General features: G+C 39.2%; 12 protein-coding genes and 3 long non-coding RNA genes across 24 annotated transcripts; 8 read left to right on the top strand and 7 right to left on the bottom strand.

The window, feature by feature from the left end:
* Nucleotides 1-795: 795 nt before the first annotated feature.
* Nucleotides 796-10,098, bottom strand: LOC131109949 (uncharacterized). The gene is made up of 7 exons (XM_058062530.1): nucleotides 9,265-10,098; nucleotides 5,095-5,239; nucleotides 4,926-5,021; nucleotides 4,442-4,586; nucleotides 3,038-3,183; nucleotides 2,802-2,941; nucleotides 796-2,024 (listed from the first exon to the last, which is right to left on the bottom strand). Exons 1-7 carry the CDS (start codon nucleotides 9,362-9,364, stop codon nucleotides 1,876-1,878), a joined length of 921 nt encoding a protein of 306 aa, XP_057918513.1. The 5' UTR covers nucleotides 9,365-10,098; the 3' UTR covers nucleotides 796-1,875.
* Nucleotides 10,099-10,235: 137 nt separating this feature from the next.
* On the bottom strand, nucleotides 10,236-19,676 carry c22h5orf22 (chromosome 22 C5orf22 homolog). Of its 2 annotated transcripts, XM_058062528.1 has the most exons (10): nucleotides 19,484-19,676; nucleotides 19,030-19,175; nucleotides 16,860-17,009; nucleotides 16,632-16,762; nucleotides 14,974-15,287; nucleotides 14,158-14,220; nucleotides 12,997-13,118; nucleotides 11,189-11,255; nucleotides 10,660-10,799; nucleotides 10,236-10,531 (listed from the first exon to the last, which is right to left on the bottom strand). In XM_058062528.1, exons 1-10 carry the CDS (start codon nucleotides 19,574-19,576, stop codon nucleotides 10,396-10,398), a joined length of 1,362 nt encoding a protein of 453 aa, XP_057918511.1. In that variant the 5' UTR covers nucleotides 19,577-19,676; the 3' UTR covers nucleotides 10,236-10,395. The 2 variants fall into 2 exon arrangements, with proteins under 2 accessions (XP_057918511.1, XP_057918512.1); XM_058062529.1 differs by lacking the exons at nucleotides 10,236-10,531; nucleotides 10,660-10,799 and adding an exon at nucleotides 10,975-11,060.
* A 3,322-nt stretch (nucleotides 19,677-22,998) lies between these two features.
* Nucleotides 22,999-41,615, top strand: LOC131109911 (cadherin-12-like). Of its 2 annotated transcripts, XM_058062429.1 has the most exons (13): nucleotides 22,999-23,139; nucleotides 24,717-25,166; nucleotides 27,288-27,412; nucleotides 29,190-29,359; nucleotides 30,572-30,691; nucleotides 31,267-31,434; nucleotides 31,592-31,779; nucleotides 33,305-33,558; nucleotides 33,650-33,786; nucleotides 35,132-35,253; nucleotides 37,340-37,454; nucleotides 38,704-38,955; nucleotides 40,266-41,615. In XM_058062429.1, the coding sequence occupies exons 2-13, from the start codon at nucleotides 24,921-24,923 to the stop codon at nucleotides 40,865-40,867; spliced, it is 2,499 nt and encodes an 832-aa protein (XP_057918412.1). In that variant the 5' UTR covers nucleotides 22,999-23,139; nucleotides 24,717-24,920; the 3' UTR covers nucleotides 40,868-41,615. The 2 variants fall into 2 exon arrangements, with proteins under 2 accessions (XP_057918412.1, XP_057918413.1); XM_058062430.1 differs by lacking the exons at nucleotides 37,340-37,454; nucleotides 40,266-41,615 and having other exon boundaries at nucleotides 38,704-38,868.
* A 9,145-nt stretch (nucleotides 41,616-50,760) lies between these two features.
* On the top strand, nucleotides 50,761-59,557 carry LOC131109957 (cytochrome P450 7A1). The gene is made up of 8 exons (XM_058062543.1): nucleotides 50,761-50,972; nucleotides 52,776-53,016; nucleotides 53,087-53,296; nucleotides 53,374-53,568; nucleotides 53,647-53,846; nucleotides 58,446-58,561; nucleotides 58,643-58,821; nucleotides 58,891-59,557. The coding sequence occupies exons 1-8, from the start codon at nucleotides 50,890-50,892 to the stop codon at nucleotides 59,203-59,205; spliced, it is 1,539 nt and encodes a 512-aa protein (XP_057918526.1). The 5' UTR covers nucleotides 50,761-50,889; the 3' UTR covers nucleotides 59,206-59,557.
* Nucleotides 59,558-64,198: 4,641 nt separating this feature from the next.
* tmem70 (transmembrane protein 70) lies at nucleotides 64,199-67,295 on the top strand. Its single transcript, XM_058061953.1, has 3 exons — nucleotides 64,199-64,459; nucleotides 64,857-64,953; nucleotides 66,787-67,295. Exons 1-3 carry the CDS (start codon nucleotides 64,301-64,303, stop codon nucleotides 67,221-67,223), a joined length of 693 nt encoding a protein of 230 aa, XP_057917936.1. The 5' UTR covers nucleotides 64,199-64,300; the 3' UTR covers nucleotides 67,224-67,295.
* Nucleotides 67,296-72,409: 5,114 nt separating this feature from the next.
* On the bottom strand, nucleotides 72,410-101,218 carry LOC131109523 (junctophilin-1-like). The gene is made up of 7 exons (XM_058061648.1): nucleotides 100,722-101,218; nucleotides 90,580-91,330; nucleotides 85,457-85,575; nucleotides 79,930-80,190; nucleotides 77,802-78,211; nucleotides 77,456-77,552; nucleotides 72,410-73,639 (listed from the first exon to the last, which is right to left on the bottom strand). Exons 1-6 carry the CDS (start codon nucleotides 101,098-101,100, stop codon nucleotides 77,472-77,474), a joined length of 2,001 nt encoding a protein of 666 aa, XP_057917631.1. The 5' UTR covers nucleotides 101,101-101,218; the 3' UTR covers nucleotides 72,410-73,639; nucleotides 77,456-77,471.
* Nucleotides 101,219-123,880: 22,662 nt separating this feature from the next.
* LOC131109704 (uncharacterized) lies at nucleotides 123,881-133,311 on the bottom strand. Of its 2 annotated transcripts, XR_009120775.1 has the most exons (4): nucleotides 133,182-133,311; nucleotides 127,568-127,851; nucleotides 126,365-126,548; nucleotides 123,881-126,110 (listed from the first exon to the last, which is right to left on the bottom strand). It is a non-coding gene; the product is annotated as an uncharacterized LOC131109704 (long non-coding RNA). The 2 variants fall into 2 exon arrangements; XR_009120774.1 differs by having other exon boundaries at nucleotides 123,881-126,548.
* A 77-nt stretch (nucleotides 133,312-133,388) lies between these two features.
* Nucleotides 133,389-141,760, top strand: penka (proenkephalin a). Its single transcript, XM_058061884.1, has 3 exons — nucleotides 133,389-133,461; nucleotides 133,613-133,756; nucleotides 141,007-141,760. The coding sequence occupies exons 2-3, from the start codon at nucleotides 133,616-133,618 to the stop codon at nucleotides 141,589-141,591; spliced, it is 726 nt and encodes a 241-aa protein (XP_057917867.1). The 5' UTR covers nucleotides 133,389-133,461; nucleotides 133,613-133,615; the 3' UTR covers nucleotides 141,592-141,760.
* A 2,170-nt stretch (nucleotides 141,761-143,930) lies between these two features.
* On the top strand, nucleotides 143,931-146,523 carry LOC131109750 (uncharacterized). The gene is made up of 2 exons (XR_009120783.1): nucleotides 143,931-144,025; nucleotides 146,217-146,523. It is a non-coding gene; the product is annotated as an uncharacterized LOC131109750 (long non-coding RNA).
* A 6,722-nt stretch (nucleotides 146,524-153,245) lies between these two features.
* On the top strand, nucleotides 153,246-172,111 carry sdr16c5a (short chain dehydrogenase/reductase family 16C, member 5a). Of its 2 annotated transcripts, none has more exons than XM_058061483.1 (8): nucleotides 153,246-153,388; nucleotides 155,152-155,492; nucleotides 159,132-159,263; nucleotides 159,367-159,466; nucleotides 160,740-160,884; nucleotides 164,075-164,200; nucleotides 170,469-170,583; nucleotides 170,770-172,111. In XM_058061483.1, the coding sequence occupies exons 2-7, from the start codon at nucleotides 155,172-155,174 to the stop codon at nucleotides 170,563-170,565; spliced, it is 921 nt and encodes a 306-aa protein (XP_057917466.1). In that variant the 5' UTR covers nucleotides 153,246-153,388; nucleotides 155,152-155,171; the 3' UTR covers nucleotides 170,566-170,583; nucleotides 170,770-172,111. The 2 variants fall into 2 exon arrangements, with proteins under 2 accessions (XP_057917466.1, XP_057917465.1); XM_058061482.1 differs by having other exon boundaries at nucleotides 153,261-153,417.
* A 602-nt stretch (nucleotides 172,112-172,713) lies between these two features.
* LOC131109449 (choline transporter-like protein 5-A) lies at nucleotides 172,714-202,268 on the top strand. 2 transcript variants are annotated; one of them, XM_058061481.1, is made up of 23 exons: nucleotides 172,714-172,885; nucleotides 173,202-174,642; nucleotides 178,230-178,278; nucleotides 179,996-180,069; nucleotides 181,531-181,615; nucleotides 183,312-183,396; nucleotides 184,954-185,082; nucleotides 186,861-186,921; nucleotides 187,034-187,157; nucleotides 188,269-188,352; nucleotides 188,507-188,619; nucleotides 188,762-188,893; nucleotides 190,055-190,154; nucleotides 190,928-191,020; nucleotides 191,271-191,358; nucleotides 192,814-193,082; nucleotides 194,347-194,441; nucleotides 194,829-194,932; nucleotides 195,030-195,103; nucleotides 198,486-198,556; nucleotides 198,640-198,728; nucleotides 199,888-199,972; nucleotides 201,286-202,268. In XM_058061481.1, the coding sequence occupies exons 2-23, from the start codon at nucleotides 174,573-174,575 to the stop codon at nucleotides 201,381-201,383; spliced, it is 2,172 nt and encodes a 723-aa protein (XP_057917464.1). In that variant the 5' UTR covers nucleotides 172,714-172,885; nucleotides 173,202-174,572; the 3' UTR covers nucleotides 201,384-202,268. The 2 variants fall into 2 exon arrangements, 1 of the variants encoding a protein (XP_057917464.1); XR_009120748.1 differs by lacking the exon at nucleotides 194,347-194,441 and having other exon boundaries at nucleotides 201,286-201,350.
* LOC131109452 (uncharacterized) lies at nucleotides 197,969-202,600 on the bottom strand. Of its 2 annotated transcripts, none has more exons than XR_009120750.1 (4): nucleotides 202,577-202,600; nucleotides 200,949-201,027; nucleotides 199,909-199,970; nucleotides 197,969-198,680 (listed from the first exon to the last, which is right to left on the bottom strand). It is a non-coding gene; the product is annotated as an uncharacterized LOC131109452 (long non-coding RNA). The 2 variants fall into 2 exon arrangements; XR_009120749.1 differs by lacking the exon at nucleotides 202,577-202,600 and adding an exon at nucleotides 201,112-202,566.
* Nucleotides 202,601-203,180: 580 nt separating this feature from the next.
* LOC131109521 (potassium voltage-gated channel subfamily H member 2-like) lies at nucleotides 203,181-252,486 on the top strand. 4 transcript variants are annotated; one of them, XM_058061646.1, is made up of 23 exons: nucleotides 203,181-203,293; nucleotides 205,294-205,524; nucleotides 212,704-212,868; nucleotides 214,273-214,687; nucleotides 216,149-216,258; nucleotides 217,049-217,125; nucleotides 228,556-228,678; nucleotides 233,358-233,530; nucleotides 234,184-234,322; nucleotides 235,597-235,734; nucleotides 237,025-237,179; nucleotides 237,307-237,548; nucleotides 238,711-238,910; nucleotides 240,056-240,143; nucleotides 240,232-240,396; nucleotides 241,693-241,814; nucleotides 243,326-243,397; nucleotides 243,674-243,773; nucleotides 245,095-245,194; nucleotides 246,289-246,437; nucleotides 246,639-246,900; nucleotides 248,584-249,013; nucleotides 249,642-252,486. In XM_058061646.1, the coding sequence occupies exons 2-23, from the start codon at nucleotides 205,395-205,397 to the stop codon at nucleotides 249,756-249,758; spliced, it is 3,672 nt and encodes a 1,223-aa protein (XP_057917629.1). In that variant the 5' UTR covers nucleotides 203,181-203,293; nucleotides 205,294-205,394; the 3' UTR covers nucleotides 249,759-252,486. The 4 variants fall into 4 exon arrangements, with proteins under 4 accessions (XP_057917629.1, XP_057917627.1, XP_057917628.1 ...); XM_058061644.1 differs by lacking the exon at nucleotides 203,181-203,293 and adding an exon at nucleotides 203,959-204,052 and having other exon boundaries at nucleotides 216,152-216,258; XM_058061645.1 differs by lacking the exon at nucleotides 203,181-203,293 and adding an exon at nucleotides 203,959-204,052 and having other exon boundaries at nucleotides 228,559-228,678.
* Nucleotides 218,054-223,266, bottom strand: LOC131109520 (uncharacterized). The gene is made up of 2 exons (XM_058061641.1): nucleotides 218,738-223,266; nucleotides 218,054-218,134 (listed from the first exon to the last, which is right to left on the bottom strand). Exon 1 carries the CDS (start codon nucleotides 223,191-223,193, stop codon nucleotides 219,135-219,137), a length of 4,059 nt encoding a protein of 1,352 aa, XP_057917624.1. The 5' UTR covers nucleotides 223,194-223,266; the 3' UTR covers nucleotides 218,054-218,134; nucleotides 218,738-219,134.
* trpv6 (transient receptor potential cation channel, subfamily V, member 6) lies at nucleotides 251,737-263,057 on the bottom strand. Its single transcript, XM_058061647.1, has 17 exons — nucleotides 262,860-263,057; nucleotides 262,584-262,725; nucleotides 262,424-262,521; nucleotides 262,235-262,357; nucleotides 260,722-260,862; nucleotides 260,514-260,612; nucleotides 260,251-260,426; nucleotides 260,038-260,184; nucleotides 258,583-258,662; nucleotides 258,357-258,492; nucleotides 257,002-257,088; nucleotides 256,837-256,913; nucleotides 256,605-256,770; nucleotides 254,945-255,011; nucleotides 254,600-254,868; nucleotides 254,408-254,514; nucleotides 251,737-252,335 (listed from the first exon to the last, which is right to left on the bottom strand). Exons 2-17 carry the CDS (start codon nucleotides 262,712-262,714, stop codon nucleotides 252,116-252,118), a joined length of 2,124 nt encoding a protein of 707 aa, XP_057917630.1. The 5' UTR covers nucleotides 262,715-262,725; nucleotides 262,860-263,057; the 3' UTR covers nucleotides 251,737-252,115.
* Nucleotides 263,058-264,287: the final 1,230 nt, after the last annotated feature.

Raw genomic sequence — 264,287 nt, 5'->3', positions numbered from 1 at the left:
CACAATCATCCTGACCCCCCCCCCTTTTACCCAAGAGTAAAGTACTTACTTCCCTGACTGTATACAATAAAACAGGGGTCTCAAACACGCGGCCCGCGGGCCAAATGTGGCCCGCAGGACACTAGTTTGAGGCCCCTACCTTGATATGAAAGTTTAATGTTAGTGCGGCCCGCGCAAGTTTGATATGGATGCTGTATGGTATCATGTACCCAGAAAAAAATATTACGTTTGATTAATGTTCATGTTAAATAAGGTTAAATAACTGTTAATAGTTATCCTCCCTATCCGTGTGGAAGTGGTAAGTTTTTGGCTATTTAAGTTTAAAGGAAACAACTTGAAGGCTACCGTTTAGGTCGCTAGCTCTCTAGTTTGCGTCGCTAACACAGGGGTCTCAAACACACGGCCCGTGGGCCAAATGTGGCCCGCAGGACACTAGTTTGAGGCCCCTGCCTTGATATTAAAAGTTTAATGTTAGTGCGGCCCGCACAAGTTTGATATGGATGCTGTATGGTATCATGTACCCAGAAAACAATATTACGTTTGATTAATGTTCATGTTAAAAGTTAAATAACTGTTAATAGTTATCCTCCCTATCCGTGTGGAAGTGGTAAGTTTTTGGTATTTTATGTTTATTGAACATAATGATACACATAGAGTAGCATTAGCCTGAACACAACATAGAACAAATCATTCTGGATACTGTACCCCCCCGTGTGGCTATCAAGGGTATAACATTGGCTTCAACATATAAATAGTTCTATTCTAGTTCTACTGTTTCTGTACGATGGCAAACAAAGATGTACGCTTGAACTTGGTGGGAACATGGTATTTTATTTTTACATATTGTATTAGTGTCTATTGACATACACAATAAAGTTATTATATGAGTATACTTGAACATAATGATACACGTACAGTAGCATTAGCCTGAACACAACATAGAACAAATCATTCGGTATACTATGCCCCGGGCGGCACGGCGGACTAGTGGTTAGCGCGCAGACCTCACAGCTAGGAGACCAGGGTTCAATTCCACCCTCGGCCATCTCTGTGTGGAGTTTGCATGTTCTCCCTGTACACGTGTGGGTTTTCTCCGGGTACTCCGGTTTCCTCCCACATTCCAAAAACATGCTAGGCTAATTGGTGACTTCAAATTGTCCATAGGTATGAATGTGAGTGTGAATGGTTGTTTGTCTATATGTGCCCTGTGATTGGCTGGCGACCAGTCCGGGGTGTACCCCGCCTCTCGCCCCAAGACAGCTGGGATAGGCTCCAGCCCCCCGCGACCCTCGTGAGGAAAAAGTGGTAGAAAATGAATGAATGAATACTATACCCCCACCCCCCCCCATGTGCTTCAACATATAAACGTTGAGTGAGGAAATGCTGATTTAAAAAAACAACATAAAAGAGAAGTTATTTAAAGGGAAAGAAGTATTTGATTCTTTGGCTGTTCCCACAGACAATGTGGCAGCATTGACAATGAGGCCTTCCATAAAGGTAAAAGTAACCTTAAATGCTCATGTATATGTTTCCCATGAGCTGTTTTCTGCATTTACAATTATAACTGTCCAACTATGTGAACATTTTTGTCTTTCTGGATTGGGTTGACTGGATCGATATTACAGAGGAACCTTGGCTACGTCGTTAATTCATTCCATAAGGTCCGACTCAAACCAAATCAACCATTCCAATAAGAAATAACATGAATGTGATTTGGTTAGAGTATGTTTCCGTTCTAGTGGGACCTTATGGAATGAATTAACAACGCGTACCCAGGTTCCGCAGTATGTACTTGGATAAAGTACTGGAATATATCAAATATGCTTTAAGGCAGGTCTTAAACTGTGTCTGTGATCTGAAGGTGGTGCCAGCTATTTAGGTTAAGATCTTAAACTTGCTTCCATCAAGAGGTGAATTCAGCGAGCGTGTGGAGCCTGGAGAGAAGAGGGGTCTCCGTTTGTTTCTCCAGATGACGTTACACACTCGGAACAGCAGCAGGATACACGCCAACACCAGCAGAGTAACTAATAGGGCAAAAAGTATGCACACAGAATGTTAGCCGACAATCATAGTAGCTATAATAAATAATACAATACTTTAACCTGGATATCAATCAGTAATTTGCAAATGTGTTGCAGAAAGTTTTACCGAAAGGATAAATAGCTTTTTGATACACTTTTTTTTGTTTCTTCCATTCCCTTTCCAGATGTTGCATTGTTGCAAATGAAATAATATGTTTGTATCGTAGAACTATAGTAGACAGGGTTCAATTCCACCCTCGGCCATCTCTGTGTGGAGTTTGCATGTTCTCCCCGTGCATGCGTGGGTTTTCTCCGGGTACTCCGGTTTCCTCCCACATTCCAAAAACATGCTAGGTTAATTGGCCACTCCAAATTGTCCATAGGTATGAATGTGAGTGTGAATGGTTGTTTGTCTATATGTGCCCTGTGATTGGCTGGCCACCAGTCCAGAGTGTACACCGCCTCTTTCCCGAAGACAGTTGGGATAGTCTCCAGCACCCCCGCGACCCTCGTGAGGATAAGCGGTAGAAAATGAATGAATACTGCAGGTGTGTTATTTCACATCTAGAGGGCGCTAATGTTAAAAACCGTACAGAGAAAATCATAATCAGCTTTTTTACGCTCCAACTATGAAAATATTCAATTCATAAATAAGGTATCCTACTTGGAAATTCACATATGGTTGCGTCTGAAACCAATGGACTCGGGATTACTGAATGACTAAGACTAGTTGGTGGCCTTCACACCCCCCCTTTTGCTTCTAGACACCATTCAACTCACCCATAAAGATCGCATTTGGAGTGGGGTCAGCTGGGACAAAATGTTTCCAGACATTTCCAAGCAGCGCCACGATCACGACAGGGTACACCGACAGAATGTTGCGCACCCAGCGATCCAGTATCCAGTTTTCAAGGATGAACCTAGACAACAAAGATGGTGCCCATCACTGCTACTAATACTACATTAACATTCATCAACACACAATTCCGAGTCCTGGATCAGTTCGGTCAGATTACCATGCCACCAGCTCAGCGAAGAGGATGCAAAGACACGCGGTTGCCGCCGTGCTCCTGACCACGCCCCACAGCTGAAGGACCAGAGTGAAGTTGATCAAAGAAGCGATGGCCGTCCATGTGGTGTAGAGAGCCAAACCATTCTGGACCTTTCATGTTTTCCATTCATGGAGACGGAAGACAAAAGAAAACATTCGCCAATTATTGTCAACGGACTACCAGAAAACTGTCTCTCTACCAGGCCCCTCCCCCAGATAGTGATAATGGGAGTTTGCCCAACCGTGACGCCCTTTGAGGGATACGGGATTACGAGATTGGTGGTGCTACCACGTTCTATTTGGTCCTTTGGTCCAAACGGACCAGGACCTTGGTTCGCATTGCCTGCCTCTTTCTGGTCAACGTTGGCCTCCGCCAAGGCTGCCCTTTGACCCCCGGGCTGTACATGGGTCTTCTTCAGCAGGGCGACCTTGGGGGCACTAAGATCTCTGGGCCTACCTCCCTTGACATCATCAACCAGCTCCTCCCTTGTCATTTTCAGGTTGCTCCCTCGCCTTTCTCACAATAGTGAAGTACTTATTTCCCTGACTGTATACAATAAAACAGGGGTCTCAAACATGCGGCCCGCGGGCCACACTAGTTTGAGGCCTCCGCCTTGATATGAAAGTTTAATGTTAGTGCTGCCCGCGCAAGTTTGATATGGATGCTGTATGGTATCATGTACCCAGAAAAAATTATTATGTTTGATTAATGTTCATGTTAAAGGTTAAATAACTGTTAATAGTTATCCTCCCTATCCGTGTGGAAGTGGTAAGTTTTTGGCTATTTAAGTTTAAAGGAAATAACTTGGAGGCTACCGTTTAGGTCGCTAGCTCTCTAGTTTGCGAGTTAGCATGTGTCTCAAGACCGTGCAGTTGCGCAATATGTTGTAAATAAAAAGAGTATAAATGGGACTATAGTCGTGTTTTGTCATGTCTACAGGGCTCTAATAATGCTTTGTTCATTTTAATCAGAAAAAAATAATTTGTCTACCCACCAACTATATGTGGTTTCTTAAGTTTTTATTATTTGCCGTTTTATTATTATTATTATTATATTTATTTATTACTGATTGATTGATTTTCTTTATTCTTGATCTTATTTTGTGTAGAAAAATAGAAAGTGGAATGTTTTATCAGAGCTTTTCAGAACCAAAGCAAAGTTTATTCATTTTTCTGTTTTTAATAAATGCGTTTTTTTGGGTTTTTTTTTGGAAAACCTGATGCGGCCCAGCCTCGCCCAGACCCTAGCTCCAGTGGCCCCCAGGTAAATTGAGTTTGAGACCCCTGCAATAAAAGCTTCAAATATATGATAAAAGACAATAATGCACTCATCACCATGACAACACCTCCACTTGTGTAGTTTACCTACCAAAATCCTGAGACAGCACAGATCTTTCGGGTAATAGGTCTTCAGCCACAGCCCATAATAATCTGTGGCAAAGCAACATATTCCCAAGGCCCCGCAATTGGAAATCACTACCAGGATCAACACAACCAGTGCAGCGAGCATCAACCTGGAACGGGAAAGAAAAGGAGCAGGAAGTTAGTAGCTCACCTTTATGGGAGATCCTAAAATGATCTTGATGGGGGGGTTGATGGACTTTGTGATGAATGCAACTGTGCGCAGATGTTTTGATGCAAGAGTGTTTGGCACCAGAGTCTACTGTTGAGGGATAAATACTTCGGAATCGGGCGTCCGATTAAGAAGCCTGCTAAGATGAGAGGCGGAACCTGAACAGTCCAGTTGTGATCGTTTCAATACGTTTCAATGTGACAGTGTTGGTAATCTGAGAACTGAAGGTCAAGACCTAGCATATATGAAATTGATTTGATAAAAAAAAAAGTAGTCCTACTCTCTGTCCCACAACAGCAGCCATATCATATTCAGCAACATGTTGAAAGCCCAGCAGAAATAGAAGGCGTAAGGCAGCAGGCATTGGGCCCAGGATCTGTTCAAGAGAAATACACGTGTTTCCAAGCATAAATAAGAATAGACTCTGCAGCACATTGATATACACTTACCCTCTGAAAACGTATAGAGTCGTATATATGACCATTAAGGAGAGCCAAGTATATATAACACCCCAAATGGAGAAGGTCCACCCAGCGGGGGTGATGTCCGTCTCATAACGGGCTGAAACATTACCTGTAGAGGAATGGAAGGGACCTGGAAGGGAGAAGGATGTAGCTTTTAGACATAATACTCCAAGTGGTTATATGAAATATAAACACCCAAACAATCAGCAACCTAGCATGGGTCATGTTAGGTATTTATACATAGGGTTGACTGACTAGGACTCCAGTTCAATACCCCGCTGTCTCCAGTGGTGCAACCTTGCTATTTCACTGGCATGTTTCTTTTATTTTGAAGGCCTGGTTTTACCGCCGACAGGATATGCTGATGTTGCGGCACTATTTTTTTTTCTACAGACGAAATCATTAGAAAGGTGAGAGAAGAAATGGTCACACTAAAAAGATGGTTTGATGATAATAGATTGTCCTTGAACCTAAGTAAAACTAAAATCATGCTGTTTGGTAACATCAGAAAGGACACACACAAGCAAATAAAAATGGACGGTGTAGACCAGGGGTCTCAAACACGCGGCCTGCGGGCCGACACCAGTTTGAGGCCCCCGCCTTGATATGAAAGTTTAATGTTAGTGCGGCTTGCGCAAGTTTGATATGGATGCTGTATGGTATCATGTACCCAGAAAAAATTATTACGTTTGATTAATGTTCATGTTAAAGGTTAAATAACTGTTAATAGTTATCCTCCCTATCTGTGTGGAAGTGGTAAGTTTTTGGCTATTTAAGTTTAAAGGAAATAACTTGAAGGCTACCGTTTAGGTCGCTAGCTCTCTAGTTTGCGAGTTAGCATGTGTCTCAAGACCCTGCAGTCGCGCAATATGTTGTAAATAAAAAGAGTATAAATGTGACTATAGTCGTGTTTTGTCATGTCTACAGGGCTCTAATAATGCTTTGTTCATTTTAATCTGAAAAAAATAATTTGTCTACCCACCAACTATACAGTGAAGAAAATAAGTATTTGAACACCCTGCTATTTTGCTATTTCTCCCACTTAGAAATCATGGAGGGGTCTGAAATTTTCATCGTAGGTGCATGTCCACTGTGAGAGAGATAAACTAAAAAGAAAAATCCAGAAATCACAATGCATGATTTTTTAACAATTTATTTGTGTGATACAGCTGCAAATAAGTATTTGAACACCTGTGTATCATCTAGAATTCTGACCCTGAAAGACCTGTTAGTCTGCCCATTAGAAGTCCACCTGCACACATGTATCATCCTGAATCAGATGCACCTGTTTGAGGTCGTTAGCTGCATAAAGACACCTGTCCACCCCATACAATCAGTAAGACTTTAACTTGTAACATGGCGAAGACCAAAGAGCTGTCCAAAGACACCAGAGACAAAATTGTACACCTCCACAAGGCTGGAAAGGGCTACGGAGCAATTACCAAGCAGCTTGGTGAAAAAAGGTCCACTGTTGGAGCTATCATTAGAAAATGGAAGAAGCTAAACATGACGGTCAATCTCAATCGGAGTGGAGCCCCATGCAAGATATCACCTCGTGGGGTCTCAATGATTCTAAGAAAGGTGAGGAATCAGCCCAGAACTACACGACAGGACTTGGTCAATGACCTGAAAAGAGCTGGGACCACCGTTTCCAAGGTTACTGTAGGTAATACACTAAGACGTCATGATGTGAAATCATGCATGGCACGAAAGGTTCCCCTGCTTAAACCAGCACATGTCAAGGCCCGTCTTAAGTTTGCATATGACCATTTGGATGATACAGAGGAGTCATGGGAGAAAGTTTTATGGTCAGATGAGACCAAAATAGAACTTTTTGGTCATAATTCCAATAAGCGTGTTTGGAGGAAGAAGAATGAAGAGTACAATCCGAAGAACACCATCCCTACTGTGAAGCATGGGGGTGGTAGCATCATGCTTTGGGGGTGTTTTTCTGCACATGGGACAGGACGAGTGCACTGCATTAAAGAGAGGATGACTGGGGCCGTGTATTGTGAGATTTTGGGGAACAACCTCCTTCCCTCTGTCAGAGCATTGAAGATGGGTCGTGGCTGGGTCTTCCAACACGACAACGACCCGAAGCACACAGCCAGGAAAACCAAGGAGTGGCTCCGTAAGAAGCATATCAAGGTTCTAGCATGGCCCAGCCAGTCTCCAGACCTGAACCCAATCGAAAATCTTTGGAGGGAGCTCAAACTCCGTGTTTCTCAGCGACAGCCCAGAAACCTGACTGATCTAGAGAAGATCTGTGTGGAGGAGTGGGCCAAGATCCCTCCTGCAGTGTGTGCAAACCTGGTGAAAAACTACAGGAAACGTTTGACCTCTGTAATAGCAAACAAAGGCTACTGTACCAAATATTAACATTCATTTTCTCAGGTGTTCAAATACTTATTTGCAGCTGTATCACACAAATAAATTGTTAAAAAATCATGCATTGTGATTTCTGGATTTTTCTTTTTAGTTTATCTCTCTCACAGTGGACATGCACCTACGATGAAAATTTCAGACCCCTCCATGATTTCTAAGTGGGAGAAATAGCAAAATAGCAGGGTGTTCAAATACTTATTTTCTTCACTGTATGTGGTTTCTTAAGTTTTTATTATTTGCTGTTTTATTATTATTATTATTATTATATTTATTTATTTATTACTGATTGATTGATTTTCTTTACTCTTGATTTGTTTCTTTATTTTTCATCTTATTTTGTGTAGAAAAATAAAAAGTAAGATATTTGAGAACAGTGGAATGTTTAATCAGAGCTTTTCTTGTAGAAAATTGGAACCAAAGCGAAGTTTTTTAAATTTTTTTATTTTTAATAAATGCGTTTTTTTGGGATTTTTGGAAAACCTGATGCGGCCCAGTCTCACCCAGACCCGAGCTCCATTGGCCCCCAGGTAAATTGAGTTTGAGACTCCTGGTGTAGACATTGAAAGGGTGAAGGAAAATACATATCTGGGGATCAAATAGATGAAAATATCAGCTGGAAACCTCATATTACAAATATACAACATAAGGTGGCCAGAAATATTTCAATATTGAACAAAGCAAAATTTGTTCTCAATCAGAAATCACTCTGGTGACTCCAAATTGTCCATAGGTATGAATGTGAGTGTGAATGGTTGTTTGTCTATATGTGCCCTGTGATTGGCTGGCCACCAGTCCAGGGTGTACCCCGCCTTTCATCCGAAGTCAGCTGGGATAGGCTCCAGCATGCCCGTGACCCACGGGAGGATAAGCAGTAGAAAATGAATTAATATTATGGGTTGACCTTGACCTTGAACAGGAAGGGCAGATGTACGAAAGCTGGACGAAGTTGATGGATCTAGGTTTGGCTTTTTGAGGAGTGGTCAAACTCCAGCATGCTTAAGGGCAGTGAGGGACAAGAACAAGAACATGGCTGGGACCGATGGTATCTATATACTCCATCATCCTTGCAGGGATAATAGTGTCTAGAGGACAGTTGGTGGGGTTTAACTGTAGAACTATTTTTTTTAAGAAGAGTGGAAATTGGCTAAAAGGAGCTGACGTCACCCAGCTGAAAAACAATGACGTCACTCAGCGACTCCCTGGACAGCCAATAGTTGTTGGCAACGGTATTCCCCATTACTCAGTCGTCGTCCTTCACTTCATGTTAAAAGCCGTCAAAGCCGTTATCTTTATAAAAAACCCTCGTTCCATTACCGCCGTAAACGACAAATAACACTTAGTCTTTAGAATGTAAGCACTGGTAGTGACATCTGTCTGAGAAAAGTAGCTAACACTCTAAATTCGAACATTAAATACTTTCGGGGCGTGACAGTCTACACGCCTGTAAACAAATGACTGCAAGTTTTGTCATCAAAACCGATAAAACTCTTGTGGGACCTTCTGCCATCAGTGTTGGGGTGACGATTTAACCAAAAAATCAGCGGTTACGTGATCTCAATTCTGAGTGTTTTAACATTAGCATTCCACACATTCCACATTCCGCCCAGAATTAGCATGATCGAAAAAGTAGCATCTACTCAAGTGTAAAACACGGACAAATATAAACATATGTCTTCATTTAACGCTAAAAAACTTGTGGGATTTGAGGTTAGCAAACAACTGCAGACATAACTTCGGAGAAGTGCAATGAATTCGTGTTTTTCTACTCACCTTTACCCGATCCCGCCAAAGCGTTAACCACCAAAACGACCACAAACATCACCGCACACAAGATAATAACAGAGATTCGGCATATCTTAATGTCCCTCATTGTAAATACTTATTTTGGTGTTAACTTTGTGTCAAGAGCTATTCCCAGATGCGAGCTGTTCGAAATGTGACTTTCGTGAACGAGTCGTTTTTTTAAAACTTTGTATCGCAACAACAGATGCGCGAGTCTTAAAAGTTTGAGTCAGTCAAACCTCGTGATTTTTTTTATTTTTTTATTTGATAATGACGGGTACTCGTCTCCGTTAACTCGTTCAATTGACCAGCTAATAAAATATGAACTAGATCAAGCTTAAAAAAACATAACGAGGCAGTCTTTTCAACAGCTGAAAGGAACGAATCCTCGAGGCCATCTATCTCTCCATGCTGTCTCCAGCGAGAACAGATGCACGTTTCCCATCACGTGACCCGCGGAACCGCCCACAATAACAGACTGTCTTGGATTCCATTTATCTTGTCTGTTTATTGTCACAAATAGCCATGTTTTTTTCCCTGTTCATGTTGTTATATTGATGGACACATATTGTTATATTTATTCAATATTTAGTGAAAAACAACTAATAATAAGCTTCTGGACACAGAGCTTTGGGTAAAACTATACAATTAATTATTTTCATATTATATGTAATAAAAGGGAATAATTGTATTCTTTTGTTGCTGTTGTTCCATTGTCTTATTTATATATTGTTAAATTGCTGATGTTTGATAAAATATTTTTTTGATTACCTACATTTTTTATTCTGATTGTAAATTAAAACATTTAGCTGCATACTGTATATATATAAAGTATACATTTTGAGTCTGTAAATGTGGGAAAATAGGAAATAAAATCTAAATTCTTGTTTTTTTGTTGTATAATCAGTTCATCCAGGAAAAAGATTATTTTGAAAAAATGATGAAAGGCTCCCAATGAATGATGTGAACGACGTCTATCTTAATTCATTGTTAAAGCAGCCTTGAATTGACAAATTCACAATCAGGGAAGACTTGAACGGGGCTTTCCACAAGGGAAGGTTTTAAGGTCAAAAGTCCTTGAGGGGGAGGTTCATTGCACCAGACTTGGATTTACACCTTTTAAGCAAGTCCTGTGTCTGTATTATCATAGTCCTTGTGTATATCCAATGATCCATACTGCTTTTCAAGTACAGCGAGTACTCTGCCTTGGACCGCATCCACTTGTTCTGCTGGGCAGTATTCATCCAGACTGGACCTAAAACACACAAATATATTAACATGTGACAACCAATGAAGCCGTACTGTATATGTATTTGTGATGTACTGCTCTCTACTTAAAAATTGACCTGAAACATCACTCTGAAAGCAAGTCTTCTGCTTCACCTGGATATAGTCACCAGAGTAGGTTTGGGGAGGCGCTTCAGAAACAGTTGGACAGCTGACATGAGTCCGTCAATCTCCTCATCCGAGCTGATATGATGAGGCAACTCAAACGTGTCACAGGTTAAACCGGCCTGATGTACCTGAGTATGACAGAAGATACACAGCGGTGGTAGAAATGACAGAAAATGAGGTGTAAAATATCGAGAAGAAGCAGCAGCAGTCAAGTCATCAATAGTGTTCTATTCCACCTTTAATCCAAAATGCTTCTTTTCTTCTTCTATGTCATCGTCAGGCATGCATGCAAGCTTTTGCCAGTTTCTGTGGACGGAGGACTAGGTCCATCCCACCCACCCCTAGGAAAGCGAAGGGCACTGCTGACATTGCTGACCTGCAGCCTGTTTCTATCCAATTAGGATGCACGTGCATGAAAACAATGGCAGACATTCTTGGCCTTGTTGGCACAAAGTTTGAAAGACATGAATTACATCACATGACATGCCTTTAGCAGTACCAATATTTATATTCTTACCATTTCATAATCTGGGTGAGGAATTCTTGACTTCAAACTGGAAACCAGGCGACCGAAAGAAGCCTTTCTGGAGACACACAAAATAGGAAGCTTTTTGTTATATATTCTTATTGCAATTTACACGTCAGGAAAATACATGTACATCAAATGTGACGATCCACTATGTTGGGGGGGGGTGGGAGGGTTTGAATCATACATTAACTGGCCACAACATCACAACAATAATTTGATGCATTCATTTATTAATTCATTAATTTTCTACCACTTTCTACCACTAGACAAACAACCATTCACACTCACATTGTATTCTATGGACAATTTGGAGTGGGTAATTAACCTAGCATGTTTTGGGAATGCGGGAGGAAACCGGAGAAAACCCACGCATGCACGGTGAGAACATGCAAACTCCACACAGAGATGGCCAAGGGTGGAATTGAACCCTGGTCTCCTAGCTATGAGGTCTGCGCGCTAACCACTCAACCGCTGTGCCGCCCTAATCTGATGCAGTGCTTCAGTGGCCCCCCCTGGGAACTGTCATTTCATTTCAATACAGACATGTACATATTTATAGTACTCAACATGTCAACATGCAATTTGACTCTTTAATACGCTTGTATTCTTTTCATTTTGTTGCATTTTCTTGGTTTTTGTTTTTTAGTTCAGTCTGTAGAGTACAAATCAATTATTTATTATTTATTATTATTATCAAATATTAGTTTCTCAAGTATTTCAAATCGGTAGGGCGCAAAAACATTCCCGTCCCTTGGGGGGACCCCTTTACAGAGCGCCTACTTTTTTCAAATAAGTAAAACAATTAACCGTTGAGTTTTTTAAATAATAATAATAATAATGATGATGATATTGGGCTGCACAGTGGTCTAGTGGTTAGAACGCAGACCTCACAGCTAGGAGACCCAAGTTCAATCCCACCATCTCTGTGTGGAGTTTGCATGTTCTCCCCGTGCATGCGTGGTTTTTCTCCGGGTACTCCGGTTTCCTCCCACATTCCAAAAACATGCTAGGTTAATTGGCCACTCCAAATTGTCCATAGGTATGAATGTGAGTGTGAATGGTTGTTTGTCTATATGTGCCCTGTGATTGGCTGGCCACCAGTCCAGGGTGTACTCCGCCTCTCGCCCAGCTGGGATAGGCTCCAGCACCCCCGCGACCCTCGTGAGAATAAGCAGTAGAAAATGAATGAATGAATGAATGATGATATTTTGGGCTATACTGACGGATGATGAATGTCAGCACGTTTTTGGGAACCCCCAAAACCCCGTGTCACATTTTGATGAACCTTTGCTAGAACAATAATAATGAGTGATTCAGGGATTTTTTTTGTGATTTGATTAAAAAAAAAAGTTCACTCACAACTGACTTTGAAAATTTCACACTTTAGATATCTCAAAGTTTAAGAGATAAGTACTGAGTAAATAAAATATTCCAAAAACATACACACATACACAAAGTAATGCTATGTAACACGGATACCGCCTCAGTATGGATTTGGGAGCATGCACACACTATGTATAGGGAATCGGCTGCATTCGCGGTTCAGAAGGCAGCGGATGTGGCTGGAGGGGCCCAGCAGAGGTGGACAACATTCAGGTTTTCAGTGAATAATGTGAGAAGACGATGAATAAATGCATTGTGAAATAGAAACCAAAACAAACATATTGGCTTTGTTTGGCTATAAAAAGAAATGTAGCTCTTGGCCACTTTCATTTTGTAAAAGTAAAAGTTTCCAATAATGAGCACAGCTGAAATTAAACTGGTTAAACTGGTCAAATGAGAAAGTTCCTGCTTACTCAAGTTTGCTGCCCCAGTGTAAAACAACCTCCTCTCTGTCATCTTCTAGGAGATCAGCGAAGGCTGCTTCCAAGTCCTCTAACTGATGTATGCGATGATCCACACACTCACCAAGCTCCTCCTGGACACACGGCGTAAGCATCATCACTTTATCACGATGTAATAATGGGTGTACACTAAAAACATCATACGGTAAAAAGAAGGTGGCACTGCTGAGGCAGGAAAGCAAGCATCTGAAATATTATAAATCTATGGCCAACGCTTGATTGCTGTTGTTCCTGCTGAGGGTGGCCCAAGCAGTTTGGGTGATATATATATATATATATATATACGTATATAAATTATCTATAATTAACTAGCTATTTAAACCAGGGGTGTCCAAAGCACAGCCCCTGGCCCATTCTGAAAATACAATGTAACAAGAAAACTAAAAAAAAACAACACAGCAAAAAGTCCTAATGTTGTGAAAAAATCTACCAAGAAAAAAAAGAATACATTTTGAATATTTGGAAAATTAGGTTGGTCACATTTTTCAGAGAACATTTTAGTTAAACTATTCAGGAAATAAAATGAATTTTTGCAAAATTAGACTTGGGGGGTTATACTTTTATCTTATTTTTTATTATAAGTTATAATATTATGGACTTAATTCTGAAAATAAATGTATGAAGATTATTTCATTTTCTACCGCTACCGGAGTCTATCCGCCTCTCTATCTTTGAGCGAGAGGCGGGGTACACCTTGAGACTGGTGGCCAGCCAATCACAGGGCACATATAGACAAACAACCATTCACACTCACATTCATACCTATGGACAATTTTTGGAATGTGGGAGGAAACCGGAGTACCTGGAGAAAACCCATACATGCACGGAGAGAACATGCAAACTCTACACAGAGATGGCCGAGGGTGGGATTGAACTCGGTTCTCCTAGCTGTGAGGCCTGTGCAGCCTTGAAATATTTTTTAAATTTCTCTTAAAATGTATACATTATAACTTCTTAGCATGTCCATACATATCAATAATAAGTGGCTCATGCCTCCTTTTATTTTTCAGTGGGTGGCCCTCGCTGGAAAAAGTTTGGACCCTTCTGATTGAAGCAATAACATCGGTGTTTGGAGTTATTTTTAAGTCATCCAAAGCAACAAAAAAAAATCACCTCATCAGCGTTGGTACCAGGTCCTTTAAAGCTGTAGAGTTCCTGGAGGATGCCATACTCCTCCTGGGCAGAGAATGAAAGGCACTGCATCACATCTTCACATCTGCACACAGCACACTACTGCTGTCCAAACATATTATCCGGTGTTTTGATACTTATTCTTGAGTACTGTACTACTACAGTCCACTTTGTTGCAGGAAAAACAAAATTTCTGATAACTTGCACAACACTTATTAATTAAAAAGAAAATGCTAATGGCAAAAACAAGCAGACTGAGAAACAGCTTCTTCCCAAGAGCCATTACCACCCTGAACTCAGACATACAACGTACCCGGTCATTAGCATAATGCAAATGTGCAATATTCCCATCACTGCCTCTGTTACTACTACCTCAATCATATTTATTTTATTTAACAACCCAATACAATACACTCATATGAGACTTTACTCATCTGTATACACCAGTCATTATTTGCACTATGACCCATTTATCGTTGCACTAAAATTAATATATCTGCAATATGTCTGCTCCTGCATATGCTCCTGTGCAATACTATGTGTATATTTTGGATATCTTGTATATATCTTGTTAAATTGTCTTTTTTACTCTACTTTTATATACTTTTTTTTTTTACTTGACTACTGCACTGAAAGGAGAAGCTCTCCAATCTCGTTGTACATCTTGTATAATGACAATAAAGGCCATTCCATTCCATTCTACCTTATGGATACAGAAAAGAACCAGTCAAATAATGATCTCTATATGTCAACATCTGATTTCAATAAACATGGAATTAAAAAGATGTAGTACTGTACCTGTGTATACAATTCCTTGAATGGATTCTTACAGGAAAAAAAATCCAAATCAATATCCAGGATGTATGGCTCCGTCTGACTTAGAAATGTTGATATCTTCTTTACGACATATGTTGTGGACCCTTCCTCATCTTCACCAGCGTTATGTCTCTTTATAACGCAGCGCTTCTCATCTTGTGCGGCATCATGTGTGACCTCTGTTGGTTGGACGGTCTCACTTTTTATCGCTGAGCAAGTCGCCTCCTCAAGTTGGGAACACTCTCTTCTGGGTCTCTTGGCAAGACACGTCTCGGCGTCCTCCTCGCTTTGCTTTACTGGAATGATATAAAAATAATAATAAAGGACGGCTTCACTGTGGTGAATTGGTTAGCATGCAGACCTCACAGCTAGGAGACCCGAGTTCAATGCCACCCTCAGGCATCTCTGTGGTTTGCATGTTCTCCCCGTGCATGCGTGGGTTTTCTCCGGGTACTCCGGTTTCCTCCCACATTCCAAAAACATGCTAGGTTAAGTGGCCACTCCAAATTGTCCATGGGTATGAATGTGAGTGTGAATGGTTGTTTGTCTATATGTGCCCTGTGATTGGCTGGCCACTTGCTTGAAGACAGCTGGGATAGGCTCCAGCACCCCCATGCCCCTCGTGAGGATAAACGGTAGAAAATGAATGAATGAAATAAAGGGAAAGCTATTTGGCAACACATGCATCTACAACTGCTGACAAAAAACACATGTTTTTCTGAGTGCTGAAAAATATATGACATATCGATACTATTTATCTATCTAGCCAATATCGGACATCCTTAGTCATAATATTACAAAAGTACTTATTCATTCAAATTCTACCGCTTTTTCCTCACGAGGGTCACGGGGGGTGCTGGAGCCTATCCGAGCTGTCTTTGGGCGAGAGGCGGGTACACCCTGGACTGGTGGCCAGCCAATCACAGGGCACATATAGACAAACAACCATTCACACTCACATTCATACCTATGGACAATTTGGAGTGGCCAATTAACCTAGCATGTTTTTGGAATGTGGGAGGAAACCGGAGTACCCGGAGAAAACCCACGCATGCACGGGGAGAACATGCAAACTCCACACAGAGATGGCCGAGGGAGGAATTGGAATTGAACCCTGGTCTCCTAGCTGTGAGGTCTGCGCACTAACCACTAGACCGCCGTGCCGCCAAAAGGACTTATTATATTATTAAATTATATTTATTAAATTATATTAAAATTATATTATTTATTATTACATTATTAATTATTATATTAAATTATATTTATTAAATTATATTAAAATTATATTGTTTATTATTACATTATTAATTGTTATATTAAATTATATTATTTATTATTACATTATTAATTGTTATATTAAATTATTAATATTAAATTATTATTATTATATACAGTTTATACATACATACATATATATACATACATCACTTCTTAGCATATGTTCATGTGTTGCTTCACAAAATATCAAAGTTGGCCTTGCATCCCTTCACTTTTCAGTATGTGACTGTTTGAATTTCAATTGTCCAAATTCCTATTGTCACAAAGGATGACGCCATTGGCTAAGGTCATCCGATTGGTAGATACGATAGATATGGTTGGTATCCCCAATCCACACCTCGTAATACAGGAGCCATACATACCTGGAAAAGACTGTTGACTAAAGACGGGATTGACTTTGATCACATTTAACCGGAGAGTTTTGCCGTTTTCAAGTTGATCCTCTGGAACATACAAGCCATCACTGAGGAAGTAATGATCTTTACTAGTCAGCCTGTCAGACAAAGGAGATACAATTGGATCAAATGTACCAATCTCGTACTACTTCACGAACAAAGGAAAAGTCATTTCTCGTGAGATCTCCATTCTACCTGATGGTGGTGGTGGACGAGTCTTTGCCTACGGACATCGTGTGTTCCCCTTCTACGATTTGTTGAGCCCAGTAAGGATGCAACCACGCCACACAGGACACATGGCCAGCATAAACCATGGGCATAATCCAGTTTTCGATACTCAGCTCACTAGAAACACAGATATTGATATTATTCATATCAGTTCTACTATTGACATACACTTGCTAGCAGACGTGAACAATGGCCACTGAAATTGTGGTTGTAGATATCAGATATAGATATCAGTTGTAAGGTCTGTAATACTCATTGTTTACATTAGCCATTACTGGAAAACAATAAAAAAATAAAATAACGTAATTTCCTCCCAATGCTGATGACATTTGTGAAGGGAATTTTGGCTCCCTAAGCGGCCCTAATCGGGTGGCCGGAGACTGGGAAGTCTGGTCCACTGAGACTGTTTTGCCTGTGACGCGGATAAGCAAAAGAAAATGGATGGATGGATCTAACTAACACAACCTCTGGGACCCCGCTCCCCCTTATTAAGGGCATAGCAAACAACCGCTGCGTATCAAGAGCCCATCGGATCTCTACTCTGACCCCACACACCGCCAGCATGGACTGGGGAGAAGATAGCTACTTCCCCCTGGCCATCACACAGCTGAATGCCATATAAGCCCCTCTACCTGCTCACACGCACAACTTAAAATTATTATTATTTAGTCAAAATTATTTCAATTATTTGTTTGGTGTCGTCTATTTATTCTCCACATTATTATTATTACTATTTATTATTATTTATTGGCTGCACGGCAGTCGAGTGGTTAGCACGCAGACTTCACAGCTAGGAGACCCGAGTTCAATCACACCCTGGTCCATCTCTGTGTGGAGTTTGCATGTTCTCCCCGTGCATGCGTGGGTTTTCTCCGGGTACTCCAGTTTCCTCCCACATTCCAAAAACATGCTAGGTTAATTGGCCACTCCAAATTGTCCATAGGTATGAATGTGAGTGTGAATGGTTGTTTGTCTATATGTGCCCTGTGATTGGCTGGCCACCAGTCCAGGGTGTACCCCGCCTCTCGCCTGAAGACAGCTGGGATAGGCTCCAGCACCCCCGCGACCCTCATGAGGATAAGCGGTAGAAAGTGCATGAATGAATGAATTATTATTTATCTTTTGGTATTATACGGGAGCCAGGCAACGACATTTCGTTGGCAATTTCACTGCTGTGTTTTTGTGCAAAGACAATAAAGCAGGGGTCTCAAACACGCGGCCCGTGGGCCAAATGTGGCCCGCAGGACACGAGTTTGAGGCCCCCGCCTTGATTTGAAAGCTTAATGTTAGTGTGGCCCGCTATGCTGTATGGTATCATGTACCCAGAAAAAATTATTACGTTTGATTAATGTTCATGTTAAAGGTTAAATAACTGTTAATAGTTATCCTCCCTATCCGTGTGGAAGTGGTAAGTTTTTGGCTATTTAAGTTTAAAGGAAATAACTTGAAGGCTACCGTTTAGGTCGCTAGCTCTCTAGTTTGCGAGTTAGCATGTGTCTCAAGACCCTGCAGTTGCGCAATATGTTGTAAATAAAAAGAGTATAAATGTGACTATAGTCGTGTTTTGTCATGTCTACAGGGCTCTAATAATGCTTTGTTCATTTTAATCTGAAAAAATAATTTGTCTACCCACCAACTATACGTATGTGGTTTCTTAAGTTTTTATTATTTGCCGTTTTATTATTATTATATTTATTTATTACTGATTGATTGATTTTCTTTATTCTTGATTTGTTTATTTATTTCATTCATCTTATTATCTTATCTTATTTTGTGTAGAAAAATAAAAATTAAGATATTTGAGAACAGTGGAATGTTTTATCAGAGCTTTTCTTGTAGAAAATTGGAACCAAAGCGAAGTTTTTTTTTAATTTTTTTGTTTTTAATAAATGTGGTTTTTTTGGAAAACCTGATGCGGCCCAGTGTCACCCAGACCCGAGCTCCAGTGACCCCCAAGTAAATTGAGTTTGAGACCCCTGCAATAAAGGAAGTCTATCTCTCTATCTGTCTATCTACAAACAAAAACACATGTGTCAATACAGCATCAACATTTTCAGGAATCAAACTCAAAGTGACACTTATTATCCTAGGAAACATACAAATAAACATGAAATAAAGAAACAAAAAAAAAGCATACCTAAACAACTTGTCCTTGTCAAACACGGTGTCCGCACACATGTTGACGGGAATGAGCAGATCAGGATGGGAGTCCAAATGCACAAGCTTAATGTTCCTCATGGGGAGGTGTCTCGATGCAATAGCACGATATATATGACACACCACCTAGTGGAGATGAGAAGTTAGCTGGGGTAGGTTCCAGCTCACCATATACCCTAATGAGGCCAAGCGCCATAGAAACAATATTATACAATATTTGACGTCTGTTGACTATTCATCGTAGGCACATAATGACGGTGTTTTATTAATATTAAATTGTTCACAACACTGATTAAACGTGAAATATACACACTAATAAGCACACGGTCGTATATATGCTCAATAGGATAAACATTTAGTGGACTAACTCAGCAAGTCATAGCATGAATGTCTCCAAACAGCTAAAGCACATCGAAAGGAAAGCAAGGGCTTACATTGTGATGGTCCTCCACAATCCACACGGGAAGGTCTTTATAGAACCTCACTGGCGGTACTGAAGTCATAGTTCTTCTAAAATTAAAATACATATACTGTACATTTAGAGGAGTTAATTCATGCCTTTTTTCATTTCATAATACTATAGTTCGAGTGGTAATATTTCCTCGCTTGCTAATGACGGTTGGCGAATCATCTTGGTGTGCAATACCGCCACCAACTGGACTGGAGTGAGTGGCGGTGAAAATAAACAACATGATTTGGGCTATATTTTAGTGATGTTATAAGGAATTATACTTTGCTAGCTGTTAATATATCTCACATTAACAGCTATAATAATAATAATAATGAACGTTTATCTTTATCTAAAGTGTGTATTATTGTTTCTGCACTGTAATTATTGTAATTAGTGTCACTTTTTATAACTGTTACTGTAACTTTGTAGTTTTACTGTAGTTTTGTTTTTCTTTTGTTTTTGGGGTTAAAATGCCACTGTATCATATTTCTGACACATGTTACAGGTTACAGGGGCTAATGAAGCAATAGCAGTAAGGTTCAAAATTCCAAGATATAACATTTTTCACTGGTCCTGATGCGCCTGCATATTTTGGTGTGTATTTATGCATGTTTAGTACCCCTAATGGGTGAGTAAACAAGGAGAATGATGGAAAAATAAATAAAATATTTCATGCAAATGAATTCATACTCAGTATACACTCAAAAAAATAAATGTTTAGCCTCAACAAAAAAAAACAACGCAACAGTTTCCATTAGTCTTTCTTAGTTATGACAACTTAATTTGAAACAAACAATATTGCATTGTACAAATGAGCTTTTTCTCTTCAGTCAAAGCTTATTTTAAGTAATGCTTACTGAATAATGGTTGTCATAGGGACAAGTTTTTAAGTTCGTAACTCAAAGAAATATGTTAAGTCAACTGACTTAATAATTTTAGTAGTTTTTCAAGTAGTTGAATTTGTTGTCTACTTAATTATAATAACAATGCACACATATTTTTAAGTAGCAGTAACTATATATATATATATATATATATATATATATATATATATATATATATATATATATATATATATATATATATATATATATATATATATATATATATATATATATATACACATATATATATATATATAGTATAGCCAGGCAACGACATTTCGTTGGCAATTTCACTGCTGTGTTTTTGTGCAATGACAATAAAGCAGGGGTCTCAAACCAGGGGTTTCTTAAGTTTTTATTATTTGCCATTTTATTATTATTATATTTATTTATTACTGATTGATTGATTTTCAACGACATTTCGTATATATATGTATATATATATATATCACTTAATAAAATTAGCTTGGTAACATAATATATATATATATATATAACATAATATATATATATATATATTATGTTACCAAGCTAATTTTATTAAGTCATGGCAACTTGAATTTTGTTTTAAGCTTACCAACAATAAAATTTGAGTGTATATGACATGCTAAATTAAGTTCATGTAGTAGCCAACATTATTATTTGAACATAACATAAAAAAAAGTTTATCTAAATCAATTAATTAAATTTTTTACATTGAATTTATGTATTAAATCAAGTGGTGTCAACAGATACTCTGAATTACTTTTTAGAGTGTAATATTACGAGCTACTTTTCTCAGAATGTCTTACACAGGAACACACATTCACACTAAAACTTAAAGTTGCTGTGATAAAGCCAACATATGTGAGAAGGATTAAGTTGTGTATCACTGAAGGGGGCCGTGCCATCTGTGCATCTAATGCATGTGTTGTTAAAGGGGACCTATTGTGCTCATTTTCAGCCCTTTGTATTGAGTTGTGGACTCCTAATGAGCCGCTAGATCTTCCAGTATCTGCACCTATTCAGCTGTATTTCTTTGATTTTGTGCTTCCCTCAAAAACGGTCTGTTTTAATTTATTCCCCCCACGACCCTCCTCCATCCCAAACTTCATTCACTTCCAAATGCTTAAACCTCCTTATCTGAAACGTTGGCATCATTTAACACAAGAATATAACATTGTAACTACATTTATAGATCAGAAAAGTGGAAAAAAATGTATTTGGTGATGCTTAATAACTTAGTAACTTGTAACTATACAGTGACATACGATGGTTCTACCCTGAGGTGAACTGCAACACTGAGAAGAAAGGCAGCAGTGTTCTTATAATAATATTCTTATAATCCCCCCTGGCGACCAAGCTGGCTCATCCGGATGGCGGGAGTGGAAGAAATGACAGATTTTCTCTGAAAAATTAGAATGTTGTCAAGATACACAAATCCATGCATGATAAATAATCCACTGTGTATGAGTGGCTGTTGTATGTGTTTTGTTTATTTAGTCATTATTTAATTCATAATAATTATTATATGTAATTATAATAATTATATTATTATTATTGTATTATTATTTTATATATGATTATATAATAATGATAATAACAATAATCATAATTAGTATATTATATAATATAATAATAATTATTATGATATTATTATTTAATATATAATAATTATTATATACTTATTATTATATTATTAACCTTAAACTGTATTATGGAAAGCAGGAAGTGAACAAATGTAACAGTTACTGATTGTAAAAGTACCAGATGGAGGGGTAGGATTTAATAAGCTTTGCTTCTTCCTACTCCTTTTGGACATGTGGAACTGTGAACTGATTATGGGATGCACTCAATTGTAATCTGATGCATGTTCAAATGAAATAAAACCATTACCATTACCATTACCATTATTATTGTACAATAATACAATTATTATAATTACATATAATAACTGTAATAATTTAAATCATGACTAATTAAACAGTTAAACAGTTAAAAGTGTATCTTGACAACATTCTAATTTTTCCGAGAAAATCCGAATTCGGAATATATTATTATTATTACATATATAATAATAATAACAACAACAACAACAACAATAATAATAATAATAATAATAATAATAACAACAACAACAATAATAATAATAATAATAATAATAATAATAATAATAATAATAATAATAATAATAATAATAATAATAATAATAATAATAATAATAATAATAATAATAATAATAATAATAATAATAATAATAATAATAATAATAATAATAATAACTTTCAGTTCATGTTTTTGTTACAAAAAAAGCCGGTACCCTAACTAAAAAAAACAACAGCGCCTTTGTGAACTTGAATAGTTCTCTTTTGCCTGCTTGTGTGTGAAGCCTGAAAATACTGAAAAGAGAGGTTTTCTTTGGAATAAAACAAAAAATGTGCAATAAAATCGATAAATGACATTTAAGAAGCGAAAGGATAGTATGTGAATGCAGGATGAGTGGAGCGGATGACCGTGACAGAAGCTGGGGGAGGGAGAAGAGAGGATCAAAGTGATATATATGGTGGAGAGGGAGAGAAAGAGAAGAGAGAGACAGAAGGTGAGCTCGCTGAGGGAATACGAGGAGAGAGGAAGGATCAGGCAGGCAAGGGGAACGGAATGTCCACGTTAGTTTAACACGGGGAATATTCACAGAAAGGAATACACGAGTATAGGAAGTATTTGGAGCTAAAGTACTGTGCAGCAGTCACACGGGACACAGCCAAGCTTCTCTCAGGTAATTGCCCATCTTTCACAGACATCTACAAATACTCCATGGAATGACCAAAAAGATAATTATATAACATGAAACACATCATAGAATATTAACGACTACTTAAAGAGCATTCTCACACAACAGGCACAATAATAGCAACATAATAATCACAATAATAACATGGGTGGGCTGCACGGTGGACGAGGGGTTAGCACGCAGGCCACACAGCCCAAGTTCGATTCCACCCTTGGCTATCTCTTGTGTGGAGTTTGCATGTTCTCCCTGTGCATTCGTGGGTTTTCTCCGGGTATTCCTCTCACATTCCAAAAACATGCTAGGTTAATTGGTGACTCCAAAATTGTCCATAGGTATGAATGTTGTTTAATAAACATGAACACCAGTTTTATTTGTCATATCTTAAATGTCTTAGATTTCTTAATGATATTTACTATATTGGGTATAGTGCAGGGGTCTCAAACTCAATTTACCTGGGGGCCACTGGAGCTAGGGTCTGGGTGAGACTGGGCCGCATCAGGTTTTCCAAAAAAAAAAAACAACCAAAAAACGCATTTATTAAAAACAGAAAAATGAATAAACTTTGCTTTGGTTCCGATTTTCTACAAGAAAAGCTCTGATAAAACATTCCACTGTTCTCAAATATCTTACTTTTTATTTTTCTACACAAAATAAGATGAAAAATAAATAAACAAATCAAGAATAAAGAAAATCAATCAATCACTAATAAATAAATAAATATTATAATAATAATAAAACGGCAAATAATAAAAACTTAAGAAACCACATATAGTTGGTGGGTAGACAAATTATTTTTTTCAGATTAAAATGAACAAAGCATTATTAGAGCCCTGTAGACATGACAAAACACGACTATAGTCACATTTATACTATTTTTATTTACAACATATTGCGCAACTGCGGGGTCTTGAGACACATGCTAACTCGCAAACTAGAGAACTAGCGACCTAAACGGTAGTCTTCAAGTTATTTTCCTTTAAACTTAAATAGCCAAAAACTTACCACTTCCACACGGATAGGGAGGATAACTATTAACAGTTATTTAACCTTTAACATGAATATTAATCAAACGTAATAATTTTTTCTGGGTACATGATACCATACAGCATCCATATCAAACTTGCGCGGGCCGCACTAACATTAAACTTTCATATCAAGGCTGGGGGCCTCAAACTAGTGTCCTGCGGGCCAAATCTGGACCGTGGGCCGCGTGTTTGAGACCCCTGGTATAGTGGGTATATTGGGTATATTACTACATATATTGACTATCGGGGTGTTAATTCATCCCTGGAGGACTCTAATAATTAAAAAGCATATTTAGAAGGTCGTAAAAAGGTTTTTTTATGCTCCAATTCCAAAAGTATTCCTTTTATAAATATGGAATCCTATTTAGTGGAAATTCACTTATCACCGTCGGATCTGGAAGCTATTAACCACGATAAACCAAGAATTGCTGTGTCTTTTTTTTTTTTTTACAGGGTTTAAAAGGTTAATTCATAAAAACTGCCAAAATCAGCATTTAATTCATATAACTATATTGCAATTTATGTCTTTTCTCTCAGGGTATCCAAGAACTAGCAAGAAGACCAGGAAGGTACCTGTGCAAGGAAGCCAACAAGATACCTATTAAATCACCAACAAATGCGTATCAATCACATGGACACTTGGAGAAGGACTTGGACAAGATAAAACCTTCTCATGAAGACGTTTGGATGCATATTCATATTAACCATCTGAACATCTGACTACATTCCAACTTCTCCCTCATGATCACATGGGAATATGCCGCCATATTTCTGCTATGCTCCAGTTTCCTACTGGACTTTAGTTACCCAAATCCTCTTGGGCCTCAGCTCCATTTCAAGACTAAAAGTGGGGTGACGTACCTCCAGGGCAGGACAAGGATCAGACACGGAACGCCACGGTTTCAGCGAATTAAGAGAGGATGGGTGTGGAACCAGTTCTTTGTTCTAGAAGAATACATGGGCTCTGTACCACAGTATGTCGGAAAGGTATGAATCCTTACTTTCACACAGTGGAACCTCAGTTAGTGTTTTTTTTTTTGGTTTACATCCAAAATATACGGCAACAATTTGCCTCACATTTTAAATACATGTAAAATTATAAGGTGGCACGGCGGTCTAGTGGTTAGCGCGCAGACCTCACAGCTAGGAGACCAGGGTTCAATTCCACCCTCGGCCATCTCTGTGTGGAGTTTGCATGTTCTCCCCGTGCATGTGTGGGTTTTCTCCGGGTACTCCGGTTTCCTCCCACATTCCAAAAACATGCTAGGTTGATTGGTGACTCCAAATTGTCCGTGGGTGTGAGTGTGAATGGTTGTTTGTCTATATGTGCCCTGTGATTGGCTGGCCACCAGTCCAGGGTGTACCCCGCCTCTCGCCCCGAGACAGCTGGGATAGGCTCCAGCATACCCCCCGTGACCCTCGTGAGGAAAAAGCGGTAGAAAATGAATGAATGTAAAACTATAATTGTTTTTTGGATTGACATTTTTCATGATTTGGTTAGAGTCTGACCTTCTGGAACAGACGACGCTAACCAAGGTTCCACAGTGTTTTCTTGCATTGGTGCCATTTTCTTGTAGGCTTGTGTTTTTGTGGACACGACTTCTTCTTGATCGTTTCTATACATAACAAATTGAGGTTAGAAAAAGGAAAAATGAACTAAGACCTTCAACGTATGCTATCCCTCCATAGCAGTAGCAGAAGTTGTACGTTCTTGTGGAGAAGGTTAGGTTACGCGTTAGGAGGACGAGCCCTACCCCCTTCATCTCATGGTAGAGGAAATACTGGCATGATCCCTTGATTAATCTGGTGTTGGTGCAGACAACTGAGTCACAGCGTGATTATCCCCAAAGACGGAATGTGTGTGTGTAGAGAAGAAGGAAATTAAATGACCTAATGCACTTCAGGTTGGAGGTTTTAGTGTTAATGTGCTTATTCATGATTATCCATTGTCTCCTAAAGCCCAACCCACCCAACAGATGTCTGTGTGATTGTGGGGTGTCCAAAGTGCGGGCCCGGGTTTAAAAATATAATATAAACAAATTAATAAACAAGAAAACTCCAAAAATCTCTGCAAAAATAGAAAAAAACAGCAGTCAATTACAAGATGGCGTCCAAAAATTAAGAGGAAAAAGTCATCTAATGAGAAAAAAACATTGTGATATTGCATAAAAAATAACGTAATTGCTAATTGTAGTAGCATAATTGTGAAATATTAAATAAAAAAATTAAATTAACAATAAGAGAACCAAACTAAACTAAATAAAGTTGCATTTTCGGAAAATTACGTTAAAGTGTTACATCAATAAAGTCATAATATATGTATATATATATATATATTATATATAATATATAATATATGGAAAAATAACATTACACTAAGGAAAAATAACATAATAATCATAATAACATGATGGGATTAAAATAATATAATCATAATCATAATAACATACAACAACAACAATAATAATAATAATTATTATTACATAATTACATTAAAGACAATTACATTAAACACAGCAGCAAGCTAAATAGACAGAAAACAAATTAACTGCAAAAAACAGAAGACAACAACACAGGAAGTATTACGAGTATTACAAGCAAAAAAAGTGCACTTTGCAAACAATAATAATAATAATATAAATATTATTATTATTGTTGTTTTATTTTTTTATAATATTAAATATTATTCTTATTAATAATAATAACAACAATAATAATTACAAAAAGAAAATGTACAAAAATGGGAGATAATACCAGTGGAAATATTTGGAATATTAACAAAGTGCAAAGTAGGACAAAGTAGCAAAGACGGAAGTTTGTACTCCTAGGCTTTCCCCACCTATATCACAAGGCTGAGATGCAGTTCTTTCAGTAAATATACAGTATACACATGTATCTTAGCATATATACATGTATTACTATTACTAATAGTAGGTATGTGATATGATCAATCTTGGCAGTAAATGTGAATGGTTCTTTGTCTGTATATGTCCGACGATTGGCTGACGACCAGTCCAGGGTGTACCCCGCCTCTCACGCAAAGTCAGCTGGGATAGGCTCCAGCATACCCCTGCCACCCTAGGGAGGATAAGCATGTTTGCTCTTCAGCTCCACACAGATATGGACCATGGTGACCATGCAGTTAAGTACACGCTTTCAGGAGAAGGAGTTGGGTCCGTCTTCACCATCGATCAAACGACAGGAGATATACATGCTCTGATGAAGCTTGACAGGTGAGCAATAACAATACTGTACGGAGTATCTAAAGTAGGTTTGATAGTCTAACAGAGTTATGGCTTCTGTTACCTTTTGGAAAGAAACACAAATGATTCAGTTCAGATTCACTTCATTCTAGCAGCGAAAGGAGATACTTGTCAATAAACATGGGACTCTGTTTTCATAGGCAAACGGGGTGTGGCTAGTGCACTTTGCATTTTTTGTGACTGCCGCAGTGCAACGCGTTTCATTACCTTTAAATACGCAGGGCCCACCGGACTGCGCATCAGAGGCCACAATGAGCGTCAACTACCTGGACTACCTCACGGGGCACAATCTATTCCTGTGTCATGAGTAGGAGTACAAAAAGAAGAGACAATTACATTAACCACAGCAGCAGGCTAAATAGACGGAAAACAAATTAACTGCAAGAACAGAAGACAACAACACAGGAAGAATTACAAGTATGACAAGAAAAAAAAAGTGCACTTTGCAATTTTCGTGATGCCGCAGCACAGCGCAGCGTGGCGCACCAACACTTACATTCCTCACAAGAAGGTGCGAGAGGGTTGACCACAACTGAGAGTAATCTTAACCAATCAATGGAATGCCTTTCATTGCCTTTAAATACGCAGGGCCCACCGGACTGCGCATCAGAGGCCACAATGAGTGTCAACTACCTGGACTACCTCACGGGGCACAATCTATTCCTGTGTCATGAGTAGGAGTACAAAAAGAAGAGACAATTACATTAAACACAGCAGCAGGCTAAATAGACGGAAAACGGAAAATAGATGGAAAATTAGCTGCAAAACAGAAGACAACAACACAGGACAGGAAGTATTACGAGTATTACAAGCAAAAAAAAACAAGCGCACTTTGCAATTTTTCTGATGCTGCAGTGCAGCGCAGCGCGGCGCACCGACACCTAGATTCCTCCCAAGAAGGTGTGAGAGGGTTGACCACAACTGAGGGTAATCTTAACCAATCAATTGAATGCCTTTCATTGCCTTTAGATACGCAGGGCCCACCGGACTGCGCATCAGAGGCCACAATGAGCGTCAACTACCTTGCGTGGCACAATCTATTCCCATGTCATGAGTAGGAGTACAAAAAGAAGAAACAATTACATTAAACATAGCAGCAGGCTAAATAGACGGAAAACAAATTAGCTGCAAAACAGATGACAACAACACAGGACAGGAAGTATTACGAGTATTACAAGCAAAAAAAAAACCAAGCGCACTTTGCAATTTTTGTGATGCTGCAGTGCAGCGCAGCGCGGCGCACCAACACTTACATTCCTCCCAAGAAGGTGCGAGAGCGTTGACCACAACCTGGAGTAATCTTAACCAATCAATTGAACACATTTTATTACCTTTAAATACGCAGGGCCCACCAGACTGTGCATCAGAGGCCACAATGAGCGTCAACTACCTGGACTACCTCACGTGGCACAATCTATTCCTGCGTCGTGAGTAGAAGTACAAAAAGAACAGACAATTACATTAAACACAGCAGCAGGCTAAATAGACGGAAAACAAATTAGCTGCAAAACAAAAGACAACAACACAGGACAGGAAGTATTACGAGTATTACATCCGTAATATCTGTAATATCAGGATCTGTAGGGGTCCTGACAAATGTTCGATGTTGAAAACTGATTATAGGTCTGCATGATTAGTTGACAGTTATGCAATTGACGGCTGGCTGTTGTTAGCTGTAATAAACTCCACAGAAAAATCGAAATACTTTAACAGGCAATTTACTTTGACTGTTTTCAATGTGTTGCAGAGAAGAAAAGTCCTACTATCTACTCAGAGCCCAAGCCGTAGATGTCGGTACTGGTCTCCCGTTGGAACCCGAGTCAGAATTTGTGGTCAAGGTTCAGGACATCAATGACAATGAACCTCGATTTTCAGATGGCCCACACTGTGCCATTGTTCCTGAGATGTCGCCAAAAGGTATTGTCATTCGATTTTAAATATTTGGCTATTTAAGAATGTTGTAACACAACTACAAAACGGAGATGAAGTGCTTGAATTACTTCCAGACTGTGGGGAACAATGTTAACAAATGGAATATCTTCCAAATTAGAGCATAGAAAACATGTTTAGAATTTTCTAGATGTTTTTTTTAACATTATTAGAGACCTGTAGACATGAAATAACACACCTTTACACCCCTGTTATTCATTGTTTACATCACATTGTACAACTTTTGCAGGGATTAGCATTAAATTTATTCCTCTAAACCAGGGGTCCGCCTTGATATATAAGTTTAATGTTTGTGCGGCCCGCGCAAGTTTGATATGGATGCTGTATGGTATCATGTACCCAGAAAAAATTATTACATTTGATTAATGTTCATGTTAAAGGTTAAATAACTGTTAATAGTTATCCACCCTATCCGTTTTGCCGTTTTATTCGTATTATTATTATATTTATTTATTACTGATTGATTGATTTTCTTTATTCTTCATTTGTTTATTTATTTTTCACCTTATTTTGTGTAGAAAAAAGTAACAAAGTAAGATATTTGAGAACAGTGGAATGTTTTATCAGAGCTTTTCTTGTAGAAAATCGAAAACAAAGCAAAGTTTATTCATTTTTCTGTTTTTAATAAATTTTTTTTTAATAATTTTTTTTTTTTGGAAAACCAGTCTCACCCAGACCCTAGCTCCAGTGGCCCCCAAGTAAATTGAGTTTGAGACCCTTGCTCTAAACGTAAGAATCCAAAAACTTAGGACTTCCATACAGGATGGGAGGACAACTATTTTTCACTCTATCATGTCAAACATGTCATGGCTAACTTCATGCAGTGTTAAGCTAATGTACTGTAAAGTAATGTAACACCAGGCAAACAGGCAAAACAACAGCCTCTTTTTTTTATTGACGTCACGCCCGTAACCCACGCCAAACTCAACTGTTCAGCCAACTCCAACATGGGGTCTCCTCCGTCACTTCCTGTATGTTGCCCCATTTCCTCCCCCAACCCCAGAACGCATCTTTTCATAGCAATACACAAAAAATCCCAACACATAACACCCCTAAGGGTCATTACAGTAACATCAGTATTTTGTTTAATTAGTTATTTAAAAATATCAAATGAACCAAACAAGATTTTGAGTTTTCGGTAAATATTCTCCTGATATTTTTGACATCTTGTTTTCCCAGGAACGTTTGTGACACAGGTGACCGCCACAGATGCAGATGACGCCACATACGGTAACAGTGCACAGATTGTCTACAGCATCCTTTACGGTCAGGAAGACTTTTCTGTGGACTCCAAGTCAGGTGAGGACATTTGCTGGCATTTATGGTTATGGTCAAAAGTTTGACAACATGATGGAAATTGGAATTATTAGTAGAAAATTACTACAAATTAGATAAGATAAGATAAGATAAGATATGCCTTTATTCGTCCCTCAGTGGGGAAATTTGCATTGCGCAGCAGCAAGAGTACAGAATCAGTTAAGCAGTACAAAATACACAATATAGAAAAATAAACAATATGAACAACCCAAGTATTAACAAAATCAGAGTTATATACAATACAGTATGTAGATAATATGAAACGAGATGAGATATATGACCAGTCTATACACTGAGATCTTGCTAGTGAGTTAATATGAGGCATTATGGAAATACTTCACATATAACTTAGTATATTGCTTAGTAAATCACTACAAATTACTACAAATTATGCATTATGAAATGCGTATGCTCATCTCAGGCAACTTTATTTTGACAAGAAGTGGGGTAAACATTACAAACTATTACTGCTTAGCAAGGCGTGGCATTGAAAATGCACGTTTATGCAGTAAATAAAATAAAACCTTAACATGTATTTGTAATCCTCGCCATTTTAGGAGTCATCAGAACAGCTTCAGCCAACATGGACCGTGAAGTGAAGGACGAATATCAGATTATAATCCAAGCCAAAGACATGGGTGGGCAACTGGGGGGACTTGCATCCACTGTGACTATCAATATCACCCTCAGCGATGTCAATGACAATCCACCTCGTTTTGTCAAGAGTGAGTCAAATCTTCAATCAATCTCCATTCTGTCTGATTTGATCTTGCTTAGCTTTTTGGAAAATCAATAATCAAAAGTACTGTAATTTGATTGTAAAATGCGTGTACAGTTTATATTGTACCATATCTATTTGTTATGTATCTGTGACTCTACTAGGTATTTTTCATTTGCGGGTACCCGAGACAGCATTGGTGGATTCGGTGGTGGGTCGGATTCTAGCCCACGATTTAGACACGGACAGAAATGCAGAAGTGGACTACTGCATTGTACCAGGGGATGAGAGCAACATGTTTGAAATCATCTCGAATAGCCAAAGTAAAGAAGGAGTTGTTGTCTTGAAAAAGGTACTTCGTGTTTGTTTCATTAGTTTTCTATTATTATCTATAGTGAGAAACAAGCTGTTAAAATTCAATCAATGAAAAACCTCATATTACAAATATACAACATAAGGTGGCCAGAAATATTTCAATATTGAACAAAGCAAAATTTGTTCTCAATCAGAAATCCCTCCACACTCTTTATCGCTCTCTGGTTCTACCATATCTTACTTATTGTGTGGAAATATGGGCTAATAACTATAAAAGCAATCTTCACTCGCTAAATTTACTGCAAAAAAGGTAAGTAAGGATAATTCATAATGCCGCCTACAGAGAACATACTAACTCCTTATTTCTAAAATCACAAATACTTCAACTTGCTGATATAGTTCATCTTCAAACAGCTAAAATAATGCATAAGGCTAAAAATAACCAATTAGCTAAAAATGTCATCCAATACTTCTCTACAAGAGAGGAGAAATATGATCTCAGGGAAGAAGTACATTTGAAACACTTCTATGCTAGGACTACGTTAAAAAGCCATAGCATTTCAGTATGTGGAATCAAACTATGGAATGGATTGAGTAAGGACCTCAAACAATGCACAACGATGAGCCAATTCAAGAAACAATACAAGCAGTTGATGTTTGCTAAATACAAGGATGAAGAGTCTTGAACCAGTCATGATGTGCTATATATATCACTATATTGACACTTACTATGGTACACATTATATCATTGGATGGTCATATCACCTTGTACTTACAAGGTACAAGGTGCATTATAAAAAAAAAAAACTTAAACTGTATTATGGAAAGCAGGAGGTGAACAAATGTTTTAATTTTAATTTTAATTTATGGTTTGGTAATAGTATTATTTCATTTGAACATGCACCAGATTACAATTCAGTGCATCACATAATGAGTTCACAGTTCCATTAATTTTTAAATTTTTAAATTTTTAAATTTTTAAATTTTTAAATTTTTAAATTTTTAAATTTTTAAATTTTTAAATTTTTAAATTTTTAAATTTTTAAATTTTTAAATTTTTAAATTTTTAAATTTTTTATTTTTTTAATTTTTGTCCCATACCGAAGTACAAGGTGATAAACTAATAATATGCAACAACGAAACAATAGCAACAAATGAATGAATGAATGAATTATTGAAGTGATTGATTATTGAGTGAGGAAGTGATAATTGAACCATCTTATTGCAAGAGACTATATCGGGGTTTGGTTATAATAAAGTTACTAAGCAAATTCATTACCCTTATGCTGTTAACTATAAAAATAATCCATTTACTGTATAATTGAAGAATCCTCCTATATGAAAATTTGCTGATGACAGTCAGGCCTGGAACTAATTAACCACCATAAACATAAATAATCCCATAAAGTGTATCTTTTTGTGGTGGGATCTGATTTCTGTTGACTGAAAGCTTCGGAACGACACAGCCCAGCCAACCATACACACACGTCCTCACCAAGAACCGTTTTTCCCATTTCCACCCTGAATAGTGTGTCTCATCATGCTTTTTGTTCTATTTCCAGCCTCTGGACTACGAAACAAAAAAGTCCTACACTTTCAAAGTGGAAGCATCCAATGCACAGATGGATCCCCGTTTCCTCAACTTGGGTCCTTTTTTGGATTTAGCCACTGTCAAGGTAACTGTCATGGATGTCGAAGAGCCTCCTGTCTTCAGCAAAGCATCCTACTCTCTGGAAGCATATGAAGACACCCCCGTAGGAACCGTTATAGGTTCCGTTACAGCACAAGACCTTGATGCCAGTAGCAGTGCAGTCAGGTAAAACTTTGAAAAAGGTAGTAATAGCAGGAGTCTATTTGTTCCCATGACGCCTAAACGTGTTCCATGTCATGTGGTCGAATTTCGACAGGTATTCGCTGGAATGGCAAAAAAACGAAGACAGCTGTTTTGACGTCGATGCCATCGATGGCTCTGTTTCCACAAATGAATACTTGGACAGAGAGGAAGTATTTCATCACAACATAACTGTGGTTGCATTCAAAGTCAGTAAGTCAGGGGTCTCAAACTCAATTTACCTGGGGGCCACTGGAGCTAGGGTCTGGGCAAGGCTGGGCCGCATCAGGTTTTAAAAAAAAAAACAAAACATATTTATTAAAAACAGAAAAATATACAAACTTTTTCAGTGCTTTGGTTCCGATTTTCTACAATAAAAGCTCTGATAAAACATTCCACTGTTCTCAAATATCTTATTTTTTTTTTCTGCACAAAATAAGATGAAAAATAAATAAACAAATCAAGAATAAAGAAAATCAATCAATCAGTAATAAATAAATATAATAATAATAATAATAATAATAATAATAATAATAATAAAATGGCAAATAATAAAAACTTAAGAAATCACATATAGTTGGTGCGTAGACAAATTATTTTTTTCAGATTAAAATGAACAAAGCATTATTAGAGCCCTGTAGACATGACAAAACACGACTATAGTCACATTTATACTCTTTTTATTTACAACATATTGCGCAACTGCAGGGTCTTGAGACACATGCTAACTCGCAAACTAGAGAGCTAGCGACCTAAACGGTAGCCTTCAAGTTATTTCCTTTAAACTTAAATAGCCAAAACCTTACCACTTCCACACGGATAGGGAGGATAACTGTTAACAGTTATTTAACCTTTAACATGAACATTAATCAAACGTAATAATTTTTTCTGGGTACATGATACCATACAGCATCCATATCAAACTTGCGCGGGCCGCACTAACATTAAACTTTCACATCAAGGCGGGGGCCTCAAACTAGTGTCCTGCGGGCCACATTTGGCCCGCGGGCCGCGTGTTTGAGACCCCTGCAGTAAGTACTTCAATCCAACCCTAACTGAAATATTTGGACAACCGTGCGTAGTCAAATGGAGTGTATAATGCCCACCCCTCTATCTCAGATAGCAGTGAAAAAGTAGAAAGGTCATACCTGCTCTGATTGAACGTTCAAGGATCCCTACAATGGTAAATTGTGGTAAAGGTCTCCCAGTATGAGGATACCCAAGGAACGATACAGTAAAGCTCTCCCAATTGCAAATAACAGACAGTTGCTATGACTAAACAGGAAATACCGTGAAATAAATAAAAGCACACAACAGGAAGTACCAGCAATAACAAAAATAAACTACACAAAATACAACATGACACTTCAAAGGCTTTGAAACCCAAAATCCAAGCCAAGGGGTAGTCATTTATATTTAAATACTACCAAAATATGTGCTATATAAATATACACCCAATAAACACCAATGAATGATGCTGAATTTGTTTGGGGTTTCAGGGGTTACCCAATTTAACACCATTTTGTGTATATTCATGGCTTCTTGTTGACAATTTCAGTAAATCCTGTGCTGTCCACCAAAGTGCTAGTGACAGTCAACGTCCTGGATGTGAACGAGTTTGATCCGGAACTGGCATTTCCATCGGATACCTTCGTATGCGAAATTTCTCATGTTGGACAGGTAAATACAAATACCGTATTTTCCGGGCTATAAGTCACACTTTTTTTCATAGGTTGGCTGTTCCTGCGACTTATACTCCAGAGCGACTTATAAATGAAAAAAGTGTTTATGTTCCATAAACACTGGACACCTTTTCTGTTCATGTTTATTTTTTGTGTAGCTGAATAACCATTGTGTTAGCATATCTTACACCTATTCAGCCTGTTCTCTATTCTTTTATTGTTAGAACTTGCCTTCCAAGAGGACGTAATGTCTGTTTTGGTCAAGTAGTTTGGAAAATAAATTACCCGCAAAAAATGCCACTTATACTCCAGTGCGACTTATGTATGTTTTTTTCTACCTAATTACCGTATTTTCTGGACTATAAGTCACACAAGGCCATAAATGCATAATTAGGTAGAAAAACACACACATAAGTTGTACTGGAGTATAAAATGCATAATTAGGTAGAAAAAAACATACATAAGTCGCTCCGGAGTATAAGTCGCACAAGGCCAAAAATGCATAATTAGGTAGAAAAAAACATACATAAGTTGCACTGGAGTATAAGTCGCACAAGGCCGAAAATGCATAATTAGGTCGAAAAAAACATACATTAGTCGCTCTGGACTATAAGTCCCGCAAGGCCAAAAATGCATAATTAGGTAGAAAAAAACATACATAAGTCGCTCCGGAGTATAAGTCGCACAAGGCCAAAAATGCATAATTAGGTAGAAAAAAACATACATAAGTTTCACTGGAGTATAAGTCGCAGAAGGCCAAAATGCATAATTAGGTCGAAAAAAACATACATAAGTCGCTCCGGAGTATAAGTTGCACAAGGCCAAAATGCATAATTAGGTCGAAAAAAACATACATAAGTCACTCCGGAGTATAAGTCGCACAAGGCCAAAAATGCACAATTAGGTAGAAAAAAACATACATAAGTCGCTCTGGAGTATAAGTCGCAGAAGGCCAAAATGCATAATTAGGTAAAAAAAACATACGTAAGTCGCTCCGGAGTGTAAGTCGCAGAAGGCCAAAAATGCATAATTAGGTCGAAAAAAACATACATAAGTCGCTCCGGAGTATAAGTCGCAGAAGGCCAAAAATGCATAATTAGGTCGAAAAAAACATATATAAGTTGCTCCCGAGTATAAGTCGCACAAGGCCAAAAATGCATAATTAGGTCGAAAAAAACATACATAAGTCGCACTGGAGTAGAAGTCACATTTTTTGTGGGTAATTTATTTTCCAAACTACTTGACCAAAACAGACATTACGTCCTCTTGGAAGGCAAGTTCTAACAATAAAAGAATAGAGAACAGGCTGAATAGGTGTAAGATATGCTAACACAATGGTTATTCAGCTACACAAAAAATAAACATGAACAGAAAAGGTGTCCAGTGTTTATGGAACATAAACACTTTTTTCAGTTGTAAGTCGCTCTGGAGTATAAGTCGCAGGAACAGCCAACCTATGAAAAAAAGTGTGACTTATAGTCCAGAAAATACAGTATATTCAGTCATAAGGAAAATGACTATAAAGGAGTAGGGATGGCTATCGAAAACCGGTTGTAGTTGAGAATGTGTTCTCAGTGTGTTATATAGTGGAATAGTCAAAAGGAGGCTTTTTGAAGAAGGAACTCTATTTCCAAATCAAAAACCTGTTGGCTAAAAAGTGGCCACGAGTGGGTTCTGCGAACTGGTTCTGGGATCAATAAAGCATGTTAACATTAAGCTTTGATAATACCCCCCCCCAAGGCAGGAGCTTAACCCAATTGCTTAAAAGCTGGGTCTGTGCCAGAAAACCAGCTATTTTAAATGAACACTTCTGCTAAGAAGAGTTTGCCAAACAGCACTCAGAAGTTTGCAGATGGCTTCAAAAGCCAAGTAAAACTCGGAAAGGGACATCAAAGTAAATATTAGTATGTACATAACTGAGCCTGAATACCGCATATACTGCAATTTATCAAAGTTCAACCAATTCTAATTCCATCCCACCTTTAGATACATTAGTAAGGACCCAAAATGAATATGACATTCATACCCAAGATGATCGCAAATGCAAAGACAGACTATGTCAGCTCTAAATCTCTGCTTTACAGGTGATTCAAATTCTCAGTGCTGTGGACAAGGATCTTCCACCTGTCAACCAGAGGTTTTTCTTCAAGATCCCCAAAGAACTTCGCAAGAGAAACTTCACTGTTCGAGATTATGGAAGTAGGGAATTGGATGGATATATCATTTCTAATTGTTCTTTCAGGAAGGCAGGAAGACAATGTGTAACTGCCGGGATGATGCAGTAAAGTGAACGGGTGACTTTGGTAATGGTAATGGTAATGTTAATAGTAATGGTAATGGTAATGGTAATGGTAATGGTTTTATTTCATTTGAACATGCATCAGATTACAGTTGAGTGCATCCCATAATCAGTTCACAGTTCCACATGTCCAAAAGGAGTAGGAAGAAGCAAAGCTTATTAAATCCTACCCCTCCATCTGGTACTTTTACAATCAGTAACTGTTACATTTGTTCACTTCCTGCTTTCCTAATATAGTTTTTAATTTTAATTTTAATTTTAATTTTAATTTTAATTTTAATTTTAATTTTAATTTTAATTTTAATTTTAATTTTAATTTTAATTTTAATTTTAATTTTAATTTTAATTTTAATTTTAATTTTAATTTTAATTTTAATTTTAATTTTAATTTTAATTAGTTTGAGGTCCTTACTCAATCCATTCCATAGTTTGATTCCACATACTGAAATGCTGAAATGGGACACTTGAACCTTAACCTAAACTCAACCTAAACCTAAACTGTGGGTGCTAGTAATGGTAATGGTAATGGTAATGGTAATGGTAATGGTAATGGTAATGGTAATGGTAATGGTTTTATTTCATTTGAACAGGCATCAGATTACAATTGAGTGCATCCCATAATCAGTTCACAGTTCCACATGTCCAAAAGGAGTAGGAAGAAGCAAAGCTTATTAAATCCTACCCCTCCATCTGGTACTTTTACAATCAGTAACTGTTACATTTGTTCACTTCCTGCTTTCCTAATATAGTTTATGTTTATGTTTTTTAATTAATTTTTTTTAATTTTTCATTTATTTATTTATTTTTTTAATTTTTGTCACGTACCAAAGTAGGAGGTGATATGAGCATCCAATGACATAATGGGTACCATAGTAAGTGTCAATATAGTGATATATATAGCACATCATGACTGGTTCAAGACTCTTCATCCTTGTATTTAGCAAACATCAACTGCTTGTATTGTTTCTTGAATTAGAACTTTAATTATATATGTAGAATATAGAAAATAGATATATATATTATCGAATTATAGATATAGGTATCTTACATCTGAGCTAGTTCAAGATAAAAGTTGTATTTCCGTGTGTGGCTGGAGACATGTGTTCAGACATCTGACCACTCGGGATTTTTTTTGACACTTTTTTTTAGACAACACTGCCGGCATCGTGACGCGACGTTCCAGTTTCCAGCGGGCAGTGCAAGACACGTATGTCCTTCCCGTGGTGGTTGAAGATAGCGGTTATCCTGTCCGGAGTAGCACAGCGACCGTCACCATCAAAGTGTGCACTTGTGGGGCAGAAGGCTTGTTGCCCGCGTGTCCTGCTGAGGCAATCATCCTGCCTGTGGGTCTGAGCGCTGGAGCTCTAATGGCTTTTCTACTGTGTGTATCTCTGCTGATAGGTAGGATGATATTTGTATCTATTTCGTATTGTTTATGTATGTTTACTGTATTGTCGTTCCTGGTTATTGCAGTTCATTGATTCCTGACACGGCCGCCATAAGTAACCTAACGTGCTAATGTTTTTTTTAACCTAATGTTTTTGGAATGTGGGAGGAAATCGGAGTTCCCGGAGACAAACTAGGTCAACCCGATCTCCTGACTGTGTGGCCATCATGCTAACCACTTGTTCACCGTGCGGCCCGTGATGGATTCAATGACCTGGATGAATGACTATATTCATTCATAAATGTTTACCTGCAATTTCCGGGAAGCCATAGTAACCTCGGATAATCACATGACCTAAATATTCCGTATTTAGGTATTACTCAGTGGCGTCATTAGCCCTATTTTAGCGGGACTTCAGCCCCTCTAAAATGTTCTTAAGCCCCCTAAATAATTTAATATTTTTAATAGATTTTTTAATAGATTTTTAAAAAAGTTTTTATAGATTTTTTTTTCTTTTGCAAAAAAATCTTTGACAAATTTCAAATAATAGGGAAAAAGCAGGCTAATAAGTGAGCCAATAAGCAAGCTAATACTAGCCTAGCTAGTATTTACAAGAATATAGCAAAAAATAATAATGAATAATAAAAATAAAAAAATAGTTTGTGGAAAATACATTAATATCAATACATATAAATATCAATGAAGTCAAAATATTGTTATGATTGAAAGTAGGCCAAGAGAATAATCGGGTACAGGTGGGACTTCAGGCGAGAGTTAATTAAATTAAATTAATTAATTAAATTAGGCCTATTTTAGGGGGGCCTCATCCCTCCTAAAATGTTCTTAAGCCCCTCCAAATAATTTGATATTTTTTATTGATTTAAAAAATATTTTTTTTAAATTTTTTTTTACAAAAAAATATCTGGCAAATTTCATATAATAGGGCAAAAGCAGGCTAATAAGCATTAATTCATTCATTTTCTACCACTTTTTCTCACAAGGGTTGCGGGGGTGCTGGAGCCTATCCCAGCCGTCTTAGGGCGAGAGGCGGGGTACACCCTGGACTGGTGGCCAGCCAATCACAGGGCACATATAGACAAACAACCATTCACACTCACATTCATACCTATGGACAATTTGGAGTGGCCAATTAACCTAGCATGTTTTTGGAATGTGGGAGGAAACCGGAGTACCCGGAGAAAACCCACGCATGCACGGGGAGAACATGCAAACTCCACACGGAGATGGCCGAGGGTGGAATTGAACTCGGGTCTCCCAGCTGTGAGGTCTGCGCACTAACCACTCGTTTTCTTCTTCCCTACAGTGATCCCTGGACTTTACATAGCCCGAAGTCGCCACCAACTCAAAGATCCTGTCCGGACATCGAAAGAAGATATCCGAGATAATGTCTTTTATTATGATGATGAGGGTGGCGGTGAGGAAGATACTGATGCCTTTGACATGGGCACACTCCGTAACACCCACTCAGCACACGTCAACGCTCTCAAGTTGATCATGAAAAAGGATAAAAATAGCTACGGTGACGGCGTTCTACTGCATCTGAACGATCGCTATGACAATATCAGATCCCCCGATATTCATCGGCAAACCGCCGGTTTCATATCCCCGGTTAACAGCCAGCTTCTGGTTCCCTGCTGCCGGGCGACTCAAGGTGGTGCAGGAATAATCCACGATTTAATCGGACATCGACTGGGTGAGAGTCTGGGAAGTTCTGCGGTATCGTCATGTGACTCTGGAGCCTCTGAAGGTGTTGGTTCTTTGGCTGATTCATTGAATTCAATAGAGAGGCTCTGGGCCTTTGATGATTTTGGGGACTTGAGTTCTCTTGGGGATTTGGTCGAGCCTTTTGAATCACTCGTGGGCATCTTTGGGAGAAAGGCCCCGACTGTGTCCGAAGACAGCTGAGTTAAACATTCATTCATTCATTTTCTACCGCTTTTTCCTCACGAGGGTCGCGGAGGGTGCTGGAGCCTATCCCAGCTGTCTTCGGGCGAGAGGCGGGGTACACCCTGGACTGGTAGCCAGCCAATCACAGGGCACATATAGACAAACAACCATTCACACTCACATTCATACCTATGGACAATTTGGTGTGGCCAATTAACCTAGCATGTTTTTGGAATGTGGGAGGAAAACCCACGGGGAGAACATGCAAACTCCACACAGAGATGGCCGAGGGTGGAATCGAACCCCGGTCCTCCTAGCTGTGAGGTCTGCGTGCTAACCGTGCCGCCCTGAGTTAAACAGTGTTGGCCAAATAACTTGAAAATGGAATTACTTGTAGGATAGCTGAACGTAGCTGAACTGGTACCATAAATGCTATTAGTGACCAGGAAACCAGGAAACAAACAAAACAGTGTTCCATAAACACTGGACACCTTTTCTGTTCATGTTTATTTTTTGTGTAGCTGAATAACCATTGTGTTAGCATATCTTACACCTATTCAGCCTGTTCTCTATCCTTTTATTGTTAGAACTTGCCTTCCAAGAGGACGTAATGTCTGTTTTGGTCAAGTAGTTTGGAAAATAAATTACCTGCAAAAATGTGACTTATACTCCAGTGCGACTTATGTATGTTTTTTTTCTACCTAATTATGCATTTTTGGTCTTGTGCGACTTATACTCCGGAGCGACTTATGTATGTTTTTTTCTACCTAATTATGCATTTTGGCCTTGTGCGACTTATACTCCGGAGCGACTTATGTACGTTTTTTTTTTTACCTAATTATGCATTTTGGCCTTCTGCGACTTATACTCCGGAGCGACTTATGTATGTTTTTTTTCGACCTAATTATGCATTTTGGCCTTCTGCGACTTATACTTCAGTGCGACTTATGTATGTTTTTTTCTCCCTAATTATGCATTTTTGGCTTTGTCCAACTTATACTCCAGAGCGACTTTTGTATGTTTTTTTCGACCTAATTATGCATTTTGGCCTTGTGCGACTTATACTCCAGAGCGACTTATGTAAGTTATTTTTTTTTAACCTAATTATGCATTTTGGCCTTCTGCGACTTATACTCCGGAGCGACTTATGTATGTTTTTTTCGACCTAATTATGCATTTTGGCCTTCTGCGACTCATACTCCAGTGCGACTTATGTATGTATGTTTTTTTCTACCTAATTGTGCATTTTTGGTTTTGTGCAACTTATACTCCGGAGCGACTTATGTATGTTTTTTTCGACCTAATTATGCATTTTGGCCTTCTGCGTCTTACACTCCGGAGCGACTTATGTATGTTTTTTTCTACCTAATTATGCATTTTGGCCTTGTGCAACTTATACTCCGGCGCGACTTATGTATGTTTTTTTTTGACCTAATTATGCATTTTGGCCTTGTGCGACTTATACTCCAGAGCGACTTATGTAAGTTTTTTTTTTTTTTTTACCTAATTATGCATTTTGGCCTTGTGCAACTCATACTCCAGAGCGACTTATGTATGTTTTTTTCGACCTAATTATGCATTTTGGCCTTATGCGACTTATACTCCAGTGCGACTTATGTATGTTTTTTTCTACCTAATTATGCATTTTTGGCTTATACGGTATATATACTATATATACATATGGACTCACACAGATGCATTCAGGTAAACAAAGGAGTGGAGGACGCCACACTCACTTACTTTTTAAACACCTGGAGGAGATCAGGCCTTAACACCCACTTACGAAACAAATGTGTGCTCCCAGGATTGATGGCTTCTCTATTGGCTCCCCACAGGGATGTGTGTCTTCACCAATGCTTTTGATGCTTTACACAAATATATGCTAAACCATATCCAGAAATGGGAGAGGGAAAATATGAACATAACATAGTCATCTCCTTCAGGGTAACGAGAGCCGGGCCTTATAATCCATGATGTGGCGAATCCAGAGATATGTTTATTTATTTTAGAAGACAAGTAGGAATGAATCATTCCAGAGACTAACTTTGAATATGTATCTTTGGACTATTGATAATATGCTTTATTGATAATAAGTACACTAGATCTACCAGATGTACCAGGGACACCGATGTCTTCATTGCTGAAAAAGACTGTCCTTCAACATGTGACTTTGTTTTGTCGTGATTTTCTTCAATCCATTCTATGTTTTTATTTGGTGTCATGGTTTGGAAATATGCCATTGTAGGACAGAAATGAACTGTTTAGTAAAAAAACAAAACCAACAAAAATAGAAAATTTTTAATAATTTTACAAGAATAAAGCAAAAAATAATAATGAATAATAAAAATAAAATTAGGTTGTGGAAAATACATTAATATATCAATGAAGTCAAAATATTTTTATGAGAGGCTGCTGCTGCCGCAATTGAAAGTAGGCCAAGAGAGTAGAGAGAGTCAGAGAGGCCAAGAGAGAGTCATTAGGCCTATTTTAGGGGGGCTTCATCGCCCCTAATATGTTCTTAAGCCCCCCTAAATATTTTGATATTTTTTTATTGATTTTTTTTTACAAAAAAAAATCTCTGACAAATTTCATATAATAGGGCAAAAGCAGGCAAATAAGCAAGCCAAGAAGCAGGCTAATACTATCCTACTACTAGTAGTAATAATCAGAAGAAGAACAATGATGATAGTAATAATAATAGGCTAATGAATAATATAATAATGATTATTATATCATTGATCATGTCCACTGGACAGAATGGTTGCAGAGCCCATTGGTTTCTCTTTGCTTATTTTGGTTTTTGTTTCCTCCTTGCTCATGGTTTCAACCAGTGGTGTCATTAGCCCACCTAAAATGTTTTTAAGCCCCCCTAAATAATTTGATAATTTTTATTGATATTTTTTTTTACAAAAAAAAAATTTTTTTTTACAAACAATGATTTTTTTACAAACAATGATTTTTTTTGTAAAAAAAATTTTTTTTTTACAAAAAAAATTTTGTACAAAAAAATATTTGGTTTTACAAAAAATATTTGTTTTTACAAAAAATATTTTTTTTACAAAAAAATCATTTTTTTTACCAAAATTATTCTTCTTCTGATTATTACTACTACTAGTAGGTTAGTGTTAGCCTGCTTTTGCCCTACTATATGAAATTTGTCAGCAATTTTTTTTTACAAAAAATCTTTTTTTACATTTTTTTTTACAAAAAATATCATTTTTTTCCAGAAAAAAAATGCTGACAAATTTCATATAGTAGGGCAAAAGCAGGCTAATAAGCAGGCTAATAAGCAGGTATAATACTAGCCTACTAGTAGTAGTAATCAGAAGAAGAATAATGATGATAGTAATAATAATTGGCTAATTAATAATATAATAATGATTATTATATCATTGACCACTGTCCACTGGACAGAATGGTTGCAGAGCCCACTGGTTTCTCTTTGCTTGTTTTGGCTTTTGTTTCCTCCTTGCTCATGGTTTCGTTCCTTCACCTCAGACCATGGTCCGCCCTGATGGGAGGAGCTACCCGGCCGGCCATCTTCACTTCACCTATTTCGGCACACCTGTGGCGGCAGGAGGGCGTCGTTCCATTGTCCTGTTTGGACGCACGCCACATGCCCTACATCTGGCTTGTCCTTTGCCTGCTGCAATTACCGACTGCTTGTCGCCTTCTTGCCAGCCTGGTAGCTTCTCCCCAGCACAGAGTCTGCTATTTCCTTACCTGCCTTTTTGCTTTGTTACTTTTGCACCATAGTTTTTTGCCAGTGCGGTAGCGAGAGTGTGCTAGCTGAACCAATAAAGGCTAGTCCGTTGAGTGCATTTTGAGGGTACAACCTATCAATAAATTGTGTCTAAGCCGTTGGTCACATAAAAAAAACGGGTCATAACTACCCGTTGCAAAGACTGCAAAGACTACAAGATACAATCGTGTTTATCACCGCAAGTCTCTGCTTTGCTTTCGAAAAGCAGCTGCAAAATCAGTCAAAAATGGAGCCAAGAAAACTTGCAAGTGCCAGGATTTTGATAAAAAAAGGCAAGAAAGACTATTATTCATGAATTGATTTGTGTTACAAATGACAAAACAAATAATATCTAATATCTGACATGTAATATCTAATCATAAATTTCATTCATAATAATAACCAATTATGAATTTCATGTAAAATGATGGCCACACGGCGGTCGAGTGGTTAGCCCGCAGACCTCACAGCTTGGAGACCGGAGTTCAATTCCATCTGACCGGAATCTTTCCATGGTGTCCCAACTAAAAAGAAAGTACCCCCCCGTACTCCGGTTTCTTCCCACATTCCGAAAACATGCTAGGTTAATTGGCCACTCCAAATTGTCCATAGGTATGAATGTGAGTGTGAATGGTTGTTTGTCTATATGTGCCCTGTGATTGGCTGGCCACCAGTCCAGGGTGTACCCCGCCTCTGGGCCAAAGACAGCTGGGATAGGCTCCAGCATACCTGCAACCCTAGTGAGGATAAGCGGTATAGAAAATGGATGGATTAAATGATTATCCCACCGGAATCTTTCCATGGTGTCCCAACTCTAAAAAGAAAGTACCCTTCCCCGGGTACTCCGGTTTCCTCCCCCATTCCAAAAACATGCTAGGTTAATTGGCCACTCCAAATTGTCCATAGGTATGAATGTGAGTGTGAATGGTTGTTTGTCTATATGTGCCCTGTGATTGGCTGGCCACCAGTCCAGGGTGTACCCCGCCTCTCCCCAGCTCTCAACAGCTGGGATAGGCTCCAGCATCCCCCGCGACCCTCATGAGGATAAGCGGTAGAAAATGAATGAATGAGTTTCATGAAAATGGAGCTGCTGACCAAAAATAGCCCACCAGGCTGCACTCCAGACACCAGGAAATTATGACTCAATCCCCAATTTTTTTTCCCTCCTCTTTCAAAGCGTAACCCATAATTTCGAGGCAGAATATAACAATGTAACAATATCAGCAAAATCATAAAACAAAGAAATAACCCAACTGACTCCAAAAGAACAGAAAAATATTGTGATACTACCTTTGGTATTAATACTGCAGTTTGATTGGAGGCCTGGAGTGGAGTGATATTAAAAATGAAGTATTCTTTTGAAACTTGTATTTACTGTATGTACGGTATGTTTGCTTGTAAAAGCCAATCATTTCATGTGATTTTCTGTGTGTGCATGTGTTGGGAGGGAGGAGGGGGGGTTGCGCTGGGCGGGGGCGTGTGTGTTCATGTGAGCAGTCCAGCGATCCATAAAGGTCCAAATTCAGTCATTTAGCCGAGAGTGAACTGAACGGGGGGGAGGGCACTCCAGGTTACTAAAGTATGAACTCATGTTAATCACAACAAATGACTCAAGTGAGGTCAGCTTGTCGGAATCTAACTCATATAACTCATTTCTTGCTTGGTTCAGGATTTTTTTTTAAAACACATGACACACAGAAGACACAAGTTCACGCAAGTTTTTTGCACAGCGGTATAATACACCATCTTAGTACATCCAGGTCCTCAATTATCTACGAATTGATTAGATGTTTTTCCATGGGTGCAAAGGTCACACTACTGTGATGCCAAGAGACCGAGAAAGGAATACAACCGCAACCTTGACCTTGACTGAGTCAATTAGCTGCATTCATGAGGATATCGGCCTTTTATCAGCGTTTACGACACCGCAACTCCCTTTGCAATCAAGTCGTTCAGCTCGTTCAAAAATGTCAAGTCTGCATCGTCCCATTATATCAGGGGTCTCAAACACGCGGCCCGCGGGCCAAATGTGGCCCGCAGGACACTACTTTGAGGCCCCCGCCTTGATATGAAAGTTTAATGTTAGTGCGGCCCGCGCAAGTTTGATATGGATGCTGTATGGTATCATGTACCCAGAAAAAATTATTACGTTTGATTAATGTTCATGTTAAAGGTTAAATAACTGTTAATAGTTATCCTCACTATCCGTGTGGAAGTGGTAAGATTTGGCTATTTAAGTTTAAAGGAAATAACTTGAAGGCTACCGTTTAGGTCGCTAGCTCTCTAGTTTGCGAGTTAGCATGTGTCTCAAGACCCTGCAGTTGCGCAATATGTTGTAAATAAAAAGAGAACAAATGTGACTATAGTCGTGTTTTGTCATGTCTACAGGGCTCTAATAATGCTTTGTTCATTTTAATCTGAAAAAAATAATTTGTCTACCCACCAACTATATGTGGTTTCTTAAGTTTTTATTATTTGCTGTTTAATTATTATTATTATTATATTTATTTATTTATTACTGATTAATTGATTTTCTTTATTCTTGATTTGTTTATTTATTTTTCATCTTATTTTGTGTAGAAAAATAAAAAGTAAGATATTTGAGAACACTGTGATTGGCTGGCGACCAGTCCAGGGTGTACCCTGCCTTACGCCCGAAGACAGCTGGGATAGGCTCCAGCACCCCCCGCGACCCTCGTGAGGAAAAAGCGGTAGAAGATGAATGAATGAATGAATATTTGAGAACAGTGGAATGTTTTATCATGACAAAGTTTCAGATAATGAGGTTTGCGCATTTGGAAGTGAGCCCTGAAAGAAATTTGGGATGCCTCAAAACACTTGATTTCAGAGGGCGTTGCAAAACTGTTCCTTTGTGATGTCACACTGGAGCGGGCTTCCTTATGGGCGTGGCTATAGGCGAGATACACTCTCTGGCTTCCTTCCCCCAAGCTGGGTTTCTCTGCAAGCTCAGGTAGTAGTTATTCGAGAATATTTCAATATTATCTGTGAAAAGCATTTCAGGCAGGACTGTTTTTTGTGAACATGAACATGAAATATCCGCCAAACTGTTGCTGCATCGACGTCAGACACACTGTGCTTCCACGGAGGTGGAGAGAACCACAGTGCTCACTGTCTGGAACACGGTAGTACCGCAAAAAATGTGTAATGACCAGTGGCGTCATTAGCCCCCCTAAATGTTTTTAATTTTTAAGCCCCCTAAATAATTTTAATAATGATTTGATATTTTTTATTGATTTTTTTATTAATTTTTTAAAATAAAAATGTCTGACAAATTTCATATAATAGGGCAAAAGCAGGCTAATAAGCAGGCTAATACTAGCCTACTAGTAGTAGTAATAATCACAAGAATAATAATGATGATAGTAATAATAATGGGCTTATTAATAATATAATAATGATTATTATATCATGATCACTGTCCACTGGACAGAATGGTTGCAGAGCTTGAGCGGCGGTTTTGCAGTGTAGATTGTGTGTACTTGTGTACATTTAATGGTGGCCTAAAACTATTGAGTATCTCTACTAAATCTGTCCTAAAGTGGGAAAGTTATATCCTAGTTCTTGTTCCTTATTTGTTTTTTGGATTTTTTGGAATGTCTACTACATTGATTCATATCGCCCCCTGTTCTCAGAACCTATTGACGCCCCTGGTAATGACCACAAGGAAATACAGCTGGAATAGGTGCAGATTCTGGAAGATCTAGAAAGTTTTCTGTGTGGGTTATTGTGTGTAACTGCTCTACAGGAGTCAAAAGTTATATCCCGGTTCTTGCAGATTCTGGAAGATCTAGAACGTTTTCTGTGTGTGTTATTGTGTGCAACTGCTCTACAGGAGTCGAAAGTGTCGAAAAATGAGCATAATATGTCCTCTCGAAGGTTCTGCTCGGAATCTCTTTAAGAGCCAACAGAGAAAAAAAATTAATTTTTAATTTTTCAACTGGTCTTAAAATTTTCATCAGAAAAAACAGTCAGGCACCATCATCCTCACTTGGTGGACTCAAACGATAGGCAGAGCTTACGCACTAAGACACAGGTTTCTGCCCTGTATTTGATCAGGAAATGTGCAAAATCAGCTTTTTTTTACATAAGAAAAAGTGCTTGTTTTAGTTAGATTTCGCGTTAAAAATCAACGTGAATGCTGAGATGCTGAAACCGAACTAGAATGTAGAATCAATGTTAAAATATCCAAGAAATTTATTGAAGTCTTTTCACCATTGAACAGGAAAACATGAGAATATCGTACAGAATATGGCTTATCGTCTTGTAAGCGAATCGTGTATCGTCACAGCTAGCACTCAATGCCAAGAAACGCAACCTCATGCTTGCTGTTTATTAATTTCTTTTCGGATCCTTGGTCTATGTGCTGTGTACATAATGTATATCAGAAACTGCCTCTGGCCACAAATGTACTTTTGTCTTGTTGAGTCACATTTTTACCTTCAGGAAGAACGACATTTCACGTGACACGTGAGTTGTGTTACGTGTGTATACCGGCAGCACAGAGTAGTGCTAGACACACAGTTGCAGATATCCGCTGATATGCGTTATTGTTTATGGGCGTAGTGCAGTTCTTCTTCAACTGAAATGACTCATTTTGGCTTTGAGCAGGTCGATGACGACATTGGCGGTCGGTCACAACGATGCATGTCTCTGGTGGGCGGAAGATGTGCCGTGCAAGGAGATGGTTAGCTCATCCCCTGGAGATGGCGTCATACACCGATCAATGGTTCCAAGGGCGTGGGACTCGAAGCCAATTTCCGCACATTAATTTTTGATGATTAAATTTTTGGGAATGAAATCATCAGAGGGCGGCACAGCGGTCTACTGGTTAGCGCGCAGACCACAGCTGGGAGACCAGGGTTCAATTCCACCCTCGGCCATCTCTGTGTGGAGTTTGCATGTTCTCCCCGTGCATGCGTGGGTTTTCTCCGGGTACTCCGGTTTCCTCCCACATTCCAAAAACATGCTAGGTTAATTAGCCACTCCAAATTGTCCATAGGTATGAATGTGAGTGTGAATGGTTGTTTGTCTATATGTGCTCTGTGATTGGCTGGCCACCAGTCCGGGGTGTACCCCGCCTCTCGCCCGAAGACACCTGGGATAGGCTCCAGCACACCCCCCCCCCCGTGACCCTTGTGAGGATAAGCGGTAGAAAATGAAAGAATATACAACTTCCAATAGCCAATTTTTTCTTGAATATTTCAATGTTCAGGTTGCACGGCGGTCGAGTGGTTAGCATGCAGGCCATACAACTAGGCGACCTAAGTTCGATTCCACCATCTCTGTGTGGAGTTTGCATGTTCTTTCCATGCATGCGTGGTTTTTTTCCGGGTACTCCGGTTTCCTCCCACATTCCAAAAACATGCTAGGTTAATTGGCCACTCCAAATTGTCCATAGGTATGAATGTGAGTGTGAATGGTTGTTTGTCTATATGTGCCCTGTGATTGGCTGGCCACCAGTCCAGGGTGTACCCCACCTCTTGCCCAAAGACAGCTGGGATAGGCTCCAGCACCACCGCGACCCTCGTGAGGAAAAAGCGGTAGAAAATGAATTAATGAATGAATGAAATCATCGTAATTCAATTTTCGTACATATCAGTTTATGTTGAGGTATTTGTATAATGTATGTAAACAAGTACAGTGAATTGTGTAACACAGGTACACAGGTAGACGCTCAGATGTACAGAAAACAAAAGCAACGTAGTGACCTTGAAACTATTTACCAAGCCAGAAACATTTCTGTCAGGTAACACTGTCCATGGACTCCGGTCAAGGCCATCTCCCATGTGCACACACACACACACACAAACACACACATTCACTGCGCACATGGGGTTGTCTTTTTCCCTTGTCCTGAACGGGACCCTTCATTATTTATGATGGGTGTCAATGGATTGATCAATAATCATATTTTTTAAGTAAATACTTAAAAAAACAGAAGAAAAAACACATTTAATTCCAGATTAAATTGTGCATTTATTTATTCCCTCTGCATACTTGCAGAGCAGTCATCATTAAAGGGAACGAAAAACAACCACCAAAAATAATGTGTCAGTGGTCAAAGCAGTGATGTCATCATATCATTCTGAGTCCACCTTTGGGCCAACCCTTAGGCTCTGCTTTCTTATAAAAACCTCCCACACCAGCGTCCTCACTCTCACACAAACTGCTCGTAGACGCGCACACGCCTTCTAACACATCAGGCGGCTTAACGGGTGTCATTGGAGTCAGTTTGCGTCAAACATCGTGGTGTTGGAGCGTCGCTGTCGTCACAGCCATGATCATCAGCATCGCTCTCATATGGGCAGTGCTCGTGGGCTTCTGCTGCGTCCTTTGGTTGGCTGTCGGGATACGACGGAGGTAGGAGTATGAAATTATTAAACCGGTCTTGGTTCTTCGGTTTATGGTATCTCCAAAGTCTTAAAAGACTTAAAGCTGATATTATTGTGTGTAAATATGGGCTAATAACTATAAAAGCAATCTTCACTCGCTAAATGTACTGCAAAAAAGGTCAGTAAGGATAATTCATAATGCCGCCTACAGAGAACATACTAACTCCTTATTTCTAAAATCACAAATACTTCAACTTGCTGATATAGTTCATCATCAAACAGCTAAAATAATGCATAAGGCTAAAAATAACCAATTAGCTAAAAATGTCATCCAATACTTCTCTACAAGAGAGGAGAAATATGATCTCAGGGAAGAAGTACATTTGAAACACTTCTATGCTAGGACTACGTTAAAAAGCCATAGCATTTCAGTATGTGGAATCAAACTATGGAATGGATTGAGTAAGGACCTCAAACAATGCACAACGATGAGCCAATTCAAGAAACAATACAAGCAGTTGATGTTTGCTAAATACAAGGATGAAGAGTCTTGAACCAGTCATGATGTGCTATATATATCACTATATTGACACTTACTATGGTACACATTATGGCATTGGATGCTCATATCACCTCCTACTTCGGTATGAGGTACATTATTAAAAAAAAAACAAAAAAAAAAACTCTTAAACTGTATTATGGAAAGCAGGAAGTGAACAAATGTAACAGTTACTGATTATAAAAGTACCAGAGGGAGGGGTAAGATTTAATAAGCTTTGCTTCTTCCGACTCCTTTTGGACATGTGGAACTGTGAACTGATTATGGGATGCACTCAATTGTAATCTGATGCATGTTCAAATGAAATTAAACCATTACCATTACCATTACCATTACCATTACCATTACCATTACCATTACCATTACCATTACCATTACCATTACCATTATTAGCACCCACAGTTTAGGTTTAGGTTGAGTTTAGGTTAAGGTTCAAGTGTTCCATTTCAGCATTTCAGTATGTGGAATCAAACTATGGAATGGATTGAGTAAGGACCTCAAACAAATTAAAATTAAAATTAAAATTAAAATTAAAATTAAAATTAAAATTAAAATTAAAATTAAAATTAAAATTAAAATTAAAATTAAAATTAAAATTAAAATTAAAATTAAAATTAAAATTAAAATTAAAATTACCATTACCATTACCATTACCATTACCATTACCATTACCATTACTATTATCAATTTATTTTAATGCCTGCTACAGCTAAAGATACATTTGTTTGGACAGATATAATCATGATAACAAAAATAGCTTGTAAGAGTTTTAGGGTATTTTTGTTAGTTTTGTCCAAATAAAGTTACCTTTAGTTGTACCGGGCATTAAAAAGAAGAGTAAGGGTATTATTATTTATATTTGTTAATGTATTTGGAATAATTATTTCTCGATTCCTTTTTATTACATTATACTTTTTCCATGCAATCGAATCATGTAAGACAAAAATAACCTAAAAGAGAAATATGATTGTTTACCATGTGGTTCAGTTATCGTGTAATCTGTATTCCAGTGGTTGAGGACCTAAAAGTGCAGCCATTTTTAATTGTAGGTTTACGCTTGGGTGAAAACAAATCATGTACATACACCACCACGCCGTATGTCGAATGTGTCGTGTTTCAGGGCAGGAGGGGAAAGACGCGTAACAGGGACACAATCTGCCATCCGTCTGACACACAGTTGCAGATATCCGCTGATATGCGTTATTGTTTATGGGTGTAGTGCGGTTCCTCTTCAACTGAAATGACTCATTTGGGCTTCTTCCGTGTCCGCAGGCAACCGGGGGAGCCGGTGGTTGAAAATGGATTCATACCCTATCTCGGTTGTGCTCTGCAGTTCGGGGCCAACCCCCTGCAGTTCCTTCGCAGCCGTCAGAAGAAATACGGCCACATTTTCACCTGCAAGATCGCGGGCCAGTACATTCACTTCCTGTGTGACCCCTTCTCCTACCACTCGGTCATCAGACAAGGTCGACATCTAGACTGGAGGAAGTTCCACTTTGCAACATCAGTGAAGGTTGGTTCCTGTCAATGTGGAAGTGCCTTTGATATCATTTCTAAAACCGACGTCTTCATGATGAATGTAGGCATTCGGCCATGACAGCTTCGATCCTCGACATGGGCACACAACAGAAAATCTCCACCAAACGTTTCTGAAGACTCTCCAAGGTGAAGCATTACCCTCCCTGATTGAAAGCATGATGGGCCACCTCCAGGATGTCATGTTGAGGTCCAACATGCTGAGCCCCAGCAAAGATCACTGGGAAGTGGATGGTATTTTTGCCTTCTGTTACAAGGTAAACAATCAGGATCAGGTATGACTGTTCAGACTGCATAGAAGCGACTCACTTCCCTTTGACATGGTGTCCTTCAGGTGATGTTTGAGTCCGGATATCTGACTTTGTTTGGGAAAGAGTTTGGCGAGGATAAGTGCAAGGCCCGTCAAGCGGCTCAGAAAGCCTTGGTGCTCAACGCACTGGAGAACTTCAAGGAGTTTGACAAGATCTTCCCAGCATTGGTGGCTGGCCTTCCTATCCACGTGTTTAAGAGCGCCTACAGCGCCAGAGAGGTCACCTTGACACAACCTTCAAAATAATGTTTTGGTTTTATTTTTCATTTTAACATGTAATTCTGTCTTTTCAAAAAGAACCTGGCAAAGACCATGCACGCTGAAAACCTGGCAAAGAGGGAGAACGTTTCAGATCTGATCTCGATGAGGATGATCCTCAATGACTCCTTATCTACCTTCAATGATGTCAGCAAGGCCAGGACTCATGTGGCGCTGCTCTGGGCGTCGCAGGCTAACACTTTGCCTGCGACCTTTTGGAGTCTTTTCTACTTGATAAGGTTTGAGCATTTCATTCACCATTTTGGCCCGCATTTCTACATCCGCTGTCAATGACAATAAGTCATTTAGCCGACCTAAATAGGAAGGACACCTCAGCTTATCGGTTCAGTCGGGGCCATTTGTTTTCTAAATGTATAATTCAATAAGAATAAAGGCAAAATTTTATGACAAATAAGTTGTCATGTGGGCGGCACGGCGGTCGAGTGGTTAGCGCGCAGACCTCACAGCTAGGAGACCAGGGTTCAATTCCAACCTCGGCCATCTCTGTGTGGAGTTTGCATGTTCCCGGTTCATGTCCCCGGTTTTCTCCGGGTACTCCGGTTTCCTCCCACATTCCAAAAACATGCTAGGTTAATTGGCCACTCCAAATTGTCCATAGGTATGAATGTGAGTGTGAATGGTTGTTTGTCTATATGTGCACTTTGATTGGCTGGCCACCGGTCCAGGGTGTAACCCGCCTCTCGCCTGAAGACAGCTGGGATAGGCTCCAGCACCCCCCGCGACCCTCGTGAGGAAAAATGGTTAGAAAATGAATGAAGATCCATCCATGTTCTACTGCTTATCCGAGATCGGGTCACAGGGGCAGACCCAGACTTCCCTCTCCCTGGCCACTTTGTCCAGCTCCTCCTGGTGGATCCCGAGGCATTCCCAGTCTCCAAAGTGTCCGAGGTCTTCCCAGAGGTCTTATACCGGTTGGACGTGCCCTGGGAGGCATCCAGAAGGCGTCCTAACCAGACCCAAGCCACCTCATCTAGTAGTGGTTCTACTCCGACTTATCTCTAAGGGAGATCCCAGCCACCCTGCGGAGAAAACTCATTTCAACTGCCTGTACCCGTGATCAAGTCCTTTCGGTCCCTACCCAAAACTCATGACCTTAGGTGAGGGTAGGAACGTAGATCAACGTACCGATGTAGAATCCGCATCACTGATCTTGCGTTCCATCCATCCATCACTCATGACCCCAAAGGTACTTAAACTCCCCCACTTGGGACAGGATCCTGTCCCCGACCCGGAGATGGCACTCGCAGTCCAACCATGGACTTGGACTTGGAGGTGCTGATTCTCATCCCGGCCGCTTCACACTCCGATCCAGTGAGAGTTGAAGGTCGTGGGTCGATGAGGCCAGCAGGACCACATCATCTGCAAAAAGCAGAGACCCAATCCGGCAGCCACCCAACCGAAACCCCTCAACGCCCTGACTGGCTGCGCCGAGATATTCTGTCCATAAAAGTCATGAACTCACATCATTTTACAAGAATAACTTGAGAATATTAATATGAGAAGGAAAAACAATATCATTTCAAGTTGAATTATTAAAGAAAAAAAACTAAACAATAAATAAAATAGTAATTTTGGGGGAAAATGAGGTTGCCAAAAAAGCTATGTTACAAAAATCAAGGCAAAATATGATATTAATAAATTGGACAATAAAAAACAGCAGAAATTGTGAAAAACTTTATTAAAATAAAGTCAAAACATGCATGGGAAAACAATTGCAAATTTCCGTCAGTGAACTCTAATAATCTTATGAGCAGAATGTTACTAGCATAAACATGAAATATTAAATAAAATATGATAGATTTTAGTTTAGTTATAATTATTATTTTTAAATTTGATTGTGGAAAAAGCAGTTAAAAAAATAAAAGAAATATATTAAAAAAATAAAGTCATAATTATGAAAAGAACATTTCCAAGAAGAAAAAAGTTGTATTGTAACGAGATTAATTAGCAAATGTATGACAATAAAGTTTTATGTTATTGAACTCCGCTGACCGCACTAACGTGATGTGTAGTCATCTTGTCTCTTACAGTCGTTACATCATCTTATGACTTTTATCAATTTCAGGTCACTGATTATGAGTATTGACCTTTGCCCCCCCTCCTTTCATGTGGTTGAAGTATAGAGAAGATAGTTGGGATAATTAGCTGATGCTTTATGGATGCATGATCCATGTTTTAGCTAACGTTCCTCCGGTTCCATGAAGGTATAGCATTTGTACTAACCACCAATCACGGATGGTCATGGTATTTGGTGGGGGCGTCTGTGGTGACGGGATGCACAATATGGCCGCCTATATGCAGAAAGGTGGGCCATTTTGGGCTTTTGGGGGGCAGAGACCAGGGTTGGTATTTCAACAAACTCCTCCTAGGGATTCTAACAAATGCACAAATACTAGACAGACGGGCGATGATCACTTGCCAACAGGGTATATTGGTTATATTGGTTGTATTGGTTATATTGGTTATATATTGGTTATATTGGTGATATTGGTTATATTGGTTATATTGGTTATATATTAGTTATATATTGGTTATATTGGTCATGTATTGGTTATATATTGGTTATATTGGTTATGTTGGTCATGTATTGGTTATATATTGGTTCTATTGGTTATATATTGGTTCTATTGGTCATGTATTGGTTATATATTGGTTATATTGGTTATATATTGGTTCTATTGGTTCTATTGGTCATGTATTGGTTATATATTGGTTATATTGGTTATATTGGTTATATTGGTTATATATTAGTTCTATTGGTTATATTGGTTATATTGGTCATGTATTGATATATATATTGGTTATGTTGGTCATATTGGTTATATTGGTTATATTGGTTATTTTGGTCATGTATTGGTTATATATTGGTTCTATTGGTTATATATTGGTTATATTGGTCATGTATTGGTTATATTGGTTATATAGTAGTTATATTGGTTCTATTGGTTATATATTGGTTGTATTGGTTCTATTGGTTATATTGGTCATGTATTGGTTATATATTGGTTATATTGGTTATATATTAGTTATATTGGTTCTATTGGTTATATATTGGTTATATTGGTTATTTATTGGTTATATTGGTTATATTGGTTATATATTGGTTATATTAGTTATATAGGTTATATATTGGTTATATAGGTTATATATTAATAATAATAATAATAATAATACATTTTATTTGTATAGCGCTTTTCAAGATACTCAAAGACACTTTACAAAAGAATGAAGTTGAATAGAGCAAGTAAACAGAATAAAAGACACACCAAAATACAACATTCATTGGTTAGTACACAGTTAAAAAAGCGGGGGCGGGGCACAGCAGTCAGATATAGAAGGTTAGACATTAAAAACAGATTTAAAGAGGTGGGTTTTGAGTTGTTTTTTGAAGGTGGGAAGGTCAGGGCAAGCACGGAGTGAATGGGGCAAAGAGTTCCAGAGAGTGGGGGCAGCGATGGAGAAGGCTCTGTCTCCCCAGGTTCGGAGCTTGGTCTTACAGGGGAGTGCCAGGAGGTTGGAGTCTGAGGAGCGAAGGGGACGCGGGGGATTATGTGGATGGAGGAGGTCTGTGAGATATGGGGGGGTCAGATCGTGGAGGGCTTTGTAGGTGATGAGAAGAATTTTGAAGTGAATGCGTTGGGGGACGGGAAGCCAGTGGAGGTTTTGGAGGACAGGGGTAATGTGTTCACGGGAGCGGGTGGAGGTGAGGAGGCGGGCAGCGGAGTTCTGAATATATTGTAGTTTGTTGAGGGTTTTGGATGGTGTACCGTAGAGAATGCTGTTGCAGTAGTCGATTCTGGAGGTGATGAATGCATGGATTAGGGATTCAGCGGCAGAGAATGTAAGTGATGGACGGAGTCGGGCTATGTTCTTAAGATGAAAGAATGCAGTCCGGGTTAACTGTTTGATGTGGGGTTCAAATGAAAGGGTGGGGTCCAGGAGGATACCAAGGTTGCGGATGAGCGGGGATGGAGTGAGGGTGGCGCTGTCAAATTGAAGATGGAAATTATGGGTGGGCGCCGTGGTGTTTTTGGGACCGATGATGATAATATCTGTTTTGTCACTATTAAGTTTGAGAAAATTTTGTTCCATCCAAGTTGGTTATATATTGGTTATATATTGGTTATATTGGTTATATATTGGTTATATTGGTTATTTATTGGGTATATATTGGTTATATTGCCAACAGGTCATATTGGTTATATTGGTTATATTGGTTATTTATTGGTTCTGTTGGTTATTTATTGGTTCTATTGGTTATATATTGGTTATATTGGTTATATTGCCAACAGGTTACATTGGTTATATGTTGGTTATATTGCCAACAGGTTATATTGGTTATATATTGGTTATATATTGGTTATATAGGTTATATATGGGTTATATATTGGTTATATATTGGTTATATATTGGTTATATTGGTTATATATTGGTTGTATATATTGGTTATATAGGTCATATATTGGTGATATATTGGTGATATATTGGTTATATTGGTTATATAGTTTATATATTGGTTATATTGGTTATATACGTTATATATTGGTTATATTGGTTATATATTGGGTATACACTGGTTATATTACCAGCGGGTTCCTCACTATGCGGACCTGTCAGCTGGTATGAAGATGATGGTATGATGCGTATCTTGACGATGTGGCAGGCCCAATACTGAGTCCACATAGATTTCATTTTGTTGCAAGTGTGTGAAAATGAGGATGTAAATACAGAACTGAGTTTCCGACTTATTTGTTGTCAAAATGCCAATTTGCACATGTGATAGTCACATGACTATGTGTCCCTGTGTATGTTTTCAGAAGTCCAGATGCTATGAAAGCAGCTCGTGAGGAGGTGCAAAAAGTGCTGACCATCAACCCCGGTGAGCCGAAGCTCAACCTGACCAGGGACCAGCTGGACCGTATGCCAGTTTTGGGTCAGTCACAATACTCGTTAAGCTTTCTGTTCCGTACGTCATGAATGAATGATCACGTTTGACTCCATTTTGTCCAAACAGACAGCATCATCAAGGAGGCTATGCGTCTCTCCAGTGCTTCCCTGAACGTTCGTGTCGCCAAAGAAGACTTTTTACTTCACCTGGACAATCAGGAGGCTTACCATATAAGGAAAGATGATGTCATAGCCCTGTACCCACCAATGCTGCACTACGATCCGGAGATTTATGAAGACCCTTATGTAAGAAAACCTATTCATTATAAAAATATAGGCAGATTCATAATGAGTTATTTCCTTTTCAACCTGCAGGAATATAAGTATGACCGTTTTCTCGATGAAAACGGTCAGGAGAAAATCACCTTCCATCGTAACGGCCGCCGACTGCGTTACTTCTGCATGCCTTTTGGCTCCGGCGTCACCAAATGTCCCGGCAGATTTTTTGCCATGTATGAAATAAAACAGTTCTTGACCTTGGTGCTGGCTTACTTCGAAATGGAACTTCTCGACCCCGCCATCAAAGTCCCGCCCCTTGACCAGTCACGCGCTGGCTTAGGAATCCTTCAGCCGACTTACGATGTTGATTTTCGGTACAAGTTGAAATCCAACCTCTCGTGTTTCTCTTGAGGATAAGAGCTAGAAATTTTGTGTATGTTCACGTTGGCCCCCGTGGAGACAAATTGCAAAGAAAACGAAACTCTGATGATCCAATGGTCTTGAAAAGACACTTCGCCAAGATACTGGAGTCGGTCAAACCAGACCCAGGACTGGTGGTGGACACCTCAGTCCAGAGTGAAGGACTCAAGGAAGGGAAGACCTTAAAGTTGTGTGCATGTGTAAATAGATTTAAATGTATTCTTTTAATGTATATTGTAAATTTGGGTGACCAAAGGTTCTCTTTTCCCAGGACGTGGTGTTTATTGTTGGGGGGGGTTGTCGGAAAGTGATGGCAATGTCTGGATTTTCATTGTTTGTCATTAAACTGAGCAACACCCCTGAAAGGCTGCCCTTTTTCATTTTGTGTGTCTTTGGTTATGTTGTCATATTTCCATATTACTAGTTTATTTTCCTAAAATTACAACTTTTTATTGTTAAAAAAAGTTCACTTAATATTTTGACTTTATTCTCATTACAGCTACTTTTTTTCCATTTTTGCTGTTGTTTTTGTAATATGTGGTATGTTGTCATATTTCCATATAGAAAAGGCATACTTTAAGTCGTTTCGCCATAATTTATCAGCAAGTGTCACATAGTGAAAATATAAAGTATGCAAGGGCCACTTTAATATTTTTGTTTTGATATTTAGATATGCAAAGACGTTGCATCATTTTTAAAAAATCCCGCTACTAAAATCACATCATTTTTCTTTATAATATTACTAGTTTATTCTCCTAAAATTACAACTTTTTATTGTTAAAAATGTTTCCCTTAATATTTTGACTTTATTCTCATTACAGGTACTTTTTTTTCTCCATTTTTGCTGTTGTTTTTGGAATTTGCCATCTTTTCCAACTTTGTTCTTGTAAATATTCTTACCATGTCTTAATTTAAATCATATTTTAACTTTATTCTTAGCTTTTTCTAGCTTTTCTTTAACTTTAGTTTTTGTTTTGTGTGTTTTTGGTTTGTTGTTTTGTTTCCCATAATGTTACAAATGTAAAAAAAAGTATTTTATATTTAATATTTTAACTTTATGCTAATAAATTGATGTTATATTTCCTCATAGTATTACATTATTCTTGTGAAATTCTGACATTTCATACTTTTTTCTCTGAATATTTTGACTTTATTCCAGCAAACTACTGCTGATTTTTCCATTTTGTTGTTTTAATTGTAGATTGTGCTGTAAATACATGTCAAATAAATTGTAAAATAAATTCATTCATTCATTCATTTTCTAACGCTTTTTCCTCACGAGGGTCGCGGAGGTGCTGGAGCCTATCCCAGCTGTCTTTGGGCGAGAGGCGGGGTACACCCTGGACTGGTGGCCAGCCAATCACAGGGCACATATAGACAAACAACCATTCACACTCACATTCATACCTATGGACAATTTGGAGTGGCCAATTAACCTAGCATGTTTTTGGAATGTGGGAGGAAACCGGAGTACCCGGAGAAAACCCACGCATGCACGGGGAGAACATGCAAACTCCACACAGAGATGGCCGAGGGTGGAATTGAACCCTGGTCTGCACGCTAACCACTCGCTGTAAAATGAATTATTATTGTAAAAACATAATTGTATCAAAAGTTCATTTTTTTATATGACTGGAGTCCACTGGGTCGGCGCCAGTTCCTGCCAAAGATTATGTGATTGCACGGAGCGGCTCGCTGTGGCGCCGAATTAATATTCACTGGGTATGTTGGCGTTATTCGCCGCCACAGCGAGCCCCTATGCGAGGATACGTATATAAAAAATGTTGGTCACATGTCTGTGACATCATCACTTCTGTAACACAGCGATTCAGCCATCTATATGGAAACGACGAGTTGGCGTTATCAGATTTTCCCACCCTTGAAGACCATTTCAGGAGACCCACAACACCAGTTCTGTGTGGATAGCCTCTAAAAGGACCTGGACAAATAATCAGCATGGTTGATTATTTTACAGACCAAGTTCCAGACGTGGGACAGGACCATGAAGCACATGAATCCATGCCAAATTCAACCCAAAACTGAGACTAAATCATTGCGTAACGTAAGATGTGTTAACTTTAATAACCCCCACTAGTCCTGCAGTAACCTCTGCAGTCCCGACAGTTGCAGGAAGGAGGAAAGAAACACTTCCTGTTTGAAAGTATTTAAACACACACACAGTTGTGTGTCTTTGGGATAAATATCACTTCAATGGATGAAATACTACTTCATACTACATGACTACGTCATCATTCAGGCATGTGTTCCCAAAGGGGGGACAACATGGATAGATGCCTTTTTTTAGGGAATCAGAGGCAGCGATATCAGTGAGATCGATTCCTTTATTTTTCAGGTTTCTTTCTCCTTTAGGACATTCCAAATCAATCAATCAATCAATCAAACTTTATTTGTAGAGCACTTTTCATACATAGAATGTAACACAAAGTGCTTTACATGTTTAAAAAAAGAAAGACAACAACAAGACACATATACACACACACTCGCACAGACACACACACACACACACACAAGAAGTTTGTTTACCTGAGTACAGAGGAACCAGTTCAGGAAGAGCTAGGTAGGAAGAGCTCCCAGCCACCCCAGTCGGTAAGCCCCACGAGAGGAGACACCGCAGCCCCCAACCGAGGACAGCCCCCAGTGCAGAGAGCCCCCACTGAGGAAACACTGGATATTTGGGATAAGAAATATAAAAACATAAAATAAGAATATAGAAAGTATATAAAGAAATAGGGCGGCACGGAGGTCGAGTGGTTAGCGCACAGACCTCACAGCTAGGAGGACCTGGGTTCGATTCCATCCTCGGCCATCTCTGTGTGGAGTTTGCATGTTCTCCCCGTGCATGCGTGGGTTTTCTCCGGGTACTCCGGTTTCCTCCCACATTCCAAAAACATGCTAGGTTAATTGGCCACTCCAAATTGTCCATAGGTATGAATGTGAGTGTGAATGGTTGTTTGTCTATATGTGCCCTGTGATTGGCTGGCCACCAGTCCAGGGTGTACCCCGCCTCTCGCCCGAAGACAGCTGGGATAGGCTCCAAATTAAGAAGCCAAAAAGTTACCACTTCCACACAAAATAAGAGGAGAACTCATTTATTAATTCATTCATTTTCTACCGTTTTTCCTCACGAGGGTCGCGGGGGTGCTGGAGCCTATCCCAGCTGTCTTCGGGCAAGAGGCGTGGTACACCCTGGACTGGTGGCCAGCCAATCACAGGGCACATATAGACAAACAACCATTCACACTCACATTCATACCTATGGACAATTTGGAGTGGCCAATTAACCTAGCATGTTTTTGGAATGTGGGAGGAAACCGGAGTACCCGGAGAAAACGCATGCACAGGGAGAACATGCAAGGGTGGAATTGAACCCTGGTCTCCTAGCTGTGAGGTCTGTGCACTAACCACTAGACCACCGTGCCGCCCCAATCACAGACATCATTCATAAATCATAAACAAATGAATTAGCAATTTTTTTTATACCTGACTTAAATTTTCAGGCTTGATGGGATTGATTGTGTTGGTTTTGGTTGTGTTACATAATAGTCAATAACATAGTTGGTGCTTAATCGAATGGAACCTTGGCCTCCTCGGCAGGGGGTGTTTCCTGCGAGGCATGTGGTCGGCACTACCGTAGCAGTCGATGACCTTTCACCCCACTGGAATATTTGTCTAAACCGTGTGAAACAACAAACATGTTGAGAAAGAACTGCATGAACTGTAAAAGCACAGATTGATCTGAAGTTCAAATATGGACGCATGCTCCTGACCATTCTTCACAGATTGGTGTGTTTTGGATCATGGATCAAGGATGTCCTGCTCCACAACCTAACTTGCTTTCAGCTTGAGGTCACCAACGAACATTCTGCTTCAGGAATTTTTGGTAGACAGAAGAATTATTAGAATATTACATCAAGTCTTCCAGGTTCCTGAAGCAGCAAAACAGTCCAAGACCATCACACTACCACCACCATATTTTACTGTTGGTATGATGTTCTTTTTTCTGAAATACAGCATTACTTTTACGCCACATGTGATGGGACACACACCTTTACTCAGTCGCCTTCCCATTATTCTTTGTTTACATCACATTGCACTAGTCTTATGCTGCAGGGACTCAAGGCGGCCGCTTGCTGGCAAGATAGCGAGCTAACCAGTTGGTGTTTATATTTATTTCTTCTCAACTTAAGAAACCAAAAAAATACCACTTCCACATGGAATGGGAGGAGAACTTTATTTTTCCCCTCAATTAGCATAAATGAATGAATTTGAATGATAGAACTTGCATGCATTCTTACATATATACTTACATGTACATGGATGTCTTTTCATTATGAGATGTAGGGAAGCGGGAAGGTTCTTTAATATGAAGGATTTTTAGTTTTGAATGGGTTTGAAGAGAAGCCGCAGGTGATTTGTGTGCAGGAGACATGGCTGAAACCTACTATAGAGTTGATTATAGCAGCTTATATAATATACGGAGGAATAGGGACAATGGTATATTGTAAATATATTTATATAGTAAATATATTTAATTTAATATTTATATTTAATATATTTATAAAATATTTAATAATTTATTCAATATATTATTTTATTATAATATATTATTTAATAATATATTTAATATATTATCTTATTATAATATATTATTTTATTATAATATATTATTTAGTAATATATATAAAATTATAAAATATATTTCTTATTTATTTATCTTTTATTTATTATTTATTATAAAAATATAATTACAATAAAGGATGTGGAGGTAGTAGCAGTTGAAGTATGGGTAAAGAAAAGCAGCATAACATTGATAGATTTTTAATAATCCATGTAAAAGACAGGAAAGGGACAAATTAGAAACCATGATGCAGCACTGTGGAGGCATACAATTCCACACTCCCTCAAAAGGGGGCGGTAATGCGCACCAAAAGCTGTTTGCCAACCGCTAATAAAGAAAAGAAGAAGAAAAAGACTTCCGGATTGTCCCAGTTGAGTTGCCGTTGCATTTCCGCAGCTTCCATTGCTTTGGATGTCAATACGTTTTGGAAAGTCATTTAAATAAAACATGTTTTCTGTGAATAGCCTGCGTAGAGCCCGCCTATGTTTTATTTCTAAAGCTGTCAGTCAAACACGCATTGTTTTACCGGCAAATGGATGCACTCCGATAATGTCTGGAAATCAGCTCCACGCCGTGAGAAGGACGCCGCTTCATCCCAAACTAAAGGTACTTATTGTACACAACAATATTATTGAACTACTAAAAGACTATTTAAAGACTCAACTTTAGTGATTGTATGCAACAAAAAGGCAAGTACAGTTGGCTGACATCAACATCAAAACACAGAAGATCCAACTCCAAAAACAAAACCGGATGCAGTTTAGTGTTGGTAGATTCTGCCAGTTTTTTTTCATTTTTTATTTTCATTTATATCGGTAAAAGTCATTTTCTTACCATTGGAAGAATTTATACCACCATATAAAAATTACAACGAACACCCAACCCTAATCTAAATCATCCACATCAATAGCCACATTTACATGAGGAGTTTTTTCCTCTTTCCGAATGACCGCTGCTATAATGAACCAGAATAATCGTGTTAATCGTGTTTTTATTAACGCAGATGCAGTCTCACACTCCCACCTCTTGCCTCTCAACCACATCTCGATCTGATGACGGGAGTCTGATTTACACCGGCAGTCTGGGGAGTGCAGTCCGTGGTGAGTTGCTTCGTCACCCCTGCAAAAGTCCACCTTAAAAAAAACCTTGTTGTGTTGATATACCGTAATTAATGGTGTATAAGTCGCTGTTGAACCCTGCGACTTAAAAAGGTGTGGATAATATTTGGTTAAAAACGACTTTTCCTCAAATGCTTGGTGTGGTCATGCTTCAATCGTCTTCAGAACTCATTCATTCATTCATTTTCTACCGCTTATCCTCACGAGGGTCGCGGGGGTGCTGGAGCCTATCCCAGCTGTCTTCGGGCGTGAGGCAGGATACATTCTGGAGGGTATGACTTTACCTCGCACTTGTTCCGATGAGCCCATTTCTGGTTGGATTTTGGTGATGAGAAATGTAATTCCCAGTGGCGTCATTATGCATATTTTATATATGTTATACATGTTATATATATATCTAATAATATCTAATATATCTAATAAAATAATGAGGTTTGCGCATTTGGAAGTGAACCCTGAAAGAAATTTGGGATGGCTCAAAACGCTCGGTTTCAGAGGGCGTTGCAAAACTGTTCCTTTGTGATGTCACAGAGGAGCGGGCTTCCTTATGGGCGTGGCTATAGGCGAGATACACTCTCTGGCTTCCTTCCCCCAAGCTCTGTTTCTCTGCAAGCTCAGGTAGAAGTTATTCGAGAATATTCAAATATTACCTGTCAAAAGCATTTCAGACAGGACTGTTTTTTGTGAACATGAACATGAAATATCCGCCAAACTGTTGCTGCATTGACGTCAGACACACTGGGCTTCCACGGAGGTGGAGAGAACCACAGTGCTCACTGTCTGTCTGGGGGCTTCAGTCCCCCTAAAATGTTCTTAAGCCCCCCTAAATAATTTGATTTTTTTTTTTTTTTTTTTTTTTACAAAAAAATCTAATTTCATATAATAGGGCAAAAGCAGGCTAATAAGCAGGCTAATACTAGCATACTACTAGTAGTAATAATCATAATAATAATAATAATAATAATAATAATAATAATAATAATAATAATAATAATAATAATAAAAATAAAATTAAGTTGTGGAAAATACATTAATATATCAATGAAGTCAAAATATTGTTACGAGAGGCTGCTGCTGCCGCGATTGAAAGTAGGCCAAGAGAGAGTCATTAGGCCTATTTTAGGGGGGCTTCATTCCCCCTTAAGCCCTTCTTAAGCCCCCCTAAATAATTTGATATTTTTTATTGATTTTTTTCATTGTTTATTGATTTTTTTTTTTTTTTTAAATCTCTGACAAATTTCGTATAATAGGGCAAAAGCAGGCTAATAAGCAGGCTAATACTAGCCTACTAGTAGTAGTAATAATCAGAATGATAATAATAAAATTAGGTTGTGGAAAATACATCAATGAATAATGACAAATAATTTGATTTTTTTAAATTGATTTTCTTTTTTTTTTTTTACAGTTTTTTTTAAACAAAAAATCTCAAATTCGCAAATCTCAAAAAATCTCAAAAATCTCAAATTTCGACACCAAATTGTCCATAGGTATGAATGTGAGTGTGAATGGTTGTTTGTCTATATGTGCCCTGTGATTGGCTGGCCACCAGTCCAGGGTGTACCCCGCCTCTCGCCCGAAGACAGCTGGGATAGGCTCCAGCACCCCTTGCGACCCTCGTGAGGATAAGCGGTAGAAAATGAATGAATGAATGGTTCTCAGGGCTTGTCCACCCTTAGCACTAACCCCCCAGTTTAAGGAGAATTGGGACAACACTTGAAACCTTTTCATTGGAACCTTACTGATCTTTGATGATGCGTTTGCAGTATGTTGGACTTCCTCATGACATTGACTTTGTCTTCCTGTGTGGGGTCTCAGGGGTTAAAATATTCTCTTATAGCACCAGCGGAGCCAGTCTCTTTCTCATGCCGCAGATCCTCTTCAAGACCGGACTCGGGGTCCAGAGCCTCGCCGTTCAGGTGGCTTTCTGCGGCGTTATCGGCTTTTTCACTTTCCTCACCCCGGTGCTCCTTCACCTGATTACCAAAGGCTACGTGATCCGTCTGTACCACAACGCGGATAGAGACGCTTACACCGCCATCACCTACAGCGTCTTCCTCACCGAGCACAGGACGGTTTTCCATCAGAAGCACGTCAGGATACCAAGTGTCAGCAAGATGTTCACTACCTTCTACGCCAATGACACGGGGCTGCTGGTGAACCCTGACCTGTTCCCCCTCCCTCAGGACTACAACCACCTTATGGGCTATGATAAGCCCTTTACCTTCAGCATGGAGGACACTGACAGGAAGTGATGGATGGATAGCAGCTACTTTTCAAACACGGCTTTTATTGTAAATAAATAAGTAAATAAAAGTGATTGTGGAGGAACCACTGATCACGTGTTTTGTTTTTTTATCTACTTGGTAGATAAGGGTTCAATTCCACCCTCGGCCATCTCTGTGTGGAGTTTGCATGTTCTCCCCGTGCATGCGTGGGTTTTCTCCGGGTACTCCGGTTTCCTCCCACATTCCAAAAACATGCTAGGTTAATTGGCCACTCCAAATTGTCCATAGGTATGAATGTGAGTGTGAATGGTTGTTTGTCTATATGTGCCCTGTGATTGGCTGGCCACCGGTCTAGGGTGTACCCCGCCTCTCTAGCCTGAAGACAGCTGGGATAGGCTCCAGCACCCATGCGACCCTCGTGAGGAAAAGCGGTAGAAAATGAATTATGAAATGATTTTTATTGTACACATCCCATTTTATAGTGTTTAAAAATACACATTTTCTTACACTTGATTAATGATCAATGCACAACATGACAATTCATCATAAAATACAACTTCCAATATGAACAATACAATTATTACATTTTGAATTTTTATGACAGTATGACTTTAACTTCAACACAGGTGGTGTCTAAACTTTATTCCATCGACCTATAATGCTAATCTATTAGCCATAACCAGCACACAAAGAGTTGCAGATCTTCCAGAATCTGCACCTATTCAGCTGGATTTCTTTGGATTTCTTTGGATGCTTCCTGAGAAAACTATTCATTTATTCCACCCACAGCCCGCCTCCAGCCACGCCCATTCCGATGTGGTTAGTCACACTCCCAATTTCTCAGGTGGACTTCTGGATAGCTGCCGAACCCAACTTTATACAATTTGAAAATAAACGCAGATGTATCTTTTTAAAACACGGGCACAGTGTTGGCTCCCCAATCCGATCCAGAAGTAGAGACTGGACAGTCCCAAGTTTCTCAAGAAAATAATTAGGTAATTAGCTTTAGCATTTTAGCATTGGTAACTAAAATGCATAGTTTACATCTAAAATGGTAATTACGTTTTTTTGAGGGCATGAATAATAATAATAATAACTAAATTAAGTTTTTCCCAGTTCCGATGACAACCATTTTTTTTACACAATATACGTGATTTGAAAATATTCAGAACTGTGATCACGCAAATGAATAAAAAAAATGGCAGCTGAATAAACACAAATTCTGTACTAATAAAGCTTTAAAAAAATGTTAGTTGTGGTTAGTTGGAATTGTTGCTATGTTATTATTGACTGCCATCTACGGGACAACGTTAGCGCCACCTAACTGTCCATATTGCATATACTACGTACAGTACTTTCCTCTTGTGGCAATACTGTACTTCAAGTGGGTTTTACTGTCGCTACTTGTTACTTTTTGTTTACTTTCGGCAATAAATGGCTGCAGGAAGTACTATGATTGGTTCTCTTTGTGAGTCGTCGACATAAACAGGAAGTCCCAAAGTTTTTCTGACAAGAAACTTTGTCTGCTATGAAAGTCAAATGCAGTTTTCTTGTTGTACAAACGCCTAACATTTGGAATATCAATCAATGACCTCAACCTAAATCGATCAATAAGATCAAATCATAAAACGGTTAAACATAAGACAAAATCAACCTAAGCCTGTTGACTTTTATCATTTCCACCAAGCTTGAACTCAACCTTTAGTTATCTGTGAACGCCATAGAAATGAATGTCTGGAGATGCTTGTTGGTGATGTAAGCCTTCAAAGATCATAAATATATATCACTATGACCAAAACATATACACAATTATTACAATAGACTTTATATTCGTACTGAATTCAAGTCAACATATTTTAAGACGAGGGACGTTTTTCCAACAAATCTATCTTGCACTGAGGACAGCTGGTTTGTGTCCATGTTATAATAATAATAATAATAATAATAATAAATTAAACTAACTCATCTAGCTATACAGAGCAACTCAACATTTGAGCCCCGTATTTTGCCCATCATTCCAATCCTTATGTGAAACATGAACACATTTCTTCCCTTTTCTTTGCATTATAACACACAAAAAACGAGTTAATATGAGCTAGCTAACAATGCTGTCATTGGGATACAACTATTGATACTATGAAGACCTCTAAAGAAAACCTCTAACAACGATGCATGGTTTGATATCCATGCTGTGATCATGCATTAACACGTACGTTGATGATAACATGGAATAGTTGCTTTATTTTTTATTTTTGCCTTATTTTGATTTTCATGTTAGCTGCTACAATAACAATATGGCTGGAGCTGGGTTAATATACAAGTCTGTTATGGAAATTGAACATTGTTAATTTTCTGATTTTCTGAGTTTTTTTTGTGCGAGGTCTAAATAGGTATTTCCCATGATGTCCATGGTTAGCTAGCTCATATTAAATTGTTTTCTTGCACTATAATGCACACAAAAGGGGAAAAAAGTACTGTATTTTCTGGACTATAATTCGCTTCAGAGTATAAGTTGCACAAGGCCAAAAATGCATAATTAGGTAGAAAAAAAACATACATAAGTCACACTGGAGTATAAGTCGCAGGAACAGCCAACCTATGAAAAAAAGTGTGACTTATAGGCTGGACTTATCTGGACTACAAGTCGCTCCGAAGTATAAGTCGCACAAGTCCAAAAATGCATAATTAGGTATAAAAAAAACATACATAAGTCGCACTGGAGTATAAGTGTCATTTTTTGCGGGTAATTTATTTTCCAAACTACTTGACCAAAACAGACATTACGTCCTCTTGGAAGGCAAGTTCTAACAATAAAAGAATAGAGAACAGGCTGAATAGGTGTAAGATATGCTAACACAATGGTTATTCAGCTACACAAAAAATAAACATGAACAGAAAAGGTGTCCAGTTTTTATGGAACATAAACACTTTTTTCATTTATAAGTCGCTCTGGAGTATAAGTCGCAGGAACAGCCAACCTATGAAAAAAAGTGCGACTTATAGTCCGGAAAATACGGTATTATTATTGCATTATTTTAATTTTAATTTTAATTTTAATTTTAATTTTAATTTTAATTTTAATTTTAATTTTAATTTTAATTTTAATTTTAATTTTAATTTTAATTTTAATTTTAATTTTAATTTTAATTTTAATTTTTATTTTAATTTTAATTTTTATTTTTATTTTAATTTTTATTTTTATTTTTATTTTTATTTTATTTTTTTATTTTTATTTTTACTTTAATTTACTTTCCTTAAATACTAATACAAATACTTTTCCAACTTCAACAAATCCAAATCCACCCCTAGCGTGGACACAGGAACGCCGCCACATATCTGGACAAATGACATTTGCCTTTGAAAAAAAAGAAAAAAAATGGTTCCCAATCAGCTCCAAAGCGGATTTGTTCGTGACATCACTATCGCCTTTTTGTCTCGTATCAGAAAGTTGAGCTCATGTATACACGCTAGTTCGGAATTTGGGCAAAATTCCAGAAAAGTGCACTTCCCCTTTTAAATGTGTTGACAGGTGTCGTACAGGGAAGAGATTGGAAGAACCGGGATTGTTTGGGCATCTCTGTGCCACATACCAAAAACATGTGGTGTTAACTGGCGACTGGACTGATATCTATAGGTCTATAGGTAAATATATAGTATATAATATAATAATATTAGGTAATACATAGTATATATATATATATATATATATATATATATATATATATATATATATATATATATATATATATATGTATACTGTAAATGGTGTTCTGCCTAGACTGAATGTACCCAGCGATTTCCTAGCGACCGCTTGTCCAAAGTCAGCTAGGATAAGCTCCAACAGCGGACAAGCGGCCTGGAAAATGAATGAGCGAGCTAAAATAAATTAATAATAAAACTACTTGATTCAAATCACAAGTACTTCAATGGCCCAAAAAAACAAGCAAACAATCAAAAATCTGGCACTTACAAGCCTTACAATAGTACAATTAAGTATCATTCCGCCACCGCAAATACTTGAGTATTTATGCTCAAACAGTCATTGTTGGGGGGCGGAAAAACATCATCAGTATAAACGAGTAAAACAGAAGTTCTACATGTTATCTATAAATTATGATCAATTACGGTGATGACATGTTTGCTGTGGAAAAACAGACTAAAAAAAGCCAAAAGCTGTCAATGCAATAATCCAATATACAATATTTCATAGTTTAACTGCTGTTTTCCAAACATTTATATAATTTAATCAATCTCTTTGTTGGTTGAATATAGCATATCATTAGTTTAAAAAAAAAACAAATTTAAGCAAATGTTACAATCCCCCCCCCCCCCCAAATTAAACATTTTCAAACATACAAAATGGCTAAATGATGAAAAATACAAACATTAGAGAAGCATTGAGAAGCCGCACTTGAAGATGCGATGATATCACAGCATCTTATTCTAACGCTGGCGAGACACACAAGCACCAGACTTGACAGCCAAAAACAAAAGCCTTTTATTGCACGTTTGAATGATCTCACAACAGGCACAATGATTCCTAACATGGGCTACTACTGTACCAAGCTAAAACTCAACTCTGAACCCCCTGACATCACTTCCTGTCAGCCCAGAACACACCAGTCTTCTCTTATTATGTGACCGCTTTAGGATAATATGCATGTAAGGGTGACTATAGGGATGTTATTTAATGTATAGAGGAATCTAATGATGTAAAAGGGCAAAAGTAAAAGTTTTCTATGCTCAAAAATAACTCCAAAATATTAAATTTATCAAGAAGGGGTCTGAAAGCAATGTAGCTTTACAAACTCTGGGAGAAAAAATATTTCTAGTTTTTTTCGGCTTTTATTCATTTTTGTACTATTGACTTTTTTTTTTTGCTCAAACAATTGTATGTAATAATATTATTATTATTTGTATAATAATATTTAATTTTAATATTATTAACAGTAATGAGACAGCTATTTAATATTATTTTAATATTTATATTTATTATAATATTATTAATATTAATGAGTTATTTAAAATTATTTTAATATTTATTTTATTATATTATTTATATTAATTAGACAGTTATTTAATATTACTTAAATATTTATATTTTATTATAATATTAATTAGACATTTATTTAATAGTATTTTAATATTTATATTTTATTACAATATTAATTAGACAGTTATTTAATATTATTTTAATATTTATATTTTTATTATAATATTATTTCTAATTTTTCAGTTTCCATGTGTTTTATTATGATTCTAATCATGATCAACAAATTAAAGGTGAAATCATTCAGTGAGCTTAATGAAGCTGGGCTAAAAAGTAACGATATCAGCATGGGTATCAGCATGGGTATCAGCATGGGTATCAGCATGGGTATCAGCAGTACCGGCCCCCGTATTCGCTTGGAATCCAAGCGATACCAACATATCCCGTATCGCCCGCCCCTTCGGGAAACCCGCTGGCCTTGACAGTGCAGATAAAAGAGACGTGAAAAGATCAACAGACATGCTGGTAGAAATAGAGACTCTCCCAGGACCGGCAGGAAGAGAATCAGTCAAGCGCTTGACATTCCTGCCTCCGACCCTTTTCACCCGCCAACACGTCACTCTGTAAAACGGTACGGCAGCTGTTGCCATCCGTCAAAGTCAAAGTACGCGGACAAACATATCCAGTGCACAACGCTCACACCCGCCATCGCACACAAATGTCAGATACAAACAATATTAGCACACTTGTGTTGATATCGGGTAAATTGTTTCTCACTAAAAAAAAAAAAAAATTCTGCAAGGTCGCCATATTTCTCAGCCGGCTTAATATAAATGGCCAGAATTGGTGCACGTCACCGTGAGGCCGAGTCTGACTGGAAAAAAAAAGCGTGAATTGAAAACAAGTTTTCATATAAGCTGAATAAACATAAACTTTATTGCAGAATCAGAAAGGTTTCAAATTTCTGTGTGCTGGGTGGTAACGGAGCAATAATAAATAAAGCATATTCAAAAGACTGCAAAGGCGACGGAAATCGTAGCCCTCACACTCGCTCACATTCCCGATCCATGTGTGCGCTTGTTTTGGGAACCTGCTGGAGAACCTGACGCTTGGGGGGGCTCAGGTGTTGTTTTCTCCCTCGTTGCCAACCAGAGACCACTTGCTTCAACTTTCACTGCCTTCCAAGTGGAGGCACAAATCATCCTCCGTCCAATCAGGTTGCGCCGTAGCGCCAAGGAGTCCGTCTCGTCAATCCAAAAAACGATGTTGGAGGTGTTGGTTTCGTCTTTCTCTCCCACGTCTTTTTTTTTTTTTTTTTTCCCTCTTGCTCCACATTCTTTTTCTCGCTTTCTTGGCTCATCTATTTTCAGTCCTCCATTTTTGCACGTCGGGAGCCACGTTTGAAAGGTCCCTGCCCGATGGAGGGAAACTTGGCCGTGAAGTTCGGATAAATCTGAAAAGGTCAAACGAAGGAAGTCCATTAGTGAATTAACATGTCTAACGTGACCAGTGATGTGTTGTCATCTTTGGTCATTTTGTCTTTTACATAAAGTTTGAGTTGAGTCATGCAGCAGTGTTTGATCCCTGCTGATTTTGTACGAAGATATGGACAGTCCAGAACCTTGATGGTAGCAGGACTTCTCTCAGGACTTCTCTCCTTCCATCGTCTTAGAACTTAGGTCCCTGTACGCTAAGTATCGATAGATTCTAGCCTTTAGCTCACGCTAAGGCAGGGGTCTCAAACATGCGGCCTGTGGGCAAGTTTGATATGGATGCTGTATGGTATCATGTACCCAGAAAAAATTATTCCGTTTGATTAATGTTCATGTTAAAGGTTAAATAACTGTTAATAGTTATCCTCCCTATCCGTGTGGAAGTGGTAAGTTTTTGGCTTTTTAGGTTTAAAGGAAATAACTTGGGGGCTCTATTAGGTCGCGAGCTCTCTAGTTTGCGAGTTAGCATGTGTCTCAAGACCCTGCAGTTGCGCAATATGTTGTAAATAAAAAGAGTATAAATGTGACTATAGTCGTGTTTTGTCATGTCTACAGGGCTCTAATAATGCTTTGTTCATTTTAATCTGAAAAAAATAATTTGTCTACCCACCAACTATATGTGGTTTCTTAAGTTTTTATTATTTATTATTATTATTATTATATATTTATTATATTTATTTATTACTGATTGATTTATTTTCTTTATTCTTGATTTGTTTATTTATTTTTCATCTTATTTTGTGTAGAAAAATAAAAATTAAGATATTTGAGAACAGTGGAATGTTTTATCAGAGCTTTTATTGTAGAAAATCGGACCCATAGTACTGAAAAAGTTTGTATATTTTGCTGTTTTTAATAAATGCGTTTGTTTTTTGGGGGGGGGGGGAGAAACCTGATGCAAATTGAGTTTGAGACCCCTGCGCTAAGGTTATGTGTCCATAAAACAAAGAAATAAGTCCCGTGCCTTTAAGAAAGTAGGAGCTAGCTAAAGGAGATGGTTGATGATGTCGAGGGAGTTGGGAGCACAGTCGGCAGGACACTTTGCTCTAATGGATTTAGGTCACGGGGCGGCACGGCGGTCCTGTGGTTAGAACACAGACCTCACAGCTAGGAGCCCCGAGTTCAATTCCACCCTCGGCCATCTCTGTGTGGAGTTTGCATGTTCTCCCCGTGCATGCGTGGGTTTTCTCCGGGTACTCCGGTTTCCTCCCACATTCCAAAAACATGCTAGGTTAATTGGCCACTCCAAATTGTCCATAGGTATGAATGTGAGTGTGAATGGTTGTTTGTCTATATGTGCCCTGTGACCCTCGTGAGGATAAGCGGTAGAAAATGAATGAATTGAAATACTATTGAGAACCTGCTAATATCTACTATGTATTTATCTCTACGAAACCGAAACCATCAAAATGCAACAAAATAGGGAAGCATACTGAGCACGACAACGTCATACAAGTCCGCCTCGGCAGTTCACTGCACCCCAACAGGGGGTCCGCTCCTCTATTTGAGAAGCACAGGGTTAAATGTACGGCTCAAATACTTATTTCCCATGCATACTGTCCAGTCCAAACATCATAATGATATAATTATGTAGTCATAGTTAAGCTTGGTAGTCATGAAGGTTTAAAAAATGGCTCTTCAGGGGTTTCAGCAGGGGATATCGTAATGCCGTGTGGGGGATTATATTCAAAGATCCAAGCATATTTTGCATATCGCTGTGCTAAAGCGTCTCAGTGGTGAAAATCCTCCCCAGCGGAATCACATTAGACTGTGAAAGTGACATTTAAAGCATTTTAAACGTGTTATTTGAAGATCCCGTTTACATTCACAAATATAAAGTCTACAACAGCAGGTGGGCAAACCTTTTGACTCACAGGCCGCATTGATTTAACAAAATCGGGGGGGGGGGGGGGGGGGCAGACTATGTATTTTACACATATAAAGTAAAAGTGTCATGCAACCTGCTATATGTGCTGGTGTCCCTTTTTTCAAATAACCAAATTGATACCTAAACCAAGCCACGATGCCAGGTTGTATGCTAGTATGCTAAGTTTCAATGAAATGCTTTGGAAAGAACGGGCGGGCCGTATTTAAACACTTGGCGGGCCGCATGTGGCCCCCGGGCCATAGTTTGCCCACCCCTGGTCTATGACCACAAATACAGTTTTTAAATGTAACTTTTTATTAAGGAGAAAAAGAAATCCAAACCTATTTGGTCCTCCTGAGTGGTCCCCTGTTAAAACTGACATTAACTAAGATCTTTCAGTCTGAAAAATATTATAAAGCTATTTCTAAAGCTTTAGGACTCCAGCTAACCACAGTGAGAGCCATTATCCACAAATGGTGAAAAACGTGGAACAGTGGTGAACATTATTAGGAGTGGCCGGCCAACCAAAATGACGGCAAGAGCGCAGCAATCTCTGTATCTCTTCTCCCTGTAACCTCACTCTTCCACTTGGGTCCCTTTTGCTCTCACACATAAACTCTAATTGCGCTAATTTTCATTCCTCTCCTTTCCCGGTCAAATTTGCCAAGTAATAAGGAATCTTTATAATTTGGAGAGCAAAATGGCAACTAGAAGAAGCATCTGATCTCGCTTGGCAACGATGGTTTCTCCACCAAGTACGAAGTCATAACTAACCTTTATTTATCGGGATGTCCGATAATTATCAGTACCAATAATAGCCCAATGCAATATATCGATATCTGATTTTTCACTATCATGGAGACCGCTATCAAAACATGCTGGATCCAACACATATGTGTTCATTCCACCACAGGAGATATGTCATGTTACACATATCGGTATTGGTATCGGCTGATATCGGTATCAAAAATCAAAAGCTGGACAATATCGGCATATTGGTTTTCGGCAAAAAAGTCAATATCATTCATTCATTTTCTGCCGCTTCTTCCTTACGAGGGTCGCGGGGGTGCTGGAGCCTATCCCAGCTGTCCTCGGGCAAGAGGCGGGGCATGCACAGGGAGAACATGCAAACTCCACACGGAGATGGCCGAGGGTGGAATTGAACCCTGGTCTCCTAGCTGTGAGGTCTGCGCGCTAACCACTCGACCGCCGTGCCGCCCCAAGTCAATATCAGACACCCCTATTTATTTAGTTATTGGTCTAGTCCATTTACTGTCAGTGTTGAGCACGTTACTTAGTTATAGTTACTAGTTACTTCTCAAAAAAAGTAAATGACTTACTAACTAAGTTTGTATGTACATATGTATGTACGTACGTATGTATGTATATATACGTATGTATGTATGGATGTAAGTATGTATGTATGTAAGTACGTATGTAAGTACGTACGTATGTAAGTATGTATGTATGTAAGTACGTATGTAAGTATGTATGTATGGATGCATGTACATAAGTATGTATGTATGTAAGTATGTATGTAAGTATGTATGCACGTACATAAGTATGTATGTATGTAAGTATGTATGTAAGTATGTATGTATGTAAGTACGTATGTAAGTATGTATGTATGTATGTACGTATGTATGTATGTATGTATGTATGTATGCATGTAAGTATGCATGTATGTAAATATGTATGTACGTATGTATGTAAGTATGTATGTACGTACATATGTATGTATGTATGTATGTAAGTATGCATGTAAGTATGCATGTATGTATGTATGTATGTATGTATGTATGTATGTATCACTACAAACGTAACTAGTTACCAGTAAAAGTAAATGACGTTATTTTAAACGCAGTTATTCCCATCAGTGTTTACTGTTCATATAAAAATAGTTACTTACCTTAGTTCAAATACAGTCAGGTGAGGAAATGGACAAATATAATAGCCAGACCAACATTCAGTAGCATCACCAGCACCACCAAGATAGAGTTAGGACCCTGTGGGAAGATTGGAAGTCGATGTTATGACTGCAATGGGAAAAATGTATTACATCATGACATAGTATATGCAACATACTAACTAACTAAGATAGAAATATACAGTATTAATATATTCTGTATGAAAACAATAATTTCATGTTTGATGACTGACATATCTTTATCCTTGCGGCTCCAACACTGAGCTGAAATGACACCAGCGCTGAGACGTCGGTGAGTGAAATTGTCAAACGTAAATAAATGGCTTACCGACTCTTCTGCTACAATTTCATGACTAATTTCTACACTTGATTTCTTAGTTTCTGCCAAAGTCTTTGGTTTGCTTGATTCCTGCGTTTTTATTTTGGAGCTTTCTGGAGCTTTGGTGATTTCCTTCGGTGGGGCCGGGGAAGGACTAGGCGCTGGTGCCCACATTTGTTTTGTGGGTGGCGGCAAGCGTGCAAGGCTGGATGGGTGAAAATCATCTTCTACATCGATTGGCTCCTCAGGTGGTAAGATCTTGACATCTGCCTTGACGTAGTAGCCGTGGTACTGGGAATGGATCTGCCCATTGCTCGGGTAACTACTGATTGGCATGGATGCTTTAACTGCCGGCAGAGTCGGCGGCTGGTGCCTCACTTCCTGTCTGAGAGAAAGTTTAGATGCAGCCTTTGTAATACCTGTAGCAAAATAGCAAAGAGAAAAAGTCACAAGTCAAAACACTATTTAGGAAATCCTTTTTTTTTTTACTAATTATGTTTTATTCATTCATTCATTCATTCATTTTCTACCGCTTTTTTCTCACAAGGGTCGCGGGGGGTGCTGGAGCCTATCCCAGCTGTCTTCAGGCGAGGGGCGGGGTACACCCTGGACTGGTGGCCAGCCAATCACAGGGCACATATAGACAAACAACCATTCACACTCACATTCATACCTATGGACAATTTGGAGTGGCTAATTAACCTAGCATGTTTTTGGAATGTGGGAGGAAACCGAAGTACCCGGAGACTAATTGTTAATACTAATACTAATACTAATATACTACTACTAATTGTTAAATATGTCATTTAGCTAACGCTATTGCCATGGTAGTCCATCATAACCACAACACGCCGCAAAGCCAGCATTCTCTCCTATCGGAGTTTTAAACTTTTGGGGGGGAAATTCCCAACAATTCCGGAGTACCCGGAGAAAACCCACGCATGCACGGGGAGAACATGCAAACTCCACACAGAGATGGCCGAGGGTGGAATTGAACCCTGGTCTCTTAGCTGTGAGGACAGCGCGCTAACCGCTCGATGTAATTATGTGTTATTGTTTCCTAATTTTTTTGTTTTTTATTTTTTATTCTGTTGCTTGGTTACATTAAAGCCGTTAGGGACAACTCAAACAGTCTGAGTAACACACGCACATTAGCGAGCTTCATGAAGCTAGGCTAACCCAGCTAGCCCAACATGTTTATTTAACCCTCCTCTTGTGTTAGAGTCGGCACTGACCCGTTTTACATTTTAATGCATAAAAAGAATCACATAACATTTGTTTATTGCATCAAGGCTTTTTGACTTTGTCAGGAAACTCTATTTCAACAAAATAAAACCAAAAAAAATATTTTTACTACATTTTAAAATGGTCTGGTTGAAATTATGACCACTGTATTGTTAGGGTCAGTTTCGACCCGGTTATAATAATATGATTATAAAGCAATATTTGGAGCCACAACTGAAATCCTAAGTGTACAATTAGCCAACACAATGACAACCAGCTCCTCTTCTCATCATGTAAGCTTCAGGGGATTCTCATTTTGACCGCTTTTCCAGTATACCAGCAGAAAAACAATGTCCAGACATGTGAGGTGAATTCACTCATTTGACTGATGGTTGATTTCATATTTACAATTTGGATCATGGAAAGAATGACAAGAAGTACAGGGAACCAAGATCTGGACCAAATTTTATGTGGAAAGATATTGATGAGGAATTCCTGGATGCTTTCATTAGCAGAAATATTTTCCAAACAACAAATTCACTTTAAACATTTCAATTGATATCAAGAATCCTCGGATTTGGCAACAGAGAGACCAGAGGAAGATCTGCGAGATTCTGTGTTTAACAGTAGATAAAATTTTTATTGTCCGATTCCGCTATTCCCAGAATTGGAAAATCATACGGCCCTCTACGATCAATCGTTCAAAAACATCCATAAACAGGATGCACGCCTTGCTGGCCAGCCACTTGTGGTTACAGTGACATGGCTACATACCGCATGTAGTGTTGCTGCTATTGGAATCTTGATTACCCCAAAGGCACCCCTCCCCCAGGGGATCAATAAAGTTCTATTCGATCCCAAACACATTTGAACGGGATCAAAACAAAACTGAGCAAAGAAATCTCCAAGTTACCTGTGGGAAAAGACTCATCGGTTGGCGTTGACTTTGGGGGATTGACAGCGACAGATGGTTTACTGCTGACTAAGGTCTTCTTGACAGGAGCCGGTGAAGGAGTGGGGCTGGGGCCCGGGCTCTGAGATGGCGAATGTGTCGGCGTTGTGCCTTTGCGGTAGAAATGAGGACTACCTGATGGACTTTTCTCCTTTTTATTCTCCTCTGGGATATCCTTCACTTCCACTGGCTCATTGTACTTTTGCCGAATGTAATCCGGGCCTGAAACACATTTGGAAAAGGGAATTATAAGTTTGCAAAGTTTGGAAGTGGCATACCTCAGGGTTAAAGGGCGCGTTCCAATTATCCTTGCAACATGTTAAACTAAACTACTGACCAGTTTACTTCTTACCACAATTTTCTAAAATCATTGAAATGCTATTCAATAACAGGTTGGACAAATTTACCGACTGGAAACAAAGCTAATATTTCAACTTCTATGGCGCTAATCAAAATAACCAAGGAACGTTTTCACAACTATAGACCCCAGAAAGCGCTCAGTGACAGTATTAACTCATGTAATTAAAGCGATTTGTGATATATAGCAGAATATACATTTGTACGTTTAAATATATCGTGCGGCATACCCCAGGAGTCAATACTGGGACCAAAACTGTTCAACCTACACAGTACCAAAAAGTAATTTTGTCACGCCCTATGTGGGTTCCCACAAACAGTTAGGCACAACTCAAACAGTCTGAGTAACACACACACATTAGCGAGCTCCGCAAGCTAGGCTAACCCAGCTAGCCCAACATGTTTATTTAACCCTCCTCTTGTGTTAGAGTCGGCACCGACCCGTTTTACATTTTAATGCATAAAAAGAATTACATAATATTTGTTTATTGCATCAAGGCTTTTTGACTTTGTCAGGAAACTCTATTTCAACAAAATAAAACCAAAAAATTTGTTTTACTACATTTTAAAATGGTCTGATTGAAATTATGACCACTGTATTGTTAGTGTCGGTTGAAGCGATATGCGACTGGATAGGAGAATATACATCTGTACGTTTAAATATATCGTGCGGCGTACCCCAGGAGTCAATACTGGGACCAAAACGTGTTGTCTGTTCAAAATAGCTACGACTTAACTACTGACCAGTTTACTTCTTACCGCAATTTTCTAAAATCATTGAAAAGCTATTCAATAACAGGTTGGACAAATTTACCGACTGCAAACAAAGCTAATATTTCAACTTCTATGGCGCTAATCAAAATAACCAAGGAACGTTTTCACAACTATAGACCCCAGAAAGCGCTCAGCGACAGTATTAACTCATGTAATTAAAGCGATATGTGATATATAGGAGAATATACATTTGTACATTTAAATAGATCGTGCGGCGTACCCCAGGAGTCAATACTGCGACCAAAACTGTTCAACCTACACAGTACCAAAAAGTAATTTTGTCATGCCCTGTGTGGGTTCCCACAAACAGTTAGGCACAACTCAAACAGTCTGAGTAACACACACACATTAGCGAGCTCCGCAAGCTAGGCTAACCCAGCTAGCCCAACATGTTTATTTAACCCTCCTCTTGTGTTAGAGTCGGCACCGACCCGTTTTACATTTTAATGCATAAAAAGAATTACATAATATTTGTTTATTGCATCAAGGCTTTTTGACTTTGTCAGGAAACTCTATTTCAACAAAATAAAACCAAAAAAAATATTTTACTACATTTTAAAATGGTCTGATTGAAATTATGACCACTGTATTGTTAGGGTCGGTTTGGACCCAGTAATAATAATATGACTATAAAGCAATATTTTGAGCCACAACTGAAATCATAAAACCAAAAAAATTTGTTTTACTACATTTTAAAATGGTCTGATTGAAATTATGACTACTGTATTGTTAGGGTCGGTTAAAGCGATATGTGATATATAGGAGAATATACATTTGTACGTTTAAATATATCATGCGGCGTACCCCAGGAGTCAATACTGGGACCAAAACTGTTCAACCTACACAGTACCAAAAATTATTTTTGTTACGCCCTGTGTGGGTTCCCATGTGACAGTTTGTTTGAGTTACCTTCTCGGGCTTTGGTTTACGTTTTGGACACTCTTATTTTGTATTTCACTTCCTGTTTCCCGTGTCTGCCTTGGTTGCCCTAATCACCCACACCTGTTCCTAATTTCTGTGTGTATTTAGTTCAGGTGTGTGCCTCTCCCCGCGTGGGATCATTATAGTTTGTCCGTCTGTTTCCTGAGTTGCTTTTTTCCTGCTGCTGTAGTTTTTGCAAAAAAATTATATTTTTACATGCATTTGGTCCTGCTCTCTGCATCCTGGGGTCGCATCATGACAATTTGCTCCTTTCTTGATTTTTTTTTGCATGTTTTTCACATAAATGATCAAAGAAATTTAAATATTAGTCAATGACAACACTGACAACGGAACACAACATGCAGGTTTTAAACAAAACTTTTTTTATAATTATGGAGTACAAAATACCCAAACTTACATGGCCCTTTATGGAAAGGGCCGCAGACTTGTTACAAGTTAAACTGAGTTCCATTTCTCTCGCCCAGGGGTCTCAAACATGCGGCCCATGAGCCAAATGTGGCCCGCAGGACACTAGTTTGAGTTTATCGTGGTTAATAGCTTCCAGATCCGACGGTGATAAGTGAATTTCCACTAAATAGGATTCCATATCTATAAAAGGAATACTTTTGGAATTGGAGCATTAAAAAACCTGTTTATGACCTTCTAAATATGCTATAATTATTAGAGCCCTCCAGGGATGAATCAACACCCCTATAGTCAATATATGTAGTAATATACCCACTATACCAGGGGTCTCAAACACGCGGCCCGTGGGCCAAATGTGGCCCGCAGGACACTAGTTTGAGGCCCCCGCCTTGATATGAAAGTTTAATGTTAGTGCGGCCCGCGCAAGTTTGATATGGATGCTGTATGGTATCATGTACCCAGAAAAAATTATTACGTTTGATTAATGTTCATGTTAAAGGTTAAATAACTGTTAATAGTTATCCTCCCTATCCGTGTGGAAGTGGTAAGGTTTTGGCTATTTAAGTTTAAAGGAAATAACTTGAAGGCTACCGTTTAGGTCGCTAGCTCTCTAGTTTGCGAGTTAGCATGTGTCTCAAGACCCTGCAGTTGCGCAATATGTTGTAAATAAAAAGAGTATAAATGTGACTATAGTCGTGTTTTGTCATGTCTACAGGGCTCTAATAATGCTTTGTTCATTTTAATCTGAAAAAAATAATTTGTCTACCCACCAACTATATGTGGTTTCTTAAGTTTTTATTATTTGCCGTTTTATTATTATTATTATATTTATTTATTACTGATTGATTTTCTTTATTCTTGATTTGTTTATTTATTTTTCATCTTATTTTGTGTAGAAAAATAAAAAGTAAGATATTTGAGAACAGTGGAATGTTTTATCAGAGCTTTTCTTGTAGAAAATTGGAACCAAAGCGAAGTTTTTAAATTTTTTTTGTCTTTAATAAATGCGTTTTTTTTTTTTTTGAAAACCTGATGCGGCCCAGTCCCACACAGACCCTAACTCCAGTGGCCCCCCCCCAAGTAAATTGAGTTTGAGACCCCTGCTCTAGCCACACCCAGGCCTGAATACTGCCACACTGCCACACAGGACCTGCCTGACAAAGTGAATTAGACCAAAAGATCCTCAAAACCTCGACATCATGCAGAGATCAAATGAAATTCAAGAACAAATGAGAAAGAAAGTAATTAAAATAGGTTATGAAGCCATTTGTAAAGCTTAGGGACGCCAGCGAACCACAGTGAAGCCATTATCCACAAATTGTGAAAACATTGAATATTGGTGAACCGAAATTACCCCAAGAGTGCAACATCAACTCATCCGAGAGGTCACAAAAGACCCCACAACAACATTCAAAGAACTGCAGGCCTCACTTGTCTCGGTTAAGGTTAGTGTTAATGACCCCACCAAAAGTGTCAATTCTCTGTGGTTTGACGAGACAAAAGTTTAACTGAAATTTTCAGAAAAAACACATCATACCAACAGTAAAATATGGTGGTGGTAGTGTGATGGTCTGGGGCTGGAAGATTTTTTGTGAAAAATGAAACCAGAATATGCACCAGTTTATCATTGGATTTCCAATTTATTCCACCGACTGCACTGCGATTGGTCCCACTCGGTTTGTACAGCTGAACAGCTTCTACCGGGGCACACCCAGATAAGGAAGTCACCAGCTGGATGACTTCTCACAAGCCGGTGTTGGAAAAAAAACATCCCAAACTTCTTTCAGGGCTCACTTTCAAATATGCAAACCTCATTATGTGAAACTTTGGAGAAACTTGAAGCCAGAGAGTGTATCTCGCCTATAGCCACACCCATAAGGAAGCCTGCTCCTTTGTGACATCACAAAGGAACAGTTTTGCAACGCCCTCTGAAACCGAGTGTTCAGAACCATCCCAAACGTCTTTCAGGGTTCACTTTCAAATATGCAAACCTCATTATGTGAAACTTTGGCATGATTTAACACCAGAATACAATATTCTAACTACATTTATAGGTCAGAAAAGTGGAAAAAGCATCATAGGTCCCCAACAGGTGGCCCAACCAATAATTAGGTTTAGTGGGCAGTCACTTTTTTCCATTGGGCCGTGTAAGTTTGGATTTGTTTTCTCCCTTAATCAAAAGTTTCATTTAAAAACTGCATTCTGTGTTCAGTTGTGTTGTCATTGACGAATATTTAAATTATTTTCATGATATGATATAAGTATGATAGTGGGGATTGGTTCGTGTACAGATAGGCCACAAACTTCCTGACAAAGGAGATCACGGTAGCTAAGAGGAGCTACACGGAGAACTAAAAAAAACAGTTTAGCTGCAGACAACCCTGCGCCAGTTTGGACATCACTAACTTCAGGAGACCATCTGGAGCTGAACCCGCTTAAGACTTTGGTGTTGATGACAGTGGACTTCCGAAGAAACCCCCAAAAGAACACGTGCGTCATAACTTCCAGCCACAGAAACAGTTTCTACCCCTGGCTGTTACTCTCAACTCTTGAAAATGTCAATATCGACCCCCCTAAAACATCACTTTAATGTAAATCTTATTTTCTTTAGTAATGAATGCAGATAATGTCCCAGTATATTCATCACACAGCCACCAACTTGAATTATATTATCCCATTTACTAAATCTAAATTATTTTTAAATCTAAATCTTAATTTTTCTGAATTTTAAAGTGTCTCTGTAAATGTACAGTAGGAGCTAATTTAAATAAAGTCAAATAAAGTCGAGCTTTTCGTTGCTTTTGGTGGTTCCGTTCCACACGGCAGACATGATGATGTTATTGTTTTGGCATGCCTGTGCACTGTAAAGGAAAGTGTGAGGAGCACAATGCCCAAGACGTTACTGAGGGCGAGACACCACCCTGCATGCATCGATGGCGGCATCAAAGATGGATGGGTGGATAATAATACGGAACAAATGATGGACTGGACTATATATCGCCACAATTACCTGGCTGATAGAAGCTGGGTGAGAGCTCCCTGGCCACGGCTCTGGCAATGTCTGAGTCTTGACTCGCTGACTGCGCAGCTTGATCTGCTGCCTCTGCTTTGGCACGAGTGTGAGATGTTCTGTAAGAATCCACAGTTTTAGTCATGATTAAAAACAAAAATGCAGATTGTTATGTCATTAATGCCATTTTAGAATTGCAGTACTAAGTACTTGTCTTGTGGATAAAACACCATCAGATTGCTTCCACATCGGCATTTTGTGACGTGCGAAAGTGTGTCACAAAGTCGATGAGATAAATACAAGATGGTAGATTCCGTTCTGTTAACACATCCAAAACTCAGACAGAACGTTACATTAAATGTAAACGACGCAATCCTGTCAGAAACAGTAGGAAAGTTAATCCCATTGAACATTTGAGAAGTATATGTGAAATCGGCGGTCGAGTGGTTAGCGCGCAGACCTCACAGCTAGGAGACCAGGGTTCAATTCCACCCTCGGCCATCTCTGTGTGGAGTTTGCATGTTCTCCCCGTGCATGCGTGGGTTTTCTCCGGGTACTCCGGTTTCCTCCCACATTCCAAAAACATGCTAGGTTAATTGGCCACTCCAAATTGTCCATAGGTATGAATGTGAGTGTGAATGGTTGTTTGTCTATATGTGCCCTGTGATTGGCTGGCCACCAGTCCAGGGTGTACCCCGCCTCTCGCCTGAAGACAATGAATAAATGAATGTGAAATCGGCCACCGATCGGTATCGGCCGATATCGGTGAACGATCCCATCTACAGCCCCGCCCCCAACTGCAGCATCCAGAACAAGCATATATGTCGTGTATGGGACTTCCTGTCTTTGTGAGAGTGATATATACATTTTCCACAGAAATGTCTAAGATTGGTGCAGCATTTGGGTTGTAGTGATTTTTTGAGGCTAAAGCCCCGGTTCCAACCCGCGGTACTTGGGCACGAGTATCGCCTCGGTACAAATTTGGGAGCATGTCTAGTTTAGTCTGGTCTAAAGAAAGTGACTGCGGTCCAGAAAACCTGGCATCACAAATGAATGAAAGGATGGGACCCAACCCAGAGTGGTGAACACAAGACGTGAATGTCCTGCTCGTAGTTGGACGGACCCTCGATTAACCTGCCAACCTGCCCCTACACCAGATGAAAGCCGGTTAGGCGTCATAGTGGCTAAGAAGGCACATAGCTGCACATAGTATGAGCCAGTGGCCTCAAACCATTGAGCAAGAACATTATAAGAGGTTTGGGTACTGGAGGTTATGTCTCACAGCTGGCCTGGGAACGCCTTGGTGTCCTCCCGGTGGAGCTGGAGGAGGTGGCCGGGGACCGGGAAGTCTGGGCTTCCCTACTAAGACTGCTGCTCCCGCGACCCGGACCCGGATAAGCGGAGGAAAATGGATGGATGGATGGATACTCTTTTCATAGCAGAGCAATTATCAGCCACCTGCTCTACTTAGATATGGTCATGGTCATGGTCATGGTCATGGTCATGGTAAGGTAATGGTAATGGTAATGTAGTGGTAATGTAATGGTAATGGTCATGGTAATGTAATGTAATGTAATGTAATGTAATGGTAATGGTAATGGTAATTGATGACATCAAGTTGTACGCCAGGAATGAATAACTCCCTGATCCAGCTCACGTAGTATGGCAGGATGGTAGCAAACATAGAAAAGACGATCCTAACAGAAGGAGTTGCATGGGGAAACATTGCAAATGGCAGGGCAGCTACTATTACTTTTAGCTTCCACAGGCACATGGAAGTCAATCCCAGCCAAATCCTTACAGTAAGCAAATCCTCAAGTCAGAACAAAATCTGAACCATCAACATGTACACCCTTGCCTGCTATCAGATGCCTGGTTCCACAGCAGGCAATGACATGGAGACAAGGAAGACTGTGCATTGTGAGCTAGGTCATATTAACTTGTTTAATATGGAATACAGGAAGTGAACAAATTTGACTGAAAATAAACCATGTACCATGCCTCCTAGGGATAGGCTCCAGCATACCCCCACCACCATAGTGAGGACAAGCAGTGTAGATGGATGTTGGATGGAATTCAGGCAAAGAAGACGTAATATTTGCTAATATTATTACTCAGAATATGCGCTTATATTAGCAATTTCTTTGCTTGAATCCACTTAGTTCTGGATGTCAAATGTTATGTAATAACATAATTTCAATTAAGGTTATGAAAACGTATCACCTGATAAAAAAATCAGTAAACTATTGACCCATGACGTGCAACTGGAAGACGCTATTATTGTTCTTCATATATGACTTATGATCAAAAATGATCAAAAAGGGGCAGCCAGAATAATGCATTTCAGTACAATTTACTCTTCTAACTGTGGCTTACACTTTTAAATTACGCAATTTCAATGTGTCTTCAGAATGCCTTATGTTTGTATTTGAGTTGATTTAGCCATTTTTATGCTTGAAAATGCTTAATTCAGACATTAAATACAAAACATTTGCTTAAATATGCATATTTCTTTTTGCTAATGGGCCATATTCCTCCACAAAACAACATTTATTCATGTACATATTTTTAATAATAATATAATATAATAAAATAATATAATATATATTATAATATATAGTATATATATTAATAATATTTTTTTATTTGATTTTTTTTTTTACCACACTGTGGCAAACTGTACTGCGTTTTCACTATGTACCGACTTAGAACATAATTTCTGTCGTCAAATGCCCATCTTAAGTCATAATAATTAGTTTAACATGACCTGTATACCCGACACCAGGGATCGGCAAACTACGGCCCGGGGGCCACATGTGGCCCACCAAGCGTTTTAATCCAGCCCACCAGTTGCTTTATATAAGAATTTCAACTTTTGACATACAAACTGGCACCATGACTTGCAAGTCGGATGTCTTATTTAGCAAAAAAACAAAAAAACAACAAAATTAAAATTAAATGACATAACTTGATGTGGTCTGATGTTTAAAGGGACATGTGAACATTCAGCTGATAGTATAACACTTTTACAGATAAAATTTGACAAATAATTCAAGGAAAATTATAAGCATAAAACAGTGTGCGTTAAATATATGTTCTGGTCCCCCGGACAATTTTGTTAACTGAATGCGGCCCACGAGTCAAAATATTTGCCCACCCCTGCCCTACACACTGATTGAAATTATGCATATTGTGACATGTCATACACGAACCAAGAACTAGAGGAGCGGTTAAAGGGGACCTATGATGGTTTTTCCACTTTTCTGACCTATAAATGTAGTTAGAATGTTGTATTCGGGTGTTAAACCATGTCAAAGTTGCACATAATGAGGTTTGTGCACTTGGAAGTGAGCCCTGAAAGACATTTGGGATTGCTCAAAACGCTTGGTTTCAGAGAGGTTTTCCAACACCGGCTCCCTGTGATGTCACAGTGAGCTGGATTTCCTTATATGGGCGTTAGGGTGCATCAAATTTGAATGGGAAATTTTTATTTCATAATATCAATTTGGGGGGCGGCACGGCGGTCAAATGGTTAGCGCGCAGACCTCACAGCTAGAAGACCAGGGTTCAATTCCACCCTCGGCCATCTCTGTGTGGAGTTTGCATGTTCTCCCCGTGCATGCGTGGGTTTTCTCCGGGTACTCCGGTTTCCTCCAACATTCTAAAAACATGCTAGGTTAATTGGCCACTCCAAATTGTCCATAGGTATGAATGTGAGTGTGAATGGTTGTTTGTCTATATGTGCCCTGTGATTGGCTGGCCACCAGTCCAGGGTGTACCCTGCCTCTCGCCCAAAGACAGCTGGGATAGGCTCCAGCACCCCCGCGACCTTCGTGAGGAAAAAGCGGTAGAAAATGAATGAATGAATGAATGAACATAAAATTGTCTTCTGCAAAGTTTTGAGGAAATCCATTGAATTTTTGAATCCATTGACACACATGAATTTTTGTAAAATTTCGGAAAATGTGCAATTTCTAGTTTAATTGCCAAAAAGTTGACCTGGAAATGTTGAGTACAATGAACTTCTATACAACATCATTGAAGTAAAGTTTAAGTTTAAGTTTAAGTTTAAGTTTAAGTTTAAGTTTAAGTTTAAGTTTAAGTTTAAGTTTAAGTTTAAGTTTAAGTTTAAGTTTAAGTTTAAGTTTAAGTTTAAGTTTAAGTTTCCTCATCAACAAGGCCCGGATCCCGACCTGACACTCTTCACACCCCACCTCTGCCTCATCCTGCCACTTTGACTCTTTCACTATATGCGTTACATTAACGCCCAGTTTGGACTCTTAGGAAAAACAATCAGACTGCACTTCCGGAATAACAAACAAAAAACAGACTGTGTACATATATTTATACTATATATTTATTCTGTATATTTTGTATTTTTCATTCTTTTTTAATAGATGTGTCTGCACCTACTATACCAAAACAAATTTCTAGTATGTGTTTGATCATACCTGGCAATAAACCCTTTTCTGATTCTGGAAGTTTAAGTTTAAGTTTAAGTTTAAGTTTAAGTTTAAGTTTAAGTTTAAGTTTAAGTTTAAGTTTAAGTTTAAGTTAAGTAAATATATTTGTTTTCTCTTTGGGCAGATTGGGTATTTCTCAGAATTCAACTTTCAAGATTCTCCATTCATTTTTCCTATTGACAAAATGAATGGCGGTAAATAGGACATGTTCACACGGTTTTACCCTGAATTTTATGTAGCAGTGATGGCTATTTGACATACATATAAAGTTTAAACACTTTGTTTTTTATTTTATTTGTATTTTATTTAACACAAGAAGCAATAGTATCATATTTAAATAACAATTCATGGCGACCATTGAACTGTTCACCACTTTATTCCACAAAAACAGATGTATGGTGGCACCCCTAAATAATCATGTATTGGAAAAAGATTTTGTATGTGTTGTTTCCACATATATTGGAACACTTTTAGTACCCAGCCATATCAAAATTTAATAATTATGTTTTTTTATGCACCCTAATGGGAGTGCATACCCAGAGCTGGGTCATGGGTGGGATACATTTGAAAAGATCGTTTTGGAAAGCAAAGAACATAGCAAGGAAATTAGCATAATAGGTCCCCTTTAAGTAAGTTTCTACTACAAAGATGAGGTATTACCTGGAGGTGGCGATTTCTACTTTGGTTCTGGCAATGGCAGCCGCTCTCACTGCTCCTTCGATAGCACGATCAACCTTCTGTTTGGTCTTGGTGTTCTTCAACGGTATTAGATGCTTCCTGATACTTCGGGCCAACACATTATTCTTGTACTTCCCTTCTTCTTTGGTGCCATCAGGAAAGACAGTACAGCCATAGCCGTGGCGCTTATTGTTTAACCATTCTCCTTCGTACTTCATGCCGTTGGAACGCTCCGAGACGCCAAAGCCACTGCGTTTATCGTTCTTCCACTCTCCCATGTAAGATTCGGTAGTGGTGGCATCAACGTTGTCCTCCAGAGGCAAGTAGTCATCACCGTCTCCGAGACTGATGGTGGAATTTGCGTCGCTGGAACTGATACGACTCATGGTGGTGTCGCTACGTGCCGAACTGCGTTTGCTGGAGATGGATGAGCGTGAGTCAGATTTGCGCAACCGCTGTAGGCTTCCAAAAAGAGAGCCACGGCGGAAGAGACCTTTCTTTTTCTCGGGACCGTCGCCATCTGAATGGAAGTTGAGCACAAAGCCGCCACGAGTGCCGGCAGGGCTATCGGACAGACTGTCTCGTAACACGGTGCCGTTACTCTGCTCACTACGCAGGGAGGCCAGTGAGGTTCGCAGAGGTGAGCGGATGACTGATGCCATACCGTATGGGACACTCTGACGAACGCCGTACCCGTGGCGCATCCCGCCGGTCCACTGACCCTGGTATGTACCTATGGCAACAACAAAGAGACACAGACAATCAGATAACTGTACTGTGAATACGGTGGACGACTCAAATATCCGACTACCGTATTGCTGTGTAATACTCGGTACTACCTGACCTTAATACTAGCACAGGGGTTCCCAAACTTTACCAACTCAGGGCCCACTTGAAATCCAAAAAATGTCTGTGGCCCACCTTTGTCCTATAAACAATACAAATGCTGCGTTCTCAGAGCACTTAACTTAATAATAATAATAGCAATAATAATAATATTATTATTATTATATTATCAATAATAATAATAATAGTAATATAATTATATACCAAAAATATAATAAGTATTATTCTTAACAATAATAATAATAATCGGCATATAATTATATCCTAAAAATATTAACAAAAGTATTAATAATAATAATAATAATAATATCATCATCATCATCATCATTATTAGTACTTATTATATTTTGGTATACAATTATATAATAAGTATTAATAATAATTATTATTATTATGAATAATACTTATTATATTTGGTATACATACAATATATAATTAAATATAATAAAATAAATACAATTATTTTATTATAAATATATTATAAAAATAGAATTACTATTATTATTAATAATAATTATTATTATTATAAGCATTAATATTATTATTAATGCTTATTATATTTTGGTATACAATTATATGCTGAGTATTATGCTGATTATTAATTCTTCTTTTTTATTATTATTGTTATTAATAATAATAATAATAATTACTATTATTATTATTATTAATTAAATAATTTGGTATTGTAATACCATGGTATAATAATAATAATAATAATAATAATAATAATAATAATAATAATAATAATAATAATAATAATAATAATAATAATAATAATAATAATAATAATAATAATAATAATAATAATATAGTATTATTATTATTATTATTAAGATTCAGGATTGAAATGACAGCAGGGGGATGAAGGAAGCCCAAACTTTTAATCTGTGGTGTACACACAAGACAGAATTAATTCTCATACTTTTCATAACTACATTCAAGACTGTCATGATGACCAGAGAGCTACGCTCCAATCATAAACTGTATAAGGTTCCTAAAATATTGTGACAGGTCAATAACACTCAATAAGTTATTACTTAGGCCTATAAATATTTTTTTACCACCACGGCCCACACTTTGGGAATCACTGTACTAGGGATATATGTACTAGGGACCGTCAATAAATGAAAAGCGATAAAAGCGATATATTCTAAATCAGACCATCAACTTCCTCCACACAGGTTAGCATGGTAAACATGGTAAACATGGTAAACATGGTAAACACGGTAAACATGGTAAACACGGTAAACATGGTAAACATGGTAAACATGGTAAACATGGTAAAGTTTCACTTTGTCTATTCTGCATCGTAAGACTTTCTCCAACACATAAACAACAGAATATGTCATTTTTTTTCATAAGCTTTTCAAAAAGAAAATTCATTTGTGAACATGTACTCCTATATAAAGATACTTGTAAACATTTACTGGATGTGCGTGTTCGATGGTTTGCTACTTATATACTGGTTAATACTAGCCCTGGGAGAGATGATTAGGACGCCACCTCTGAAAAGAATCATTAGAATCATTAGGAACCGGAATGGAAACGAAGAATCAGAATCAGAACCGGAATCGCTCCAATTCAAACGATGGCCAACGCTACATGTGGGTCAAGTGAAGTCATGTTTAACACATGGACCAGAAACCACCTGTACATTCCTCGGAGTGCACCGAGCGTAAGACGAGGAGGACTTTGGTATATCTGAGATTTGAACTATCCTGAGTGAACCTCATTTGGTGACAAAATAGTTAACTACACGGCCTGGTTATGAGAGCTCGGGAGCTCAGCTGGAGAATGTGAGAATGCGCTATTTTAAAAGATGGAAGTAACTTGAGACACTTGGAAGTCTATTGGCCGGCCAAACATAACTCGGTGCAACTATCTTGCTATGCGGAATAAGCCTTATCCACTGGCTGACCAAGGAGCTTAGGGAAGACGCTGGTTCAGATAAACTCTAATACTACGAGTACATTCTGAAAATATATCCATACACACCTACATAAGCACATTTACATATCATGTGACTTGTACATTATCAATGAAATCAACACACCCAGAAGGGAAGTTCCGGTTATGCTTCAAAAGACCAAAAGGCTGCAGAATAATCCAAGTATTAAATGTTATCATGAATCTACCTGTTACTACATGATCACAGCATGTACCATAAAAAAAATGGATGGATGATTAGATGACCAGGCGCACCAGAAGGCAATCAGACTTTTACAGAACCTTTCCCGTACATTGTTCAAGTACATGTACTTCATATACAGATAAAGGTAAGAACATAAAGAACTCTTTTTCAGTGTAGGATGTGAGACATGCCATGGCTGACTTGATGACTTCAGTGTTCAGTGTTAAGCTAATGGCTGCACGGTAGACCAGTGGTTAGCGCACATGCCACACATCAAGACCCGAGTTCGATTCCACCCTCTGCCATCTCTGTGTGGAGTTTGCATGTTCTCCCCGTGCATGCGTGGGTTTTCTCCGGGTACTCCGGTTTCCTCCCACATTCCAAAAACATGCTAGGTTAATTGGTGACTCCAAATTGTCCATAGGTATGAATGTGAGTGTGAATGGTTGTTTGTCTATATGTGCCCTGTGATTGGCTGGCCACCAGTCCAGGGTGTACCCCGCCTCTCGCCCAAAGACAGCTGGGATAGGCTCCAGCATCCCCTTGTGAAGAAAAGCAGTAGAAAATGAATGAATGAATAATAATATAAAAATATTAATAAAATATTCATACTGTATTTGTCCATTTATTTGTTATGCATGTTTTTCTGTATGAATAATGATTTTAAATATTTTCTTTCGTAAAAATAAGGGGTGCATCGATCGATCCCGTCCCTAACCATAACAATAATTTATAAAGGATGGCTGTTTCGTGGTTGACTATGACTTATTATTCGTTAAAAAAAAATACTAAAAGACAAGTTATATGTATTCTGGTCACTAGACATCAGTAATGTTCCATTAATGAGACATGACATTAGTTTACATCACATTACCACCACATGGAGTCAGCCATGGCATGCTGAAAAAAAGGTTCTCCTCCGATTCTGTGTGGAAGTGGTATGTTTTTGGCTTCTTACTTCTTCCGCAGAAGATGAATGACATTGTTAATGTGTAAGGCGACTTAAGATAAAATCAGGTGTGAATCGCTTCTGTGTACTATAAATAAAATCTGACTTGACCTGAATAGTGTGGTTACCACCATAAAACCGGTGTTCTGTCAAACGGCAAAATATAAAATGAAATATTTACAGTGACACGGAGGTGCTAAGCAGTGCTAAAACAGGGGAAGACCCGCGTCAGGAAGGCAGGTTTCATGTAGCCACAATGAGGCCAAGGGAGCAACCCCTAACCTTTCTTGGAGACGTGATACTGGTCAGTAGTATTTAAAGCTACGTTCATTATTTAACTGTACAATACCAACATGCCTTCATTCAGAAGCTTCGTGGACTTCGTTGCCACCAAATCTATATATGAAAATGCATACATTTAATCAAATTATAATAAATTATAGTCAGTCAAAATTAGGAAATACCGTATTTTCTGGACTATAAGTCGCACTTTTTTTCATAGGTTGGCTGTTCCTGCGACTTATACTCCAGAGCGACTTATAAATGAAAAAAGTGTTTATGTTCCATAAACACTGGACACCTTTTCTGTTCATGTTTATTTTTTGTGTAGCTGAATAACCATTGTGTTAGCATATCTTACACCTATTCAGCCTGTTCTCTATTCTTTTATTGTTAGAACTTGCCTTCCAAGAGGACGTAATGTCTGTTTTGGTCAAGTAGTTTGGAAAATAAATTACCCGCAAAAAATGTGACTTATACTCCAGTGCGACTTATGTTTGTTTTTTTCTCCCTAATTACCGTATTTTCTAGAGTATAAGTCGCACAAGGCCAGAAATGCATGTTTGGGTGGAAAAAAACACACATAAGTTGCACTGGAATATAAGTCGCAGAAGGCCAAAATGCATAATTAGGTTGAAAAAAACATACATAAGTCGCTCCAGAGTATAAGTCGCACAAGGCCAAAAATGCATTAATTAGGTCGAAAAAACATACATAAGTAGCTCCGGAGTATAAGTCGCACAAGGCCAAAAGTGCATAATTAGGTCGAAAAAAAACATACATAAGTCGCACTGGAGTATAGGTCGCACAAGGCCAAAAATACATAATTAGCTAGAAAAAAACATACATAAGTCGCTCCGGAGTATAAGTTGCACAAGGCCAAAATGCATAATTAGCCGCAAAAAATGCCACTTAGCTGCATGGCGGACGAGTGGTTAGCGCGCAGACCTCACAGCTAGGAGACCCGGGTTCAATTCCACCCTCGGGCATCTCTGTGTGGAGTTTGCATGTTCTCCCCGTGCATGCGTGGGTTTTCTCCGGGTACTCCGGTTTCCTCCCACATTCCAAAAACATGCTAGGTTAATTAGCGACTCCAAATTGTCCATAGGTATGAATGTGAGTGTGAATGGTTGTTTGTCTATATGTGCCCTGTGATTGGCTGGCCACCAGTCCAGGGTGTACCCTGGATAATAATATTATAATAATAATGTAAAAATATTAATAAAATATTTATACTGTATTTGTATTATGCATGTTTTTCTGTACGACTAATGATTTTAAATATTTTCTTTAGTAAAAATAAGGGGTGCATCGATCGATCCCGTCCCTAACCATAACAATAATTTATAAAGGATGGCTGTTTCGTGGTTGACTATGACTTATTATTCATTCATTCATTTTCTACCGCTTTTTCCTCACAAGGGTCGCGGGGGTGCTGGAGCCTATCCCAGCTCTGGACTTATTATTCGTTAAAAAAAAATACTGAAAGACAAGTTATATGTAGGGCGGCACGGCTCACAGCTAGGAGACCAGGGTTCAATCCCACCCTCGGGCATCTCTGTGTGGAGTTTGCATGTTCTCCCCGTGCATGCGTGGGTTTTTTCCGGTACTCCGGTTTCCTCCCCCATTCCAAAAACATGCTAGGTTAATTGGCCACTCCAAATTGTCCATCGGTATGAATGTGAGTGTGAATGGTTGTTTGTCTATATGTGCCCTGTGATTGGCTGGCGACCAGTCCAGGGAGTACCCTGCCTCTCGCCCGAAGACAGCTGGGATAGGCTCCAGAACCCCCCGCGACCCTCGTGAGGAAAAGCGGTAGAAAATGAATGAATGAATGAAGTTATATGTATTCTGGTCACTAGACATCAGTAATATTCCATTAATGAGACATGACATTAGTTTACATCACATTACCACCGCATGGAGTCAGCCATGGCATGCTGAAAAAAAGGTTCTCCTCCGATTCTGTGTGGAAGTGGTATGTTTTCGGCTTTTTACTTCTTCCGCAGAAGATGAGTGACATTGTTCATGTGTAATGAAAATGAAAATGCGACTTATACTCCAGTGCGACTTATGTATGTTTTTTTTCTACCTAATTATGCACACATAGCTAGCATTTCTGCTGCACTAGCTGGTCTAGAACACATCCTTCCAATCCACCTCACTTTTTGTACCCCCAAATACTGAACGTCAATAAATGCAGACACAGATATAATACAGTTTTGGCTCTAACAGATGTTAACAAAACACGGCTTGCTTTAAACATGCAAAAACTGGGGGATTTTAATATATATCAGGGGTCTTAAACACAAGGCCCGCGGGACACTAGTTTGTGACCCCCGCCTTGATATGAAAGTTTAATGTTAGTGCGGCCCGTGCAAGTTTGATATGGATGCTGTATGGTATCATGTACCCAGAAAAAATGATTACGTTTGATTAATGTTCATGTTAAAGGTTAAATAACTGTTAATAGTTATCCTCCCTATCCGTGTGGAAGTGGTAAGTTTTTGGCTATTTAAGTTTAAAGGAAATAACTTGAAGGCTACCGTTTAGGTCGCTAGCTCTCTAGTATGCGAGTTAGCATGTGTCTCAAGACCCTGCAGTTGCGCAATATGTTGTAAATAAAAAGAGTATAAATGTGACTATAGTCGTGTTTTGTCATGTCTACAGGGCTCTAATAATGCTTTGTTCATTTTAATCTGAAAAAAATAATTTGTCTACCCACCAACTATATGTGGTTTCTTAAGTTTTTATTATTTGCCGTTTTATTATTATTATATTTATTTATTTATTACTGATTGATTGATTTTCTTTATTCTTGATTTGTTTATTTATTTTTCATCTTTTTGCTTGCTAGTTGCACCAAATGATTTGCGACAAGGGGTAAAAAATCCCTTTTAGCAAACAAACAAACAAACAAAAAAAAACGTCAGCAGAGTTACGATGCCTGGGGCTTGTTGTGCCGCGAGTTTGAAAAGCAAAAAAGATTTACATGAAAAGTCCATGGCGTCACACCGTCTGCTCGGAGCATGTGCTCGAATACAGTGCACCTTGCCGGGCCACAACAGGTGGCTCCGATGTAGAACTAGTAATGTCAAAAACACAACTGAGGTACATTGAATGTGAACTTTTTAACATTAACACCTTCACTAACTTTCCGCAGAACCCAGAAAAGTTCCACTTAGCGACCAGGATCTTTTGTGCATAATCCCAGGATGTGGGAGTAGTCTGTGCTGAGGAACGCTGACTGGTGGAACACATTGGTAGGGTTTCTATTTACTACTCAAACTGCCCAAGAATTCTGTTACTTAGGAAAAAACATTGTTGGTAATAATATTTCCTGCCATTCACATCAGTCCAAAAATGCATCATGAAGATGAAAAAACTGGACTAGAAGTGACGTCTAGCAGGGTTTATAATGGAGCTATCATCCTAGCATGTTGCCACTCCTAACATTAAAGTTACACAAAGCCATTATATATCTATATGAACGATACATTTGTTTTTGACATGGTAAATCAAAGAAAAATTTGTTAATAATGTTAATATATCGCCCAGTCGTCCGTGGTATAATATTTTGTTCAAGTGCAGTAAACTATGCAGAACAAAGCAAGAAATTTTTCTGCTTCTGTTAGCTTGATGCTAACATATAACAGGAAACCCCATCGACGGGCTACCAGAATTAGCAACTATGGAAGCCTGTTAGTCAAACCATAAACGAGTGACGTAACAACCTTGAAGGAAAATGATTAGCTTGATGCTAACAAATAACAGGAAACCCCATAGACGGGCTACCACAATTAGCAACTATGGAAGCCTATTAGTCAAACCATACACGAGTGATGTAACAACCTTGAAGGAAAATGATTAGCTTGATGCTAACATATAACAGGAAACCCCATCGACGGGCTACCACAATTAGCAACTATGGAAGCCTGTTAGTCAAACCATAAATGAGTGACGTAACAACCTTGAAGGAAAAATGATTAGCTTGATGCTAACATATAACAGGAAACCCCATCGACGGGCTACCACAATTAGCAACTATGGAAGCCTGTTAGTCAAACCATAAACGAGTGATGTAACAACCTTGAAGGAAAATGATTAGCTTGATGCTAACATATAACAGGAAACCCCATAGACGGGCTACCACAATTAGCAACTATGGAAGCCTGTCAGTCAAACCATAAACGAGTGACGTAACAACCTTGAAGGAAAAATGATTAGCTTGATGCTAACAAATAACAGGAAACCCCATAGACGGGCTACCAGAATTAGCAACTATGGAAGCCTGTTAGTCAAACCATAAACGAGTGACATAACAACCTTGAAGGAAAAATGATTAGCTTGATGCTAACAAATAACAGGAAACCCCATAGACGGGCTACCTAGCTTAGCTTAGCGGTGTCCTTTTATGAAACAACCTTCATTTTGATTAGTGAACCTCTCATCACCAAGCGTTAGCTGGAGAACAGCGATAGCAGCGAAAACTAGCTGGGTTAGCTTATCTTAGCTTAGTTTAGCTTAGTGGTGTCCTTTTATGAAACAACCTTTATTTTGATTAGTGAGCCTGTCATCACGAAGCGTTAGCTGGAGAACAGCGATAGCAGCGAAAACTAGCTGGGTTAGCTTAGCTTAGCTTAGCGGTGTCCTTTTATGAAACAACCTTCATTTTGACTAGTGAACCTCTCATCACCATGCGTTAGCTGGAGAACAGCGATAGCAGCAAAAACTAGCTGGGTTAGCTTAGCTTAGTTTAGCTTAGCGGTGTCCTTTTATGACACAACCTTCATTTTGATTAGTGAACCTCTCATCACCAAGTGTTAGCCGGAGAACAGCAATAGCAGCAAAAACTAGCTGGGTTAGCTTAGCTTAGCGGTGTCCTTTTATGAAACAACCTTTATTTTGATAAGTGAACCTGTCATCACCAAGCGTTAGCCGGAGAACAGCAATAGCAGCGAAAACTAGCTGGGTTAGCTTAGCTTAGCGATATCCTTTTATGACACAACCTTCATTTTGACTGGTGAACCTGTCATCACCAAGCGTTAGCTGGAGAACAGCGATAGCAGCGAAAACTAGCTGGGTTAGCTTATCTTAGCTTAGTTTAGCTTAGTGGTGTCCTTTTATGAAACAACCTTTATTTTGATTAGTGAACCTGTCATCACCAAGCGTTAGCTGGAGAACAGCGATAGCAGCAAAAACTAGCTGGGTTAGCTTAGCTTAGCTTAGTCCTTTTATGATACAACGTTTATTTTGATTAGTGAACCTGTCATCACCAAGCGTTAGCTGGAGAGCAGCGATAGCAGTGAAAACTAGCTGGGTTAGCTTAGCTTAGCTTAGCTTAGCGGTGTCCTTTTATGAAACAACCTTTATTTTGACTAGTGAATCATTTTAGAATCGTTCCTATTTCTGTGGCGTAACTGTGTTAGGTAGCAAAGAACTACAGAATCAGCAACTGTTGACGCTGTTGACGTCTCCTTACATGGATTACCAAATTACCAGGATACTACCAAGGACAACATTGTACTTCCACAGTGTAAACGTGTGTCGTTTGTACGCTAACCACAAAAAACAGGCAAATTTTGGCTTTAACCAAATAACACGCTAACCGGGGTGTATGCTAACCAAGGTTCCACAGTACTCTTTGATACCTTGATATGTACATTAATGACAATGCTGCGTTCAGGTGATGGTTGTAAATTATGGAAATGAAGAAGGTAATATTTACCGTTTTCTCTCCTTTTTCATTGTGAATTGCAACCACTGGGAGTTTATTTGATATTATTTTGGCTGGTGGATATTGTATGTTTTCTTTTGTTTTAATTATAACACTGATATTATACTTGATATTTATTTTTCCGGAACTTTTCCTTCATTTCATCCGGCAAATGTCGGGTATTTGTTCAGTCCCAAGCTCACCTCCATCGGCGTACGTCTCCACTCCGTAGCCGTCCTGCAGCCCGTTGCTCCAGGTGCCCTCGTACCTGGCCGGCGTGTTCAGGCTCTGCCGTACTCCGTAGCGCCCCTTGAAGCCGTGCGTCCACTCTCCCCGGTACGTCCACCTGCCCTTGCTTTCCACTCCGAGTCCGTGGCGTTTCCCCTGCGCCCAGTAGCCCTGGTACACGTTCCCGCTGGGCCAGGTGTACACTCCCACCACTTCGAAGCCGTTGGACCAGGAGCCCGAGTACTCGCCCTGGCCCTTGGGTCCGGTGCACACACCCTGGCCGTGGGCTTTGCCGTCCTCCCACCCACCGCAGTAGGTGCCGCCATCGTCAAAGTCGAACCGGCCGCCCGTCATTCACGAAAAGGAGCGCGAAGTGAAACTTTTAGTGACGGAGGTTCCGGTGACAAGGCGAACGGAGCTCGGACGGGGCTGTGGTGGGTGACGGCCCGCGGGGGATGACAGGCGGCACAGTCACTCCACGCTGGCAGCTGACAGACACGCTCATAACCGGTGGGGAGCGGATCTGTCCACATGTCGATTGTGCCGATACCAAAGTAGTATCGGTATCATCACATATGTTATCGCAGTCGGCCATTTTCATCAATTTATTTCTCTTCTTCATATTTACTTATTCGGTCTTATTTTATGTCCGCTAACCCCTCCTCCTTTCTTAGCCAATTAAACTAATCTCACATCAAATGTGCTTCCCAACCCAAAGGTAGCTGGTTCAATTCCCACATATGCATGCCACCTGTCAACCAATCCTGATTTCTTGATAACATTAATTCCCGATTGCAATCATTCAACTGGCGTTTGGAAATATGCCCACATAATTAATTATTAATAATTTTAATAATTTTTTAATAATTTTAATCATTTTAATATTGATAATCAATTTTAATACTAATAATTAATTTTAATATTAATAATTTCATAATTTCATATTTTTTGTGAAATTGTTCCAATTAAAAATGAATGGACATGAGCATAGTCATGATGGGAAATTAACAAACCATACAGCATTAAAATGAAGTAAATAGTAAATAAATACTACACCGCTAGCAATTAACAATCAAAACAACCAATTAAATGAAATACAGTATCTGACCACAAGGTGGCAGACTCATCAAGTAATCGGAGGCGAGTACTTGATTCGTTTTGAATTCTACCTGAAAGACTAGTTTGGTTTAGGTCAGGGGTCTCAAACTCTATTTACCTGGGGGCCACTGGAGCTAGGGTCTGGGCGAGGCTGGTCAGCATCAGGTTTTTCAAAAAAAAAAAAAAAACGCATTTATTAAAAACAGAAAAATTAATAAACTTTGCTTTGGTTCCGATTTTCTACAATAAAAGCTCTGATAAAACATTCCACTGTTCTCAAATATCTTACTTTTTATTTTTCTACACAAAATAAGATGAAAAATAAATAAATAAATCAAGACTAAAGAAAATCAATCAGTAATAAATACATAAATATAATAATAATAATAATAAAAGGGCAAATAATAAAAACTTAAGAAACCACATATAGTTGGTGGGTAGACAAATTATTTTTTTCAGATTAAAATGAACAAAGCATTATTAGAGCCCTGTAGACATGACAAAACACGACTATAGTCACATTTATACTCTTTTTATTTACAACATATTGCGCAACTGCAGGGTCTTGAGACACATGCTAACTCGCAAACTAGAGAGCTAGCGACCTAAATGGTAGCCTTCAAGTTATTTCCTTTAAACTTAAATAGCCAAAAACTTACCACTTCCACACGGATAGGGAGGATAACTATTAACAGTTATTTAACCTTTAACATGAACATTAATCAAACGTAATAATTTTTTCTGGGTACATGATACCATACAGCATCCATATCAAACTTGCGAGGGCCGCACTAACATTAAACTTTCATATCAAGGCGGGGGCCTCAAACTAGTGTCCTCTCGGGCCACATTTGGCCTGCGGGCCGTGTGTTTGAGACCCCTGGTTTAAGTTTAGGATTAAATGAGGTTTTTCATATTTTGCGGCCACAAGAAGCTTGTGACTTGGCTCTTCTGAGTCGATACATGTGAGAACCAAGCCCATTTTATGACATTTAAACATACCGGATGAGCTGGTGTTGATGTCATCCCAATTGTGACCACTAGAGAGCGCCATTGAGTTAAGTTTAGCCGGCGATTCCTGTTGCTGGACGCCACCCAGGATAAAAAAAAGTCCACACCAATAGGCTTAGAAAGTAACAGATTACATGTAACAACGTTATGTACTTAGGATACAAAAATGTCATTTAGTACATTTTAGTATGTTTGATAAAAACTGGAATTATTTACCAGGGTTTCATTTAAAAATCAACAAATACAATCAAATACAGTTATCTATCACTATATTGCAGTTTATAAAAACTAACTAATTACTTGAATTAATAATCACTGTTTTGCTATGGCCTATTGTTAGTCAAAAATATTGAAATATTGATATTACCTTCCACACTTGCAGCCGACTCCACATGCCATGGCTGAGATTGAGTGAAAGTGCTTCCTCGGTCCATTTGAAACGCTTCCCCGAGGTTAGAATCGGTACATTGGAGAAGCTAACTAGTGAGCTGCAGCTGTCTTTTGTCCCTGCAGTGATGCCGTAGCCCTCACAAAGCGATTCATGCAAACGTGCAATGATGGCAAACAGGGAAATCATCTGTCAGCCTTGTTCACCATATACGTATTCACAAATTCACAAAATGTACTCGTTTCATACTTTTCATACTACAAAATGCATTATCCGTCACGGATTTGCGTTTATAATGAGTATCCGGCTCATCCCTAGACACAACAACACAACAAATGGAGTATTCTAATGTTGTGCAGATGATGCATGATTGGGTCTCAGGATGCTGGAGCCTATCCCAGCTGTCTTCGGGCGAGAGGCCAGCCAATCACAGGGCACATATAGACAAACAACCATTCACACTCACATTCATACCTATAGACAATTTGGAGTCGCTAATTAACCTAGCATGTTTTTGGAATGTGGGAGGAAACTGGAGTACCTGGGGGTGGGGGGGGGTACTTTCTTTTTAGAGTTGGGACACCGTGGAAAGATTCCGGTCAGATAATCATTTAATCCATCCATTTTCTATACCGCTTATCCTCACTATGGTTGCAGGGATGCTGGAGCCTATCCCAGCTGTCTTCGGGCGACAGGCGGGGTTCACCCTGGACTGGTGGCCAGCCAATCACAGGGCACATATAGACAAACAACCATTCACACTCACATTCATACCCATGGACAGTTTGGAGTCGCCAACTAACCTAGCATGTTTTTGGAATGTGGGAGGAAACTGGAGTACCTGGGGGTGGGGGTGGGGGGTACTTTCTTTTTAGAGTTGGGACACCATGGAAAGATTCCGGTCTGATAATCATTTAATCCATCAATTTTCTATACCGCTTATCCTCACTAGGGTTGCAGGGATGCTGGAGCCTATCCCAGCTGTCTTCGGGCGACAGGCGGGGTACACCCTGGACTGGTGGCCAGCCAATCACAGGGCACATATAGACACAAATGATGATAACAGAAAAAAATAGCATTTGTCCATTGAGTTGTATTGTAACATTATAAAGTTTTGTAATGAAGGTGTGGTATCATTATTCTTGATAATCTGACAATAGGAGGCAATGCAGGGGTGGGGGTGTTTTTTGAGGAGTAAGGTGCTTGTCACTGCCGTCCTTCCTTGGTGAAGAAGCTTTCAGTCTTTTGGTATGGTCTCAGCAGAATGCCTCATATACTGTATGAGTTTGCTCCATACGCCTCCATATATGTCCATCAATACGCATATAGAAGAGCGACAAGCCCATGCAGTGTCGGCAAATCCAATCCAGACTAATCTAATTATCTCTTCGCATCTCATGGCGCTGCTTAGGAAGATGATCGAATCCAATTTGAGAAAGTATCTCGTTCGTCTCACTTCCAGCTGGGCTGTAATAGGACACTCAAGAATGACTCTGGTGAAAACTACTGCTGAGTGACTCTTGGATTTCTGCAGCATTTTTAATAAAGGGGGGCCGGGGGCGGGGTGGGGTGGGGGGGGGGGGGGTTGGGGTATGCTATTTCAAATCCAGACATTCTGTCTCATGTATCGGTTTTAATTTCTGTGAACAGAAATATCATCAAATCAACATCCCCGTCATTTCTTTCCAGAACAATTGGAGTCTTTATATGTTATTATATATTATTATTAGCATAGCATTCCCTTATTTCTTTGCTAATTTTCTTGGTTCCAATTCGTGACCTGAACTCAAAGATGAGATACTGTTTGTGTTTCGAGGAATTGGACACATTCAACCGTGTTCCTTGAGGAATTGTTTGGGAGTACTCCGGGAATATGGGGTACCAGACCCTCTAATTCAGGCGGTTTTAGTTTTTTTCCTGTTTGACCGGTGTCAGAGTTTGGTTCCCGATAAGTCGGACCCATTTCCCGTGAGATTCCCTTTGTCACCGATTATGTTTTATGAACAGAATTCTGATCTGGGGGGACTGCAGGATCGGGTGGTCTTCTTGACTGGATCGGTTTGCAGCCAATAATAAAGTGGTTGGGATGAGAATTAGCATCTTCAAGTCCGAGTCATTGGTTGTCACTCATGAAAGGGTGGAGCTCCATCTCCGGGTCGGGGATGAGATCCTGCCCCAAGTAGGGGAGTCTGGGCACCTCGGGGTCTTGTTCAGGAACTGAGGGAAGGACGGAAAGCGAGATTGACAGGCAGATTGTTGCGGTGTCTATGCGTACTCTACATCGGTCCGAAAGGCAAAACTTACAGGTCGATCTACGTTAGGGTGAGGAGCTCAGTCATCCGGGAGGGGCTCAGAGTAGAGCCGCTTCTCCTTCACATCGAGAGGAGTCAGTTGAGGTGGCTCGGGCATCTAGTCCGGATGCCTCCCGGACGCCTCCGTGGTGAGGTGTTCCGGGCATGCCCAATCGGGAAAAGGCCCCGGGGCAGACCTAGGACACGCTGGAGGGACTATGTCTCACAGCTGGCCTGGGAACGCCTTGGTGTCCTCCCGGTGGAGCTGGAGGAGGTGGCCGGGGACCGGGAAGTCTGGGCTTCCCTACTAAGACTGCTGCCCCCCGGATCCGGATAAGCGGAGGAAAATGGATGGATGGATGGATGGATCTACGTTCCCACCCTCCCACTATTGTCACTTTGGGTAGCACCCCAAAGGACAAGATCACGGGTCCAAGTGGATTAACTCTCCGTAGGGTGGCTAGGCTCTGCCATGGCTCTGCCGAGGTTATCTAGGCTCCTTATAGAGAGCTGCTTCATTCTTTTTGGCTTCGCTAACCAAAAAGGTCAATTTCTCTTGCAGATAGTATCATAAAGTGTCCGCTAATAAAGTATCCGCTAAGCTAACCTGCTCTTTCGGCTCCCAAGTGTCATGGTTCCGTTGGTGCAGGTGTGCTGCGTTCACCCAGCACACCTGCCAGCCAATCTTCCCACAGAATACTTAAGCTACATTGTGTTTAGTGCTGGTTGTCAAGTTCCCCTGCCTTGTTCCATGTGTGTCCTTGGCCTTATCCTCACCTCGCTTTATGGTCAAATGTTCAGCAGCGTTTTTTGTTACTTTCCTTCCGAGGTGTTTGTCTTTTGTTGTACCTTTTTCCTCTCGTATGTGACCTTTGTTAATAAATCTTTATTTTCTACCTCTGCATTTGGGATCCTGTTTACCAGCCTTGGACAACCGTGACACCAAGTGGATCCTCAGATTTTTTTGTCGTAATTTTTTATTTTTTAAATTATCTATATTGTGTAAATTGTAGGGGTGGAGCCGAACCTGATTACGGCATTTGGAATGGCATGAATAATTACTTTTTTAAGAAAAATTAATAATAATTAATTAATTAATATTTGTATTGGTCTAGTGCAGGGGTCGGGAACCTTTTTGGCTAAGAGAGCCATGAAGGCCAGATATTTTAAAATGTGTATCTGTGAGAGCCATATACATTTTGAATGCAATAAAATGTGTGCATTTTTATGTAAGACCAACAGTTTTAGATATAATGGGCTCTAATTACGTAGACCAGGCACACTACCCCACGCCAATGGGGTGTGGCCAGCACACTTTCGTGAGCAGCGCAGTGTCCAATAATAAATCAAATGGTGTTTGGTGTTTGACCTGGAAAATATCAGGAAAGATAGATATGGTTGGCCGTATTGCAGCAGAATATAGATGGACGGATTAAAATGCATAAGAAAGTTGCTGATTTTGAATATTATTTTCAACAGTCATTTCGGTGATGGTTTACTTTAAAATATTGTGGTAAGAAATGCTTGAGAGCCAGATACAGTCATCAAAAGAGCCCTACCTGGCTCCCGAGCCATAGGTTCCCTACCTCTGTTCTAGTGGTTAGCGCGCAGACCTCACAGCTAGGAGACCAGGTTTCAATTCCACCCTCGGCCATCTCTGTGTGGAGTTTGCATGTTCTCCCCGTGCGTGCGTGGGTTTTCTCCGGGTACTCCGCTTTCCTCCCACATTCCAAAAACATGCTAGGTTAATTGGTGACTCCAAATTGTCCATAGGTATGAATGTGAGTGTGAATGGTTGTTTGTCTATATGTGCCCTGTGATTGGCTGGCCACCAGTCCAGGGTGTACCCCGCCTCTCGCCCGAAGACAGCTGGGATAGGCTCCAGCACCCCCGCGACCCTCATGAGGAAAAAGCGGTAGAAAATGAATGAATGAATGAATTTGTATTTGGGAACAATTAAAACATAATATCAGAAAACTGCGTTTCTTCGTGAGACCGCAGTTCATGCCCGGATCAGCCAATGTGACGAGTGAAACATTGGTCAATTTATTCCTAATTACAGTATTTTCTGGACTATAAGTCGCTTCAGAGTATAAGTCGCACAAGGCCAAAAATGCATCATTAGGTATAAAAAAACATACATAAGTCGCACTGGAGTATAAGTGGCATTTTTTGCGGGTAATTTATTTTCCAAACTACTTGACCAAAACAGACATTACGTCCTCTTGGAAGGCAAGTTCTAACAATAAAAGAATAGAGAACAGGCTGAATAGGTGTAAGATATGCTAACACAATGGTTATTCAGCTACACAAAAAATAAACATGAACAGAAAAGGTGTCCAGTGTTTATGGAACATAAACACTTTTTTCATTTATAGGTCACTCTGGAGTATAAGTCACAGGAACAGCCAACCTATGAAAAAAAGTGCGACTTACAGTCCAGAAATTATGGTATTATTATTGTATTCATTTAATTAATAATATTTATTTTATTTTTTTTCTTACTTAAATACTAATACAAATACTTTTCCAACCTCAACAAATCCAAATTTTCACACCCCTAGCGTGGACACAGGAACGCCACCACATATCTTGACAAATGACAAAGGGAAAAAAATGGTTCCCAAGCAGATTCGTTCGTGACCGTTCACAACATCACTATCGCCTTTTGGTCTCGTATCAGAAAGTTGAGCTTATGTATCCACGCTTGTTTGCGTTTACCTCATTAATATTCACCTTGCACAGGTGACAAACTCAAACATTGCTTTTCATTTAGCCACTCATACAACATATGTGTGTGTGTGTGTGTGTGTGTGTGTGCAACTGGGTGATAATGACATAGCAGTCCGTCTTTTTATTAAAACCTTTACTGACTAATTAACTTCCCACAGTGAACATGTTTGCCATGTCAATGTCATAAAAAGCAATGCTAGCATGTCACGAGTCAGAAGTGGCCCAAAGGAAAAGCGTGTTCTGTACTAGAATTCATTAAATGTCATGATATTGAATATATATATATAAAAAATATTCTGAATAATTCATATTTCATATTCACATTTTCAAAGTTTACAGAAAAATATAAGTTGATAACATGATATTCAATTATTATATATATATATATATATATATATATATATATATATATATATATATATATATATATATATATATATATATATATACTATATATATATATATATATATATATATATATATATATATATATATATACTATATATACTATATATATATATAATATAAATACATATAATATATATATTAAATTATATTATATTATAATTAAATATATTAAATTAAATTAAAAATAAAAAAAAATAAATTTAATTTAATTTTAATTTAATTTTATGTTTTTAATTTTATTTGGGCAAATAATATGAAACATTCCAGTCCATTTCTTACATCAATCAAAATATAACTTTCCATTATTTACATTTGTATTCAACTATCTGATCACAAGCCGAAAAGGAGTAGGCTGAAGCAAAAGCTAATAAATGCCTACCCCTTTCATCACCCCTATTCATCATAATTAATATGAATTCTTCTACAGAATTTTTTATAATATTATTGAGAAGATTATATAAATAGGTCTCTTTGCAAGTTGTGTCACTTGCTTTAACAGCTACTGCTCTGGGCTATGCAGGCAGTGGGGGGGGGGTTATACCCCTCCAAGAATCTTCAGTAAACTAATTCTTCGATAACTGATTCCGACCATGATCAAAGAATTTCCGCCAAGTAGAATTCCTTATTTCTAAAAGTAATATTTTCATAGTTTCAGCATAGAAAACCAGTTCCAGTTTTCCAACTTTTGCACATGACTGTCACGTACGCTACATAGAGCGCTATCAAACACACAGCATACGTAACATAGTTCATGATGTGCTTCAGGCCTGTGCTCACAATTAGCGTGGCCATCTGTGAGGCAGAGGGTGGCGCTCATACGTCCCGCAGCTTGCCCCTGCCTGCAGTTATAAAACAATATAGGGTTGTTACATAATTTCCTCAAACTCGCTGTGACGTCTTCAATATCACGGAGGAGTCATCGACTTACTCACACAAAGTCACACCCGATACTTCAGAAAAGAGAATATAACTTTTAGAAGGAATAGATTTATGTGTACGTTTGCATGCCGAGTACACTTAATAGAGTCAATATGTTGATTTCTGCATGCTAACTGTTATATAACTATGATGTCATAGCATAGCATATACAGTATCACACACAATGTCCACGTCACATTAAATGGGACCGAGATGAACCAGCACAGGATGCATATCAGAGACCCCCCCCCCCCAGCCCTTTTTCTCCTATCTCCTGCTTGAAATGTTATATTTTTACTTAAATTAATTAATTAACTTAATTAATAAGCACACCTTCTTTTCAAATTTGAAATTGACAGCATGATTTTAGTTTTATTTAGGTTCAAGGACAATCTATTATCTATTAGGCCGATAAATATATTTTTTTAATTGTGCAATAAATATTTTATAATTAAAATAATTTTAAAAATAATATTTGCAAAAATTAATCATATTTTTTAATGAACCTTCATGGCTCACCTGCAGTACCACCACGGCCCACACTTTGGGAATCACTGATCTAAAGCATTAGTGATTTCCTGCCTGATTTTAATCAGTGGCATGGAGGTGGAAATGTTCGTAGTCTTGATTCAGTTGAATTGCATTTTAGTCCTGAGCCTAAACTGTCTGCAGTCACGAAGGTCGTGGGTGGTGCTGGAGCCTATCCCAGTTGTCTTCAGGCGAGCCTGCCAATCACAGGGCACATATAGACAAACAACCATTCACACTCACATTCATACCTATGGACAATTTGGAGTCGACAATTAACCTAGCATGTTAAAATTAGCATGTTTTACAATTCTAGCGTGCTAACACGCGGCATGAAAGCACCGTCTACTTAAGTTTATATCTCTGAAAATCCCCAAAATGCTAACAATGCTAACTTTTAACATGCTAACACCTAGTATTGTACTTTGTGAAAATAGTTTTAATGATAACATGCTAATAATAAGAATCGTAAAACCTAACATGAAAACATAACTTTATTCATTCATTCATTTATTTTCTACCGCTTATCCTCACGAGGGTTGCAGGGGGTGCTGGAGCCTATCCCAGCTGTCCTCGCGCGAGCCAGCCAATCACAGGGCACATATAGACAAACAACCATTCACACTCACATTCATACCTATGGACAATTTGGAGTGGCCGATTAACCTAGCATGTTTTTGGAATGTGGGAGGAAACCGGAGTACCCGGAGAAAACATGCAAACTCCACACAGAAATGGCCGAGGGTGGAATTGAACTCTGGTCTCCTAGCTGTGAGGTCTGCACGCTAACCACTCGACTGCCGTGCCGATGGTATTTATTTTTTTATGTTTGTATTGTTATTACTTATTTACTTTTCTTACTTACTGGTGCACACAGTTTTTTTCCGTATGAGAAATCCTGTCACGTTTTAATCTGGCGTGATCTTTTGACTCAAGACCTTGTGCCACCTCTAACAGGTTTGCATTTTTTTCCTAAATAAGTCAGTTTAAGAATGGCACAAAACATGACATTTAAGGGGCAGCTGGCTGTTGCTAGTTTTTCCTCTGAAATGCCACAAAAGAAAACATTTAATAAGCTTTCCATGATTTCACTAACATAGTCTGGAGCAAGGTATTGTTTGACTTCACCGCACGTCTCTTCTGTCCTTTATCCCAGGCCCCAGGCTGCCATTATGAAACATGACTTTTTAAATGTCATCTCAATAAGTTTATTTGTCCAGTCCCATAATTCAATGACCATACGCTGTTTGTTGGAATGGTTGTTTGTCTATATGTGCTCTGTGATTGGTTTGCCACCAGTCCAGGGTGTACCTGCGATGAGCTGGGATAGACCCCAGCACCCCCCACCGACCCCCCGCGACACTCGTGAGGATAAGCAGTAGAAAATGAACGAATGAAGTGAGAACAGGAATTGCAACTGAGGTTCCAGAGTGCCAAAAGATAATGAAAAAAAATGCCTGTTTAGCTTTTAAATCCAGTACATCATTATTTTATTTTATTTTCCTTCACTTTCGGCTTTTTCTCTGTCAAGGGTCATCGTGATTTTATTCGAATTCTTGTGTTTTCATGATATTCTTTGGAGATTTCTTCGGAAAAACAATCAGACTGCACTTCCGGAATCACAAACAAAAAAACACACCGTGTACATATATTTATACTGTATTCTGTATATTTTGTATTTTCATTTTTTAATAGATGTGTCTGCACCTACTTCACCAAAACAAATTCCTAGTATGTGTTTGATCATACCTGGAAATAAAACCGTTTCTGATTCTGATATTCTATTTCATCCAACGAGCTGCTGCAGTAATTTCATTCTATAACAAAGCTCCTTTTGTACGCTTTGAAGGCCTTTCTTTCTGTGGCTAACAATATAAAAAATGTAATTTTGTTTATTTCTCCTTTTTGTTTTTAATTAACGTGGGCCAATGCCCAAAGAAACTGGTGTTTCAGCAGGGGTGTGCAAAGAGAGCAAACAGATCAATAAGAAGGGGGTAAGTCATTTAGGCATTTAAAAACAAGCAATGCAATCTTGAAATGAATCCTAAAACCCAACAGGCAGCCAGGGGAGTGAAGCAAAGACAGCAGTAATGGGCTGACTGTGCTTTTTTGGGGGGGGGGCATTTGAAGTCTACAATTGGAAGACTGGTCTCGGCTAAAATAGAGAGTTGCAGGAGCCCAAAGTAAACCCTTTCTGATTGGTTTGTGGGGAGGATTCTGAGCTGGATATATTTCATAAAACATGTTGCAATTTGGGGCTGCACGGCGGTCGAGTGCATGCGTGGGTTTTCTCTGGGTACTCTGGGAATAATATGTGCTAATAATGCTGATTATTAATAATGATGATTTTTATTTATTTTATTGACATTTTTGTTATTTTTTTATTTATTCATTTTATTATTATTATTCTTTTTTAATTTATTTATGTTTTTTGTATTTTTGTTGTTTTATTTTTTATTATTATTATTATTTTGTCACATACTGAAGTACGAGGTGATATGACCATCTTAAACTTGTTTCGTAACGTATGCGGTGCATTTTACAAGACGGAGTGAATCATCAACGCCACACAGCTCATGAAAAAAATAACTAAATAATGAAGTCTTTTTGGCTGCACGGTGGTCTAGTGGTTAGCGCGCAGACCTCACAGCTAGGAGACCCGGGTTCAATTCCACCCTCGGCCATCTCTGTGTGGAGTTTCTCCCCGTGCATGCGTGGGTTTTCTCCGGGTACTCCGGTTTCCTCCCACATTCCAAAAACATGCTAGGTTAATTGGCCACTCCAAATTGTCCATAGGTATGAATGTGAGTGTGAATGGTTGTTTGTCTATATGTGCCCTGTGATTGGCTGGCCACCAGTCCAGGGTGTACCCTGCCTCTCCCCCAAAGACAGCTGGGATAGGCTCCTTTGCATTTTCTTTGATGGAGTTTACCGCTTGGAGGACATCCTTTATGGTAATGGTAATGGTAATGGTTTAATTTCATTTGAACATGCATCAGATTACAATTGAGTGCATCCCATAATCAGTTCACAGTTCCACATGTCCAAAAGGAGTAGGAAGAAGCAAAGCTTATTAAATCCTACCCTTCCATTTGGTACTTTTACAATCAGTAACTGTTACATTTGTTCACTTCCTGCTTTCCATAATACAGTTTAAGGTTTGTTTTTTTGTTTTTTTTAATAATGTACCTCGTACCGAAATGGGGATATTATGCACTGAGGACTCCTATAGAGCAACTACATATAATAACCCGCTCAGAACGCTTTCTAGATCTTCCAGATGCTGCACCTCTTTCCGCAGTGCAATTGAGTTCCGTAATCCTAACAGAGACTGGAATCCCACTGAGCTCCTCGTGTCTTTTTTCCAGGGCTTGGAAAACCTCCCAAAGAACTTGGATGACGTCATCATCACCCAATCACGCTTTTTTTGTAGCGATGGAAAATGGGACATTGGACCCACTGTCCTCGTCCCCTCTTGGACTCTACCTTCTCTCCTGTTCAACCCGGTTTTTACCAAGCTTGATCTTAGCAACGTTTACCACTTTGTGTGCATCTGAGAGGGAGACGGATGGAAAACAGCCTTGCATCCCTCTTGGCCACTTTGAATATCTAGTCATGCCGTTTGGATGAACTAATGCGTCTGCTGTTTTTCCCAGTGCCTCATAAATGATGTCCTACAGGAGTTTATTGGCCATTTTGTTTTTGTCTATCTCTACGACATCCTCATTTTTTCTTCTGTCTCCTCCACATGCTCCACCTCCGTCTGGTCCTCCAGCGGCTATTAGGGAGTCGGTTATTCATCAAGGCCAAAAAGTGTTCTTGTCTTCCGTTCCTGGGTTTCATTGTGGATTCAGGTCAACTTAGACCCAATCCGGCCAAAATCAAAACTGCATCCCGACTGGAAATGTTCGTAGTCTTGATTCAGTTGGATTTCATTTTAGTCCTGAGCCTAAACTGTCTGCAGTCACAAGGGTCGCGGGCGGTGCTGGAGCCTATCCCAGCTGTCTTCGGGCGAGAGGTGGGGTACACCCTGGACTGGTGGCCAGCCAATCACAGGGCACATATAGACAAACAACCATTCACACTCACACTCATACCTATGGACAATTTGGTGTTGCTAATTAACCTAGCATGTTTTTGGAATGTGGGAGGAAACCGGAGTACCCGGAGAAAACCCACGCATGCACGGGGAGAACATGCAAACTCCACACAGAGATGGCTGAGGGTGGAATTCAACCCTGGTCTCCTAGCTGTGAGGTCTGCGCGCTAACCACTAGACCACCGTGCCGCCTCGTTTATTTTTGTTTATGTTTGTATTGTTATTACTTATTTAATTATCTTACTTACTGGTGCGCCCATTTTTTTTCTGTATGAGAAATCCTGTCACGTTTTAATCTGGCGTGATCGTGGGTTTCATTGTGGATTTAGGTCAATTTAGACCCAATCCGGCCAAAATCAAGACTGCATCCTGACTGGCCTGGTCCTACATCCAGGAAGCTTTGACAAGGGTTTCTGGGTTTTGGTTATTTTTACTGACGGTTTGTTCGCAACTTGTTTGGTGAATTAGTGGAGTCTCACTTGGGTTTGTGTGCGTCACGATGTGGGGGCACGGTGTTATTGGAGATGGCAGATGAAGAGTCAGGGTCTCCGATTGCAAATGTCTCTTCAAATTACCGATTTTAAGCATTTATACTGTCAAGGATGGCAGACAACCCACCTACATGAGTCTTGGACATGGTCAGCTCCGTCAGTAGTGGTGAGCCACTATGAGCCACTTGGGAAATTGCCCAGAGTGGCATTCTCCAGGAGGGAGGGGGCGGGGGGAAGAAAAAACATGTGAATGGAGCGGCTCTACACTAGGGTGAGGGAGGGGCCAACACCCCATTAAATAAAAGCCCCCCCCCCCAAAAAAAAGCAGGAGAGTTCCATTCACCTCTCATTTAAGTGTAAACATCCAATCACTGTTAGCATGCAAACGAGCCAATGAGCAGTCGTTACCTTTTTTAAAATTCTTTATCTCAGCTGTCACTCCTGCAGGATCGGGTGTGCCTCCAACAGTCACACCCATTCGGAGGAGCCTAATTCCGTATTCTCCTCCTGAAAGATATTTGTGAAGATGGGATCAGAGAATTTGAACAAATCAACAGAAAAAAAAAGATTTTTTTTGCCATTGTATTGCATACCCGGCTACAAGGCGGTCAAGTGGTTAGCGCGCAGACCTCACAGCTCAGTTCAATTCCACCCTTGGCCATCTCTGTGTGGAGTTTACATGTTCTCCCCGTGCATGCGTGGGTTTTCTCTGGGTACTCCCACATTCCAAAAACATGCTAGGTTAATTGGCCACTCCAAATTGTCCATAGCTATGAATGTGAGTGTGAATGGTTGTTTGTCTATATGTGCCCCGTGATTGGCTGGCCACCAGTCCAGGGTGTACCCCGCCTCTCGCCTGAAGACAGCTGGGATATGCTCCAGCACCCCCGCAACCCTCGTGAGGATAAGCGGTAGAAAATGAATGAATGAAATGTATCATATACAACAAAATATGAGTGCAACTCCATGGTGCCTTTTGTAGAGAGTAGAAATAAAAAAATAAGGGGAAAAAAATAAATAAATAAAATAGGTATAAGAATATAAATATAAAAAGTGTCAGGTGCTGTTCAGAATAAATGTAAATATATCAAAAACAATAGCCTATACAGTAAACAAAAGGTAGTATTGCACATTCATTCATTCATTCATTTTCTACCGCTTTTTCGCGGGGGTGCTTTAGCCTATCCCAGCTGTCTTCGGTACACCCTGGACTGGTGGCCAGCCAATCACAGGGCACATATAGACAAACAACCATTCACACTCACATTCATACCTATGGACAATTTGGAGTGGCCAATTAACCTAGCATGTTTTTGGAATGTGGGAGGAAACCGGAGTACCCGGAGAAAACCCACGCATGCACGGGGAGAACATGCAAACTCCACACAGAGATAACCGAGGGTGGAATTGAACCCTGGTCTCCTAGCTGTGAAGTCTGCGCGCTAACCACTCGACCGCCGTGCCGCCCAGTATTGCACATATTGTACCTGAATTTGAATTTGAATAACGCGGCGAACGAGGGGACTGAGACCACTTGAGTGCGGTGAACTTAGGTCAAGACCTGGACCATTAAGAACTTTTAACACCTGTGTGTCAAGACGCAGATGATGGACCATGCTGTTTATACTTTACATGTTTATTTCCTTTCTCTGTTATAATTACTGCTGGCCATTTTACAAAAGTCAGCGGATACCAAAACAAACCTTTCTCATTATCTGTATCACCTGAAGTACTTTGTTTACCAATTCTGTGGCTCGTGGGCACGTACTCCCACCTCTCTTTCAACGGCTGCAGTCACCCTTATCATTGGGAATGTTTATTTGAGCTAAACGGCAGCAGTTATGACAGCACTCGTATGCGGAATGACGGCAGCTACTTGTCCCGGAGTCAAGTACAGGAGAGCTTCTATTTTAATTCCTCTTACTAATCTGTAACAACCTGCTTTGTTTGACAGGGCTTGGATTTTGGCAACACGGCTAAATCCCGATATACAAAACTACAACAATAATCACAAAAGTGGTCTGACTTGCTAATAATATGAACATCATTTCAGACGTGCATCCAAAATAATAAACTTTCTAAGAACCTTCCCTGGCTAATGTACTGTATTGTCACTAATGAAAAATAGTATCATCAGATGCTACGTGACGTGACAAACGGTACAGAACGGTCGGGGTACTTTTTTTTTTTGTCAAAATGAATGAACAAATACATTCGTTCATTTTCTACCGCTTATCCTCACAAGGGTCGCAGGGGGTGCTGGAGCCTATCCCAGCTGTCTTTGGGCAAGCCAGCCAATCACAGGGCACATATAGACAAACAACCATTCACACTCACATTCATACCTATGGACAATTTGGAGTCGCCAATTAACCTAACATGTTAAAATTAGCATGTTTTACAACGCTAGTATGCTAACACGCGGCATGAAAGCACCGTCTACTTAAGTTTATATCTCTTAAAATCCCCAAAATGCTAACAATGCTAACTTTTAACATGCTAACACCTAGTATTGTACCTTGTGAAAATAGTTTTAATGCTAACATGCTAACAATAAGAATCGTAAAACCTAACATGAAAACGTAACTTTATTCATTCATTCATTTTCTATCGCTTATCATCACGAGGGTCGCGGGGGTGCTGGAGCCTATTCCAGCTGTCTTCGGGCGAGAGGCGGGGTAAACCCTGGACTGGTGGCCAGCCAATCACAGGGCACATATAGACAAACAACCATTCACACTCACATTCATACCTATGGACAATTTGGAATCGCTAATTAACCTAGCATGTTTTTGGAATGTGGGAGGAAACCGGAGTACCCGGAGAAAACCCACGCATGCACGGGGAGAACATGCAAACTCCACACAGAGATGGCCCAGGGTGGAATTGAACCCTGGTCTCTTAGCTGTGATGTCTGCGCGCTAACCGAAAATGAATGAATGAATGAAGTCTTTCAGATCACTTACACACGTACACAGTACACATATAGAAGAATCATAAATATAGTAGCTGCATCTCATCATTTCTGTAGCCAAACAAACTTTTGCCTCTCAGGAAACACTAGGACAATCAAACATAGTTTGCTGTCAGCGCTTGGAGGAAAAACATAATCAGTTAAGCATAAAGGCAACATTATGTGCCTTTGTATATGCTTGAAATTTTACGGCCTACTTTTGGAGGAAAAAAATCAGACCCTGCGTTTCAGCATTCTTCTTCTATGTACCTTGAAGCACAATATGATTGTACTATTTCATAAACTGTTTCCTAAACTGGCTCCTATTGTACATCGCTTCCATAATTTTAGTCCACATATGAATGTATTGTATATAGTTAAGGATTGTGACGACATAAAGATGTTGAAGATGTAACATTTCCCTGAGGTTGTACAGCAGGGGTCTCAAACTCAATTTACTTGGGGGCCACTGGAGCTAGGGTCTGGGTGAGACTGGGCCTCATCAGGTTTTCCCAAAAAAAAAAAACATTTATTAAAAACAGAAAAATGAATAAACCTTGCTTTGGTTCCGATTTTCTACAATAAAAGCTCTGATAAAACATTCCACTGTTCTCAAATATCTTACTTTTTATTTTTCTACACAAAATAAGATGAAAAATAAATAAACAAATCAAGAATAAAGAAAATCAATCAATCAGTAATAAATAAATAAATATAATAATAATAAAACGGCAAATAATAAAAACTTAAGAAACCACATATAGTTGGTGGGTAGACAAATTATTTTTTTCAGATTAAAATGAACAAAGCATTATTAGAGCCCTGTAGACATGACAAAACACGACTATAACTGCAGGGTCTTGAGACACATGCTAACTAGAGAGCTAGCGACCTAAACGGTAGCCTTCAAGTTATTTCCTTTAAACTTAAATAGCCAAAAACTTACCACTTCCACACGGATAGGGAGGATAACTATTAACAGTTATTTAACCTTTAACATGAACATTAATCAAACGTAATAATTTTTTCTGGGTACATGATACCATACAGAATCCATATCAAACTTGCACGGGCCGCACTAACATTAAACTTTCACATCAAGGCGTGGGTCGTGGCGTCTTCCTCTTGGCCCTCGGTTTTAAGAGGAATGGGTAAGACGAGGGGTGAAATGAACGGGAAGGGCAAATTCCAGGATGCTAAGTAGTCTCCTCCCTTCCTCCAATCATCTTCTCCCCACATTTTACCATGAACAATCACATTACATGAACAATTAACCCTCCCACACTTGTTCCAACAGGCACACATTAGTAGTCTTGATTGGCACATTACTCACAAAAGAGGTTACAGCAACGGTTTCCTAACTTTTTTAGTGAACAATGAAAGGATGCAAACAAAACATGTAGATATGTTAAATGTATTATACATTCTAGTATTGTATGCATTATTTTATTTCAATGGGGTGATGGGGGGACCAGATACTAATGCCTCCTTGGAAATTAAAGTGTATTTTGCGAAAGTAAAACAAAAAGTTTTTGCTAGTCTTTTCCAAAGAAACACAAAGTATCTCAGCTTTAGTTTCCTGCTGCTAGTTTTCCTCACCTTTCCAGCTTCCCTGTGTGTAAAAACAACCTCATGTGTGGCTTTAAAGTACTATTACTATTATGCTTTTTCCACTTTCCTGACCTATGAATGTAGTTAGAATTCTGTATCCGCATGTTAAACCATGCCAAAGTTTCAGATATTTAGAATTTTTTTTTTGTCAAACTGAATGAACAAATACATTTGTTCATTTTCTACCGCTTATCCTCACAAGGGTTGCAGTGGATGCTGGAGCCTATCCCAGCTGTCTTCGTGCGAGCCAGCCAATCACAGGGCACATATAGACAAACAACTATTCCCACTCACATTCATACCTATGGACAATTTGGAGTCGCCAATTAACCTAACATGTTAAAATTAGCATGTTTTACAATGCTAGCGTGCTAACACGCGGCATGAAAGCACCGTCTACTTAAGTTTATATCTCTGAAAATCCCAAAAATGCTAACAATGCTAACTTTTAACATGCTAACACCTAGTATTGTACCTTGTGAAAATAGTTTTAATGCTAACATGCTAACAAGAAGAATCGTAAAACGTAACATGAAAACGTAACTTTATTCATTCAAGCTTTCATTCAAGCTTTCCAGCTTCCCTGTGTGTAAAAACAACCTCATGTGTGGCTTTAAAGTACTACTACTACTACTACTACTATTATGCTTTTTCCACTTTCCTGACCTATGAATGTAGTTAGAATTCTGTATTCGCGTGTTAAACCATGCCAAAGTTTCAGATATTTAGAATTGAGCCCTGCAAGAAGTTTGGGATCCGCCTCTCCTACGAGGTCTAGGTTTTCTGGAAAAGTCAGCCTTGAAAATGGATTTGAAAGAATGTCGGACATGAAGTTCGTTTCTCCTGCTCCTGCGCCCAGCCATAGCGAGCTTTATGCTGTGCAAGGTACAACAGGCGCAATTTTTGGTCTGCCTGTCAAACCGGGCTTTGTTTTGCTCTGATCAATATGTCAGATGATGAAAAACTGTGGACATTACTGTACGCCTGCTAGCTGGCCTTGAAATCTGATTGGTTACAGAAACAGCCCCACTGCTAATAGCGTTTAAGTGACATGGGCCAGCACTCCTGATTCTGAAGGCCGTGGGCAGATTACGTTGGTAACACATACAATGAAAGAGAGAGTTTTTTGTAACACCGGCTCCCTGTGACATCACAGAGTGTCAGTTTCCTTATATGGGCATGCACTGTCGGACAGATACGCTCTCTGCCCTTTCTTTGGGTGTAAGTGAAAGCTACATTTGTTTACAAGTCCTAACGACGCATCAGGCAAAAGTGGTTATTCCGTACCTGTCAACGGTATTTCACATAGGACTGTTTAGTGAACATGGGCCTGGACTATGTGGCTGGACTAGCCCACAGACTTGCTGAAGCCCTACACCATGGCGTCTCAAACACGCGGCCCGCAGGCCAAATGTGGCCCGCAGGACACTAGTTTGAGGCCCCTGCCTTGATATGAAAGTTTAATGTTAGTGCGGCCCGCTGAAGTTTGATATGGATGCTGTATGGTATCATGTACCCAGAAAAAATTATTACATTTGATTAATGTTCATGTTAAAGGTTAAACAACTGTTAATAGTTATCCTCCCTATTCGTGTGGAAGTGGTAAGTTTTTGGCAATTTAAGTTTAAAGGAAATACTTGAAGGCTACCGTTTAGGTCGCTAGCTCTCTAGTTTGCGAGTTAGCATGTGTCTCAAGACCCTGCAGTTGCGCAATATGTTGCAAATAAAAAAAGTATAAATGTGACTATAGTCGTGTTTTGTCATGTCTACAGGGCTCTAATAATGCTTTGTTCATTTTAATCTGAAAAAAATAATTTGTCTACCCACCAACTATATGTGGTTTCTTATTTTTTTATTATTTGCCGTTTTATTATAATTATTATTATATTTATTTATTACTGATTGATTGACTTTATCAGCGTCCTAACTGTGTTTATTTTGTGTAAGTCATGGAGCAAAAACGCTAATCAGTGTAACATTGAAGAGTGTGCATACAGGGAGCGTGGTGCAAATTACAAGTTCACAAAGTCTGGAGTTTTTAAGAGCCATTTCCCACCACAGTCAGTGGGTCTACCCGAGTTTTTTTAAATGTTGGTAGTCCCCCCCAAAAAATGACATGTTTACAATACAATGACATATACAAATACATTACATGTTATCGATGTTGTAGAAAGCCTAACCTAAGCCTAACCGAACGCTAAAATGCTAAAACTATGTATGTACTCTACAGAATGACAAGGGTATGGAAGAGGAAGTCGGCTGCATTTGTGGTTCAGAAGGGATCGGATGCGGCTGGAGGGCCCCAGCAGAGGCAGCAAACCTGATTTTCAGTTCATAATGTTGCTTGTGGATGCCAGCATGTTGTTCATGTTCTGGTAATCAGTCACAAAAAGGTAAGGCTACATATTGGAGATGCCGTCACTGCTTCTGTGTTTTTATTTTTGAGCACCCAGGAAGGAGGGAATAATGTAATACTGCAAGTATTCCATGTTATGGTTACCACAGGCTTATAAAACCATCAAACCGTTGGAAGTGTTTTAATAACGGTCTTTGTCGGCGGCATACGTATGTGTGTCCCTCATAAGCTAAATCAGACAAGGCCATTAAGTTTGTTCAATAAAACAAAGACATGTAAACATGTGATAGGTAACAATAACAATGGTAGTAGTAATAACAATAATAAAACACCAGTGTTTATGCTATATTTTCCAAGGATGTACTTCCATAGTTGTGACTAATTCCTGTAGTGGCTTTACGAGTTATTAACATACAATGATAAGGTTTTAACCCAGCAAGATCATTAACCTTTCCATTATCCACAGGTCTGTAAACCGAGGAGAACTAATTAATCTTTGCTAATTACTCTGTGAAATATGCAGTGGCTCAAAGCTGTGTTGATGTTCTTGTTGTCATACATGGAATTCCTAACATTGTCAACTTGTGAGGTTATCATACCCGACTGGTCGCTTCAATTAGGAGACTGGTGCAGGAAGTTGTTGTTGTTCCGTCTGCATCACATGAAGAAATAAGTGAGTGAGATGATTATTTTGTGCATTAAGAGTGTTTCCTTGATATTGATGTTCCAATTGATCCACAAGTGGTGCAGATGAAAAAACGGGCACTGTGGGAGGCGATTCACGCTAAAATGAGGCTTTACGGTTAAGAAGGGAGTGGTAGGTCTTTTAGAATTGGGACGCCATGGAAAGATTCCGGTCAGCTCATCATTTAGTCATGTGGATAAGCTCTTTTAGGCAATATACAGTATGTGTGTGTGTGTGTGTGTGTGTGTGTGTGTGTGTGTGTCCAGAAGGGCGTGGGTTTGTCCAAAGGAAAGATTTAGTCCAAAGGGGAGTGTGGTCTTGTTGAGTCACACAACACACACAAGTGACGGACACTTCAGACTAACCAAGCAGGATCAAAAGGTTAATTAAGATGAAGTGTTTGTTTTTCAGTGTGCAGGAGTAGAGGCGACATGACTTCAGGTCAAATGTCTGAAGGGGTTCTGGAAAAAATTTGGAGAACCACTAAGCACCAGGTTTTAGGGTCAGAAAATACTTCCCACCTGCAGACTTGGAGAAAGCAACACATGCTTTTATTACATCAAGGCTGGACTACTGCAACTCGGACTACTGTCCTCTCTTTATCGCCTCCAGGGGGTGCAGAATACAGCAGCCCATAGCTACAGCTTGCAGCTCTCTATTGGCTCCCAGAGAAACAAAGGGTCCATTTCGAAATGCTACTATTGCTACGTTGACTTCGGGTAGGGGGCATGGTACACCTTGGACTGGTCGGCAGTCAGTCGCTGCTCACATAAACGATAAACAATCCTCATATGCATGTTTTGGGAACGTGGGAGGAAAGTGGAGTACCCAGAGAAAAGTCCAGCCCGCATGGGGAGAACATGCAAACTCCACACAGACCGTGTGGCCTATGCCTATAACTTTTATTTTATTTTATTTTTTTAATTTAATTTAATTTAATTTAATTTATTTTTTTAATTTTTAATTTTTAATTTTTAATTTTTAATTTTTAATTTTTAATTTTTAATTTTTAATTTTTAATTTTTAATTTTTAATTTTTAATTTTTAATTTAAATTTTTAATTTAAATTTTTATTTTATTTTATTTTATTTTATTTTATTTTATTTTATTTTATTTTATTTTATTTTATTTTATTTTATTTTATTTTATTTTATTTTATTTTATTTTATTTTATTTTATTTTATTTTATTTTATTTTATTGTTAGGGTTAGGGTTAGGGTTAGGGTTAGGGTTAGGGTTAGGGTTAGGGTTAGGGTTAGGGTCCAAATTGTCCATAGGTATGAATGTGAGTGTGAATGGTTGTTTGTCTATATGTGCCCTGTGATTGGCTGGCCACCAGTCCAGGGTGTACCCCGCCTCTCGCCCGAAGACAGCTGGGATAGGCTCCAGCACCCTCCGCGACCCTTGTGAGGAAAAGCAGTATAATTTAATTTAATTTAATTTAATTTAATTTAATTTAATTTAATTTAATTTAATTTAATTTAATTTAATTTAATTTAATTTAATTTAATTTAATTTAATTTAATTTAATTTAATTTAATTCCTCCTCTATATGGATAGAAAATTGTGTTATTCCAAAATACGATATACGCACACATATTTAACATATCCAACATTTAAAAACCAACACAAACTAAGGTCGAATTCTTGTTCATTTTGGAGTGTAGCTGTCACAATCCGCACCGTTGCTTGTGTGACAGTTTTTGTTTTCACTTTGTCAGCCTTAGTTCCTACTCTCATGCTCTTATTTTGTATTATTTCCTGTGTTGGTCTGTCCTGTGTTCCGTCACTTTTACTTTCTCTACATGCACCTGTTTGTAATTTGATTGTTGTATTTAGTTCAGCCAGGTGCGTCTGCCTTTTGTTGGTGCATTGTTCATTTCGGCGTGTTGTATGCCAGTACTGCATTCGCTTTCGGGGAATAAAGCTAAACATTGCACCGCAACACTGACATGCCTCACCGTGACAGTAGCCAAGATTTTTTGGAAAAACATGGCCTCTAAAGTTGTAAGAAATTGGTACTTTTAGCTCCCGTTGTGCATGGTGTCGCCAATTTGCTGAGACTTTGCACATAGCTTTGCTTCTTCTTTGGCTTTTTGCTGCTTCTTGGCTCCACTCAAACACATAGCAGTCCCTCAGGGAGGCTGTTCTATGGAGCAGAGTGCACTAATGCTGCTGAATTTAATGAAAAACAGTGAAAACCAGGACATTATAATCGCTTTCTCAATAACAAAAGGCTGCACGTGTAAGGAATTGAAACACAGCCATTGTCATCTTCATCAACAGAACTTTTCCATGCAGAAAGAACAACGCCCCTACTGATATTCTTGACGATGTTCCTTTTGATGATTTTGTAGATTTGTGAGAACTACAAGCTGTTACCCGCCATAGTTCCCATTGCACACACGTTTTATCAGGTGTTTTTTAATCTTCTTTTATTTTCAGTGCTTTTCCTTCAGAACTGGATTGTGCAAAGCCCACTGGAAGGTCGGGAGGCCGAATAAGTGCAATCTTTGAGTTTCCTTCATCTTACATACACCACTATGTCCATTCCAGCGGGCTTGTATGTGGACAGTTTGGAATTACACTGTCCTGGCCCAATTACCTTCCTGCCTGGACGGGCCATCAGCTACAACAATGCAATCATACAACCACACAAATGTAGTGAACAGATGCTTTGATAGTGAAAATGCTTTCAGCTATTGTGCACCGTGATGAATGTTGTGCTTTTCTTTCTGATCCAAAACCTTGAAAATAATTTCTGTACGCAACAGTGGAGCACACGTTTACTTTACTGTTGTTTGTATTGTACTGGAAGAAATGCGACCTATTGTCAGGTGCGCTATGGGGAATTGTCAAAATGTACTTATTTAGTCCTAACATATAATTCATCTGCTGGGCCGCTGGTGTCTGTTGGTCAGGGCTGACACAGGGACTGCATCTTTTGGGTTTTATTTTCCAGCACTGATGGCAAATACAAATCCATGGCTGTACCTTCATGGAAACGTATATTCTGTTGTAGCTTGGATTAGCGAGTTCTTTGACAATAATGAGAGGTTTAATAAAAATTTAATAAAAATTGCATGCAAATCCATACTACCTAAACATATGACTTCTAGAGAAAATGTCTGACTATTCATGCTAAAATGTTCATATCAGAAAGCACATATGTGGGGGCAGACTCGCATGCCCAGACACCCGAAGGCTATTTGGATCAGGTGGCTTCACCCCCTCGTGAGAACTCTCTGTGTTTTCCTCCTTTGCCTCTGTTTCCTGTATCTACGCTCTTATTTTGTCTCCACTTCCTTTGCTGTTCCCTGGACCTTCATGGAAACGTATCTTTCTGTTGTAGCTTGGATTAGTATTCACTAAAAAACGAGTTATTTGACAATAATGAGAGGTACACTGTAATAAAACATTGCATGCAAATCCATACTACCTAAACATATGGCTTCTAGAGAAAATGTCTGACTATTCATGCTAAAATGTTCATATCAGAAAGCACATATGTGGGGGCAGACTCGCATGCCCAGACACCCAAAGGCTATTTTGATCAGGTGGCTTCACCCCCTTGTGACAGCTCTGCCTCTGTTTCCTGTATCTATGCTCTTATTTTGTCTTCGCTTCCTTTGCTGTTCCCTTTCTAGTTTAGTTCCCCTTTGGATACTCTTATTTTCTCATTCACTTCCTGTCCTGTTTGCTTGTTTTCTGTTGGACTGCTACCCTTATTAAAATTATACTTTTACCTGCACAACGTTCCTGTGTCTGCATCCTGGGGTCACGGCCATGCCTGCCTGTGACAGTACATGACTTTTACACAAATTACTCATCATATTCATTATATATTATATTCATTCTAATCATTATAGAGCATCATTTGAGGCAGACAAGACACATTCGCCACCCGTGTATGATAATAAGTACTAAAACATGGTGCTTATTCCCATTTGCTGCCTTCATTACGGATTCAGGAATCTTGGAGGATACTTTGCTTTGCCTCATCCATCTAATAAAGGAATTCATTTCCAACTATAGTCTAAAGTAATACCTTGAACTTGAGTACTAAGATCGTCGTGAGCAGGGTTGACCTCCTCCAGGGCAGGCAGACAGCTGGCTTCGCCATGGAGCATCACTGATGGCCTCCATGCCGCCCTCCTCCTTATTTGGCATCCTGCAGCTCAGCTGCTGGGTCATGATATCACGTATCATATCACATGCCCTCCAGATAGATTCTGTATAGGACAGCGCATGTCGTTATGACCTACTGTGATATAATGGATCATATATTTACTACTAAGAATATTAACATTACAAATACTAAATACACAGTACTTACGCATCTATATAGAAACGTAAAAATTTCCCCCAAAGGCTCAAATCCGTATAGGAAACATATAGTTTTATTTGATCAATAATCAAGCAATTAAAAATGAATTAATGAATACTCATTTGTAAAAATATTAGTATTTTAAAAAATGTGTAAATTAAAAGTGTACTAGAAAATTAATAGTGACATTTGGGAAGTAGTAAGATTCAAGTTTTATTATTTAATTTGATGTATTTTTAAGAATAGTTTTCTTTTTCTCCTCCACACTTTTATTTTGTCATCTCACTGAAACAATCCCATAACATTGATGTTTTTTCTCTCCATGTTAGCTTATGATGGCTTATGTAATGTTTAGTTGGGGTGGTTTCTTTCTTTCTTTTTGTACTAGACTATGTAGTAGACTGTACTATACTAGACTGTACTGTACTATGTACTATGTACTATGTACTATCCCTGCATCATGCTATGTCTGCATTGTCTATTGTTTACATGTCTATATCGTTAATAGCATTGCCATGGTTACACAAACCTTTCCATAAAATAAATACCGCTGTAGTCCCTAACGTCATAAAAGTGTCAATCAAGTGCTTCTATTTAACGGTCCTAAAATCCAAATCCCCAAATAATAATAAAAATATAATTTCTGGCTGCATAAAGTTTGCAAAAAGTCACTTTCATCTGAGTACACGGATATACTCCTTGAAAAAAATGATTTAGCTAGGTATTATGTACTATTATAAAAATAAACACAGCGGAGGCCATTTTCACACCTCTAATGGTGAACATGACCACAGCGCCATCACTGGTGTTGCTAATGATCATTTAATTCATCTAATAATGCATCAGCAGTTCCCTAAAAGCCCTTCAGTGATGGTCCAGTCTGACCCCACAGAAAGACGGGGGCACATAAAAGTGGGCCGATACCTGCCAGCTGTAGATGTAATCTCATGCCAACAAGCTTCTCCATTCTCCACAGAGGAAAACTGGAGCTTTCTCAGAGGGGACCATCATTGGCAGAAGATGGAGGCCACCTTCGAAGCAGCAGAACTTTGCTGTACCCTTTCCCAGAAGAATTGCCAGAGAAACCTCTTATAGACAGGTGTGTGCCTTTCCCAATCATCACCGATCAGTTTCATTGACCACAGATGGCCTGCAATGAAGGCGTAGAAACATCTCAAAGATGATGATCATCACCATTGTTGTCGTTTCTGTGGGAGAACATAGGGAGAACATAACAGTGTCAATTTGTATAATACAACCCCAGAAGATGGAAGTCATTTCATTCATTCATTCATTCATTCATTTTCAACCGCTTATCCTCACAAGGGTCGTGGGGGGTGCTGGAGCCTATCCCAGCTGTCTTCGGGCCAGAGGCAGGGTACACCCTGGTGGCCAGCCAACCACAGGGCACATATAGACAAACAACCATTCACACTCACATTCATACCTATGGACAATTTGGAGTGGCCAATTAACCTAGCATGTTTTTGGAATGTGGGAGGAAACCGGAGTACCCGGAGCAAACCCACGCATGCACGGGGAGAACATGCAAACTCCACACAGAGATGGCCGAGAGTGGAATTGAACCCTGGTCTCCTAGCTGTGAGGTCTGCGCGCTAACCACTCGACCGCCATGCAGCCCCTTGGAAGTCATTTCCTCCAATCAAAAGGGTTTTGCTGCCCAGGCCTGATTGACCTTTACTATCTGTGTTGAATCTGCACCGTCGTTGTCAATGAATGATGATGTCATTTTCAAAGACAACCGATTGGTCAGTGGGCGGGACTTTTATCAACTCTTCGCTTGTATCTCAAAACCAAACCTGCTCATGAGCAAGTTAGGTCCAGCAGACGTGTTCCCGTAGTATCCAGCTAAAAGGCGAACCAGCGTCATAGTACAGAATATCCGGACTTAATCCTCAAACTCATCCAGGATAAGGAGAAATCCTGTAATCCTGTCATTTGTAATACAGGCACCAATTTGGTGGATTTGCTGGCTCTTTTACTATTAGTTGCAATATAGAAGTCATTCATTTTTCAATATGTAATCTCCTAATTTTACACACACACACAAAGGCTTGGCTTTTCCGTCTAATCTTTATTGAAGCTCCTGTTCCTGACAAATATGTGCTCAGAACAGTGATGAGATTTAGTTATGTTAGCTGAAGGCCTTTTCTTAATTAAAAGGTTTGTATTTCATGTGTTGTTCCAGCGACAGCCATGATAACGGCTATCTGTGACAGCCAGATAAAAGAGGCTAATGAATTTTTAGTCATGCATACACAGCGTGTGACAGGTGAGGAGAAAAAGTAAATACACATAGTGTAGTGGACATGCATTTTTATGGTCGGAGGGGGGGAAAAACATGGAATATAAAGTTATAAATTAATTTGTATTTGACAGAGGGAACATAAGTACATGATCCCCTACCAAGCAGAAAGCATTCTGATTACAACTAGCCAGGTATGTGTCCATGAAACCCACAAAGGAGTCCTCTAGAAAGCATGTGGGGGCCACTTTTTACTTTATTTTACTTTACATAACCCATGTTATATACATATGTTATATGATTTGAAAAGCTCCAGCTCCACCAATCCACTAGCACCAGGTTGCACAATTTGATCTCCTGTTATGCAGCCTCAGATATGCAGATAAAATACCCCCCGCTCTTGATAATACATGACTGTGGCTCTCATTGTTACTGATGATTTACTTTCCCTCTTCTACAGTCACGACCATCGGTCTTCCAAGCCACTGTCGCACTCTACACTACTACTATACTTAGCATAAATGACAAACATAAAATATGTGACGGTAACGTACATTCAACATACCTCCCTGACAACACAATCACAAAGAAAAATGAGCCCACTTAAACCTTAACATTGGTTTGTAGCTTGACAATATAACAAAGTAGTAAATAAAGGAATTCTGTACTCCACTGGGCTGTATGGCGGACAAGTGGTTAGCATGCAGACCTTACAGCTAGGATACAAGAGTTCAATCCCACCCTCGGCCATCTCTGTGTGGAGTTTGCATGTTCTCCCCGTGCATGCGTGGTTTTTCTCCGGGTACTCCGGTTTTAAACATTCCAAAAACATGCTAGGTTAATTGGCAACTCCAAATTGTCCATAGGTATGAATGTGAGTGTGAATGGTTGTTTGTCTATATGTGCCCTGTGATTGGCTGGCTGGCGACCAGTCCAGGGTGTACCCCGCCTCTCGCCCCAAGACAGCTGGGATAGGCTCCAGCACCCCCCGCCACCCTCGTAAGGATAAGCGGTAGAAAATGAATGAATGAATAAAGTTACATTTTCATGTTAGGTTTTATGATGCTTATTGTTAGCATGTTAGCATTAAAAGTATTTCCGCAAGGTACAATACCAGGTGTTAGCATATTAAAAGTTAGCATTGTTAGCATTTTGGGGATTTTTAAAGATATAAACTTAAGTAGCGTATTAGCATGCTAGCATTGTAAAACATGCTAATTTTAACATGTTAGCTCTTTTCTCAGATATTAACTTCTGTAGACACTCAGTGCTATCATGCTAATGTTTTAGTATGCTAGGGTGCATGATTCAACGGCAAGCGTAGCGTTGCAGTTTGGCGTAATTTCTCCCGAAAATTGCACGTTTGTACTTTATGGAGTTATTATTATGGTGAACATGGTATTATGTTGCTTTGCCTCACACTTGTTCCTGTACCACTGTGTACCACTACTTCCATTGCCAGTAGCTTCTATGCTAAGTCTTTTTTCTCCCATCATTAAGGGTAGATTTTGGTTACCACCTTTTTACTGTTGTTTCCGTGACTGTCTTATGCTCCGTCTTGTCTTGTTTCAAGCAGAACATTTTGTAACATCAACTTATTCTAATATCACGTGATTTACGCTGCGTGTGCGAGTGATTGTGTCCAAGTGTCCATGAATGCAGCGGCAAATTATACCCGAGGAGTTACATGATACACCTGAATGCACCAAAGCTTGCTCAGCACTGATGGCAGTGTGCTAGTTTTCATCCTGCTTGTTGAGTATGAAGTGTCCATTATCTGAGTGGAATCTTCCCATGGTGTCCCAACTCTAAGAGAACAACGACCCCTTTGGGGTCAATTGTCAATATGAAACACTCTTAATGCACAAAGTCATCATTCAGACCTTAGATTTGTTGATATGATGCACACAGTGCAAGGAACTACTTGACGCTCTATCTCCTTCCTGCTGCACCGTGACGCATTCAGGTGCCCTCGTAATTGTGAGTCAGCTGGGATAGCCTCCATCACGCCTGCGACCCGAGTGAGGATAAGTGGTAGAAAATAAATGAATGAATGTTTCTACAAAGACAAACAAAGACAAAGAACTCGAAGTTGGTGAGCAATCCAGAACGGAATGTGTTCTAATTTAGAGGCTCGACTGTGTTTTTATACTTGAACAGAGGACAGTATTGCATGTTGTCATTCCCGCATTTACATTAAAGAGATTGATCCTGTGCTATGCCTAAGATGAAAAGCAAGCTCTCTATTGTACTTATTAGTGTGAGTGTTGCATATACTGGGTGAGGGTTCAGAGTGTATAGGGGAGAGTGGGTGGTGGGCTCTTTTTCATAATAGTAATGGCTTCCCTTTCCTGACACCAAAGCGCTTTACACTAAAAGCCATGATTCATTCACCCCACGGCCGTAAACTGGGGGTGCTGATATACATTTGTGGCTAAGGCTGTCCTCGAGTTTGCTGACAGCCACATAGCTGCCAGTTAGCGCCAACAGGCCTAACATTGATGTGTACAGTCCTCCCTCGCAATACCGCGGTTCCATTGTCACGTACTTGTGTTATGGCGTTTTTTTCATCAATGAGGTCTATTATTAGTCAAAACCAGTGCTGTGCATGAACGATTAATTTTTCTAAGAATTTTGAACGTATTGTAAATAAAGGACTTGAACGTGAACTCGCTTGGATTATGTCAGAATCAGCACCACTGTTTAGGTTCACTTATTACCTGACTGTGGAAACTTTTATTCATCGCTTATTTGTCTCAGCTGACCTCTTTTTACCATCTACAGATCCTGGATGACAGTCAAACCTTGGTTAGTGTCATTTAGAAACGTACTCTAACCAAATCAATTTTCCCCATAAGAAATAATGTTCATCTGTTCTAAGAATGTTGACTGTATTTGTAAATAAAGGACTTGAATGTGAATTCGCTTGGATTGTGTGAGAACCAGCACCACTGTTTAGGTTCACTGATGACCTGACCGTGGAGACTTTTATTCATGATGTCGCTTTCTCAGCTGACCTCTTTTTACCATATACAGATCCTGGATGACAATGAAACCTTGGTTAGTGTCATCCGTTCCAGGAGGTCCGATTCTAACAGAAACGTACTCTAACCAAATAAATTTTCCCCATAAGAAATAATGTAAATTGCAAATATGTTAACACAAAACAAGGTTTTATTTCAAATGGATTGTTTTATTTTTCCTCCGGACCAGTACTCTAACCAAATCAATTTTACCCATAAGAAATAATGTTCATCTGTTGTAAGAATGTTGAACGTATTTGTAAATAAAGGACTTGAACGTGAACTCCTTTGGATTGTGTGAAAATCAGCACCACTGTTTAGGTTCACTTTTATTTAGACTTTTATTCATGATGACAGTCAAACCTTGGTTAGTGTCATTTAGAAACGTACTCTAGCCAAATCAATTTTACCCATAAGAAATAATGTAAATTGCAAATATGTAGTAATATATATACAGCAGGACATTTTTCCCTGCGAGGGCTCGCTGCCGGATATTTCACTTTCATGTTCACAAAAACATTCCCGTGTGAAATGCCGTGTGACAAATGAAATCATCTCTTGCTGGGAATCACCAACTAGTAGAACTTCTGCCTGAGCTTGCCTTGTAAACAGAGAAGCAGAGCTTGGGAGGAGGGCAGAGAGCATATGGCGCCTACAGCCACGCCCATAAAGAAGCCCGCCCATCTGTGACATCACAAAAGAACAATTTCGCGAAGCCCTCTGAAACCGAGCTTTCAGATTAATCCCAAACTTCTTTCAGGGCTCACTTCCAAATACGGAAATCTTGTTATTTGAAATGTTGGCATGGTTTAACACCAGAATACAACATTCTAACTACATTTATAGGCCCCCATTAAGATTTCTGACTGCCCCCCAGCATGTGCGTGCCTAGAACCGGCCCTGGTTGACAGGTATGACTGTAGCAGGATGACTTCATAGGGCCCAGTCACAGCACCATAGTGCCATGACACAGATGAAAATGGATGCCTGCTAATGCAGGTGTGTAATGCTTAAATAGCGATTTGGGTATCAAAATTAAACACTTCTGGCTGTATTTCATCAATTAATTCACAGGATAGAGTTAGAAAAATATCCCTATTGGAGTGTTAGCCTGTAAATTGCTATGTTTTTTGGTATTTGTCACAATAGTAAATTCTAATTCGAAGTATATTCCCATCAGTATACGCACAAAAAGTGTTAAGTTGAGTGATTTTCATATAAGGAATACTTTTGTTACAAGTAACATTACCGTATTCACGTGTAATCACCCCATTCCTCCTCCTTTGGTCCGTCCATAAACGACGTAAAATGGCGACGCTGTGATTCCCGGGAGAGGAAAGGTTAGGCTTGAATAAAAGAGTGAAAGTGTGAAAGTGCTGTTTGCTGATTGGCTGGAAAACCCGCGTCTCGTGCCACGTCGTGAGCGCGCGCGTATAAAATGCAAGCACGGGCTCCGGCAGTCAACCCGTGTGCGCGCGCAGACGAGGACTTGCACAGAAAGACTTTAGCACTTCAAAAACAACCCGAAGGTAAGATGACTATTTATTCACGTCACAAAATATCAGTATTGCAGTACAGTGTGTAGTAATGCGCTCATTTAAATATTTGCGAGAAGAGTTATTACAGTGAAATGGTGTTGTTTTTTTTTTAAACTTTTCCATGTTATTGTTCTCTCCTCAGTCCATGGCTGTCCCCGCACAGCGCAGATGCGTGTGGATGTTGCTTGTGGCGTGCGTGTCGCTGGTGGTTGGAACGGACTGCGGGAAAGAGTGCGCTCTCTGCGTGTACCGCCTGCTGGGACAACACTCCGCTTTCCCTTCACCGGTAATCTTACTTTTTGCCTCGTTATTTGCTCCTAAAACACATTTATGCGCTCAATGCGAATAGAAAACTAAAACAAAAAAGCCTGTCTATAGCCTTTTGATTTTATATTAACAATAAGAAAAAAGTCATGTTTATGATTATGATACTTATACTTATATATACGTATATACTTATAATATAATATAATATATTAATAATAATATATTATATACTTATAATACTTATATAAAATAAGATCAGACAGACTTTATTCATCTCTAATTGCTTGTTTCTAAACAGTGCAGTACAAAACAGGATAAAATAGAAATAAAAATCAAAATGATAAAAATAAAATAAAATAAAAAATTAAATACAAATAAAATAAATAAAAAGCTATGAAAAATAATCTCCACAACCTACAAATATAATGAGTTTGTAAACAATATAAAAATATATATATAACTGTTAGAATACACACAAAAAACATTGATATTTGTGAAAATAAAGACTGAAAATAATACTACCGATACCGATACTATCTCATATTAAGATTATGATATATAATTAACTCTCTAACAAGATCTCAGTGTATAGACTGGTCATATATCTCATCTCCTTTCATATTATCTACATACTGTATTGTATATAACTCTGGGGAAAAAAACTGTTGGTTTTGTTAATACTTGGGTTGTTTATATTGTTTATTTTTCTATATTGTGTATTTTGTACTGCTTAACTGATTCTGTACTCTTGCTGCTGTGCAATGCAAATTTCCCCACTGAGGGACGAATAAAGGCATATCTTAATCTTAATCTTATCCGCTCATCCCTACGTTATACACACATACAGTAAATATGTAGAAATATATATGTAAAGGAATATGACTCTGAAAGGAATATGACTGTTTATATGTGGTTATTAAACAGGCTGACGGATATATCTAATGTTCTCTGAATGCATTGAAGGGGTTTTTAGTTTTTACAGAGCGAAACAGAAGGAAATGATGACATAGGGATATTTGTCTTGCCACCCATTACACACTAAGCTATTATGGTATGGTTTGTCATCGCTTGCCACCAGAGGGTGAGATCTCCCAAGTGCCAATATGTCCTCAATTCAATTTTCCTCGTCATTAATTCTGTCTTCATAAGCCAGCGGCGCTGAAAGCTCAGCAAGAATATGTTCTCCGTGCTGTCTTAGCAGGCATCCCTGATGCTTGAAAGACGCAAAATCCCATGACACATGGGAGGTTTTGGAGCAAGTTATGGATGACACTCATTCCCTTGGCAACAGTACGGGGCTTCGTTATTTGGGAGGGTGGCTAAAAAGGAGATTGTGGAAAGGAAATATTCAGTTTTGTCTTTCTCTGTTCTTTGCTTTGTCAGAACAAACAATGTAAAATGGGGTAGACGTCTGTCTACTTTTGTGGTCAGGTGGTGATTGAGTCAACACTTGGTGCATGGCAGGGGTCGGGTGTTAGTGAAATGAGGATAGATATAATGGGCCACCTCAAGCGGAAGAATTTCCATACCGAAAGTGAGAATGGGGTTTCACCGTGGAGACTTTTATTCATGATGTCGCTTTCTCAGCTGACCTCTTTTTACCATCTACAGATCCTGGAAACCTTGGTTAATGTCATTCGTTCCAGGAGGTCCGATTCTAACAGAAACGTACTCTAACCAAATCAATTTTCCCCATAACAAAATAATGTCAACTGCATTATTTCGTTGAACACATTCATTTTTTTTTCAAACCTTGGTTAGTGTCATTTATAAACATACTCTAACCAAATCAAATTTACCCATAAGAAATAATGTAAATTGCAAATATGTTAACACAAAACAAGATTTTATTTCAAATGGATTGTTTTATTTTTCCTCCGGACCATGTACTCTAACCAAATCAATTTTACCCATAAGAAATAATGTTCATCTGTTCTAAGAATGTTGAACGTACTGTAAATAAAGGAATTGAACGTGAACTCCCTTGGATTATGTCAGAATCAGCACCACTTTTTAGGTTCACTTATTACCTGACTGTGGAAACTTTTATTCAACGCTTATTTGTCGTTTTCTCAGCTGACCTCTTTTTACCATCTACAGATCCTGGATGACAGTCAAACCTTGGTTAGTGTCATTTAGAAACGTACTCTAACCAAATCAAATTTACCCATAAGAAATAATGTAAATGGCAATTTTTTTTATTTTTCTTCCGGACCACGTACTCTAACCAAATCCATTTTACCCATAAGAAATAATGTTCATCTGGCTCACTTATGACCTGACTGTGGAGACTTTTATTCATGATGTCGTGTTCTCAGGTGACCTCTTTTTACCATCTACAGATCCTGGAAACCTTGGTTAATGTCATCCGTTCCAGGATGTCTGATTCTAACAGAAACGTACTCTAACCAAATCAATTTTCCCCATAACAAAATAATGTCAATTGCATTATTTCGTTGAACACATTCATTTTTCTAAGAATTTTGAACGTATTGTAAATAAAGGACTTGAACGTGAACTCCCTTGGATTATGTGAGAATCAGCACCACTGTTTAGGTTCACTTATTACCTGACTGTGGAAACTTTTATTCATCGCTTATTTGTCGCTTTCTCAGCTGACCTCTTTTTTACCATCTACAGATCCTGAATGACAGTCAAACCTTGGTTAGTGTCATTTAGAAACGTACTCTAACCAAATCAATTTTCCCCATAAGAAATAATGTAAATTGCGAATATGTTAACACAAAATAAGGTTTTATTTCAAATGGATTATTTGATTTTTCCTCCGGACCCCGTACTCTAACCAAATCAATTTTACCCATAAGAAATAATGTAAATTGCAAATATGTTAACACAAAATAAGGTTTTATTTCAAATAGATTGTTGTATTTTTCCTCCGGACCACGTACTCTAACCAAATCAATTTTACCCATAAGAAATAATGTTCATCTGGTTCACTTATGACCTGACCGTGGAGACTTTTATTCATGATGTCGCTTTCTCAGCTGACCTCTTTTTATCATCTACAGATCCTGAATGATAGTCAAACCTTGGTTAGTGTCATTTAGAAACGTACTCTAACCAAATCAATTTTCCCCATAAGAAATCATGTCAATTGCAAATATGTTAACACAAAACAAGGTTTTATTTCAAATGGATTAGTTTGTTTTTCCTCCGGACCATAAAGGCTATGCTGATTGGCTAGTTGAACATTCATGGCTGGTGAGGCACCGACTCCTTTGGGGCTTTTCATGTTACAACTGGTTGCTCGTTTAGACGATAACAACAAAAAAGAGGACAATAATTAGAATTTGGTTTACAAAATGTTGCTCTCCAGGGACTGCTGCTCCTCTTTTGCTGGCTTTTCCTTTTTATGAAAGAACAGCAAAGAGGGTTTGTTTGTGCCTCCCAATTTTCATGAGATGGAAAACATTTACTATAAACACACATAAAAGACCTATTCCTCTGAATATTCTTTACAAGTCTGTCTATATTTGTTTTAGGTGTGGTACATCAGGATGATGATTAGCCTGCTCACAATAAAAGGCCATTCCGAAATTTTTCATTGGTATCTGGTGTGACCACCATTAGCCTCACGCAGTGCAACATACTGTATCTCCTTGGAATAGTGTTGGTTGTGTTGTTGATGAAGGTCTGTAGAATATTGATCCACTCCTCTCCAATGGCCGTGTGAAGTTGCTGGATGTCAGTCGGAAATTGAACATGCCGTTGCATTCGCTGAACTATAGCATCCCAAACATGTGGGGTGACATGAGTATGCTGGCAATGCAAGAACTGGGATGTTTTCAGTTTCCAGTAGAGTACAGATCCTTGCGGCATGGGGCGATGGTCTCGGATGAGGGGCACAACTGTGGGCCTCTGCATCTCATCACGGTATCTCTGTGTAGTCAATGTGTAGTGCGCTCATTGGCAGCAGAGGGCAGACACGTCACACCTACCTGAAGCCTAGACCTACACTAAAAGTGCTAGTCGTGTTTGTGTGCCCCCAAACTCAGACTCAGGCTGTTCTCACCATGTATAGATCCATAATTGTGTGGAAATATGGGCTAATAACTATAAAAGCAATCTTCTTCTAAATGTACTGAAAAAAAGGTCAGTAAGGATAATTCATTATGCCGCCTACAGAGAACATACTAACTCAAACAGCTAAAATAATACATAAGGCTAAAAATAACCAATTAGCTAAAAATGTCATCCAATACTTCTCTACAAGAGAGGAGAAATATGATCTCAGGGAAGAAGTACATTTGAAACACTTCTATGCTAGGACTACGTTAAAAAGCCATAGCATTTCAGTATGTGGAATCAAACTATGGAATGGATTGAGTAAAAATTAAAAATTAAAAATTAAAAATTAAAAATTAAAAATTTAAAATTTAAAATTTAAAATTTAAAATTTAAAATTTTAAATTAAAAATTAAAAATTAAAAATTTAAAATTTAAAATTTAAAATTTAAAATTTAAAATTTAAAATTTAAAATTTAAAATTTAAAATTTAAAATTTAAAATTAAAAAAATAAAGTAAAAAAATAAACTATATTAGGAAAGCAGGAAGTGAACAAATGTAACAGTTACTGATTATAAAAGTACCAGATGGAGGGTAGGATTTAATAAACTTTGCTTCTTCCTACTCCTTTTGGACATGTGGAACTGTGAACTGATTATGGGATGCACTCAATTGTAATCTGATGCATGTTCAAATTAAATTAAACCATTACCATTACTATAATTTTGCCCCCATTTTTGCACATAGACAGCATGCATGTGTAAGTATGCCGGGTTGGGACCTCCACTCAAATATTTGAGAGGAATAGTTGTTTTGAAAATATAAATTTTTTCAGGCTATCAATCACATTAATTTTTTTTTTCTATAAAGGTACATTTTGTAAGGTAATTTTACAGTTTTTAATACACTTATCAACGTGAGACTGGATAATATGTTTGCTTTTTGCTATTAATAAACATTATCACCACAATACCCGCGACCCTTGTGAGGAAAAGCGGTAGAAAATGAATGAATGAATGAATCACCACAATATGATTTAAATAAATATACCTTAGTAAGGTAAACTGTCCATCACTCAAATATTATTCTCTTTAAGCAAATAATCTCACAAAATAGAATTGTGTCTAACATTACACATAAAGGTTTATGAGAACGCCCACCAACGAAGTGAAACAGTGTCCCTGGGCCCCTTCTTTTCATCATTTACCAATATGTTACGCAGGTCTGCTATACAGTTTCACTGCTTTGCTGATGACACGCAACTGTATACTCCTGCCTCACCTCCTGTTTGTATGAAACCCGAACCTGGTTCACCACAAACGTTCTCAAACAGTGACAAAACCAAATTCCTTTTCATTCAAACGAAATCATGACTTTCCAGAGTCAACAGCTCCTCCATTTTCATCCAAAGAGTCTGGGTGTCATCCTGGATAGTGAACTGTCATAAAAATTCCAATAACATCAATAACATCATTTAATCTGCTTATTTTCACCTCCGTAATATCGATTGAAGGCTGCACGGTGGACGAGTGGTTAGCGCACAGACCTTACAGCTAGGAGACCTGAGTTCAATTCCACCCTCGGCCATCTCTGTGTGGAGTTTGCATGTTCTCCCCGTGCATGCGTGGGTTTTCTCCGGGTACTCCGGTTTCCTCCCACATTCCAAAAACATGCTAGGTTAATTGGCCACTCCAAATTGTCCATAGGTATGAATGTGAGTGTGAATGGTTGTTTGTCTATATGTGCCCTGTGATTGGTTGGCCACCAGTCCAGGGTGTACCCCGCCTCTCTCGTCCGAAGACAGCTGGGGTAGGCTCCAGCTCCAGAAGTCCCTAACCCTCAACTGGTCCAGAACCTGGATTTTAACCAGAACTTGTACATTATTTCAAATGACCGACATACCAAAGTATCAATATTTTGATTTGAGTATTGATTTTCGAGCCCAAAGACCTGGCATCAGAGGTATCGGTATTTCAGTACCGATCCGCACATCGCTATTACCGAGAGGTAACCTTATTTACAGGTAGCATAAGTCTTGTGCTGAAAGATACAGCCGTCCCATCAGTCAGCATCCCAGTGAGAGTGGACATCATGAGTAAGTGACTGTGAAAGTGCTACATGCTAACGCTATGAGAATGCATTTCGCCCAGCCTTGGGGAGGTCAAAATAAAAAGTAGTAGTCGTTAGGGTCGACTCTCTCTACAGGATGTTGCTATTGTTGATGGACGTAGCATTCGTTGCTATGGGCCCTGTGAACTCAATACGCTCAGGAAGGAATGCTTAGAATGACCAAAATACTGCATTTCATCTCAATGTACCCGCTACTACATGGTCATAGAATGTGTACAAAATGATTAGATGTTGTTGGGAGGGCTGTATAGGGTGAATCCCATTACATGCATTGTTAATGGTAATGGTAATGGTAAAGGTAATGGTAATGGTAATGGTAATGGTAATGGTTTTATTTCATTTGAACATGCATCAGATTACAATTGAGTGCATCCCATAATCAGTTCACAGTTCCACATGTCCAAAAGGAGTAGGAAGAAGCAAAGCTGATTAAATCCTACCCCTCCATCTGGTACTTTTACAATCAGTAACTGTTACATTTGTTCACTTCCTGCTTTCCTAATATAGTTTAAGTTTTTTTACTTTAATTTTTAATTTTAGTCATGTACCGAAGTAGGATGTGATATGAGCATCCAATGACATAATGTGTACCATAGTAAGTGTCAATATAGTGATATATATAGCACATCATGACTGGTTCAAGACTCTTCATCCTTGTATTTAGCAAACATCAACTGCTTGTATTGTTTCTTGAATTGGCTCATCGTTGTGCATTGTTTGAGGTCCTTACTCAATCCATTCCATAGTTTGATTCCACATACGGAAATGCTATGGCTATGGAAGAAACAAAGCTTATTAAATCCTCAATCTGGTACTTTTACAATCAGTCAGTGTTACATTTGTTCACTTCCTGCTTTCCTAATACGTTTCCTAATACAAGTTTTTCTTTGTTTTGTTTTTTTTTTGTCACGTACCGAAGTACGAGGTATGACCATACAATGACATAATAGGTACCATAGTAACTGTCAATATAGTGATATGTCCTCACATGATGAGAAAAAGCTAATTTTGTCAGAAAAAGTCACACTTTTAAAAGAAAATATCAAATCATTCCACCAGTTTGAATACAATAATAATAAAATCCATGCCAATGATTTGATTTTTTTTTTCAGACATGCTCACTTGAGTGCGATGGTGAGTTGGACAGTCAGAAGCTCCGCCTTTGCTGGGACATCCTACTGCAGGAAGAAAACAACGTTCCTCTTGGTGGGGACCTCCGACCACAAGAAGCAGAGGCAACTGGCATCATTCCTACGCATGACGAGGAAGAAACACCACCAGGACACCAACTGGCCAAGAAGTACGGTGGCTTCATGAAACGCTACGGTGGCTTCATGTCTCAGCGTTCGCCTTCGGAAGGGTTATTCGGTGATCCCGCACATCATGACGAGGAAGAAAACGCTCGCCTGGACATCCTAAAGATTCTGAACGCAGTGCATGGTGGGGAGGGGGGCGGCGAAGAAGGCGAGGCTGTGAAGCGGTACGGAGGCTTTATGAGGCGCGCTGATGACGGGGAGGTTCAGGGCGACCTGCTGGAGGCGGTGTTAGGCCGTGGGCTGAGAAAGCGATACGGAGGGTTCATGAGGCGTGTAGGCAGGCCTGAGTGGCTGGTGGACAGCAACAAGAACGGGGGAGTTTCAAAGCGTGCATGGGAAAATGGCGAGCTCCAGAAAAGGTATGGGGGCTTCATGGATTAGGAGCTGATACACTTCATTCTTTTCTATTCAACCAATAACCTTCATCCAGCTTTGTATAAAGTGCCGCTGCCGACGTCATTGCTTCAGTGTGTCCTGTGATAACAAATATATGCATACTATCAAACGCATTTGTTTTGATATTATTTATTAAAATATTGTGTTGATTGATTTCATCTGTTTGTATTTCTGTATGCTCCTCATAAAGTGTTCACTGTTGTGTGTGTGTGTGTTGGGGGATTGGCTATCGACCACTTTGGTATTTTATAGTGATGGGAATAACAGCGTTTAAAATAACTGCGTTACTAACGCCGTTACTTTTTTCAGTAACGGGTAATATAACTAATTACCTTTACTGTCAGCATAACGCTATTACCATTTTCGACATCCCGTTACTGCACGGTACTGAAACCGTCTAAAAATATATCACTGACTTCATAACTAATCTGCAGCGCAGTGAGAGTGTTGCAGAGTGACAAGGCCAATCAGAAAACTTGGGTGGGCGGGTGTTTATAGCACATAACCAATGAGGATTGGCTAAGATTTAGTAAAATTGCGTCTTTAGCCAATCAGCGAACATGGGTGGGCGAGTGTTTAGAACACATACGCAATGAGGATTGGCTCAGGTTTACTAAAATTGCGTTTTCAGCCAATGAGCGAATTTTGGTGGGCGGGTGTTTAGAACACATTAGCAACGAGGATTGGCTAAGGTTGAGTAAGATTGCGTCTTCAGCCAATCAGCGTACTTAAGTGGGCGGGTGTTTAAGAGCAAGCCCCAAACAGCGTTTGCCAAATGGAAGTACAGACGCTACTTTAACCTCGTTGATGTCAAAGGTAAAATATACTTTATATCCTACTACTACTGGTAACTAGTTACTTTTGTAGTGGAGTAACGCAATTAGTAACTCAGCTCCTTTTTTTGAGAAGTAACTAGTAACTATAACTAATTACATTTTTAAAGTAACGTACCCAACACTGGTTATCAAACATGTCATTAAATGAGGGGTTTGTGTCAGAAAGGGCAGGCACCATACAAACAAAACGAAAACATCTTGTTAACAGTGGCCTTGGCATAAAACTTGCATGTAATGTGGAGCCCAGTCACAATCTCATCGGCAATGGGTCTGTTCTGCGCTCAATAAAAGTGGCATATGACTTTAAACAGACAATTAATAGATTATCATCAGGGGTGACGCCCCTCACTGAAATGACTGTACATCACAGCAGTTCATGAATAGCAGCAGGTGGTACAGTAATGCCGTAATGCTCCTAAAAAAGGAGCATGTCAACAAAATTCCACAAAAGCAGGAAAGGCTTGTGGTCACCTCCACAAGACAGAAAAGACCAAATTACAACAGAGTGCTGCTTTATGAGCAGGATGAACTAAAGCTCTGGCTGATTTGGTAAGTTTACCCATTTACAAAAATATGAACAGTCCAGAATATTTATTGTAGAACAAGGGTCTCAAACACACGGCCCGCGGGCCAAATGTGGCTCGCAGGACACTAGTTTGAGGCACCCGCCTTGATATGAAAGTTTAATGTTAGTGCGGCCCGCGCAAGTTTGATATGGATGCTGTATGGTATCATGTACCCAGAAAAAATTATTATGTTTGATTAATGTTCATGTTAAAGGCTAAATAACTGTTAATAGTTATCCTCCCTATCTGTGTGGAAGTGGTAAGTTTTTGGCTATTTAAGTTTAAAGGAAATAACTTGAAGGCTACAGTTTAGGTTGTATGTTGTAATAAAAAGAAAATAAATGTGACTATAGTCGTGTTTTGTCATGTCTACAGGGCTCTAATAATGCTTTGTTCATTTTAATCTGAAAAAAATAATTTGTCTACCCACCAACTATATGTGGTTTCTTAAGTTTTTATTATTTTTTTTTTCAGATTAAAATGAACAAAGCATTATTAGAGCCCTGTAGACATGACAAAACACGACTATAGTCACATTTATACTCTTTTTATTTACAACATATTGCGCAACTGCAGGGTCTTGAGACACATGCTAACTCGCAAACTAGAGAGCTAGCAACCTAAACGGTAGCCTCCAAGTTATTTCCTTTAAGCTTAAAAAGCCAAAAACTTACCACTTCCACACGGATAGGGAGGATAACTATTAACAGTTATTTAACCTTTAACATGAACATTAATCAAACGTAATAATTTTTTCTGGGTACATGATACCATACAGCACCCATATCAAACTTGCGCGGGCTGCACTAACATTAATCTTTCATATCAAGGCGGGGGCCTCAAACTAGTGTCCTGCGGGACACATTAGTGTTTGAGACCCCTGACTAAAAGCTTGTTTCTCTGTCCCTCTTCGTCGTCACACAGGCTGGCGCTTGCTCGTCTATAAACAAACCCCTGTTGTGTTTTGCATCAAAGCCTTGTCTACTCAGAGCTGCAGTGACATTCCTTTGGATTACGGTAATGACATGTATATCACTGGAAAACACAAAGGGCTTCACTTCAGCAACAGTTGGAATTATTTTTAAATGAGCAAACGCTTAAAGACCTTTTAGCGTTGTCTTTTGTCACCAGCAACAGCTTTGGCGTTAAAAGGGTTGTAATGAAATCATTGGAAAAGTGAGGGTCCATGAACCACAGGGCTAAAATCGTCCTAATTTTTAAAGACGTTGACATTACCCAAGTCCAAAGAGTTCTTCAGATTTGCATCCCTCCATACATTTTCCACTGTTTATCCTGCTCAGGTCATCTGGAGCTTCTTCTTCAAATAATTGCACTACAATTGAAGGTCTTGGTTGAAAGCCAGACTGGTGAGAATATCTGAGCTCATTGCAGTTTCAGCATTTTCCAGAAGGTGTTCTGTGACAACCTTTCCAAGAACATTTTCTTCCGGCTTTTAGCAGGAGCAGTTTCTCCAAGAGTCAGAGGACTTATTCATTTGCAACTGAGGACGAGTGTTAAGGGCCCAGGCCACACAGCTAGGAAACCCGAGTTCGATTCCACCCTCAGCCATTCTGTGTGGAGTTTGCATGTTCTCCCCGTGCATGCGTGGGTTTTCTCCGGGTACTCCGGTTTCCTCCCACATTCCAAAAACATGCTAGGTTAATTGGCCACTCCAAATTGTCCATAGGTATGAATGTGAGTGTGAATGGTTGTTTGTCTATATGTGCCCTGTGATTGGCTGGCCACCAGTCCAGGGTGTACCCCGCCTCTCGGCCAAAGACAGCTGGGATAGGCTCCGTACCCCCCATGACCCTCGTGAGGATAAGCGGTAGAAAATGGATGAATGAATATATCCAAAGCCTGGTCATGTCCGGCATCGACGACTGCAACTCCTTTTCGTCACCCCCAGAAGTCCCTAAACTGGGATAGGCTCCAGCACCCCCGCGACCCTCGTGAGGATAAGCGGTAGAAAATGAATGAATAAATGAATAATTTCTTCATTTTTTCTACACGGCGGATGAGTGGTAAGGGCCCAGGCCACACAGCTGGGAAACCTGAGTTCGATTCCACCCTCAGCCATCTCTGTGTGGAGTTTGCATGTTCTCCCTGTGCATGCGTGGGTTTTCTCCGGGTACTCCGGTTTCCTCCCACATTCCAAAAACATGCTAGGTTAATTGGCCACTCCAAATTGTCCATAGGTATGAATGTGAGTGTGAATGGTTGTTTGTCTATATGTGCCCTGTGATTGGCTGGCCACCATTCCAGGGTGTACCTCGCCTCTCGCCTGAAGACAGCTGGGATAGGCTCCAGCACCCCCGCAACCCTTGTGAGGATAAGCGGTAGAAAATGAATGAATAAATGAATAATTTCTTCATTTTTTCTACACGGCGTACAAGTGGTAAGGGCCCAGGCCACACAGCTATAGGAAACCCGAGTTCGATTCCACCCTCAGCCATCTCTGCATGGAGTTTGCATGTTCTCCCCGTGCATGCGTGGGTTTTCTCCGGGTACTCCGGTTTCTCCCACATCCCAAAAACATGCTAGGTTAATTGGCCACTCCAAATTGTCCATAGGTATGAATGTGAGTGTGAATGGTTGTTTGTCTATATGTGCCCTGTGATTGGCTGGCCACCAGTCCAGGGTATACCTCGCCTCTCGCCCGAAGTCAGCTAGGATAGGCTCCAGCACCCCCGCCACCCAAGCGGCATAGAAAATGGATGCATGGATTTATACAATTGAGTGTACAAATCGCTTCATTTCAGTCCCTTAACTCCTTTGTGGCAAGCTGATGTGTTCATGGAATTGTTCAGATTGTAACGGGGGGGGGCAACAAGACCAAAGTGCAAGACACAGGAGGCAGTTGAACAGTTGGTAATTAGCTCTATTAGACAGAAAATGGTAGCAGACTGAGAGTTGAATGGCGTCTTTCAGTCAGAGGCGGGAATGCAGCAAGGCATGGGTAATGGGAATGAGCCAACCCGAGGCCATATGAACTTAAATCGTAACACAGGAAGGAGATTGGACATTCTAGAGTTTGGGATCGGGAAAACTCCAAAAGTTGTTTTATATTTTTCTCTTTGTTCTAAATGTTAATAATGTTAAAAACTGCATTTCTGTCATTCATTTTCATGATTGTGTTTGGCGGGCCTTTATATTGCTGACTTTTCTTTTTCTTCTGAGCTTTATTGTCTTTTTTGTTTTCGGGTAGCTTGCGTTGCGAGAGCGGAGCAGTGAGGCAAGACGACACAATCAACAACGAGTGCTATTTTTCAGCCGCGCGTCCACACCAAGAAGACACCAGCATTCTTCTGTATGCCAAAACTTCCTGTTTATGCTTTGGGTTTTTTAATGCCTTGCGCCTTTTGTCATTTTTTTGGCAACTTCTTGAAAACTGCTTTGCTATTCTGACTCAGCTCTACCTTCACCACAACAGTCTGCATGCATCAATATAGCAATGTCACGTATCCTATTTATTATGTATTGTGTAAAACTAAAAGAAGAACAACATCCACCAATACGAGTTTAGAGTTTGTTTTTCAGAGAGTACAGTAAACCTCGGATATATCGGATTCCATTGTTCCCACTGGTTTTGTCCGATATAAGCAAAATCCGTTATATGCGTATACCGGAAAATGTCCGTTTTCGGATTTTATCCGTTATAAAAAGGCACTTCATTGACTATGTTTCCAATGTACCTGGACGCGCAGACAACGCTGCAAACGCTGCAAATGACGTCGTATAGCGGCCTGTCACGATTCGGCGAATCGGAGCGCCACGATGCGGCCATCTGATATATGCGAGGGAAATTTCATGGAAATGCATTGGAACGGGACTGGAGATTTTGTCCGAAATAGGCGAAATATCCGATATATGCAATTAATTTTTATTGGAAATGCATTACAGAAAAATCGGTTCTTTTTTATCTGTCTGTTGTGAGCGATTTTCCGATATATCCGAGTCCGATATATCCGAGGTTTATTGTAGTAGTAACGTTGTTGTTGGATGTGTGCGGAAACGGGCAATGTGTTAGCGTGAATTAACTTTGTGCACCAAACAAATATGCACACTAGCATCCAATAATGTCATCAGACCTGACCTTCACAGCATCATCAGGGGCTTTGTACCTGCACGTGGCTCAGGGGTACTATATGCTCAAACCGTCCAGTCCCAAGGTTCTTCAATCAGTTTTCACAACTTCCCCCCCGACTAATCCTGCACCAGCTGACTATCTGCGCAGTATAGAAACAAGCGATGAAGTAGATCAGGGGTCTCAAACACGCGGCCCGTGGGCCAAATGTGGTCCACAGGACACTAGTGTGAGGCCCCCGCCTTGATATGAAAGTTTAATGTTACTGCGGCCCGCGCAAGTTTGATATGGATGCTGTATGGTATCATGTACCCAGAAAAAATTATTACGTTTGATTAATGTTCATGTTAAAGGTTAAATAACTGTTAATAGTTATCCTCCCTATCTGTGTGGAAGTGGTAAGTTTTTGGCTATTTAAGTTTAAAGGAAATAACTTGAAGGCTACCGTTTAGGTCGCTAGCTCTCTAGTTTGCGAGTTAGCATGTGTCTCAAGACCCTGCAGTTGCGCAATATGTTGTAAATAAAAAGAGTATAAATGTGACTATAGTCGTGTTTTGTCATGTCTACAGGGCTCTAATAATGCTTTGTTCATTTTAATCCGAAAAAAATAATTTGTCTACCCACCAACTATATGTGGTTTCTTAAGTTTTTATTATTTGCCGTTTTTTTATTATTATTATATTTATTTATTACTGTTTGATTGATTTTCTTTATTCTTGATTTGTTTGTTTATTTTTCATCTTATTTTGTGTAGAAAAATAAAAAGTAAAATATTTGAGAACACAGGAATATTTTATCAGAGCTTTTCTTGTCGAAAATTGGAACCAAAGCGAAGTTTTTTTAATTTTTTTATTTTTAATAAATGCGTTTTTTTTTTTTTTTTTTTAAACTTGATGCGGCCCAGTCTCACCCAGACCCGAGCTCCAGTGGCCCCCAAGTAAATTGAGTTTGAGACCCCTGAAGTAGATTCTCTCACCATCTCTCACCATGCCAATCACAGTTTATGTAACACTGCTTTTTCTCTCTAGTCTCTCTTTCGCCATGTTATGTTCTGTGGTTTTAATAATTAATCTTCAATGCAATTGGAACAGGAGAAATATACCTGTTGTAAAGCAAAACTGTTTTGGAAAAACTATCATACAGTTCACTAATACTGCATGAGTGATGCTGAACAGGACAGTCACAGTACCAAACAAACTATACAAGAAAATAGCCTTATACCTAATATATGGAATTGTATGTTGTTATTTGGTTATGGTGCATTTCAGGTGGCATTATGTTGGAACTAAAGAATTATAATTAGCAGTGAGTAACACAAATATGATAATACACTAGAATAAAGGAAATGGACATAAGCTTAGTTGCAGTAATTCAGGCTGGGAGAAGGAATTTATGATATAACATATTGCACAGTTTCAATTCCACCCTCGGCCATCTCTGTGTGGAGTTTGCATGTTCTCCCCGTGCATGCGTGGGTTTTCTCCGGGTACTCCGGTTTCCTCCCACATTCCAAAAACATGCTAGGTTAATTGGCCACTCCAAATTGTCCATAGGTATGAATGTGAGTGTGAATGGTTGTTTGTCTATATGTGCCCTGTGATTGGCTGGCCACCAGTCCAGGGTGTACCCCGCCTCTTGCCCGAAGACAGCTGGGATAGGCTCCAGCACCCCCGTGAGGACCCTCGTGAGGATAAGTGGTAGAAAATGAATGAATTAATATTGTATTCATATTGTATTATATTGTATAATATTGAACTTCAGCTTGAGTGAAAGTCATTGGTATTGAATGAGTTAAAGGGGACCTATTTTTATTTTTATTTTTATGTTTATGCTCATTTTCGTCCCTTTGTATTGAGCAGCTACACACGTTAACCCACACTGAAAGCTGTCTAGATCTTCTGGAATCTGCACCTATTCCAGTTGTATTTCCTTTGATTTCCAAAACGATCTGTTTTTATTGTGTATTGTATAACTTCTAACTATAACTTCCTGTGCTATTGTGCTTGAGTGAAAATGACCCAAGTGTTGATTTCTACCCCTGGCATAAGTCGATAAAAAGCTTGCCAAAAACTTATGCACTTGCAGGAAAGGAAAAGAGTTGTGCTGATTCACATGCGGATATTTAATACAGTATTCTTCAACAAACTGAATCGCTGAATTTGCACATTTCCAAATGAAATGCAGGGCAGAAATCAAAGATGAGACAGCCACAAGTATCTCTTCTTGGCTTAGTGTGGAAGCAATGAGGTAGAAGTGGAAAACTTTTATTTACAAATATAACACCATGAACTATTTGCAGTCTTTACTGTGGAACTGAGCAATACATGGGCTGCATGGTGGTCGAGTGGTTAGCGCGCATAAAGGAAATGGACACAAGCATGGTTGCAGTAATTCAGGCTGGGAGAAGGAATTTATGACATAACATATTGTAGAGTCTCAATTCCACCCTCGGCCATCTCTGTGTGGAGTTTGCATGTTCTCCCCGTGCATGTGTGGGTTTTTACCGGGTACTCCGGTTTCCTCCCACATTCCAAAAACATGCTAGGTTAATTGGTGACTCCAAATTGTCCATAGGTATGAATGTGAGTGTGAATGGTTGTTTGTCTATATGTGTCCTGTGATTGGCTGGCCACCAGTCCAGGGTGTACCCCGCCTCTTGCTCGAAGACGCGACCCTCGTGAGGATAAGCGGTAGAAAATGAATGAATGAACGTAACCTTCTGCACGCTACACTCCTCCATGTTCTCTCACTTCCTCCTCCCTGTCATGTGTGATCTGAAATGTTAATGCACTACTGAAAAGTTGCAACATCACCTCCGTTTGCCTGTTGTGCGAGAAACATAAAAGAGGTATGAATACATTGTTGGGATCGGGCACCCAGTTCCCGGGTGTGCCCCACCTCTCACCTGGGGTTAGCTGGGATAGGCTCCAGCACACCCCGCAACCCTTGTGCGGGTATTTGTGATGATAAAAAGGTATAACTGTGTCATTGGTATTGAATGAGTTAAAGGGGACCTATTATTATTATTATTATGCTCATTTTCGTCCCTTTGTATTGCGATGTGGACCCTTATTGAGCAGCTACACACCTTAACCCACACTGAAAGCTGTCTAGATCTTCTGGAATCTGCACCTATTCCAGTTGTATTTCCTTGGATTTCCAAAACGATCTGTTTTCATTGTGTATCATTTAACTACCAAATTTTGTTTTGTTTTGTTTTATTTTATTTTATTTTATTTTATTTTATTTTATTTTATTTTATTTTATTTTATTTTATTTTATTTTATTTTATTTTATTTTATTTTATTTTATATAAGCCCCCTGCATGACCAATAGTCATAACCATACCTCAAAGTCCACGTAAGATATACCAGATATACAAGTCCAAAGGCCAAATAAGTCTGATGAGGACTGGGCTGGAGAGTAAAGGTCCTACACCATTTGGCCCTGGACTGACTACTCACAAAGGTAAAAGGGCCAAAATGAGATGAGACAAAGCAACAGAAGGAAACTAAGAAGGAAACAGAGAACCAAGACGTGTGGACGAACAGGAAGTAAAATGAATGTGGGAAAGACTGATGCTACCAGTTTTATGTCCATTGTGGGTTGTCTTGGCGCCACCTGGCTTTGAACATAAGTTTGATTTTCACAATGTTCGTTTCAGCCCATCAATTTGCATTCTTTAGTCTTCCACGCTATCTGTGTATGATGTCTGAGGGCTCCTTCTTTATGCCAACATCACCCCTCTCCATTCAACACAACAGAAGCCTTTTTCCGTCCTTTCTGTTGCTTTTTAAGGCTAAAAATAACCAATTAGCTAAAAATGTCATCCAATACTTCTCTACAAGAGAGGAGAAATATGATCTCAGGGAAGAAGTACATTTGAAACACTTCTATGCTAGGACTACGTTATGCTAGCCATAGCATTTCAGTATGTGGAATCAAACTATGGAATGGATTGAGTAAGGACCTCAAACAATGCACAACGATGAGCCAATTCAAGAAACAATACAAGCAGTTGATGTTTGCTAAATACAAGGATGAAGAGTCTTGAAGCAGTCATGTTGTGCTATATATATCACTATATTGACACTTACTATGGTACCCATTATGTCATTGGATGCTCATATCACCTCCTACTTCGGTACGAGGTGCATGATTAAAAAAAAACAAAAAAAAACTTAAACTGTATTATGGAAAGCAGGAAGTGAACAAATGTAACAGTTACTGATTGTAAAAGTACCAGACGGAGGGGTAGGATTTAATAAGCTTTGCTTCTTCCTACTCCTTTTGGACATGTGGAACTGTGAACTGATTATGGGATGCACTCAATTGTAATCTGATGCATGTTCAAATGAAATAAAACCATTAAAAATATAAAAAAAAATAAATCATTTTTTTAAATTAAATAAAAAAAACTTAAATTATATTAGGAAAGCAGGAAGTGAACAAATGTAACAGTTACTGATTGTAAAAGTACCAGATGGAGGGGTAGGATTTAATAAGCTTTGCTTCTTCCTACTCCTTTTGGACATGTGGAACTGTGAACTGATTATGGGATGGACTCAATGTAATCTGATGCATGTTCAAATGAAATAAAACCATTGCCATTACCATTTCAATGTTCTTTCGACTGTTACGTTTCTCATTTATCAAGCCAACGGTGTCAGCAACCAGATCTGTAATTGTGGTCGAGAGCTGTGTTTGGGAATCATGCGACAGCTTCAACCTTGAAGGTCTCGTCATAGTAACATACTGTATCTCCTGCCTGAGGGAAGACATGATAATCATCATGCTTTATCGTGTTGTACTTTGAACAAAGTAAGTATCTATTGGGCTCTTTGTTATTTGTTAGCCCTCTAACTTCTCCAGCAGCGTCACTAACACGCTCTTCGCAACAGTTTGGCTGGGGGGTGCTCATGTTCAAATACTTGCTCTGAGGAATTAAGCTACACCACACGAAACACACACACACACACATAGACAATAGCTACTGTATATTGGTTGTCAGTTAATGATAGCAATTTGGCAAAGTTTAGCCACCAATATTAGCTATTGAATGTACAGCCTGTCATAACAGAATGACTGCAAATTGTTGGGCTCTGCTCTGAAACTGCTTTTGTGTGTGTTGCATACATGATGAGTATGTACTGTACATGCATGCACGTATGTACAAGACAACTGTATGTTTGAATGCGATTCCATTCACATTGGTGAAAAACTGTTGATTTAAACAAGTATTGGTAACATATAACATATACGTAATACCATACATATTATCGTATTTTTTTTATCGTTATTTTTGGAAAATTAGGTGGCTGAAAAAAATTTAAAAAGTCAAAAGATTATGGTAATAAAAACATATACAGACAAAAAATTACAAAGATTATTTAAGAAGAAAGTTGAAATATTAGGGAAAAAAAGTTCATACTAATAATAGGCTTATTCACCTATATCACAACGCTGATATGCAGTTTTTTCTTGAAACAATAACTTCGGAGCGTGTTCTTTACAAAATATTAAAATGCACTTTGCATTCGTTCATATTTCACGATGTCGCCCCCGCTGGAAAACGTTTGGACACCCCTGCTGTAGACTTTGGGTAAAAATGTGCACTGTTGACAATAGATAGCCTTATAATTTGTATTATATGTTTTCTCTGACAAAAAGAAAAAGAAGAATTCTTAAATGGATTTGCTGTTAAGGACAATGTTGTTAAAAATGTAAAAATTAAAAAAAGTCATGACAATAAACATTCTATTCGTATTTTTAGTTCCATTACTATTTGAATCACCGTTGTAACGTATAATGGTTACAAATGTACGTAAATGTATAAAGAGAAAGTACAGGTTTTAAAAAAAAGTGTACATGTGCAACGCTGCAAACCAGGCAGTCACTTCCTGTTTACATTGACGCAAAGAACCAATCAAACAGCCTCTTCTTCTTCTTTGCTTTGATTGGCGCTCTGAATCATAGTACTTCTTGTAGCCATTGGCTGCCCGAATAAAACGAAACATAAGAAGTAGCGACGAAATTAACTTCACACAAAAATCTACTTGTGTAAAATAATCCATAATGAAACTAATAAAGTACAAACACTGAACATCAAACCAAGTCCCACAATGCCTCGCGTTGTTAAAGGGGTAGGGCGTTAACCTGTCACGTGACACAACTTCCGCCTTCCCTGTTATGTTGTGTGGAACTTGCACGTTACGTCACAGGCCGAAGTTCACTGTATTTCCCTGGAGGCTACGGAAAATGTAAAACAGTTTGTCGGGACAACGAGGTCGAAGGTAAGGTTTTCCCGCTTCAAACAACAACGGTAAGAGACTTCAAACATGTTTACTTTTGTTGCTTCATTATATTTTTGTTGTTTACCAATTATCTAACGGCAGTCAAGGGGAGCAAAGGTCCGTTGTTTGTATGCACAGATGGGGAAGGTCGTGTTATTTCCGTTGAACAGCTGTGTGATTTACTATCGGGAGTGATTAAGCTAGCACCATGGTTGACTTTATAGTTTTTCCATTTTCATAGGCCGGTAGCAAGTTTCTAAAGCTCAATACCATTCCTACAGCTATCGAGCATAAGTCCTGCTTCATTACTTACATTATTAAGTTAGTAAATAGAAAATGGTATGTTTTTCACAGTCTATGTACACTTATGATGACGGGGTGTCTAAAGTGTGGCACAAGAGCCACTTGTGACCGTACTTTATCTTCTCTCGCTCTCTCTCTCTTTTTTTTTTTTTTTTACAGTGGCTTATTTTAATACTTAAAAATTGTTCCATTATAGCACATGTATCATATTTAATAACAGAACATGACCTTATTAACGTAGGAATGTTGATTTTGTGTGTTGATTTTGCCTTCAAAATGATTTCTAGATCAGTGTTTTTCAACCTTTTTTGAACCATGGCACGTTTTTTTACATTGGAAAAACTAACCACTAACCAAAAATGTTACAAAATGTCACCATGACCTCACACGTGCATCAAAAAGTCTATCGGAGGAACAATGTAGGTGTTGCCACACGGACCAATATTACATTGCTCTGCCAGTCTTTACACCACAGACACTCGACAGTAGCCATGTTTACATGACAAGTTTTCTCTTTCCAAATGTCCTTTCGGGAAACAATGGTATACATGGAAAGGAATATTCCAATCGCGTGTCTACATGCACCGTGAAAATCAAACAGAATAGTCAATGGGCCATGTGCAGTAAAACGTGAACATCAACATCATGTGATACCGGCTTCCCCGAGTTTTTCTTTCACTTGTTGGAATAACTCCGTATTGTCAGTTTTTCGTCTCTCCAGTCTTGAAATTTAGTTTGTATCAAAAACAAACTTTGCTTAGCAGTCCAATGCCGATTGCTCGCCTCCATTTTTAAAACTGAAGAATGTCTGGATCTGCGTGTTACGTCATATCTGAGCACCCGGGATTAATTTAAACAGGAAAAGATAAAGTTCAATCTTGCTAATATTTTATAATTAAACTCGGGACATGTTTTATATAGAAATGTATTTTCTTTTTTAATAAAACCGGACTTGTGAATAAAGTATAGAAGGGTTTAGATTCTGTTCCACAGATGGTGGTAATGCACACGAAAGCTGCTTGCCAACCGCCAATAAACAACAGAAGAAGAAAAACACCACGAAGAAGAACGCACCCTGACAAATTTCCGTTTGAGCGATTAATCAATGTTAACTATAAAAAGTGATATTGGATAATTCCTCACGGCACACCTGACGGTTTTCTCAAGGTACACTAGTGTGCCGCGGCACAGTGGTTGAAAATCACTGCTCTAAAAAAAAAGGAAAACACATGGCATGAAGTGGGGACACTATCGGACTGTCTTAACACTTTTAGGACTTGAGGCTGTCTTGCTAGATGCTAGCATCGTAGCCGTTAGCATTTAAGCTAATTTACTAATGTTTAAAGGCAAATAAAAAAGAAGAAGAAGAAAAAAAAAAGGAAATCACTGCTCTAGACAAGCAACTCATGTCAATTAGTTGAATGTGTCTTTCTTTTCTCCTACATGTGTTTACTTGTCAGACCACGGCACATCACCAAACATGAAATTGTTCCTGGAAACCCTACAAGTCATCCTGTTGTCCATCTGGTACAACGTGGAGTCCTTTATCTACTGCTTTTTACCCAAGAAGAGGAAGAATATATCCGGCGAGGTGGTTCTCATCACAGGAGCAGGCAGTGGGATCGGTCGTCTTATGGCGCAGGAGTTTGCAGCTCTTGGCACTGCGTTGGTTTTGTGGGACATTAACCAGGAAGGCATGAAGGAAACGGCGCGATTGGCCAAGCAGAGTGGAGCTATAAGAGTTGACTATTATCTGTGTGACTGCAGTGACAAGAACGAGGTCTATCGAGTCGCTGACCAGGTAAGACCTTTTCCTGCTAACATTGTGGTTCCCCAAAAAGTTCTTTTACAAAAATCTAATTATCTTATCAAGTAAAATTATTTCTTTTTACTCAGTTCTTTTGCTTTTTTTGAATAGCACCACTTTTTCCACTGCGGGCCACATATTGTACATGGAAGGTACAGCAATGTTTATATGTACGTAATATATGTATATATTTCAAGAAAAAACTGCATCTAAGCTTTGTGATTTAGGTTAAAAAGCCTACTAATAGTTTGAACTCCCCCACCCCCTTTTTTGCTGTTGTTTAAAAAAAAAGTCTAAATATTTCAACTTTCTATGTACATAATCTTTGTAATCTTCTACTCATAATATTATGAATTATTCCCATAATATAAAAAAGTTTTCCCCCAACCTAATTTTCAAAAAAATTCCAATTCAGTCTATTTGTTTGTCATAATAGTTTGTCTTTAAAAAACATATTTTTCATTAATATTTCAAGTCTATGTTCCTACTTTTTTTTTACATTTATTCTAATAACTTAAAAAAATAAATAATAATAAATAAAAACAATAAATAATTTTAAAAATATTTGGAATTTATTTTTGTAAAGTTAAAGGTTTTTTTTCACATTTCTGCATAAAAAAAATCCAACTATTTGAGTTAATGAGCTTATTAGGGTTTGATGTTCCAATATTCATTCATTTATTTTCTACCACTTGTCCTCACGAGGGTCGCGGGGGTGCTGGAGCCTATCCCAGCTGTGTACGAGCGAGAGGCGGGGTACACCCTGGACTGGTGGCCAGCCAATCACAGGGCACGTATAGACAAACAACCATTCACACTCACATTCATACCTATGGACAATTTAGAATCGCCAATTAACCTAGCATGTTTTTGGAATGTGGGAGGAAACCGGAGTACCCGGAGAAAACCCACGCATGCACGGGGGGGAACATGCAAACTCCACACAGAGATGGCCGAGGGTGGAACGCTAACCACTCAACCGCCGTGCAGCCTTGTTCCAATATTGAACTTTAAAAAAAATGAGGGGGTGGTATACAACTAGGGAAATCATCTATCCACCCTGTTTAGTGTATTTGTCTAAAAAAAACACAGCGTTCAGTACTTGAAAGGAAAGTTTTCCAACTGTCTTTACCTCACCAGCCAACGTGACACAACGAGCCGTATACAGCTGTCTTGTGAAATGCACTGCGTAAGTTTAAGATTACAACGTGCATACTGCAGCATATTTAGAAGGGTGTAATATTTGACCATAGACCATAGAATAATTCTTATATTGTAAATAGTACACCTGTTTCATGACGACTTCATGGAATAAGACAAAAGTACATTTCAAGGAATAATAGCGTTCGTGCTACTGATGTCACACAAACCTGCGTATGTTCTGAAACAAGTTTACCAAATAACTTTTGATACAAACTAAAAAAGACGTGAGCTGAAGAAAAACTAATAAAGTGGAGGCAGGGTGAGCAAACGCAACACGAGCCGTTTTTAACTTGCCGAATGCGGCGTCGCTGAGCTCCTTTGTGACCGCCGCTTGCAGAGTCGCTGTGTGTGACTGGCCAATCACAGAGTGAATACATATTGAGCATTTTCCTTAAACTTGATTATGACAAAATGTACTCAGTTCATACTCGTATCCAGCAAAAATGCATTATGTGTAACAGATACCTGTTTATATGCGTTAATGAGTATCCGGCTCATCCCTAGTATCCTTACAACTGGCCTGTTGTGTAAATAAGATAAGACGAGCTCGGGGGTATACTGCCAAGTGAGTTTTGTGTGTTTGCAAAGTGTTTGAGTCTGAGCTTGCTTGTTCAGTGAAGGTGCCTCTTTTTCCAAGCAGCTATATCACCATGGTTACTGAGCCTAACCTCACGACTGAGCCCCGACCAGGTTATGTTCAGACTTTCATCTTAAAATTGGTGGACGTGGGAGCAAGATTAATTGGAGTAGCTCTACGACGGGAGATCACACTGATTCGCTAGCCTTCCCTGATTAAATTCTCTGTGAGAGATATCGATTTTCAGTCGAGGGAGTACTCTATATTTATTTATTTTTTGGAGCTGAGCATCAGGAATGAAATGCAATACTCCAGCGAAGCACAGTGAGCCATTATCCATAAATGGCGAAATCATGGAAAGGTAGTAAACCTTCCCAGGATTGGCCGGCCAACCACAATAATAAGAGCGCAGCAACAACTCATCCAATAGGTCACAAAAGACCCCACAACAATATCCAAAGGCCTTTTTTTGCCTCAGTTAAGGTATAAGATGTATAAAGTAGCTGTTGCTTGGGCTGGGCGATATATCGCTATTTAAAAAATATTGCTATTTACTTTAAGTACAATATCAAAACCAAGCATATCGTGGATATTGATACAGACTGGATTTGAGCTGTATCTCCCTCATGCTTGCATGCAGGAGCAGAAGCCTGCAGGCTCAGCTGAAGCAAACAGGCTACCACGTCTGCGGTGGAAGAAGTCTGCAATATGCAATATGGAAGTACTTTGAATCCATAGCATCAAAAACAAATTTCACCACCTTTTAAAACTTACCATGAACTCCAATATGAGGAATGTGTGCGGTGTCTGCCACACTCCAGTTGCGTTCCTCATGTGAGGAAATGCAGCCTCATCACATTGCTAATATATGGTCACCATGGCAACATTTGACAAAAGGCTTTAAAAACCTGTTAAAAATGATGAATGTATTTTATCGATTTTCGATTATATCGATTATAAAACAACTTGAGAGCTGCAAGGCGGTCGAGTGGTTATCACGCAGACCTCACAGCTAGGACACCAGGATTCAATTCCCCCCTCGGCCATCTCTGTGTGGAGTTTGCATGTTCTCCCCGTGCATGCGAGGGTTTTCTCCGGGTACTCCGGTTTCCTCCCACATTCCAAAAATATGCTAGGTTAATTGGCCACTCCAAATTGTCCATAGGTATGAATGTGAGTGTGAATGGTTGTTTGTCTATATGTGCCCTGTGATTGGCTGGCCACCAGTCCAGGGTGTACCCCGCCTCTCACCCACAGACAGCTGGGATAGGCTCCCTCATGAGGAAAAGTGGTATAAAATGAATGAATGAATGAATGAAAACAACTAGACACATGTTTGGATTTAATTTTGTCAAAATTCACTTTGTGGAAAAATATCGGGATATGTATCGATATATTCATGTTTGGATTTAATTTTGTCAAAATTCACGTTGTGGAAAAATATCGGGATATGTATCGATATTCATGTTTGGATTTAATTTTGTCAAAATTCACGTTGTGGAAAAATATCGGGATATGTATCGATATATTCATGTTTGGATTTAATTTTGTCAAAATTCACGTTGTGGAAAAATATCGCGATATGTATCGATATTCATGTTTGGATTTAATTTTGTCAAAATTCACGTTGTGGAAAAATATCGGGATATGTATCGATATTCATGTTTGGATTTAATTTTTTCAAAATTCACTTTGTGGAAAAATATCAGGATATGTATCGATATTCAACCTAAATATATCGGGATATGAGGTTTTGGTTCATATAGTCCAGCTTCTTATTTGCTCTATCTTTCCATGAGTTTAATGCCATAGTCAAAATGCAACTTCCACTAAACCCTGCCCTCCCCCAACAGGTGAAGCGGGAGGTGGGCGATGTCACTATTTTGGTGAACAATGCTGGCATTGTGACAGGAACCAAGTTCATGGATGCACCAGATTCCCTAATCGAGAAAACAATGGAAGTCAACACCATGGCACACTTCTGGGTCAGTATTATTGCGACTTTTGGAGTATTTCTTGTATCTGTCTAGCGTAATGGCAATTTTGACAATCATGATTGATAGTTTGTGTCTTCCTCCCTACTGTCAGACCTATAAGGCCTTCCTTCCTGCCATGCTTGCCAATAATCATGGTCATTTGGTCAGCATTGCTAGCTCTGCAGGACTCATAGGCGTCAATGGATTGGCAGGTATGGGGTTTCTTATCTTTTACACACACATATATATATGTGTGTATGTATATATATATATATATATATATATATATATATATATATATATATATATATATATATATATATATATATATATATATATATATATATATATATATATATATATTATATATATATATATATATAATATATATATATATATATATATATATTGTGGTGCATCAAAAAACACAATTATTGAATTTTGATATGGCTGCGTACTAAAAGTGTTCCAATATATGTAGAAACAACACATAGAAAATATTTTTCCAATACATGATTATTTAGGGGTGCCACCATACATCTGTTTTTGTGGAATAAAGTGGTGAACAGTTCAATGGTCGCCATGGAGATTTGAGGTCAGCAAAGACTGCAGCTCAAGAACCCTGAGGTGATCTTTATGTTCTTGTTGGTATTTATACTCAGATTACATATTACTAGCAAATTTGTGGTTTTGTCTTTGTAATTTGAATGATTTGTAGTCATATTTATAGGTATTTAGTGCTCATTGCCTCTACTTTTGCTAACATTAGCTAGCTACAGTTTGCTAATGACAGTTAGCTAATAGCTGAGCAAGCATAACATGAGGTGGCACCTCTAAATCTCAATGGATTTCCTCAAAACTTTGCAAAATACATTTTTATGTTCATTAGAAAAAAATGGAATGCCAGCCAAATTGATATTATGAATTTAAAATTTCCCATTCAAATTTGATGCACCCTAATATGTATGTATATATTATGTATCACAATTATGTGAAATATATTTTGAAAGGCTACATCCTGGGATTGTGTGGTACTTGATTGGATTCGATCCATGTTCATTTCTTAACATACAGCCTTAAAATCTGTTAAAATTTGTGCTCTTCCAACCTCGCCTGCCCGAGCACTTCTTGTCGCACACACTTTGTCAGAGACACTGCTGGTGCCGTGGAGCTCAGGAGAAGCCGGACACGAGGGCGCCGCCTTGACTAACTGCAGGCAATCTTAGTAGTGGAAGTCAAATGTCACTACACATTTTTTGTAGGACTACCATATTCCAGACAGTGAGCACTGTGGTTCTCTCCAGCTCTGTGGACGCACGACGCGTCCGACAAATGCACAAACCTCATTATGTGAAACTTTGGCATGGTTTAACACGAGAATACAACATTCTAACAACATTTATAGTTCAGAAAAGTGGGGGGGGAAGCATAATAGGTCCCCTTTAATAAATGACCTTGTTAAATTTTATCGTCTTGTCCTTGCAGACTACTGTGCCAGCAAGTTTGCCGCAGTGGGATTTGCAGAATCTGTGGGTCTTGAACTCCTGGCATCGGGCAAAGATGGCATAAAGACCACCATTGTTTGCCCGTACTTCATTAATACCGGGATGTTTGATGGATGTCAAACCAAGTAGGTGTTTTCACAGGATCTCAGTCGCAGTTGTGGGAATACAGGATGTAAACATGTTCCTTTCAACCTCTTCTACACTGTTCATGCAAAGTCATTAGGTGCACATTCACGCATTGTACAGTTAACTTCATTGAGTGGATGATGATTGCGGGGGCTGCACGGAGGTCAAGTGGTTAGCGCGTAGACCTCACCCTCGGCCATCTCTGCTAACCATTGTGTTAGCATATCTTACACCTATTCAGCCTGTTCTCTATTATTTATTGTTAGAACTTGCCTTCCAAGAGGACGTAATGTCTGTTTTGGTCAAGTAGTTTGGAAAATACATTATCCGCAAAAAATGCAACTTGTACTCCAGTGCGACTTATGTATGTTTTTTTTCTACCTAATTATGCATTTTTGACCTTATGTGACTTATACTCCGGAGCGACTTATAGTCCAGAAAATGCGGTATTACATGTTATCACCAGTGTACTTGTTCTTGCGTGATCACACCATATACTATATCATGTATGTATGTACTACATTTATATGTCAGAAAAGTTGGGAAAGCATTATTAAGAACGTAGTTGGTCTCACGCAGTGTATTAACAGCACGGCCAAACACAGGTAATATTGTACGCTAATTAGATCAAAGTTTTGATAAAAATTTTAATTGGATGAAAATATGTTTTTGTTCGGTTATCGTATGACTAACCATTGCACCTAGCAAATGTTAATTTATTCCATTTATCCCATCCATTTGTCATGTGCATTTCACATTGTTTTCTGCATGTAAATATAAGATAAGATAAGATATGCCTTTATTCTTCCCTCAGTGGGGAAATTTGCATTGCACAGCAGCAAGAGTACAGAATCAGTTAAGCCGTACAAAATACACAATATAAAAAAAATAAACAATATAAACAACCCAAGTATTAACAAAATCAACAGTTTTTCCCAGAGTTATATACAATACAGTATGCAGATAATATGAAACAAGATGAGATATATGACCAGTCTATACACTGAGATCTTGCTAGTGAGTTAATATGAGGCATTATGGAAATACTTCACATATTGTATTTAGAACATTAATATTGCATGTGGAGGTTGATCACATATTGCACAGTGAATGGTGTTTGACCAAAACCATAATAGTTGTAGATTAAAAATGTTTTTGTGTCTTAAGGCAAGTTTACTTTTTGTTAGTGTCCGGCCTTGAATTTGCAGACAAAAATCTTCCATCTGGAATAAATAAATAGATTTTCCCTTCCACATTCCAAAAACATGCTAGGTTAATTGGCTACTCCAAATTGTCCATAGGTATGAATGTGAGTGTGAATGGTAGAAAATGAATGAATAAATATTGGAACATCAAACCCTAATCAGCTCATTAACTGAAATAGTTGGATTTTTTTTAAATGCAGAAATGCAAAAAAAGCTTTAATTTTACAAAAATAAATTCATAATATTTTTAAAGTTATTTATTGTTTTTATTTATTATTATTATTTTATTTATTTATTAGAATAAACCTGTAATATCATGAGAAAAAAATGTAGGAACATAGACTTGAAATATTAATGAAAAAAATGTTTTTTAAGACAAAATATTATGACAAACAAACAGACTGAACTATCAGCAAAATGACAACACAATATTCAGATATTCAATTCTGTTGTGCTGCCAAGTGGTTTGCAAGTTTGACCTTGTCAAAAATAGCCAAAAATGTAGCCAGAAATTAGCCAAACCAATGAAAAAAGCTGTAATGGGCTTATTCCCTGAGTTATATCGCCATAAAATAATGCATACATATAACAATATAAATCAAAAGTTGAAAAACACAGCAAAAAAAACACTGATTTGGAAAATAAACAGAATAGAACTGAAAAATATTGATGTCAAACTCAAAACTAAGCATGTTACTGCTGGTCTTAAAACACAGCATGTGAAGTTGTGAGTCATAATTGTACAGTCAAAGAGAATTTCCAGCACATCTACTTATTATCTGAGGCCTTACAGGTAAAAAGTACCCCAATATTTAAGCATATCATGTTATCACAAATTAAATTGCCACAATTCCGTCTCCGATTCTGAAAGAAAATCTGAATTCTAATGATGTCCAAACCCTCCAGAGATACCGCAGTCACATGACTCCTCAACCAGTAAACAACTGCCTTATGTCTCCATGTTCATGTTTATTGTGTTGGACACAAGAATGACTGTGTCACTTTGCTTAGGCTCAAACCAACACACCAGAGGCATCAGGTGGGCTGATGTTGTGTTGAAGGTGTTGAAGGACCTGTCTATTGTTATATCTGTCTACCCACCTGCATCTATTCTGCACACCCTGAAACAGCCTGAAGCCCCGAAACCATGTTTTTTTTCCACATTTGCTTGTGCTTTGGCACATAGGCATTCTAAAATAAGCTGTTCCTTCACATCCTCTTAAAGCCTTAGTATCTGCACTCCAGTCATGACTATAAAAACATATATTCTGCCTGGGATAATAAACGTATGATCTGTGCACTTCATCAAACACCAATTGAATATGTCAGCTTTTGTCATTCCAGGCGCACAGTTTATTTTATTTTATTTTATTTTATTTTATTTTATTTTATTTTATTTTATTTTATTTTATTTTATTTTATTTTATTTTATTTTATTTTATTTTATTTTATTTTATTTTATTTTATTTTATTTTATTTTATTTTATTTTATGGGCTGCATGGCGGTCTAGTGGTTAGCGCGATTTTTATTTTTTTATTTAATTAAATTTTATTTTATTTGCTGCATGGCGGACTAGTGGTTAGCACGCAGACCTCACAGCTAAGAGACCAGAGTTCAATCCCACCCTCTGCCATCTTTGAGTTTGAGTTTTGAGTTGGAATTTGCATGTTCTCCCCGTGCATGCGTGGGTTTTCTCCGGGTACTCCGGTTTCCTCCCACATTCCAAAAACATGCTAGGTTAATTGGCCACTCCAAATTGTCCATAGGTATGAATGTGAGTGTGAATGGTTGTTTGTCTATATGTGCCCTGTGATTGGCTGGCCACCAGTCCAGGGTGTACCCCGCCTCTCTCCCGAAGACAGCTGGGATAGGCTCCAGCACCCCCTGTGACCTTTGTGAGGATAAGCAGTAGAAAATAAATTAAAAATTATTTTATTTTATTTTATTTTATTCTTATAATATTTTTTTTCTTGCCTTCAACAGGTGGCCTCGACTGCTCCCGATCCTTGATCCAAATTATGTCGCCAAGAAGATCATCCAGGCTGTCCTAACAGACCAGGTCTTTCTCCTGTTGCCCAAGAGCATCTACATCATCGCTGCTCTCAAGAAGTTAGTATCTACCACCAAGCTATATAGTCCGTTCCATTTGAAATTCATGATTGTGTATTACCCTAGTAAAAAAATGGCCAGAAAAGTCTGGGATTGGATGTGGGGCAGTATGTGTTGAGTAAGTCTAGTTGGTGCAATACACTTTCTTTCAGACTTCATTTAATTTTTCATGAGCTTCATTTCGACCATTTATTTGCAGAGGAACATTTTCAACAGTAATACAAAACAATTGAGTCCATGCAAGAATAGCCAATCAGTCCGTGGCTGTAAATGTAGGACTTAGGCCGAAACAAATTGGTGAAAAGTTGACGAAACGTAAGCGAGATTCGAAGGAACCACCAATGAGTAAATTGGTTATTCACAGGTGTGAAGTATGTGTAAACTGCGTCAACGTTGTGCATCGTTTCTGTCAACTAATCGTGAATGCAAAGTGAACACACCACAACCTCCAGTATGTGTAAACGATGCTGGCGGTGCATATGGAAGCGTTCCTCTGTGTGGCTCCTTCACGGGAATGGGTTCACTTTTCCACCACCAGTTGAAGCATTTCTGGAGCTTCTTGGATTTTCTGTTAATAAGTGATCGTAGTGCCCAAAGCAACACCTTCTCCTCAGCAATTCCATCTCCCACACTGTCAGCGCCTCGTTTTTTCCCCCTTTCCCTTCCTGCACTTTGCACATTCTCTGTCTGCAGCTGTGAGAAAGTATAGACTTGGATTTCTTTTCTGCATGAACTTCTCTGTTAAGAGTTCAGAGAAGTACATCTTGTACGTCCCTTAGAGGAAGTGATGAAGCTGGAGGTGATGCCAGCTGTTGAGTGGCGTCACACAGGACGTAGTGGGACCAAATAATGCCACAACTGGGTCACGGATGTGGGAAGGGTTGGTGACAATGCATACCTATGCGGTAAAAATGCGATTACTGTTGTCAGTACGTGACAAGTTGTAAATAAGTTGTGCGGGATTGTGGTCAGAAGTGGCGTCGTGCCTAGTACACAGACTAAATAAAATGAAAAAAAAATTAATTACACGCATTGTGAAAAACGCATTTTTAGCAACAGGTTAGCAGTATAGAGAGTGGCCGACAGCAGCTCCTGTGTGAATGTTCACTGCATTTGTTATAAAGTCATTGTGTCATTGAAGTCATTGAAGTGCGGGCTGCACGGTGATTAGCTCGCAGACCTCACAGCTAGGAGACCCGAGTTCAATCCCACCCTCGGCCATCTCTGTGTGGAGTTTGCATGTTCTGCCCGTGCATGCGTGGGTTTTCTCCGGGTACTCCGGTTTCCTCCCACATTCCAAAAACATGCTAGGTTAATTGGCCACTCCAAATTGTCCATAGGTATGAGTGCGAGTGTGAATGGTTGTTTGTCTATATGTGCCCTGTGATTGGCTGGCCACCAGTCCAGGGTGTACCCCGCCTCTTGCCCGAAGACAGCTGGGATAGGCTCCAGCACCCCCGCGACCCTCGTGAGGATAAGCAGTAGAAAATGAATGAATGAATATTGGAACATCAAACCCTAATCAGCTCATTAACTCAAGTATTTGGATATTTTTTTAAATGCAGAAATGTGGGAAAAAAAGCTTAATTTTTTTTATTTAAATTAAAAATAAATATTTTTTAAATTATTTATTGTTTTTATTTTTGTTAAAATTATTAGAATAAACCTGTAATATTATGACAAAAAATTATAGGAACATAGACTTGAAATATTAATGAAAAAAATGTTTTTTTAAGACAAAATATTATGACAAACAAACAGACTGAATTGCAAATATTTGCAAAATTAGGTTCGCACTCAAAGACAGCTGGGATAGGCTCCAGCACCCCCACGACCCTTGTGAGGATAAGCAGTAGAAAATAAATGAATTAATATTACAACAATGACTTTGGCTGGGTGAGCTGTGTGTCAAAAGTAGCAATGGTAGTAATGGAGTCCACCCCTACAAAAAGTGGGGCTCTGCTGTAATAACACCCAGCTACTAAAAAAGAAATGTCCCCATCAGTGTACATCAATTGCAAGTGCAGGAAGACGAAGATGAGGCGGGTCTATCACAGCATCCCCTGGAAGTGCCAAACCCGGAATGTGAGCCTTTGTCTTTCTGTAGACAGGAATGGTTTTGTGGAGCGGACAAATGGTCTTCATGTAGAAAAAGCAGCTCACATATTCTGAAAGCCATCTTCACCTGAAACAATGATGTCCAATACATTATTGAGTAAAGCTGAGCTAGTATATCAAATAGGGAAAATGGCCTTGCGGTCAAGAGGTTAAAATGGATTCATTCATTTTCCGAGAGCCGGCTTGGTCATGAGGTCTGAGGTTAGTAATGCCATGGACCAATTCCAGCACCAGCCACCTTTGTACTGTAATAATGTACTGTAAGCACCCGTCTCAGAAAGAAGACAGGTGACCTTAGATGACCTTAGAGACATGATGGCAGACTGTAGCCGTGATGACAGATGATGACCGTTTTTAGGAAGTCTGGTTTAATGCGCTTTGTCACAGTTTTTCTCAGTAGGCCCTTAATAATTGGTCGATTAATGGTATCTCTGCACTTGAAATTGTTCTATCCACGACACACAGGTTATTATACTAAAAGGGGTCACAGAGGATCCGCTTCAGCGTTGTTGTTTTTTTTTTTTGGTTTATTGTCTGGCATGATCACATACTTCCCGAATAACAAAGGTAATTATATCAGGACTTAAAAAAAAAAAAAATCAACTTAGTACATTTTCATTTTCAGCACTTTGCTCGTCAGTTTGTAATTCTACGTCTTGTTGACTGATTTGAACGAGGCTTGAGATAGCTAACGTCCTTGTCCTGTTGTTACAGTTATTGTCAACGCTCGACTAGTAGCATTTGTAGGTAACACTCCACACCACGGGTTCATCTTTAAAGGGGAAGTGCACTTTTGGGGGGAATTTTGCCCATCATTCAAATCCTCAACATGAACACATTTATTTCCCTTTTCTGTGCATTCTAGCGTGAGAAAACGAGTTAATATGAGCTAGCTTACAGGACTGGTGCATACGTCTTGTGCTGGAAGACACGGCCATCTTGTCGCTGTAGCGTCAGGTAATTGCTCAATGTGCACCAAGGCACCTAGGAAAGAATTTTGGGTAATGTTTTAAATCATTAAAATACGGCAGGATACTGTAAGTACTGTATTTTCCGGACTATAAGTCACACTTTTTTCGACTTTTTTCTACCTAATTATGCGTTTTTGGACTTGTGAGACTTATACTCCGGAGCGACTTATAGTCTGGAAAATACGGTATTATATATAATGTATTTTCCAGACTATAAGTAACACTTTTTTTCATAGGCTGGCTGTTCCTGCGACTTATACTCCAGAGCGACTTATAAATGAAAAAAGTGTTTATGTTCCATAAACACTGGACACCTTTTCTGTTCATGTTTATTTTTTGTGTAGCTGAATAACCATTGTGTTAGCATATCTTACACCTATTCAGCCTGTTCTCTATTCTTTTATTGTTAGAACTTGCCTTCCAAGAGGACGTAATGTCTGTTTTGGTCAAGTAGTTTGGAAAATAAATTACCCGCAAAAAATGCGACTTATACTCCAGTGCGACTTATGTATATTTTTTTTCTACCTAATTATGCGTTTTTGGACTTGTGAGACTTATACTCCGGAGCGACTTATAGTCCGGAAAATACGGTATTATATATAACGTATTTTCCTATAAGTAACACTTTTTTTCATAGGTTGGCTGTTCCTGTGACTTATACTCCAGAGCGACTTATAAATGAAAAAAATATTTTGTTAGCTGAATAACCATTGTGTTAGCATATTAAATTTTATTGTTCGAACTTGCCTTCCAAGAGGACGTAATGTCTGTTTTGATCAAGTAGTTTGGAAAATAAATTACCCGCAAAAAATGTGACTTATACTCCGGTGCGACTTATGTATGTTTTTTTCTACATAATGATGCATTTTTGGCCTTGTGCGACTTATATTCCGGAGCGACTTATAGTCCAGATAATACGGTATTACATGTTATCACCAGTGTACTTGTTCTTGCGTGATCACACCATATACTATATCATGTATGTTTGTGCTACATTTATATGTCGGAAAAGTGGGGAAAGCATCATAGGTCCCCTTTAAGAACGCAGTTGGGCTCATGCGGCCAGATGCAGGTAATATTGTACGCTAACCAGATTAAATTTTTGATTAAACTTTTAATTGGATGAAAATATATTTTTGTTCAGTTAGCATGCGACTAACCATTGCACCTAGCAAATATTATTTTATCCCATCCATTTGTCATGTGCTTTTCACATTGTTTTCTGCATGTAAAACCATAATAGTTGTAGATTAATTTTTTTCGTGTCTTAAGGCGAGTTTACTCAGTTGTTTGTTAGGGTCCGGCCCTGAATTTGCAGATAAAAATCTTCCATCTGGAATAGATAGATAGATAGATTTGAAGATTTTTCATTTTCATAGATTTTTCAATAAAGTCTCAGCTAACCACGCCTCAAATAAACGGCCGTAGAGTTGTTTTCTATGAAATAAGTTTCGATAAGAGCACTTATAAATTGTGTTCTCTCCTTGTTCTTGTATTTATTTGGTCCATTTGTCTGAGGACGGAGCCATTATTCCATAATAGAAAACATTGCTCTTTGGAACAGTGCACACAAATGGATAAAGTGCCTCGCCTGTCACCTCTTTAAATCCACATAAAAGCCATTGTAGTCAGGATTTTAATAATGTGTTGTTGTATTCACCGTGATTATCTTTCTTTACTTTGAAGGCAGTCATTGTTAGTCGAAGGATGTCAGTCATTCAAATGCTGCGAGTGCAGACTGATTTTTTTTTTTCGAAGAGATGCATTGTTTGGCATTATGGACACCTTGCAGAAAAGATGGCATGTAATGGCTCAAAACTTGCTTTGATGCTCTGAATCACTGCTGCACTGCATCTTGCTGAAAAAAATGGACTCCACTTTCAAGTCGACCTTGTCAAAATTGTTGCTTAGTTTGATTGATGTATTGTGACAAGTGAACCCTGGTGGGCTGAAATGTAACCGCTTCCAAGCATGTTAAATATATGGATCCGTAAGTACACATTTCAATACGTTCCTGTGATTTGTCATGTAAAATCTATAACTGCATAAAAAACATTTTGAGCTGATCCTTGCAGAGGTGCCAGAGCTCACTGCGGTTTTGACCCCAGTCGAGCTCATGTTTTTTATTTAATTAGGGCAGGGGTCGGCAACCTTTACTATTAAAAACGCCATTTTACCCCCTCGCTCACTAAAGAAAAATAGACTGGAGTCGCAAAACAATATCTTATAAACTTTTGAAAGTTTGAATCTTTCTTAATTGTAACAAGTTTTAACAGCAAATAGAATAGAGTACAGCAAATACAAGTGCAGTATGTAATTAGGGCAGGGAACGGCAACCTTTATACCTGACACATCCACATCCACAGCGAATTTGCAAGTATCCCAAGATATTGATTGACTGCCAGATCTGGAGGGAATTTTGGGGTGTCAAAGTAGTTCAGAGGAGAAAAAGAGGAGTTGATCAAGCACTCTTGCTAGTACACGGTCTCATATTGCACTTAAGAGCTTAATATTGCACGTGGGGCTGATACTGGGCATGATACTGGGCCTGATACCAGAAAAACCATGTGATGATCTTATTATCACATACTATTTAATCATGAGCTTATTATCACATACTATATAATCAAAAAACCATTTTGTTTCCAGAAAATGTTCAGTTTATTACATATATTATATCTAAACAGTGTAAACACAATAATTGCAAAAATATTTCAACAATAATATTTTATCAACAGTCTTATCTTATCAATGTCTGACAATTAAAGTTCCATTAATCAAGTTTGGGTTTTTTGGTGACTGGAGAAGCACTAGGCACTAAGCACTCGTGTGCTGTTCTCTGATTGGTTGTTTCACGGGCACGATACCAGAGTGGACAGCTACAGGGGCTGATACTGGACATGGTTAAACTCTATATTTTATCAGTATCACTGCCCTGGGCTTTGACGCAGTATCATTTCGCCCTTTTCCCGTATCATTCATGGGCGGTTTCTAGGGTACAGGGACAATTAATACTGTAGTATGTGATAAGATATGATATGATATGATATATAAAAAAATCTGTCACTCATGGTTAGTGGTTATGTGAAGATATTTATTGGGAAAAAAACCTAATTTTAAATCATAATGACAACAGAAACTTATATTGACTGATTTCTGTTTTGCTTTTCCCTCCTCAGCATCCTCCCCACGAAGCAAGGCACTCTGTTGGGTTACTACCTTGGAGCCTTCAACCTCATGGACTCATTCCGAGGAAGAAACAAAAAAAAGTTATAAAGGAAAAGGAGAGCGGAGGTAATGGCTGCTACAAAGATCCTATTTGAAATTTCAGTCTTATTATTGCTTCTTCGAAGAACGTTTTCACTATGTCCTATAATAATAATAAGTGTAACGCAGTGTTTATTATCAGGCATCATTTACACAAGCCAACAAAGAGTATATGAATTCCTTTAGTCACACTTGTCCTGTGTTTCCTTTCAGTCCTTTCAACCATGAAACCACACAGACCACGTCCCTCCAATGCAGCAACAAAATGCACACGTATGTACAGTAATTTGTACACGTATTCACACGTATAGCAATAATTCATTATTTGTCACAGAGCAAACGGTGAGGGACATTTCATCTTGTGTCTAATAGATCCTCAATGTCATTTATGTTCATGTACTCATAATTATCACGTCACAGAGCATTTCATGAGCATCGTTATTCAAGTCATTTATTATTGTCTCTGTTATTAAATTAAATATTATTCAAATCTGGGCTTAAAAATAAATATCATTTCCTCTGCAGCATGTTCTCCCCGTGCATGCGTGGGTTTTCTCCGGGTACTCCGGTTTCCTCCCACATTCCAAAAACATGCTAGGTTAATTGGCGGCTCCGAATTGTCCATAGGTATGAATGTGAGTGTGAATGGTTGTTTGTCTATATGTGCCCTGTGATTGGCTGGCCACCAGTCCAGGGTGTACCCCGCCTCTCACCCCAAGACAGCTATGATAGGCTCCAGCAACACCCGCGACCCTTGTGAGGATAAGCGGTAGAAAATGAATGAATGAATCGTTTTAATTTGAGCGATTCTGGTCCGATTCCTCATTTCGATTCCGATTCTTTTCAGGGGAGCGTCATAAAATGTTTGCATGGTAATCATTTTATGAATTACTTATTAATGGCTATGAATTCCTCCCAGTGCTGTTAATAACCAGTATATAAGTATCAAAAGTGAGTGAGTAGTGAGTAATAACAACTTCCTGGCTAAAGCTAGCATTAACGTCAGGTAAAGTACACAGCATTAGTTAGCCGGATATTTGAATTATACTGAATTATTATACTTTATATTCACAGTATAAAGTGTAATTTGTTTGCTGCTTCGATGCCGGCCTAAGATCCACCTCATTTATTGTTTTATTTACGACGTAGCTCGTCATAAACGGGGCAGTAAACCATGAAGCATTCACACAAATTAAATTCTGCACCGTTTTTCGTCTGTGATTTTTTTTTTTACTTCTTATTCCACCATTTCTTTAGCACCTCCCACATTTCCGAACCGATTCAAACCAAATCCAACATCACAAGATTCGAACCATTCAGGACATGTTGGCAATCTTATTATGACCTTTCCAAAAACTCCTACGTTTGCTGGTTTGATTCCTGATCCAGCTGTAGTCATTCACACTTATTGATGCATTACAACATTTGGTCTGCATTTTTGCTTTCAAGGATAAGAGGTAGAAAATGAATGAATGAATGAATGAACGGACACATTAAATGGCGCCCCTTACTGGTGAAAAAAACATTTTATAATTTTTTTATTGTTGTGACATTCCACTTATTCCAATTGGTCGCTCACATTTCTGTTTTCCTGAATTTGTTTTTGTTGAGCTTTCAGATGACCTTCTCCCGTTTATATGGAGGCATAGCATTTTTATATTGATACATGTGACGCCACCCAGGTGCCCCCAGTACGAGAGGGTTGCGGGTTTTAAAAGGTTAAATACTCGGGAATGTTTTTTTTTTTTTCATTGTAATTATGCTTTCATGACAATAATTTGTTGTCTGTCTGTTTTTTACACTTGGTGTATTTAGACATTCCGATATTTCAAATTAAAACCAACGCTGAAGAACGCTTGACAATTGAACATCATCTTTACGAGTATTACATAATCGTCAAAGACTTTGTGTTATATTCCAATGGTCCAATCAAGTACTGCAGTACTTGATTTGTCTATTATTGTTTTTCAAAACTCATATCAATAAATTCTTCAAATTGGTCTCTTGGTAATTATTATGCAGTTAATCACTGAGTTTAACACTGAAAAGTATAGATACACTCCTGATCCACATTGGAAGACAAATTGCAAGAATTGACATTTTGCACTGTTGGATCTTAAGGAGGTTCTAAGTAGATTTTTTTTAAAAATGATAAAGCAATTTTATTAGAAAATTGCTGTTCATCAGCTGACTTGGATTCGTTGTGCTGGATGGTTGGCATTCGTCCACAGTGGGGGGGCACCCGGTTTGCCGACTGGGGTCCTGCTGGAGCGCCATCGAGCTGAGTGCTCTCACATCCAAAGTCTCCTTAAAGAGGGTATCTCATGCTGTAAGTTTCACCAGTGATATAATGTTCTCTTGAAAAAGTTTTTGTCTAAACGAAGGTGACTTCATGGGTAGAGAACAAATCAATCAAATCAATCAAACGTCTAGATTGTTCTTATTATTTTAAACAGTTATGGTTTGATCTGACAGTATTGCATATTTTTTCAACATGGCTTTTCAAATTTAGCACAGAGTCTAAAATTATTCCTAGATACAGTATTTTTTGCATGATATTTCTTCCATAAAGTCCCTGTTAATCTGAATTTGCAAGGGATCGGATGGGGTTTTCCTCAGAACTAATACACTTTCTTTGTATTCAGGTTCAGGGTGAAGCAGGAGTTGGTAAACCAGGCTGAAAGCTTTTACCAGACCCAGGAACAATGGCATCATAAATATAGGAACGCCTGGAGATCCACCGGATATGAATGAATGTAGTAGACATTCAAAAAAATCCCAAAAAACAAATAAGGAACAAAAACCGGGATATAACTTTCCAACTTTTGGACAGATTTAGTAGAGATACTCAATTGTTTTAGGCCACCATTAAATGTACACAAGTACACACAATCTACACTGCAAAACCGCTGCTCAAGCTCTGCAACCATTCTGTCCAGTGGACAGTGATCAATGATATAATAATCATTATTATATTATTAATTAGCCCATTATTATTACTATCATTATTCTTCTTCTGATTATTACTACAACTAGTAGGCTCGTATTAGCCTGCTTTTGCCCTATTATATTAAATTTGTCAGAGATTTTTTTTTGTAAAAAAAAATCAATTAAAAAATTAATAAAATATCAAATTATTTAGGGGGGTTTAGAAACATTTAGAAGCAAGGAACAAGGAACAAGAACCGGGATATAACTTTCCCACTTTTAGACAGATTTATTTATTTACTTCTATTATATGAAATTTGTCAGATTTTTTTTGTAAAAAAATAAAACAAAAATCTATTAAAAAATATCAAATTATTATTACATATATTATTATTATTACAATTTAGAAACTTTTTTTTTAAATCCAAAAAACAAATAAGGAACAAGAACCGGGATCTAACTTTCCCACTTTTAGACAGATTTATTTAATAATTTTTATTATATGAAATTTGTCAGGTTTTTTTTTGTAAGAAAAAAAACTACAAAAAATATCAAATTATTTAGAGGGGCCGAAGCCCCCTAAAATAGGCCTAATGATGCCACTGATAGGCACCGACCAAATTCAAACGGTGGTGGATGGACGGATGGACAGATGGACGGATGGATGGATGAATGGGTGGATGGATGGATGGATGGGTGGATGTTCTTGAAGAAGACTTAATACACCAGTGAATGGAAAGCTTCCATTCTTGCAGTGGCTCATAATAATTAATCATTTCTTTGAATGATTTGTATTATTCTAGTGTTTTTCTGTTTTTATTTTTTTAAATAATTTAAATTAATCAATTTAAAAATAATTTTCACATATTTTTCCACGATTTTCTCGTCTGTGTTAAACGAAAAACACGCTAACTGGGGCAGACGCTAACCAAGGTTCGTCTGTATTTCAACTGCTTGATCCGCTAAGCACGCTTGAATTAGTCAGACTTGAATTAGAGAGAGAGAGGAAAGCGAGAGAGGGCGGCTCAATCAGCTTATCTTTCTACCACATTCACCCCTTCCAGTGTCTTGGTCTTGTTCTACTCGCCATGGCGCCACGGCGGTACATCTCCCCCAACTCACAGAAAGTCACTGCAGCTTCACACCCCGGTCCCTACGGTGAGTAAATGCTTTTTACTTCACGGCAAAGACTATCCAATGCTAACAATGTTAAAAGCATCTGACCCAAAAGGTAATACGATAATAAACCTGAAATGAACTGTGCATATATATATATATATATATATATATATATATATATATATATATATATATATATATATATATATATATATATATATATATAAGCTTTAGGGACTCAACACTGCCATTTTCACTGAAACACTGAAATCACTCCACACTCTTTATTGCTCTCTGGTTCTACCATATCTTACTTATTGTGTGGAAATATGGGCTAATAACTATAAAACCAATCTTCACTCACTAAATGTACTGCAAAAAAGGTCAGTAAGGATAATTCACAATGCCGCCTACAGAGAACATACTAACTCCTTATTTCTAAAATGACAAATACTTGTAAACACAGCCTCCGGTCACCCTTCTTGAAAAGGGGGACCACCAAACCAGTATGCCAAACCAAAGGCACTGTTCCCGAATTCTGTAAACACTGTGGACCGGGAACTCCTTCCCCTTTCTGAGGCATTGGACGGTTTGCCAGAACATCCTCACTGCATGTTTGGGGTCTGTCGGGCTGATACGAGATCATAGACCTCTGGCCTAGGGTGACCTGGTTCCAAGTGTACTTATGGACATCCCTATGTTTGAACATGGTGTTTGTTGTGGACAAACTGTTGTTGCACAGATGGCCGATAACATCACACCGCACAGGTTCCGATCAGGGAGGCCGTTCCTCCCAATCGTGCTCTCCAGCACCCCTCTGATATGGACCCCAAGAAGGTCGGGTACTCTGTTTGGTATGTCCACACAAACAGTCAAACAGTCAGGACCCTTTCCCAACCCAAAGGTGTAGGGAAATGACCCTCTCGTTCACCGGGGATGACTCAAACAGAGAGGCACCAACCCGGGGGGGGGGGCTATTAATAAGTCCACAGTTCAGGATCCTTCCCCACCAGAGTGTTGACTCCATGTCCCAGGAACCAGATTTGGCCACCAAAGACCAAGTCGCCCAGGCACCCACCCTCGATGCCACCCTTATGCTCGTCCCCGCAGGTGGTGGGTGTTGGTAGGGATGCCAAGGAGTGTGATCCCCCTGTAGTTGGAACACAGCCTCCGGTCACCCTTCTTGAAAAGGGGGACCACCAAACCAGTATGCCAAACCAAAGGTACTGTTCCCGAATTCTGTAAACACTGTGGACCGGGCACTCCTTCCCCTATTTGAGGCATTGGACGGTTTGCCAGAACACCCTCACTACATGTTTGGGGTCTGTCCGGCTGATACGACTACAAAGTCATAGATCATAGACTTCTGGCCTAGGGTGTCCTGGTTCCAAGTGTACTTATGGACATCCCTGTGTTAGTTATGGACAAACTGTGGTTGCACAGATGTCCGATAACATCACACCGCACGGGTTCAGATTGGGGAGGCCATTCCTCCCAATCGTGCTCTCCAGCACCCCTCTGATATGGACTCCAAGAAGGTCAGGTACTCTGTTTGGTGTGTCCACGCAAACGACAGTCAGGACCCTTTCCCAACTCAAAGGTGTAGGGAAATGACCCTCCCGTTCACTGGGGATGACTCAAACAGAGAGGCACCAACCCGGGGGGGCTATTAATAAGTCCACAGTTCAGGATCCTTCCCCACCAGAGTGTTGACTCCATGTCCCAGGAACCAGATTTGGCCACCAAAGACCAAGTCGCCCAGGCACCCACCCTCGATGCCACCCTTATGCTTGTCCCCGCAGGTGGTGGGTGTTGGTAGGGATGCCAAGGAGTGTGATCCCCCTGTAGTTGGAACACAGCCTCCGGTCACCCTTCTTGAAAAGGGGGACCACCAAACCGGTATGCCAAACCAAAGGCACTGTTCCCAAATTCTGTAAACACTGTGGACCGGGCACTCCTTCCCCTTTCTGAAGCATTGGACGGTTTGCCAGAACACCCTCACTACATGTTTGGGGTCTGTCCGACTGATATGACTACAAAGTCATAGATCATAGACCTCTGGCCTAGGGTGTCCTGGTTCCAAGTGTATTTATGGACATCCCTATGTTCGAACATGGTGTTAGTTATGGACAAACTGTGGTTGTACAGATCGGGGAGGCCGTTCCTCCCAATCATGCTCTCCAGCACCCCTCTGATATGGACCCCAAGAAGGTCGGGTATTCTGTTTGGTGCGTCCACACAAACGACAGTCAGGACCCTTTCCCAACCCAAAAGTGTGGGGAAATGACCCTCTCGTTCACCGGGGATGACTCAAACAGAGAGGCACCAACCCGGGGGGGGGCTATTAATAAGTCCGCAGTTCAGGATCCTTCCCCACCAGAGTGTTGACATTCCATGTCCCAGGAACCAGATTTGGCCACCGAAGACCAAGTCGCACAGGCACCCACCCTCGATGCCACCCTTATGCTTGTCCCCGCAGGTGGTGGTGGGAGTTGGGAGGGAGTTCCCATATGGCTTCTTCGGGATTTGGGTCTTTACAGTATGATTGTGGGTTCCATTGATAAACCCATTGAGAAGCACTGCCCTACAGTACAGGGTGCCTTGGACTATGGTACTGTACGTCACTATTCCTTACCCTGATGCCGACAATAACAATGGTGGTCTGGACCAGAGGGCCTGCTGCGTCTTATCTCGTCAGCACAGGATGAAGATTAACTCCACTAAAGTAATGCTCTTAGCTGAACTGAGGTCTGTTTATTTCAACAACATCCCTAACTTGACCTCCTTTGTTTTGGACGTGACCTGGCTGTTTCTTCATGGTATCATCACATCAATGCAGTTCATTTATTTGGTATCAACATATCCATATTTCCTGAGAGGGGGGGGGGTCCTCCACACTGGGGGCTGTGTCGGGTCTGCTGAAGGAGTGCTGGCTGTCCTTGGGTCCCTTCGACCCGGCCGGCTGGGGGTTCCTCCCTATGATGTGGGGGTCCGCCCGTTTGTCGGAGTCGGGGGGCCCGGGTGTCGGATATCTAAGGAAACCAGTGATTCATTTTGCCAGGGGGGCGGGGTGACAGACTGACACAGAGCAGTCTGCCCCCCCCCCACAAGGAGGAGGAGGCATCCGTATTTTGCTTTGTAAACATACTACCTTTCACCTTTTGGGCGTTCTCCTGTTGGCTCTGTTAGCATTAGCTCGCTAACGTTAAGGTTGTTGAGTTCACATTAGATTGTATGCACTTCTGGGTGGTATTTGGTACCTTTTAAGTTAGTTTTGGTTTAAGTGTGTGGAGGGGGGGTCATGTTCACAATGATATTGTAATGGCGGCTGAATAACTAGACATCACGATGGCTGTATTCAGTTATTAATTATGGACGAGATGGCCGAGAATGGAATTGAACTCAGGTTTCCTAGCTGTGAGGCCTGCCCGCTAACCACTATATATATATATGTTCCTATATGTACATGTATATATGTATATATATATATTCGTATATGTATATATGTATATTTGAATGACTTAGTGTGAGTCCACGTTTAGTAGTAGTACTTGTAGTAGCCTGAAAGACTAAACAGATTCCGTTTTGATCACGTCATAAATACTTTGCTTTTTTATCCTCTGCAGGAGAGCCACACAAATTTGATCCTTCATTCAGAGGTCCAGTGCACAGAAGGTAAAGTGTATGAATATGAGTATATGAATTCTTGTGATACAGCTGAAATACCAATCTTGACAACCTAGTGCTAAAATATATATTTTAAATTTGACTTTTTTTATTGGAAACAAAAACGTTTTGTACTCAGATTCATACCAGGAAACATCTACGTCCACACGCAAAATACCTTGTTTTTCATGGTTAATTTGTTCCCAACTAGTGAAAATACAACTTGCCCTATTCCCATCCCCGCTTATCGTCACTGGGGTTGTGGGAATGCTGGAGCCTATCCCAGCTGTCTTCTGGCGAGAGGCGGGGTACACCCTGGACTGGTGGCCAGCCAATCACAGGGCACATATAGACAAACAACCATTCACACTCACATTCATACCTATGGACAATTTGGAGTGGCCAATTAACCTAGCATGTTTTTGGAAACCGGAATAGAAGCCATCAGTTGTCCGTTTTCAGCCCTCATATCGTTTCAGGCATCGTACTTTCAGTTGCCGTCGGGTTGAGCTCCCATCACATCATCACGTCTCAATGTGATTCGTGCTGGTTCAGACGCTTACATTAAATAGTGCTTGCTGTCATTGTTTTTTCCCACTGAAATATGCGCAATATTCTGAAAAATCTGAAAAAAGGTCTTGGTAACATTTCTGCCAATTTACCATTACACAGGCTGCGCTTCACCTGCGCCCCGAATAGACCAGGTCAGAGCTGACCAGCCTTCTCCGCACCTTTGGCGCACTGTTTTGTCATAAAATTGTCACTCTGCCAAGCTGAAAATGTCGACATCGGAACAGTCCTGTCTTACAAATTACCAAATTGCGCTGGACCAAATTAGCACTGCATGGGCTGCGCCACGCTCTACCACCTTGCGCCACCTTATGGTTATACTTATGTTTCCATTCAGATATATTTAAACTTTTTACCATATTTTCTGGACTATAATTTGCACTTTTTTTCATAGGTTGGCTGTTCCTGCGACTTATACTCCAGAGCGACTTATAAATGAAAAAAGTGTTTATGTTCCATAAACACTGGACACCTTTTCTGTTCATGTTTATTTTTTGTGTAGCTGAATAACCATTGTGTTAGCATATCTTACACCTATTCAGCCTGTTCTCTATTCTTTTATTGTTAGAACTTGCCTTCCAAGAGGACGTAATGTCTGTTTTGGTCAAGTAGTTTGGAAAATAAATTACCCGCAAAAAATGCCACTTATACTCCAGTGCGACTTATGTATGTTTTCTTCTACCTAATTATGCATTTTTGGCCTTGTGCGACTTATACTCCGGAACGACTTATAGTCCGGAAAATACGGTAATATATATACCATATTTTCCGGACTATAAGTCGCACTTTTTTTCATAGGTTGGCTGTTCCTGCCACTCATACTCCAGAGCAACTTATGTATGTTTTTTTCTACTTAATTATGCATTTTTGGCCTTGTGCGACTTATACTCCAGAGTGACTTATAGTCTGGAAAATACGGTGCTATATATACCATAATTTCCAGACTATAAGTCACACTTTTTTTTCATAGGTTGGCTGTTCCTGTGACTTATACTCCAGAGCGACTTATGTATGTTTTTTATACCTAATTATGCATTTTTGGCCTTGTGCGACTTATACTCCGGAGTGACTTATAGTCCAGAAAATACGGTATATTGTAGCCTTCTGGTAACTTGAAGGATGGACTGATTTTTCCCCCTTTTCTCGTACCTTGTAGGGGCTGCACAGATGTCTTCTGTTGTTTCATCTTCATCCTTGTCATCCTGTCATACGTCAGCCTTGGGATCGTAGGTAAGTCCTCTCTCTCCTCAGACACACACTCGTGTCAACATAATGTGAGCGGACTCGACATCTGAAAACTAGCAACTCCGATCCCATCAGGGCTGACAATATCACCTGAGGATATGTTCAATATTGTCTGAACCACGGACTCTTTCATTATTTTTACAGTCTCACCTGAAGATAATAACAATGTGCAGATTCTATGCATACGTGGAATTAAATATCTGCTCGTTTACTTTCTCGAGCAAGTCGGAATCCCTGAGATTACAGAAAGGAAACACTCAGGAGAGCTAAGGTTGTTTCTTCAATAACAGGCATTACAGTTGGTCATAAGGTGGTCTGCAACCCTGAAATTGAACTGGTTTGTCTAAGCCTGACACCTTTTCACTTGCCACGTGAATTTCTAAATATTTTGTTACCCATCACCTCGTACTTCGATACGGGTGCATTATTTAAAAAACAAACCAAAAAAACAACCTAAACTATATTATGGAAAAGCAGGAAGTGAACAAATGTAACAGTTACTGATTGTAAAAGTACCAGATTAAACAAATTGACAAATTAAAAATATTTAAAAAAATAAAAAATTTAAAAAATGTTAAAACTTTATGAATAAATAATTTAATTTATTTAATTTAAAAATAATTTATTTAAAAATAAAAATAAAAATAAAAATAAAAATAAAAATAAAAATAAAAATAAAAATAAAAATAAAAATAAATTATATTACGAAAGCAGGAAGTGAACAAATGTAACAGTTACCGATTGTACAAGTACCAGATGGAGGGGTAGGATTTAATAAGCTTTGCTTCTTCCTACTCCTTTTGGACATGTGGAACTGTGAACTGATTATGGGATGCACTCAATTGTAATCTGATGCATGTTCAAATGAAATAAAACCATTACCATTACCATCTGTTTTCTATGCCACTTATCCTCACTAGGGTTGCTGGGGGGTGCTAAGGTTCTACAACCTGAACAGTCCAGTTGCCATCGATTCAATGCCTTGACAAAAGTAACCACAGCAAGGAAGTGTCACGTTCCATGGCATGCAGATACTTTTGGTTTGCCAGCGTGACGACACCAAGAGGAAATCCCGCGGAATAGCGTTGATCATTTGTCCGGTTTTGCTTGAGCCCATTTAAAGTATGGTAGTCAAGTCTGAACTTGACATGATTTGAAAGGGAGCGTCTTCTTGACGCATCATCATGCTGTGGCAATGACTGCAGAGAGTACAAATTTGAATGACGGGTTTAAGAGCATGTTGATATTTTGAAATCCGAATAGAAATAAGGGAAAATCACTGTCCAGTACAGGTAATAAAATATTCTGCACTCTTTGATGAAATGATTATATGCACAATATCTTAAATATCAACAAACAGCACAGTACTTGTACAGATATAGAACATAAAGTAATATAGATGGAGGTTTAAGCAGTCATGGAAATTGATGGGTGTGTTTTTTCCAGCTTGGTTACATGGTGACCCTGGGAAGGTTCTCCATCCAACCAACAGTAATGGCGAGTTTTGCGGTCAGGAGGGGACCTCCAATGCGTGAGTCATTCCTTGCCTCTTACACATAATAATGAACATTCATTCATTTTCTACTGCTTTTTCCTCACGAGGGTCACGGGGGTGCTGGAGCCTATCCCAGCTGTCTTCGGGCGAGAGGCGGGGTACACCCTGGACTGGTGGCCAGCCAATCACAGGCCACATATAGACAAACAACCATTCACACTCACATTCATACCTATGGACAATTTGGAGTGGCCAATTAACCTAGCATGTTTTTGGAATGTGGGAGGAAACCGGAGTACCCGGAGAAAACCCACGCATGCACGAGGAGAACATGCAAACTCCACACAGAGATGGCCGAGGGTGGAATTGAACCCTGGTCTCCTAGCTGTGAAGTCTGCGCACGAACCACTCGACCGCCGTGCCGCCTGAACATAAACATAATAATCTTAAACACAATAATGACCCTAACATAAACAAACGGTACACAGACACCCGATAAGATGGGAGACTGTGGAGTGGAAGACAAGAGCTGATCTTCCAAGATTGACAGGAATGACTGGGACACGAAACCTGGGTGACTCTCGAGTCGAACCCCATGTAATCCAATTCAACAATTTATGGAACGGAATGGCCTTTATAGTCATTATACAAGATGTACAACGAGATTGGAGAGCTTCTCCTTTCAGTGTAGTAGTTAAGTTAAAAAAGTATACAAAAAGTAAAAGTAAAAAAAGACAGTTTAACAAGATATATACAAGATATACACATAGTATTGCACAGGAGCAGATATGTATTGCTCACAAGTGTCGCAGCTAGGAGACGAGGGTTCAATTCCACCCTCGGCCATCTCTGTGTGGAGTTTGCATGTTCTCCCCGTGCACGCGTGGGTTTTCTCCGGGTACTCCGGTTTCCTCCCACATTCCAAAAACATGCTAGGTTAATTGGCCACTCCAAATTGTCCATAGGTATGAATGTGAGTGTGAATGGTTGTTTGTCTATATGTGCCCTGTGATTGGCTGGCCACCAGTCCAGGGTGTACCCCGCCTCTCGCACAAAGACAGCTGGGATAGGCTCCAGCACCCCCTGTGACCTTCATGAGGATAAGCTGTAGGAAATGAATGAATGAATTTTTTATTTTATTTTATTTTATTTTATTTTATTTGATTTTATTTTATTTTATTTTATTTTATTTTATTTTATTTTATTTTATTTTATTTTATTTTATTTTATTTTATTTTATTTTATTTTATTTTATTTTATTTTATTTTATTTTTCTTATTTCTTATTTCTTATCTTTCTTATACACTGCAAAACCGCTGCTCAAGCTCTGCAACCATTCTGTCCAGTGGACAGTGATCAATGATATAATCTTCATTATTATATTAGTAATTAGCCTATTATTATTACTATCATCATCATTATTATTCTTCTGATTATTACTACTAGTAGTAGTAGTAGTAGTAGTAGTAGGCTAGTATTAGCCTGCTTATTGTCTTGCTAATTAGCCTGCTTTTGCCCTATTATATGATTTTTTTTGTAAAAAAAAAATCAATAAAAAATATTTTTAAAATCAATCCAAAATATCAAATAATGTTGGAGGGCTTAAGAACAAAATAGGCCTAATGACGCCACTGCAAAACATGAAGGGTTTACGTAGGTTTTAAGTACAGGTAAATCCATATCTGACACACATCTTTTAAGCAAATTGTTTTTTTTTTTTGTTTTTTTTCAGGAAGCAGCCAATTCTCTTCTATTTCAACATCATAAAATGTGCCAGTCCTGCTATTCTCATCAACCTACAGTGCCCAACAACTCAGGTACAAAATATATTTAGCAAAAAGTACAGGGGGTCCCTGCCTTGTGTGGGGTTTACATTCCGGGACCACCAGCCAATGGCGAAAAATCTGAGTAATTGATACGCCCGTTAAAATGACATTAACTTTAACAGTGAAGCATAAAGACATAAACATGTAAAAATAAATAATGCAACTTTGTTCTTAAATAATCTACATAGAGGTTATTTTTGTAACATTGTGACTTTATTCCCATAATATTTTTAGTTTATTCTCATAATATAAATAATGTTACAACTTCTTCCCCAACCTAACGTTCCAAACATGACGACTTTGTTAAATATTGCCCAATAGTTCCAATCATTGATAACCTTTTACATAAAATTTGATGTAATTATCGTTGTAGTTGCACATCAAATTATAGCTAAAAACGTATTTCTATCTGCGATTAAATATAAATATTTGATGCAATCTATTTATTCTTCACATTATTATTTATTATTTATTATTTATTATTTATTATTTATTATTTATTATTTATTATTTATTATTTATTATTTATTATTTATTATTTATTATTTATTATTTATTATTTATTATTTATTATTTATTATTTATTATTTAATATTTAATATTTATTATTTATTATTTATTATTTATTATTTATTATTTATTATTACACGGGAGCCATGCAATTGTTGGCAATTTCACTGCTGTGTTATTGTGCAATGACAATAAAGAAAATCTAGTCTAGTCTAAAATGTGATTAATTCTGAGTTAACTATGGGCAAAGTGTGATTAATCCCAATCAAATATTTTAATCGACTGACAGTCCTACTTTTAATTTGTTAAATCCACGGCCCGCCTCCCAGCACTCTGCTGTGATTGGTCACATCCCAAGTACTGCCGTCTAATTTTGTATTAGAGTTGATATTTCATTTTCATGTTCACAAAAACATGAAAATATTTTTTCTTGTTGAGAATCACCACCTCCAACCACTTCTGTCTGAGCTTGCCTTGTGGAAAGCCATAGCTAACAACCGTAAACAGAGCCAAGCAGAATTGTGGGGAGGGCAGTCCTAGAGGGTATCTGGCCTACACGGCATGCCCATATAAGGAAGCATGTCTCCTGGTGATGTCACAGAGAGACCGTGTTAGAAAAAACTCTCTGAAAGCGAGTGTTTTCCAAATGCGCAAACTCATTATCTGAAACTTTGGCATGGTTTAACACAGGAATACAACATTGTAAATATATTAATATTTATAGGCTATAAAAATGGATAAAGCAACTTTAACAATCATGTTTTAGATATAAATTACACAAAACCATACTCTATGCTCAATCAGTCATAGGTGGGGATCCACAAAAGGAGACCAAGTTAACCATTCTGTGCCAATTTGTTGTTTTAAGAGTGCACCCCCAACTTCATTTCCATCACAAGTGTAAATATCAATGCAAAAGTACATAATTATGATCAGTTTTTTGTATGCAGACATATAATTCCAGGCTCCACTGGCCCATTGAGCCTTTATGACTTTACTTTCCGTATGTGAAAGGCAAATGTTCTGTGTTTGTTCCAGATGTGTGTCTCCAAGTGCCCTGACAAATTAGTTACTTTTACTGCGATGCAACTGCAGCACAAACTTGGCAACAGTTCCTGGGAGTATTACAGACAGTTCTGTAAACCTGGATTTGATCATCCTGAAAAGGTATGGTGACCATGCATGATCACTTGTAGTACAGTATAAGTACTGTAGGGGTTGCTGTTGGGAAAATATACTTTCTAAAGCCTCACCCTTTACCCTTTACTCAATCTTTACAGGGTTGTCTATTGTTAGATAGATATTATTATTATGACGCCTTTAGAGTCAGTCCATGCCATCTAATAGCTTCTCATAGAGGGCCTTATTGGCACAAACACCAGTACTATGGTAATGGTTACCATCATAGGCCAAGGTTTTTATTATCCAATAGTGATAATTCTTCACCTCCAATCAACAGAGAGATGACCAAGGCCATGTTCACACTGAGGGTCAATTCCGATTGTTTTTGCTTGTATGTGACATCTGAATCTATCCATCCATCCTTTCTTCCTTCCTTCCTTCCTTCCTTTTCATGTCGGTGTGAACAGCATGATTCCAACACACGGTGATGGTTGTGACATCCTTCCTTCCTTCCTTCATTCCTTTCTTCCTGCCTTCCTTTCTTCCTGCCTTCCTTCCTTCCTCCCTTCCTTCCTTCCTTCCTTCCTTCCTTCCATCCATCCATCCTTCGTTCCTTCCTTCCTTCCTTCCTTCCTTCCTTCCTTCCTTCCTTCCTTCCTTCCCATCCTTCCTTCCATCCTCCCTCCCTTCCTCCCTCCTTCCTTTCATCCATCCTCCTTCCCTCCCTCTCTCCCTTCCTCCCTCCTTCCTTTCTTCCTTCCTTCCTTCCTTCCTTTCATCTATCCTCCCTCCCTCTCTCCCTTCCCCCCTCCTTTCTTCCTTCCTTCCTTTTCATGTCAGTGTGAACAGCATGATTCCAACACACGGGGATGGTGGTGACATGGTGCATCCTTCCTTCCTCCCTTCCTCCGTTCCTTCCTTCCTTCCTTCCTTCCTTCCTTTCTTTCTTTCTTTCTTTCTTTCTTTCTTTCTTTCTTTCTTTCTTTCTTTCTTTCTTTCTTTCTTTCTTTCTTTCTTTCTTTCTTTCTTTCTTTCTTTCTTTCTTTCTTTCTTTCTTTCTTTCTTTCTTTCTTTCTTTCTTTCTTTCTTTCTTTCTTTCTTTCTTTCTTTCTTCCTTCCTTCCATCCACCATTCCCTCCTTCCTTCCTTCCTTCCTTGAATCCATCCTCCCTCCCACTCTCCCTTCCTCCCTCCTCCCTTCCTTCCTTCCATCCATCCACCATCCATCCATCGATCCACCATTCCTTCCTTCCTTCCATCCATCCATCCATCCACCATTCCTTCCTTCCTTCCATCCATCCTCCCCCCCTCTCTCCCTTCCTTCCTTCCTTCCTTTTCATGTCAGTGTGAACAGCATGATTCCAACACACGACGATGGTTGTGACATGGTGCATCCTTCCTTCCTTCCTTCCTTTCTTCCTTCAGTCTGTCTGTCCTTCCATCCATCCATCCAGTCTTCCTTCCTTCCTTCCTTCCTTCCTTCCTTCCTTCCTTCCTTCCTTCCTTCCTTCCTTCCTTCCTTCCTTCCTTCCATCCATCCATCCATCCTTCCTTCCTTCCGTCTGCCCTTTCTTCCTTCCTTCCTTCCTTCCATCATCCATCCATTCATCCTTCCTTCCTTCCTTCCTTCCTTCCTTCCTTCCTTCCTTCCTTCCTTCCTTCCTTCCTTCCTTCCTTCCTTCCTTCCTTCCTTCCTTCTATCGATCCTCCCTCCCTCCCTCCCTTTAGAGTGTAAAATATTACAGTCCAATTCCAAAGATGGCAAGAAGCATCCAAGGGTAAATGTTCTTTTGTTTTGTCCTTTTCACTTTGGTATCTTCCAGCCGGTAGCTGAGGTGCTGCGAGACGAGGATTGTCCTTCCATGATTGTGCCAAGTAGACCATGTAAGGATGATGCTTCAATTTTCTCCTATGGAGTCATGTAACTACTACTACTTTACTGCATTGTACTCCCAATTCATTGTAGTAACCATGTGTGTGTGTGTGTGTGTATCAGATCTTCAGAGGTGTCTGCCAGATGTCCTCACTCTTAATGAGACCGTGAGTTTGGCAAATAAGTCAAAGTCCAAAGAAGCTCTGGAAATAGAAGATAGTGTCACCGAACTCCAAGATGTTGCCCGGTATGTCTTCATGTCTTCTATTTCACATCATCTTTTTTTCTTTTTCCGAATTATTTTCAGCAAAAAACAGTCAGTAACTCTCAAGGACAGTGAATGTAACACAGCAAGTGAAACAGTGCCAAACAGTAACGTGACTCGTTAAACAGTAGCCAACCACAAAAGTCACGCAAGTCATTTTGACAAGCATCACAATTGAACAGCCTCATAATTCCTTTGTCACACACTTTGTCAGCCACTCTCCGATGTATCGATCGATCCTTAGTAGTTATACACCAGAAATTACTGTAGTATTCTACACTGGTCAGTAATGGTGAGACACAAAAGCACCAGACCTGAATGCCAAAACAACAGGCTTTTATTGCAGGTGGTCTGAATCCCTGACGTCACTTCCTGTCCGGCACATTGGGTAATAATAAAGTGTTAATAGTGTGTAAAATAAATTTCTACACTTTCCCCCCCACTTTTTCTCACGTTTTAACTGTGTATTCATGAATGAATGTTGTATTTTAATGTATCTTTTACTATGTTTACTTGCTTTTATTCAACTCCATTCTTCTGTAAAGTGTCTTTGAGTATTTTGAAAAGCGCTATACAAATAAAATGTATTATTATTATTATTATTATTATTATTAATAATAATATTTATTATTATTAGTAGTAGTAGTAGTAGTATTATATTAATAATAATAATAATACATTTTATTTGTATAAAATATTATGTATTAATATTATATAAATATTATATTTGTATTATTATTATATTAATAATAATGATAATAATAATAATACATTTTATTTGTATTGCGCTTTTCAAAATACTCAAAGACACTTTATTATTAATATAATAATAATAATTATTATATTATTATTATTATTATTATTATTATTATTAATATAATAATAATAATAATAATAATTTAGTCTAATAAATAATAATAGAGTCTATTTATAAATAAGCAATCCTACTTTGCTGAGATTGACTTATGACGGTCGGGTCTGGAACCAAATAACCCCAATAAATAAATAATAAATAAATACATTTATTTATTTATTACTTGTTTGCAATTTTTTTTGCTTCCATTCCAAATTCAACTCCTTCTCATCCTTGCAGAGGAATAAGAGGACTGGTGGATGCTCAGCAGCTCGGGCAGAAGATAGTGGAGGATTTTTCCAAGTCGTGGCCATGGATTCTCCTGTAACTACAATCCAAAGTTCACACAAAGTCAGCCACAGTCAATGATAGAAATTAATCTTATTTGCTATTTATCATCACGACCACGCCTTATAGGAACACATGAACTGGAGCTATCACTGTTATTTTCACTTTCAAATCACTCTTTGTCTTGCAGGGGTCTTCTGATGTCCTTGGTTTTCAGTTTTATCTTCATCGTTCTGCTGAGGTTCACCGCTCGGCTGCTGTTGGGGACGACCATCATAACCGTCATGATACTTCTGTCATACGGTACTCATTTCAGCTATGGACTTCATTCTTTAATCGTTAATGATAACATCTGCCAGTCCACTTGGATTAAGTATTGATTTTTTCTTTTTTTTTCATCTTTTGGTCTTCCAGCAACTCATTGGTTGTCTTTGTTCACGTTTAGGTTTGTGCTTCTGCTCCTTGAGGTTGACCGAGCTCGGACAAAGTCAAGGTTCTGATGTGTCTATCATGGAAGTCGGTCTGCAAACGGACATCAAAGTCTATCTGCAGCTGAAACAAACGTGGATCATTTTATGTAAGTTTTCGTTTTCATTTGTTTTACATGAAAACAGGAACAACATCAAACATCAGCACGAAATGGATACAGATACAGAGGTTCATTCATTCATTCATTTTTCTACCACTGGACCCTATCCCAGCTGTCTTTGGGCGAGTTTGTCTATATGGTAGAAAATGAATGAATGGTTGCAGTTATTGGTTACTTTGCCAAAAAATAATGAATTAGTAACATAATTAGTCCCTGGTGTGCAGTCAGGGCCAGCAAGGCCTTCTCTGCTGGCCTAAACACTCCTTGAAACATTCATTCATTCATTTTTTTCCTCACGAGGGTCACGGGGGTGCTGGAGCCTATCCCAGTTGTCTTCGGGTGAGAGGCGGGGTACACCCTGGACTGGTGGCCAGCCAATCACAGGGCACATATAGACAAACAACCATTCACACTCACATTCATACCTATGGACAATTTGGAGTGGCCAATTAACCTAGCATGTTTTTGGAATGTGGGAGGAAACCGGCCGAGAATGGAATTGAACCCAGGTCTTCTTGCTGTGAGGTCTGTGCACTAACCACTCGGCTGCCGACACCACAAATAAGAACATTAAATAACACTCCATCAGATAATCAAATCCGACTGGGGGGTGGTAATTGTGTGAATGCCGAAACTATTGAGCTACCTATGCAGACTATTCCAAATATTCCCATATTTAGTTTCATTTCATATTTTCCGTGAAGATTTTCCAATAGAAAATGAATGGTACTCCGGTTTCCTCCCACATTCCAAAAACATGCTAGGTTAATTGGCCACTCCAAATTGTCCATAGGTATGAATGTGAGTGTGAATGGTTGTTTGTCTATATGTGCCCTGTGATTGGCTGGCCACCAGTCCAGGGTGTACCCCGCCTCTCTAGCCCGAAAATAGCGGGGATAGGCTCCAGCACCCCCTGTGACCCTCGTGAGGATAAGCGGTAGAAAATGAATGAATGGACATGAGTATCATTATGGTGTCCGATAAACAAAACATTAACACCAAGTAAATACGCATGAATTGAATTGGCAGTAAGACTAATAAGTTGACTTATGGATACTTCAGGTACACTTCAGATTTGAGAACATTCTGTAAATGAGCAGGCAATAATAAAACAAAACATGTTTGTTGTTTCTTCTTTTCCGTTGTCAGTGATGTGCCTTGGAATGACGGAAGTTTCAATCTTCTTCATTCTGGTCATCGTGAGGCGGAGGGTGGAGCTGGCCGTTGCCCTCCTGAAAGAGGCCAGCGGGTACGTTCATCTTCATGGTGTGACATCTGGGTGTGGGCTTTACACAAATTAGCATTGGTTGCAGTTTTACTCCGGTTTCCTCCCACATTCCAAAAACATGCTAGGTTAATTGGCCACTCCAAATTGTCCATAGGTATGAATGTGAGTGTGAATGGTTGTTTGTCTATATGGTAGAAAATGAATGAATGGTTGCAGTTATTGGTTACTTTCCCAAAAATTAATTAATTAGTAACATAATTAGTCCCTGGTGTGCAGTCAGGGCCAGCAAGGCCTTCTCTGCTGGCCTAAACACTCCTTGAATCATTCATTCATTCATTTTCTACCGCTTATCCTCATTAGGGTCGCGGGGTGCTGGAGCCTATCCCAGTTGTCTTCGGGCGAGAGGCGGGGTACACCCTGGACTGGTGGCCAGCCAATCACAGGGTACATATAGACAAACAACCATTCACACTCACATTCATACCTATGGACAATTTGGAGTGGCCAATTAACCTAGCATGTTTTTGGAATGTGGGAGGAAACCGGAGTACCCGGAGAAAACCCACGCATGCACGGGGAGAACATGCAAACTCCACACAGAGATGGCCAAGGGTGGAATTGAACCCTGGTCTCCTAGCTGTGAGGTCTAACCACTCGACCGCCGTGCAGCCCTCCCCTTGAAACAGTATTGGTTTATTCCTAACAGTCTACTGCTATTGTTCCGGCCATTTATTCCGGCCATTACTCCAAAGTGGTGTTGATGTTCACGTGTTCTGTCATCGATTTCTTTGCAGAGCCATCGGTCACGTCATGTCCGCTCTCTTCTACCCAGTCGTCACTTTTCTCTCTCTTGCTTTGTGTGCTTCCTGCTTCACCGTTACTGCCTTGTATCCTCCAGAAAGGTAAACAAAAGGGTTCCAATTTTTTAATTTGTGTCCTCCAAATGTGACTTTTAATTCCACTTCATATCACCATACTATAAGTACTATACTATAAGTACTATAATATATTTATTTCTACATACAAAGTGCATCACCATCTCTCCTGTTCGGTGGGTGAACACATTACGTTGCTTCTGTTTATGTTTTGCTCCAAAACCAGTACTGTGTTCCGTGCAGCTTTAACAATGTAAACCAGGAACTTAGCATCTTCAAGGGAAGCCATCCATAAAGTCACGTCTCCTGATGTGAGATGTCCTCATTCCAACGCCACTTGCAACCCTGAGGTACAGTATACTGCTCCCAATGCTCGTTTTTATCTTTTGAACAAATCAGACATACAGTGGGGGGAAAAATAATGATTTCCTGTGCCCTCCAGAAGTATTCCAACAGGGAGGCCAATTCCTTTTCTTCTCTTAAATATCTGTTACTTGGTTCACCAGTGCTTCAGGATTGTTTTTAACCAAAATAACATCACAATATTATAAGGAAAAATGACATCATAAAGTTGAAATGTTAAAGAAAAGATTAATTTTTCAGAAGTCATAATATTATGAGAAACAAAATGACAAAGGTTGCAGAGAAAGAGAATAAAGTCAAAATATTAAGACAACTTACAAAAAAATAGTTACAAAACAGTACAAATTGCTGTAATTTTACACAAAAAAATATTGAGAGAAAACGTTGTATTATATTAAGAAAAATGATTTTTTAAAAGCAAAATAACATCACAATATTATAAGGAAAAATGACATCGAAAAGTTGAAATATTAAAGAAAAAATAAATTTTTCAGAAGTCATAATATTATGAGAAACAAAATGATAAAGGTTGCAGAGAAAGAGAATAAAGTCAAAATATTGAGACAACTACAAGAGAACACTTACAAAAAAAAATAGTTAAAAAACAGCACAAATTGCTGTAATTTTACACAAAAACATAAAAAATATTGAGAGAAAAGGTTGTATTATATCAAGAAAAATGATTTTTTAAAACCAAAATAACATCACAATATTATAAGGAAAAATGACATCGTAAAGTTGAAATATTAAAGAAAAAAATAATTTTTCAGAAGTCATAATATTATGAGAAACAAAATGACAAAGGTTGCAGAGAAAGAGAATAAAGTCAAAATATTAAGACAACTTACAAAAAAAATAGTTACAAAACAGCACAAATTGCTGTAATTTTATACTAACAAAAATCCCAAATATTGAGAGAAAAGGTTGTATTATATCAACAAAAAAGTGACAATGTTACAAGAATAAACTTCTAATATTATGAGGACAAATAATGTCATGATATGAAGTATTAAATATTTTTTTAAGTTGTAACAACAATGTCATTTCAGGGGGAAACAAATTATAAATGTTATTTTTTCACCAATATCACAAAGCTGAGATGCAGTTAATTCTTTTTACAGTCAAAATATTAAGACAAGAATTCAAATCAAAATATTAAGACATTAATTACGAGAGAACACAAAAAACACAAAACAGTACAAATTGCTGTAATTTTACACAAAAAAATAAAAAAATATTGAGAGAAAAGGTTGTATTATATCAAGAAAATTTATTTTTTTAACCAAAATAACATCACAATATTATAAGGAAAAATGACATCGTAAAGTTGAAATATTAAAGAAAAATGTAATTTTTCAGAAGTCATAATATTATGAGAAACAAAATGACAAAGGTTGCAGAGAAACATTTCCTAACACCGGTTTCATTCCCTCCCATCTCAGACATTCAACAGAAGCAGCAGCGACAAAGAAACAGCGTGTCTGGGTTCCCGGTGTTGGTTTACGTTGGATGGAGGGGAGACGCTGTACCATCGCCACCTCTTCCTGCTTCAGCTTTCCAACCTGCTCGTCTTTCTCTGGTTGGTTAACTTCAGCTTGGCCTTGGAACAGTGCACTCTAGCCGGAACGTTTTCCAGCTACTACTGGGCCAGGAGGAAACCTCAGGATGTTCCTCCTTGGCCGCTGTTTTCAGCCTTCAGCACGGCCATCAGGTCAGATTCAAACTTTGTATATTGTAACGTTGAGGATTGTTGTTTTGGTCTGAAACTCATTCAGCCATTGTAACCTTGTTGATGATTCATTATGAACTGTTTATCCAAAATATTCTTACTTTGACATTTGGTTGAGTAAGGACCTCAAACAATGCACAACGATGAACCAATTCAAGAAACAATACAAGCAAATTAAAATTAAAATTAAAATTAAAATTAAAATTAAAATTAAAATTAAAATTAAAATTAAAATTAAAATTAAAATTAAAATTAAAATTAAAATTAAAATTAAAATTAAAATTAAAATTAAAATTAAAATTAAAATTAAAATTAAAATTAAAATTAAAATTAAAATTAAACACGCTAGGTTAATTGGCCACTCCAAATTGGTATGAATGTGAGTGTGAATGGTTGTTTGTCTATATGTGCCCTCTGATTGGCTGGCCACCAGTCCAGGGTGTACCCCGCCTCTCGCCCAAAGACCGCTGGGATAGGCTCCAGCACCCCCCCTTGTGAGGAAAAAGCGGTAGAAAATGAATGAATTAACATTAACATTAACAAATTAAAAACATTAAAAAATATTTTAAAAATATTTAAAAATATTTTAAAAATATTTTAAAAATTAAAAATTAAAAATTAAAAATTAAAAATTAAAAATTAAAAATTAAAAATTAAAAATTAAAAATTAAAAATTAAAAATTAAAAATGTAAAATGTAAAATGTAAAATTTAAAATTTAAAATTTAAAATTTAAAATTGGAAAAATTACAGAAAATTAAATAATTTTATTGTTTAATATAAAAATAATTTAAAAATAAAAATAAATTATATTAGGAAAGCAGGAAGTGAACAAATGTAACAGTTACTGATCGTAAAAGTACCAGATGGAGGGGTAGGATTTAATAAGCTTTGCTTCTTCCTACTCCTTTTGGACATGTGGAACTGTAAACTGATTATGGGATGCACTCAATTGTAATCTGATGCATGTTCAAATGAAATAAAACCATTACCATTACCATTACCATTTGGCTGCTCCATAACCAAAATGTATAGTATCTAAAATAAATATACAGTAACAATTGTACGAAGAGAATTTTAGAATACATTTTGGTTACTACATACTTCATATGCCAGACCACATGCCAATGGTGTATCACATAATCACTGTATCATGACAATATCATTTAAATCCGGAGTTATGACATATTCATAGCGCTATTTATCATCATTTTAGGTTTGTGGTGATAACAAACACTTTTCTTCAGGTATCACACAGGCTCCTTGGCCTTTGGGGCTCTGTTTCTCTCTGTTGTCCAGCTTTTCCGGATCATACTAGAATACCTGCAGCAGAAACTAAAAGGTGTACATGTCACATAGTACATAGTACATAGTACACACCAGGGGTGGAACTGTACGCCATAATCACAGTACACTTTGTTTCATCTAGCTGAGTAAACTTCCCGAAATCAGCTGGGAAAGACTCCCATGTGACCCGAATGAATCTAATTAGCATAATGTGTCATTTCAGGTGAATCAGTCACAACTGGACTGTTCGTGTTGTTCAAGTTCCTTATTGGCCCACTTCCTGTCCCTCACTTAATGGACACTGTGTGAAAACCCGGAACCCTTCTGAAAGTTTCATACCAAAAAATCAGATTAGAAATACACGTACTGTTCCACCCCTGGTCAATTCATGTTCTTCTGCTTCTGTTCGTCCTCCAATAATCTTGAGTGTATTTTTTTGCAGGTCTGGACAACAGCCTGTCCAGGTTTATAATATGCTGTCTTCAATGCTGTTTCTGGTGCTTGGAAAAATTCCTTTGCTACATGAACCGAAACGCGTACATCATGGTGAGTCGGTTCATGTGTCTTTATAAGGGAAAGCTTAATCATTGGAGGACTGCTAAACGTTCCAAACATGTCATAAATGTGATCTCTTATCCTCCAGATGGCAATCTATGGCAAGAATTTCTGTACCTCGGCCAGAGAGGCCTTCTTTCTTCTCATGAGAAATATGGTCAGGTAAATGGTCTTGTCTTTTGTTTGTTTGGATTGGACAGCAAGAATACACAGTAACATAGTTGGATATAAAGTATAGTCGGTATATACGTATATCAATGTACTGTATGTATGCAGGTTGATCATGGTTTGTTTCAGACATGCGTACATTCGTTATGCAATTGCCCCATCTGCTGTCCAAACTTGGTACTGACCTCGTCAATATGAAAGTGGAATATACTCTACATCAGGGGTGCTCATTAAGTCGATCGCGATCTACCGGTCGATCGCGGAGGTGGTACTGGTCGATCGCTGGTCGATCGCGGCGTGACATTAAAAAAATATCATCCTAGCATCAATGCCGTCACTTGATTGATATACAGGGCAGCCATTCAGATGACAACTGAATGTTGCCCTTCGGGCGACCAATCAAATCAAACAACGTCTCTAAGTGCAGCAGAACTTACGATGTCAGCCTATCATCCATCCCCGTTACTTGATTGACATACAGGACAACCAGTCGGATGAATCACCTAAATTTTGACCTTTAGGTCACCGCTCATGCGTAAACAGCGATGCAAAGTGCTAAGCTAGTCGGCGAATTGCGTTAGATTTTAAGCCCTCGCTAAAGTTTATGGTCACTAAAATGAGTGAAGTAGCTGGACCAAGTAAAAAGGCAAAAACATATCACTTCCATACGGAATGGGAGGTGGACTTTTTTTTCACAATGTCTTTTTCGAAGTGCGTTTGCCTCATATGCCATTCTACCATCGCAGTACCAAAGAAGGGAAATGTGGAGTAATGTGGAGGTAATTACAAAAAAATGTTAATTGTTAATTATGCGTGTTTTGCAATATTGGCTCATTTGGTTATGTAAGGTACATCAACATACATTGTACGTACAAATAATCCTCAATACATTTGACAATAAATAGATGTTTTGCATTTTTGTAGTGGGTAGGTCATTTTGACTCTGTCATTTTAAAAGTAGCTCGCATGCTGAAAAAGTGTGAGCACCCCTGCTCTACATGAAGTTGTACCTCCAGTACATTTCAAAAAGCAGTTGCTAACGGGTAATCCAACGAATTACTATTACTAAACGCCATTTTCGACACCCTGTTACTTGCACGTTACTGAAGCCGCCTAAACTAACTAATAACTAATAACTCATGGTGAGATAACCCATCAGGTTTTAGTAAAATTGCGTCTTCAGCTAATTAGAGAATTTGAGTGGGCGGGTGTTTAGAGCACATAAGCAATGAGGATTGGCTATGGTTTAGTAAAATTGTGTCTTTGGCCAATCAGAAAACTTGGGTGGGCGGGTGTTTGCAGCCCATAAGCAGTGAGAATTGGCTAAGGTTTAGTAAGATTGCGTCTTCAGCCAATCGGAGAACTTGAGTGGGCGGGTGTTTAGAGCACATAAGCAATGAGAATTGGCTATGGTTTAGTAAAATTGCGTCTTTGTCTAATCAGAAAACTTGGGTGGGCGGGTGTTTACAGCCCATAAGTAATGAGGATTGGCTAAGGTTTAGTAAGATTGCGTCTTCAGCCAATCGGAAAACGTAAGTGGGCGGGTGTTTAGAGCACATAAGCAATAAGGATTGGCTATGGTTTAGTAAAATTGCGTCTTCGGCCAATCAGAGAACTTGGGTGGGCGGGTGTTTAGAGCAGGTCCAAAGAGCGTTTGCCAAAATGAAGTACATACACTACTTTAACGTCGTTGATGTCAAAGGTAAAATGTACTTTACGTCCCCGAAAAAAAACTTTGTCCGCGTCTTGTGTGAGCAACTCAAACCCACAGCAACACCTGTCGACTGCAATTAGTGCAAACCTCTGTTTTTTGAGAAGTAACTAGTAACTATAACGAATTACTTTTTTATAGTAACGTGCCCAATACTGCCCCTGATGTACTGTATGTATGCATGTTGATCATAGTTTGTTTCAGACATGTGTACCTTCATTCGTTATTCATTCGCGTACATTCGTTATGCAATTGCCCCATCTGCTGTCCAAATGTGGTACTACTTGGTCAATATGAAAGTGGAACATACTGTACATGAAGTTGGACCTCAAGTACATTTTAAGGCAGGGGTCTCAAACTCAATTTACCTGGGGGCCACTGGAGCTAGAGTCTGGGCGAGGCTGGGCCGCATCAGGTTTTCCAAAAAAAAAAACCCCAAAAGACGCATTTATTAAAAACAGAAAAATGAATAAACTTTGCTTTGGTTCCGATTTTCTACAAGAAAAGCTCTGATAAAACATTCCACTGTTCTCAAATATATTACTTTTTATTTTTCTACACAAAATAAGATCAAGAATAAAGAAAATCAATCAGTAATAAATAAATATAATAATAATAAAACTAAAATTAAAAATTAAAATTAAAATTAAGAAACCACATATAAGGGCGGCACGGCGGTCTGGTGGTTAGTGCGCAGACCTCACAGCTAGGAGACCAGGGTTCGGTCCCCGCCCTCGGCCATCTCTGTGTGGAGTTTGCATGTTCTCCTCGTGCATGCGTGGGTTTTCTCCGGGTACTCCGGTTTCCTCCCACATTCCAAAAACATGCTAGGTTAATTGGCCACTCCAAATTGTCCATATATGAATGCGAGTGTGAATGGTTGTTTGTCTATATGTGCCCTGTGATTGGCTGGCCACCAGTCCAGGGTGTACCCCGCCTCTCGCCCGAAGACAGCTGGGATAGGCTCCAGCACCCCCCGCGACCCTCGTGAGGGAAAAGCGGTAGAAAATGAATGAATGAATGAATGAAACCACATATAGTTGGTGGGTCGACAAATTTTTTTTTTCAGATTAAAATGAACAAAGCATTATTAGAGCCCTGTAGACATGACAAAACACGACTATAGTCACATTTATACTCTTTTTATTTACAACATATTGCGCAACTGCAGGGTCTTGAGACACATGCTAACTCGCAAACTAGAGAGCTAGCGACCTAAACGGTAGCCTTCAAGTTATTTCCTTTCAACTTAAATAGCCAAAAACTTACCACTTCCACACGGATAGGGAGGATAACTATTAACAGTTATTTAACCTTTAACATGAACATTAATCAAACGTAATAATTTTTTCTGGGTACATGATACCATACAGCATCCATATCAAACTTGCACGGGCCGCAAACGAGTGTCCTGCGGGCCACATTTGGCCTGCGGGCCGTGTGTTTGAGACCACTGTTTTAAGGTCATAGTCCAGATATTTACGGAGAAATATCATTAAATTGTCTCTTAACAAGTTTACAATTCACATGTTTTAGTTATAATCTCGCCATAAATAATGAAAGATTATTCATAATAGATTGAGTTATTTTGTAAGAGAAACTTTGTGTTTATAGTTGAGTCATTGTGTAAGGATGTAAGATATTCCTTCCATTTCTTCTCCATAGGGTCGCTGTTCTGGACAGAATCACCGACTTTCTCTTATTTCTGGGCAAAGTCATGATAGCAGGAGGAATTGGTAAGTGGACATGCAACAGTCCATTCTGACAGTTTCCTTTTGGCGCAGATCACACCCAGCGTGTCCTTGTGTGTGTCTTTCAGGTGTGGTAGCATTTCTTTTCTTCACACGGAAAATGCCCCTTCTACGGGAACAAGTGCCCAACCTCAATTACTGTGAGCTTTCGATCATGGTTAGTTACAGACAGACACTTGCAAGAATGAATATTCACTGATGACTGAGCCAACTATTTAGTCATTACAATGCTTTTAGACACGATACAGTAATCCCAATTGCTTCCAGACCGCCAGTGATATGTAAATTTCCTTAATTTATAAAGAACTATTTTGTAATTAGAGCATTGAAAGCCTGTTTACGACCTTTTTAAAAACATTATTAGAGGCTTCTAGACAAGAAGAAAACCCTTATAGTCACATTTCCATGCCTATTTCCCAAATTTATGAGATATAACAAGAGAAGATAAGAAAATAAGACTTGATATAAATGCATGTACTTCAGTATCCTTGCATATCCTGACGTCTCGACGCAGGATCATGATCCAAGGATCACTGATCACTACATTTTATTGAAAAAAAAAAACCCCAAAAAAACCTTAAACTGTATTAAGGAAAGCAGGAAGTGAACAAATTAACATTAACAAATTAAAAATGTAAAACATTAAAAAAAATTAAACTTTAAAAATAAATAATTTTATTTATTTAATTTTAAAATAATTCATTTAAAAATAAACATAAAAAACATAAAAATAAATTATATTAGGAAAGCAGAAAGTGAACAAATGTAACAGTTACTGATTGTAAAAGTAGCAGATGGAGGGGTAGGATTTAATAAGCTTTGCTTCTTCCTACTCCTTTTGGACATGTGGAACTGTGAACTGATTATGGGATGCACTCAATTGTAATCTGATGCATGTTCAAATGAAATAAAACCATTACCATAATATATATATAAAAAAAGACGTGATCTAATGAGTAATTTATTATATATATATGATATATTTATATATCACTATATTGACACTTACTATGGTACCCATTATGTCATTGGATGGTCATATCACCTTGTACTTCGGTACAAGGTGCATTATTAAAAAAAACAAAAACAAACAAACAAAAAAAACTGTATTATGGAAAGCAGGAGGTGAACAAATGTAACAGTTACTGATTGTAAAAGTACCAGATGGAGGGGTAGGATTTAATAAGCTTTGCTTCTTCCTACTCCTTTTGGACATGTGGAACTGTGAACTGATTATGGGATGCACTCAATTGTAATCTGATGCATGTTCAAATGAAATCATACCATTACCATTATTATTTCTTTGTCCAAATCAGGCAATAGTGGTGGGTGCCTACCTGATTGCTCATGGTTTCTTCAGTGTCTACACCACCTGTGTCGACACTCTTTTCCTCTGCTTCTGTAAGTACAGCAATACTCTACTTAGGTATTCCACTCATCCATCTCTTTTTCATACCAGTGTCCTGCATTCACACTCAACAGAGTGACGCTTCTACATTGTTTTCACTTAACAGACAAACCATTCCATCCTGGTTTCTCTGTGTGTCCTCTGCCACCGTCTCACAAATTCAACACAACACATCTAACTAAGACAGATCCAAAAAGACAGTTTTTCTTTGCCTCTGTCACCAAGTGCTTGCTCATTTAGGGTTCAATAATAAAATAAATAAAAATTAAAATAAAATTGACTCTGAAGAAAGACAGAATTGCAACAAAGAATCCTGAAATTTAGCTAAAGTTGTGAATTGATTTGGGGCCGCACGGCGGGCCACGCACAGCTGGGAGACCCGAGTTCAATTCCACTCTCGGCCATCTCTGTATGGAGTTTGCATGTTCTCCCCGTGCATGCGTGGGTTTTCTCCGGGTACTCCGGTTTCCTCCCACATTCCAAAAACATGCTAGGTTAATTGGCCACTCCAAATTGTCCATAGGTATGAATGTGAGTGTGAATGGTTGTTTGTCTATATGTGCCCTGTGATTGGCTGGCCACCAGTCCAGGGTGTACCCCGCCTCTCGCCCGAAGACAGCTGGGATAGGCTCCAGCACCCCCCGCGACCCTCGTGAGGATAAGCGGTAGAAAATGAATGAATTGATTTGTATTTCGATGGAGAGAAATAAGTATTTGATCTCCTACAAGCCATCAAGAATTAGACGTGTCACTTGAGCACAAAAGACCACCCCATAGAGTGAAGAAATTCTTGAAACAAATCCAAGATAACACTCAATAGCTGCTTGATGTCAAGGGAGTTGGGAGCACAATGTAACCGTCTAAACATTGAACATAAAAACACTACATTTTTTGTTAGTATTCTGTCTTCCGTTTCTAAAATAAACTAACAAAAATAACAATATTAGACTGTTTGATCTCCGTTCCTACCTTTACCATCATGAACTGGAAGAGGTGGCCGGAGACCAGGAAGTCTGGACTTCTCTATTGAGGGTGCTGCCTTTGTGACCTGGACCCGCATAAGCAGAAGAAAATGCAATGGGAATAAAGTCTAAATCATATGGGAATAACTAATATTGAGAATAAAACATACAAAAATTGTTCAAGAAGAAGGTTGAAGTACTTCTAAAATAAAAAAAAAACTGCAGCAAAAATGTTTGGACAGCCCTCGACGAGACGTTTGTGGATTCATGCAATGTCGATTGTCAATGTCAATTCAACTCTGAACAGATTCCACTGAATCTGAGATTCCCTCTCATCCAATCAGGTGACGACCTGGAGAGGAACGACGGGAGCTCAGAAAAGCCTTTCCTCATGTCCCCAGAGTTGCACAGGATTTTGGGAAATTCCTTACGGCCACATTGAGATGCAACCAACCTAACAGCCACTCTGCAAGCAAGATGGTCAAAAAGTTCACATTGGGAGTGACCAGGATGGATAGGATCAGGAAGGAGTACATCAGAGGGACATTACATGTTACAGACCTTGGAGATAAAGTCAGTTATCGACCAGACTGACATGGTTGGGACATGTCCAGAGGAGGGATAGTGAATATATTGGTATATATTGAATGCTGCCAGGTAGGAGGCGTAGAGGAAGACCACAGAGGAGGTTTATGGATGTAGTGAAGGAGGACATGAGAAAGACAGATGCAGAAGATGGGGTTGGATGGAGGAGACTGAGTTACTGTGGCGACCCCTGAAGGGAAAAGCCCAAAGAGAAAGAAGAAGAAGAACTTTATCCTTTTGTTTTTCTGTTGTTGTATTTTATCTTGGCAATATTACAAAATAACCCAGTTACCTCATTATACTTCAGTACAATGTCTTGATTCTTTGTTTTTTTCCATGAATTAAATACAGTGCATTCCCTTTTAAAAATGTACCAGACACATTAGATGTATTTGTACAAAGTATTGGCTAGGTACCACCACAAGAGACTGGGTCTACGAGAACAAGACGAGACATTAACATTACTTTTAAGAAAAGTACCATGAAAAAATACATGACCATATGTAACGGCCTTTGTTAGGTTTCTGATGGACAAAAGAATGAAAATAGTTCTTTTTCCTCCACTTCTGCACCCCTTGTCAATGCCAACCACGTTGTGTGGCAAAGAGAGGAAGTACTTGTTTTAATGGTAAACAAAACACAGATTTTATATTTACAATGTTTCACAACACTGCCGACTAGTGGCCAACATAAGTAACGAAGTGGGAGAGAGAAAGGGAAGGAGTGATTAATGACACGTGAAAAGGTATTATGATTACAAAAATGAAAAACACATACCTGATGGACAAAAGAATGAAAATGAAGTTCTTTTTCCTCCACCTCTGACATAAATTACACATTGTAACAAAAACCACGACGAGCCTAATGTAACGCAAATCCCGCCAGAAATGTAAATGAAAAGAAGCCCTTTTAACTAAAACCAACTATCAAAATAACATAAAACCACTTGAAATGACAAATATATCGACATAAAAACAATATACACAACACAGATGACCAAATCTTAAACTAAACAACACATTTTGTCGGCAGCTCTTTAACTGAACTTACCCTCGTCAATGCCAACCATTTTGTGTGGCAAAGACAGGAAGTGCTACCAGAGCTGGGGGCAACTACGGAAGCCCGGGAGGAGCAGAAGTGAAAGGATAAAATAAACACACATACAAAGAAAGCAATGAAAATAAGAGTAAACAAGATAAGAAAATTAAATAACTCATTGAGATAAAATTCGCACAATAACTAATTAATAATAAATTCACACATTTAGAAAATAAATAATAAAGTGAATTTTTTAACTCCGTTACACATATATTGAAATCTACTAATTTCATTTCTACAATGTCACATTCAGGGAGCCACGGTTGGAAAAAAAACTCTCAGAAAGCGAGCGTTCAGAGCCTTCACAAACTTTGGCCTCCTTTAACACCCGAACACAACATTTGACTACATTTATATAGAATTGGCACTTCATTCTCGTGAACGTGCAAAACCTAAGATTTTAATAACAACTTGAAGGTTAAAAGGCAGATACTGTTATGAGTACGAGTATTTTTCGTGTGTAAATACCACTCAATTGGGGCCTCATGCGCATGTTTGCGATGTTTCCTGTGATTTCCAAGTGTCCCTGAACGCAATCTAATGCAGCTAAATGCACCATTTCTAGAAGGAGCTAGCTCAGCACCGGTAGCAGTTTTGCTAGTTGGCGCGTGCGTCCCACGTGCAGCCGGAAGTACCCAGCCTTTGTGTGCGGGCGTGTGACTGAACAAGGTAAGATTCATGATTTAAGATCTGTTGGGAGCGAAATTGAAGCTAGTTTAAGACAAACGTGTTGGTACACGTAGTTCTTATGGATTATAATCCGCACAAACGTCATTTTACGTCGTCCCTGGTGGTTAACTACAAAAGAAGTTAATCGCTGGTTGGATGTAGTAACTGGATTTGTCCTTTGGGGGTCACTGTTTGACTGGTCAATTTTAGGAAGCCAAGACCATATTATTGTTATTATTTTTAGCATCTGTGCCAATTGACTTTTTCCCAAAATAACGCTATTGATATTCCTCACGTTTTTTTATGTCCAAAATATATAATTTCAACGTTTATTTCAATTTGTATTATTATTTTAACATTGCACCAAAATTAGCTGAACATTTCTGATTTACCAACAAGACGTTTTTTTTAGTACAGTCTACTTTTTAGTCAACTCTTTAAATAATAGTTATCCTACGACATTAAATTTCATTTAATGTATTTATTAGATAACTTGAGGTTTCATACAAAGTTATGTTCAAATCCTGGTTATCTACTGAATGCTGGTTGTTGTGCATCAACCTGGTGGGAGGACCAATCAACAGCAGGCATTCTGAAAGTGGGTGTGTCCACGCCGGTGTTGAGAGACACATTTCAAGGATGAGGAGTTCACTTTCACGGAGCAGAGTGAAGTGGTTGTAATTATGCCGGTAAGAAGGGGCCATGTGGCGCCCCAGAATACCTTCTTGGACACCATCATTCGGAAGTTCGAGGGTCAGAGTAAGTAAAAGGAACCTTCAACTCCTTCAAAATAGTCAGCTGCTTTGATCGCAGAGATTTGTAATTAGAAAAAAATATTTATTTATTGTTACGCGGTTAGCGCGCAGACCTCACAGCTAGGAGACCAGGGTTCAATTCCACCCTCGGCCATCTCTGTGTGGAGTTTGCATGTTCTCCCCGTGCATGCGTGGGTTTTCTCCGGGTACTCCGGTTTCCTCCCACATTCCAAAAACATGCTAGGTTAATTGGTGACTCCAAATTGTCCATAGGTATGAATGTGAGTGTGAATGGTTGTTTGTCTATATGTGCCCTGTGATTGGCTGGCGACCAGTCCAGGGTGTACCCTGCCTCTCGCACAAAGACAGCTGGGATAGGCTCCAGCACCCCCGCGACCCTTGTGAGGAAAAAGCGGTAGAAAATGAATGAATGAATTTGTTTATTGTTACGGGACTTGCCAAAGAGCATTGTACTTCATTAGTTTTACCATTTCGGGGTACGTCGGTTGTCATAGGGAGTACTTTTGAACATGTCATGAATTATGAATTGTGATATGTGATGTATGCTGAAGTCAACTACTCAAATCAGTCAATTTAATCATAATAAACATGAAAAAAGATACATTTTTGTATTCAAAAGTAGGGATCGACTGATATGGTTTTCTTTCGAGTCGAAACCGATTTTTTTCCATCACCCTTAGCCGATGGCTGATTTTGCTTGGGCCGATATTTGTGGCCGATACTGCTTTTGCTCCATCAATTTACATGAAAAAACAACAATGATAACAAATATTCCAGGTCTCAAGTTTACACAAATATTTATTGAAATGTAAACACTGAACACAGTAAGATTCAGCTTTAAAACTTTCAAAGGAGGAGCGGTGAAAACCTGTTCCTGTGTGAGTGGACATTCACGTGTATTTTTGTATTTCAGATACTATATTAAAGGGGACCTATTAGAATTTTTCCCTATAAATGTAGTTAGGATGTCAAATTCTGGTGTTAAACCATGCCAATGTTTCAGATCATGAAGTTTGAATTCAAATCAATTCACTCAATTTGTTTTTTATTGGCCAATTCCCTGGATTCCATTGTCATGGAAACCATAGCATAGCATAGCATTTGGTCAATCATCAGGACTGTAAAACTTGAAATGTATCTACACTGGTGCTGCATCTTTCAACGTCTGTTTTTCACTTGTGTCCGCCATGTTGATGTCTTCACCCCTCCTCCTTCCCCTTCCAGATCGTAAGTTCATCATTGCCAACGCCCAGGTGGAGAACTGCGCCATCATCTTCTGTAGCGATGCCTTCTGCGGCCTCTGCGGATATAGCCGGGCTGAGGTGATGCAGAAGCCCTGCACCTGTAGCTTCTTGTATGGACCCCTCACCAAAAGACCAGCAGTGGCCCAGATGACGAAGGCTCTCCTCGGAGCTGAAGAAAGGAAAGTGGAGATTACACTTTACACCAAAGAAGGTACGGCGTATTTGTTTTGCCGTTTAATCCCTTAATTCCCATTGGAGTGAATGCTAGCATGCGGACCATTCCAAGGAGGCGTGGTTAGCATGTCTGTAACAGCACCTAATTAACAGAATTAATTAGTTAATTAATTCTCATTAATTAAAAAAATGGATTAATCTGATTAAAATATTTAATCATTTGACAGCCCAAGTTATTACTTCTGCATTTTTACTATGTACTTGAGATGGCTGATATCATTGGTTGATGCTTTGGCACAGTTATTCAAAGTAATTTATCATTAATAGTGAGTTAATCGATTTGAAAATGGATTAATCTGATTAAAATATTTAATCATTTGACAGCCCTAGTTATTACTTCTGCATTTTTACTATGTACTTGAGATGGCTGATATCATTGGTTGATGCTTTGGCACAGTTATTCAAAGTAATTTATCATTAATAGTGAGTTAATCGATTTGAAAATGGATTAATCTGCTTAAAATATTTAATCATTTGACAGCCCTAGCTATTACTTCTGCATTTTTACTATGTACTTGAGATGGCTGATATCATTGGTTGATGCCTTGGCACAGTTATTCAAAGTAATTTATCATTAATAGTGAGTTAATCGATTTGAAAATGGATTAACCTGATTAAAATATTTAATCATTTGACAGCCCTAGTTATTACTTCTGCATTTTTACTATGTACTTGAGATGGCTGATATCATTGGTTGATGCTTTGGCACAGTTATTCAAAGTAATTTATCATTAATAGTGAGTTAATCGATTTGAAAATGGATTAATCTGATTAAAATATTTAATCATTTGACAGCCCTAGTTATTACTTCTGCATTTTTACTATGTACTTGAGATGGCTGATATCATTGGTTGATGCTTTGGCACAGTTATTCAAAGTAATTTATCATTAATAGTGAGTTAATCGATTTGAAAATGGATTAATCTGATTAAAATATTTAATCATTTGACAGCCCTAGTTATTACTTCTGCATTTTTACTATGTACTTGAGATGGCTGATATCATTGGTTGATGCTTTGGCACAGTTATTCAAAGTAATTTATCATTAATAGTGAGTTAATCGATTTGAAAATGGATTAATCTGATTAAAATATTTAATCATTTGACAGCCCTAGTTATTACTTCTGCATTTTTACTATGTACTTGAGATGGCTGATATCATTGGTTGATGCTTTGGCACAGTTATTCAAAGTAATTTATCATTAATAGTGAGTTAATCGATTTGAAAATGGATTAATCTGCTTAAAATATTTAATCATTTGACAGCCCTAGCTATTACTTCTGCATTTTTACTATGTACTTGAGATGGCTGATATCATTGGTTGATGCTTTGGCACAGTTATTCAAAGTAATTATCCTCACAGAGCAGTGATCGCTAATCTGGTATCACATCACTGGGATTTCATGGTTTCATCCGCAATAGTTTTCTTATTACACCTAAGCAATACCCCATGTGAGTTATTAAAATACAAAAGCCTACTGTGGGGGGGGGGGTGTCATGTTGGCACATTATAAATATGAAAGGAACAAATGACCAAAAGACCGATGAGGCAGATTATAATCTCATAGATCCAACCAGTGAAAGCGGACCACAGTTATTCAACTTTCTTACGGTGTTGAATTTATTGTAGTTTTTTATGAAGCTGATGCCATCAGTATGACACCATTTTTTTGGAATGTTCAGCATAGTCAAAGGCCTGCAGTCACATGCAAAATTGAGATATAATATATATATATATATATATATATATATATATATATATATATATATATATATATATATATATATATATATATATATATATATATGTATATGGCAAAGTACGACGTCAAGCACAGTATGTTTTCACAAGGACACAAAAATGCTACAGTACAGCTGAACAGTGCCATGACAACCAAGAGGCACGGTCACAGGAGTGAAATACATGTTAGTCACTCAATCATTTCTTATGTGCAACCTCATAGGTTAATCATTAAAATCCAAACTGGAACTTAAAAAGTGTAGAAAGTATATGGTGAGGGGTTTTCCTTTTCTGGCACAGCCTATTTATAATGGTGGACATTAATTTTCCTCATAATGTTGCAACATTATTTTGGTAAAATAAAATTACATCACATCTTTTTTTTATATTTTGACTTTATTTCTGTAAAATTACTGCTGATTTGTCCAATTTTGCTGTTTTTTTAATGCACAAGATTAGACACATGCAATCCAGAAAATGATATGTAAACATTACACTTAGGGGGAAAAGTGGGCTAATAAATTGACAATAAAAGCATAAATACTGCAGATTTCAGAAAACAGATGGAATGATACAGCACTCTACTTGAAGCAATGAAGTCTTATTTTAAAATAATAAAAAAAATCCAAAAATTGTTACAACTATAATGATAAAAATGGTATTAAAATAATGGTGATAATAATAACAATAATAATGGTAATAATGATAAAGATTATAACAATAATGATAATAACAATAATAATATTACAATGATAATAATTACAGGGGAAAACAAGACAGTGGCATGAACATGATTATATCTTGCAAAAAGGGGTAGGCATTTATAAGCTTTTGCTTCAGCCTACTCCTTTTGGGCTTGTGATAAGATAGCTGAATACAAATGTAAATAATGGAAAGTTATATTTTGATTGATGTAAGAAATGCACTGTAATGTTTCATATATTTGCCCAAATAAAATAAAAAAAAACTATATATATATATGTATAATTTATCTGAATAAGTTATTTTTTTACTTTTTTATACTGCACTTTGGACACCCCTGATTTAGAATCAACCCCTCCGTCATGGAGTATTAAACTCACGATTAACATTTCATCTCCTGTCATCCACCTTATTGTCTTATTGCTATTTGTATTTTTTTCAACAATTCCCACCTTTATTGCTTTTGCCTGGAGACAAGCGGAAAGGCTCAATGACCAGAGCAGACAATATGGCCGATATGACTGTTCACTCATTTGGCATTCAGGGAGATGGGGTGGGGGCTGACACAGCACAGCAAGTATTGGAAAATGTATTTTCTCTTGTTATAATACACAGAAAAAGGAAAGAAATATGTATTATGTTTCACGTAAAGATTGTGGATGATGGCTAAAATCCCCAAAACGGTGCAGTTCCCCTTAAAGAGGCTACCATAAGGGTATGCAAAGTGCCTCCTGGGGCCATTATCGGTCAAGGGATATTTTTTTTTCTAAATCTAATCTAAGCAAACTGCAACAAAGACTAAAGATTAAAATGGAAAAATAAACATTTTACAGGAATAAAGTCACAACCTTTTTGTTTATAGTGGTTAATGGAATTTCCACGATATAGGATTGTTTTAACTCATTTACTACCTAAGATGTATTTATACATATTTATATACTTTTTTATATACTTTTTATTTGCACACAGCATATTTTGCCTTTTGGAGGAACTAAATTTTAGTAGAATTCCCTTAGTTAGTTTGCTAAAGAGTCCAAAGTCATTCCTGTACTCTAATTGGTTTAAGGACAGTTTTACCTTTTACTTTGGATATGACTTTTTTTTTTTAGCAACAAGAAAAAAATCCAAGGATTAGAATGGATGAATACGTTTAAGTATGCAACATATGGCACCTCACACCTCCAAGCTGCTAACATCATTTCTGAATGAGGCCTGAAACATTGTGATAGAATTTGTGTTTATGTGAGAGTCAGACTGTGGGAAAAATGGAGATTATCTTCTCGGTCCATTCATTAATCTCTAATCCTGTGGGATATCATTTCTTTTTCACTGGGTGTGGCGTTGATGCACTAATGAAAGCTATGATCCTTTTGTCCCACCAGGCCTACCAGTCACCTTCATGTTGAATATAATCAACATCAGTATAAATGCACATATTATACGATTACAGTTGATCAAACTAAATATATTTCAAAGTCTAATTCAATACAGTAATCCCTTGCGACTACTAATACATCATTGTATACACTTTTCATGGTTGAATTTTTATGAAAAGTAGCCAAATATTTGTAAATGAAATGTGTATTTTTAAGCAAAATGTTCCTGAATCGAACATTTTCAACCATAAAAAAGACTAAATGAAGTAAAATACAAATATTGATTGTCAGTAATGTTACTGTAATGTTAGGATGTAGTATTCTACACTGGCCGCTAGATGTCAGTAATGTTACTGTAATGTTAGGATGTAGTATTCTACACTGGTCGCTAGGTGTCAGTAATGTCACTAATATTAGGATGTAGTATTCTACACTGGCCGCTAGGTGTCAGCAATGTTACTGTAATATTAGGATGTAGTATTCTACACTGGTCGCTAGGTGTCAGTAATGTTACTGTAATATTAGGATGTAGTATTCTACACTGGTCGCTAGGTGTCAGTAATGTCACTAATATTAGGATGTAGTGTTCTATACTGGTCGCTAGGTGTCAGTAATGTTACTGTAATATTAGGATGTAGTATTCTACACTGGTCGCTAGGTGTCAGTAATGTCACTAATATTAGGATGTAGTGTTCTATACTGGTCACTAGGTGTCAGTAATGTTACTGTAATGTTAGGTTGTAGTATTCTACACTGATCGCTAGGTGTCAGTAATGTCACTGTAATATCAGGATGTAGTGTTCTATACTGGTCACTAGGTGTCAGTAATGTTACTGTAATGTTAGGATGTAGTATTCTACACTGGTCGCTAGGTGTCAGTAATGTTACTGTAATGTTAGGATGTAGTATTCTACACTGGTCGCTAGGTGTCAGTAATGTTACTCTAATTTTAGAATGTAGTATTCTACACTGGTCTCTAGGTGTCAGTAATGTTACTCTAATTTTAGAATGTAGTATTCTACACTGGTCTCTAGGTGTCAGTAATGTTACTCTAATTTTAGAATGTAGTATTCTACACTGGTCTCTAGGTGTCAGTAATGTTACTGTAATAGAATGTAGTATTCTACACTGGTCTCTAGGTGTCAGTAATGTTACTGTAATAGAATGTAGTATTCTACACTGGTCTCTAGGTGTCAGTAATGTTACTGTAATAGGATGTAGTATCTACACTGATCGCAAGGTGTCAGTAATATTGTTATGTAAGGATGTAGTATTCTACACTGGTCGCTAGGTGTCAGTAATTTTACTGTAATGTTAGGATGTAGTATTCTACACTGGTCTCTAGGTGTCAGTAATGTTACTGTAATAGGATGCAGTATCTACACTGGTCTCTAGGTGTCAGTAATGTTACTGTAATAGAATGTAGTATCTACACTGGTCGCTAGGTGTCAGTAATGTTACTGTAATAGAATGTAGTATCTACACTGGTCGCTAGGTGTCAGTAATGTTACTGTTATAGGATGTAGTATCTACACTGGTCGCTAGGTGTCAGTAATGTTACTGTAATGTTAGGATGTAGTATTCTACACTGGTCGCTAGTAATGTTACTATAATAGGATGTAGTATATAGGTGTCAGTAATACTGTTATGTTAGGATGGAGTATTCTACACCGGTCGCTAGGTGTCTGTAATGTTAGGATGTAGTGTTCTTCACTGGCTGCTAGGTGTCAGTAATGTTACTGTAATGTTAGGATGTAGTATTTACACTGGTCACTAGGTGTCAGTAATGTTAATGTAATGTTAAGATGTAGTATTCTACACTGGTCGCTAGGTGTCAGTAATATTGTAATGTTAGGATGTAGTATTCTACACTGGTCGCTAGGTGTCAGTAATGTCAGGATGTAGTGTTCTATATTAGTTCCTAGGTGTCATTAATGTTACTTTAATGGGATGTAGTATTCTACACTGGTCGCTAGGTATCAGTAATGTTACTGTAATGTTAGGATGTAGTGTTCTACACTGGTCGCTAGGTGTCAGTAATACCCAAAATGTAAATTCTTGCAATTTCTCAACTGGTTTGAAAATGTCGATTGTGTGTGTGTGTGTGCGTGCAGAGATTATAGAAATAAATAGATGATGACATTGAGTGGAGTCATTGTGATATCATTGTGTGGTAGAGTTAGCATGTAGCTACGGTAATCCGTTCTGCAGCAGACATAATGTCACCTTCCATCAGTAACTGCCCTTCACACATTTAGACACACACACACACACGGATAAAAAAAACACTTATTACAGTGACTTAGAAATGAATTTCATGCTCTTAAATCTTACCGTAAATGCTTGATCTAATATCAGATACATGGTCCAGTGGACGGCAATCATGTCATCGTCTTAGCTTAATATTCTCATTTCAACCACGTTGAAAAAAAATAAATGAAGATAAAAATAGGCAATTGGGTCAGAAATGTTCAGTGCTTGGTGTAACGTTCCTATGATTATTGTTTCAGCTAATTATAGCCCGTTTCATAGGTATTGTGGTGTCTAAATGGGATTGTTGTGTTGTCATTTGAAATAGAGTAATTCAGGATTTTACATTTAAATCATAAAGCATTTAAAGTGCAGGTGTCCAAAGTGTGGCACGCAGCTTTTTTTGTTTATTATTGGCCTGGGACACTTTAAAAAATAAAATGAAACAAAAAAAGCAGGGGAACATTATAAATAGGGTTGGGCGATATGGACCTTAGCATATGTCAGGATTTTGTTGGGGAAGAATCGCGATACGGCGATGTAAATAAGAATTCAGTGGTGATTTCAAAAGATTTTCAACAGTTTTTTCCATAGTTTTTAAACTGTTATACATGATCATCATTTGTTACCTTGTCTGCAATACCGTCCTATTTTTACATTGCTTTGTGAACAGAAAGTGAAATGATCATATATTTGTATGTATTAACACATTAAAGCTAAAAGATAGCAGGCATGCCTGGAAATGAACTTGCCTAACACGCACAAGGAGTAATTTAAATGGAACGTGTGCAATGAGTACATACACTGTGTGCTGTGTGCCTGTGATGCTGTGTTGTGGCGACATCTGGTGGACTCATTTACAATTACAGTAAGAACATGGCAATGTCAATTCTTCTTTGTGTGGTCAAGCTGCATCTGCATCACTCCACTCCACTCCACAACTGTGTCTATTTGCTGTGGTTCCCAGAATGTTTTTATGCCACTTATCCTCACTAGTATCGCAGGTATGCTGGAGCCTACCCCAGCTGTCTTTGGGTGATAGGCGGTGTACACCCTGATATATAACCAGTTTGACTTTGTCTGCAGGAGTGTGTTTTCACTGCTTGATAGACGTGGTTCCGGTGAAGAATGAAGACGGTCTGGTCATCATGTTCATTCTTAACTTTGAGCTTCCCACTGACCGCCGGTCCATCAACTGCTCTCCAACCAGAGAACTCAACAGAGTACTGCGAATGCCCCGGCTGACTCTGGGTAAGAAAAGTCCACTCATTACTGTAACAGAACAGCATTGCATAAATGAAGTTCCTTGTCACCATATAACCATTGGCATTTTCATATTAATTATTACAAACCAGGAAAACAATACCTATTTTGTGAAATACACGGTACACAGGTGAGACTCCGCAATCCGGATTTGAGGGTGGATTGTACGCCCCCGGTTGGGAGTTGAAGTATGTTTAGGTCTTATTCATCTGTGAGCTTGACATGCAGTATATGTCAGTATCTGTACCCGACTGTCGTATTGAAAAGCGAAGAAGGCAAGGCGCCTCTACGTTCCTCATCTATGCCCACAAACTTTAGGTCGTGACCCAGTCCCAGACAGTCTGCAGGGTGGCTGGACTCGAGAGATGTGAGGAGTGAGGTGGGCGGTCATCCAGGAAGGGCTCTCAGCCTTAAAGGGGACGTATTATGCTAATTTTAGAACAGCTACACCCCATAACCCACATAGAAAGCATTCTAGATCTTCCAGAATCTGCACCTATTCCAGCTAGATTGCCTTATATTTTCCAAAATGCTCTTTATTGACTTATTCCACCCACAGCCCGCCCCCAGGCATGCACACCTCCCTGTGATTGGTCATACTCCCAAGCATTCCCAAAGACTTTCGGACGACTCCAGAACCCCACTTTCTAATTTAGTCAGTATAGAAGTTGATAATATATATAAAAAAAAACATTGGGAGAGCTACTTCAAAAATGGTCAAAAATGGCAACTGGCTGGAGACCTCTGTATGAACGATCCTGGTCGCTTGACGATCTCGACATCGAATACACGACTGCGGAAAATACGATCTCGGCATCGAATACATGATTGCGAAAAATACGATCTCGATATCAAATACACGACTGCGAAAAATACAAATACAATTTCAAATACAAATACACGTATTTAGCAGGACGACTTGTGTTTAAAAAAAAAAAACTTGGGTTGGCTATTAGCAACTCCAGACATCGACAGCATGCAATGCAGGTAAGACACTGCGTGTATGCACGCTCTATACTGCTACACAGATAACTGATTACTTCACTGATAAAGTGCCACTTCCGGCTTGTGCTTCTGATTCTTCAACATGAACAAGTAACGTTTCTTCGCTTGGGTATCTGCCACTCCAACTACTTCTGCTCGCTTCTTTAGGCAGTTAGTTGTCCTTCAAACCTGAAAAACTATTTCATGGAAACCATTGCGACATGCTAAAATCAGCACAGTGAAACATTGCGAGGGGAGGGCAAGCCTGCAGGTTGTACCCAGGAACGCCCATATAAAGGAAGTCCAGCTCACTGTGACGTCACAGTGACCCCGGGACTCCGAACACTCCACATAGATTGCATATGTTATGGAAAGAATGCTCCAATTCATTCTCATGTGCTTATCTAGCTTGCCGGCAGCGCCTCCGTCTCCTGCTTCAGTCCTTCAGACCGGGGCTGAGTGGGATATCGCAAGACACTGAGCTCGGTGGCCGCCATGCTAACCTTCCTCCCCTGGGACATGAATCAGTGGCGCTGGAAAACCTGCTGTCCTTCCCCGAGAGACAGCAGCTGGACGATGCAGGATCCGGTCTCCTCCTGTGGGGCGATGAAGACTTGAAAGAGGAAGGAAGTTGGCTCAGACGACAAGGGGGAGAGAGGGAAACCTTTGTGTCTGCTCGACGACAAAGTGAGGGCGACCGAAGGAAAAAAGATTGCAAAGTGTTTGGCCTGCTGTGTGATACAAGAGCATTCCCCCGTGCTCCAGCCTCAGCACCACCGACCCTGACAGACCTGTCTCTGGCGTCCTCGTGTGGCTGTACGAGGTAATTTCACTTGCCTTTGTCTGCCTTATCCTTTACATCACCTCCAAAGTCAAACACTGACTTCAACCCAAACTCTAAGCCTCAGAAGTCAAACACAACTCGGACCAGACTGTATATGATGCCACTAGTAGCAAACTCTAGTCTGTTTGCTCTACTGCTACAGTTCGGTTCGGTCAAGTAATGATAATGGTTTTATTTCATTTGAACATGCATCAGATTACAATTGAGTGCATCCCATAATCAGTTCACAGTTCCACATGTCCAAAAGGAGTAGGAAGAAGCAAAGCTTATTAAATCCTACCCCTCCATCTGGTACTTTTACAATCATCATCTGGTACTTTTACATTTGTTCACTTCCTGCTTTCCTAATAGAATTTATTTTTATTTTTATTTTCTACCCCTTATCGTCATGAGGATCGCAATTTTAATTTTAATTTTAATTTTAATTTTAATTTTAATTTTAATTTTAATTTTAATTTTAATTTTAATTTTAATTTTAATTTTAATTTTAATTTTAATTTTAATTTTAATTTTAATTTTAATTTTAATTTTAATTTTAATTTTTTGTCACGTACCAATGTACGAGGTGATATGACCATACAATGACATAATGGGTCCAGAAGGAATAGGAAGAAGCAAAGCTTATTAAATCCTACCCCTCCATCTGGTACTTTTACAATCAGTAACTGTTACATTTGTTCACTTCCTGCTTTCCTAATATAGATTTTTAGTTTTTTTAAATTTTTTAAAAATTTAATTCAATAAAGAGTTCCAGAGGGTGGTGGCAGCGATGGAGAAGGCTCTGTCACCCCAGGTTCAATAACATAATGGGTCATAGTAAGTGTCAATATAGTGATATATATAGCACATCATGACTGGTTCAAGACTCTGTCATGATAAATGACGCCTTTGTTGAATGTTTGGTATTTTTAACCTTCTGGACTTCCATTTTATTCTTTGTTTTTGATCATTTTCACCAAATTTCCGGTTGGGTTTTGCTAACCATCGACTGGTTTCTATCTGTTGATGTTCAAACCCACCGAGCACCCGTTTCATCAGGACACAGCCGTGGTGGTCCTCGATCTACAGCTGGTTGCAAAATCAGGGTTAAATCTAATCCACTTTATATATAGCACATTTTATAAACAGTTTCCAAAGTGCTGCACAGACTAGTAAAAATAAAATACAATAAATAAAGGTACAAAATGAATTTAATTCAAAACTAAAAGATCAAATAAGAAATAAAATAGTAAAATAGTTTAAAAAATTAAAAACAAGAAGCAAAGCAATAAAAGTATAAAAATAAAACAAATAAAAAGAAAGAACTAAAAGACACAGGACCAAATAACTAACTGCATATATTTTATTGATTGTATTTAATTTTCCTATTTATTCATGTATTGATTTTATTGATTGTATTTAATTTTCCTATTTATTCATGTATTGATTTATTTTGGTCAGCAGGTTAGATGGCACATGTGGGAATTTAAAACTTTCCTCTTCAGTGGATGACATCAAGACTAGCCATCATTACTGGGAAAAGAGGCTCCAGTGTCGACACAGCTGTACAGGTGAGAAACCGACTTTGTTTGTCCTTTTCTCCCCAAATCCTTTACAAAGTCAGTTCAGAAAACTGAGGGTGTCTTTTGCTACTTAAATTGCGTTCTTTTTTCATAATATCTTTTTTTGTACAGTTAATATTTTCACTTAGTTGGCTGAAAATTTCAGCAGATTTTTTTTCAATTTCTTGTTGCTGTTTTAATTATTATATTGTATTTTATACATTTTTTTATTTTTATACATTGTATTATATTTTATTATTCTTATTATATTTTATTATTATTATTATTATTTTAACAATTTCTTTTTTCTTGTAAATTTCCTTCTCATAATATTCTTTTTCCTAATGTTTTTTTCTTGAATTTGTCAACTTTATGCTACTAAAATGACATCATTTTACCTGAAGATGTTATTCAAGATATTATTATTTATTCTCCTGAAATTGACTTGACTTTCTTAACAATTTGACTTTTGACTGTAGAGATTTCCATGTTGTTGTTGTTTGGGTTTTTTTTTTTTGTTGTTGTAATTTTCTTGTTAAATAATATTTTGACAATGTGCCACGGGCCTCAAATGACCCCAGGGCTGCACTTTGGACAATGATATCTAAAACCTGGGCCATTTTGTTCAAAAAAGATGCATAGGAGCAAAAGGAGAGCCATTGATGGTAAATGTTCATGTGAATTTTTGATATTTCCATATTCTTCGTCAGGGGAGTTTTAGGGGTAGGAATACTTTACATTTTGAACACTGGCCACGTCCTATCACGACTACTCTCTATTAATTTCTCCTTTTTTATAGCTGGAATAACAACCAGTAGAAAGAGTAGTGCACCCGCTGGGATATCAAACACTGACATATGGAGGACCAACAGTCAGGTAACATTACATCACTGATATACATACGTCCGTAGTTGGAGCATAGAGAACCTGCTTATGTTTTTTTTAATTATTATTAGAGTCCTCTCGACAAGAAATAACACCCCTACAGTCACTCCTATTACCCAATAAAGTAGCCAAATTAAGAGTAAATAAGCCATTTAAGACACTTTTTTGAGACTTGTGATGTGTGTGTTACTATAAATGTGTTCCCTAATGTGTTTTTATTGCAGATTTTGTTAAGGGATTTTTGTGTTTGTTGTGAGATTCAAACTGCAATAGAAGTATTTGGTGCTGCAAACAAATCTAGTGACCAGTGGCGAATACTACATACAGTATCATCCTAACGTGCTTTATCTGTATATACTAAGGGTGTGGAAAATAATCGATATTAATCAATACATTGATGCCCATGCGCGTGATGCGAGTGCATTGGCTCATTCACCTAGTATGGATGTAATTTACGGGTGAAATCTAGATTCATCGCAATGCGTTTGTGGGTATCGGTAAAATCCGATTCAAGCGCCGTTTTATTAATGTTCAACTTCACCCCATATGCTGTTCCCCAGGCGCCATGAATGCACCATCATTATTTGGCCTTTAGTATTGAATATGGACGGAAGCCGTGAGGCACATACAACTACCGTAATTTCCGGACTATAGAGCGCACCTGATTATAAGCCTCACCCACTACATTTTTAGAGGAAAACCGATTTTGTACATACACAAGCCGCACCTGTATATAAGCCGCATGTGCCCACATTAAAACATGTTGTCAAGTTCCTTCTAGCCTTGCGCATCCCCTGAACTTGAAAAGGGGGGTCCGAGTAGCCACACTGAGGAAAGACTGGATCCACTCGATGCTTTTGCTGTTTTGGGTTTTATTTAGTGTGGCACAAGTCTTGTTGTGACAATGTACAGCACAGTACAGCACAGCGTAGTGTAGCTCAGCAGTGTTGTAGCACATAGCACATAGCATGCATAGTGCGTGGCACGCATAGGTGAAAACCTTCAAATAAAAAAAAAAGGGGAAAGTATAAGTATACACAATATACACATTCCTAAACATATATAATATGCACAATAATATACATATGCAAGTATTTATATAAGATATAAATCATGTTGTTCAGCAGTATATTAACCATTAAACATTTTAACAACGGTTGGAAATAATCTTGTCCCCTTAACCTGCATTTATTAACTTATTCTTTACTTCATTTCTTTCTTAATTATTTCGTTATTTTATTTGATCTATTTATTAAACTATTTGCATTGCGCCTCTCTTGTCAACTAACTAAAATTATTACTATAAAGGCTTCAAATAATATAAGCACACTGTAAAGAAATGAGCATAGCGCGTTCTTTCGAAGCCCAAAGCTCGCTGATCAGCTCAATTGGTGCCAATTAAATGAACCACCGCGAGCCGCCGTGTGCACCTACACGACACAGGCGATCGACGGTGTTCCAGATCCCACTTTCTAACTAATTGTACCGTGTTAACTTTTAATCCAGTAACGATAACTAAAATGAGGCGCGCGTCACCGGCGGCTGTCTCATCCAAAAAAAAAAGCGTCAATCCACAGCGCTAATATTAAAAGGAATTTCTTACCGGCTGCCTCTTCAGTGTTGTATAGCTCCAGTTTGCGCAAGGTTTGGGGTGCAGTTCTGACTACCTTCTCGATACCACTTGTCTGCAGCCTTACCTGCTGAGAAAGGAAGTGCCCTAATGCAGACGCCCAGGTGCGCTTAAAACTGATTCCCACTTCCGGTTTAGATTTTCCCCACCTGATCTCCCTTGTTTAATTCAGTAAAATAAGGTGCTAATTGCAACGAAAATTTATTATTCCCTTAATGAGGGCTATGAAAAGTATTTTTTATTTTTATTTATCTTTTTATTTATTTTTTTCTTGTCTGCCTTATCTAAATTATTTTGGACAAGGGTTTGACTTGACACCTCCCACTCGATCTACCCAAGGGACATCGGGGAGATCGCCAGTTTTTTGAAGTCAAACATTTAGCTGCGGGTCAGTTGGAATAGTCTGTTCCTCCACAGGTAGTATCACCACCAGTCGCCTGACATCCCGATGAAGAATGGTGCTGTGCATCTTCTCTCTCGGTCCGTCGCAGGTCGGGTGGGTTCTCTTGGCCTTTACGAGGGGAACACAGTAGCTTGGGAAGACCTTCACATCCACGTCTCTGACAATGCCTTTGTCATCTGGATTTGTGCTTACAACTCTGCCCAGCTTGAATTGTCCTCTCAACGCATTTTGGTCAGCAATCCATACGATGTCTCCAATTTTGACGTTTCTTTGAGTGGTGTGCCACTTACTCCTTATGAATAGGTTGGGGCCTGCTAATTGGCTCCAGCTTCTCCAGAATTTGTTGACCTCCGATTGCATTACTTGGAGTCTTTTGTACGGGTAATTGGAAAAGTCGAATGATTTCAGGTCCCCGCTCTGCGATGCTCGGCCAAGAAGAAGACTGTTTGGTGAAACATACCGGACACAATCCTCTCGACTCTGAACTCTTGCATCGATGGGGCGGTCATTCACCAGGTTGGCCGCCAACTGAAGTACTGTCTGGAACTCACTATAGGTGAACATAGAATCTCCACAGACATTCTGGAGTGCTCTCTTGAGGGTACGCACGGCAGCTTCTGCAGCACCGTTCCGATGAGGGGAGTCTGCAGGGTGGATTTTCCACATCCACTCTGTCCCATTCTTGGCTGCCGTCTCTTCCAGACCTTCTCTGTTCTGGCTTCCCAAGAATTTATATAAATCTTCCAGGACAGGTTTTGCTCCTATAAAATTCGTGCCTGGGTCAGACCAGATCTTTGATGGATGCCCTCTGATTGCAGTGAACCGTTGGTAGGCCAAAAGGAAGCTTTCACTGGATAAGCTGTTGACCAACTCTGCATGAACGGCTCTGCTTGCCATGCAGCAAAATATAGCACCCCAGACTTTTAGGCTTACCCTCCTCTTGACGTCGTCCCTAACATGGTAGGGTCCAAAGAGGTCTACGGTCGTAAATTGGAATGGTGCAGCAGGCTCTGTCCGCTCAGGTGGCAAGTCTCCCATCACTTGTTGGCATCTTACCGCCTTTGCTTTTCTACAAAGAACGCAGCCGTCAACAACCTTCTGGGCTATTCTCCTTCCCTTGACAATCCATGCCTTCCGTCTCATTTTTAGCAGGGTACCAGCTACGCCTTCATGACCTTCACCGTGGGCTTCCCGAGCAAGTAATGTGGACACCCATGCTCCATACGGCAGGAGGGGTACAGCACTTTTGTCTTCTTTGAAGATCTGCACACGTCCGCCACAGAGCAGCAACCCAGTGTCTGCGTCTTTGTAGACCACTAACCTGTTGGTAGTAGTATCCGGGAAGGTAGCGCCCTCTTGTGCCGCAAGGAATACGTCTCTTAGGGCATCCTCTCGCTCTTTCGCAGAGATGACGCCTGTTGAGGGGATTGCCTCCCACTTTGGACTGCCTGCTGCTGGATTCTGTCCTCTGAACCTCTTAGCGGCCCTCCACATCCATGCAACTGTTTTTACTAGTCGGGTCAAACTGCTGAATCGCTTGATTTCCACTAACTGGATTGACGCTGGCGCAGGTGGTCTTGAGTGACTGGTGGTTTCCTTCCTTTGGGTTGGTTCTTGCGCCTGCTTCTCTTCTCTACTGGATCTTGTTATCGCAGCGAATGCCTTCCTTTGCATCTTTTGGATGTTTTCTCTGGCAGTTGAGGCCAGATCTTTTGCAGTTTTTGTTGGCCATTCGTTGACCGGTAGGCTGAGAAACCTTGGCCCGTTCTGCCATCTTGAGTCTTTGTCCAGGTCTTCTGGGCCGGCACCTCTGGTGATTATGTCGGCAATGTTTTGTGAGCCCGGAATCCACCACCAATCTTGGATCTGCGTCGTGTTTTGAATTTCTCCAATCCTGTTGGCAAAGAATGTTTGGTAGCCGTAGCTTTCCCTCTGTATTGCTCCAAGGACAGTTTGGCTGTCAACCAAATGGTACCACCTTCCGACCTCAACCTTGCTGCGCCGTTCAAAGTATTTTTTCAGGCGTGAGGCGAATACAGCCCCACATACCTCTGCCTTTACAGCGTCCCCTTTGTGGTCCAGGGGAGTTAATTTGGCCTTGGACTCCACTAGTCTAATGATTGGACAATGCCTGGCCTCCCACCTTAGGTAGAGTACTGCTCCGTAAGTGTGCTCACTGCCATCAGAGAATGTAATTGCCAGTGGTTTCCCAGACACGCCGGGGGGAGTTAGTGCTCTGGGGAATTTGATCCTGTTGAGTCTTGAATATTCTTCAAAGAGATGGACTGCGTCTTGTCTGAGACAATCTGAGAGTGCCAGGTCCCATGTCAGCTTGACGGGGCAACTGTCATTTTTTGCCTCTTGGAATGCCCTCCGTACAAGAATGGCACCTTTCTGTTTAGCCGGCGTGACTAGGCCCAGTGGGTCATATAAGCTCGACACCTGGCTGAGCAGCTCTCTTCTGGTCAGAGGGTTTGGTGTCTCAGCTTTAATTTGCTCGGGGAGAAGGTCTTGGCCGAGTCTCATTTTTCTCCTCCTCTTTGAAAAGTTGATGCCCATCATCACGTGCAGTTCGTCTTCCTCCACCAGGTAGCCCAACCCAAGTGCCTTGTTGTCGTCGTCTCGCATCTGATTTGGCAACACCAAGGTCTCCACAGTGCTCGCCTCTGTGCCAGCATGGATGTCCTTCCTCCCACTTTGACCCGAGAAGGCCCAAGGCTTCAGCTCAAATCCTCCTGCTTTTAAGATCTTCTGCACATTGGCCGTGATGGCTCCCAGCTGTTCGGGGTCGTTATGAGAGGTGAGAATGTCGTCAACATAGCTGTCTTTGTGGATTACCTGCTGCTCCTCTTTGAGGTGCGCGAAAGGGGGAAGGTTGGCAGTTTCACGCATTGCTAGTTGCGCGATACACCCAGCTGGTTTGTCGCCTATGTTCACTCGGGTGATTGCGTATTCCTTGAGTTCCTCCTTTTCAGAGTCACGCCAAAGGAATCGATGTAGGTGTACTTCCTGGTCCTCCAACCAGACGGAGTTATACATCTTTTTAACGTCTCCGAGAGCAGCATAGGCTCCACACCTGAATCTGAGGAGGACAGCACGGATTTGGTTTAGAACGTCTGGGCCTTTCATCAGCAGGTCATTTAGGCTCCTGCCCCTAAATTTCTGACTGCTGTTCCAGACGAGTCTTACCGGGGTTGTTACCGAGTGGGGGTTTGGTGCAACGAGATGGCTTACATACCAGATGGGCCCAGTCCAAGTGAGGATCTCTTCCCTGGTCAACTCCATCGCAGCTTTGCGGGCGACCATCTCATGCACTTGTTCAGCATACGCAGCCTTCCATTCTGGTTCTTTTGCCAATTGTTTCTCTGTTCGGAGAAAGGTGGCCTCAACAGCGCTCTTGTTGTTCGGTAAGGAGGCTGGGTCTTCCAACCAAGGATATTTGGCATGCCAGTGGGGTTCCTTGCTGTGGTCATCCCCTGTGATGTAGGTGAGGCCTGCTTTCACAAATTCCAGTTCCCTTTCCTCCGCAAGAGTCATTTCTTTGCCACCTGGTTGGCAGTTTCCACAGCGGCAGCCTCCACACTTCGGTTCACAAGCTGCACCAATGCTGTCCCACTTCCACCAGTTTAGGAAATCTCGTTTACTTGTTAAACTTCTTGACATCTTCTGGCTTAGCAGAGATTCTCTATGGGGCCCTCCAACGAGCTCCTCGTACTTCATGGCGGCTGCCCTCATCGACCGCGCGAAATGTGTCTTGGACATGTGGGTAGCGACGTGAATGTCTTCAAAGAGTTCTGGATGAGTTCCCCCAACTGTCTTTCCGAGAGGTCCATCCCACAATACAAGGTCTCCCACAGCTCTGACTTGTTGCGGTGCTAGTGAACCCTCTCGGTGACTTATAAGGAGGTTTACTTCTTTGGGTCTCCTCAATTCTTCGAGTGAGGTGTCTGGGAAGAACTTTTGCAGTTGTTTGGGGGTTGCTGTTTTATGAACATCAGCAATCGTGTCCAAACCGTAGCAAACCATCTGGTGTGCTTTGACCGTGCCTCTTGAGGTGTTGACCCTGATTTTTAGGAGGTATCTTTTTGTTTCGACATGAATTTTCATTCCTCCAACGCCATGCACAACAAGGGTGATGACCTCGCTTCGGAGGTTTAGTTGACTGGCAGCTCTGTGAGTTATGTAGTTGGTGTCTGAGGCAAGATCGATAAGCGTTCCAATTGACTGTCCCGCATTTGCGGTGACTTCAAGGAGCATCATTAACACTGGGAGCTCTCGCAAACCACAATCCGTCAGAAGAGTAGGTGTATATTTAAGAGTACTAAGGGCCTTGGATGTGCTGTTGGAAAAGACATCCCTGCACTGCTTTGCCAGGTCAGGGGAAAGTTTCTTGAGGAATGCCTCTTGTTCTTCCGTGCTTCTCTTTCTGCCTTTTCCGTCTACAGGACCGACATTACTTTTCTGATGTACAGAGGCTCTCTTCACTTCTGCATTCGGGCAAAGGTAGTAATGGTGTTCTGCTGCGTGTTGATTCCTGCAGTCTTGGTTTCTGCATAGGAATCCAGACTTGCAATCTGAGGGGTCGTTATGAACTTCAAGGCACTTCCTGCATGCACCAAGCCTTTGCACTGCCCCTTTCTTCTCCGGTAGTTTGAGGGATCTGAATTGCTTACAGAAGTACAGCTTTCTTCTGTGCTTGCTATCCCCACAGACTATACAGCCGACCTGGTCATCACCTGCTTTGGTCAGTCTTGTTCTGGCATATCTTTGCTCTGATCTGGGGTCTCTTTTGTGAGGCTCCTCCTCCCTTAGCAACTCCAGTTGCTCATATATAGACTCCTGTGCCTTTAGGAATGCCAACAGACAGTCAAATCTTCTTGCCGGAGTTACACCATTCCCTCCATCAGCTGCGTGCACCAGCCACTCTTTCTTAAGCAGTTCCGGAAGTTTACTTTCAATTGACTTTGTTACAAGGGGATTCTTGATTGCGCCTGTGTCTCCAAGGTCGATCAAGTCCTGCAGTGCTTTCTCCACTGCCTGAATCAACTCGACAATTTTCCGTGGTTGGTTTCCTCTAACGGCTGGCATTTTTTGCAACTCCTCAACAATTTCGATGGCAATAGCTGCTCTGTTGCCGAAGCGGTTCTCTAGCACACGGAAAATGTCTTCTGCCGTATTGTATGAAGTGAGGCGAAGGTCTCTGGTAATTTTGTCATCAAGGCTGTCCAGTAATTGCACCTTTTTGACTTCTTTTGAGCCCAGTGGTTCCCCTTGGCTTTGAAGGGCTTCCCAATCTTTTCTCCACCCGGTGAAATCACGTTTGTTACCTGAGAATTTGGGAAGGGCTATCGGCTTCAATCTGATTGCCTGCATGGGGTAACTGGGGCTGTAGGGTTCTTGTGGCCTCTCTGCATCTTCTTCGCATTTAGCTTGGATGAAGTCTGCCTTCCTGGAGATGAGCTTTGGGACCTGGAGCTCCAGCGCCTTTAGCTGGTTTTGGAGATCCCTCACGTTTTCCGGTGGGATCCAACGCTTCCATTGACCATAGGCTTCTTTTGACAACCTCACCAACTGTTGAAGATGACTGAGCATGTAGTCATATGTTTCAAGTTTAGCGCTTGGTTTCACGGCAGCAACACGCTCATACTCTGCTTCCGCCACTTGAAAGGCTGTGGACAATTCATCACATCCAAAGGTTGACCAAAGAGTCGTTCGGATCAGGCGTCTGACTTCCTTGAGTTTTGCCTCACATTCACTTGCAGTCTTTTCTAGGTCGGCTTTTTGCTGTTCGGGTAATGATACTTCCTCATCTGTCCCTAGCTCCGCCTCCAGTTCTGCAATCAGTCCGGCCTCCATGTTGTCATTTGCCTCCAGGACCCTCTCAGCCTCTTGTGTGATCTTGTCAAAATAGCACTTTAGCTCTTCTTCTGACATGTCTCCAAAGCTTCGTGTAATGTTGTTAAAGAGTCGTGTAAATGCTCTCTTTGCCGTTGTCCTGTCCACTTTAAGTTGCTCCATAGTCTTGGTAGTGACCTGATCAGCCATTTTGATCTTCCGTCCAATTTATTTATTTGTTCTTGACGCAGTGATGATTCCCTTGTTGCCTGATCTTTCCACACACAGGTCAAGCACTCCTGGTTTTTCCAGCTCACTGAAGAGGCAGCCGGTTTTCACTGTCAAGTTCCTTCTAGCCTTGCGCATCCCCTGAACTTGAAAAGGGGGGTCCGAGTAGCCACACTGAGGAAAGACTGGATCCACTCGATGCTTTTGCTGTTTTGGGTTTTATTTAGTGAGGCACAAGTCTTGTTGTGACAATGTACAGCACAGTACAGCACAGCGTAGTGTAGCTCAGCAGTGTTGTAGCACATAGCACATAGCATGCATAGTGCGTGGCACGCATAGGTGAAAACCTTCAAATAAAAAAAAAAGAAGGGGAAAGTATAAGTATACACAATATACACATTCCTAAACATATATAATATGCACAATAATATACATATGCAAGTATTTATATAAGATATAAATCATGTTGTTCAGCAGTATATTAACCATTAAACATTTTAACAACGGTTGGAAATAATCTTGTCCCCTTAACCTGCATTTATTAACTTATTCTTTACTTCATTTCTTTCTTAATTATTTCGTTATTTTATTTGATCTATTTATTAAACTATTTGCATTGCGCCTCTCTTGTCAACTAACTAAAATTATTACTATAAAGGCTTCAAATAATATAAGCACACTGTAAAGAAATGAGCATAGCGCGTTCTTTCGAAGCCCAAAGCTCGCTGATCAGCTCAATTGGTGCCAATTAAATGAACCACCGCGAGCCGCCGTGTGCACCTACACGACACAGGCGATCGACGGTGTTCCAGATCCCACTTTCTAACTAATTGTACCGTGTTAACTTTTAATCCAGTAACGATAACTAAAATGAGGCGCGCGTCACCGGCGGCTGTCTCATCCAAAAAAAAAAGCGTCAAACCACAGCGCTAATATTAAAAGGAATTTCTTACCGGCTGCCTCTTCAGTGTTGTATAGCTCCAGTTTGCGCAAGGTTTGGGGTGCAGTTCTGACTACCTTCTCGATACCACTTGTCTGCAGCCTTACCTGCTGAGAAAGGAAGTGCCCTAATGCAGACGCCCAGGTGCGCTTAAAACTGATTCCCACTTCCGGTTTAGATTTTCCCCACCTGATCTCCCTTGTTTAATTCAGTAAAATAAGGTGCTAATTGCAACGAAAATTTATTATTCCCTTAATGAGGGCTATGAAAAGTATTTTTTATTTTTATTTATCTTTTTATTTATTTTTTTCCTGTCTGCCTTATCTAAATTATTTTGGACAAGGGTTTGACTTGACACATGTAAACATATTTATAAAGAAAGACGGTACACAGAGAGAGTTTTCAAAGTTTTAATAATATAACTTAACAATAATAATAATATAACTTTCTTCACAAACGGTAGCAACATGGTAACAACACGCTAGCAACACAATAGCAACACAGTTTTACATTGCTCCAGTTCTTCCCGCTGCCGTTTCCAGCGTCTCACCATCGATTCGTTTATGCCAAGTTTACGTGCAGCAGCTCTGTTTCCTTCTTTATCGGACAGCTCGATTGCTTTTAGCTTGAAAGCTGCGTCATATGCCTTTCTTTTTGCATTTTCCATGATGAGGGTATGTTCACGCTAATTTAATTTATGCACAAGACAATAAGTTGCAGTCTTCCTCGACGCATATATTCCACCGGTCTTAATCTTACCTTTTCTACTTGAGAGCCCCTGGCGGCCGTTAGAAAAATTACATAAATTGTCCGCATCACTGAATAAGCCGCAGGGTTGAAAGTTTGGGGAAAGAAGTAGCGGCTTATAGTCCGGAATTTACAGTACTAGTAAAACAGCATGGACGTTCGTAGCAAGCAGCAGCGAGGAAGTTTCTATATTTAACCCCCCACCCCCACCCCCCCGCAACGTTTAAATGGTACGGCGGAAAGCTCGACAAAACGTCCGTCATTTGCAAAGAACACCGCGTTAAGAAGCCGTACAACAGCAGCACGACAAACCCCCTTAAAAAGGGGACACCACAACACGGAAAAGTCTACCGCCGCCTCCCCGTCTAGTTCCTAGTTGGACACCGGGGGAAAAACCAAGCAAATCGGGTCAGAACAAGTGGATCTTCCGCTTCTTCCTGAATTGTGAAACAATTTTAAAAGGGTAGAAGTTGTTTTCCACTTTCTGCTCCTCACTACTGTATTAGCCTAGCTGCTAGTGCATTCATATTAGCTGACAGGAATATAAACAAACATTGATTGCATTAACGTTGTTGTTGCTGTACTGTAATTTTTTACAGCAGTAATTATTGTTGAATTGTTTGACTCCACCACTGAACCACTGCTATTGGAATTGCATAGCTGATGTGAAAGGAAAGGTTTTTTTTTTTGTTGTTTTTTTTTGTCCCATCCAGCCATTGGGGCAGATAGTATTGTTGGTCTAAATGCCCTTACATGCTAAACAGATTTGCTCTGTGTCAGGAAAGGTGTAACCTACAACTTTCCTGTACCATGGAATTTTATTTGCCGTTATTTGATGTTTTTGTTATGCGCATTTGGAGCGACCGGACCAGAGCAAGAAGAAACACAGAAAAGAAGAAGAGAAACTGGGGTGGGGGGGTGAGACAGTAGAGAGAGAGACATAAAAACAGCAGCAACAACAATTCCCATAACAACAACAGTGACAAACGGGACTGCATCAGTTAAATGTCAATGATGGCTAAGGGTCACAATGGAGATGATATCACTGAAATGAAACAGTCCAACTTACCAGTAGCAATAGTAACAATGAAGACATGAACCGTGATCGTAAACACAATTACAGCCATACAGTTATTAAAATCTCACTGCTTGATATCATTATTACTGTAGGAAAGTTGTTTTTGAAAAGTTGTTGCTGTTTTAAGATGGCAAAAAAAATCAAGAAGTGGTGCATAGTAAAAAAGACAAACAGTACTTTAGTTGAATTTACTGCCAAGTGCCTAGAAGGAATAAAGCCAAATCCTTTTTGTAGGACCATACTGAATTCCAGTTTTTCCCTTTGCTTATTTGTATCATGTTGAATTGCATCATATCGCAAGAAATTGCACCATATTGTATCAGATTGCATTGATTTGACTCAATGATTATCGCATCGTATCGCCAGAAAATTCCATATATGGTTAAAGTATCGTATCGCTGGCAGTGCATTGAGATGTGTATCGAATCATCCTCAGTGCTGAGATTCACACCCCTAGTATATTCAGCATTATCTCGTCCTTTTATGTTATATCTGGCTAGCCCGTTTTTGCAGTGAATTAATTTTTTGTTTTCCTGCTTCCATTTTGTACACGCATGCAGCAGATGACCCACAGTTTACGAGACAAAAAGGCAGACGCTTTTGTGGCGCTTCCTCCGGGTGAAATCAGACCTCCGTGCAAACTGATGGGCAGAACCCACCTTGTGACTGAGAAAGTGACCCAGGTAAGTCGGAACACTTGTCACTCAGCTCTCCAAAATCTGCCTAGGGGATCATTTGTGGCTTGCAGCACATATAATACCATCAAAATAAGAGTTTTTGGTATGTGGCTCTCAATGGGGAAAAAAGTTGGGGCACCCCTGCCTTACATGGACATTAGTAAAAGTATCTCTCACAAGAAAAAAAACCTTGGTGAGCTCTAATATAGCCAGTAGTACATTTAAACATTTACACTGCATGTATATCCCTATGGATATCGGCCCATGTCACTCATTAATGCATAAAACCCTGATGGGAACATCTCTAGTTCCAGGATTAAACAGTTCAACCCGGATTATCATGACTAGTGCGTACCGGGCGGATACGTACCATCATACACCACGTTGATGGAGATGCTACACAGTTAAACAAGCGCTTGTTACTACAGGCATATTTCAGTATATCAGTATAAACGTTATACACTTTAAAATGAATCTCAAAGCCGTTTTCACCTGAAAATGTTTTTTTTCCATGAAGCTACATTAGAGAATACACTTTTGTGTACCATAATTTGATGTTATGATAGTGAAAGCCATTGGGAGAAGGTCAGTGCTTTTCTTTTTCTTTTAAAGAAATTGCAGAAATTCACTGATCATGGTCGATTCTGATCCAATGAATTGCGATAAATGAGGGAATATTATATAAATACATTAATTCATTCATTCATTCATTTTCTACCGCTTATCCTCACGAGGGTCGCAGGGGTGCTGGAGCCTATCCCAGGCACGGTACACCCTGGACTGGTGGTCAGCCAATCACAGGGCACAAATAGACAAACAACCATTCACACTCACATTCATACCTATGGACAATTTGGAGTCTGCAATTAACCTAGCATATTTTTGGAATGTGGGAGGAAACCGGAGTACCGGGAGAAAAATGTCTAAATGAGGTACAATACAAATATAAGACATTCACAAGAGGCATTCAAGGACATTGTGATGATACAGTATGGAGTATCACTGTCATGTTGTGTCAGACACACAAGCACCAGACTTGATCGCCGGAACAACTGGCTTTTATTGCAGGTTTCTTATGACAGGAACAACAACTCTGATCCCCCTACGTCACTTCCTGTCCGTCCCCACTCAGCTGCCCTAGCATGGGAGCACATTTACAGAAAAGTGTCTTATTTTTCTCTTATTATGTATAGTACACTGATTCATATGAGTGGAAAGGTGCTATTTTCTGTTTATAAATAAGGAATCCTACTTTACGGCAATTGACTTATTATGGGACTTATCGGGTCTGTTTGCAGCATGTTTTTGGAATGTGGGAGGAAACCGGAGTACCCAGAGAAAACCCACACACGTGTACACCCTGGACTGGTGGCCAGCCAATCACAGGGCACATATAGACAAACAACCATTCACACTCACATTCATACCTATGGACAATTTGGAGTGGCCAATTAACCTAGCATGTTTTTGGAATGTGGGAGGAAACCGGAGTACCCGGAGAAAACCCACGCATGCACGGGGAGAACATGCAAACTCCACACAATAGATGGCTGAGGGTGGAATTGAACTCGGGTCTGCACGCTAACCACTTGACCACCATGCAGCCCTGTATAAATACATATATAGAAAAAAAAACGTGTTGCTTCTGGGGAGGGGAGACTTCCTTTGGGATGGAGTATATTTCCTAAAACCAGCCCAGAGACTACATGCTATCGGATATATCTTTGTAGGTACTGTAGTTGAATTGGGAGAAACACGTTTTATTTTTCCTTCTTGAAAATGCATGACTGGCTCAGCGATCCAAGAGAGAGAGAGAGAGAGAGAAAGGGGGGAGAAAAAGCAGTGAAGGAACACCTCAGCTCAGGCAGTCTTCCTACAAGCACAGGAAGCTCTGCAATCTGCTGCCATTGGACAAGGTTTACTTTTACAACAAACTTTTAATGGATAAAGATCAAGTACTTTTTTGGATTTTATTGTACTTTTTTATCAAAGCATCTTTCTTCAAATGCTGACTCTGCTACTTTGGTTGTTTTGGACACTGCTGAATGGGAAGTTGTTTCTAGTTTCTAGTTAATTTCTCGTTAATCCTGTATTTTGTGTAGCGCTAACCCTAGAAATGGAAGCATCTTCCATTCATGGATTACAGTGATTGAAAAGAATAGTGAAAGTAGAGTCGTTAAGAAGCTAATGAAGAACCGTTCACATCTTTGGGAACAAGTGTGAAGGGTGAAAGCACCATCAAACATTTGACTGCTGGGACAAACGGACTTGATTAAGAAATCTTGCTGCGTGTGCGGTACCATGTCATCGCTCAGAGATGGAAATATGCCTCAGGACTGCATGGGAAGTTTGGGAACTGAGCGTAAAAACACCCGAGTAAATAGAGTTGTCCGAATATCCTCCATCGTCGCTCATGAGGTAAGTACATCAGCAGAAAAGCAGTATCCATAATATATAATATAATATATTATATATTATATAATATCATTGTCAGTTTTGCTGTGATTTGCAACACAATCAATAGCCACGTTTACATGAGGAGTTTTTTGGAATCTTTCCAAATGATTTTTCCGAAAGCAATGGTATACATGGAAAGGAATATTCCAATCACGTGTCTACATGCGCCGCTATAATCAACCAGAATAGTCAATGGGGCATGCCCAGTAAAATGTAAACACCAACATCATGTGATACCGACTTTCTCGAGTTTTTCTTCCACTTGTTGGAATAACTCCTTATTACCAGTTTTTCCTTCGTCCAGTCTTGAAATTTAGTTTGAATCCAAAACAAACTTCCCACAGCATTCCAGTGCCGATTGCTCGCCTCTATTTTTTTAAATCGAAGAACATTTCGAGCTGCGTTTTACGTCATATCTCAGCATTTGCTGAAAGAACGCACCCGAAGAACAGGAAAAGATAAATTCAATTCAATCTTGCTAATATTTTATAATTAAGCTTGCCACATGTTTTATATAGATATGTATTTTCTTTTTTAATAAAACTGGACTTGTGAATGGCGTATAGAAGGGTTTAGATTCTGTTCCACAGATGGCGCTAATGCACACGAAAGCTGCTTGCCAACTGCCAATAAACAACAGAAGAAGAAAAACGAACGCAGTCTGACAACTTTCCGATTGAGAGGGTACAAGATACCTCAATCGGATTGGGAAAAGGAATATTCCACCCCTGTGAATCCGATTATATATTCATTCGGATTGGCACTTTTCTTTGGGAATGAGGTATATATAAAGGTTACATTCTTTCCGTTTGAGCAAATAACCCGAATGGAATTGGAATATTTGGGTCCATGTAAACGTGGCTATTGAGAATGTGTGATAGCTGTTTGTGTCAATTAGGAGCATCATATAAGACTAAACACACTTCGAGGTCAGGGGTCACCAACACGGGCCCCCTGCCGTAGTTTGCCCACCTCTGCCCTAGCATTTACAATTGCTGTGTGTGCGTGTGTGCGCGCACGTTTTCAAACCTTTGTTTGTCCTTGATTGTATGGTTGAGGTGCCAATGATGTATAGCGCAGTCCCCTTATTGGGGACCCTTATGTCAGATCCCAGCTGAATTCTATGATGAATTACACCATTCACAGCTCCTGCCCCAAGGTCCACTTACACACGTATGGATATTTATGTTTGAATCCCAGTATAGCACATGGCCCAGTTTTCCTGGTGTGAAGTCATGTGTGTGTGTGTGTGTATTCATTTATAATAACTAATGAATTCCCCCGTTTTGTTGTGTCAAGAGTCACACCTAAAAAATACCCAGAAGGGCCACTTTCTCAAGTCACATGTGCCGTTAATAAGTAAACTAACTTTTCATATAAACAGAGGAAAACAGCAAGTAATTGAGGAGCCTATAAACATATACTTTTAACTCATCCCAACAGGAAGTCAGCAAAACAAACTGCTCCCTCACTTACGGTGCAACCAAAAGTAATACTAGTAGCATGCAATGCAACTGCACCACATAATAATAAGGGCGTGTACACTAGCATACTTGAAAAACAATACTCTTTTTACTTGTTCATAACCCACAAGGTATGCTAGGTAACTCGCTGTACTCATTCATTCATTCATTTTCTACCACTTGTCCTCACGAGGGTCGCGGGGGGTGCTGGAGCCAATCCCAGCTGTCTTCGGGCGAGAGGCGGGGTACACCCTGGACTGGTCGTCAGCCAATCACAGGGCACATATAGACAAACAACCATTCACACTCACATTCATACCTATGGACAATTTGGAGTCGCATGTTTTTGGAGTGTGGGAGGAAACCGGAGTACCCGGAGAAAACCCACGCACGCACGAGGAGAACATGCAAACTCCACACAGAGATGCCCGAGGGTGGAATTGAACCCTGGTCTCCTAGCTGTGAGGTCTGCACGCTAACCACTAGACCGCCGTGCCGCCATAAACATTAATCAAACGTAATATTTTTTTCTGGGTGCATGATACCATACAGCATCCATATCAAACTTGCGCGGGCCGCACTAACATTAAACTTTCATATCAAGGCGGGGGCCTCAAACTAGTGTTCTGCGGGCCACATTTGGCCCGCGGGCCGCGTGTTTGAGACCCCTGGTCTATAGCTTTCCATGAAGTTGCTTCATGGACCACTGGTGGCTTTTGGTTTTCTTGAACGGATGGATGCCAACAATTTTTTGTACTTGTGTAGGTTCTATCTCTAGGTGCCGATGTCTTACCGGAGTACAAGATGCAGACACCCAGGATCCAGAAGTGGACCATCCTCCACTACAGTCCATTCAAAGCTGTATGGGATTGGGTCATTCTGCTGCTTGTGATTTACACGGCCATATTCACTCCTTACTCAGCTACGTTTTTATTGAGGTAGGTCAACATCCACACTTTTGAGATCCAGTATGATATTGAAGGAGATATTAACATTTTTCAGAATGCCAAAAATGTGGATTCACAATGGCATGGTCTGATGGCAAAGGCAGAGACGCTTTCTGTCTTTGAACGCGCTTGGATTGTTGCACAACAAGGTTGGACGCAGTAAAACAAGCATTTGAATCTTCTTCTCAGATCCTAAGAGTTATGAAACAAAAAAGTGAAGTGGTTGAGCCCAAAAAATCACCGGCCTTGAGTCAGAGGATCCTATTGTCCGTCCCTCAAGGCACGATCCTGTGCCCAATTGAATGTTGTTACCGTTGCCGAGTGCAGTCCAATAACCATCAGATACCATCTAGAGAAGATGCGAGATCACACTTAGTGTACCAAATAACGATCCGCTATGAGGTTTAACACGTCAAACATCGTCAGCCGACTGAAACGCCAGCATCGCGAGGACACCCAAGGCTTATTCCTATCGCCGCGGCGTTTCAAATGACCTGAGGGCAATCTGTCGACTGCATGGTCAGCTCGTACCATAGTTGAAGATACTGGCTTTTGTTCTGCCTTCAGCATACAAATGGTTTTGGACATGACATATTTGATATGTATCCACTGTCAGTGATGTAAATGTTTCTTTCTAACTCCAGCGACCAAGAGGAAGCAGCCATGCAAGCATGCGGTTATTCCTGTTCCCCCCTCAATGTGGTGGATCTCATTGTGGATATCATGTTCATCGTTGATATCGTCATCAACTTTCGGACCACTTATGTTAACTCCAATGATGAGGTAAGTCATGATAGTTTAAGGCAGTGCTTCTGAAGTAGTGGGGCGGGGGGTGCGGGGGCACTTGGCGGTCCTTGAATGCACCATAGTTATGTCATGAGTCATATTTAGGTCTTAAACCTGGATTGGGTTGTGAGTGGTCAATGGTGATTGACAGTGGCGTCATTAAGCCTATTTTAGGGGGCCTTTAAGTCCCCCTAAATAATTGTATATTTTTTTTATTGATTTTTTGTACATTTTTAATTGATTTTTTTTTTTTTACAAAAAAATATCTGACAAATTTCATATATTAGGGCAAAAGCAGGCTAATAAGCAAGCCAATAAGCAGGCTAATACTAGTAATAGTAATAGTGTAAATGAATAAATAAATAGTAATTACTAGTAATTACTAATAATTACTAGTATTTTTTATTGATTTTTGTAAATTTTTTATAGATTTCTTTTTTTTACAAAAAAATATCTGACAAATTTCATATATTAGGGCAAAAGCAGGCCAATAAGCAGGCTAATACTAGTAATAGTAATTACTAGTATTAGTAATAATCAGAAGAAGAAGAATGATGATAGTAATAATAAGCTAATTAATAATATCCATTCATTCATTTTCAACCGCATTTTCCTCACAAGGGGGTGCTGGAGCCTATCCCAGCTGTCTTTGGACGAGAGGCGGGGTCACAGGGCAGCCAATCACAGGGCACATATAGACAAACAACCATTCACACTCACATTCATACCTATGGACAATTTGGAGTGGCCAATTAACCTAGCATGTTTTTGGAATGTGGGAGGAAACCGGAGTACCCGGAGAAAACCCACGCATGCACGGGGAGAACATGCAAACTCCACACAGAGATGGCGAGGGTAGCTGTGAGGTCTGCGTGCTAACCACTTGGACACTGTGCCGCCCTAATTGATAATATAATAATGATTATTATATCATTGATCACTGTCCACTGGACAGAATGGTTGCAGAGCTTGAGCAGCATTTTTTTTTGTGTAGATTGTGTGTAGTTGTGTACATTTAATGGCGTATCTCTAATTTAATTGAGTATCTCTACTAAATCTGTCCAAAAGTGGGAAAGTTTTTTGGAATGTCTACTACATTCATTCATATCCTGTGCATCTCCAGGGGGCTAAGCCCCCTCCCCCCCCCCCTGTCCTCAGAACCTAGTGACGCCCCTCGTAATTGAAAAGGGAAGTGGCATTAGTGGTAAAATAATGTATGTGTGTGCCAACCAATCAGACGCTAACTTCTCACATGTCATGTGTCTTCTCAGGTGGTAAGCCAGTCTTCACGTATTGCAGTGCACTACTTCAAGGGCTGGTTCCTCATCGACATGGTGGCGGCTATTCCCTTTGACCTCCTCATCTACCGCTCTGGAGAGGAGGTGGTTAGGGGAGGGGGAGAGGGAGAGGTAGGGAGATAAAAGGATAGAGATGGAGAAGATTTAGAAGTGGGATTCAGAAACATTAGCCATGAGTAAAAAAAATCTGCATTATCAACACCTGACTCATCAGGTTCAATTCTCACCTGAACCGAATCTTACGTATTACAATCACAGCGCAACCTTGGCTGTGAATCGTTGAATCGTTGAATCATGAATCGTTTCCAAAAGCGTGTAATCTTAATCTCGAGTCTTATCCAATCAAATGAACGCCTCTCATTGCCTTTAAATGCGCCAGACTGGATTGCACATCAGAGCATCATTCATCCACCACATACGCCACCGCGTGGAACACATCATCTGTTCCTGACAGTTCCATTAAACACAGCAGCAGGCTAATCCAAGCATCTTACTTGTTTTCCACCAGCATTCCTGCTCCACATGACCAAATAGGAGAACCTTTGATGGTAAATTGGCGGTATATCCTTCCTCATCTTCCTTGGAAAAAATAAACAATAAAATAAAACATCCTTCAGACAGATTTTAACAACCAACTTTATATTAATTGTTAATTATTAGTTGTCTAATGGCTAATAACTCCAATTGTCTCTCTTTGTGGGCTGCATGGTGGTCGAGTGGTTAGCATGTTGGACACAAGTCAGGAGATCGGGAAGACCTGGGTTGGAATCTCTGCTTGGGCATCTCGGTGTGGAGTTTCTCTCCGGGTACTCCGGTTTTCTCCCAAAAACATGCTAGGTTAATTAGCGACTCCAAATTGTCCATAGGTTTGAATGTGAGTGTGAATGGTTGTTTGTCTATATGTGCCCTGTGATTGGTTGCCCACCAGTCCAGGGTGTACTCCGCCTCTCGCCCAAAGACAGCTGGGATAGGCTCCAGCAACCCCCACGACCCTCGTGAGGAAAAATGGTAGAAAATGAATGAATGAATAAAAATAATGTAAGGCTGTACGGCGGTCGAGTGGTTAGGGTGCAGACCTCAAAGCTAAAAGTGGAGTTTGGATGTTCTCCCCGTGCATGGGTGGGTTTTCTCTGGGTACTCCGGTTTCCTCCCACATTCCAAAAACATGCTAGGTTAATTGGCCACTCCAAATTGTCCATAGGTATGAATGTGAGTGTGAATGGTTGTTTGTCTATATGTGCCCTGTGATTGGCTGGCCACCAGTCCAGGGTGTACCCCGCCTCTCGCCCAAAGTTAGCTGGGATAGGCTCCAGTGCGGATAAAGTCATTCCAGCATGTTTATGCATACTGTATATGAAAGTTTTCCATATTTTGACAGGCTTATTTACCTGTTCCTGACAGACCACCACCCTAATTGGCTTATTGAAGACAGCTCGGTTACTTCGATTGGTCCGAGTAGCTCGGAAGTTGGATCGCTACTCTGAGTACGGTGCAGCAGTGCTCTTCCTTCTTATGTGTACCTTTGCACTCATCGCTCACTGGCTTGCCTGCATCTGGTACGTTACCTTGACTTATGCTTTATTCAACCCCCAAAAGAAAACTGGGTGCCCATTACTCATGTTTTGCTATTTGCGTTAGCATGAGGGAGATGTTTATGTCTATAATAGTGTCATTGAATCCTAGGTACGCTATAGGAAACGTGGAGCGGTTAACCTCGGCCGGGATCGGTTGGCTGGACACTCTGGCAGACCAGCTGGGACGGCCGTACAATGACTCCATCTTGGGATCGGGTCCCTCCATACGAGATAAATATGTCACAGCTCTTTATTTTACATTCAGTAGCCTGACCAGCGTGGGCTTTGGGAACGTGTCCCCAAACACCAACTCCGAGAAGATCTTCTCCATTTGCGTTATGCTTATTGGTGGTGAGTTCCACAAAGAACACAGTATATCTATATAATGGTAATGGTTTAATTTCATTTGAACATGCATCAGATTACAATTGAGTGCATCCCATAATCAGTTCACAGTTCCACATGTCCAAAAGGAGTAGGAAGAAGCAAAGCTTATTAAATCCTACCCCTCCATCTGGTACTTTTACAATCAGTAACTGTTACATTTGTTCACTTCCTGCTTTCCTAATATAGTTTAAGGTTTTTTTTAAATTTTGTTTTTAATAATGTACCGAAGTAGGAGGTGATATGAGCATCCAATGACATAATGGGTACCATAGTAAGTGTCAATATAGTGATATATATAGCACATCATGACTGGTTCAAGACTCTTCATCCTTGTATTTAGCAAACATCAACTGCTTGTATTGTTTCTTGAATTGGCTCATCGTTGTGCATTGTTTGAGGTCCTTACTCAATCCATTCCATAGTTTGATTCCACATACTGAAATGCTATGGCTTTTTAACGTAGTCCTAGCATAGAAGTGTTTCAAATGTACTTCTTCCCTGAGATCATATTTCTCCTCTCTTGTAGAGAAGTATTGGATGACATTTTTAGCTAATTGGTTATTTTTAGCCCTATGCATTATTTTAGCTGTTTGAAGATGAACTATATCAGCAAGTTGAAGTATTTGTGATTTTAGAAATAAGGAGTTAGTATGTTCTCTGTGGGCGGCATTATGAATTATCCTTACTGACCTTTTTTGCAGTACATTTAGTGAGCGAAGATTGCTTTTATAGTTATTAGCCCATATTTCCACACAATATGTAAGATATGGTAGAACCAGAGAGCAATAAAGAGTGTGGAGTGATTTCTGATTGAGAACAAATTTTGCTTTGTTCAATATTGAAATATTTCTGGCCACCTTATGTTTATTAGCAATATGAGGTTTCCAGCTCATATTTTCATCTATTGTGATCCCCAGAAATTTATTTTTTGTCTTTATTTCTGTAAAATTACTGCAGATTTGTCCATTTCTGCTGTTTTTAAGTTACATTTGTTCACTTCCTGCTTTCCATAGTACAGTTTAAGGCATATATATATTTAGATTCCTGCCTCAAAAATGTGTTTGAAATTTGTCGTCGGATGAAGTCAATGATGCAGTGTCTCTCGCTTTCGATTTCCCCACAACAGCTCTGATGTATGCTAGCATATTTGGCAACGTGTCGGCTATTATTCAGCGGCTGTACTCCGGCACCGCACGCTACCACACTCAGATGATGAGAGTCCGAGAGTTTATCCGCTTCCACCAGATTCCCAACCCGCTGAGACAACGGCTAGAGGAATACTTCCAGCATGCGTGGTCCTACACAAATGGCATAGACATGAACGCAGTGAGTATATTCCACTGGAATTGTTCTACACCAGGGGTGCTCACACTTTTTCAGCATGCGAGCTACTTTTAAAATGACCGAGTCAAAATGATCTACCCACTACAAAAATGCAAAACATCTATTTATTTTCAAATGTATTGAGGATTATTTGTACGTACAATGTATGTTGATGTACCTTACATAACCAAATGAGCCAATATTGCAAAACACACATAATTAAATTTTTTTGTAATTACCTGAGTTTACTTTGATGACTTGCACTGAATTGAACCAGCCAGGGATGCATAGTCCGGACAGTAGCTGCTGATAGCCAGCCTCAAGCACACTTCCAAATGTTTATCAGTCATGGATAATATCCGTATCACAATATCCGTATAATATTCCATATCCGTATGGAAGTGATATGTTTTTTGCCTTTTTACTTGGTCCAGTTTTTGCCTTTTTACTTGGTCCAGCTCCTTCACTCATTTTAGTGACCATAAACTTTAGCGAGGGCTTAAAATCTCGCAATTCGCCGACTAGCTTAGCACTTTGCATCGTTGTTTACGCATGAGCGGTGACCTAAAGGTCAAAATTCAGTTGTCATCTGACTGGTTGTCCTGTATGTCAATCAAGTGACGGCATTGATGCTAGGATGATATTTTTTTAATGTCACGCCGCGATCGACCAGCGATCGACCAGTACCACCTCCGCGATCGACCGGTAGCTCGCGATCGACTTAATGAGCACCCCTGTTCTACATGCTCTACAGAACTATAGAAATATTCCATTCATAAGTATGGTATCCAGGTCTGGAACCAAAAAGTTATTTATGATCTTAAAATCACATTTTTTACATTATTGTTGCATTTTCTTCTTCCGAATGTCCCAAAGGTGAGCTGACCCGTCTTGGGCTGGGTTGCCTAATCTGTCCGTATTGTTTTAGAGGTGTCATATCAGTTTTGTGCAGCCTCTTCCTTTCCCACCTGGGAGGAGGTGGCGCTGGACCGGGAAGTCTGTGCTTCCCTACTGAGACCCGGACCCGGATAAGCGGAGGAGAATGGAGTGGAACAGAATGGAAATTTCTAATCTCATCTAAAACCCGTTTTTAAGGCATCAACATTATTGTCATGTTCCTACTGACTACTTTGTGGGTCCTCCTCCAGGTTCTGAAAGGGTTCCCAGAGTGTCTACAGGCAGATATATGTCTCCACCTCAACAGAACCTTGTTACAGAACTGTAAAGCATTCAAAGGTATGGATCGTTACGTAATCAGGCATGCATAGTCATATTTTTTGAGAAGTATGCTGCTCATTGTCAAATCTGTACACGGGACATTCAGGATCAACTAAGGGCTGCTTGAGGGCCCTCGCCATGAGATTTAAGACCACTCACGCTCCACCTGGTGATACTCTGGTCCACGCCGGAGACTTGATATCAGCCTTATACTTCATCTCAAGAGGATCCATCGAGATTGTGAGAGGAGATGTAGTGGTTGCTATTCTCGGTGAGTGCTGATTTACGTTCTGATATTTCACACTAGCGCCATCTGGTGCTTACGGACAAGAACCACCAGGTTCAGGAACAGCTGTCTCCTTGTTGAACTGTGCCCCCCATTGCCCACGCCTTCCACTACTTACATCCCCCCGCTGATCTATGCCCCCCCCCCAATCACTTCATTGCACTACTTCATTGCACTATTGTACATATTGCACTATTGTACATATTACTGTAATATCTTGTTGCATTCATAGATCATACTGTTTATAATCTATATAATCTGCAATAGCCATACTCTAGTCACTTCATTGCAATACTGTACATATTACTGTTACAGTAAACCTCGGATATATCGGACTCGGATATATCGGAAATTCGCTCACAACGGACAGATAAAAAAGAACAAATTTTTCTGTAATGCATTTCCAATAAAAATTCATTGCATATATTGGATTTTTTATAACGGATTTCGCCTATTTCGGACAAAATTCCCGTCCCAGTCCCGTTCCAATGCATTTCCATTAAATTTCCCTCGCATATATCGGATGGCCGCATCGTGGCGCTCCGATTCGCCGAATCGTGACAGGCCGCTATACGACGTCATTTGCAGCATTTGCAGCATTTGCAGCGTTGCCTGCGCGTCCAGGTACATTGGAAACATAGTCAAGGAAGTGCCTTTTTATAACGGATAAAATCCGATTTACGCATATACCGGATATAAATCCGATATATGCGTAAAACGTACATTTTCCGGTATACGCATATAACGGATTTCGCTTATATCGGACAAAACCAGTGGGAACAATTGAATCCGATATATCTGAGGTTTACTGTCACATTGTGACAGATATATTGTCACATCCATACTGTTTATAATCTGTATAATCTACAATAGCCATATTATAGTCATTTATATCCCTGTACATATCCTCACTGTATTATAGTCATAGCCTGTTATAGTTTTTTACATAGATCTGTCAAATTTTTTTCTACATTTACTTACTACTAAGGTACTTATAAAATTGCACTTCTGGTTGGATGCTAACTGCATTTTGTTGCCCTGTACCAGTGACATGAGCAATAACCATAAAGTTGAATCTAATCTAATCTAATCTGGTGGCCGATTACTATCTGTCCTAATGGTATCAAATCCACAGGTGGCCTCCAATCAGCATTCAGCATCAGAGATGTAACATCCTGTGTTGTCAACTAGACATATTCCATGAACAATAATCAGTACTTGGGGTCTTTATTAACCAGAGGAATGGATCAAAGCTTACTTTTATATTTCTGCCTTTTCCAGGAAAGAATGACATTTTTGGGGAGCCCATCAACCTTTTCACTCAGCCAGGGAAATCAAGTGTGGATGTCAGAGCTCTGACATACTGTGATCTTCACAAGATACACAGGGATGATATCCTGGAGGTGCGGACTTTATTGCACTCGTTTTTGAGAGCTGAGGCAATGAATGCTAGGTAACGATTGATGCTGGCTACAAGTAGTGGTCAGAAGCATGGATTGGAGAAAATGAGATTTCATTCATTCACTTGGTGCTTTGGTGTTTTGCTTTCTCAATAGTCCGGAAATCATGGTGTATATGTATTTCAAGAAAAAAATGCATCTCAGTTACACGACAAATTTATTCTTGAAAAATCGCTTTTTTTTTTATTTATTTTTTTTTCCTTTTTTCTCCATGTTTTTGTTCATTTCTGCTGTTATTTTTCTCATTTATTTTTAAATATATATTATATATATATTATATTATATATATTTTTATATTTTATCATAATAGATTATTTGGTTCTTTATAAAATGCCATCTTTTTCATAATATTTAAATTGTATGCTATTAAAATTACATTATTTTCCCTCATTACTTTATTTTTCTGAAATAATACTCTTTTTTTTCATAATATTTTTACTTTTTTATTTTTACTATTCTGGTCAAATTTCTGCTGTTTTTTTCCCCAATTTTATGTTGCTTTATTCATAATTTCCCAAATATTTATTCCTGTAATACTATAATTTTATTCCCATAAATGTACTTTATTCTCGTAATATTGTAACTTATTCCCCAACCTTTCATTCATTCATTTTCTACCGCTTTTCCTCACGAGGGTCGTAGGGGGTGCTGGAGCCTATCCCAGCTGTCTTCGGGCGAGAGGCGGGGTACACCCTGGACTGGTGGCCAGCCAATCACAGGGCACATATAGACAAACAACCATTCACACTCACATTCATACCTATGGACAATTTGGAGTGGCCAATTACCTAGCATGTTTTTGGAATGTGGGAGGAAACCGGAGTACCCAGAGAAAACCCACGCATGCACGGGGAGAATATGCAAACTCCACACAGAGATGGCCGAGGGTGGAATTGAACCCTTGTCTCCTAGCTGTGAGGTCTGCGCGCTAACCACTCGAGCGCCGTGCAGCCCGAAAATGAGATTTGTTTCAGCAAATTATACACAAAGCCTTTTCAAGCATAGAAATGTCTAAATGAGGTACAATACAAATATAAGACATTCCGAAGACGCATTCAAGGACATTGTGATGATACAGTATGGAGTATCACTGTCATGTTGTGTGAGACACACAAGCACCAGACTTGATCGCCGGAACAACTGGCTTTTTTGCAGGTTTCTTATGACAGGAACAACAACTCTGATCCCCCTACGTCACTTCCTGTCCGTCCCCACTCAGCTGCCCTAGCATTGGAGCACATTTACAGCAAAGTGTCTTATTTTTCTCTTATGATTCATAGGAGTGGAAAGGTGATATTTTCTGTTTATAAATAAGGAATCCTACTCTACGGTAATTTACTTATTATGGGACTTATCGGGTCTGGGACCAATAAACCACCGTAGTCGGGTATTGTGGACTTTGGTCTTTATAGTACACTGACCACTGAGGTAATGTCATGTGTTTGTATTTGCAGGTTTTGGACATGTATCCGGAATTTTGTGAATATTTCTGGACCAACTTGGAGATCACCTTCAACCTCAGAGAGGTATACTTCTCCTGTCAAGACAGACGGTATCGCGAGTTGTAATTTTGGATCAACATTTGCAATAAAAGTACTTTTGTAAGTACTACATTATGCCGTCTCTTGGATTAGCTCAGAAATTCTAGTTTTCCAACCTGTTAGACTACTTTGGACTGCATAAATAGTTCTCGACTCGTGGTCTGGAATTAATCTTGGGACTAATCTAGCAAGCTCGCACACCGATGTCGGTCTCAACAACAAAATCCCGAAGTTGTTCTTGACCGTAGACTTTCTGTGCAGGTGAATAGCGAACCGACTGCCATGTTGAGTAGAGAAGACTCGAACTACGACGGCTGCAGCAAACCACCGTGGCAACCGAGGCTCTACTCCACTCATTCAGGTGCTTTTTACTGCAAATGTGCAGTAAATGTGCAGTAAATGTGCAGTAAATGTGCGATATCGACACATACTGTATTCTAGAGCAGTAACAATTCATTGATAAAGCAATGATTCATCAATGTCTCAACAACTTATTTGGTATTTCATTTTTTTTAATTAAAAAAATTAATATGTGAGGACAAGCGCTATAAAAAATGGATGGATACAAATTTGAATATGCTCTGATTTCAACTTCTCAAATGGGAATATTTGTACATATCCTTAGTCATCCATGAAAGCAGACCTATCATCTTTGACTATGGAAAATAGTGAAAAAAAACCCCTTCAACTATATTAGGAAAGCAGGAAGTGAACAAATGTAACAGTTACTGATTGTAAAAGGCTGTATAGATTATAAGACGTACTTCGGTACGAGGTGCATTATTAAAAAAAAAAAACTTTAAACTGTATTATAGAAAGCAGGAAGTGAACAAATGTAACAGTTACTGATTATATATATATATATATATATATATATATATATATATATATATATATATATATATATATATATATATATATATATATCACTATATTGACACTTACTATGGTACCCATTATGTCATTGGATGCTCATATCACCTCCTACTTCGGTACGAGGTACATTATTAAAAAACAAACAAAAAAAACAACCTTAAACTATATTATGAAAGCAGGAAGTGAACAAATGTAACAGTTACTGATTGTAAAAGTACCAGATGGAGGGGTAGGATTTAATAAGCTTTGCTTCTTCCTACTCCTTTTGGACATGTGGAACTGTGAACTGATTATGGGATGCACTCAATTGTAATCTGATGCATGTTCAAATGAAATAAAACCATTACCATTACTTTGCCCCTTTGCTCTGCTATGTTGCGGACCCAACCACTAATTGTTTGGGTAATTTGAAGCAAAAAAAAAGTAACATTTGCTTAAATATGCTCATATTGGACTAATAATTGTCTGTATTCACCAACAAAGTAAGAAGCAGTAATAAAACGTACCACTTCCACAACGGGAAGAGAACTTCCTTTCACTCCATGGCTGCCTACATGCAATGTTGAGGTAACACATGGCTTGTATTTCAATAGTTTTTGACTAATAAGTCATTCTCGATCAAGAAACAGCAATGTTTTGCGGCTCCCGTAAAACGGCTCTTTTGATAGTAAAGGTTGCCGACCCCTAGTATAGTAGCTAGCGAACCCATGCAGTGGTCAATGTGCAGCATGAGTGGATAAAGGAAGGAATCATTTGAATGACTCTTTATGGCAAATTGACGTTGATGGCTTGTGACCCCTTGACAGGTGACACTGGGACACAGAGAACTGTGGACAGATGCATTGGAAGGCACAGTCATGGGGAGCAACAAGAGGAACACGGCAAAGACCATCAGAAACATGCACTGTAAGATCTGAGCCGAGTACTCATGTCATCCAGCCTGTGTTATGTTCATCATGCAGTACACTAGAATTACACACTTTGCTGCATCAATGGCTTCGTCAGTAAGGTCTTACCCTTTGGAAACGGAAAGTCGGAGTTCGAGTCCTCATACGTGAAAATGGTTTATAGTTTGTATTCTTTTTTAGTACATCAGAAAACCCAACAGGTTCTCATAAGGCATAAGACCACTTTGGTGCTTTAGTGTTTTGCTTTCTCAATAGTCCAGAAACCATGGTGTTTATGTATTTCAAGAAAAAACTGCATCTCAGCTACATGACAAATTTATTCTTGAAAAATAGCTTTTTTTTAAAAAAAAATGTTTTCCTTTTTTCTCTCCATGTTTTTTTTCATTTCTGCTGTTATTTTTCTCATTTATTTTTTCTTTAATCATTTCAATTTTGCAAACTTATGAAATCATCACCCTCATATTTTTTTCATCATATTATATATTATTTGTTTCTTTATAAAAATACCATCTTTTTCATAACATTTCAATTGTATGCTATTAAAATTACATTATTTTCCCTCATTACTTTATTTTCCTAAAATAATACTATTTTTTCGTAATATTTTTACTTTTTTATTTTTACTATTCTGGTCAAATTTCTGTTTTTTTCCCCCATTTTTTGTTGCTTTTTTCATAATTTCCCAAATATTTATTCCTGTAATACTATGATTTTATTCGTATGAATTTACTTTATTCTCGTAATATTGTAACTTATTCCCCAACCTTTCATTCATTCATTCATTTTCTACCGCTTATCCTCACAAGGGTCGCAGGGGTTGCTGGAGCCTATCCCAGCTGTCTTGGGGCGAGAGGCGGGGTACACCCTGGACTGGTGGCCAGCCAATCACAGGGCATATATAGACAAACAACCATTCACACTCACATTCATACCTATGGACAATTTGGAGTGGCCAATTAACCTAGCATGTTTTTGGAATGTGGGAGGAAACCGGAGTACCCGGAGAAAATCGGGGAGAACATTCAAACTCCACACAGAGATAGCCGAGGGTGGGAAAAAAATAGTTTTACAGAAAAATGTGTTCTCTTGCAGATATGGTCCGGTGTTCTCCAGTGACGACGAGGTAGAAGATTCAGAACTGACCAGTTCTTTTCAGGCGTCCATGGGTGACACTACGACCCCAAAGACGAGCCTGTATCCTGAAACTGACCGGGGAGGCAAAGTCTGTAATTATCTAACAGGCAGGTTTTATGCTAATTATGCTAATATCGGCCTTTTTTAATTGAGTTGTGGACTCCTATAGAGCAGCTACACACAATAACCCACACAGAAAGCATTCTAGACCTTCCAGAATCTGCACCTGTAGGTCAGAAAAGTGGAAAAAGCATCATTGGTCCCCTTTAAAAAAACAACTGAATTTGTTTTTCTGTGTTTTGTGATAGATGCTTTCTCGGGAGTATCGAACATCTTCACCTTTTGGGGATCAGAAGGTCGAGAAGAGCAACGATACCAAGAGGTCCCGTGCTTGCGCATGCTAACCTCACCTCCTCTGCAGCCTTGCTCAAATCCGCCTCCTGAGCAGCCCTCTTCCCGCCTCAGTAATTCCAGCCCTCCTCCTCTTCCACCTCGTCCCTCTGGCATACCTCGGCGCCAGAGAAGAGAGTTAGAGAGCAGACTGGAGTCAATGCAGGAACAGATCACCAGGTTAGTCACTCGCTTGGAGCGGAATATAGCCCACAACAGTACAACTAAAACTCAGATAATTATCGGCTCAATATAAATTTAGAAATATAAATCTGATATCAGTTGATATCGATATCAGGATTTTCCCGTTATGAGAACCTTGGTAGAGCACGGCGTTTTAACATTGCATTTGCGTCCATCCACAAATATGGTAATTTAATTTCATTTGAACATGCATCAGATTACAATTGAGTGCATCCCATAATCAGTTCACAGTTCCACATGTCCAAAAGGAGTAGGAAGAAGCAAAGCTTATTAAATCCTACCCCTCCATCTGGTACTTTTACAATCAGTAACTGTTACATTTGTTCACTTCCTGCTTTCCTAATATAGTCTACAGATTTTTTTAATTTATTTTTTATTTTTATTATTTTTATATATTATTATTTTATTGTATTTAATTGTATGTATTTATTTAAATTTATTTAAATTTATTAGATGAATTTTTATTATTTTAATTTTTTATTCTAATTTTTGTCACGTACCGAAGTAGGAGGTGATATGAGCATCCAATGACATAATGTGTACCATAGTAAGTGTCAATATAGTGATATATATAGCACATCATGACTGGTTCAAGACTCTTCATCCTTGTATTTAGCAAACATCAACTGCTTGTATTGTTTCTTGAATTGGCTCATCGTTGTGTATTGTTTGAGGTCCTTACTCAATCCATTCCATAGTTTGATTCCACATACTGAAATGCTATGGCTAGCATAACGTAGTCCTAGCATAGAAGTGTTTCAAATGTACTTCTTCCCTGAGATCATATTTCTCCTCTCTTGTAGAGAAGTATTGGATGACATTTTTAGCTAATTGGTTATTTTTAGCCTTATGCATTATTTTAGCTGTTTGAAGATGAACTATATCAGCAAGTTGAAGTATTTGTGATATATATAAATAAGGAGTTAGTATGTTCTCTGTAGGCGGCATTATGAATTATCGTTACTGACCTTTTTTGCAGTACATTTAGCGAGTGAAGATTGCTTTTATAGTTATTAGCCCATATTTCCACACAATAAGTAAGATATGGTAGAACCAGAGAGCAATAAAGAGTGTGGAGTGATTTCTGATTGATAACAAAGTTTGCTTTGTTCAATATTGAAATATTTCTGTCCACCTTATGTTGTATATTTGTAATATGAGGTTTCCAGCTCATATTTTCATCTATTGTGATATCCCAGAAATGTATTTTCCTTCACCCTTTCAATGTCTACATCGTCTATTTGTATTTGTTGGTACGTGTCCTTTCTGCTGTTAGCAAACAGCATGATTTTAGTTTTATTTAGGTTCAAGGACAATCTATTATTATCAAAGCATCTTTTTAGTGTGACCATTTCTTCTCTGACCTAATGATTTCGTCTGTACTCCCTCCAGAACAAAAAGCAGTGGTATATGTATTTTTCTTAAATATGCACATCTGTTTACCCAATTTTAGCTCCAACCACAGAACAGCATGATTTATTGATGAATATATGTTTGAACATTTGAACCATGATGCAGCGGGGAATGGCTGTATGTACTATTTTTAGAGTTGACCCCAGCTAACAAGTCGGACGCCCAGCAAAACTATGAAAAAAGTATGTCATTCATCATTCTAATCTAGCGCTAACTAATTAGAATTTATGAATATGTGTTTTCTAGGCTGGAGTTACAAATGTCCGCCGACATCAGGCTCATTATGCAGCTGCTTCAGAGGCAGACGTCAACACCCATCCAGGCACCCACTACCGTCCCCCTCCTCGAGAACCCCCCGAAGACATCGGTCCCCCAACCACATCCGTCCAAAGGAAATCTCCAGCAGCTTCCAACATCTCACATGTTTTCGTGTGATTCTTCCGTTCCATTATTTCCCACTTCCACATGTTCTTTACCTTCTTCACTCCACTCCATTTCACGTACTTCCACTGACAATGAGTCATCCTCTATTGCCCCCATCCAGACGGGGGGAGAAGGATCGGCTTCACCCTCTAAGTCATTCTCACTGCTCTCACCTCTCGCCCTCACAAGCACTCCAGAGATAGTCCGAGCAGATCTTCATGTCAGGACTCCAACGGAAGAATCATCATTTCAGGTATGGAACCATCGCAGTTGACGCAAAATCTCGATCTCTTATCTGGGCTTGGTTTTACATTCTGTTGCTCTGTTCCAATAAACCCACCTTAAAAATATACAATATTCATATCTCTGTGAGGTGGAAACTTATGAAAAGTATTATGGAAAGCAGGAAGTGAACAAATGTAACAGTTACTGATTGTAAAAGTACCAGATGGAGGGGTAGGATTTAATAAGCTTTGCTTCTTTCGACTTCTTTTGGACATGTGGAACTGTGAACTGACTAGAAAGCAGGAAGTGAACAAATGTTACTAATGAGGTGCATTATTTAAAAAAACAAAAAAAAAAAAACCTTAAACTGTATTATGGAAAGCAGGAGGTGAACAAATGTAACAGTTACTGATTGTAAAAGTACCAGATGGAGGGGTAGGATTTAATAAGCTTTGCTTCTTCCTACTCCTTTTGGACATGTGGAACTGTGAACTGATTATGGGATGCACTCAATTGTAATCTGATGCATGTTCAAATGAAATAAAACCATTACCATTACCAAAAGCAGGGGATGAAATAACCATCTCATACTCAATATACTTCATTACGATATATTTATGTTTTTAATACTGTCACCTTGTGTACGTCTTTGGCAGGATGCGGCCACGGAAGGAAACGAATCGTGCCAGAAGCAAGCACCCCTTCCTTGTCCTTCCGCCGTCAGTCAGTCAGGCTCAGGTACAGAAGCGGCATCGAGCGATCCACAGCAATAAAAGTAGCATTACTAGCCAATGGCTAGAACGCTGACAAAAAGGGAGAGTTTGGCTCTAGTGGTTGTAATATGCGTGGAAAGTGTAGTAAATATAGACAAAGTAGAACAATAAAGAATAGGAGGGGCTAACATAAACAGTAACCATGGAAACAGTAATATGAGTCCAAACAGGAGAATAAAAGGGTAAACGTGGTTTCAGAGGTGCAAAGGAATTAACCACTGACGAGCAGTAGCATGAAATGTTCATACTTTTGTTGAGTATATGTATGTGTGTATCTATGTATGTACTACATGTACAGTGTGAAACCTAATCGATGAGTAAATAGCACGGAAAGTCTACAGGGTAGGATAGGTTTTGACATTTTGCATTTAGAGGTGAAAACCTAATTGTCCCTTTTTGCAATAGGAATATTAATTGATGCTCAATTACTGTATGTACTGTAGTTAATTCTCCCATTTGTTGTCAATATTTCCACAGTCTCTATTTGTGTTTGAATATTTCCTTGCATTACCAAATGTCATTTTGGTTATGTTTCATCTCAGTGTAGTCCAGGGGTGTGCAAACTACGGCCCGGGGGCCACATGTGGCCCGCCAAGTGTTTGAATGCGGCCCGCCCATTCTTTCCAAAGTATTTCATTTAAACTCAACATACAACCTGGCTTGAGTTGACCTTTTGATGGTTGAAGTAGCTGTTTTGTCAATTTGGTTTGTAAACAACAGACCACATCAAATCAAAGTGCACCTGAATAAAAGGTCACAAGCACATAATAATAATAAGAAGAAGAAGAAGAAGAAGAAGAAGAAGAATAACAAGAGGACCCAAGGACAGTTAATTTATAATGCACTTTACATCAAATAAAAGTGCACATATAGCCGAGTGCATGACACTTTTACAGATACAATAATTCCAGGTGGACTGTTAAGTGTAAAATATATAGTCTGCCCCCCTCCCCCTTCAATTTTGTTAAATCAATGCTGCCCGCCCGTTCTTTCCAAAGTATTTCATTTAAACTCAACATACAACCTGGCATCATGGCTTGAGTCGACCTTTTGATGGTTGAAATAGCTGTTTTGTCAATTTGGTTATTTGATGTGGTCTGTTGTTTACAAAGTGCAACTGAATCAAGGGAGCACATAATAATAATAATAATAATAAGAAGAAGAACAATAACAAGAGGACCCAAGGACAGTTAATTTATAACACACTTTACATTAAATAAATGATGTCAAAGTGCACATATAGCAGATTGCCTGACACTTTTACAGATACAATAATGTTACGGGTAATTTTGTTCAAATTAAATTTTGTTAAATCAATGCGGCTCGCGACTCAAAAAGTTTGCCCACCCCTGTTGTCTGTTTTTATCAAAGCAACATGGGTTCATCCCCACTGTGATTGGTTACCTTCTCCCCAAAACAAATTGTGCTACTTTCATACTTTCATCTGCAGATATGACAAACTCGAGGTCATTGGTGATTGGTCATGTGTAGGATAATCTGAGTTGTCCTGGTATCGATCCCTGAGGTACACTGCAGGTCATATCCAAATGATGGTGTGAGTCTTCTCAACTTACTGATTCGGAAATATTGATTGACAGATCAGTCTGATTGATTGTGATGACAGTAGCTGTTGTCGTTTTGTCCGGGACGTTAGATTGGAATATATGTTGGGAATTCTTGTACATCGGACAATCCTTAGGAAAGTTTCCTAATCCTAATCCCGAAGACCCTAATCCTTAGGAATGTTAGGAAAGTAACATAATTTTCAGATACTGTATCACCAATACAGTAATCCCTCGTTTATAGCAGTTAATTGGTTCCATGCTAAACCGTGATAAATGAACCCACGGTGTCTGACCCGGAAAACATGGGAAGTACAGCCGGCATTGGAAAATCGCATCACAGTGGAAAATGGATGGATAAACATTTTTTTTTTTTAACACTACGATTTCTTTGTTGTTTTTCTTTAAAATGTCAGTGGAGAAAAAAAACTTTTATTGTGTTAAGAAATATCGTTGGTTCCCAACTCCAGAGTTGGAGCACAGAAAACATGTTAACCAAGTCAGGTTGATCAGCTGTTTAGTTAGTAAGATTCATGTGAATTAAATAAATACATATATATATATATATATAAATCATTTTTGGATCCATTTTCTATTAAGCTTATCCTCACTGATGTTGCAGGGGTATGCTGGAGCCTATCCCAGCTGACTTCAGGCGAGAGGCGGGGTCCACGCTGGACCGGTGGCCAGCCCATCTAAATTATTTGTGCTTTGCGTATTTGTGCTACGTTATACGCAGTAAAAATACAAAATATTCCTATTTTCTACACCACAATACCACAAGGCATATATAAATTATTCCGGACATATTTCCTGCTCGTCCTCAGGCTCTTCCTGCTCCATGTCCACGCCCAAAGCGCTGCGACGAATCATCTGCCATCGTCTGTTCCTCGATATAAGCTTTGGGTTCGCATCCTCATTCTGTGGGTCTTCCTTGTGATTGTCGTCCTCCTTGGTGAACACTTTCATGTATCGCCGCATCTTCTGTAACATGGGGTCGTTCCTGTCCTCCACCCTGCAATCACAATTTATGACTCAGCTTGGATTGTGCACCTTCACACACCGTTCACTTGCTAATAAGTAAATGTATATACATATAGAATAATCATCAAAACATGACAATTAATTAATTTGGAGTTTGAGTGCTGTCAAAGTTAAAGCGCTAATGACGCATTAAAGGGGACCTAAGATGATTTTTCCATGTTTCTGACCCATAAATGTAGTTAAAATGTTGTATTCTGGTGTTAAACCATGCCAATGTTTCACATAATGAGGTTTACGCATCGAGAAGTGAGCCCTGGAAGAAGTTTGCGATGGCTCAAAACGCTCCGTTTGAGAGGGCGTCGCAAAACTGTTCTTTTGTGATGTCACAGAGGATGTCACGAGCTTCCTTATATGGGCATGGCTGTATGCCAGATACACTTTCTGCCTCATTAAAATAGTTTCTTTGAGTGTAAGGGGATATTTATTTACTATTCCTAAAGACGCCATCATCAGGCACAAGCGGTTGGAGTTCCTGATTCCTGAACATTCATTCATTCATTTTCTACCGCTTTTCCTCACAAGGGTCGCGGGGGGTGCTGGAGCCTATCCCAGCTGTCTTTGGAAGAGAGGCAGGGTACACCCTGGACTGGTGGCCAGCCAATCACAGGGCACATATAGACAAACAACCATTCACACTCACATTCATACCTATGGACAATTTGGAGTGGCCAATTAACCTAGCATGTTTTTGGAATGTGGGAGGAAACCGGAGTACCCGGAGAAAACCCACGCATGCACGGGGAGAACATGCAAACTCCACACAGAGATGGCCGAGGGTGGAATTGAACCTTGGTCTCCTAGCTGTGAGGTCTGCGCGCTAACCACTAGATCGCCGTGCCGCCCGATTGCCGAACAGCAAAAGAAAAAATATTTTAATCCGTCAACGGCATTCCACACTGGACTGTTTCGTCCAAGTCTAACGCCTTTCTAATGTGACTTGGTCGAGAGTAAGCAGTAGTAACCATTTATCAGTGTTCTGCTCATATATTTTTTATTTGCTGAATGTTTGCGGGCGACAGTAAATACAAATAACTTCAGTCTTGCTACAAGAGCCATTTGCCATCAGCGTTGAAGCTGACTTTAACAATCTAAATCAGGGGTCTCAAACACGCGGCACGCGGGCCAAATGTGGCCCGCAGGACACTAGTTTGAGGCCCCCGCCTTGATATGAAAGTTTAATGTTAGTGCGGCCCGCGCAAGTTTGATATGGATGCTGTATGGTATCATGTACCCAGAAAAAATTATTACGTTTGATTAATGTTCATGTTAAAGGTTAAATAACTGTTAATAGTTATCCTCCCTATCCGTGTGGAAGTGGTAAGTTTTTGGCTTTTTAAGTTCAAAGGAAATAACTTGAAGGCTACCGTTTAGGTCGCTAGCTCTCTAGTTTGCGAGTTAGCATGTGTCTCAAGACCCTGCAGTTGCGCAATATGTTGTAAATAAAAAGAGTATAAATGTGACTATAGTCGTGTTTTGTCATGTCTACAGGGCTCTAATAATGCTTTGTTCATTTTAATCTGAAAAAAATAATTTGTCTACCCACCAACTATATGTGGTTTCTTAAGTTTTTATTATTTGCCCTTTTATTATTATTATTATTATATTATTACTGATTGATTTTTTTTATTATTGATTTGTTTATTTAATTTTTAATCTTAGTTGGTGCAGAAAAATTAAGATATTTGAGAACAGTGGAATGTTTTATCAGAGCTTTTATTGTAGAAAATCGGAACTGAAAAAGTTTGTATATTTTTCTGTTTTTAATAAATGCGTTTTTTTTTTGAAAACCTGATGCGGCCCAGCCTTGCCCAGACCCTAGCTCCAGTGGCCCCCAGGTAAATTGAGTTTGAGACCCCTGATCTAAATAGTCTTTTCTGGTCTAGATTTGTTCCAGGTTGTGATTCATTCAAATTACGGTCAAACTGGAGGCCCGCATATTAATTGCGTGTCAAAAGTTCAAAAAAAAAATAAAAAAAAAGTAATTTTGACCGAGACTCCCCGGTTTGAGGCCCCACTGCGGGTAGTCTGTAACAACATACTCACCGGAGGTACCAGCGTTCTGTGAGTCCGTAGCTGAGCCCACAGACTCCGAGTCGAGGCCAAAGGCAGCGGGGAAGCCTCCTCTCCAGCATCAGCGTCGTAGCAACCACCTGCGTTGACAACATCACGGTCGCCATGACGCGCCACCCACAAGAAATGCATTCTTTCACCGTGACTTGTGGGGGGTGTGGTCACCTGAGTCCTCCACAGCTCATCTCTCTCCTGGGCCACCCGCCAGTGGGTGTCACTCATCATGGCGATCAGCAGGTTGAGCAGAAGGATGTAGGACACCACAGAGAAGGCGCAGTGCAGCACATGGACGATAGGGGGCGTGGTGAACGTGTGGTCCACCGGCAGGTCGATGAGGCCCACGCTGAGCTCAAACTGGGAGAAGAGCGTGATGGGGAAGGAGCGATACGCCGGGATGGACTCTGGATCTTGGGTCATGTACACCATCCACAGGGCTGAGGAACCAAGCCACGTTTATCAAGGTGAATTATCTCCATCTTGAATGCTTTGTCGTGCAGGAAGCTCACATACAGGTTGAGAAGCCGAGCAGAACGATGAAACTCAACCACATGAACTTGGTCAGGTCTCCAAAGATAATCTAGGAGGAAATAACACCAACAATGTCAACATGTGAAGTCAAATGCCGCCTACAGAGAACATACTAACTCCTTATTTCTAAAATCACAAATATTTAAAAAAAACAAAACTTAAACTGTATTATGGAAAGCAGGAAGTGAACAAATGTAACAGTTATTAGGTTATTACTTAAGCTTATGAATGTTTTTTTAATCGCACAATAAATATTTTACCATAAAATAAGTATTAAATAATTAATAATAATTGATTAATTAAAAATAATTAATAATTAATTAAAAACAATTAATAAATAAATAATAAAATCAAAATAAAATAATAATGAATAAATACATAAATAATCAAAAAACAAATTATAAAATAAAATAATAATAAATACATAATTTAAAATAATATTTGCAAAAATGAATCCTATTTTTAATGACCTCTCATCGCCCACTTGCAGTACCATCACAGACCACAAGGGGGCCGCACTTTGGGAATCATTGGATTAGACATTGCTGTAAACTAAATTACATTCATTTAAACTACTTCTCTCTTGTTGAAGGAACAATACAAGGCAAAGATGCAATCTTTCATCATTTTTTCTTGCATCAGTTTGGGCTCAGTTGGGCTTTAAAAATCATCTATTTCATGCAAAAAGTTGAAAGTTGAGTTGAAATTTCACTTTGTCACAATGTGTCACAATTATGAGATTAAAAACTCTGGTATCAAAGTAAAAAAATCTGAGATTAAAAGTTATGAGATAAGAAAGTCAAAATTATGAGACAAAAAAGTCATAATTATATTCAGTCAAAATTGCAAGATTAAAAAAAACAATTACAAGATGGAAAAGTCGAAATTAAATTAAAAATTAAATTAAAAATTAAATTAAAAATTAAATTAAAAATTAAATTAAAAATTAAATTAAAAATTAAATTAAAAATTAAATTAAAAATTAAATTAAAAATTAAATTAAAAATTAAATTAAAAATTAAATTAAAAATTCAACTTAAAATGTTGAAATTCTAAGATAAAAAGTCAATTACGAGACTATGAGATTGATATTTCCAGATGAATGTCAGAGACAAAAGGTCAAACATACAAGTTAAAAAGTCAAAATGACAAGATAAAAAGTCATAAGATAGAAAATTGATGGATGTAATTATGAAATCATACATATTGTTATGTATCAAAATTTCGAAATTGTAAGATTAAAAAAAATAATTACAAGATGGAAAAGTCGAAATTAAATAAAAAATGTAATTAAAAATGTAATTAAAAATTTAATTAAAATTTTTTACTTAAAATGTTGAAATTCTAAGATAAAAAGTCAATTACGGGACTATGAGATTGATATTTCCAGATGAAAAGGTCAAACGAGTTAAAAAGTCAAAATGACGAGATAAAAAGTCATAAATAAGATATGCATATTTTTATATAAATAGATATGCTTATTTTTTGTCTGGTAATCAGGACTTTCATGTAGATGTCATAATTAGGACTTACATTTATGTCATAATTATTTTACCATTGGGATATTTCCATAAACATTGTGCTTCAGCACTGAAAATGAAACCACATCTTCATGGAGATTTGACAGTCCCAAAAAGGCTACCTTCTGTATCATGATGACATAAGGGCCGAGCATTTCAAAACCACGGGCGAAGAACATGACGTTGCTCCATCCCAGCACCAGACACACCGCCATGACCTCGGCCTCGCCGTGCACGCTGCAGGCTCTCAACACGCACAGCAACACGACCAGGCATGCGTAGCTCACGCTGCAACGCAACATCACATATATTTATACTTCAATCACTTCAATACTGGTTCTTTCCTGCACTTACAGGATGACGTGGAAGGGACCGCCCAGTGCCGTCTGACCAAAGTAACGCCTCACTCCCACCCGCAGGATGTCAGGTATCTAATATTGGGAATAATTAGCGGATGCACAGCGGTGTTAGTGGGTTTCTTTGCCGTACACAACTGTTGGAACTATAGAGACGCTATACCTCCAGCAAGAGGATGGCCAATGCTCCCAGCACACTGATGACCTCGCCCACCAGACGCAAGCTATCCTCGTAGGTCACATAACTCTCCTGACAGATGGAAAAAAACAACAACAAGTCTTTGGATTGTATTGCCGTTATTATGAAACGAAATCATATTCCTGGATGCACTCAGATTTGTGCATATTTGCATAAAAAAACATACATAAGTCGCTCCAGGCCAAAAATGCATCATTATGTAGAAAAAAAACATACATAAGTCGCTCTGGAGTATAAGTCACAGGAACAGCCAACCTATGAAAAAAAAGTGTGACTTATAGTCCGGAAAATACGGTATATATATTACCGTATTTTCCGGACTATAAGTACGGTATATATATATATATATATATACCGTATTTTCCCGACTATAAGTCACACTTTTATGTTTTTTTCTACCTACTTATACATTTTTGGCGTTGTGAGACTTATATACCGTTTTCTCCGGACTATAAGTCACACTTTTTTTCATAGGTTGGCTGTTCCTGCGACTTATACTCCAGAGTGACTTATGTATGTTTTTTCTACCTACTTATACATTTTTGGCCTTGTGAGACTTGTACTCCAGAGCGACTTATAGTCCAGAAAATACGGTAATATATATACCGTATTTTCCGGACTATAAGTCACACTTTTTTTCATAGGTTGGCTGTTCCTGTGACTTATACTCCGGTGCGACTTATGTATGCTTTTTTCTACAAAATGATGCATTTTTGGCCTTGTGCGACTTATACTCCGGAGCGACTTATAGTCCAGAAAATACGGTAATATATATACCGTGTTTTCCGGACTATAAGTCACACTTTTTTTCATAGGTTGGCTGTTCCTGCGACTTATACTCCAGAGCGACTTATGTATGTTTTTTTATACCTAATTATGCATTTTTGGACTTGTGCAACTTATACTCCGGAGCGACTTATAGTCCAGATAATACGGTACATATATACTTTTCTCTTTTCTTGAGAAACTTCAGACTGGAGGTTGGACAGCATCAAGATTGTCCAAGAGCCCCCTTCTTGTTTGCTATGGCGACAGATGATGTCAGATGGGACGATTCATGATCGTCTCTAAAAAACACCCTACTTCACTTTTGTGTTCCATGGCTTTCGACAAATAGAATTACAGATCCCGGTTACATGGACTGCATTAAATCGAAATCGGACAATTGGACGATATCCGTTTTGTCCATTTTTCAATTGTGCACAAATTAGGAAATATTGAACAACAAAAATAAACAGTCTGTATTTCATTTTGATTCCCCTTGACTACATTCAGTTGCTTCAAATTATTTCATTATAAGCACGTTTATTTGTACTCACACTGAGTGTCTTCTGGACTCGGATGGTTTTATCCATATGAGACGATGAGTAGTTTTCAGGAGCATCCTTTAGAGGGCGATACGTGCAACAAAGTGTGAATGTTCCAATGTAGAGCAGGTAGAAAACCATCAGCAGTCTACCAGGATGCAAAACACAGAGAAAAAGCAATTATAAAGCAAACTAGTGTCTGGGGGGGGGGGTTAGCCTGTATCTGAAGAGCGTGTACCTGAAGTAGTGCTTTCCATACAGGTTCCACTTGAGGTTAACCAGCTGCCTCACTGGAGTCACCTCCAGTATCCTCCTAGCCTGGACTCAGAATACAAATATGATGGATTTATAGTCACCGTTACTTCAACCTAATACTAAATCCTAACCCCAGACTCAAAGACTTACCCAACCTAACCCCAACTCTGTCCCCTAAAACCAAAATCCTAACCTGGTAACTCTTGACCCTAACCACAAACCCGAACCCCAACTCTATCTACTAAACCTAAAATCCTAACCTGATGACCCTTAACCACAAACCCTAACCCCAACTCTATCCCAAAACCCAAAATCCTAACCCGGTAACTTTTAATCCTAACCCCAGCTTTATCCCCTGAACCCAACTCTTAACCCTAACCATGAACCCTAACCCCAACTCTATCCCCTAAACCAAAGATCCTAACCTGGTAACTCTTAACCCTAACCATGAACCTTAACCCTAACTCTATCCACTAAACCTAAAATCGTTAAGAGTTACCAGGTTACCTTAACCACGAACCCTAAGTCTATCCCCTAAACCCAACTCCTAACCCAGCAACTCTTAACCTTAACCACAAACCCTAACCCCAACTCTATCCCCTAAACCCAAAATCCTAACCTGGTAACTCTTAACCCTAACCACAAACCCGAACCCCAACTCTATCCACTAAACCTAAAATCCTAACCTGGTCACCCTTAACCAGTGACCCTAACCCCAACTCTATCCCAAAACCCAAAATCCTAACCCGGTAACTCTTAACCTTAACCACGAATCCTAACCCCACTCTATCCCCTGAACCCAACTCTTAACCCTACCCATGAACCCAACCCCAACTCTATCCCCTAAACCCAAAATCCTAACCCGGTAACTCTTAACATTAACCACAAACCCTAACCCCAACTCTATCCCCTAAACCCAAAATCCTAACCTGGTAACTCTTAACCCTAACCACGAACCCTAACTCTATCCCCTAAACCCAAAATCCTAACCCAGTAACTCTTAACCCGAACCATGAACCCTAACCCCAACTCTATCCCCTAAACCCAACTCCTAACCCGGTAACTCCTAACCCTAACTCCAACTCTATCCCAAAACCCAAATCCTAACCCGGTAACTCTTAACCCTAACCCCAACACTATCCACTAACTTCAGACTCTAACCCCTCATTGTAGCCCTTTACTTCATCACAATCCTAAAACCCTAACCCTTTACTCCTAACCATTAATCCAATCCCGAACCCTAACCCCAACACTACCCGAGGCCTTTACACTTCAGTCCAATCCCAGCCCCTAACCCTCAAACCTAATCCAGACCCCAAACCATTTACCCAACCCTGAGCCCTAACCCCAAGACTATCCCACAACCCCGATCCCTAACCCCAAGACTATCCCGCAACCCCGATCCCTAACCTAACCCTTAGCCCAAAAAACAATGCACCTCTTTCTGTTGGCTTCCCACGATCAACTCCAGAACTGACCCGTTATCGGCCCAGGAGTCAATCTCGGTAAGATCATAGAGATGCGAAGTCAAAGGTCCCAGACTCCACTGGACCAAACGTCTTTTGTTGACCAGGTGCTGGAAGGCCTGTGAGACACAGAACGACTCGCAGCTGATGAAGATTTGATTCCTTCGGCGACGTCACACACTCACCACTACGTTTCCTTCTTTGGCCGCCAGTTTAAAAGGCGTAACGCCTCTGGAGTTGGCCACCATGTCAAGCGGTACCGACTGGTCCAGTTCTGCATCGCGGGCCATGATCACGTCAATTGCTTGGCATGCAATTGTTTTGTTGGGCTGCAGGACCAAAATGTGAAGCACCGTGTTACCTTTGAGGGACACAAATACAAATGGAATAATAATCATGGAATATAATAAAATTATGTGTACTTTGAAACCATTTAAACATGGCGTACCTCGATAATCCTGGATCCTGGTGCTGGCCCCCGCGTCGATGATCATGGAGATGATGTCCTCATTGCCGGTACACGCTGCAAACGAAAGTATGTGCTCACCTGGTGATCAAATACAAACAAATTCTTAGACATAAAATATACTCGTTAACGCATATTTCTGTAAAAGCATAAAAAAATTAATATTTTTGTGTAATTTCCCTCGTCTCACCGTAGTAAATAAGTCCTCCTATCCTCTTCCTGAAGTATAAGCCAGAGGCTCTCGGCGTCGACACATCCGCCCCGCGACTCAGCAGCTCGTAGACTAAATTCAAGTTCTGGTTGACCACAGCCACGTGGAGAGGAGTCACACCTGGGGTCACACAACAACAACACACAGTTCATACTAACGTGTGTGTGTGTGGTAGCACTCTATAGGGCTGGTTACGCAATCACTGTTCAAAATGGAACAGGGGTGTCCAAAGTGCGGCCCGGGGGCCATTTGCAGACCGCTGCAGTTTTTTTTGAATTGACACACAGCACATTCTCATTATATAATTTAAATAGAAAACAGAAAAATAAAAGTAAAAAAAAAGTAAAATCAGCAGTAATTTTAGCGCGCAGACCTCACAGCTAGGAGACCAGGGTTCAATTCCACCCTCGGCCATCTCTGTGTGGAGTTTGCATGTTCTCCCCGTGCATGCGTGGGTTTTCTCCGGGTACTCCGGTTTCCTCCCACATTCCAAAAACATGCTAGGTTAATTGGCCACTCCAAATTGTCCATAGGTATGAATGTGAGTGTGAATGGTTGTTTGTCTATATGTGCCCTGTGATTGGCTGGCCACCAGTCCAGGGTGTACCCCGCCTCTCGCCCGAAGACAGCTGGGATAGGCTCCAGCATCCCCCGCGACCCTCGTGAGGAAAAAGCGGTAGAAAATTAATGAATGAATGAAAAGTCAAAATGTTCAGAGAATATTTAATTTAACAACAAAAGAGTCAGATAATTTTTTTTGTCATTAGTTATTTAGTCATTTTAGTAGCACATATTTGAAATATAAGGGGAAAAGTCTTTATTTTAGGTAGTAATATCAGAAACAAAAATTCTAATTTTTGGAAAATTTGTTTGGGGAAAAAGTTATAATATGGGAATAAAGTCATAATATTACAAAAAGAACGTTTACACAGATTTAAGAAGAAATAAATATTTGATATATATATGATTATATGATATGATTTTAGTTTTACTTAGGTTGAAGGATAATCGATTATTATCAAACCAACTTTTTAATATCACCATTTCATTCATTCATTCATTTTCTACCGCTTTTTCCTCATGAGGGTCGCGAGGGTGCTGGAGCCTATCCCAGCTGTCTTTGGGCTGGAGAGGTGGGGTACACATAAAATGGATTGGTGGCCAGCCAATCACAGGGCACATATAGACAAACAACCATTCACACTCACATTCATACCTATGGACAATTTGGAGTCGCTAATTAACCTAGCATGTTTTTGGAATGTGGGAGGAAACCGGAGTACCCGGAGAAAACCCACGCATGCACGGGGAGAACATGCAAACGCCACACAGAGATGGCCGAGGGTGGAATTGAACCCTGGTCTCCTCGCTGTGAGGTCTGCGCGCTAACCACTAGACCGCCGTGCCGCCCTATCACCATTTCATATTCAAATAATTTCAAAATAAATACTAAAGTGATGTAACGTGTAACTCATTTTCAAAGATTGCTAACCGTGGAAGAGGTCAGAGGTCATGGGCTGATTGATGAGTTCGGGGGCTCCGTCCATCAGGGCCACCGCGGCGTCCAGGTTGTCATTCATGGCGGCGACGTGGAGCGCCGTTTCCCCGAGAGCGCCTGAAGGAAAAAGCGTGCGTCTTCACAATCAGGTCAGCTGACAAACAAAACGAAAGAAAGACCGACCTCGTTCAAAGATGTTGGTGGAAGAGCAGCTGAGGAGCTTCGTGATGCAGCCTACGCTATTTCGTTTGGCCGCGTAGAAGAGGGGGACGTCGTTGGTGCTGCAACAGGAGATAGAATATGGAAGAAGACGTGTAAAATGTCTTCTTTTTCTTCTTCTTACCACTTGGTGTGGAGCAGGAAGGTCTCATCCAACATCTCGTTCCATCCTTTCTTGTTCTGAAGGCGAAACTTAAGCTGACTCCACCAGTGATTGAGCTCACTGGGAGCCGACCTGGCCAGAGCTGGAGACATGGATGGGACTGCTGGGATGAAAACAAAGCAAGAAGAGGTGAGCTCCTTCTCAGCATCAACGTTACCTACAGTATGACATCGGGAGAAGACACCTTCTGGAGAAAGGTGTAGGACAGTCACCGAACAATAAGAGAAGGTCACTCACCTCTTGCTGGAAAAAAAAAAATGAGCCGCTTTACTTAACAAAAAAGACAGGGAGTCCTTGAAGGCATCTAGTGGTGGTTTCTGTACAAAAGTTAATCTTCAGTGCTGAAGTGGACCGTCTGCATTCCAGCAGCTCGCAATCAAACCTGCACGGCCGCGACGCCGCTTCAACCTACAGGAAGTCCTGAATAAACGGAACCTGTTTGGAAATTGCAAGTCTTTCAATCAGATATGGCGACAACACCAACATGATGATGTGGATGTTAGATGCATATCTAATCAACCCTCATTATGTAATGCATGCCTGGACCCACCGGGGGCCAAACTGTTCCCCAGTGAGGGCCGCACTGTGAAAAATGAAAGGATGCCATTTTTAATATTTTATACTGTACTAAGAAGTTATAGTGTATATTTCAAGAAAAAACTGTGACTCAGTTTTGTGATATAAATGACAAAACATTATTAATATCAACTTCACTTTTTATTTCATTATTATGCATATAATAATTTCCCCAAAATTTATTTTATTTTTTTCCTCATAATATTAAACACATATTTGTCTTCACTATTTCAACTCTGTGCTACTAAAATGACGTTATTTTTCTTCATGATATTAACCTAAACCTAACCTAAATAAAACTAAAATCATATCATAAAATCATATATATATATCAAATATTTCTTTCTTCTTAAATCTGTGTAAACATTCTTTTTGTAATATTATGACATTCCTATGTTATAATTTTTTCCCCAAACTAATTTTCCAAAAATTTGAATTTTATTTTTTGTTTCTGATATTACTACTGATTGATTGATTTTCTTTATTCTTGATTTGTTTTTTTATTTTTCATCTTATTTTGTGTAGAAAAATAAAAATTAAGATATTTGAGACCAGTGGAATGTTTTATCACAGCTTTTATTGTAGAAAATTGGAACCAAAGCAAAGTTTTTTCATTTTTCTGTTTTTAATAAATGTGTTTTTTGTGGGTTTTTTTGGAAAACCTGATGCGGCCCAGCCTCGCCCAGACCCTAGCTCCAGTGGCCTCCAGGTAAATTGAGTTTGAGACCCCTGGTATGAACTATTAATATCATGAAGAAAAAAAAAAACGCATTTATTAAAAACAGAAAAATGAAAAAACTTTGCTTTGGTTCCGATTTTCTACAATAAAAGCTCTGATAAAACATTCCACTGTTCTCAAATATCTTACTTTTTATTTTTCTACACAAAATAAGATGAAAAATAAATAAACAAATCAGGAATAAAGAAAATCAATCAATCAGTAATAAATAAATATAATAATAATAATAATAAAATGGCAAATAACTAAAAATTAAGAAACCACATATAGTTGGTGGGTAGACAAATTATTTTTTTCAGATTAAAATGAACAAAGCATTATTAGAGCCCTGTAGACATGACAAAACACGA

The sequence above is a fragment of the Doryrhamphus excisus genome, chromosome 22 (assembly GCF_030265055.1).
Source record: "Doryrhamphus excisus isolate RoL2022-K1 chromosome 22, RoL_Dexc_1.0, whole genome shotgun sequence".
NCBI classification, from domain to species: domain Eukaryota; kingdom Metazoa; phylum Chordata; class Actinopteri; order Syngnathiformes; family Syngnathidae; genus Doryrhamphus; species Doryrhamphus excisus.
This window is presented reverse-complemented; position numbering and strand designations above follow the sequence as displayed.

Coding starts and splice junctions, on each gene's coding strand:
- LOC131109949 (XM_058062530.1), bottom strand. CDS start 9,364: ATGAGGGACATTAAGATATGCCGAATCTCTGTTATTATCTTGTGTGCG. Junction 5,240..9,264: donor TTTGGCGGGATCGGGTAAAG/GTGAGTAGAAAA, acceptor TCTCCCTTCCAG/GTCCCTTCCATTCCTCTACA. Junction 2,025..2,801: donor TCCAAATGCGATCTTTATGG/GTGAGTTGAATG, acceptor TTGCCCTATTAG/TTACTCTGCTGGTGTTGGCG.
- c22h5orf22 (XM_058062528.1), bottom strand. CDS start 19,576: ATGTATTTTAATTTTAGAAGAACTATGACTTCAGTACCGCCAGTGAGG. Junction 17,010..19,029: donor GACAAGGACAAGTTGTTTAG/GTATGCTTTTTT, acceptor CTGTGTTTCTAG/TGAGCTGAGTATCGAAAACT. Junction 16,763..16,859: donor TCGTCCACCACCACCATCAG/GTAGAATGGAGA, acceptor TTTGTCTGACAG/GCTGACTAGTAAAGATCATT.
- LOC131109911 (XM_058062429.1), top strand. CDS start 24,921: ATGATCACATGGGAATATGCCGCCATATTTCTGCTATGCTCCAGTTTC. Junction 30,692..31,266: donor TTCTGTGGACTCCAAGTCAG/GTGAGGACATTT, acceptor TCGCCATTTTAG/GAGTCATCAGAACAGCTTCA. Junction 31,780..33,304: donor GAGTTGTTGTCTTGAAAAAG/GTACTTCGTGTT, acceptor TTCTATTTCCAG/CCTCTGGACTACGAAACAAA.
- LOC131109957 (XM_058062543.1), top strand. CDS start 50,890: ATGATCATCAGCATCGCTCTCATATGGGCAGTGCTCGTGGGCTTCTGC. Junction 53,297..53,373: donor TTTTTGCCTTCTGTTACAAG/GTAAACAATCAG, acceptor GGTGTCCTTCAG/GTGATGTTTGAGTCCGGATA. Junction 58,562..58,642: donor GGACCGTATGCCAGTTTTGG/GTCAGTCACAAT, acceptor TTGTCCAAACAG/ACAGCATCATCAAGGAGGCT.
- tmem70 (XM_058061953.1), top strand. CDS start 64,301: ATGTTTTCTGTGAATAGCCTGCGTAGAGCCCGCCTATGTTTTATTTCT. Junction 64,460..64,856: donor CGCTTCATCCCAAACTAAAG/GTACTTATTGTA, acceptor TTATTAACGCAG/ATGCAGTCTCACACTCCCAC. Junction 64,954..66,786: donor TCTGGGGAGTGCAGTCCGTG/GTGAGTTGCTTC, acceptor GTGGGGTCTCAG/GGGTTAAAATATTCTCTTAT.
- LOC131109523 (XM_058061648.1), bottom strand. CDS start 101,100: ATGACGGGCGGCCGGTTCGACTTTGACGATGGCGGCACCTACTGCGGT. Junction 85,576..90,579: donor GTAGAAATCGCCACCTCCAG/GTAATACCTCAT, acceptor GGATTCTTACAG/AACATCTCACACTCGTGCCA. Junction 77,553..77,801: donor AAATTGTAGCAGAAGAGTCG/GTAAGCCATTTA, acceptor ATCTTCCCACAG/GGTCCTAACTCTATCTTGGT.
- penka (XM_058061884.1), top strand. CDS start 133,616: ATGGCTGTCCCCGCACAGCGCAGATGCGTGTGGATGTTGCTTGTGGCG. Junction 133,757..141,006: donor ACTCCGCTTTCCCTTCACCG/GTAATCTTACTT, acceptor TTTTTTTTTCAG/ACATGCTCACTTGAGTGCGA.
- sdr16c5a (XM_058061483.1), top strand. CDS start 155,172: ATGAAATTGTTCCTGGAAACCCTACAAGTCATCCTGTTGTCCATCTGG. Junction 159,467..160,739: donor AGGCGTCAATGGATTGGCAG/GTATGGGGTTTC, acceptor TTGTCCTTGCAG/ACTACTGTGCCAGCAAGTTT. Junction 164,201..170,468: donor ATCATCGCTGCTCTCAAGAA/GTTAGTATCTAC, acceptor TTCCCTCCTCAG/CATCCTCCCCACGAAGCAAG.
- LOC131109449 (XM_058061481.1), top strand. CDS start 174,573: ATGGCGCCACGGCGGTACATCTCCCCCAACTCACAGAAAGTCACTGCA. Junction 185,083..186,860: donor GATTTGATCATCCTGAAAAG/GTATGGTGACCA, acceptor GGTATCTTCCAG/CCGGTAGCTGAGGTGCTGCG. Junction 190,155..190,927: donor CTCCTGAAAGAGGCCAGCGG/GTACGTTCATCT, acceptor ATTTCTTTGCAG/AGCCATCGGTCACGTCATGT.
- LOC131109521 (XM_058061642.1), top strand. CDS start 203,977: ATGCCGGTAAGAAGGGGCCATGTGGCGCCCCAGAATACCTTCTTGGAC. Junction 216,259..217,048: donor GTGTCGACACAGCTGTACAG/GTGAGAAACCGA, acceptor CCTTTTTTATAG/CTGGAATAACAACCAGTAGA. Junction 233,531..234,183: donor TCAGCTACGTTTTTATTGAG/GTAGGTCAACAT, acceptor TTCTAACTCCAG/CGACCAAGAGGAAGCAGCCA.
- LOC131109520 (XM_058061641.1), bottom strand. CDS start 223,193: ATGGTTTGCTACGGTTTGGACACGATTGCTGATGTTCATAAAACAGCA.
- trpv6 (XM_058061647.1), bottom strand. CDS start 262,714: ATGTCTCCAGCTCTGGCCAGGTCGGCTCCCAGTGAGCTCAATCACTGG. Junction 260,185..260,250: donor CCAAAGAAGGAAACGTAGTG/GTGAGTGTGTGA, acceptor TGTGTCTCACAG/GCCTTCCAGCACCTGGTCAA. Junction 252,336..254,407: donor ACAGAACGCTGGTACCTCCG/GTGAGTATGTTG, acceptor TTGTGATTGCAG/GGTGGAGGACAGGAACGACC.